The sequence below is a fragment of the Kogia breviceps genome, chromosome 10, assembly GCF_026419965.1.
Source record: "Kogia breviceps isolate mKogBre1 chromosome 10, mKogBre1 haplotype 1, whole genome shotgun sequence".
NCBI lineage: Eukaryota > Metazoa > Chordata > Mammalia > Artiodactyla > Physeteridae > Kogia > Kogia breviceps.
Window position 1 is genome coordinate 104,774,861 of NC_081319.1, and position 288,358 is coordinate 105,063,218.

Consider the following 288,358-nt stretch of genomic DNA (forward strand, 5'->3'; position numbering starts at 1 on the left):
CACACATAGCCACGCACATAAAAATTGGTCAATAAATGGTAGATAGGAATTCATAATTTTTTATAATTAAAGAACATAATAATAAATGCTGTTTTTAGACCACAGTTTGAAAGACATAAACTTACAATAGTATTTGTATTTACTTAGTACCCATTGACTGAAGAAGTACATGACAAAAAGGGTCAATATCTTTTCTGTAACGTTTTCTGTTAGATTTGTGTTTTATTAATCCCATTAATACCGATGTGAAAAATGGCAGTCCATATAATATGCGATAAATATTTACTAAATCCACAGATGATGTGTGCTGTGTTTGATGCCCTGCCAGTGATTTTTGTCTCACGGGTCGGGCACCAATTATTTGAGACAACAAAGGAAAAGACGTAACGGATCAGAGCGGAGCCTGATCAGTTATCTTGTAGGCAGTACATGGATAATGGTGGGATCCTGATATTTCCTAAACGATGTAAGACGTTCTCTCCATTGCAAATGGCGCCAGGGGTTTGTATCACCCTCAACTATGACCAGCCACAGTTTGGTCTATCTTGCTTTTCTTTCTTGGTTCAAACTCACTGCCCCAGAGGATCCGGGGAAGCACTGATTTCATAAGGTGGATGTTTTCTGGGTTTTTTAATCGCACATGTGACTTTCAGAGTTTGATTAGTTTGGAGTCCACAGAAAACCCCCCAGCTGATTTTGTCCCCAGTATTCTTGCAAATGCTCTTAACTACCCAAATCACATGAAAGCAAAACAAAACGCTGAAGTGGGTGAGATGCATATGCCCCTTTCAACAGCCCGTGTTCACAGCCCGTCTGTCGACAGCAGGTCACCACGCAAGGTTCTGAGCAGACACGGCTGTCCTTCACGGCTACACGTGGAAGGGCGGCCCCGCGTTCCCTGACATTCAGGGCACCGCTTCTTGTAGTAAATCCATATGTTTTCTTCTTGCTGCACGGCAACAGTACTGCCCTGTCTTTTCTTTGGACGAATCTGATAAAATTCTATGATTTTCCTTCTCAGAAGAGACCACATTTTTGTTCCCTCTTATAGAAGGTTGTCCATCATCTTGATTAATTTAGACACCTCTGCCAGGACGTTCTGGCGAGGCCTGGACAATATCAACACACTCAGCCCAATAACCATTGTGTCAGCTGAGTGGGGACTTCCGAGGGCAACATATCCTAATGGGTGGGGTTTATTCTCTTCCTGATTTTGGCTGCAGCCAGACACTGAGGAAGTAGCTCAAAGAAGATTCCACAAGGCCCTCAAGTCCTCTTCCTAGACAGCCGTGAGCCCAGCCCCAGGTCAAGACGGTCTGGGTAGTAAGACCTCAAGTATTACCTACCATGCCTCCACCTGACGCCCCGTGACTTCATTCCTGCTGGCCCCGTGACCCTGTCCTCTTGTTCCATCACTGGCTTTACTCTGACCCCCGGGAAGTGCAAGCTGCTTTATTCTTCCTGTGGAGGTCCAGCCTCTCCTCTGCGCTCCCCTCGGGAGTCCGAGGGATACAGGATGAAGTGGCAGGGTACTCCCCGTTTCTGCAGTGAAATGAATCTACCCACGTAGCCAGCCTGGCCTGGGCTTCGGCAGCCTCTGGGTACAAATGAGGCCACAGCCACGGATCCCTGTAGCCGGCTCTGCAGAGCCCATATCTGTCTTCGCAGATCCCCCCTCCGCAAGTGGGTCCAAGGCTCCCAGCGTCCTGTGGTTTCACTCACGGATGGGCCCCTGGGACTTAAACAGCCACAGCTCCTGGCTCCCTGACTGTCCTTGGGGATGGGACGCCCATGAAATCGCTGGGGTTCTCTGGGCTCTGCTGCTGCCAGGGTCCAGCCCTGCCTCCACCTCGCGGCTGCCAGAGCTCACAGAACTGGGGGAAGCGGCTGGCCACGGTGTGCTGCGCTCGGCTGTGCCGGGGCTAGAGGGCCAAAAGCTCCTACTGTCCCCGAGGGCAGGGCTTCCTGTTTAGCCGTCTGTTCCTGCTGGCCTCAGGGTAAACCTTTCTTAATTTACCCTGGCTCTGGAGAACTGCGAGAGAGTGCTGTTGCATCCAAAAAACTGCCTGAGTCCTAAGTTGTAACAGTGCCTGGTGCCCCAGCTCTGTAAGTTCAAACAAACCTGGAGCCATCTTCCTCCAGATACACCAGGGCATCCGGATAGCTGGATCGAGGCAGATTCCAGCATCAGCGACCTGCTCTCCCTGGAATCAGTTCTCTGATCTTTCTGTTTCAGAGCTGATAAGGTTCTAGACACCCAGGGCATCACATACAATTTGGACATGATACACTGCACAAATCTGAAAAGCTTATTAGGAAGTAAATGGCGCCCCCCAGAGTTGTTCAGTGTACAACCTGCACAACTGTTCACAGTGGCCCTTAGCGCTCTCTCTTGGGCCCCACTGTCCTCACTGTAATATGGATCAGACCTTCTTTCCAATCCTTGACCCTCGAGAGGGTCAGAGATCCACTCCCCCCTGCCCCATACTAATTAGTCTTTATAAAAATTTGCAACAACAAAGAGATGCTGGCAGAACTTCACTCAGAGCGTCCGAGACCCACCCACTGTCCCTGAAAAATTCCTCTTCCGCTTGTAAGACGCTCGCGTCTCTTCAGATTCTCAAATAATTGTGACGCGTAGACACCAGTAGGTCTTGACAGTGAGTAAGTGTTCCTTGTAACAGAACCCCCGCCAAGTAGCCTGGAACAGGAAATGGAGTCACCACTAGGGTCACAGCCCCCCGTTTTTCTTGACGTCAGCATCTCTGCTGCTGCTCCCTGGATAGAGACCATCTGTCCAAACGCCCTCCTCCATCTGTGTCTCCTTTTGTCACTGCTGTGAGGGCTGCCGGGGGATCTAGGAATAGCCTGTGTGTCCCTGTCCTTCGCAGAGGCTCTCCGGGGCTCCGGCCGCCACTTGGACGGTGTGCCCACAATCCAGCTGGCTGCCGCTGGGTTATTGTTCCTTTATTTGTTTGGATAGAGTCCCAGTCAGCTACTTCAGACAATGAGATAATCAATAGGGTTATAGCTCTTTGGGACCCACAGATTTCCTGGCACAGTGCACGGTGCCCATGGAGAAACAGGACTTGAAAGAGTTTACGAGGCAGCTCAGACGAGCTAGTTGGAGATACTGGCGCACAATTACATCTATATATAGGACTGCCCCAGATCCACCCCCAGCCGCAAGCTTTGATACCATTCTTTGGGGCATTTTGAAGTCCCAGGCCTCCCTCCTCACTCAGTTCGGCTAAATGTTAGAGCTTCTTGTAAAGAACTAACTGGGTCCCTCATTATGGTATAATTTGATTTCAGGGCAGCGACAATGAGATAATAACACGGCCCCAGAGCCTGGCGGGGTCATGGGTCAGAGTGCAGGCTCAGCTCTCCCTCTGACCCGCTGTGCCAGCCAGGGGGTCACTTAACCCCTTGGGTCTCTGTTCTCTCGTACGTAATTTAAAAGGGCTAGAGTAGTAGAGATGAGAGAAAAGTGGCTTTAAAGTGGGAGGAACTGGGTTTTAACCCCAGCTCCTACCACTTTCCGCCAGTCACGTTATCAGATGCTGAGCTTGCTTCCTCTTCAGTACAATGGGCCAGTTCATACTCACCGGGCTGACCTGGGAGAGGCGTTAACAGGAAAAACGCTGTGCTGGACACACAGTAGGTCTTCAGTGAGGGCTAGTTTTTCCTTTGCTCTCTGAAGATTTGTCCAGCTTTGTTAAAAACTGAATTTGGAGTCAGAAAACCTGGATGTACTTCCCAGCGGTCTCAGTGTGTGCGAGTCGCACGGTGTCTCTGAGCCTCTGTTTCCGCATCTGTGTAATGGCCTTATCGCTGCTAGAGCCAAACGGAACGACACCCGTGCAGGTGTTCAAGGACATAAAAGATCGTCCAGGTCGGAATGTACGGGTCGCCGCCCCAGCTCTCTCCCAGCTGTGCCCCCCCCGGGACCCTCCCACTGCATCATTAAAAACTCCAGAGCAGCGGGTAGGACGGGGTGTGTACCTTCGCAAAGGGCCCACATGACACGCGTGTTTCCACTTTTCAGCGCGCGTTCTCCAAATGCCAGGCCGGCCGCCGCCCAGCCCAGGAGGCTCCCAGGGACCAGCTGTCAGGTGAATACCCTTCACAGATGTTCCCTGACCTCAGGCTCTTCAGCGGCGGGGGAAGTGGAAGCCGGCCCCGCTCCAAAACAAACAGGTGGGCCTCCTGTCGGAATCCCGGCCGGCTGGGCGCAAAGGGGCCTTGGTGTAAGGTGGGCTCTCAGGGAAGCGGGCGGGGGGTGGGGGGGCAGGCGTCACTCCCCAGAGGGCCTTCCCACACCACGCATGGCCGGGCTCCACCGGGGGACACGTGTGCCCTGTGGTCACAGACCCCCGCCCACTGCGGAAACCTCACCACTTCCCTCAAGCATTTCCCGTGACACCCAGCAGCCTCTGGGTCCTGGGCTCGGCGGCCAGGAGCCTGAGCCCTGGCGCGTCGGGAACCCGGACACACATGCTTATAAATGGCTCATTTTAGGAAGATAGAATCAAGTGTTGCGACATACCAGACAGACAACCAGGAAGGCATTTAATTGGATTGAGGAGACTTTAAAAACGGGTTTTCACGGCTGGGATCTGTATGGAGTTCGAGGTGTTCATTACAGCAATGACATTTTGCAGTTGTAACAACCTTCGGTGAAGGCGGCCTCTGAATTTTCTTAAGAGCCCAAAGAACTGGATGTACAAAATGAAAATGTTTTCTAGATGTTTATGAAAGCCCCTGTTAATTATTCTATCTAGTGTTCATGGAAACGGTTTCTTGTCTCCAGTGAAAAATCACTCACTGATTCAGCCATGGGAGCTCACGATGCTGGCTTTACTGAGAGTCAGAGAGCGTCTGTGCATAGTGGAATCGCATTGTGACCTGGGGGCACCTCCCTCTGGGGGTTTCATCCTCAGGGAGGGAAAGAGGGAGATAACTCGCTCCACAGTGACTTGTGTCAAAAGGCTAAGGGCATTTTTCCCCCGTGGACAGAGGTCCAGAGGGGCAGCGGCTTCACGGCCAGCCGGACACTACAGTTCAAGAGGCCGCGCAGACCGGAGCGTGTGCTGGGGATGCAGGAAAGCGGGGGGAGACTCTGGATCCTGCCTCCGTGGTGGGGACAGGGCACACGGCACACGGCAGGCGCCCCAAACAGGACCTTGTTTGGTGTTCCTCTTGATGCGGGCATGGTGACCAGTGGGTGGTCGCCCACAGCGAAGCAAGTTTGGGATAAAGAATCTGCTACAGGGGAAGCGGCTTTGGCAGAGGTGGCTCGCTTTGTGATCGGTCCCGTGTCAAGAGGGCTCCCTGCTGCGCTGACTCAGGACCCCTCACTCCTGTACCGGATGGAGGACCCCTATGTCCCCACCCTGCCCCGCTGCCTCCTCTTGGGCTGTGGGGCCGTGGGACGTGGGAAGGGGCTATGGACACAGGGTAAGCGGGACAAGCCTGGTGTCAGTCACCTAGAGGCCCCCTCTCATTGGACGCTCAGTGGGCACGTCCTGCCACCTCGCAGGACCTCCCCCCGGACCCTGCGGGCGGCTCGGCTGGCCTGTCCCCTGGCAGCCGGAACGGCAGGCAGTGATCGCTGTGTCTGGGCGACGGGTGGGCTGTGGCTCGGCCTTCACTGATCCCCTGGGCTCCTGCGGTGGATGGGATGTGAGCTGGACGACACCTAAAGCCAGTCTGGACCCTGAAAGACTCGGTGGTTTCTGCTGACCTCAGGGAACCAGACGGAGAGAGTCCGCCTGATTGGAAGGGGGAAAGCTGGGGCTGTGTCTGCAGGGCGTCCTCAAGGAGAAGGTGGAGGAAGGCGCGGAGGGCCCGGCCGAGGCGGCCTCTGCACTGGCCCTCGAGGCCCCCCGAGGCTCCCCTGCCCACTCACTCCCTCATCAAACACCTGTTCGGGTCGGGCCCCACCCAGGAGGCGAAGCCGGAGGTAACATTCCCTGTTCTGGAATTTCTCCCATCCATGCTCAGAGGTTCTCACCTTGGCTGCTCACAGGGTCACCTGGGGGCTTTGACAAACGCAGTGCCTTTGGACCCCGAGTGATGCTGATGTGATTGGTCTGGGGACCAGGGACAGAGGTACGTCCATAGCTAAAACGCTAGGGGCCACCGTAAAGGTGGAGCACTGTAGGGGCACCGGGGGGGACAAGGTGGGCCCAGCAAAGCCCGGGCGAGCCCCGGCGGAGAAGGTGGCACGGAGGCCAGGGCGGGCGGGCGGGAAGGAGCTCCGGGCAGGAGGGACGCGTGTGCAGCCCCCCGCGGGGGCCGAGGGAGGCCTCCTGAGCAGGAGACGGCTCAGTCTGCAGACCCCGCCCGCCTGCGCCGCGCCCGCGCCGGCCCGCTTCACAGCCTGAGCCCTCTGACCCGCGCCTCTGTCCCCACGCGGGGCCCCCAGCTCCCTGGGGCCTGACTGATCCTGAGCCCCGCCTTCCCTACCGGGCTCTCGCCTTCCTCACCCGCCCGGATTTCATTCTCACACCCGGGCTTGGAGGACACCTGCCGCCCTCCGCGCCCCTAACCCTTCACCGACCACAGCGCGGAGCGCAGGCCTGGGATCTGCGTTGAGCCGAGATATCAGCTGAGCCGGACGCGAGCCGGACGCCAGCCCGACGGCCACGGTATTCACACAGGCCCCGCGGAGCCCTGGGGCCCGGGAAGGAGCCTCAGGGCCCCTGGGAGGGGCGGGAGAGACTCAGTGGGCATGGCTTCGGGTCCCGAGTCCCCTCCCTGGGCCCCTCTCCCCTCGGGCCTCCCCTGGGGGCGGTCAGTGGGGAGAGTGGGCGGGAGATCCGGGCGAGGTGCTGGGCCAGAGCTGGCTGTGCGCATCTCCCGTCAGTTCTGCATCCGGCGACCTCACGTCGGTAGCTGGAATTCGGTGGTGGGGAGAGAAACCACACCAGGAAAATGGACGAATGCCACGAACTGTGAAAACACTTCCCAGAGAGCCGGCTCTTCGACGTTGACAGACACACCGTCGCAGGGCGCTGTGATTTTGCTGGCGCCCTTCTTGCGGAGCAGCTTCGGGCTGACCTTGACCGAAGGTGAGTATCATTCTCCAAGTCGCCGTCTCCGCCCACTTGTCTTCTGGGGGCTACACTACGTCTGGTGCTTTCCCAGCTTCGCCCCCGGCTTTGTAAGTGACCCCTTGCTGGTGACCCTCAGATTATCTTAATCTGCGGCGGCACTTGTCTCCTGCAGAGATCACAGGAGACACGGTGGTAAATAGAGGAGTCAAAACCACTGGCCAGGTCACACCTGGGTGTGAGGTCCGACGGTGAATATCACGGCCCCAAGTGTGATGGTTCTAGAACCGGAGCCTCTACCGCCTCCGGAGCGCTAGAGGGGACCCGCAAGCACGAGCGACGGCCAGAGTCTCTTAAAAACAGCTTTTCCTCAAAATCTTTGCCCGCCCATGCCTCCCTTTCCCAGCAACTCCTCTAATCCTAGGATGTGGAAGAAAAAAACAACCTCTTTTCACAAAGATGACTTTGGAACCCCGTCACGTTCCGCCGCAGATCCCAGGAAAGTGTCTCCGCCGTGTGGGCCAGCGGCCTCCCGCTTTGGCAGCGGGTTCGGAGTGAAAGTCCCGGGCCAGTGGCTCTCAACCTTCGCTGCCCACTCCAAGCCCCTGGGAGCGCTAGGTGGTCTGATACACGGGCCCCCAGCCAGTGAGAGCAGCTTCTGATGGACACGGGCCGTGCGAGCCTGAGAAACAGCCCCTCTAAGCCACCGTCCCATCTGGGAGACGGGGCGTCGTATGTGTCTCACGGGACTGCCGGGAGGACCCCGTGGCTAGTGAACAGCGGTTGGCGGGAGCGTCCAAGTTCACATCCTCCCACCCCCTCCCTCAGCTCTCCCGGCACTGCTCCAGGCAGAAAGTGCGAAGCAGGTCACCGGGAGATCCAGACCCCTGGCTTCAAAAGAGTGCTTTCTGGATCCCGGCATCACTCGGGAACTTGCTAGAAACCCAGATCCTCCAGGCTCATCCCGGGTCCGCTGAGGCTGCAAGTCTGGGAATGGGGTCCAGCAGTGGACGCTTGGACACATCTCCCTGATGGTGCTGACTCACGCTAAGGCCGAGGTGCCGCCCTCTTTACCTGGGGCGACTTCCGGCATTGCCCGCTGCGTCTGTTCCCTGCTCCGGCCGGGTTAGACCCTCTGGCCGACTGGACTCTCCCGCTCCATGGACACCCCTGGCCTTAAATCCTCAACGTGCAGTTCGGGAGCAGCCCTGCCACCGGCACCTCCCACCAGTCGAGCAGGGGGCTCATTTGGTTGTGAGGGCCCAGGCCGGCTTCCAGGGTTCGCTGCCCATGGAACTAGGCGGGGGGCCAGACACAGAGACGGAGTCGCCAGCAGATCCGGGGCCATCATTCGAGGGAGAAACTACTTTCCCGTTTTGCTTTCGAAATGGTTACTGTGCTTACGAATAATGACCCTGCTAATCCTCCATCCTCGTCAGATGAGAACCCTCGGGACAGAGACGTCTGCCCTGGGACAGAGAAGCTCGCAAGGAGCTCTCCTTTAAGGCCCATGGGTGTGTGCGTGTGTGTGGTTGCCTGGATGCACGCCTCCGAGTTTGGGGTCGGTGTGGTTAGGTAGTAGGGTTTGAGGAGAGAGAAAGGCAAGGCTCCCTCTCTGGAATAAAAGAGTTCTGCTCAATGGTCTGGTTTGGAAGTTTCGGACCACGAAGGGCTAGAGCGGGATGTGTTGCTATGGAGATTTCCCAGCCCAGCGTGCACTCATCTCTCAAGCCCGGAGGGAGGGGCCTCTCCGTGCCATCACCCGGTGTCCCCAAAGACCAGTCCGAGCAGACGGAGGCTCTCCTACCCTCGGCCATCAGACGGGCCGTTTGGGTGAACCCCGCGTGCTTTCACGAACGCCAGCAGGAGGGTTCCCCTTCTGTTGGGTCAGACTCGGGTATCAGGCAAGTGTGAACGCTGGCTGGGTAGAAACCGATTAGCGTCCCGACAGGAAGGAAGCCAGTGTCCTTGGCTGCAGGCTCCCGACCTTATACGATGCCTCCTGCTTCTCCCTAAACTACATTCATCGTCCACCCTATGAATTTTACTGATGGTCCCACACGTATATGAAGAGGATTCCAGGGTTGGGAGGACATCCCCAATTGCAGTGGATGCAAATGAGCTCAGACCTGCTCACAAAACATGACATCAGCCCCTTGGCCGTTCATCTCATGGCGTCTTCCAGGGGCAAACTCGGCCTCCGTGATGACTACCGGACGTCCAAAGGAGTAAAGTGTCGGAGAAGAGCATGGAATTTTCTCTCTGCTGCGGCTCCTGCCAACAGCTCGGCCACGAGCTGTCCCTGGCTGGTACAACTTTAACCTATGGTGTGACAGGCGATGGTGCCCAAGTGGGATCTGCAGGTGGCCCTACAGCAGAAGAAGAATCGATGGAGGTTTGTTACTTGACAGAAAGGGCTCCGTCGCTCGTATCTGTAGATACAAATATTGCAGCAGGTTTTTCACAAGGTGGGAAATAGACGAGCCCTGAATGCCTTATCATTCAGGCATCGACACGCCAATTCACCCTTCAGATCTTTATCCGCGAAGTTTCTTCGCGTGGTATCATTTTCTCTGAATGTTTTTACATCTTAAATATATAAATATTCACACAGACCTCGGTGTCATTCATCATATCGTTAGGATGATGAGAATGATTGTGGGGGTAAATTAAGGACCATAATCATGAATGTAAAACGTGTCTAGATATTTATGAATCACGGTGGTGAAACTGCTTTATAGCTCTGTGTAAAATCCTTGTCAAATTCCATTTAAATGTGTTTTAAAAAGTAATGTTCTGGTGCAAACCGAGATTTTTATAACAGACATTAATGGAAAGCACTAGGCGCAGTTGCTATGGAGACCGTCAAAGATGAAGTTTGGTTCTTACCAGGACCTTCCTGGTTTGGTCGGAGACCAAAGACCCAGAGGGATGATTTTCTCCAGTAAATTAGAAAAGAAGATGTAAAGATGAAGAGACGGTGTGGGTTGGGGGGGCCCCTCCTCCAACCGAGGAAGCAGCCAGAGGCATCTCACTGCTGGGGAGGGAAGTCCGATGGCACTCAGCTCCTGCTTTTACCGCATTTATCAGAAACACTGGGGCAGGGGGCTAAGGAGGAGGTGCCATCCCCTACCCTGGCAGTGACTTCTTCGTGCTGAGAAAGGAGAGCCCAGGTTGAGAGGCAAGGGTTCCAGACACACTGGTGGAAGGGTCAGACCAGGCCAATCTAGTTTCTCTGGCGAAGGAAGTTCAAATGGTCAGTTATCAAAATGGTGGTGAGGCCTCCAGACCCTCGAAGCCCTGGGTCTTATACGTGAACTGGGGTTTCACACTGAGATGAGCTACAAAGGTGTTGGGGTGGCCACAAAGTTCGTTCGGTTTTAAGCCAAAATAAAAGACACATTTTTCATTTTCACCAAGAATTTTATTGAACAACGTGTTCGCTAACCAAACGAACGTTTTGGCCACAACCCAATGTCTTCTTATGAAGACGTGTGAATAGGAGTGAGATACAAACAAGAATTATAACAGGGAAAAGTTAGTGAGTCAGGCAACTAAGTGTGCTTGCCTGTGTGTTTTCCTCAATCCTTGCTTTATACATCAATCTTTTATAACCCATTGTTCTGTAGAAAAGCTTGGTCTTAGAGAGAAAAGAATTTTCAGAGACCTTCTCGGTGCCCCCATGTCGATCCCCTGGGCTCAGCACACTCACTGCCCCCCACTCTCATTTCCCACCCTCCCCCAGGGGCTGGTAACTGCTCTTGGCTCGTGGGGGGACCCTCCCTGGGGAGGTTACCCCTCCACCTGCAGGGAGTGGTCAGCCTACGCCCATGACTGACTGTCGTCGGGGGTGAGGCTTGTGCTCCAGAGTGCGCCCCCCCCTCCTGTGATGGGAGTCACATCCCTCCCCAACCCCCCTCCCTGGCCTGCTTCCCTCACCCCCTATAGCTCGTCCTGGACAGCACTCCCGCCATCAAGAGCGCTGCACCTAATCCTTGTCTCAGGCTCTGCTTCCAGGAACTCTGACCCAAGACAATAACCACAGAGCAAATGGCACCTCCGTGAGGTCGCCAGGCCACACACCCCATCACAGTTGATGCTCGACCTTAGAGCCCCAGTTTCCCAGTCGGAGTCCCATAGCACTGTGTTGTTTATGCCTTCAAGCTGAAGCGTTAAGTCACCAAGGGTAAATGAGGAATGGAGTAAAGTTTGATGATTCTCTGACCAATGTTAATAAACCACGTTTACACGGCATCGTGACCGACAATTGGAGTGATTTGTAGTTAAGACTAGATCATGTTTTGGCGGGACGCATTCAGCTAGTTCTTCTGTTTTGTGGACACATATAGATGCCATTTAGAATTCATTTCGTCTTATGAAATGATTGAGACCCAGTACAGGTCATAACATCAGCGCGTTAAAGACCAACCATCGTATATATCACGGGAAAGCTGAAATCTTTGTATGAACACAAAAGATGTTGAGAGATAAACCAGGTATTTCCATGGCTACCAAATCGCAAACAGAGAGTTAGTTATTTAGTGAGTCAGATTGGGAATCCACATTGCTTGTAGGTAAAACTGGCCTTTGCCTGTCTGGGCTATTCATCTGTAAAATGGAAGCAGTAACTTTGAGGGCCGTGGTGGTGATCAGTATGTTAATTGATTGACTCATCTACCCACCCATCCACTCACTCAACATTCATGGAGACACAACACCTGTGTTTAGCACGTGGACGCACAGACGTATCAGTCAAGGTGTCCAAAGTCAGGGAGAGGCAAACACAGACGCCTGGAAAACACACTGGTTTCACTAACGGGTGAATGAGACACAAAATGTGGTCCAACCATACAATGGGATATGATTCGGCCTTAAAAAGGAAGGACATTCTGACACACGCTACCACGTGGATGGACTTTGAGGACCTCATGCTTGTTGAAATAAGCTGGTCACAAAAGGAGAGATGCTGCCTGGCTCCACTTAAGGAGGTCCCTAAAGCAGTCAAATTCATAGAGACGGAAGGTAGAATGGGGGTTGCCGGGGGCTGGGAGGAGGGGGAGAAGGGAGTTAGTTTCTAACGGTGGTATGGACTGAGTTGTGTCCCCTCCAAATTCTTAGGTGGAAGCCCCAGCCCCCAGCGGGACTGTAATTGGAGAGATGAGGCCTTTAAGGAGGTGACTAAAGTGAAATTAGGTCATGAGGGTGAGGCCCTAATCACATAGGACTGGCATCTTTTTAAGAAGAGGAAGAGACACCAGAGCTTGAACCTCCCCCAACACATGAACACAGAACAGGCCACGTGAGGACACAGTGAGAAGGCAGACGTCTGCAAAGCCAGAAAAGAGTCCTCACCAGCCACCAACCCTGACAGCGCTTTGATCTTGGACTTCCAGCCTCCAGAACTGAGAGAACATAGGTGTCTGTTGTTTAAGCTGCCAGGTCTGTGGTATTTTGTTACTGTAGAAGACTATTGGAGATGGGTAGAGTTTCCGTTTGAGAAGACGGAAAAGTTCTGGAAAAGGTGGGTAGTGCTGGTTGTACAACAATGTAAGCTACTTAATACCACCGGACCGCACACTTAAAATGGTTTTACGTCACGTGCGTTTCGCCCCAATAAAGAAGCCGCACACACAGAGCGGTACCTGTCGTCAGAGGGGACGCGCGGCCTATTCTGAACTCGGACGGGGAGGCTGGCACAGCTCGGGCGGGACACGCGTGGCTGGAGTGGGAAGGAAGAGCTACGTGAAGTGGAGAAGGACGTGCAGGCCAAAGGGCAGCAAAAGCCAGAGTGCGAACGGGGCGAGGAAGGGTGACGCGTGTGCTGTGAACGACGAGCCGTTGGCTGTTGCCGGGGCAGGAAGTGGCGGGCGAGGCGGGGAGGCAGGGCGGCGGGCCAGCCAAGGAGCTGGAGGCCGCGACCGTGAAAGCCTTGAACGCCGTGCTGAGGAGCCTGGCCTTCCTCCTGCCCACAGCAGGAGCTGTTCAAGGATTGTAGACAGGAAGGAACAGGGTCAGAGGTGTGGCGGAGTGACGTGATGGATGGGAAGCCCTTGGCAGGCTGTAAACCCTGCAGAAATGTCAAGCTTCCTTACCGGTGTTACCGTTACAGTGACAGCTGCAGGTGATACGTGGCGTCTGGTGAAACAGCAGCACGCAGGGCGGCGGGAAGGGTTCTGGGGGCGACCGCGGGGCACAGAAGCCAGGGCAGGAAGCTCACGTTCTCACCAAGAGACAGCCCGGCCTGCGAGTGGCGGCGATGAACCGGGAACGTGACAGCAAGTAGCCACTCGGAGACCCTGGAAGAGCGCTAGGCAGCCAGGCCCACAGGTTCCGCCCGAGGGACAGCGGGTTACGCAGAAGGCCGGCCAGGCCTCGGGGCTTATTAACAGCACTGTTTACTCGGCGGTGGTGTTCCGCACGAATCGACACAGAGAAGATGGATAAGGGTGGGGCTCCATGGGGGGCGCAGAAACGGACAGGGGCCCTGGGGAACGACAGAGGGCTCTTTTGTAGACGGAAGTTGGCCGTTTTAAAGAACTTGAAATGTATTGTTCCCTGGCACCTCTTCAGAAGTAGGGAGTCGAAGAGCTCTTACATTTTGGCACAGAACCGGCTTGCCCCGTGGGCAGCGGAAGCCTCCACCTGGACAGCAAGCTGCGGGATTCGGAGGAAAGCCCGACTCTCGGCGAGGAATGTGTGCCTGAAATTTTGCATGTAATTCAATTTTTGTAAATTTTCCCAGCTGACTTAGCATTAGAATCGACGGGCCACGGTCAATTCGCTTCTGATGGATTTTTCACTCTGAAGGGGCTTGTTAGAACATTCTCTGCATCCCACGCTTCACTCGGGGTCCACAGGGGACACACACACACACACACACACACACACACACACACACACACACGCACATACACGGAGCCCCGCGAGGCTGGCGGCTTTTAAAGGAAGCCTGGGGGCAAATCAATCATTTCCCAGCACTGCTCTTGGAAAGTTCAGACTCTCCTTCCTACATGGCCGCACCTGGAATATGCTAAGCTGAGGACTAAAATAATAAGAATATCACAAAGGCATGTCACACCTTCATCTACAACTCCAAAGCCGAGACCCCACCAAATATGTATTTGGCCCCTCTTAGCATACCACTAGGTGGAGAAGTATCTTGTTTATTTCTACTCTGCCTGTCTCTAAAAACTATTTGTGGTAACTTGACCAAGTAGAAGCAGAAGACAAGGCTTCCTGTTGGGAACAGAATCTTTTCCTCCTTGAACCCCCGGTGCCAGCACGACCCGAGGGACATGAGGCCCTCCACCCGGAGTTCTTTCAAAGAACGAGCGAAAAATCTGTCATCAATTCAGCTGGGGAGTCAGGACACAAGCCTAATAAAGCAATTATATATATATATATTATAATTTTATAAATCTAATGGATGCTGAAGGAGGGATAGAGCAAGAGGGGGTGTGGGCCAAGGGGGCGGGGCCGGCGCGGGTGAGCCCCTGCGCTGCCCCCGGCCCGCGCACCTCCTCTTCTTGCTCCAGTGAGCCTGAGGCCGTTGTCACAGAAGAAGAAACCGAAGGTCAGAGAGGTTTGTGTCTTGTTTGAGATCCACACAGCCGGTCACAGAAGGACGGTTAAGTAAGAGGGAGGAAGACTCGGGATTTAAGTTCCGTTTGTAGGTCTCAAAGCCCCTACCTTTCCCCTCTATTTGCTAAGTGCATTAAAGGTGTTTAGATTGAAAAGAGACCACCTTGGGGCTGGTGTCTGGGACGTGGAGGGAAGGAGAGGAGGGGACCCTGTGCCAGCAGGAGAAGACGGCTCGCCAGGAGAGCAGGAGGGGGCCGTCCGGGGAACGAACCGGATTGTTACAGCCTGGAGGGGGCTCCCGTCCCAGGCCGGAGCTGTTCCCTGACATGATGCTTCTGTGGTCAGCCCCCCAGCGGAGGCCCTGAAATGCCCGGCCGAGGCCGAAAATGCATCCTGTAGCAGCAAAAGCCCACTTAGATTCAAGTCTGATCAACTGCAAAATCATCGTAAGGGGAGGCTGCGCTATCTAATAAGAATAAGTGGGAAGGGCGTGGGAAAGCCGGGGCTCCTTTGCTGAGGAAGATACCTGAAACGCAAGCCCGTCCCTCCCCATCCTGCCCCACCCCAGCCTTTCTGGCCCTTTGCACATGGCCCTGGTGTGACAGGTGGCCCTCGTGACTACGGCTCAGGCCTGTGCGGGACGCACCTCAGGCTCTCGTCCCGCTTCCCTCCCACAGGCTTTGGGCTCTGACCTGGGATCACCAGGCAAGTCCCAGAGGGCGGACCGTCCTGTCCCGCAAGAGGCTCCCCAGGGCCGGGACCAGGGAGGGAACCCTGGATGGAGGTCACGTGAAGGACTGGCTTTCCTGCACCAGCATCGCGGAGATACCGGTTCGGCCATATGGATGCCAGACAAGACTCGAGATGGTCTCAGATGAGCCATTGCTCAGCTAAAGCCAGAGAGGGAGGCCGGGTACACGTTTTGGGAACAGACCTCAAAGAGCAAACATTTCCCAGGGGGTAAAAAAGTCTATATTGACGTGCTGACTTTTCATGTGGAAACCTCATTATTTCATCCATGAAATTCTGCTCTCTGACCTGGGGCGTCTGAACCGCGACGAGCGACTCTGCTGGTGCCAGAGGCTCCCCCACTCCCCACACCCGCCCCCGCCCCCAAACCAGCCCTTCGGCCGCGGGCTCACTCCCACTCAGGTCAGGTGCTCTCCCTCCTGCCACCCCTGCCGTCTCTCACGCCTGGGTGCTCTGATGAGCCCCTCTGCACCCAACACTGGGAGTCCCTTCCCTCCCCGTTCCAGCGGGGCTCACACGCCCCCCCCCCCCCCCCCCGCCGCAAGCCCTGGGTCAGTCTGTTTGCGTCCCTGCATTTGCCCATACACAATCCAGTTGGAAGAAAACCACGGCGTCACTGAAGGTTGATTGTGTCTGGTCACAAATCGCCGCCACTGCCAGCAAGGCTTTTCCTGTCCCTGGCCAGACCCCCTTCTAGCCCTAGAGGCCCGATTACAAATCCACCGCACACAGAGGCACCCAAAGGTCGGGGTGGCGGTCAGCGCACAGGCCTCTGCGGGCGCCCGGGGCCCAGCGGGCAGCCTGGCTCGGTGCGGAGCTGAGCTCCGGAGCAGGGCATCTCCCACAGTGACCCGGGGCAGGAGCCAAGCACCAGGGCAGGTGAGGACAGGGCGGCGGGGCACGGGGACACCCCTCCGGGGACTCACCCGCTGTTTGGGGGGAATCTGAGAGTCCTGGGTTCCCACCCTCACCCTACGCAGGTAGAATCAGAGCAAAGGGAATAGTTTTGTTCCTATTGAAACTCTTTTTATTCCCTAGATGTGAGGCCTGGGAGACTCAGAAAACACACAGTTTAAGTAAGAGGCTCTTCATAAACTTGAAAAAGGAAAAATACCTCCTTTAGTCTTAGGAAAAAAAAAAAATCTACTGATCCAGGCAGTTTGTTTCTTAAAGGGAACAAACTAGTGATTTCATCTTTAAGTCAAAGGTCCAGAGGGTGGCGGGTCATTTCTATAAATGCACATCTTTGAGTGAAAATGAGTGAGGGGTGCAAAAAGCCAAAAATTGATATTTCTGTATTTAATTAAAAAGTAATGTTTTTATAATCGAAATACAAAATATGACAAAACCCCAGGGGCTTTCCAATACCTCTGGGATAGTCTAGATTCCTCAGGACAGGGTCCCAGGGCCTGAAAACCTAGGGCTGAGCTGCTTCCTTACCTGTGACTGGCCCTGTCCCCCCAACCTCTGCTCCAGCATATTCTGGAAAAGGCCATGATTTCTTGCCTCCCTGCCCTTGGAGGATGCTTCTTTCTTTAATGGGCTGAGTGCTTTGTCCCCCCTAAATTTGTATGCTTAAGCCCTAACCCCCATTGTGATGGTATGAGGAGGTGGGGCCTTTGGGGGGTAATTAGGGTTAGATGAGGCCATGAGGGTGGGTCCCTCATGATGGTATTAGTGGCCTTGGAAGAAGAAGACAGACCCTGCTACCCCTTCACCTGCACACATGCACCCAGGAAAGGCCATGTGAGCACCCAACTGGGAGGTGGCTGTCCACAAGCCCGGAAGGGAGCCCTCACCAAGAACTGAATCAGCTGGCACCCTGCTCTGGGACTTCCCAGCTTCCAGAAATAAATGTCTATTGTTTACACCACCCAGTTGGTATGTTATTATAGCAGCCAGAATGGACGCGTACAGCTGGCAGATGGCTACTCAGCCTGTAAGACTCAGTTCAATCACCGTTCCTCCCCATAGCCATCCTCCGCCTACAAGATCCAGTGAATCAGTCCCCTTCCTGCGCCCTCAGAGCACCCTGGTCCCAGCACTTCTGCAGGTCTCATTTGATTGTGTCAGACCCTCTGCTTCCTGTCTGTCCTGCCCACCAGGCTGCACACTCACAGCCGGGGTCAAGTCCTGCTCACCTGCTTCCTCATCCCCCCACCCGGCCGGTCACCGTCTCCATCACTGTGTCGATGTGTCATAGTGACTTGATAAATTAGTCTTTTGAAGAAACAGTTTCTTTTTACATCTCTGAACTTCTTGGTCATCATTAGTAGCGACACAGAGATAATCTTCCTTATTAAGAAGAATGGCAGGGACTTCCCTGGCGGTGCAGTGGTTAAGAATCTGCCTGCCAATGCAGGGGACATGGGTTTGAGCCCCGATCCAGGAAGATCCCACATGCCGCGGAGCAACTAATCCCACGAGCCACAACTACTGAATCCTGCGCGCCTAGAGCCCGTGCTCCGCAACAAGGGAAGCCACCGCAATGAGAAGCCCGCGCACGGCAGCAAAGAGTAGTCCCCGCTCGCCGCAACTAGAGGAAGCCCGCGCGCAGCAACGAAGACCCAACGCGGCCAATAAATAAATAAATAAATGTATATATTTAAAAAGAAGAACAATTAGAAATATAATCATCATTAAAACAGGATTCACCTAGTGCCTATGGGCGTGGGGACAGAAGAGTTAAACAGAATCTGTGTCTAGAATAAAATTCACATGTAATCCCTGATACCGAGGACTTTGTGGTCTGATCAGGGTGGCAAGACATGGGATTTAGAACCATGGGATTTTGAGGTTGAGCAGGTGCAGTTAGACAAAATAAAACAACAAACTAACAAGTGTTCAGGTGGTTTTGATATCGGGGGCCTGCTCCAGCATGGTTCCAGCTCCTGTAGCACGGCCACTGCAGGCCTGGGGGGTGGTCTCCACTGGGAGCACGTGGAGGTCTTAGGGGGCCCAAGGTGGGCTCAATGTCAGAGTTGGGGGAATGGCTTCCCCCACTGGGTTACACTCAGGTAAAGGGTCCCCCCAAAGTGTCACAAAGTGTAATGAAAGTTTTGGTCTTATTCTCTGACCTCAGAACCCAGACAGGGATCTGGGGAGATTGGCCAGGATGGCTTCAAGGAGAAGACGACTTGCTGCACTGAGTCCCTACTTCTCTGTAGCGAGGTCGTTCCTGGCCACGACTGTCGTGTCATTTCTTATTTCCTAACAGAGTCCTTCCCAGAGAATCCCCTTATTCTCCCTTGTGTCAGTTCAGGTCCTGTGAGACACACATGCCGAGACCAGAGGAAATATGCGAGACATTCACTGCGTGAACATGTGTGACAAAGGGGAGGGGGGCACAGGGGTGGGCGGCGAGGGCCTTCACCTGTAACACAGGTGTGACACCTGGGCGGGGGGGCGGGGGCAGGAAGAGCCTCAGACCCGAGTCCTGAGGGTCCCGGCTGGGCCAGCAGGGAGCCGCTGAGCTGGCGCTGCCCGGTGAGGCCTCCCGTAGAGGGCGGCCCAGCTCTAGGACACCCTGGGCACCCAGAGCAGTGGGTCAGGCGTGCCGGCCCCGGTGGAGCCAGAGGTGCAGCACCTGGAGGCCGTCAGTGAGCCGTACTCCCCGCGGAGGTCCTTCTGGAGGACCGCCCCTCACTTGCAGGGCTTTGTTGGAAGGCCTATGAGTGGTGTCAGATCCCCGGCAGTGAACGTGACCTGACTTCCCTCCCAGGAGGAGGGAGGCCCCCAAGCAAGCCTCAGCCCCCCGCTTAGCAAGGGGCCCCCCTGAACCGTAGCAATGAAAAGCGGTAAGGGGGGCACTCGAACTGCAAACACCATGTAGCAGGCAGGAAGTTCATGGTCACAGGTGTGCAGAAGTAAATCCCGTGATTGACGCAGGCAGTTAAGTAGCTTCTCCGTCAGCTCCAGCTTTCCCTGCCGATTTAGGGCCACCTTCGTGACTTCGGAGCGTTCCGACCCCTGCCCGTCCCCAGGCTCCCACACACGTTCCGTATCCCATGTGACACTGGGGGAGGAGGATGGCCTCCCCTGGCTTCACTGGGGCTGGTCTCAGACCAGCCGGCCCGGGGTCACCTGCCTCTGTCTTGGCCGCTCTCCTGCCGCCCCTGGTCCTGCCCAAGGGGTGGGGCTCAGACAACCCCCCTCACAGCCACTGCTGGAGCTGCGGTTGTGAACGTAGCTGACCTGTCTCCCTCCCTCCACCTCCCGCAAGTATCTTCTGCATCACGACGCTTATGCAGCGGCCTCAGGAAGGGCCGTGACCTGGGGCGAAGCAGCTCACTTCAGCCGCGGCATTCCCGGGAGAGAGCCTACAGCTGCGCGTCTGCCGGTGACACCTGCGGCAGCTGGGGAATAGATCCTTCCTTCCTGAAAGAGGGTCCGGGAGGGACCCCCCCCCCCCGCATGAGAATACTTGGGCGCAAATACTGGGGGAGCGTGGACCGCCACGCCGCCTCACGTGCCGCGAGGGTGTGAAGGTAGCGAACGTGCAATGAACACCAGCGAGCTTCCGGCCTGCAGACCCACCCCTCCCCCTCGAGGGAGGGCGTGTTCACGTGACCTCTCACCCACCCGAGCACCGTTCGCCCTGAGGGGAGGCGTCCCACCCGCCGGCCTCTGGCTTCACTCCCTTACCTGCTCTCCGCCGGACCGCGGGCCGGCAGGGGGTCAAGGCAGGGAACGCAAACAGCCCGTCGCCAGCTCTGGCCGGGGCTCAACTGTCAGGCGGCAGCAGCTGCCGCGCTGGCGAAAGCGGTTTGGCAGGGTTCCCAGCGGCCTCTCGCTGCCGTTGCCCTGGAGAAGCCTCGAGTCTCGCGGTTACGTATCCGCGCGGGGCGTTTCCCAGCATTGCTGCTGCGGAAGCGGAAGGCGGCGCCGGTGCCCCGGGGCGGCCCCGCCCGCCCGCCCGCCCGCGCGGAGGAGAGCCACGCGCTCCGACGGCGCGAGCCCCAGCCTAGAGCCCAAAGCGGGACCCCGCCCCGATTTTCTGTGGAACCCGGGTAGCGGGGGTTCGCACGCCTCTCCTGTGGGCACAGGCGATGAGGCAGAGCCGGGGTAACCTGGTAGCGCCCCCAGAAGCGCTGCGAGTAAGCCAGCGGCTCATCGGCATCTCCTCCCGGGCCGGGCCCACCGGGGCTGCGCGCTCCGTGACGCTTCGGCTCTAGAGCAGCTCCCCCCTCCTTTCCGGCCTCCGTCACAGACAGGGCCGCCCGACATGCCCCCCACCAGCAACTCAACCCTTTCGATGATAAGGAGAGTCCTTCTCTCACGGCCTCTTGGCTGAGCGTGGAGATCCCCCTGGGAGGGGGCTGCCTGGAGACGCGGGACGTAAGAGCCGGGGGGGACCTTGAAGAGAGCGCCGTTCTGTGTGCTCATCACACTGGCCACTGCAGCCCCCGCGGAGGCACTGGACAAAAGCCTTGCAACAGCGACTTTCCTGGACTCTGCACAGGGAAATCTCCCTAAAGCCAGAGTGTCATCTAAAACATCATTTTTATGGGAAAGCAAAAGCAGGATACAATGTGGTGCACAATGCCAGCTCCGTGTGAATTGTTAAAGACATTGTGATGTGTTGGCCCCTTTGGCAAATGCTCCTGAGGGCTGTTGAGGGTGCTTTGCCCCAGCAATGCCTCTTCTGGTGTTAGGATTTGGGTACAAATAATGATGTGGGTTTTTTTCCTCACCCCTCAAGAGGGGTTACGACTCCAGGGTCCTGGAGGAGACGTGGCACGCCCGCGCCGCCGCACTCCGAGGTCTTGTGGGGCGGGGGGAGGCAGAGAGAATCTGGGGTTCTGCCTTTATTAGGGTCCAGGGCGGGGTGCCTCGGGTTTTGCTGGTTGTCTCTTTATGGGTGAGTTTAAAACTTAAGAGCAGGAATTAAAGCACTGGAAGGGGAAGGCAGGCTTAATTTTATCTTTTATCTTTTTTTAATCTGGGTCACCCTGGCTTTCTAATAGGGGAGCTTAATGGGTGGGGTGGTGGGCTCTTTAGCTAGCAGTGAAGGTGGGAAGGTGTTTACTTGAGATGGGAGTCCTTGAAGTGGAGGCCTCCGCGGTCAACTTAGGTCGGTTGCCACTTACATCACCATCAGAAAAGCTAATTGTCAGGCGCTTGCGCTGCAGGGAGCCTTCTGGGAAGTAGCTGCTCTCCCTGGGTCCTCAGATGACAAGTTATCTAAGAGACCCCAGGCCGGAACCACCAGGCTGACCCACCCTGAATTCCTGACCCAGAGGAACCCTGTGAGATAATCCGTGGTCACGTTCCTCTAGGCTGTGACATTTGGGGATAATTGGTTATGTAGACGGAGGAGGAGGAGGCCCACAGCAGGGGCAGGAGGCTGAGGCCCAGATCCCAGGAGCCTGCCCCCGCCCCCACCCCGGGGCTCTCGGGCGCCAAAGCTTCTGGAATGGATCCCTGTAAGCTTCATAAGCAGGTAGAAGGAACAGGTATTTTGGAAGTTGGGACATACGACAAACTGGTCATTATGGCAATGATCCTTAGATGAATTGACTTTCAGTGCATTGATTTTTCTGTGAATAGCCTAGAGCTGGGATAGATACCTAGTGTGCTTAGACTTTGGAATCTTAGAACCAGGGTTTTAGCAAGACTTTCCATTGAAATGTGCTACGGTGGGGCTTCGAATGAGTAATATTAAGGTAGTTCGTAGCTGAGTAGCTGAGTTACAAGACAAATCACCTCTCTCTCTGCCTCTACCCCTCCTCCCCCTCTTGTCCCTTCCCCTCCCCCTCCCTCCCCTCCGCCTCCTGCCCCTCCTCTTCCCCTCTCCTTCCCCCCTCTCCCCCTCCCCCTCTTCCCCTCCCCCTCCTCATCTCCCCCTCCCTCTCTCCCTCCTCCTCTTCCCCCTCCCCTCCCCCTCCTCCTCCCTCTCCTCCCCTCCTCCCCCCCCTTCCCTCTCTCTCTCTGCTTCTGTCTCTCTCTCCATGTATCTGGGTCACTGTAAAACAAAGGTAATCAATTCCCTATCCAGAGGTGATAGTACGTCTACTTTCTGCTTTCTGGTAATCTGTGATTATGTTTGGGAATAAAGTCGCCTCTACAGGATGATGGTAAGAATGTAATTTACAGGTAGAATAAAAAGAAATAGAATTCATAAATAACATCTCCACGGATGCTTTAAAAATGACTTTTCCACTCTCCCAAAGATGTGGGTGCCTACTTCCTCCTGTAAGCACCTAGGATTGCCGGCAAGCGAGCCAGCTGCCACCGCTACGAAAGGTTTCTGCGAAGCACAGTCTGCAAACGCCAGGTTCACCCACTGCAGGAGGGGTGAAGCCCGGCCCTCGGTCCCGCGGCTTTGCAGCCGCCACATGCGGCCTGCTCGATGGCAGTGCCCCCAGCTCTGAAGTGTGCAGGGGCCAGGAGCAGGGCCGCCCCACCGGCCCGGGGTCCGGGGAGGAAGGCAGCCAGCTGAGGACTGAGCTGCAGGAGGAGGGCGTCTCTGACAGCTCAGGGTCGGCTCTGTGAAGTCTTCAGGAGCTGCAGGCCAGGCCTGGTGTCTGACTGCAGCGCCGGTGGCTCTGTAGCATTGCGTTTGTAAATTCTCTCTGTTTCCATCTTCCCCGATCTCCTTGAGGGCAGGGCCGTGGCCCGGTTGTCCTGGTGTCCCCGCCCAGCACTCAGCCCGGGGCTGGCACATGATGGGACTCCCTGGTGACTGCTGAGCTGATCGGAGGGGTTAACTCGTGGCTCCAGGATGGAAGGCAGAGCTGGGGGATGGGGGGACCACTGGGGCTGCCCCGGCCTGCTTGATGGCCGGGGACGGCGGCGCTGGGTGGTGGCTCCGCGAGATGAGCCTTGTGGACGCGCCAGGCCCGGACAGGTGTAAAATCCGCACCTGCCCCTGTCCCAAGTCAGGCAGAGGCTTCCCGGGGACCCTCACGCTCACGACAGGGTCACTGGGGCCTGGGGGAGCCCTGCTTCGTGAAATCACGGGGGGCCTCCGCCTCAAACACATTTCCAGTAAGACGCTCCCAGGCCTTTCCTCACTTGAGTCCCAATGAAGGAGTTGTCAGTGCTGCAAGATGCACACCTGGTGTCTAACACGCCATCTCTTGCAGCCTGCGAACCGGCCAGTCAAGACGCCCACTGACAGGGGCCCAGCAGCTGGGGGTGCCTCCCTCCCGAGCTGAGGACCGGATGCAGGGGGAGGACAGAGGGAAGGAAAGGACCGGTGCACGGGGTAGCACTCAGTCCACTCTCTCTGTCCCTCTCTGCCTGTCTGTCCCTCTCTGCCTGTCTGTCCCTCTCTGCCTGTCTGTCTGTCCCTCTCTAGGCTGCTGCTTTGCCGCTTTCCCCCATCTCTGCCTAACTTCCCTCTTGCCTGCCTGCCTTCCTTCCTTCCCTCCTTCCCTCCTTCCCTCCTGTCTGCTTCTCTGCCTTCCTTTCTCGTCTCAGGAAAGAACTTTATGTCTAGTTATTCTCCTCATTTCATAGCCCACTCTCTCCACTAGTCCCTGAGTTTTCATTCTATTTTTAATTTTTATAATATTTATATGCCATCCTCATATCCTCCCCTCCCCTCAGAAAGGACCTATTCCAAAGGGCTTAGTATATGTCCTCAAGTAAGTAATGATCCCTGAGTAGATGGGATGATTCTCTATATATGCATATTTCTAGGTACAGTCGTTTTCTTTCATTAAATACACAGATCTGTACAGTCTGATGCATTCTTGATGAATATGCATATGTGCATTAGCATAATCACCCCGGTCAAGATGTAGGTGTAGAACATCCTCATCGCCCCAGAAAGTTCCTTCGTGTCCCTTTCTAGTCACCCCCACCCTCCAGAGGCACCAGTGCTGTGGTTTCTCCTCCTCACATTGGCTTCCTCTTCTGGAAGTGGAATCACACAGTGTCTGGTCCGTCACCTCTGGCTGCCTTCACGCAGCATATAGTGTTTTTAGAGTCAGCCCTGCGGTTCGCTCCCTCGCTTTGCTGAGCTGTGTCCCATCACGTGAGTGCATGGACTTTATCCATCCAACGGCTGGCAAACGTTTGGGTTCACTCCACATTTGACTATTACGAATGAAGCTGCTGTGAACGTTTGTGCACGTCTTTACGTGGGCATAGGTTCTCGGTTCTTTTGGATAAATACCCAGCAGTGGGATCGCTGGGTCACTGGGGAAATGCGTGGTCAACCATATAAGCTGCTTCCAAATCGGGTGCCGTTGGACACCGCCAGCAACACTGACGCATGTCCACTTGAGTGGCTGTGTGGGAACATCTCGTTACCGTCTTACTTGACATCCCCCGAGCTTATGATGTTGGTTTTGTTTAACGTGTTTATAGGCCATTTGCATGTCTTCTTCTACAAAGAGTCTAGACCCTTTGCCCATTAGAAAAATTGGGTTGTTTATATATATATATATATATATATATATATATATATATATATTTTTTTTTTTTTTTTTTTTTTTTTTTGTGGTACGCGGGCCTCTCACTGTTGTGGCCTCTCCCGTTGCGGAGCACAGGCTCCGGACGCGCAGGCTCAGCGGCCATGGCTCACGGGCCCAGCCACATCCGCGGCATGTGGGATCTTCCCGGACCGGGGCACGAACCCGTGTCCCCTGCATCGGCAGGCGGACTCTCAACCACTGCGCCACCAGGGAAGCCCGGGTTGTTTATATTTTTATTGAATATTTTTAGAAGTTCTATACATATTTTAGATTTCTGTACTATAAGTATTTTCTCCTACTCCGTAACTTACCCTTTCATTTTCCTAATGGTGTCTTGACAAGCAGACAGTTCTTATTTTAATGAAGTCTATTGTATCAGGATTTTGTTTTGTTTTGCTTTATGGTTGGTGTGTTTTTTTGTATGACCTAAGAAAATGTTGCTTACATTCACCAAAGTTCAAGAAGGTATTCTCCTCTATTTTCTTCTAGAAGATTTATATTTATATTCTATTTTTATATTCTATTTATATTTATTTAGTTAGTTTTTATGTGTGGTATGAGGTAAGGGTTGAGGTTCATTCTTCTTCCCATACAGTCGTTCCAGCACCATTTGTTGAAAATACTTTTCTTTCTCCCGCTGAACGTCCTCGAAGCTTGTGTTAATCATTTACATGAATAGCGTGTATTGTACTACAATTTCCATTGTTTCTTAATTTTTCTTAACGCGTCTGTAAGACGCGCCCGCACTTTGCTGTAGTCGGTCACTTAGTTATCACCATCCATTCATTTAATCCTTCAATAAATGGTGGAGAGAACGGAAAATAGCTCTATTCTCATGAAGTTTATAATCTAACGAGGATATTGACCAAAGTAAATAAATATATTTAGTCAGTAAGAGCCGTAAGGAGAAATAAAGCAAGATGAACAGAAAGGGTTTTTTGATATTGAGTTGCGTGAGCTGTTTATATGTTTTGGATATTAACCCCTTATTTGTCACGTCATTTGCAAATATTTTCTCCCATATCCAGAAGGTGTCTTTTCATTCTGTCAATGGTTTCCTTTGCTGTGCAGAAGCTTTTAAGTTTCGTTAGGTCCCATTTGCTTATTTTTGCTTTTGCTTCCTTTGCCTGAGGAGACAGATCCCCCAAAATATTGCTGTGAGTTATGTCAAACTCTTAGGTTTTCTTCTAGGATAACCTTTTATTTTTAAATAGATTATTTGTAGTTGCTTTATACTTTGTTTCAGATAATCCCAGTGTCTGAAGTCTTTGGGGTAAAAATCCATTTTGGGGAAATTCCCTGGTGGTCCAGTGGTTAGGACTCTCACTGCCGAGGATCCAGGTTCAATCCCGGGTTGGGGAACTAGATCCCACAGGTGGTGTGGCGTGGCCAAAAGAAAAGAATAATAATAATAAAATAAATCTATTGGGGGTTATTCCCTTCCGACTCTCATTTAGGGAAGCTTGCTTCCTCATTATTTTAACATAGCCGTATATTCAGGATACATTAAAATAAGGTCGCAGGGCTTGGGCTCCATCAGCAGTCGAGCAATCAGAAGTCCCCACCCTGTGGAGCTTACATCCTAGTGTGGGCAGCCTTCATTGCCACCGAGGTCACTTGAGTCAATGCTTCATCTGTGGAGGGCAGACGTACAGGCTAGACTTCCTTGCTTAGGGATTTGACATGGTACTTTAAAACATTATAAAATTTATTGAGCCTCAGGATGTTTTCCATGGGCAGTTTTCCAGAATGTCTAGAGCCTGCAGTACACCTGGAAGCAGTCCAATGTTCTCTTTTTAAAACCCAGTAACTTCGTTTGGGTCTCATTATTTCACCTTCATAGTTTGAGTATCATTGCTCAGATACCTGAAGATATGTATAAGCTTATTTAAATGTTTTGCTCTGTTTGGTCTGTCAATTCTTATTTGTCTGGTGTAATTTGTTCAGTTTATGATGTGACTTTATGGTATTTGCATTCTTTAAATATCTCATTATTTGTTCCTCTGAGCTCATATTTCCTTGGTTCTGTCAAAGCTAATAATTGCCCCTCCTACCATAAATAATTAGAAAATTGGAAAACAAATGGGCATCATTAGAAAATCTACAAACAACAAATGCAAGAGAGGGTGTGGAGAAAAGGGAACCCTCTTGCACTGTTGGTGGGAATGTAAATTGATACAGCCACTATGGAGAACTGTATGGAGGTTCCTTAAAAAACTAAAAATAGAACTACCATACGACCCAGCAATCCCACTACTGGGCATTTATACCCAGAGAAAACCATAATTCAAAATGACACATGCACCTCAATGTTCACTGCAGCACTATTTACAATAGCCAGGACATAGAAGCAACCTAAGTGTCCATCGACAGATGAATGGGTAAAGAAGATGTGGCACATATATACAATGGAATATTACTCAGCCTTAAAAAGGAACAAAATTGGGTCCTTTGTAGAGGTGTGGATGGACCCAGAGTCTGTCATACAGAGTGAAGTAAGTCAGAAAGAGAAAAACAAACATCGTATATTAACGCATGTATGTGGAATCTAGAAAAATGGTACAGATGAACCGGTTTGCAAGGCAGAAGTTGAGACACAGATGTAGAAAACAAACGTATGGACACCAAGGGGGGAAGCAGGGGTGGGGGTGGAGGTGGGATGAATTGGGAGATTGGGATCGACATGTATACACTAATATGTATAAAATAGATAAGTAATAAGAACTTACTGTATAAAAAAATAAAATTCAAAAAACAAAAAAGAAACTTAAAAAAAATTGGAAAACCAATATACTAAACAAGTGTACAGGTAGCACAAGACTGGGACCCTCGAGAGAAGGGAAACAGGAAGTGAGTCCTACAGTCGAACCAGCTCATGGCTCTAAGCTTGAGTGTAGGAGCCCAGCAGCCTCGCTGAGTGGAGACGGAGATCAGGATTTGGCGAGGAAGAGGCAGCTAGAATTGGCTGGACTCATGGCCATAGAGGAACAAGAGCTCCAGAGGGCAGAGGAGTTCCCTGGAGTCTTTTACTGAATAGTGACCAGAGCCTCCATGGCACCAGGGAAAGAACCCCTGGAGAGCAATAGGCTGAACAATTCCTGGAGTTCTTACAGGGCCGGGTGGAGTTTACAATCCCACCAATTGCGAGAGACCTTATGAGACAGAGGGCACTGGACAGAGTTCTCAGCAGGGCCACACCTCTGCAGTGAGGCTAAGTGAGCCCCAGAATAAAGGTCGCTCTGGGTCCACCCTAGGAAACCAGGAGAGCAAGCCTGTAAAGGATCAGCCTACTCTGCAAGCAGCTCAACGACAAGCCAGAACGCAGACCAACACCTTCTAAAGGAACACAGCAAAGCCAGCCTTCATCAAGCTAAAATTCGTGCTGTTCGACACTTCACATTTGTTTACAATTTGTAACAATCAACCTTTCTTGAAATCATACACCTTGAGTTAAAAGTCAATGAGACTGGGCTTCCCTGGTGGCGCAGTGGTTGAGAGTCCGCCTGCCGATGCGGGAGACGCGGGTTCGTGCCCCGGTCCGGGAAGATCCCACGCGCCGCGGAGCGGCTGGGCCCGTGACTGCTGCGCCTGCGCGTCCAGAGCCCGTGCTCCGCAACGGGGGGAGAGGCCACAGCAGTGAGAGGCCCGCGTACCGCAAAAAAAGAAAAAAAAAAGTCAATGAGACTAATTCTCTCTGCTAGAATCTGATCCATACATAGGAAATTTAGAGCGATTGGGTGCCAGAATACTCAGCACAATACTTGTATATTTTAGTGGCATACATCCCAGAAACTATGAACACATTCTAAAGCAGTGTTTCTCAGTCATTTTTTTTCATTTTCATCCCCCTAAGGAGCCCTTTCAAAAACTTTTTTATAATTGTTCCATCCCCATGAAATTTTAATACCACTGTTACACTGACCCCTTTTTATATACCAGTGTGTGCATTTATTTAATAGAGTAAAATTTTTCTGCCCCCTTGGGGTCAGTATCATCTCCACTGAGACCGTATGTGGTTTATTCCTTAAGTCACTTCAAACATTGAAAGTAGCACCTTTACAGTTATTTGCCTGCATTGCTATCTTCTAGCAACAATAAATTAGAAATTAAAGAAAAAAAATTTAAAACCTTTCTAGTAGCATCCAAAGACATGAGATATTTAGGGATAACTGACAAAAGATGTTGAAAATTTGGACAATGAAAACTATGAAACATTTCTGAGAGAAATTAAAGATATAAGTTCAATGGAGATGTTCACCATGATCACCCATAAGAAGGCTTCAATGTTATGATGCTGTCAGTTCTCCCCAGATCAATATATGGATTTGATATCATTCCAATCAAAAGTCCAGCAAATTTTTTAGTAGAAATTAGCAATCTATTTCTAAAATATATATGAAAAATAAAAAATCTACAATAGACAAAACAATTTTGAGAAAGAACAAAGTTGGGAGACTTATACTGCCTCATTTTAAGACTTACTACAGGGCTTCCCTGGTGGCTCAGTGGTTGAGAATCCACCTGCCAAGGCAGGGGACATGGGTTCAAGCCCTGGCCCAGGAAGATCCCACACGCCGAGAAGCAACTAAGTCCGTGGGCCACAACTACTGAGCCTGCGCTCTAGAGCCCGCGAGTCACAACTACTGAAGCCCCTGCACCTAGAGCCTGTGCTCTGCGACAAGAGAAGCCACTGCATTGAGAAGCCCGTGCACCACAACAGAGTAGCCTCCACTCGCCGCAACTAAAGAAAGCCCGCGTGCAGCAATGAAGACCCAATGCAGCCAAAAATAAATATGTAAAGATTTATATTTAAACAACAAAAAAAAGACTTAGTACAAAGCTACAGTAATCAAGACATTGTGGTAATTGTGTGAGGATAAACATATATATATCAGTGGAACAGAATAGAGAATCTTAAAAATAGACCACACCCATATGGTCAACTGCTTTTTGGCAAAGCTGCCAAGGTATTTCAATAGGGAGAGGATAGTTTTTCCAACAAATGGTGCTGGAATAACTGGACATCCATATAGAAAAACATGGGCCTCGACACTTACACCATATAAAAAATTAACCCCAAATGGATCATATACCCAACTGTGAAGGTAAAACTATAGAATTTCATGACGAAAATCTTTGCCATCTTGAATTAGGCAGAGAATTCTTAGACATGACACCAAAAAAGAACAAATGTAAAAGAAAAAATGATAATTGGACTTCATTAAACTCAACAACTTTGAATCTTCGAAAGACACTGTTAAGAAAATAAAAAGACTAAGAGAACATATACCTAATAAAGTACTAGTATTCAGAATATATAAAGAATTCTTGCAACTCAATAATCAGACAACAGAGTTTAAAAAAATGGGGAAAATATTTGAACAGTGCCTTCACCAAACAAGATACACGATATCAAAAACACACAAAAAAAGATGCTCAACATTAGATCACTAGTCATAAGAGAAATGCACATTAAAACCACAGAGAGGACTTCCTTGGGGGCACGGTGGTTAAAAATCCACCTGCCAATGCAGGGGACACAGGTTGGATCCTTGGTCCGGGAAGATCCCACATGCCACGGAGCAACTAAGCCATGCGCCCCAACTACTGAGCCCATGTGTCACAACTACTGAAGCCTGCGCGCCTAGAGTCCATGCTCCACGACAAGAGAAGCCACTGCAATAAGAAGACCGCGCACTGCAAAGAAGAGTAGCCCCCGCTCGCTGCAACTAGAGAAAGCCCATGTGCAATGAAGACCCAACGCAGCCAAAAAATAAATTAAAAAAATTTTTAACCCCACAACGATACTAATATACACTATTAGAATATCTGAAATTAAAAGAAAAAACCCCTGATCATACCAAGTGTTGACTAGGATGTGGAGCGACCGGAACTCTCAAACGTTGCTGCTGACACTGCAAAATTGTACAGTCACTGTCGGAAGTCCTTTGGCGGTTGTTTTGCTTTTTTTTTTTGCTGTGTTGGGTCTTCGTCTCTGTGCGAGGGCTTTCCCTAGTGTGGCAAGCGGGGGCCACTCTTCATCGTGGTGCGGGGGCCTCTCACTGTCGCGGCGTCTCTTGTTGCGGAGCACCGGCTCCAGACGCGCAGGCTCAGTAGTTGTGGCTCATGGGCCTAGTTGCTCCGGGGCATGTGGGATCCTCCCAGACCAGGGCTCGAACCCGTGTCCCCTGCATTAGCAGGCAGATTCTCAAGCACTGTGCCACCAGGGAAGCCCCCTGGCAGTTTTTAAAATAAAGTTAAACCTCTATGTTCCATACGATCGAGCATTCTGGCTCCTAGGTATTAACCCCCCAAAAGGGAAAAGTTGTACATAAGTGCTTATGACAGCTTTCTTACTGCCCAAATTTGTAAACAACTCCAAAGTCTGTCAACTGAACGGCTAGTCACATTTTGGTGCATCCGTACAACGCAAGACCCCTCAGCGATAAAAAGAAGCAAACTCCCAATCCGCTCAGCAACACAGAAGAGTCTCAGAAGCTCAGCGAACGAAGCCAGACCCCAAGGAAGCCGTATCGTGCGATCCTATTCATATGAAAGTGTAGGATTCTAGCAAAGGCAAAACTGTAACGGTAGAGAGCAGAACTGGCTTTGGGGGCTGGGGGGCAAGGGGGCGTGGCGGGAGGGGATTCTGTAAAGGGTCGCTGAGGAACTTTGTGAAGTGATGGAATGATTCCATATCTTGACTCGATCGGTGGTTACACAAATATACCGATTTGTCAAAACTTCGGTAAATTTCATTTTATGTAGATTACATAAAGCTGATTTTTTTAAAAAAGCTAGGGCCCTAGCTTTTGTGCTGCTTCCTGAGCTGAGTGGTAGGGGTAGGGTCTGGAAGGACCTTCCGGGGTTACAAAGTGGGTTCAACAGCCCCTGCCCGCTGTTTGCCGCAGGTCAACCTGCGGGGGTTGGGGGGCCCTTCCGTCTTCCGAGACCCGCCCCGCGGAAGGGTGGCAGACAGGAGCGGGGACAAGGAGTGTCTGGAGGTGGCGGGCCCCAGCCGCTTCTTGCACTCTCGGCCCTCCTTGGCTCCTCACCCCTGCCAGGCTCTGGGACGTCCGCATTCTATCTTCTCACCTTGACCGGCTCTAAGCTGCTGTTATCGTTCTTCCTCCCCGTGTCCCCCCTCCCCCAATAAAGGTGGGAGTGATGCTGGAGAAAAGAGGGGGGCGGGCCATAACGCGGAAGCCCTCCCGCTCCGGGTGCCAGGGCTCCGGTTCTGTCTTCCCAGAGGTAGCTCACAATTGGCTCTCCATCCTGGGAACCGTCAGCTATATCTTCTGGCTTCCAGGGTAGAGTTGCAGGGGCAGGGCCAGCCACCTGGGCTCGTCCGTGATCACCGCAGTCAGCAAATTTCAGGCTAAGTTTTGGCCTTGAATCTTCCTGTTTGGATAAAACCTGGATTCGGATTTTACACCCGTACGAAACAGTCACCGGTGGCTCTGCGGGAAGTCGGTGTGGGGCCAGCTCGGGGACTTCAATGACAGGTAGGAACGCTGGCTGCTCAGAGAAAGAGCAGAGAACCTACAGCTGATGGGGTTCAGCTCCTCCTTTTACAGCTGAGGAGACGAGGCCGAGGACAGTCAGGGGCCGACCCGTGTCACGGTGAGTGAGCGGCGGACGTGGCCCCAGAATTCTGTTCTCCGGACACTCAGACCAGCACTGACGACAGCAAGGCCTCTAACGGTGTGCAGACAAGAAGTACCAAATTTTTCTGAAAACGCCTATCCGCGGAGGAAGGAATATGAGATGATCAGATCATGGGAAAATGACAGCGCAGTTGGGTCTTTGAAGCCAACTGGGTAAAAGAGGCTTCTCCGATCAAGTGGATCCGCCCGCTGCCTCACAGATAAATTCTTGCACAGGCGTCAAGAGTGGTCAGTCAACTTGGTCGCGTCCCCAAGCAGGCTGCTTCCTGCCTCAAAAGCAGGTGAGCAAGCGTCCAGCCAGGTAAAGCGCTTTGGCCTTGAAATATACAAACCCCGGCTCAACCTCTGGTCTCCGTTTCTCACTGTCAGGTGAACACACTTTCCACCAGTTTGGCAATCGATTAATTGCTCTGCTGGAAAACTTTCGAGAAGCCCTCTTGCTCTGTGCCTCTAGTCTCTGGCCATTAAGTTTTTTAGGTCACAAAGACGGAGAGAGAGCTTAAGAGATTGTTTTTTATTCTCAAGCTGGGAGCCTAGTATCTTATCCTATTAATTGTTCTGAAACATTGCATTCTGCCCTTTCTCTTCCAATACAACAGCTTTTGGTCACAAACCACTCCTTGTGGCCTGCAGAAATTAGGCACCAACTTCCCAGCTTGGGCATTCATGTCAAACAAGAGACCATTAGTAGACTTCGATTAACTGAATGCTCCTGGAACAGGCCAAGAATACCGACCGGGTCCCTGCGGGTCTGCTGCAGAAATGAGCCTGGAGATGGAAGAGTCCACGTCTTGATTCCGAGCCAGACATCTTCGGAATGACCACGGTGGACAGTCAGCTTCTCAGCTTTGTGAACAAATGCATCTCCATTATCTACTCATCGACCTGCTATCAAAGGTCTAATGTTGACTGTTTCAACCCTTTGGACTGACTGGAAAAATCAAAATGAAATTTATCTTGGAGGCAGCAAGTATGAATAGTGTGCCTGGATGCACATGCACTAGGCGTATTAGGTTAAAAAAAACGTGCCCCCAAACCCTTTGTTACGACATGCCCATACGTGTCCCACCACACACAACGCACTTTTTCCCCCAATACGAAACATGAAAATACAGTGTCAGTCACCCTGGAAGGGTATGGTGGAAAGAAAACAGACACTCTAGTTCAGATAATCAGCACAGATTACTACTTTTCTAAATGAGTGTGAGGTGTTTGCATTCCCTCCATCTAATTCCGTATCAGAGTTCACGGCACATCCTAGTTCCCTCTGGTACAGAAGCACCTCAATTCTTGAAAAATTCTGCTTCCTTCAAGACTGCTTATCTGCTGCAATAATTACCGGTAAGCCTATCGGCATGAGGAATGGTGCGGCTGCACGGCTCTGAGACGGCAGAGGGTGGTGGGCTCCCCTGCATTCATCTTGATAATCTTCATCGCTGCGTAAACCGTGAGACACATGACCGTGATTCATGCTCAAGTCGCTTCCCAGCTCAACACTGATTCCAGAGGAAATCTCCCTAATAAACTGCTTTATTAGGGCTGAAAGGCGACAGCAAGAAGATGTCAAAAGACCAGGACAGTCTGGACTTGGCGAGCTGGTGATGGATCCCTGTGTGATCAGACACACGAGCCGCGGATCTAAGCATCCTGCTGAGAACGGTTCACTGACAGCACTTTTAATTATGCTCATCGGAGTCCGTGTCAACCGGAGTTAGCAGACCCCAGACACAAAGGGTGCATTCCAGATCTGTGTTGCGAGTACTTCCTGTTTTAACATCCTAAAGCTTACAGGAATTAAGTCAGCACGTCCCTGGAGGGCTACCGAAAGGCTGGGGTTAGGGAGTTACTCTAAAAATATCTGAGCGTGAATATGGGGTCATATTCCCAGACAAGCCCGGGCTTCTCTCATCTCTGCCCAGTGGGAAGAAAATCCTCAGTGTAGGAGAATGATTCTCGGGCTGGCACCCGGGCGAATCTGTGATTGCCACAAGCTGTTTCTAGCGAACCACTCTCCCTCCTGGGAGAGAGGTAATGTCCAAATGCTAGAGATGGGACCAGAGCCCATGAGGTGTGCCTGTCTGTTCCAAGCCCCGAGGAAACCAGACCCTCCCAAGGTTCCTCTCCCTTCAGGACTGCATCGGTTCCCACTGTATGGCGGTATTTTTAAACACTGGTGTAAAATGTACTATGGCCCAGCTGGACACCATCACGAACAACATAAGGTCAATTTTATACACTTGCTCTTTCTTGAAGAGCCAATGTTAAGTGACCCAAAAGGTCAATTTTCCCCACCAATAAAGGTATTTGTTCTTGGAAAGCTGCCATTGTGCTGTGAAACTTCTGTTTCCCTGTTTTACTAATGCAAACTTTGAACCTTGAAAGTATCGGTGGATTTAATTTTCATACTTTCGGGGCTCGGATTACAAGGTGCCGGCCTGGCTCAATTAGGTCCATTAACAACGAACTGAGACCGAATGAGTCAAATCCACTGAGAAGCCCCAAATCGTACAGAGCCCAGGTTTAGCGAACCACACTTCTTTTCAACGTGGTTTGAAACCTTTCAAATGGTAAGAATTTTCATCTCACCCGTGAAATAGTCAAGAGAAAAGCTGTTGCAAAATAGGACGGTGAGGAAGGGAGGGTTCGCGCACTGGCCAGGGAGCCAGGCTCCCATGGGTTCACGTCCAAGCCCTGCCACTCACTGGCTTAGCTGAGCACGTCTTGGGCCTCGGTCTTGTCCTCTCTGGGTGGGGCGGGAACTTTGTAGGACCGTTGTGAAAACTGGACAAATCGCATACGTAAAGCTTCTTAGAAAGGGCTGCCTGGCGTCTGCTTTTAGCATCGTTACAAATGCAGAAGCTCTTTTTTTTTTTTTTTTTTTTTTTGCGGTACGCGGGCCTCTCACTGCTGTGGCCTCTCCCGTTGCGGAGCACAGGCTCCGGACGCGCAGGCTCAGCGGCCACGGCTCACGGGCCCAGCCGCTCCGCGGCACGTGGGATCCTCCCGGACCGGGGCACGAACCCGTGCCCCCCGCATCGGCAGGCCGACGCTCAACCACTGTGCCACCAGGGAAGCCCAGAAGCTCTTTTTTGTTCATCGTCCCTCACCAAATTCCTGTGAAGAAAGGCTCGTTTTAAAGATGCGGAAACTGAGGCTTAGAAAGGTTAAATAATGTACTCAGGGTGACAGAATTAGGAGGGAAGAGCCGGGCGTGTTTGCTGCAAAGCCCCATCTACAGTAGGTGTTCTACTTCGCTTCTTTCCTGAGCTGAGCAGAATGTTTATTTCTAGTGCTTTGCATGATCCCTTTTCTTTCCTTCCTTTCATCCCTTCTTTCTTTTCTCCCTTTCTCCTTTCTTCCCACAGAATATTTTTAGCATCCCCTGTGGGTAGAATGCCCTCTTGATCCTCAGGAAACAGTTACACATCATTAACCGAGGCTGAAAGCTTTCAAGTGGCTTTTCCTTGGGGCTCCTTCAGTGTCCCGAGGCACCATCCCTGCGCCATCACGAGTCCATTCACCCGCCCCCAAACGAAGTTTTCCCAGCTCCCTCGTCTAAAAGGGGGCCTCCTGTCTTCCAGAAGACACCCGCCTCTGGTCTGGTTCACCCCCGAAGGAGTGTACTGCTACAAGGAGACGCGAAACCCTGCGGGGGCGTTTTCTGCAGCTCAAAGGCGCTGAAATGTTCCGGAATTCCCACGGACAGTGCTGATGTTTGTGTCATTTTATTCTTTTCGAGAAAGAGAATGAATTAGATGTGAGCCCAAAGGTGATTTTTAAAGACGTGTGTAACTGCTGCGTTTTCTTAAAAAACAAAAAAGGATGAATGGATAAACAACAAGTTTCTTAAAAAACAAAACAGAGTGAATGGATAAACAAGTTTCTACTCTAGAGCACAGGGAACTATATTCAATGTCCTGGGATAAAGCATAATGGAAAGGAATATTAAAAAGAATATGTACATACGTATATGTATACCTGAGTCACTTTGCTGTACAGCAGAAATCAACACAACCTTGTAAGTCAACTCTACTTCTCAATAAAAAAGAGACAGAGGAAGAACATGGAAAGTAACCCTACCCCAGAATGTGCTCGGAGTGGGCTCGCGTCCCGGTGTGACCAGCGCAGTTCCTTCAGCGCCCACGCTGCCCCGAGATCACACCGCGCAGGCGCTGGGTGTCCGTGTAGCCGGAATGGACTCAGCTCGCCTGGTCTTCCGAGCGCGCTGTGAGCGTGAGTCCGTGTGCGTTTCCCGCCAGCGTGGGGAGCTGCAGGGACTGGGCTTAGAATAGAAACCCCCCGGTTCTCAGGGGCAGCGGGGCTGCCTGGACACATGCTGTGCTGGCGTGAAGGCAGCACTCCCGGCCGAGGGGTTTACCGTGCCCCCTCGGTGATGTTCCTGCTGCTCTGGGCTCTTGAATAACAAGGGCAGATGCTGGCTGACTCGGGCCCCCCGGGGCTCCAGCGGGGCGGCGGGGCTGAAGACAGAGGTAGCCGGCGGCAACCACCACCTCTCACCCTGGCCCTCACTCTGCCCCTCTCGGGCTGGCTGGGCTGTGCAGGCTGATGGAGCATGACCACCTTCCCCAGCTGTGGAAGGTAAAGAGGGGGACTGCAGAAAGGACCATCTTCAGGCGAGGGGGCACAGCGGCAGGTACGCTTTCAGGAAAATGACTCCAGTGTGTTGGCGCAGATGATGGATGCTAACGAGGAGAATGGAGTCAGGGAGGCCAGTTTGGAGGCTCTTGGTGAGGCTAAAGGTGAGTGAAGATGGGGCCTGAGCTGAGACTGGGATGGGGAGGAGAAGATGGATGTGAAACTCGTCTGGAAGAGAATCAATGATTGGGTGACAGATGTGAGAGCCAGACTTGGTGATGGGAGAATTTAGAGAGATTTCAATGTCTGTGCCGGATGACTGAGGCTATCATGACCTAGCAAAGGTTAAGAACCACAGATCCAAGGGAACTGACAAAGAAATAACCAGTGGCCGGGAGAGAGAGGTGCCTTAGAAACTGCATGATGCTCTGAAGCTTATTTTGCAAAGCCCCTGCTATTAACACGGGAATTTGACGTGTAACTCTGACAACTGTCAACAAACTCTAGCCCATGCGAGGAGGAAATGAAGACAAAGAGTGAAATAACTGTCTTTAATGGTTTCTGGCTTGACAGAAACTGTGGTTTCTCCACAGTGAGGCTTATGCCTTCAGCCAAAACAAAGAGTCGCATGGTTGTGAAGGGGACAAAGATGAAACCGGCCCTGAGCTCTACGTATAATTCCTTAAAATTTTCACAGTGATGAAATACATATTTAGTAAGTATTAATATCTCTAAATGGCTATTATTATTGGATTAGACAGCTATTAAATAAATAAATAAATTATAAAGGCTTTATAATTATGGTGGTCACAACCATTAATGTAATTTACCAAATGGCAGAAACTAGAGCAGTTTGCTTGATTCCTGAAAAGACACAGGAAATTGATAGGAAATGCCCAAACCATGTAATCATTTTTATTACAACCCAAGAAAACAATAGAAGTAGTGTTGTCTGACATTTAAATGAGGCAAATAAAGTAAGTAAAGAATTGCTCTTCTTTTACAAAATAATATTTCCTCTGATTATAAAAAATAACACATGGTCATTGTAAAAATATAAAACTTTAAAAAATTAAAAAGAAAATGAGAGTTGACCATAATGCCAACAGCCATAGATAATTATTACAAACATTTTGGTGTATTTTTCATCTTTTCCTATAACTAAATACATGTTTTTTTAAACATATTTGGGATCACATTGCATGTAACATTTTGTATCATAAGTTCTTTTGCCTACTATTATATTTAAGGTCTTTTCCACTAAGATTAAATAGTCTTCAAAAACATGATGGTAGTAGCTCTTTTCTCTTTAAATTCTCCTTCAGTAGAAATATTGTGGTGAGTATAAAATATATTGCTTATGTGCTCAAGATATATCATTAATTGTATATTTAAAGGTAATCACGGAAGCTGGGCTTTCTTGTCTCCTCCTTGTCTCTTTTCTGCAGGTCTTTTAGTGGAAGTGCTCTTAAATGACCTTCACTTAACTAACTCTCTAGATTAGTCTACCCTTCATTTACTCTATTTTTCCATGGGCACGGTGAGTCCTTGAAGCTGGTAGACTACCGTAGTTCACGGACTACTAGACCACTGTGATACACGGACTAAGAGACCACGCTGTCATACACAGACTAGGAGACCACTGTGATACACAGACACACCTCTACCCTCACCAGTCGAGGTGTATATGCTTACCAAGAGCTGGCTGAGTTTGTTCCCGAACCTGTTCATACCAATTGTACATGTTATAATAATTACACAATTTAATTGTAGGCCATACAAACCAATAATATCACAATGTGAAAAGAGTTGTTATTTCTATGAACATAAAATAGAATGTTTTGGAAATACTCTACAAAGGCAAGTTATATAAAATATTTTTTGTTTAAAAATAAGTGTGGGAAAAATAAACCATCTCTATATACTAGCAATCTATAATTCGAGGCCACATTTTTAAAAATAGTATTTATAATAGCTCAGAAAAAATGAAATATTTACGTATAAGTCTAACAAAACATGTACAGGATCTGTATGCTGAAAACTACAAAACAATGAAGAAAAAATATCAAAGAAGATGTAAATAAAAGGAGAGACATACCATGCTCATTTATTGGAAGACTCAACATAGTAAAGATACCAATTTTCCCCAGATAGATCTATAGAGTTAGTGCAATTCCAGTCAAAATCCCAGCTGTATTGTATATAGACAAGCTGATTCTGAACTTTAAATGGAAAGGGAGAGGGATTGGGATAGCTAAAACAACTTTGAAAAAGAATAAAGTTGGTGAATCACACTTCACAGTGTAATCAAGACAGTGTGATATTGATGAAGAGATAAATCAATGGAACAAAATAGTTTAGAAATAGACCCACCCACACATGCCCAACTGATCTCTGACAAAGGTAAAAAGCAATTCAATGGAGAAAGGATAGTTTTTCAACAAATCTGCTGGAACAATTGGATGTCTATAAGCAAAAATATAAATTTTGACCTATGCCCCACATCTCATACAAAATTTCACTCAAAATGGATCTACAGGTACAGTGTAAAACTATAAAACTTCTGGAAAAAAATCTTTGTGACTGGGGGCAAGGCAAAGAGACATGACACCAGAAGTATGAGCCACGCAAGAAAACATTGATATGGAGACTTCCCTGGCGGTCCAGGGGTTAAAATTTTGCCTTCCAGTGCAGGGGGTGTGGGTTCGATCCCTGGTCAGGGAGCTAGGATCCCACATGCCTTGTGACCAAAAAACCAAAACAAACAAACAAAAAAAAACCAGAAGAAGTATTGTAACAAATTCAATAAAGACTTTAAAAATGGTCCATATCAAAAAAAAATTTTTTTAAAAAGAAAACATTGATAAACTGGATCTTTGCAAAATTAAAAACATACACTTTGCAAAAAATATTGTTGAGAGAATGAAAAGCTACAGACTGGGAGGAGATTCTTGCAAATTGCATATTGACAAGGCTTTATTCAGAATATATAAAGAATTTTCAAAATTCAATAATTAGGGCCTCCCTGGTGGCGCAGTGGTTGAGAGTCCGCCTGCCGATGCAGGGGACGCGGGTTCGTGCCCCGGTCCGGGAGGATCCCACATGCCGCGGAGCGGCTGGGCCCGTGAGCCATGGCCGCTGAGCCTGTGCGTCCGGAGCCTGTGCTCCGCAACGGGAGAGGCCACAGCAGTGAGGCCTGCGTACCGAAAAAAAAAAAAAAAAAAAAAAAAAAAAAAATTCAATAATTAAAAAAGTAACAACCCCAAAAATGGGTAAAAGACATGAACGGACACTTCACCAGAGAAGCTATAAGGATGATAAGTGAACACATGAGAAGATGTACAACGCCGTTAACCATTAGGAAGGACCAAATTTAAGCCATTATGAGGTAGCACTACACCCCTATTAGAAAAATTAAAATTAAAACTACTGACAATACCAAGTGCTGGTGAGAATCAGAGCAACTGGAACTCATATATTATTGACAGAAATACACTCAGGAAATTGGTTTGGCAGTTTCTTATAAAACTAAGCATACACTTGATGTATGTATGACCCAGCAATCCCACTCCTATATATCTACCCTATGAAAAGGAAAGCTTACGGTCACACAAAAACCTACACACGAATGTTTCTAGCAGCCCTATTCATAACGGCCCAGACTAGAAACAACCCAAATGCCTTTCATTAAGTGACTGTATAAGCAAACTGTGGTATATCCATATGATGGAATATTGCCCAGCCCTAAAAAGGAATGGCCATTCATGATACAGGCAGTAATTTGGTGAATCTCCAAAGCATTATGCTGAGTGAAAGCCAGGCTCAAAAGTTGATATAGGGCTTCCCCGGTGGCACAGTGGTTGGGAGTCCGCCTGCCGATGCAGGGGACACGGGTTCGTGTCCCGGTCCGGGAGGATCCCACATGCCGCGGAGCGGCTGGGCCCGTGAGCCACGGCCGCTGAGCCTGCGCGTCCGGAGTCTGTGCTCCGCAACGGGAGGGGCCGAAGCAGTGAGAGGACCGCGTACAGCAAACAAAAAAGTTGATATAGTCTGTGATTCCATTATGAACATTCTCAAAAAGACAAACCATAGTGATGAAGATCAGATCTGGGGTTGCCAGGGGTTATGGGGCAGGGAAAGGAAACACTATAAAGGGATAGCATGCTGGAGTTTTTTGGATGGTGGAACTGTTGTGTACCCTGATTATGGTGGCGGGTACGTGAATCTATACATGTGTTGAAACCTACAGAACTGTATATACACACACACAAAAAACAATGGTTAATTATACTGTATCATAATTAGAGGAAATCTAATCTTACAAATCTAGAAGTTTTCTGCACTCAGATTGTTTTGAAACTGCTTTAAGTTCTACCTCCACTTGAAGATGCTGAAAACACATTATGGGCAAGATTTATTCAAGAAAGTGGCGCAGTGGTTAAGAATCCTCCTGCTAATGCAGGGGACACGGGTTCGATCCCTGGTCCGGGAAGACCCCACGTGCCACGAAGCAACTAAGCCCGTGAGCCACAACTACTGAGCCTGCGCTCTAGAGCCCACGAGCCACAACTACTGAGTGCATGAGACGGAACTACTGAAGCTCGCACATTCTAGGGCCCGTGTTCTGCAACAAAAGCCACCAAATGAGAAGCCCGTGTATTGCATCCACAGTGAAGAGTAGCCCCCGCTCGCTGCAACTAGAGAAAGCCTGTGCACAGCAACGAAGACCCAACGCAGCCAAAAAAAAAAAAAAAAAGATAACAAGGCACTCCAATCAGCAGACCATACAGAAAGAAAAGACCTTGGCCTTACACCAAAAGATTACTGAATGAACGTTTACATATTTTCAATTCAGTTGGACTATTATCATTTGTTATGATTCCCTACATATTTTTCTTAACCACCTTACTCAGGCTATGACCTCATTGAATAAGCATTTTATAAGAGACCTTTCATAGCATTTATTTACTTTTCTTTAAGTTTCTAACTCATAGCCTGTTCAGATGAAATACTTTATTTTGGAATAAATTTTCCTAATCGTATTCTGTTACATCTGGCCCTTCATCTTAAGACAAGGAAATTTGGATTTTAGGTGTGCATCACATTCGCTCGATACAAATGGGTAAGACACAGTGTTGTTTGAGTACGTGGTCATGGGAGATACATGTGGGTGGAGGAAACACATGTTTGTTCCAGTTTAGTGCTCTTGCTGCCGTGGAACAGGTCAAGACAATGGCAGTAAGATTACTTATTGATGTAAGTTCCCATTAAGTAACCTTTGTTAGTAGGACAGCTCTCTCCACCCTCTTCCCATTAAATTACCTAGTGTTCACACATTTAAATTATTAACACAAGTGTAGTGTGTTTTTTTTTTTTATAGAAACCCTAGGCTGAACTAAAAGGAAAGAAAATCTTTAAACACATCAGAGATGGAGAGGATGAAATCACTTTTAGTCTTGTTCAAAGTCTTGTCCGCTGCACACAGCCATCCAAGGGGACCAGATCATCTTTGTCCCGGGGTCACAATAGCAAAGCCCAGAAAGGGTGGTGTTTCCGTGCAGAAATGTCTTCCTAGCATCTCTCGGGAAATGTATACGTTTTAATGAGTCCCAAGAAAAATCAATCAAGAAATTGGGAAAACTGGAAAAAGTGTTATAATTCTCCTGAAAGGATTAAAGCTTAACAATCTACGTAGAGATGCTGCTTGTTCCAAGCAACCCACTGACGTCAGGCAAGAGCCGAGTGGGGGGAGGAGGAGGTGAAGGCTGACCTTTCCGGGAACCGGGAAAGGAACTCAGGATGGTCACGATGTCATCAGCTGCTGTACTGTGGCTGTATGTGTGCTTATGGCTAGTCTGCTGCTAATGGCGAGTTACTCTTGCAAATAAAATAAATATTGATGTTTGTATGCATTGTATACTTTACAAATCCTTTGAGAGGTGTTCCAAGAAATAAGTTTTAGAAGCAAAATTAGTTCTTTAACTGGCAACTTCAAAAGTGATTCTGTGTAGTGTTATTAACCTTGCTAGGAGAGCCAAGTGTTACAGTATTCAAACGCTACACCCAGGATTTGCTGGTGTTTTCCCGTGTGTGACTATTCTCTACAGCTGCCCTAATATACTATCCACTGCCTGCATGTGTCTTTTAAACACTAGAAATGGGACTTGTCCAAATTGAGATGTGCTAGACGTTGGAGAATGAGTATGAATAAAAAGAAGCAAAATATCTCATTAATAGTTTTATATTGGTTAAATATTGATATAATAACCATTTGGTTATACTGGTTTAAATAAAATATAATTAAACTTAATTTCACCTGTTTCCTTTTACTTTTGAAACATGGCTACAAGAACACATAAAATACGTGTGTCTCACATAGTATTTGTATTGGACAGAGTTGGTCTATAGGTCACAGATATTTGTAGACACAACTAAACTCAATGTTTTGTTGTGTTTTTTTTTTTTTTTTTACAAAACAAAATTTTATAATGAGTAACGAGTATGAAGGGTGTTGGAATTATTTGAAGCTCAGCATGATTTCTGGATTTCCAAACTCCCGAAGATACTGTCAGTCTGGAGCTTGGAGCCACTAGTTTCCAAGGGCACCAGCTTTGCAGTGGATCCATCATGTTTTGGCCCCAGCTCCTCTGACACTGGACTTCCGTATGTGTGACGTGGGGATGAGAAAAAAAGGCCACACAGTGTCATGAGTGATTAAAAAATCATATGAGGCACCATTCCTCCCCCGAGCCTCTTCAAGTCTGCTGGAAGCCCTGTGGCCTCCTTGCCTCTGAAACCTGGCGCCTGCTGTTTGCAGCATCCTGCCTGCTCCCCTACCAGCCAGGTGAGGCTGCTGCCGTTTGAGCACCCTTATCCCACTTCTTAAGACAAACAGTCGGCAGTCCTGATGGCCAACTTAGGCCAAGGCACTGTTCTGGGAGCTTTGCACAGCCCATGAAGTAGGTACGATTATTACTTAGGCAATTTTACACACAGGCAAATCGAGGCACAGAGAAGTTAATTAACTTATTCTAGGTGATCCAGCTCGTGAGTAACACAACCTGAATTCCTCCCTCCCTATTTTATGGTTTAAAACGAAGGGGCAATCTTTTGTAAAAATTTATTTATTTATTTTTGGCTGCGTTGGGTCTTCGTTGCTGAGCGTGCGCTTTCTCTAGTTGCGGCGAGCGGGGGCTACTCTTCGTTGCGGTGCGCGGGCTTCTCAGTGCAGTGGCTTCTCTTGTTGCGGAGCACGGGCTCTAGGCGCGCGGGCTTCAGTAGTTGTGGCTTGCAGGCTTCAGTAGTTGCGGCTCGCGGGCACAGTAGTTGTGGCGCACGGGCTTAGTTGCTCCGCAGCATGTGGGATCTTCCCGGACCAGGGCTCAAGCCCGTGTCCCCTGCATTGGCAGGTGGATTCTTAACCACTGTGCCACCTGGGAAGTCCCACAAGAGGGCAATCTTATTTTATCATTCCCAGAGATCATCTCCCCACCATCCACCAGTTGTAGGCTGTTGGGAAGTATAAATAAGACAGAAATCTGTATAAATATAGAGTATGAGGATTATTGAAATTACACACATTGACGCAAAGAAGCCAGACATGTTTTTATGTTTAATTAGCGGAGATAAGTCATTGGTAGCCAGCTGAGAGTTCAGTGACTCTTTTCAGTAAGATTGTTGTACAAGTTTAGTGGAATGTTACTCAGCCATAAAAAGAAACGAAATTGAGTTATTTGTAGTGAGGTGGATGGACCGAGAGTCTGTCATACAGAGTGAAGTAAGTCAGAAGGAGAAAAACAAATACCGTATGCTAACACATATATATGGAATCTAAAAAAAAAAAAAAAAAAAAAAAGGTTCTGATGAACCTAGGGGCAGGACAGGAATAAAGACACAGATGTAGAGAACGGACTTGAGGACACGGGAAGGGGGAAGGGTAAGCTGGGACGAAGTGAGAGAGTGGCATGGACATTTATACACTACCAAATGTAAAAGAGATAGCTAGTGGGAAGCAGCCGCATGGCACAGGGAGATCAGCTCGGTGCTTTGTGACCACCTAGAGGGGTGGAATAGGGAGGGTGGGAGGGAAATGCAAGAGGGTGGAGATATGGGGATATATGTATACATATAGCTGATTCACTTTGTTATACAGCAGAAACTAACACACCGTTGTAAAGCAATTACACTCCAATAAAGATGTTAAAAAAAAAAGAGTTTGGAGAAAATTCTTTGAAAGCTGGGATTTTAAAAAAGGAAAAAGATTTCCTTGACTCTAGGGCCTGAGAGTTCCTGAATAATTTCATGCGGTATTCTATTGGCTCAAAGATATTTTCAACTGAGAAAGGCAAAACTCTCTAACCCAGATTACTAAAAAATCACTTTAAGTGACTTAAATTAGCAATAGGAAAGGAAGCTTCATCAACTTGAAAATTAAGCGAAGCAACATTCGGTGTATTATTTGGAAGGGCAAGTCAAAGGAAAATTTGATAGAAATGTCTTAATAAAACCGCATGGGCTTTACATTTCCTATTGCAAAATTCAATAACACATGTCATATTCGACTGTGTGTCAGGAGGCATGGTTCGCAATACACCTCTGGAGCATCCCTAAAGCCCCATGTGAGGCAGACGTGTCCTGATGTTGCCCTCTTCCTTTATCCCAGGGGGTACTATTTGCTATTTCCCCGTGAAAGCGTTGTTGCCTTTGGCAGCCGTTCCCACCAGCTCCTCCCTGCCGCGCGGCTTTGTGCATATGCTGTTCCTCCTGCCCGGGACACCCTTCCACCCTCTCTTCATTTAATTCCTGCCTACCGTCTTCACACCTCAGCGCTTTGTCACCTCCTCAGGAAGGCTTCCCGGCCTCCCAGACCACAGGCCACAGTGCCATCGCCCCTCTGTCTGTAGCACTTGTCCAAGTGGCATTTCTGGGGCAAGAGCCAAGTCTTCAGTCTATGCTGTCTCCCTCCTGCCAGCTCTGCAAGGACTATTTGTTCAATGAATGAATGACAGGAGCAATTCGTACAATCACTGGAAGGGCAGTTGCTGTGGAAGCACTTGAACTAGCCGGTGCACATGTCCTATCTGGGAATTCTACTTTATTGTGATTAAAGCCGGAGCCTCAATGCTTTTCTACCGCCCAGATGATTTTTGGTTTTCCTTGTCTTTTGATCCAAGTTTTGATGCTGTCAGAGCAAGTTAAAAACTGCTGATGGGACTTCCCTGGTGGCGCAGTGGTTAAGAATTCGCCTGCCAGTGCAGGGGACACGGGTTCGAGCCCTGGTCCGGGAAGATCCCACATGCTGAGGAGCAACTAAGCCCGTGCGCCACAACTACTGAGCCTGCGCTCTAGAGCTCGCGAGCCACAACTACTGAGCCCGCGTACCACAACTGCTGAAGCCCGTGCACCTACAGCCCGTGTTCCACAACAAGAGAAGCCATCGCAATGAGAGGCCCGTGCACCACAACGAAGAGTAGCCACTGCTCGCCGTAACTAGAGAAAGCCTGTGCACAGCAACGAAGACCCAGCACAGCCAAAAAAATAAAAATGAAAACTGCTGATGGAGCCGGAAACATCACCTTCAAGTGAAGTCTGGGGTTTTCTACTTTGGACAACGTTGTAATTATGGGAATGATATTGTTCTCATGACTAGAGCACCAGAAATGGCTTGGGACCTGCTGAGACTTTATCCAGGTCCCAGGAAAGAGCCAGCCCAGAGAGGGGCTTCCAGGACCCCGTGGGAAGAGGCCAGCCCTTGGGGACAGTGGCCTGTGGGGTCCAGCTCCTTCCTATACCAAGTGTCTTTACTTATAATGCCCCGCCACCCCTGTCCCATAGCTAGAAGTAGACTTTTTTCTTTTGATAATCAAAGCTTACATTTTTGTGCATTTTACTGTACTCTAAGAACTGGGCCAGTCATTCAAATGTACGTTTTCTGATTTAATCCTCAAGCAACCCTGTGAAGTATCATCATCTATTTTACAGGCGAAGAATCTGGAGGGTGATTATCCAGTTGCCTGCACAGGTTACGATGGCACTGGGATTCGAACCCAGGCAGCAACAGTGGTTCTCAGCCAGGGCGGTCTGCCTCCCCTGAGGTCAGTGGGCAGTGTCCGGAGATGCCCTTGGCTCACATGTGTGCCCGTGGTGTGTGCTCCCGGCATGTGGGGGGACAAGGCCAGGCTGCCGACATTCCACAGCACACAGGACAGCAGAGAATTCCCGAGCCCCAAACATCAATAGCGCTGGAGCTGAGAAAACTGCCTTCTGTTATTTGTTCGCCAAATGAAAATAGTTGCTTTTTCTGATTGTATGTCACAATTAAAAAAAAAAAAAATCAGTCCATTCCGACAAACAGACATTAGAACATGCAAATTACCTGAAATCTCATCCCCAGAGACAATGCTGGTTAATGTGTTTGTTTATATACGTCCAGATTTATTCCTCTGTGGACACACGCGCATGCACACACCACACGTTGTTCTTTCACAGTCTTTCCTTCTTTAGCTTATTCCTTTTTCAAAAATGGAATCATGTTGTAGCTGCTGACCCTGAAGATTGTGACTTCACCATACATTGTACTGAACTACACATCGTGGACTTTTTTCCATGTCAATAAACACAGACGAGGGGTGACAGAGCCTCAAGGAGGTCATATTCTGCTCCACAGCGGGGGTGCGTTGGAAATTTGTGGGGACTTTTTGCTTGGGGGGCTCCTGGCGTTTAGCAGCTGGGGGGTCCAGGGATGCTGAGCGTCCTCTATTGTGCGAGGCAACCCCCCACGTGGAGAAGTGGCCCCCTCATAATTTTGACATATCACTCCAGTTGTTCGTGTAGTTGAAAAGCTTATTGAGAATAATCTAAGATCCAAACTTCATTTTAATTTAGACATAAGTAACTTTGCATGGTTTTAACATATACCACACATTCCAGGAACATGGAGGGATATTGAGAGTGGATTGTACCTCGCTTTGTTCATTCTGGGAAACCCCATCATCCATAACAACGCAGCTAGAAGATCTGCGCTCCTGGCGCCCAAGCTGAAGGGTTTGCCTCCTGCCCGGGTCGTTGGTGGGGATTCCCTTACGGGCCGACCTTGACATTCCATACGTGCCTCCACGTGTACCCATGCCTGTGTGTTTACATATTGAAACAATTCATTACCAATTCTTCTCCCTTTATTTCTCTTTTATGTTACAGTGAAGGCAACATATTGATTTTTTAAACTTGTGTGTATGAGTCATTGTGTCATTATATTGATTTTTAAAAAAATCATGTGTGTAGGTTATATTATCTATGAATTTCATTTCAGGATAGTAAGGGGAGAATTATAAACATTGGTTATAGAAAGGGGACATTTGGGTCTGACATTATTATAGAAGGGGTGGCCTTTGGATCTGACCCGAGCTGAAAACCACCGATTTATATCATTACACTTAACGTAGCCTCATTCTGGGCACACTTGTATCATGGTTTATTTAACCCATCTACCGCTGATGGATAGTGAGATGGCTTGGTTCATATAAGCAGCACTCTGATAAACAGACGTATTTACAAAGATATGTCTGGGCGCTCACTGAATTATTTCCTCAAGGGGAAAAACTCACAGGAGTGGAATTGCTGAATCAAAGGAGTGGAATTGCTGAATCAAAGGAGTGGAATTGCTGAATCAAAGGAGTGGAATTGCTGAATCAAAGGAGCGGAATTGCTGAATCAAAGGAATGCACATTTTCCATTTCAACGTAGTCCTTCCAAGCTACTCCACTAAGAGAGCATGAGACACATGTGTGTGGGACTCTGGGAGAAGCAAGACTCGCAAGGCAGCAGGCGCTGCACGATGCACCGGGGGCGGGGCCAGATCCCGCACCAGCAGCAGCCGTGCCCTGGGAGCCACGCGTCTGTGCCCAGAAGTGGCGCCAGGGCCTCCGCTAGAGCCGGGCCACCGTGCAAAGTGGGTGTCCTTCCTGAGGTGGTGGCCCCTCTGCAGTTAGCAAGCATCCTTTAATAAATCCCTTTCCACCCTAAACTGGCCTGAGTCGATTCTCTGGTATGCAACAATTATTCCTGACTGATCAGAAACCGAACTCAATTTCAAGTGACTTTGGCTCATTTTAGCGGCGTTTTTCCCTTGGACCTTGTTATGTGCTGAACTGAATCCTCTAAGAATTCATTTGTTGAAGCCCTAACCCCCAAGATCTCAGAATGTGACCCTATTTGGAGATAAGGTCATTGCAGACATACCTCCTCTGACACGGCCAGTACCCTGATAAAAGGGAGAGATTTGCACACACACACACACACACACACACACACACACACGCACGCGCGCAAAAGAGAGCAGCTTGTGAAGGTGGAGGCGGGGACTGAGGCGATGCTCCTACAACACAGGGACATCAAGGATGTGCAGCAAACCCCCAGGGGCTGGGGGAGGGGCCCGGAGCAGCTTCCCCCTCCCAGCTCAGAAGGAAGCAACCCTGCCAGCACCTTGATTATGGACTCCCAGCCTCCAGAGCTGTGAGAGGGTCAAGTTCTATCGTTGAAGCCCCCAGCCTAGGCTACTTTGTTTCCATGGCCCAAGAAAACGAATACAGACGTCTAAGCTTCAGTGACTGAATTTGCCATCTCCTAATGCCACCGCTCAGCAGAACTGTTGCGTGACAAAGCCTGAGGCCATCTCAGGAGTCATCTGTCCCGCCCCACACCCCCTGCGCTGACACACAAAGAATTAAAACCCCAAGAGGCCGCAGGACTCGTCCAAAATCAGACAGCTGGCTGGCAGCAGGGCCAGCCAGAGAAGCCCTGCCTTTTGGTTCTGCGTTAACATCCTTCCTACCGAGACGCGAACTGCAAGGACAGCAAAGCTCCGGAGGCGGCCCAGGACAGAATCCACCCTGCCAAGCTCAGAGCTACTCTGGCGTTGTTTCCCATCCGAATCGCCCCGGAAGTCTCTGAAACTAGAGTGGTGGCCTCTTCCCAGCATTTCTGGGAGCGAGGTCTGAGAATTCGTGTGTTTTAGGAGCTCAGCCGCCACACGTGGGACACTGGCACACTCGCTACCCCACGTCGGCGAGCGGGCGGGGTCGGGCCTGGGCTGCGGGGACAGACTCGGGCTGAGTGACCTCGGGCAAATCGCTGAATTCTCCAGGGCTAAGCTTCCTGCTCTGTGCAAGGAAAGTCACGTCCTTCACGGCCTCGTTAGGCTGCATGGAGTTCAAAGGGAAAATTCACATACGGCTCGTACCAGGGTGCCCGGCACATAGTAAACACTCATTAGGATTCAGTGATTATTATATCGTCATTCCTACAGAAGCGAGCATGACCTTGACAATCCCTGATCTTCAGGCCACACCACGCCTGATGTCAGCAGCCAGGCCTGTCCTGTTATTTTTTAACACCTCTAATGAGGTCATAGGCTCACACGGCTCTCTCCACCTGGATATCTTTCTGCACCTTTCAGAATCCTCCGCACTCTTTTCTTATTTATTTTTTTATTTTTGGCTGCATTGGGTCTTTGTTGTGGTGCACGGGCTTCTCATCGTGGTGGCTTCTCTTGTTGCAGAGCACAGGCTCTAGGTGTGCGGGCTTCAGTAGTTGTGGCGCGTGGGCTTAGTTGCTCCGCAGCATGTGGGATCTTCCCGGACCAGGGCTCGAACCCGTGTCCCCTGCATTGGTAGCTGGATTCGTTTTTTTTGTTTGTTTGTTTGTTTTTTTTTTTTTTTGCGGTACACGGGCCTCTCACTGTTGTGGCCTCTCCGGTTGCGGAGCACAGGCTCCAGACGCGCAGGCTCAGCGGCCATGGCTCACGGGCCCAGCCGCTCCGCGGCACGTGGGATCCTCCCGGACCGGGGCACGAACCCGCGTCCCCTGCATCGGCAGGCGGACCCCCAACCGCTACGCCACCAGGAAAGCCCCATCCTCACTCTTTAAGGTCAAGTGCCACCTCCTCCTGACACCTGCCTTGGTTTTAGACTCCCAGCCTCCAGAGCTGTGAGTCGGTACATTTCTGTCGCTTAAGCCCCCCATCCATGGAATTTTGTCTCGGTCGCCCTGGAGTCCAGTTCCGGTCCCCTTCCTGTGTCCCCAGCCCCATCTGAGCCTCCGGAGGCCTGGTCACTGGCTTATTCACGATGCTGGTGGCTGCTCTGTGTCTGTGTGGCCATGCAGAGCACCGTGTCTGGTGCAGAGGAGATGCTCCGGGAACCTTCCCTGAATGGGATGAAGTATGAACGCTCATTCTGGTCCCAGCAAAGCCTCTTACTGGGCCTCTCTCGGGGCCATGAGTCCCGTGCAGGGGGTGCATCAACGCACCCCGCACAGGAGGACAAAGGCTGACCGGACAAAACGCCCAGGTCAAGGGTGGCATCAACCTCGCAGGTAAGTACCAGGAACAGCCAAAGGACTCCAATCACGGTTTCTGAAAGATGCTTCTGAATCCACAGCAGCTGCACCAGGCATCCCGCTGTGACCACCCCCCCGCCCCCGGGAACCGCACACAGAGCCTGACACTTGGAGCCCTGATTCCCCAAAGGAAAGGATGCTGGTTACGGGGTGAAAACCTCCCTTGTGTGTGGCTGTATTTATCCCGGTGTCACCGGTGAGCAGGCCCTGCCGCGGAACGCGGTTTGCACCCACGTTTCTCATCACGGATGTTCAGGGTATCAGATCAGGTGAGATGAAAGAGGGAGAGAGGGCGAGAGATGAAGGTGTACTGCTGAGTTATTTTTCTCTTAAATATCTCCTTTTTCATCTCTTTGACATCCTGACCTGAAAGGAAATGTCTATTTCTCTCTCCTCTTAATGAAATGCAGCTGCACGGGTTTGAAGGAGGCCATGTCACTCCTGTCACCTGAGAACAAGAACAGAGGCAGCTCTCGGGGTTGAAGTAATGATGACACAGATGATTAAAGCCCGCCGAAAATCTCTGAGCTTCTATTTACCATAGTTTCCGACTTCTCTCTCAGCTTCCCGGGGTTCAGCGGCCCTGCTGAGGATTTGGCAGATGCTTCGGGACGTGGTGACGTGAACTCTTCCCGCCCTTGTGCAGTGAACCAGTAGTCACTAGCGAGGCAGAGGTTTTCCGTTTCTTCCTAGAGCTCCTCTTCCTCCTGGAGCCCAGACTCTACACTTCCCCTTGCCTTTCTTGTCACTCTAGATGGCTCTCCTTAATCACTGCCTGTCCCTCCTCTGGGGCGTCTCTGAAATTTCTTTTTCTCCCACCTTGGTCCCCACTTTAGCCTAGAATCTCATGCCTGGATCACTGTAACCTCCTTTCTGCTCCCAAACTTCTCACATAAACCTCAGCCATGAATATACACTCAGACACCAACAAAGGGTTTATCCTGACATTCAACTCCCTCCCCATCCTGAGCCTTCTGGGCCTTGTCTAATATTCCTTTCTTCCTCCCTCCCTCCCTCCCTCCCTCCCTCCCTCCATCTCATTCATTTATCTATCAATCAATCCATCTATCTATCTATATCCATCCATCTATCATGTCTCCATCTCCCTATCATCTATTACCTGTCATCTATTTATCATCCATCTACATATCTATCCATTATCTATCCACCTCCCTATCTATCCCTCTATCTACTATCTATCAATCTATCTATCATCTATCTATCCATCTCCCTATCTGCCATCTACCTACCTATCATCACCCTCTATTCCTATACACAGGTCTTTACCTGAATCAGGACCATGTTCCCTCTGGACTCAGAACACTTCATTCCTGAACACGTGCTGTTTTTTCTAAGCCCTACAAGATGCTTCTCTAATAAACCGGAACTCTATGTCAACCCATTTGGGGACTGCACACTTCAGCCCCTCTTGGGTTTCACAGCGCACCTTTACACTTTAAAAGCCCTTAGAAGTCCTATAGCCAAATATGTGCTGTTCTCTCTACCCAGAACATTCCCCTCCAGCCCCTCCCCCACTGACTAATTAAATCTTTACTCACATTGTAGGCCCTGCTTCAATGTCACTTTCTCAAGGAAGCCTTCCTTCACCCCTCCTCCCAAACCGCGTGCGGCCCGTCATAGCCTCCAAGCGTCTTCTGTCCCTCCTGCAGCCCAGTCATTCCACGATAACCAGCATAACGTCTGTACTTCCGGCTGGAACGCAGGTTCCACAAAGGCGGGGCCCCAAAGCTTGCTCGGTGTCTCCCCAACACAGCACAGCGCTGACCCCAGTGGCTCACACACATTTACTGACCCATTAAGGGAAAAATAAAACTTTGGGAAACGTTACACCCAACCATATTCTGGACGTGGGAACTTTCCCCCCAGTTATGTGACAGGCTTTGCCGCAGTGGCTACACGACGGGAGGACGTTCCCCCCTCCCCTTGCCTGAGATGCTTCACCTCTTTGACAGGGAACAGATCCCACCCATAGAGATCAGTTAGGACTCTTTTTGTTGCAAGTCACAGAAAATCCAGTTAACACTAGTCTGTATAATAAAGGGCACTAAAGAATCAAGGCCTGGGACTAGCAAGGGATTGTGCAGCAAATCAAACGCTGTCGCCCATGGCCTGGTGTCCCCCTGGCTCTGTCCGGCTCCCTGATTTGCCTTCCATGGTGAGGCTTCCACCCAGTGCCCACACCCATGCTCTCGGCCCCGGTCTCCCCCCCGCACTTTGACGTAGAAGCAGCCTCATTCCACGCTGAGCATCTGCTGGCGTCCTCCAAGAAAAAGGCAGGAAGCTTTTCTTTCCATGAAGTCCTAGGCATGCATGCGTGGCCTCCTCGGCTCTGAACCAGCCATGGTTTAATCCAATCCCAGCCCAACTGGCCTGAAGCATCGATGCCAGGCAGACGAGGATGGGAGGGGAGAGGTCCGTCAAAGGAACTTTGTTCTGTTGGGAAGAGGAAGTGACTGCACGGCGGTCACCATCTTTCAAGGCTGGTTCAAGCCTGAACTCTAAGAAAACTCCGGACAAGTGTGAAGTGTCCTCTCTGTGACCTTCCACGGGGTGCTTCTGGGCTGTAGCACAAACTTTGGTCCTTTATACATGGTGTGAGATTGTCCTCTAAGTGACTCAGCTCTGTGAATGACAATTTACCCCCAAACTCAGTGGGTTATTACAATCAACTTACCCTGCTCCTGGATTTTCTGCGGCAATAATTCAGGAGGGGCCCAGTGGGGAGGGTTTACCTCTGTTCCCTGAGGTCAGAGGCCTCAGCCAGGAGGATTCAAAGCCCGGGAGTGACCAAGCGGCTGGGGCAGGAATCGCGTGGCAGTGTCCTCACCCCTAAGTCTGGCAGTTGAGGCCGGCGCCCAGCTGGAAGCTCAGCTGGGGCAGGAGGCCACAGCCACTCTTCATGTGGTCTGGGCTTCCTCGTAGCATGGCAGCCTCAGGCTTCTTACGTGAGGGCCCAGGGTTCCCAAGGCAAAGCATCCCTAGAAAACCGAGGGGAGTCCTGCCTCTCATGACTTAGCCTCAAAAGTCACATAGTATCCCCACCACAGTGGTCGCAAGCCCATGCAGGTTCAGGAATAAGAAACACAGGGCCTACCTCTCACTGGGAGGAGTGCCAATCGTGGTGCAAAAAGAGTGTGGGCTGCATCCTTGCAGCCGTCTATGGAGAACACAATATGCCAGAGCCCGTTACATATTTCGAGGATCTTAAGGGCAGGGACTCTTTATAAATACTGCTTGAACCAGCCATTGAATCTAAGAACAGGAATAATTTGCCAATTATATGTCAGTTTAATCTGTAACAAAATCAAATAAACCTTTGTTAGGTTTTCTGTTTAAAATGTTTAAAAGGTTCTGTTTGGTTAGAAATATGTGAAAGAGAACGGGTTGCACGCAAGATTAAAATAGAGAGGAAGATGCTAGGGCCACCGCATAGGACCTGAAGTAGTAACTGGAAGGAGATCTGGTCTCGGGCAGAAGCTGTGCCTCTAGGAACCGTCCAAACAGTTTTCTAAGTTCTCCACCACAGGGCTCCTCCTCCTGAATCCTCACCTCGAACTCCGTAATCCAGGCGTGCCAACTTTCTCCTCGTTTCTCGGAGCTCAGCACAAACTCACTCTCCTCAGAACCTCTGCACACGCTGCTTCTCCCAACTGGGACTATTTCTAGTCCTAATGCAGGTCCACCTTAGATGTCACCTTCTCCAGGAGGCCTTCCCTGACACACTTCTCTTTTCGACCATCACATAATATCTCACCTTTGGGGCACAGCCTGGGTACTTGTTTGTCTCCCCCACTAAGCTGTAAGTTCTGTGAAAACAGAGACAAAATCCATCTCAGTAACCATTACATGACCGTGCCTGGCACCCAGGAAGTCCTCAAAGAACACGCGGCAGGTGCTGTCACTGCCTCCAGCCAGAGCCTCTTGTCCTGATCACTTTAGTCCAGGCTGGTCCCACTTCCGGCTGCCAGCACCTGCACCCCTTAGTCTGAGCACTTCCTCTGGCCACCAAAGCCTGCTCTGCCTACTCCAGCAGCGGGGCAGAAGTCCCAGGAATTCACACTCCCTTGGCATGATTGGTTCTCAATCAATGATTGATGGGAGTTGGTGTACAAATATCCCAGCTCCCTCCCCCCTTGGGTGGCGTAACTCTGAGGCATGTGCTCTGCGCTGGATCCCAAAGTTCCCCAGCATGAAGAAGCCCCACGGTGGCAGCTGACTTGCCAACGCACGCTTCGTTGGCTGCCTTCTTTCTCTGTCTTACTTCCTCACCTCAGCTCCTCAGTAAAGAATGTGCTCTCAAATCCTCGACTCAGGATCTGTGTCCCCAAGAAGCCACATTAGGACAGAGTGCTTGTTGAATGAACGAGTCTGTCCCAGTCCCTGCCACCTACTCACACATCCCCGCCGGTGCAGGTAAACTGACTGCCCGCAGCCTCTCATGTCCCGAGCCAGGAAGAGCAAATACCCCGCAGGCAATTTCAGACCTTCACTTCTATCTCTACTGACATTTGTAATCGAGACACACACACAGGAACATTATCTTACCTAAAAGTGCCATGTTGAGACAACGGCACCCGAAAGAGGTGGTTAAGTCAGTAAACAACACGGCCCCTGCAGATGAAATCAGCTCCAGCAGTGGAGGCGTGGGCTAGCGAGATCAATAGCCAGACAAGTCATACCACTGGCTTTCTATTTGCTTGGCCCTTGACTGACATCACACCGTCCTCCTCCCCTCCTGCTGCAGAAACAGAGACGCAGAGCCACTCTGGGTGTGTCGCCCAGCAGCGGAGGGGAAGCAGACGTTGGAGACTGGTCTCCTTTCTCTCCTCTACAAGCTGTTATGGTAACTTGGATCACATACGGCTCCGGGGTCAGACTTTTATTTCCCCACCACGCTTCCCCGACAATTCTCTATTTTTCTTCCTTGCAGAGCATTAATAGGTGTTTGCCGGGCGCTGTGGGAAGGATGCAGCCCAGCTCTACAGGGAATGAGAACACTTGAGCCGCTGGAAGAGTATGAGGCTGAACCCTGCAAGCGGCCTTCTGGGGTCAGAAAATCAGCAGTCCAGGATTTGATGCTCTCCTCGGGCCAAACCCAGCTCCATCTCTGAGAGGGGCGGGGGACATAGAAGGGAGAAGTGGGCCCTGGGAAAAAAGACACTTGTACTTCCCTCCCCCCAAAAGAAATAATCTTTAAATTAAATTTAAACAAATGTAGATGGGGTAAAGAAATCTTAGGAAATCTAAGGACTCCAAGTATTGAAGAAGAGGGAGCTGTTTCGCCATATTTAAAGTGTGTGTGCGCGCACGTGCACGGGAGCATGTGCGTGGTGGGGGGGAGACATTTCCTCTTCCCCTCTAAGCTCCTCTGGCTGGTCTAAGAATTAAACTGACATGAGACAGATTAACAGGAAAAAAAATCAAAAAAAGTTTAATAACACGTAACATGGGAGAAACCCAGGAAAACTGAGTAACTCACCAAAATGGCCCAAACCCTCACCTTAAATACCATTTTCAGCTAAAGGCAAAAGAAGATGCTGGGGGTAGTGATTTGAGACCTCAGAGGGTCGGAAGGCAGTTGACATGGAGATGGAAAAGCAAAGGCCTGGTAAGCAAATGTCTGCTAGGCCAGCAGAGACGATGGGACACAGAGAGGAGTTTTAACAGACTTTGCACGTCTAGTTCATACTATACTGATCTATGGTGATGGCTCCTTCCTGGAACAGGTCCTCTGTCTACACACTTTAGGCGGTTAAAGAGCAGGTCAAAGTTTCTTCCTGAGTCTTTGGGCTTCAAAAATAATAAGCCTAAATTAATCCGCATGCCAAAGAGACACATTTGGGGGTGGCAAACTGCTCCCCTACTGTGTTTCCGATACTGCTTAAATCTGTCTGCTCTAACACTGACTGACATGTCTCCCTGCTTCCAGTGGCCTCCTCTCAAATCCAATCACCTACCAATCATATTACTCCAAATCCTACCATTCAACTCTCCTACCTAAAACCACTGGCTCCCAGTTGCCTCTAGGGGGTGTGCTGAAGTGCCTGCAGAGACCCGGCTGTTTCCTGGGAGGCATAAGGGAGTGGTGGGGACTGAGGCAAACAGAGAGCCCGTGCCTGGTTTAAAGCTGGCAGCAGTCACCTGGCACCAGCCCCCTGCAGGACCACGAATCCAGTGATGCCACATCTTCCCAGTCTTCCAAGAGATGCTAGAAAGGTACTGACTTTTAAAACTTTTTATGAATTAAACAAACCAAGTTCCTAGGATTAAAAAATAATAATAATAAAAATCATCTCATGGCCACCAGCTTGCAAGCTCCAGCCCACAGGATAAAGTTTAAGCCCATCAGCATGGCATCCAGCGCCTTTCATGGTCCTGTCCATTCTTATTTCTGTCCCAGTCAATCCCTTTGTCCCCAGAGCCCCACACCACCCATGGCTGCTCAAGTTTAATACATAGAGTCCAAAGGGGAGGGGACAGACATACCTTGCAGTGGAGCCCACAGAGCAAGCTCACCGCTTCTGCTGAGATTGCTATTTAAGGTGGCTCTGAAGGAGATGACGGGGCACCAAGCCCCCCTTGGGCTCCTTCTTGGCTCCCACCCCCTCCAGTTCCCCTCTGCAGCTTTAAAGACCCTGTTTCCTCTCGACGGGATGCTCTGCTATGTGCTTATCCACCCCGCAAACTTAAACTCGCCTTGGGCCTCCCTGAAGACGCTCCAGAAAGAATCCCTCCCTTTCACTTCTGTACCCTGCACGCATCTCACTAAAACACGTGTCACAGTGTCGTGCATTTGGCGCTTCTCGTGACCTCTCCGAGTCGGGCTCTGTCATGCGGTACCCATGTCCTCAGGGCCGGGCCCACGCAGCCCTCCTGCTACTTCTGCATTCCGACCTCTCGAATCACGTATCCCACTTGCGCGAACACCCAGACACCCAAGGGCTGCGTGTTGAAACGAAACCACAAGGAGATCTGAGAATCCACGTGGCCGGGCTTCCGGCTCGCAACGTCCCCGTCCCCGCCACCTGCCTGCCCCGCTTCCTAACCCAGGTTCCTGCTCCTCCACCGGGAGGTTTGTGAGGCGCGCACCCGCCGCGGGGACGCACTGCCGCCTCCGCCGGCTCGGAAAGGGGGCCGCCTGGTCCGGGCGCCGGGACCCGCCGGGGAGGCGGGGCCGGCAGTGGAGGGGCGGGGCCTGCGGGGCGAAGAGGCCCGGGGGAGGCGGGGCTCGGAGCCGCGGAGGAGGAGCCTTGGGGCAGGCCTTGCTCAGGGGTGGAGGAAACAAGCTTCTGTTTTCGGCCCAAGCCAAGGGGAGTCCCAGGGAAGACGGGCGTAGCCCGGGGGTCTTTCCTGGAATCACAGGCCTTGGGGCTTTTCCACTGGGACGGCAAGAAGTATTTGGAAAATGTGCTTTTAACTAGAAAAGGGATCTTGTCACTTTGATATTTTAAAACCCTGGGGGAAGTGTCTTCTTCGTACCAGGGACTTGGGGGGGGGTCATTATTTTATGTTTATTTTGCATTAACTTAACGTACTTTTATTTGCATTACTTCCGTTAATCCTCATACGCCTCTGGGGGTAGGCACCGTTTTCAACTATCAGGAACTCACGCTTGCAGGTGCCCAGCCATTGTTGATGAGACGCCCCCGCGCGCGCGCACACACACATACAACATACACACACACACCACGCACGCGCGCACACACACACCACGCGCGCACACACACACACACCACGCACGCGCACACACACACACCACACGCGTGCACGCATACACACACACACACACACACACACACACACACACACATACACACATACTCACACACACATCTGTATAGAAACAGCATTGCTCTGGTGCTCCACGGGGCGTGGAGACTTAAATGAATCCCAGCACGGTTTGGGCAGTCCGATGAGGCCGTCTCCTGGAGACTTAGAAAGGAGGCGGGGCGGGGGACAGGTGCGACAGAGCGGGTAACTAACTGGCAGTCGGGCTCTGGGCACGCGAGCCACCCTCCAGGGACTCACAGAAGCAGGTGGGGGACAGTGTGAGGGGCCAGGCCTGGGGGCGCTCAGGCAACTCTAAGTGTCATTAAAAGTAAGTGTGACATATCACAGACACAGGCTCAGGAGGTCCCCGGGCACCTGGATCATAGCACTATCATAAAGAAGAAAACACAGATTCAAAGACATTAAATACTTTTAAAAATATTCACGAAGAGCAGCTGAGATTTGAAACGGGCTCTTTTGCTCTCACAGCATCCCAGACCCACCGGCTCTTCTGTGGCAAGGTGAGCAGCGGTTAGCATGAGCGATTTTTTGCCTTGGCTTTTCCATCTTTTACTGAAATTCTCTGGTATTTACCCCTACTAACTTCACTGAAACGGAATCATCATGGTCTAATAAGGAAATATACATAGTGAAGCTTGACTGGTAAAAAGAAAATAATTCATTTACAAGGGCAAAGCATTGCATTTTTAAAAGTAGCTGGAGGAAATAAAGAGCTGTTACAGGAAAACCTAATAATTGTTGGTTATGTGAGCTAACTGTTGAGGTTTGTGGTTTGTTTCGCTTTTTAAGAGTAACACCATGGAAGAATAATGTTAAGATGGCAATACTCCCTAAACTGGTCTACAGATTCAACACAGTCTTTTTGAAAAATCCCAGCTGCTTTTTTTTTTTTGCATACATGGACAAATAGATCCTAAATTCACACAGAAATGCAAGGGACCCAAAATAGCCAAAACAATCGTGAAAAAAGATCAAAGTTGGAAGACAGACTTCCCATTTTCAAGACTCACTCACGACAAATCTACACTCATCAAGACGGTGTGTACTGGCATAAGGGTAGACATATGTTGAGAGTCCAGGAATAAATTCAGATAGGTAATTGATATTCAACAAGGATGCCAAGACAATCTAACGGGGAAAGAATAGTCTTTTCAACACATGGTGTTGGGATAACTGGATATCCACATGCAGAAGAATGGAGTAGAACCTGTACTTCATACCATATGTCTTAAGTGTTAAATCTTAGAAAAAAAAAACAGGAATAAACCTTTGTGACCTTGGGTTAGACATGACACCAAAAGTACAAACAACACAAGAAAAAAATTGATCAATCAAATTTCATTAAAATTAAAAACGTTGGGACTTCCCTGGTTGTGCAGTGGTTAAAAATCCGCCTGCCGATGCAGGGGACATGGGTTTGAGCCCTGGTCCGGGAAGATCCCACATGCCACGGAGCAACTAAGCCCGTGCGCCACAACTACTGAGCCTGCGCGTCTAGAGCCCGTGCTCCACACAAGAGAGGCCACCACAGTGAGAAGCCCGCGCGCTGCAACGAAGAGCAGCCCCCGCTCACCACAACTAGAGAAAGCCTGTGCGCAGCAACGAGGACCCAACACTGCCAAAAATAAATAAATAAAATAAATAAAAATAAATTTATAAAAGAATTTTTTTTTAATAAAAACTTTTATGTTTCAAAGGATACCACCAAGAAAGTGAGAAGACAACCCACAGAGTGGGGAAAAATTATTTGCAAGTCTATATGATAAGGGTCCAGAATATATAAAGAGCTCTTACAAATCAATACTAAAAAGAAAATCAAATTTTTAAATGGGCAAAGGATTTGAATATACATTTCTTTAAAGAGGATATACAAATGGCCAATAAACACATGAAGAGATGTTCCACATCACTGATCATTAGGAAAATGCATATCAAAATCACAATGAGATACCACTTCACACCTACTAGGGTGGCTATAATAACAAAGATGGACAAATAACAACTGTCAGTGAGGACGTGGGGACACTGGAACCCTTATACATTTGCCACTGGGAACGAAAGATGTGTTTCCCCTTTGGGATACCATTTGGCAATTCTTCAATAAGTTAAACACGGAGTTAAACAGCAAGAGAGTTGAAAACATATGTACACAATAACTTGTACACAAATGTTCACAGCAGCATTATTCATAAAACCCCCAGAGTGGAAATAACCCAGATGTCCATCGGCTGATGAATGGATGAACAAATATGGTCTAGCCAAACAATGGAATATTGCTTAGCCATTGAAAAATGAAGTTCTGGGACTTCCCTGGTGACGCAGTGGATAAGACTCCACGCTCCCGATGCAGGGGGCCCAGGTTCGATCCCTGGTCAGGGAACTAGAGCCCACATGCATGCCGCCACTAAGAGTTCACATGCCAGAACTAAAGAGCCCGCCTGCCACAACTAAGACCCGGTGCAACCCAAATAAATAAATAAATATGTTTTAAAAGTGAAGTTCTGCTACATGCTGCAACATGGATGGACCGGGAGACCGTTATGCTAAGCAAAAGAAGCCGGACGCAAAGGGACACATATCTAAATTTCACTTATATGAAGTCTGGAATAAGCAAATCTATAGAGACAGAAAGGTAAATTCGTTGTTGCCAGGGGCTAGGGGGAGGGAACAATGGGACAGAGTCTGCTAACATGTGTGCATTCTTTTGGGGTGATGAAAATGTTCTGGAGTTAGATGGTTGTGACGGTTGCACAACTTTGTGATCTTATTAAAACAACTGAATTGTACACTTTAAAAGAGTGAATTTTGTGGTGCGTTACATATAGCTCAAATTTTAAAAAATGCTTGGATGTGGGTAAAAATAAATAAATAAGAAAAACACTCAAGAAGTATGGCCGGGCAGTGCAGTCACCAGCTCATGACACATGAGCCCAGACTCTCCCAAGCAAAGGGGCTGGCCTGGCCGGACCCTCAAAGAGAGGGAACTGGACGGAGGAACCCGCACTGTCCCTCACATGCAGGTAGAGAGCACCTGTCCCCAGAGCTGGTGCAGAAAAGCATTTCCGTCCACTCTCCTTCAAGAATCTCAGCCACCCTCCCCAGGACCTCTTGCAGCCTGCAATCACGCAGGTGACCACCCCATACCGTTACCTTCCAGAAACCAGCTTGTGTCCAGTGCATTCGATGGTTTCCGCATACTACCCGGGTCTGAAACCTGAATGGCCTTTAAGAATTCAGACTGCAAAGGAAGCAATCCGGTGCTTACAGGTATGATCATTGTAGCATTTTTTGTAACACTGGAAAACTGGAAACAACTAAATATCCAACAATGAGGAATGGGTTAGAAAAATCGTGGTGCATCCTTACCCTGGAGTATTATGGAACTCCCGAAAGTAATGTCTAATAAATAATTTTTAGTGACATGGCGAAACACCTATGATAATGGCAAACAAAAAAATGCAGGAGACAAAATCGTACGGGTATTATGTTCTCAGCTATGATAAAAATATACTTAAGAAATATGCCATGCTATTAATAATGATCTTCTTTAGCGGGTGCATATTTTCATTCTACATTTTCTTTTCAAATTGTCCACGGTAAGTACGTAATACTTTTGTTATTTAAAAAATCATTTGAGGTGAAATCCAGGTGGCAAGATAGAAGGAACAGAATTTTGACACAGCCTCGGATGAGCCATGGAGGATAAGCAGGAAGGCATGGTTGATCTCACAGCTTCTCTGCAGCATCCACTGGGGAGAAGCAAAAGGCCGAGGCGTGGGGGGCCGGGCCCACGACAGGGCGTAAGGCATGGCTTGTGGTTCTAGGACCCCTTCTGCTGGGGGAGCCTGGCCTAGTGTTGACCCAGGATCTAGTGTCATTAGCTCTGAGACTAGACTGACTAATAAGATCGATGAATAGGGCTTTTAGAGTTTCTCTGGTGATTTCCAATAGATTATTTCTTCCGGTTCTGTAACAGCTGACATAAGGACCATCATTTCCCCCCGGTACTGACAGAGAAGATGAATCTGTGTTAGTAAAGGAAACACTGGATGCAGTGACAGATAAAGCCAGAGCTCTCAGCGGCTCGGCACAACAACAGCTGATTCCCTGCTCACATAGCGGTGACGTCCTCAAACCGCTTCTGGCGTGGTGGCCTTCCACGTAGCATTTCGGGACCCAGGCCCTTCCCTCTGTGGCCCTGTCCTCTTCTAAGGGCTCAGAGCTTTCTCCCTGCCGGCAGGTAGGGAACGAGGGAGTGGGAGCCTGTTGCCAGCCTGCATGTGGCATGGCACATGGCATGCGTGCCTTCCATGTACATCCATTGGCCGGCACCCATCCCAGGGCCACTGCTACCTTCTCCTTTGTGCCCAGGGGAAAGGAAATGACTTGAGGAAGACCTAGAATCTCTGCCAGAGGTGCGACAGCTAACGGGCATTGCTTGGAGGTCAGGCACTGATCAGAGGCAGAGCTGACATTCAAACCAGGCAGAGTCTGGCCCTGTCCAGCCTTGGTCCTGCCCTCCTCCAAGGCCTCCAAGTCCTCCCCTCGGGAACGTCCTCTGGTCTCCTGCTACCAGCATCCCTCTAGGGCATTGATGCTGGAATGATCCTCGGGAAGGGTGAGAAAATCTGATGAAAACATTTATGTGGAATAAGCTGTGAGCCTTTCCAGACCCATAGATAATCCTTGTACTGTGTGTTTTTTCCAGGTTTGTGTTTCCGTGATTAACTTCTCTAAGTCCCCACTACCCGTTACCAGGGGGGCAGACACCCATTTGAAGACAACCACGCCATCATTTATAGGTTTGTTTTTACAAGAGCAGGACTTCAAAGGCTCTTCCCTGCCTCTTAGGGCCTCTGCCACCCAGAGGGATCGCTGCCGCGGGTGCAGGGGTGGGGTGGGGGTGGGGGTCCTTGGTTCCACCTCCTCCCCTGATGGTGAATTTCCCCAGGAAGGTGTTTCTAAACAGGCTGCGCAGGCAACATGAACTTGGTTATAACTACTCATCACCACTCAACAAAGGGTCTAATCCACACATGCTTTAAAGACATGCAGACACCTGGATACACCTATTAATTCACAAACATTTCTTAAAAGAAATGAGAAGGGGTCGAATTAACACCATCTCGACACTTCAACCACATTTTCTTATCTACCCATCACACGAACTCTGCCGGCACGGGTCCTCCTGTCCCGCGTTACGTAGCTGGAAACTGGTACATTGGGTAGTGAATGAGGGGACCAGGGTTCATCTCGGCAACCTCTTGCTCCTGGCTTTGAACCTCCCTGAACCCCTTTCCTTGTCTGTACAGTGAGGACGACGTAAAAGTTAGTAAATTAATAATAAAAATTCCTGCTTTTCAGAATTGGGGAGGTTTGAAGGGCATCATAAACCCACAGCACCCGAGGGACCGTCATGATGACTATTTCTTCCTCCGACGTAAGGAAATGTGGGCACAGACGGTATCTTTTTCAAAGCCAGGCAGCCAGGAGGGGCAAGGCTGGGTGAGCCCAGGAGCCTCTGGGTCGAATTCCCGAATCTTCCTCTTCCTCTTGCCGCCTTTATTTGCCAGGAGACGCGAGGAACCCGGCACAGACACCTACACTAGACCAGCCTATAGCTCACAGGCAAGAGTTCTTTCCATTGAATTCATCAAACGTCTCAGTCACTGTCAAGTCAAACTCTGCTACTTTTTAAATCGTTCTTTATTCCAGCTTCTTGAATTAAAAGCATAGGTCATGTATCGCCACTCTTTCTCGCCCAGGATGCGTACTCAGGCTGGGCATTCTGGAAGTTCTGGGGCCATCTCCTTAAAATGTATCTCCATCTCCACCCGCCTCATGACCAGGGCTGCAGGACAGCACTGCGGAGAGGGAGACCTACCACCCGGAGCCACAAGACCCGAGGGCCCATCGCACCACGGACCGGCTGTCACATCCACGCAGTTTCTCCTCTCTGAGTCTCGGGTCCTCAACCGTAAACCGGAGACACGTCTTACCTCACAAGCCCATGGGATCAGATGAAGTAGAGCCCGTTGCATATCGTAACGTGCTGTGGGATCGCTTTCACTGCCCAAACCACCGTCCATCGCCAGACAGTTCTTCAAATAGGAGACAGATTTCTTTCCCCTGGCAATAGTGACTAATATATTCCAGGATGCTTTGCATGTTCCTGGCCTTAAAATAAAACTGCACCCAAACAAGAATGCAGACTCAGCCCTTCCTTCTCTGGTTCTCACCAAGCCTCTCCTCCGGGCCAGGCTCTGAGCCCCGTGCCCTGCAGAAGGCAGGATGAGCAAAGGGTCAGTCCCCACCCTCGACTCCTTCAGAGTCCAGGGCAAGAGGCCAGACATTTATGTCAAGTGACTCATACTTTAAGAGAGGAACAAAAAACAAGTGTTAGAAAAGTTGAAAGGAGCAGGGGCTACGTTCAGTTTAATGAAATCAGGAAAAGCTTTTTGGAGGGGAAAGTATTTGAGTTGTGTCTTAGAAGCGGGCTCATCTTCAGGCAGGTAAAGGGAACCACGTGAGCAGGGGCTTTGGAGGCAGAAAACAGCAGGCTCTGTAGGGAAACAGGCGGAGTATTTTGACTCACTGAATCAAAGGTCCGTAAGGAAGAAGACGGGAAACAGGGACAGATGTGAGGGAGCTTGAAAGTCAGACCGACGGCTGTTTTCTAGGAAATAGGAAACGGACCCGGCAGGGGTTCACAGAGGGACCTGGAGCGGGTGGAGACCAAAGGCAGGCAGAACTTTTCAGAGGTCGTGGCAGGGGTCCGAACGTGAGGACAGCAGCACCAGGAATGGAGAGACCCTGCAGGTATAGAATCCGCAAGCCTTGTCCGAATAACATAAAAGGTCTGGGACTCTACAAACTGGTAAAAGCAAGTCAGAGTTTGTCTCCATGTTTGACAAACTCCACAAATCCATCCGTTTGACAAATCTGGGGTGACGTGTGCTGGGGGCTGAGGACACAGCCAGGAGCAAAAGACAGATAGGACGCCCTGTCCCATGGGGGGAAGGAGGTGGACCCTAGACAATGAACGCCATCTGGAGATGAGGGACCGAGGAACAGGGTGATACAACAGTGTCCTGGTGGCAGGACTGGGGGGTAGAATTGCTGCTCAGGTAGGGAGGTGACATTGGGCTGAACTTAGAGCATAAGGACCAGGGAAAAGTTGGGGGAAGAGCCACCTACACAACTTCGAATCCAAATAACCATTTAGGGGGTTACCTTTTGTCATCAAGACACCAAGCTTCTGCTGTGGCCCCCAAACAAGGGACAGTCTCTTATTTTCTATCCTGTAGAGTAGATGCTTCACTTGCCTCTTGCATGTAGTAGATTTTCAACCTCTAATAATGTCTTTTTTCTCCCACAGTGGGTATGGGCCAATTTCCCATCTCTTCTTGCAAACAGCTGACCTTTTGGTATCCAAATGGATTTTTATTAAGTTTCTCTAAAAGGCCAGCTCCATAGATAACATTTAGCACCACACAGAAGTGTCCCAGAAGCTCCTATACATTGGATAATCAAGACTCGTCCGTTGATGTATGATAGAACCAATTTAATAGACCACTAGGCAGTTTTCACAAAAAGAGGTGAATGTTTTAGTCCGAAGGGTGAGTCAGCCCATCTGGTCTGACAAAGGCTGTTTCTGGCTTGATTCCTTATCTGAGACCATTTGCCAAAACCTTTTTCATGAATCAATAGTTAAGATAATCTAAGCGGTTCCCCGTAGATGCAATAGTGCATTGGTTCCAGGCATGAGACATCCATTTGATTTGGTTATAAAACTTAATATTCTATAACTCACAGAGCCTCTAACTCATGTACCATCTGGTTTTGGAAGAAAGACCTATGGAAAAATGCAGGGGCTTTCAGGCCGAACATTTTCCATCTTCTCCCTCATCTCACTCCAGACCTTTCCGTTCACAGTAAGAGGTAATCATCTATTAAGAGTGTTGCCCCTCATTTCAAAGATGATAAGCTCATCCCACCTAGTTTACTCTGTGACGGGTCCATGAATTCTCTCCTCCTCTTGCCCTAAGAGTCTCAAAGCACATCAGATATTCCCTGCTCCACAGTCAAGGGCTGTGAGAAGATATACCCAGTATGCTATAACCTGGTTAATCTTCCTAAACCTCCATTTTAGCTCCCGTAACCTGGAAAAAGTTTACAAAACACCTTCTCTTATGCTATCTCACTTTGTTCTCATGCAGGTGAGGCCATTTCAGCCCAGAAAGGTGACCTGTCCAAGCCCCAGCATGCCTGGTCTACAGCGTGCATCCTGCCCCCTCCCACAAACCTCCACCTGGTCTCTCTGCTTAGCTGTCCAGCCTCTTTCCCTCTCCTGTCTCAGCCATCAGTTCTAGTGCAGCTGGGGTTTCTCGTGTTCTCTGAGCCTGTCATGACCCAGAGGGCATTCACTGGCCTCCCTGCATCCACCCCACGACTTGTGAGTGGGCTTCGGGGAGAACGAGTGCCCTGCGAGGATGCGTGTGGAATCTGTATTAGGTGCTTACGTGAATCTGTCTGGGTAAAGAGTCCAAACTCTTCATCAGCTCCTCAAAGGATTCAATGGTGATCCCCCTCCCAAAAAAATGGTTAAAATTAATTTTATACACCAGTTTCCTTCCCCCAAGCATCCTCTCTGCTCCTCCTAACCTACGATGTAATGCTCTGCTTTGTCATTTCTCTTCAGAACTTAAAACCAAGTACTGACATTGGGACTTTGCAGATTTCCCTCCTCACTATAGTTTAATTGTTCTCTTCTCTCCAAGTATTAATTCAAAGGGGGAGAAGCCAGAGTATTCCTCGGGTGGCCTTTACAGATGCAACTAATATGTGGTAACGTATTGCAACTGAGAGCACAATCGTGTGTAAAACTTCATCATTCCCTTCAGGGCTGATTCAAATCCTCCCATCGGTACAGTGCTTCCTAAGAGATGAAGGGCTGAGGAGGTATCTTTGGCTACATTGTTACAGATATGATCTCAGCTATGAAAAGAGAATCAGACTGTTATCTGTAAGGATCGCATAATGATATTCCAGATGAGAAAACGAGTCCCTCTTCTGAACAGGGATGTAGAGAAAAAGGAACCCTTGTGCTCTGTTGCTGGGGATGCGAGTGCGTGGTCACTGTGGAAGACAGTATGCAGGGTCCGCAAGAAACTGAAGATAGAACCGTCCAGCAACCCCACTTCTGGGCACCTATGCAAAGGAAATGAGACCAATATCTTGAAGAGCTGTCTGTGTTCCTGTGTTTATTGCAGCATCGTTCACAGGACCCAAGATAATGGAAACGACTGTCCATCAATGGAGGAACAGATAAAGAAAATGTGTGTGTATACACACACACACCAAAAAAAATGGAATATTATTTAGCCAAAAATAGAAGAAAATCCTGCCATTTTGACAACATGGATTGAACCTGGAGGACATTTTGCTAAGTGAAATAATCCAGACACAGAAAGACAAATGCTATATCATCTCACTTAAATGTGGCATCAAGAAAAAAGCTGAACTCATAAAACCAGAGTAGAATGGTGGTTACCAGGAGCCGGGGGTGGGGGAAAGAAAGAAAGAAAGAGAGAGAGAGAGAGGGAGAAGGAAAGGGAGAGAGAGAGAGAGGGAGGGAGGGAGGGAGGGAGGAAGGAAGGGAGCCACTAAGCACTTTCCATCGCAGCTTCATTTACCTCTTACTGATGTGAGGAGGACGCAAGTGCCTAGATTGCTGCAAAGTTTTCTTCATATGGGACCCTCCGTGGCTTTCTGTGGCAAAAACCTTTGCAAACAGTTTCCTGCCAGCCTTGGGACTTTGTTTAGCTAGGAAGGTCCCCTGACCTACTCCAAATACAGGGCGTTGTGTTGCCTTCGTAGAATTCCCCACCATCTCTCTGACAACCAAGTGTTCTTGAAACTTCGTATTTTACATGCTGATACAGAAAAGGGAAACACAACCCCACCATCTATACCGATATGTGCCATCTGGAAATCCAGTGATTTCCATGTTAAGATTATTCTTCCTAATCAGAAGGGGGTCATTTCCCTCACTTTTAACCTGGACGATTTGCCCTGGGAAGCTGTCATTTAAATGGATTCTAATATTTGGATCATCAGTAATTTCTGACTAACACTGCTTTAGCAAGAAAGCTTTCAATAACAATGTGGGATTCTCCATCCGTAACGCTTTATAACACGTTTAAAATGAACGTAACAGCTTAAAACGCAGAAGACGTTTAGCCCGGCGCAGATTCAAGCTGGCACCCCAGGGAGAAGGGAGCTGCCTTTTCAGGCACTAACTGGGCCACCGTGGCGGGTGGGCTGGTGCGAGCCGGTGCAACAACACAGTTTCAGGGTGTGTCCCAAGCCCTTCCTTACGGCTGCCTTGGCCTGTACGACCTCTGCCATCACTCAGCTGTGGCTTCTCCAGCCTCTGAACAGGCTGGGGCTGGACGCAGGCGGCCATGTTTCTGACTTGGCCAAGATGCTTAAGATGAGCCCTGATGCAGTTAGAATGGGCCATTGCGACAGTCACAGTGATGGTCGATTCTGTGTATCCACTCAACTAGGTGAAAGGATGCCCAGAGAGTGGGTAAAACAGTATTTCTGGGTGTTTCTGGAAGAGATGAGCATTGGATTCAGTGGACTGGGTGGGTGGGCCACCGTCAGGTCCGCTGGGGGCCCAAATGGACCAGAAAGGCAAAGGAGGGGTGACTTCACTCTCTTCTGTGCTGGGACATCCATCTTCGGCTGGCGGTGGACATCGGGAGCTCCTGGGCCTTGGGTCATCGTCGGGACCGACACCAGCAGCTGCTGTTTCTCAGGCCTCTGACCCGGGCCCAGGGGTCACACCTTCAGCGCTCAGACCTTCAGACTTGCCTGAGTTACACCGCGAGCTTTCCTTCTCCGGCTGGCAGACCGCAGACCGGGGCACTTCTCAGCCTCCGTGGCTACGTGAGCCAGTTCCTACAATAAATCTCCCTCTTTCCGTCTCTCGCTCTCTCTCGCTACACATGTCTCCTATTTGTTCTGTTTTCTGTTTCTCTGGAAAATCCTGACTAATCCAGTCACTATGAGGAGCGATTGCTAGAGGAGCGTTTGACAATGAGAAGCTTGGCTTTGTCACAAGAGGCGTTTGCTGTCCCAACGGGCCTGTCCCCACTGTTCTCAGCCAGGGACCCCTGACAACGGCCAGGACAGAGGGGCAGCTTCGAGGCCGTCTCTGCAGCTCTGTGCAGTGACACTGCCATTCATTTGGCCGAGAAAATACAACCTGCTACATCGCCCCCGAACCGATGTGCCCCTCAGAGGTGCTATAACCACTCCACTATCCCCAGCCTCGCCTTCTGGATTTAAGAGCCTCAGAGGCCAGTTTGCAGCTTATATTTCAATGAGAGCTCAGCTCAGTCCCAACGTGGCAGAAGATCCCATGAGAAGAGACGCTGAAATTCACATGTTTATTTAAGGCTTGCGGCCGGACTGTTACATGCAGCTCGCTAACAGTCACGTGGCTTATAAATTACTAGCCACAGCAGGAGGTGGGGTTTTGAGACAGGAAAATGAATTAAGTCCCCACTGCATCTCGTGGCACGTGTATCTGACAGTCCAAGATGGAAGCCTGAAGGCACAGTCCCGGGGGGGCGGGGCTTGCTGCTGGCATGTGTGTCTCCTCCACTTCAGCAGAAGTAGGGCGTGGCTACCAGACAGGATGCTGCAATCAGTCAACCAACTGCTCTTTACTGAGATCCGCTTCGTACAAGGCAGCCCGCTAGCACCCAAGGGCTGCACAGAAGCCCAAGGCAGCCCCCTTTCAGGAAGCTGAAAGTCCATCGGAAAACAAGGCACAAAACGGAACGGGCTCGTTGTCAAGGGAATCTTAGACAGCTGTTGGAGTTCAGAGGAGAAAGCTGTGTCCCTGTGGGGCGACCAGGGAGGGCTTCCCAGGAGGACGGCGTTTATTCTGAGAAAGGCAGAGATGGGGTGGGGGACATTCAGGAGGGGAGCCACCTGAGCTGAGGCCCAGAGCTGGGAGCACCCCTGCCGTGCTGCGGAAGTGACTGGGGGGGGGGGGGCGGGAGATAAGGCCAGAGGGACCCGATGCTGCTCTCCCTCTGTATCTGGAGCCGTGCTCTAACTAGTGCTGATCTAGAGCACCTGTTGGAGTACCTTCACCCTGGAAGGTTCTCTGGGGCACCTCCAGAGCCTCCTTCACTCCTCTGGCTTCTGAGAGACCCCTGGGCGCCGCACCATCCTGCTGTGCTAATCGGCCCCCTGGGGCCCTCGGTGCGCCCACAGGATTAAATAAGACAGCGCCTCCCACACGGGGGGGGGGGGCAGTATCCAGGAATATCCCACTTTCCCCTCTCTCTCCTTCACCACCGTTTTTAAGACGGAAACACCGAGAAGCTAAGAGGGGAAGCAACTTCCAAAAGCCCCCCCTCATGCACAAGGAACGAAAGAAGCAGGACACCAAGCATCTCCGCGCCAGCTCTGCAAGGAGAAACACCAAGCACTAGGTTGAGCTCCCAGACACTCAGCTGGGCCCCAAAGACACGGCAACCAACCAACCAGACAGCGTCCAAGGCCTCACGGAGCTAACAAAGCACTGAGGAAGCAGCTGTTAAGCACAGAGGAAAGGATTAGGGAGCTACAGAGACTACAGCAGGGGCCCAAGTATGCCCATCTGAGGAGGGAGCTTTAGGCTGGAATCTGAACCACTGCACAAGCCCAGTGAAGAGCGGGTAGGGTGGGGAGGACCCCTTGCCCTGCACTCATTCTTCACCCTCAACGCCGGGAACCCTCCTCTGGTTATCTGGACAGCCTCTCCCTGTGCCTGTGGCTCTAACTAATTCCCCGAGGGCTCATTCAGTCTGTGTAGATGAGGTGAGTCTGCAAACATTTTTTTTTCCTCACACTACATGGGCGCCTTCCAGATCCCAAGATGTAGCTCCACTGGCAAGTCCTGAGTATTTGCAGATGCTGTGAGGAGGCTTTTTGTGTGCAGTGGTTTACAGTTAATGTGGGATAGTGTTTACTTAAAACCAGCAGTGACCCCTGAGCCGTCAAATGCAGTGTCTTTGCCCCCAGGGTTCATCCCTGTCCATTCTGCGGGTTACCTCCTCTCTGAAATGCTGCCGTCCTCGGTCTCCGTGACACGGAGTCTCTCCCGTGTAAGCTCTCTGGCCGCTTCTTCCTGTCAGCTGTTTCTTGCGCTGTGTCGGTTGGGATTCGTTTTGGCTGTAAGCCACGGAGACCCACAGTAACAGCGGCTTAAATAAGATAACCGTTCCTTTCTCTCCCTCGTGTCACAGGCTGGGGATCGGCAATCCAGAGCTGGTATAGCGACCCACAGAGTCAACTACAGCCCTGGTCCCATGCCAGCGTCTCCTGCTCCACCCTTAGGTTATAGCACCTATTCTCATGGCCCAAGGAGGCTGCTGGAACTCCGGCCCTTCACATCAGAAGTCCAGGAAGCAAGATGGAATGTGGGACAAAGAAGAAGGGGACAGAGGGCCAAACATCTATTAAAACATGTTCCTGAAAGTAATTACAGGGCACTGCTTCTTAAACTCTTGGACAAAAGTTAGTCCCTTGGCCGCACCTAGTGACAAGGGAAAATGGGATATATAGTCTTTTCTTCAGACAACTCTGCCCAGTGTAAAATATGGGTTCTGTTATGATGGAAGAGGGGGAGAATGAGTAATAATGGACAACCTCTAGACTCTGAACACACCCATAGATGCAGCACCATAAGAGATCCCTGCCGCACTTGGCATTCAATTTTTTTTTAATTCCACCCATAAGTGATACCACATGGTATCTGTCTTTCTGTCTGGCTTATTTCACTTAGCATATAGTGTCCTCCAGGTTTATACATGTTGTTGCAAACGGCAGGATTTCCTTCTTTTTGTGACTGAATCACGTGCCGCTGTGCATATACTGGGTTTTTCTGTAAGAGCATATGGAAAACCCGAGCGAACTTTTTGGCCAACCCAATATTTTCTTCATCTGTTCATCCATGGATGGACAGTTGTTTCCATTATCTTGGCTATTGTGAATAACGATACAATAAACACGGGAATGCGGATAGCTCTTCAGAATGCTGATTTTATTTCCTTTGGATATGTACCCAGAAGTGGGATTGCTGAATCATACGGTGGTTCTATTTTTAATTTCTTGAGGATCCTCCATACTCTTTTCCGTAACAGCTGCACCAGTTTACACTCCCCTCAATAGTGTACAAGCGTTTCCTTTTCTCTACACCTTTGCGCACATTTGTCATCTCTTCTCTTTTTGAGAATAGTCATTCTAACACATGTGAGGTGATAGCTCATGGTTTTGATTTGCATTTCCCTGATGGTTAGTGATGTTTAGTTTAGCACCCTTTCATGTACCTGTTGGCCATTTGTATGTCTTCTTTGGAAAAAATGTCTATTCAGATTCTCTGCCCAGTTTTTAATCAGGTTATTTGTGGGGTTTTGTTTGCTTTTGCTATTAAATTCCATGGGTTCCCTATATATTTTGGATACTCATCCCTTATCAGATACGTGGTTTGCAAATACTTTCTCCTCTTCTGTTAAGTTGCCTTTTCATTTTGCTGATGGTTTCCTTTGCTGTGCAGTAGGTTTTTTTTTCAGTTTGGTGTATTTCCACTTGTTCATTTTTGCTTTTGTTGTCTGTGCTTTGGGTGTCATGTCCAAAAAATCATTGCCAAGACCAATGTCAAGGAGATTTTCCCCTGTTTTTTCCTATAAGTTGTGTGGTTTCAGGCTTTACATGTAAATCTTTAATCCGTTTCAAGTGAATTTTTAGGAATGGTGTAAAATAGGGGTCCAGTTTCACTCTTTTACATGTGAATATCCAGTTTCCCAACACCATTTATTGAAGAGACTATCCTCACCCTATTGTGTGTTCTTGGTGCCCTTGTCAAAGATAAGTTGACCATGTTGAGTGCCTTTTTTCTGAGCTCTCTATTCTGCTCCATTGGTCTATGTATATCCATTTTTATGCTAGTATCATACAGTTTTGACTACTGTAACTTGGTAGTATAGTTTGAAATCAGGAAGTGTGATACCTCCAGCTTTGCTCTTCTTTCTCAAAATTGCTCTGGCCATTCAGGGTCTTTTGTTGTCCCATAGGAATTTTAGGATTGTTGTTTCTATTTCTATGAAAAATGTTTTTGGAAGACTGTAGATTGCTTTGGGGAGTATGGATTTTTATTTATTTATTTATTTTTGGCTGTGTTGGGTCTTTGTTGCTGTGCACAGGCTTTCTCTAGTTGCAGCGAGAGGGGACTACTCTTCATTTCCGTGCACAGGCTTCTCCTTGTCGTGGCTTCTCTTGTTGCAGAGCACAGGTTCTAGGTGCGTGGGCTTCAGCAGTTGTGGAGCACGGGCTTAGTTGTTCACGGCATGTGGGTTCTTCCTGGACCAGGACTTGAACCCATGTCCCCTGTGTTGGCAGGTGGATTCTTAACCACTGTGCCACCAGGGAAGTCCAGTATGGATATTTTAACAATATTTATTCTCCTGAACCAAGAACACAGAAAAGCTTTTCATTTATTTGTGTTTTCTTCAATTTCTTCCATCAATGTCTTATAGTTTTCAGTGTACAGGTCTTTCACCTTCTTGGTTAAATTTATTCCTAGGTATGATATTGTTTTTGCTGCTATTATAAATGGAATTGATTTAATTTATCTTTCAGATAGTTTGCTGTTAGTGTATAGAAATGAAAGTGATTTTTCTTTGTTGATTTTGTATCCTGCAACTTTAGTGGATTTTTAAATTAGTTTGAACACGGTTTTTTGGTGGAGATTTTAGAATTGTGTATGCATAAAATCATGTCATCTGCAAACGGAGACAATTTTATTTCTTCCTTTCTGATTTGGATACCTTTTGTTTCTTTTTCTTGCCTAGTTGCTCTGGCTAGGACTCTTAGTTCTATAACAAATATAAGTGACAAAAGTGGACATCCTTTCCTTATTCCTAATCTCAGAGGAAAAGCTTTCAGCTTTATACCACTGAGCAGGATGTTATCTGTGGGCTTTTCATATATGGACATTTTAATGTACATTCCTTCTCTACCTAATTTTTTGAGAGTTTTTATGTTGAAAGGGTGATGAATTTTGCCAGTTGCTTTTTATGCATCTATCTATGATTTTTATTCTTTATTCTGTTAGTGTGGAATATCACCTTTATCAATTTGCATATTTTGACCTATCCTTGCATCTCAGGGATAAATCCTGATTAATCATGATGTATGGTACTTTATATGTGCTGTTGAATTTGATCTGCTAGTATTTTGTTGACAATTTTTGCATCTATGTGTATAAGGAATATTGGCCTGTAATTTTCTTTTCTTCTAGTGGCCTTGTGCAGCTTTAGTGTCTGGGTAATGCTGGCCTCATAAAGTGAGTTTGGAAGTATTCCTTTCTCTTCAAGTTTTTGGAAGAGTTTGAGAAGGATTAGTGTTGATTCTTCTTTTAATGCAAAATGTAAATAATTAAATTCTTTCCCACATTCCCTCTTTTTTTCTCCTGGGTCTCCTACTTTTACACATTGCCATCCCTTCCCATCCCATTCCCATGACCCACGGTCAAACCTTTGCTGTCGTGTATGACTTCTCATCTCCCTCCACACGCCATCTGTGGCTGAGCCCCTGGTAGCTCTTGCCTGGACTCCTACGACAACCTCACCTTAGCCCTCAGGGCTATGCTCTTCTCCAGTCTCCCTGACATATGACTGTCTGACTAATATTCTTGATATCTAGAAGGGGTTGCCACCATATCTTACTCCAAGACATTCAAGTGTCTCCCTGTTACTTACAGAATAAAACCAATACCCCTCAACCCTCTATAAAGGGACCTTAGCCTCTTTCCACACCACAAAACCATTGAGATCTGAGTATGTGCCAGACTCTACCCCAGGTGTTTGGGGTCCATCATGAAACAGAACAGATACACATGCACCAAACTCCTACTCTATGGAGCTTAGAGGCTAACGTTCCATTGTTTCCCCTAACAGCCTACTTCCACTTCCCTTCATTCCAGGCAAACCGAGTCACCTTCCGTTCATGCAGGGCCTGTCCTTTGCTCATATTTTTTACTCTTTCTGCGATATTCTTTTGCCTATTCCTTTATAGCAGCGGATCTCCACCGGGATGATTTTTGCTGCCAGAGGGGACATTTGGCAAGGTCTGGACGCATTTTTGGTTGTCACCAGTGGACAGGGTCCTACTGGCTCCTCGTGGGTAGAAGCCTGGGAGACTCTTAAACATCCTACAATACACAGGGCGGCCCCGCAAGAGAGAATTTTCTGGTCCAGAATGCCAACAGTGCTGGGGCTGAGAAACTCTGTTCTAGAGCCAAGCTATTCCCAATCCTTCATGCCAGCTCAGATTTCACCTCCACAAAATGCCCACAATTCCTTCTCCCGCTCCTGTGTGCTCTAAGACACCCGAATCCCCAGTTCCCCTGAATGTGGATCTTTAGTGGCACCCTTCACTCTTCATAGGCTGTAAAAGTCTACAGGGATGAATTTATACCTGATTCATCTGAGTTCTCAGAGGCTAGCCTGGAGCTTAGTCCACAGAGAAAGGGCACTCAGATACTATATGCACGAGTGGGGAATACCCAACGTCTGTGTCTTCTCCCAGACTTCAGTTCCTAGAAGTTAGGCAGACAGAAAGTTTTCCCTTCCTAGGGGAATCTGCCAGGCCCCTTCCAGCCATACCTGGAAAAGACTCAAGTGGCAAGAAGCTACAAGAAAGACTGCCTCTACCAGCCTGGAGGAAAGGGGCCAGCGGAAAAAGAGACCAAACAAACATGGCCAGAAATACGACTCTATGTGCAAACAGAGGTTCCCTACAGAAATACTGAAACCAGGAAGGACATTTGGTTGCATGGGAGCTTGACAGGTTTTAGAAGTGGGTTAGGGCAACTAGTAACCTCAGCTGCCCCTGAAGTCCCAGTCCTAGCAATGCAGACACCAGGAGCTCGGTGCAGCCACACCCGGGGCTGGCCCCCAGCCAAGGGGCCCTGTGCCGTATCTGGGCCGGAGCACAGGCATGCTGAGCTGCAGGCTCAGGACCGTGTGTCGGCCACCACCCAGTCACTCAGCTTTTCCTGTCCAAGTCCTTGAGTTGTGCAGGAGGCCGAGTGTCCTGGCAGGCCTAGAAAACTGTGCTGACACCGTTCCCTCACCTGGATTCTGGAGGCTGGAGCAGAGAGCAGGGAAGGGCGTGACTCCAGAGGGGGGCCTCTGGCAAGGGGCTCCACACTCCAACCCCAGGCTCTAAAGCGGCCTCTCAAACCAAAATACTAGACCAGCCACAAACACAAGCTACATATGTACTTTTAAATTTTCTAGTAGCCACATTAAAAACACATACCGAGAAATGAAATTAATTTTAATAAAATATTTTATGTAATCCCAAATGTCCCAAATATTATCATTTTAAACATGTAATCAATATAAATCATATCATCAATGAGACAGATAATTCACATTCTTTCTATCAGACCAAGTCTTTGAAATCCTTTGTGTTTTTTACACTATGTCTCCATCTGAACCAGCCACAGTTCAACGCTCGCCTACAAGGCAGATCTAGAACAATTCAGCACTTTCACAAAGCACCAGTTGGTGCCCCAGGCACTCACGTATCATGTATACAGTGGGGGCTAAACTTGCACCTGAAATCGTGAGCTGGGGATTTTTTTAAATTTACTAGAACTTCCCCCCAAGAGGAACACATACCATATGTGGTCGGAGAAATACTTTGGGAAGCTCGCTGAGGCGAGGATGAGGGTAGCAGCTGGAGGTGGGAAAGCCCATGGAGAATGTTAGGGTAACTCTAGACTGAGGACTGAACTCCAGCCTTTCAGGGCTGTCACTGACACCTGAAACTGAAAGCAACCGAGACAGAGGACACAGGTAGATGCAACCACAGTGACTCATTTTATTATTGGAAGAATTGTAACAACTTCAATGTCTCGTGAGAGGGCATTGAGGAAATTGTGAACCACCCATGTGAAAGAATATTTTGTCATGATTAAAATGCTATTAAGAAACCGGGGGATTAATACAGAATTGTTAAGTGGGAGAGAAAGGCAGGACTGAGTGTGAGTGCTTGGTCAAGCTGATCTGTACTTAACAAGTGCAAAGGAAAAAATGTGACAAACTTTGTCATTGCTTTTACTAGGAAGCAGCATTAGGGGTGATTTTTCTGAACTTTCCAGTGCTTTTCTGATGAACACATATTACTCTGAGATCTAGAAGGAAGGGCTAGAATGAAAAACAAAATCCAATGACTCACTTGCCAGAATTCCCATGTAACTACCCAATCACACGTGTGTGTCTGTAGTGTGTGTGTCTGTGCAGGTATGCAAGCATGCATGTGCATGTGTGTCCACGGGCGTACGTGTGTCTTCCTGAGCCTGGTCCCCGCTAACACTCGGTAGATCTGGGGGAGAGGCAACTTCTTCCACGGGAACGTAATTATTCCCTTGGATTTTGTGAATTGGCTGAAATACCCTTTCTGTTGCCGCTCTGGACGCACTTCTGCTCCCCAGGTCCCCAACTGCTTGTTGAGAGGCTACATCATTCGCGAATGTTTCCAGCTAAGGGTAGAATGATTTTTCCCTCCACTTTATGTGTAAATAAGACAGTAAATCACCTCTGATCTCCACATTCTCAATCCAGAGGCAAAGAACGCGAGATGATTATGCAGCCAAAAAATGAAGCCACATCGCTGTCCTAGCAGCTAATCACATCAGGCTGACTGCACAGCTTTATAGAGGGTCAGGTTTCAATCGCCTGATTCTTATAATAGGGTTAAGAGGGAGAAAGAAAGTTGACAGTAAATTTAAAGTAGAAATTTTAAACTATTCAGAAAAAAAAATCCCCAAGTAATGATTTTTAAAAAACATTTAATCATTAAATATTTACAGTTGCAACATATTCAGCTAAGAGACATGCTAAGAAGAGTTTAGAAAAGAAAATTATCTATTGTGGGAAATCTCTTTTTCCAGCAACATAGCAGACTGGATACAGTGAACAACCCAACCAAATAAAATAATCTAAATACTAGAAAAGAAACCTAAAAAAAATTTTTTTTGAACATTAAGCTTGTGTAAAAGTAAAATATATGCCAACTTCCAAACTGCAGTGAGACCAGGAACTCTGGAAGTGCCAAAGCCAGGATCTGCCCCGGAAAATTTTGGCCATTCCTTGTGTGTTTTAGTGACTTCCTCGGGTACAGGGGACAGAAGGTAGAGCCTAGAGCACACCCAAGGTGCAGAATGAAAATGGGATTCTCACGAAAAGCTGGGACTCCGAAGACCTTTACCCACTGTGGAGTAAGAAGCAGCACAGAGCAGAAAGAAAGAGCAAGGAAACTGACCATCTCAATCCTGGGGTTGGAAGGAGTCAAATTAAATAATCCCCTGAGAATTATTAAACACAAGTTGGACTTCATGTGGATTTAGGTTCCTGTTACCTATGAATCTGAAAAACCTCCAATGGACATTTTAACCTGAGGAGGTCACTGATTGGTAGAGCGCCAAAGGGACTGGTGGGAAATTTTAACCTGAGGAGGTCACTGATTGGTAGAGCTCCAAAGGGACTGGTGGGAAATTTTAACCTGAGGAGGTCACTGATTGGTAGAGTGCCAAAGGGACTGGTGGGAAAAAAACAAGTCCTCAGCTTCAACCCAGGACTCAGGGAACCTCCATAGATAAATTTCTAACAAAAGTAAGTAGCTCACACACACACACACACACACACACACACACACACACACACACACACACACATGCATACCACACACACAAACCCACAAGAAAATAAGGCACATTCTAATGCCTTTAAATGACGGGTTAGTTACCTGGACAAATCCTCCCAGTGAAAAAAATGTTTAAAATCTGGCTTAAAAAAACACTGAGAGAATCTCTCGCCAATAAAGCTGAATTCATTAGAAAAAGTAAATCCTTCCCCAAGAAGTATTTTTGAGAAAGAAAACAGGAGTGAGACTATGGGGGAGATGCTATAACAAAGATGTAGTCTGAGGTGCTCCTGGGGTGTCCTAGTTAGGATACTCAGTGGCAGGAGAAATGAGCTCAAGGGAGAGGCTGGGACTGGAGACCTGGGCTCTGGGAGTTGAGGGCATAAGAAAACATGGAGGCCAAAGGATGTAGCCATATGTTTCAAGAGCTGAAAGGGAAAAAACTCTCAACCCGGAATTCTGTACATGGTGAAAATGCCCTTCAGGAATAAAGGAAAAATCAAGATATTCTCAAATAAAAGAAAACGAATAGAATTTTTCACCAATACACTTACCCTAAAAGAATGGCTTAAAGGAAGTTCTCTAAACAGAAAATGAGAAAAGAAAAAAACCTTGGAATATCAGGATGGAAAAAAAAGAACATAGTAAGGGGAAATATGGGTAAATAATACAATAGGCTCTCTTCCTCTTGATTTTCTAAATTATGTTTGATAGTCAAAGCAAACATTATAGCACTGTCTAATATGGTTCTAAAAAAGCAGTAAGGTTATTAGAGATTTGACAAGAAAGCAACAAATTATCAAGATTTCTAAAATTCATATCTTGAAATATTTCACCCACTGAAAGACATCTTGATTGCTTCCAAGTTTTGACAATTATGAATAAAGGTGGTGTAAACATCCATGTGCAAGGGATTTGTGTAAAACAATTGGGAATTTTAACACATCTCTCTCAATACCTGATAGACCAAGGAGGTAAAAATATTAGCAAGAATACAGTAGATCTAAACAACATAATTCACCAATTTGACCTAACTGACTTATATGGTACATAAAACCCAACAAATATAGACTACAGATTCTTTCCAAGAGCACATGGAACATTGACCCAGATGGACCACATGCTAGATCATAAAGCAAGTCTCAACAAATTTCAAAGGACTGAAATCATACAAAGTATGGAACTAAACTAGAAATCAAGTGGGCTTACTTTTTGTATGGTCTTTAGAAAATACCTAGAAAGTAGGCAAAAGGGATCATAACTTTGTTGAAGGGTGAACAGCCTCAGTCCCCTTTTCTCCCATTCTTGCTTTCTTTCGAGTATATATACATAGTCACACACACACACCTTGGTAGGCTGCCAACTATTTTGTCCCTAGGAATGCCATGTTTCATTAACATCTCCATAACTTCCTGCAGATCAGGAAGTTATCCTACATCAGACCACAATGCCAGTTTGATGCCCCAGGTCTCTGTGCCCCAAAAGGAGTTGCAGAGCAAAGGCTGTCCTGTACAGGAGTCGGGGTTTGGTGGACACGGCTAAGCCCTTGTCCACCATCTATCTCAGTCATCAGCTGGGAGCAGCCCTGAGAAGAGAATGCAGTCAGCTACCCCTGCTTTGCTCAGACATTGCCTGGGAGGTTTCCCCATGAAAAGCATGACCTTGGCTTGGAACTACAGTAGCCCTGAAGGAGATAACAGCTGGAGGCTGATAGCAGTGGGGCTGGTTCTTTCCTGAAGGGTTATCTGAGTGGTACATCTCCACATCTGCCACAACCTACACTTGAGAAGAAGAAAGGCTGAAAGGTCAATAATCCAAGTATCCATATCAAGAAGCTAGAATAAAAACCTAAGTGTCCATCAATAGATGAATGAATAAAGAGGATGTGGTATTTTATACTCATATGTGTACACACACACACACACACACACACACACACACACACACACACACACACCCTGGAATATTACTCAGCCATGAAAAAGAAGGAAATCTTGCCATTTGCAACAACATGGAAGAACTTGGGGGCATTATGGTAAGTGAAATAATTCAGAAAGAGAAAAATAAATACTGTATTATCTCACTTATATGTGAAATCTAAAATAACAACAACAACAAAGACAGCTCATAGATACAGAGAACAGATTGGTGATTTCTAGAGATGGGGGTAGAGAGTGAGCAAAATAGGTGAAGAGGGTCAGAAGGTACAAACTTCCAGTTATAAAATAAATGTGTTATGAGGCTCTAAAGTACAGCATGGTGACTACAGTAATCATACCACATTGCATACTTAGAAGTTGCTTAGAGAGTAAATCTTAAAAGTCCTCATCACAAGAAATAAAATTTTAACTATGTATGATGATGGATGCTAACCAGACTTATTTTGGTAATCATTTCGCAATGAATACAAATATCCAATCATTATGTGGTACACCCGAAACTAATATAACATTATATATCAATGATACCTCTATAAAAATGAAAAGATAAAGAAGCTAGAAAAAGAATAAGAAGTTAAATACAAATAAAATAGAAGGGAGGAAATAATAAAGATAAGAGCAGGAAGCAATGGACTAGAAAGCAGGTGAATAAGACAGAAAGTCCACAAAGTCAAAGGTTGCTTCTCTGGAAAGACTAATGAAATTACAACCCCCCCCCCCCCACCGCCATCAGACTTATCAAGAAAAAGAAAGAAAGATAATAGAAACTGACAATATCAAGATTCAATATGTATTAAAAAGATAATAAAAGGATATTGTAAACAATTTTATGCCAATACATTTGGCAACTTAGGTGAAATGGACAAATTCCTTGAGAAGCACGACTTACTAAAATTATCACAAAGAAATAGAAAATTTAATAGCTCTGTAAACGTAATTGAATCCATATTTTAAAACCTCTCCATAAAGAAAACTCTAGTCCCAGACGGGATCACTGGTAAATTCTTCCAAGCACTTAAGGAAGAAATCATCCCTCTATTATACAAACTCTTAGAAAATGGGAAGGAGTGAGTACATTCTAACTAGTTTTATGAGGCCCTGATACCCTCATCTGTCAAAGATATTATAAGAAAGTAAAATTATAGGCCAATTCCTGTCACACTAAGATGTAAAAATTCAAAATTAAGTAGAAACAAATCAAATCCAGCAGTGTGTTTACTGCAGGAAAGCAAGATTGATTTCACATTCAAAAATCAATCAATGCAATTCACCACGTTACCAGAATAAAGGATACACATATAATCATCTCAATAGATTCAGAAAAGGTATTTTGATAAAATTCCATACTCATTCACAATAAAATTTTAAAAAAACCTTAGCAAACTAGAACTAGAAGGCAATTTCCTTAATCTGATAAAGAGAAGATCCAAAAGCATGCGGCCAATAATATACGTACAATTGAAATATTGAGCACTTTCCCCTGACTTTCAGACTGAACCAGACAAAAATGTCCACAAGTGTCGCTTCTTTCAACTTTGTGTCGGTGGTATTAGTCTCTGTAATGTGGCCAGAAAAATAAATAAAAGGTGTATAGTTTCTGTAAAAAAAAATAAAGGTAAAACCCTCATTTGAAAATAATGATTGTGTACATAAAATACTCAAAACCATCCACAAACTCTCAGAATCGATGGCTGAATTTAGCAAGGGTGTTTGACACATGGTTAATATACGAAAATCGAATCACGTATTCTGGAAGCTGGCTCAAAGCCTTCCTGCCGTTGGCAACTTATTTTCTCCATCCAGGTGATCTTAGAGCAGGTGGAGGGAAAATGGCTCCACCCACCTCCACCTTCCTTGGAGGAGGGTGAGGGGTGCTCCCAGAAGGGGGAGTGGGTCTTTTGTTTAGGGAAACTAATCTTTGGAGGGTTGTTGGTTACAAACGGTGAGACCCAGGGCGCTGGCTACAATGGGGAGGTCCAGTAAATGAGAATTAAAGTTCTGCGTGTGTCGTAATATAAAAGGCTAGTCCCCGTGAAGTGGGTGATGCTCTAATTTTGAATGACTCTCAGCTCCCTCTGGAAAAAGGGCAAAAGAGAGAGTAGAAAGGACCCTGGCTCGAAGTAGACCCCAGAAATATGGTGAGAGGCAGGGCCCGAAGAGTACTTTGAGTTGTTTCCTGTTTTGTATCTTAATTCCTCTCTGGTATCCACCAATGGTTTCAGCAAATGTTTATTAACTGCTAAATTAGCGTCTGATTTATTTTAGCACTTCCTTAGGAAACCAAGGAAGGACTGGGATGGCACTGGGAGGTGAATGGTCCACAAGAAAACAGGAGGCAATAAACAGGTGTCAGGAGGACCCAGGGAGAGAAGCTGATGGCCAGAGATTATAGCTGACACACACTCTCCAGGAATGCTCAGAAATATTTAGGAGAGGACTGAACTTACTAAAACCAAATGTGGGGTGTGGACTAGAGTTATTCTATTTGGATATCACCTCTCAGTTATCTGTAGACTTGGGGACATTCAGGTTACATTGAATTACTGCATTGATAATAAATAACATTCGTGGCAAAATATAACACTACATAGCTTGCAAAGAACTTTCCCTGTTTACTATATCATTTCACAGATAGTCATTGCATTTAAGTTTCCAAACCTATTCGAATATTTGGAAGAGAATATATTTTTCCTGAAATAGTACACGTAAAGATAGTCAAACAGAACCTAACACTGTCTTAGAATACAGCCACACAGTGATTTCATTACAATTATTGAATAATTCATTCTCTTTATAGTAAAGCAAACCTCCCAGCTCATCTGAAATACGACTTTTAAATTGACTTTACCCTTAGCCCTTCAGGAACATCTTTATTAGAGGCTTGTTGACCCTCCCTAGTGGCTTAGCCAGGTGGCCTCAAGCCTCCTACTCTCGGATGCCAGGATGCACGGAAATGGGGTAGAGTGGATAAAAAGGGCCTCCGAAAGAATCGTGGGTCAAAAGAGAAATGCAGTAAATACTCTGCTTCCCTCGCAAGCCTGAGCCTGAAATTACTACGTCAGCAGCGGAGGTTGTGCTGGTACCCAGCAGAGGCGGCAGGAAACGGTGCTGCCTTTACCCGTGAATAACCCCGTCTGGTTTTTCTTCTAAACTGAAGTTAACTGATCAGTCCTCTCTCCTCCACCAAGTGTTAACCTCATAACGTACATTAACTACAGAAGCACTTCCAAAGTTCGCCTGCTGCCGCCCACGACAAACAAGGAAAGAAGCTCTGTACCGTGAACAGGAGATTGGGGCCACCAAAAATTCTTTGTGGGGATAAGGCTAGCGCCAAAGTATCATTTTTTAAGTTAAAAACAAGACTCTTATACAAAAATAGAAAGAACCCGCTTCAAAAATTTGCTTTATTCATTAATGACGGAACTAGCAGACTTGTAAAGCTCATTCAAAGAGAATTGGAAAGACTGGGCACTGAAAGATATAATGCTGTGATAAGATTGTTAGGTTAGATATAAAACAGATTTTCTATCTACGGGGCAATGAAACCAAAACTTTTGTCACTATTGTTTCTAAAGGAGAGAATCATATGTATCCCTCCTGGACAAAAATCATTTCCTCCTAATATACGTCCATGTCAACATCTAATTTCTAACATCTAACTAGTAGTAAATAGTAAGTGAAACAAAGGGACAACCCCCCCCTTAGACAATGCTTGAAAATGACAATTAAAGGGCACGGTCATCCTTTTACTTTACCCAGGTGCGGGGGTGTTGTTTCTTAATACTTAGAATACATAAGAGAATGAAGAAAATGAACTTGAAGTGCATGGTTGTAAGAATTTAGCCTTTTTGACCATATATTGCAACAAGTTTCTCTGGGATTCATGTACTTATTGGTGTGTTTGTTTAATTACTTATTGTCTGCAACAAGCAAAGAGACCCCAGGGCTGTCTTGCTCTCCCAGGACAAAGGACTTTTGATGGAAATATCTGATCTGTTTCACTTTGTCATCACTGCCATCTTCAGGGAAGACAGGCCCTATATCAGAAAGAGCACGAAAGTCAGAGCACTCAGACCTTCCCCTTAACTGGTTAAATTTAAAGAACTTGATTATTATGTCTTTAGAGAAAAATACAGAAATAAACCTTCAGAAAAACAGGTCAGGCCAACTCAGAGAGAACAAAAAACTTATCCTTGGGAGGAAACATCTGTTCACTTGACTTTTCCTAAGAGCTTTCCTATCAGACTTTACTAGGAAGGGAAGCAAAGGCTACCATGAAAACCAACCAATGAGAAGTTGGTACTCGGTGACTGCTTCATGTCCAGGCTGGTTTGGAATCTTACATCAGAAGCCACAAATGTCAACGCACGTCAGTACTGGCAGTCACATCACCTAAACAGGTGGCATGCGCCCTGTCCGGGCTGTGGGGTGCTGGAGACTTCCTCTTCCCTTTAAAGTGGAGAGCCACCACCCAGGGCCACTCTCTGTTGCCATGTGGGAACAACGGCCCGGTGTTGCCGAATCTTCAGATTTTTTTAGTGCTGGAAACCCAATGTGTGTGTGCAATCTCCTAGTTTTAACTGTGATTCAATTTTTTTGAAATGTCAAGGCAAAGCAAACACATCTATGAGCCAATAGGTAGTGACCTCTGCGTTGATGGCTCCCTTTCCTTTCGATCCAGCATCACCAATGGTCTCTAAAAAGCCCTCTTCCAGGCCATCTGGCCCCCATCCCTGGATGCCTCATCCGCAGATTATTTTTCTGTCTTAGGTGGAAGACTCTCTGCCAAACTTTTGATTCAGTCTCTCCGAGGGCTGGGCTTTCAAATCGTCTTTCTTGGCTTGACCCACTGCAGCCTTCAGATGAGCGGCGTTTTACGCCTGCATTGGACCTTGGCATCCAGAGAGCACACCCCGATTTGGGTCTGGCATCCCTACTACTGCTTCTGTGAATAGAGATTCTGGGCTAGTGTGTGTGTGTGTGTGTGTGTGTGTGTGTGTAAGAGAGACAGACAGAGATGGGGGGAGGGTGCGGGGGGGGGAGGTGGGGTGAGGGGTAGTAGGGATTAGTAATAAGAATGCTGAACTGAGCTGAGAGAAAGGAGTTTGTTCCAAAACACAGGTTGGGATACGAATAGCATGGAACACGGAGGCTTTGAACTTGACAGACCACGACCATTTCCTTAGCTACATTGGTTAATATTTACTAGCAATAGCTGTCAACCCTGGCTGCACCTTACAATGACTTAAGAAGCCTTTATAATATATGAATGATTGGGCACCACCCCTAGAGATTCTGATGCAATCTGTCTGGATTATATGACTTGGCTTCAGTACTTTTTAGAAGTTCTCCACTGATCTTCATGTGCAACGGGGTTACGAAACACAGAGTGGGGAAAAGCCCCTTAGCATTGCCAGTTAAAAACTGGCAATTGCCAGCTGCCTCTACAAGGATTAAGTCACAAACTGCTGTGGCCGCTGACCTTCAACACACCCTGAAAGGGGTTCAGGGCAGAGATCAGGAACGAGGCACCTTGTGCTCTGGAGAAAACTGGCAAAACAGGCCTTCAGATAGTTAAACATTTTCCGGAGAGGCTTTTATGAACCCAATTTCTTGCATCTCCTCATATCTAGAGAGCACTAAAATCACTCATGGAGACACCGGCTCCTGGTGAGTAGCAGCAACCCTCTGCCAAAATGTGGGCTTGACCGCACCTACCCCTCTGCACTAAACTCATGTATGATACTGACCTCTCCCCTACCTCTTTGGAGCAGTTTCTCAGAGAGATCTGAAATGCTGTCTCCTTGGCTGTAAGTCCTCATTTTGCCCCAAATAAAACAACGTAATGGTTCAGAAGGTAGATTTTAAAGTTGGGTTTTTTTTTTTTTTTTTTTTTTTGCGGTACGCGGGCCTCTCACTGTTGTGGCCCCTCCCGTTGCGGAGCACAGGCTGCGGACGTGCAGGCTCGGCGGCCACGGCTCACGGGCCCAGCCGCTTCGCGGCACGTGGGATCCTCCCGGACCGGGGCACGAACCCGCGTCCCCTGCATCGGCAGGCGGACTCTCAACCACTGCGCCACCAGGGAAGCCCTTAAAGTTGGTTTTAAAGCAAGCTTCAGTTCTGCCTTCATCACCCAATAGCTCTGTGACCTCGGCCAACGCGCCTGGGATGTCTGAGACTCACTGAGTCATGGAAAACACAGAAACGAGTGCCGAGTTCACGAGGCTGTGCTAAACGAAGCACTGTTTGCAAAGTGCTTAGCAAGTATATAGAATGAATTATGGCTGTTATTATTACCAGCAGGTGTGAGGGAGAATTCGATGACTGTTCATTATTTAACAATATTTTAAATAATTTTGTCATTTAAAAATAACATGCTAAGCACCCATATAAAATCCAACTCTGTAAAATGTGTACTCATTGAAAATACTGTTTTGACAAGTCATTTTGACGATGACAGAGATTGCAGCTGAACAAGTCCTTCAAGCGTTGTGACATGTGGACACCTGGGAAGAATAAGCCCTTCTCACTCATGGTAACCATGTGCTGGGAGAGCTAATACAAAATGAAATGCTCTCGGCTATTATGCACATGATACAATATTGAACCATCCTGGCAATACTGCAAGTTCAAATTCAAATAACAGTGAAATGCCTTTGTGGTCTATCTAAACTGGCAAAAACTGGGTTTTTTTAACAGCAGCACAAAGAACTTTTGAATTTTATGCACTCATGATATTATAGCAAATTGGTGTGCAATTCTTAGAGAAAAATTTAGTAATGCATACTGAAAGCCTTAAAAATATGGATATCCTTTGGTTCAACAATTTCACTGCTAGGAATTATTCCTAAAGGAAAATAATCAGAGATCCATGAAGTTTCATATACAATCATCTTTATCGCAGTGGTATTTGTAATAGTAGGAAGGTTGGAAAACAACTTAAGTGCCAATTAAAATATAAATTATGGGGCTTCCCTGGTGGCGCAGTGGTTGAGAATCCGCCTGCCAATGTGGGGGACACAGGTTCGTGCCCCAGTCCAGGAAGATCCCACGTGCCGCGGAGCGGCTGGGCCCGTGAGCCATGGCCGCTGAGCCTGCGCGTCCGGAGCCTGTGCTCCGCAACGGGAGAGACCACAACAGTGAGAGGCCCGCGTACCACAAAATAAATAAATTAATTAATAAAATAAAATATAAATTATGGTAAATCTATATAACAAAATACCATACTATCATTTTTAAACTGTGCTTTCCAAGATTACCAAATGACAAAGGAAAATGCCCACCAAAAACTGTAAGTAATAAATATACATCCAAATAGAAAAAAAATTTAAAGTAAAAATCCAAAATTTTAATAGTGATTATCTTTGGGTGGAGACTATCTTTGGGACTGTGAGATTTCTGCATTTTTCCAAATTTTCTTTAATAAACCTGTATTGTTTTTATAATAAATGTAGGTTCTAAAACTTTTAAATATTACATTGGTAAAAGAAAGGAAAACAAAATAAGCAAATTCTTTAAAAGTATTCTATTTTAATAAAGCTTATTTGCGTCTCTAGACCAACATTATAAGTAAATTCTATTCCACACATTTTGGGACAATGAGAGAATCTCTTGCCAACAACACTGACTTGGTTAGAAAAATAAATTCTCCCCAAAAAAGTACATTTTCCAAGAAAAGAGAAACAAGTGTGAGAGTAAATCACAAGGATACACATTTCAGGTGCTCCTGGAGCATCTAAATGAGGATACTAAGTGGCTGAGGGAGGGGTGGGGATGGGAGATGTGCCTCTAGGGGTCAAGGGCACAAGGATAAAAGCAAAGAATGTGAGGGGTTTACTCAAAACAAACACATATAAGGAACAGATGGTCAAGAATTGAAATCTGGGGAAACTCTGGGAAAATGGGACTGGGAAAGGAAAAGATAGCAGTGGTGGCAGCATATTTTTTAACCTCCTCAAGAGCCCTCCATAAAAGTAATAAAATAAACTAGGATGGCAAAATGAAAGGCCCAAGGACAATACCTATAATACAACTAGGTTGACAAGATGTTCCACAGATTCCAAAAACCCAAGCAGGTGCAGACAAACCTCTGGCAGCTCAAGATCTTCATGACATCAGCAGCTGTACCAGGGGAAGCCTCAGGGCATCTGATGGACCAAGGACTCCAAAGCAGCCATCAGTGGCCACCTGAGAAGCTCACCAAGCCCAGTTAGAGAACAGGAGATGAGACCATAAGGGGTCTGTACACTCCAATAGCAGATGAGTCGAGGGCTCCTGAGGAAGGTCTGCCGAGGCTGAAATGGTCTATGAACTCTCAAAACAAAATAGCCGAACACTCCCCCCACCACCCCCGAGCATGTTCAATACTGAGGAGGAACCGCTGATAACAGAATGTAGACTGAGTCAGACAAGGACAATAGACACAAAGAAAAAAGAAAGTGCAGATAAACGTGGGAGAGGGGAACAGAACCAGGAAATGAAAGGGAGCAAATTGCCGAATTTTTTACCACTACGTAAAATCAACAGAAGAGGGAGATCCGTGAGGTCAGGAAGGTGCTCTGGAACCCTATCTCATTCTAAAAGTTCAGGAAAACTACTTTCACATAAAAATGATCAAGGTCAAAGAGATAAAGAAGCAGAGTAACATCCCCTAGACATAATCCCACAAAGACAGAAGAAAAGTATAACCTGATATTTCAAAATGAGCAAAAAGACATCAAAAAATGATAAGACAGGGACTTCCCTGTTGGTACAGTGGTTAAGAATCCGCCTGCCAGTGCAGGGGACACGGGTTTAAGCCCTGGTCCAGGAAGATCCCACATGCTGCGGAGCAACTAAGCAACTAAGCCCACATGCTGTGGAGCAACTGAGCCTGCACTCTGGAGCCCGTGAGCCACAAATATTGAGCCGTGTGCCACAACTGCTGAAGCCCGCGTGCCTAGAGCCCGTGTGCCACAGCAAGAGAAGCCACTGCAATGAGAAGACCGTGCACCGCAACAAAGAGTAGCCCCTGCTCACCACAACTAGAGAAAGCCCACACATAGCAACGAAGACCCAACACAGCCAAAAATAAAATAAAATAAATAAATTTATTTTAAAATGGTAAGACATATAAAAGGAAAACACACGTCTGAAATAGAAATCTCAGAAAGTGATAAAACTCAGCAAAGAATTAGAAACAGAGAAAAATCATTTCAGAAATGAAAACGAATTAAAGGAACACAAGAGCAAATAAACATAATGGATAATGCCTTAATAAAAATAGAATGTTACAAAATTAAAATTAAAAAATGAAGAGAAAGATAAATTGGATTAGGCAAGAAGTGGTGAATAAGGAAGACAGGTAAAGAAAATGCAATAATTAAATAGCAGGAGTCCCTGCAGAAGAAAAATTAAAGCAAAAATACCAGAACAAACACTGAAAACTATACTTCAGGAAGACTTTTCTGAAATAAAAGGAGAATTTGAAACTACCTACATATTGACAGGATACCTCATATGCCTAGGAAAATTGACTCAGACTGATTAATATTAAGATGTATTCTAGTAAAATTACTAGACTTGAAAGAAAAATAAAAAATTGTGTAGGTATCCAGGTTAAAATACCAAGTGACACATAAAGGGAAAAAAATTTGATCAACATCAGACTTTTTGACCACAATTCTTTTTCTTAGAAGAAAATGTAGTAGCATATTTAAGGTACCCAAAGGAAGAAAATGTAAGTCAAAGACTTTATATACAGGGCAACTTACTTTCTTTTTAAAAAATTATTTATTTATTTATTTATTGGCCGCGTTGGGTCTTCGTTGCTGAGCGGGTTTTCTCTAGTTGCGGCGAGCGGGGGCTCCTCTTCGTTGTGGTGCGTGGGCTTCTCATTGCGGTGGCTTCTCTTGTTGCGGAGCCCAGGCTCTAGGCGCGCAGACTTCAGTAGTGGTGACATGTGGGCTCAGTAGCTGTGGCTCATGGGCTCTAGAGTGCAGGCTCAGTAGTTGTGGCGCACGGACTTAGTTGCTCCGCACCCTCCCGGACCAGGGCTCGAACCTGTGTCCCCTGCACTGGCAGGTGGATTCTTAACCACTACACCACCATGGAAGTTCCCAACTTATTTTTCAAGTATAAAAGCAGCAAACTGTCATTAGCACACAAGAACTAAAAGAATACTGTTCTTCTGAGTCCTTCTTTAGAATCTATTAGAAAAAGAGCTATAATCCACCAAAATGCCTTGGAGAGACATCACCTTAAATACTGGCACTGAGCATTACATATATATTTAAATGTACAGTGGAGACTTAAAGAAAGATATGAAAAAGTATAAAATAGCTAGATTCTCTGACAACACAGACTGTAGTACAACTTAAAAAATTCAGAGAGCATATGCAAAAAAAATTTAATTTTAATCGTCTTCAATAATCCTAAAAGTGTTGGGATTGTTATTCTGAAAATATTTTGAAAAATCAAATTAATAACTTCGTGATATCTAATTCTATCATCTATGTGTCCCTGAGAACCAGGATTCTTAGTTTGGGAACACATTGATAAAAAAATGTAAGAGACGAGATTAATTATCTTAGAGTCCTGAACTGAAAAGGAAGTGACAGTGTGAACTCATGAGGTTTATTTTTTAATCTTTAAATATCCTAGTTCTGCCCATTGCAAAGGCCTAGAAACGATGACCTAACCCTTGGCAATGAGTGTCACTAGTTTACAGACTGTGGTCTTGGAGGAACGGCTGCTTCCAGACATGGGGAAGGAAATGTACAAGATGAGCTGGAAAGTCATATCATACAGCAAGAAAGCCATCAAAGAATGAAGGAAGCAAGTTGAAAAGACTCCCATGGACCAAAGAGAGAAAAATTTGAGCATTAATAAAGATAATTGCTGTGGTGGATTAAAACACGTCAAATATTATTTGATCCCTGAGTTTATAAATTGTCCCCCCCAAAAATACCCTAACCTTAATCATTTGCCCTTGGAGGATGCCAGGGAACTGACTCTACTTTGAAAACCAGTAAATAAGGGAAAGATTTCAAACTATTATCCTGTCTTTCCCTTGAAAACTCTACCACTGGCTAATCAAAGAGTAGATGAGGGAAAGTTTCTTTTTAAAAAAATATTCGAGCTAAGGATTTCCCTGGTGGTCCAGTGGTAAAGAATCCGCCTTCCAATGCAGGGGACATGGTTTTGATCCCTGCTCGGGGAACTAAGATCCCGCATGCCGTGGGGCAACTAAGCCTGTGTGCCGCAACTACTGAGCCTGCGTGCTGCAAGTACTGAGCCTGAGTACCACAACTACAGAGCCTATGAGCCCTGGAGCCCATGCCACAGCTAGAGAGAGAAAACCCACATGTCACAACTAGAGAGAAGCCCGCACGCCACAACGAAGAGCCCATGCCGCAACGAAAGATCCCGCGTGCCGCAACTAAGACCGGACGCAGCCAAAAAATAAATAAATAAACTCATGCTTTAAAATATATATATATTCGAGCTAATAAATAAAGAAGAAATGGTGAACAGGACTATTGCCATTTTGTAATCTCTAATGGTAAAGGATCTAGGCATTGGTTATCATGGCTGCTAACAGCATAGAAAGAAACAGGTGAAATAGGGGGATTCTCATGAAAGCCAAGGGTGACCTACTTGATCTCTTGGCAGCATCTTGCAGGACTGACCACCGGCACCTTGAGAAGCTCTCCTTCTCTGATCAAGGTCACGTTCTGGATCTCATTCTCACCCTGTGCCCGCTTCTTCGTCGGTACCTGTTTTCCTGTTCAGATACCATAAATATTGGAATTCTTCCAAAGCTCTGGCGTTACTTTCTTTTTCCTTTGTATCCCTTCTCCTGTACCAATTTCTAGCTCTCACACAACTTTACTGTCACATCTGAGGTAGTAAATCTGTGTCTCTAGCGCCAAACTCTCTCTTCAGCTCCTAACGGTTCGCTGAACATCTCCACGTGGCCTCCTGTTGGAACTTCGAGCTCGATACCATGAAACCAGATATAGGTCAGCTCCCACCACCATTTCCTTCTCAAGTCTGCCCTGATTCTGTACACACGGCTGCCATTCTTTCTTCCACACAAGTGTGAAATCCTGCGGTCACTATCACCTACAAATTGGCACTTGCCATCTGCCTCTACAAGGATTAAATTCTGAGTCGCTGCAGCTGCTGACCTTCAACACCTCCCGAAAGGAGTTCGGGGTGGAGAGGAAAAATGAGGCCCCCTGTGCTCTGAAAAAAAACTGGCAGAACAGGCCTTCAGGTAGCTAGATATTTTCCGGAGAAGCTTTTACGAGCCCCGTTCTTGCATCTCCTCGTATCTAGAAAAGCACTAAACTCCTTCATGGTGACGTCTGCTCCTGGTGACCAGCGGTAGCCTTCACGAGACTAGCAGAAAACTTCTGCAAAAATGTGTGCTTGACTGCACGGACTCCCCTTCACCAAAATCACATGTATGCTGACCTTCCCCCCTACCTCTTGGGAGCAGCTCCTCAGAGCTCTCGGAGATGCTGCCTCCCGGGCTACAGTCCTCATTTTGCCCCCAATACAACTTAGCTCACAAGTCTCACGTTGTGCATTTTTTTTTTCAGTCGACATCCCCCAGGACCTTCCCTCTGCTTCCTGCCTAAGAAGTGCCCTATCCCACCAAATCCGCCCTCACAATGTCTCGCGAAGCAACATCCAACTTCTTCCTCCGTTTCCTGCTACTTCCCCGGTGTAGGGTCTTCTCATGACTGCCCCCCCGCCCCCCATGTTACTTCAGAAATCCCTAAGTGCCCCGGTCCACTCCGCCCTGCCCGGCACCAGGCTGCTCTTCCTCAGCAGTAACTTGGGTTGTCAGGGGAAACAGCATTTTCTCAACATTCCCCAAAGCACACCAAATAAGTAAGTCCTCACGCTGCAACAAACCGTCATGCAAACAAAGGGAAACCAGTAGTATGTCATGTGTCGTGGCACATGTTGACCACCAGAAAACACAGAATAAACCCGATACTCATTTATGGGCTCAAGTTCATTGTCAGAAAGTAGAACAAGTTCTCCTTGTTCTGTTAAAAACTCGTGTTTTCGGTTTGTTGTTGTTGTTGTTGTTTTCCACAGAGATGCAGAAGGAGAAGCATAGGCACAAACAGGGTGCATGGAGCAGGCAGGCCCAGGGCCTCCAGCCCAGGGAGGGGCACAGCACGGACGTGGTGTGTCATAACTGACGCTGGAAAGCGTGGCGTGTTCCCACTGCCCTTGGCACAGATCCACCTCGTGGCTAATAGCGGCTCAGAGTTGGGGTCACAGCTGGCTGGAGGGAAATATGTCAAGGGTCAGAGGCGTGTGTCAGAGCCAACCTCAGGGTAAGTCCTCCCCACGAGCCGCTGCTGCAGTACGCTTCCTGCGACATCACTCTCTTCGTTAGCATATTCTGAAATCTCTGTCCCCCTCCATTTAACATGTAATCCAGTTTTCTGCAAAGCTGAGATTTACAAGAGCAAGGGCAAGTGTGTGTGTGTGTGTGTGTGTGTGTGTGTGTGTGTGTCACAGAACCTGGAGGGGGAAGGTGCTGGGAATAGGATCTTCCAGTGGTTCTAAAACGTGGCTGCATATTAGAATCATTTGGGGGAAATTCATAAATCCCACAGGCTCCTCCCTCCTCCCTAAACCAAGTTAATCAGAATCTCTGGGGTGGGCCCGGCATCAGTGTTTTTGAAAACTCCCCAGGTGACCTGCGCGTGCAGCAGTGTTATAAACCACTGTGCTCTCTCCCAAGTCGTCTAACTTCGTCTCTTGCACCGTCACTAGCGCTGTAAAACCATGCCGTACTACCTCCCAGCCCTGCTTTAAAACTTCTCCTTCGAAGGGGTCGAGAACCAGAGCCGTCGGCTGAGTTCCTTTCAGTTCACCCCAGAATGGCTTGGTTCTTCTCACTGCCTATTTTATATTTTATTTTACTTATTTTTTTGGCTGCGTGGCATGCGGGATCTTAGTCGCCCGACCAGGGATGGAACCCGCACCCCCTGCAGTGGAAGCGCGGAGTCTTAACCGCTGGACCGCCGGGGAAGTCCCCTCACGGCTTATTTTAACATAATAGAGCAGCCAAGTGAAAACAGATTGGGCCCCAGAAGTAATTTGTCTGGCCTGAAGTGAGAGTCATGTGTGCCTATTGCCCAGTGATGCTGGCCCGGATCCTTCGGCACTTTACTGTGCTCTCGTTTGGTGTGATTATCTGTGTGCGTGGAGGATGCAATCTCACTGAGGGCAGGGTCACATTCGACACCTGACGCCCTCAGCGCTTTGCATCACGCCTTGCACACAGTACGTGCTCTGTGTACGGCCTTCCTTCTTCTATGGTTTTTCACGTCCGTTAATAGAAACATTTTACAACATTTTAAATGTTCACATGCTTTTCTGTTGCCTCTGCATCTTGACCACATTTCCAATGGAATCCCGAGACAACTGCTTTCTACCCTCACCTCTCTTGCGGTTTTTGCCACCCCTGCTCTCTAGAACACTCCCTCTGGGTTTGGTTTCCATGGAAATCTGTCTCTGGGGGAGAGAAGTGTATTTGCCAAAGGTGAACCCCAAAGGCCCGTTGCCTCGGTGTGAAAAAGTCCCCAAGGGCCGCGGGGTTGGGAGAGAGTGGCCCTTGCTGCTGTGGGACGCTAACGCAGCCCGCGCCTGTCCAATCCTGCGCCTGCGGGGCGGAGACGATTTTGAAAACTCGACTCGAGACAGAAGCAAACTAACAGGGGCGCCTTGTCACCTGGAATCAAGCATGCCAACTTCGCACGCTCCTGGTCCAGAACGCTTGCTCTTCTGCGAATGATGCAGAGAAGGGGACGGTGAAACTTTCTGGTGGAGAAGAGTGAGGCCTGGCCCGCCCCAAGGCGAGACGCATGGGACTCCTATGATTTGGAACAATCAAACGCCGGCGTGCAATCCTAGCCATGCCCACAAGGTGTCACAGTGATCCTGTAGAAGGTTAGTCCTCGTCATCTCCGTGAGAAAGAGAAGTCGTGCGCAGTCTTCAAAGACTCGGGGAGACTCCGAAAATCCAGGAATGTTGGTACATTGAGAAGGAAGCTATGACGGCAGGGACAGAGGCCATGCAGACAGAGCCCCCGGTCCACCTAGACCACACCTACCATTCAGAAGGACCCACGGTTTAAGATGCAGTGCCAAAGATGTGCCTCAAATTTACTGCTAACAGGAATAGTGACGGAGCTATTGTTAGAGCTGTCTTAATTTTTAGATGCTTTCATCTGTGCTTTTAAATATGCATACACCCTTAAAACTACTCCCGAACCTAATAACTAATTCTTCTTCAACCAGGCAATCAGGAACATTTGGAAATCAGCTGTCAGAGGAGGCAGGGGCAAAAGTATGTGCACAGCTGTATTTCGGGATTTTCAGAAATCATCCCAGACCCCGGTAGAAATGTCCGTCTCTGAGCCCTCTTAGTTGCTTTGATCACAGTGGCAAACTCTTCAATAAACCACTCTGATTACAAAGAGATATTCTCCTCTGGAACCATTTAATAAATACGTATGAGCTTCTGCCTAACTATACATGTGCAATGTGCAAGATGCTGCGGAACCAAAGATAAATAATATTGGGGACCTCCTTTCCAGGAACTCGAAATCTAGGTGTGGACATTGTTTCATAACTAGAGATGCTGCTGGTGGTGGGACCACCCAGCTATTGGAGTGGGATATCTACCGCCTGGTGGAAAACTTGATGGGGGCTTTGAGCACTAGTTAGTATTTACTCCCAAATAAGAAACTACGAGAGATGCCTTTAATTTGGGGGAAGTATCCTAGGAAGAAAACCCCTTGCATTTAAGCGATGTCAAGATTTACAGGTTCTAGTCTGACCGGAGGGCTTGTGCTGCTCTCCCAAAGTTGTCCTTGTCCCCCGACAGCACCCCAGCAGTCTACCCAGCCAGCTGAGAATAGCACCGGTGGAGACCGAATCAGTGAGACCTCGCTGTTGAAGCCACCATGGACCATTTGAGGCCTGAGCGCTGCGGCAAGTCGGGAGGATAAAGTTCATAAATCAAAACTCTATTTGTTAGGCATCATAGTAGTGTTAACCTAAAACAGCCCGTTATTTTGATCAGCAAAATAGGTTTATACAGGAGCAGCAAAGAAGTGCAATTTGGGGCATACAACTGGGGCGAACCACATACAAGTCTGGTAAAGCAAAGGAGAGGAAACTCTTTTAGAGAGGAGAAGAGGGAGTTAGGAAGAGCTGTTGTAAACAAAGAGTTCATTGGAGGAAACTGAGAGTTTGAAGTATAGCGGCTTTCCATTGGATGAGTTGTGACAGTCTCTCATTGGCTGAACTGTTGCCAGGCAAAGAGAAAATCTTTCTTCCTCGTGCTGGGTAGTAAAGCAGTGTCACTTCCCTCCAGAGACGCAAGGTACCTCTCTGCCCAGTGGGATCTATATTGACATGGAGTGGTACGTACATGAGAGCGCCCCCTTCTGGCCTCCGGACGCCATTATAGTGAGCTTTTCCTTTATTAATCTTCACAGTAGTCAACTGGGATAGGCCTCAAACAGGTTCTAAATCTGTAACACTCAAATTCCAAGTCCTAATTCTAGATTTTAATGTAATTGACTCTGCCTCTCTTTGACCCCCTCCTCTTGCTTCCTCCTTCAACTGCCTGCACTTCTATTCTGTTTTAGTTTATGATATCCCATCTTTTTCATTACCATCTCATTATCTGACTGGTGAGGGGATGTTCCCATGGTGATGCTAAAACACATCTGCATAGAGATTTTAGGTTCTCGTAAACTTTTAGGTTCTCAGCATGCCGTCTAAATCTGGTTCATCCACCACTGGGATGCAATAAGTCCAAAGAGTGGTTGGGTATCCCTCCTCTATCTCCTACATCTGTGTGTTTATGGGGGAAGGAAAGGCAAATTTGCCAGAGATAAGCACTGAGCAACACGTGGGTCGGGGGAGGACTCCTTGAAGATGTTTCTTTCATTGTCATTACCTGCCTGTGTGACATATTCATGAGGGCTCTGAGTCTAGAACCTTGGGTCTGGCATGAAGGGACGGTCCTGGAAGGGACCTGGGGTGGTGCTACTCAAACATCCTCCAATCCAGTCCTTGAGAAAACACCTGTAGGAATTCAGCACAGGGAGAGGCTGCATACATGAGAGAATATTTCGTGAGAACTGCTCTTGCCAATAAGTTCTGATCACCTGGGAGAGCAGGACTTATTAATTCAAGGTGAGAGTCTGTCCCCCACCCAATTACCCCAGTTGGGATAACTGCGGTAAAAAAAAGAGAGAGAAAAAGATACCAGACCGCTTTCATTTAGCCAGTCATATTTACTGAGGGCCTGCGAGATGCCAGGCACTGGTGAGGGGGGCAGAGCTGTCAGTCAGCTGGGGAGAGGAGGGAGGCAGACAGCCAACGACGACACAGCGAGAACATCTGAGGACTGCAGAGGCGAAGCATCCTCAGAACCCAGGTTCAAGGAAGGGTGAGAAGGGACTTAGAGAGGCTGTCAGTCCGCTGAGACTGGTGCTGCTGCCGCGTGCCCACGTGGCCCCGGGAAAAGGGGAGACACCGAGGCGATTACAACGCAGGCTGGTGAGTGCTATTAACAGGGGCGGGAACAGAGTGGTGTGGAGCGCGGAGAAGCTTCGTCCTTTGTCCCCAGGGGACAGAGAGTAAGAGAAGAAGGTGTTTGGGGTTTAACAGGGGCTGCTCCTGGCGACCACGTGGAGCCCCTGCGGCGGGCGGGACTCACCGAGTCGGCCCCGGAGCAGGTGGGCTGCGCGTGGAGACCTCCGGCGGATGCAGGCCGCTGCTTCTGCTTGCTGAAACTAGCATCAGTTTGGTCACCTAGAAAGGAAGTGCTCGCAGCAAGGGACACGCACTTAAAGACGAAAACGTGCAGATACCGCGTGGTCTACAAAGTGTTTAACTCTCAGGTCTCTGCCATCACCTTCTAATTATCTCAACAGGAATCTCTTGCTCCTTAATTACAGCTCTTTGGAGTCCAGGGGGCTTTCCGAAATAATCACATCCCGTGCTGGGAACCAGGAGCCCTTCCTCTGGGCAAAAGGTAATTTAAAGCACCAGGAACAGGGAAAGGAGCTTGGATAACCGCGTCGCATCCTGGCTGGGCCTGTGGCTGCCGCCCGCCCCCGACACCACCCCCGCCCCAGGGGTGATGAGCCCAAGAGGGGGCCGCCAACCAGTTTGTGATTTTGATGTAAATAACGCTTAAAACACTGTACTAGGAGCCTCAAAGCAGAAGACGTCGTTTATCTGAAAACCTGAAAACCACTCTGGGAAGAAAGACTAAATGGATTCGTAACTCCACCAAAATTGGCAAAAAAAAAAAGGAAAAGGACTTCCCTGGTGGCGCAGTGGTTGAGAGTCCGCCTGCCGATGCAGGGGACACGGGTTCGAGCCCTGGTCCGGGAAGATCCCACGTGCCGCGGAGCAACGAAGCCCGTGCGTCACAACTACTGAGCCTGCGCTCTAGAGGCCGTGTGCAGCAACTACTGAGCCTGTGAGCCACAACTACTGAAGCCCACGCACCTAGCGCCCGTGCTCCGCAACGAGAGAAGCCACCGCAATGAGAAGCCTGTGCACCGCAACGAAGAGTAGCCCCCGCTCGCCGCGACTAAAGAAAGCCCGCACGCAGCAACGAAGACCCAACGCAGCCAAAAATAACTTAATTAATTTAAAAAAAATAAAAGAAAAATGTGTCTGAAACTAGCTTTGGAAACATATATGTAAAGCAAGTAAAATTCCTGTGTTTGTGTCACAAGAATAATGTTTATTATAGATAAAAAACAACATACCACCGACAAAACCAGTTACCAGAAAAGCTTCCGAATAGTCCTGTTAGATTTACCACACGATTTGGAATCATAGTTTATACTTCTGGTTCTCTGTGTAGTTTAACTCAGCTCTGCTCAGGGCTGAGAGGGGTCATGGGCCAGAGCCCAGAAAGAAGAACCGAACAAGGAAACTGGGCAGAGTTGGAGTTCCTAAAGGACAACACATCCCAGCGCTCTCAAACTTGACCGAGAAATGAATGAGGCAGCTCTTCCTGACCTTTAATTCTTCTACCCTGGCTGCCCCACGCCCTTTCCCTGACATTGGTACACTTCCTACAATTGTGTGGTCACTTCCTGGTCTTGGATGTGTCACCTATATTGTAGAAATCTGCAGTTCTCCCCAACAGAAATAGGAAGTGTCAAGAATTCTATGTGAGGGCTCTTTACCCGGCTGTGCTGGTTCTGGACTGCAGATGGTTGACCATGTTTGCTGGGGTTAGGGTCCGGATGTTTACATATAACAACTATAGAGGTATTGTTTTAAAAAAAACCTCCAGACTTTAAGAAGACTACAAAAGCATTGGTTGAGAATGACTATCCTCACACCGCATAATAAGAATTATGTTCCAATCATGACATATGGTTATAAAGGAGGTACAGCGGGTTCTGAGGTCAATTTCTAGTTCCTCCAAAGAAACTAGAGATAGACTGTGCCTTCCCCTGGGTGTCCTACATCACTCCTCAGTGAGGTACAGCGGGGAAAGGTGAAGGGTACAGGTAATCTCTCCAAGCCTAACAAGACTAACTTAGTGCATTGTGAAATCAACGTAGGCTTCTACTTGTATCTCAAAGAAAAAGCTATAGCTTCTTCTTTGAGACACACAGTGAAGACCCAAGAAGGACCCCGAGGGGCACCATGTTGATAACCACCAATTATCTGCACCCTTCTCCGGCTCCAGTGTGGTTCTATTTTTTCATGATAGACTGTGTGTTATCTACCCGAGCCATAGCCTGAAGGAAAATCCAAATTATCTTAAGTCACCGTGTTAACAAAAGTGGGGCCCAGCTGCTCGCCGTTCAAAAGCCAATAAAGAGGGCTTCCCTGGTGGCGCAGTGGTCGGGAGTCCGCCTGCCGATGCGGGGGACGCGGGTTCGTGCCCCGGTCCGGGAGGATCCCACGTGCCGCGGAGCGGCTGGGCCCGTGAGCCGTGGCCGCTGTGCCTGTGCGTCCGGAGCCTGTGCAACGGGAGAGGCCACAGCAGTGAGAGGCCCGCGTACCGCAAAAAAAAAAAAAAAAAAAGCCAGTAAAGAGGCAAGGCTGGTGGAAAGGAAAGTTTGCTTTACTTGAGATGCCGGCAACCAGGGGAAGTGGGGGACTCCTGTCCAAAGGCCGACTCCCCCCAGCTGACAGCCAGTGGGCAAGAGCCTTTATAGACAGAGGGACGGGGCTCCATGCAGAAACGGCACAGTCAGCCTTGACGGTCATCTTGACATTGGCCACGCGGTGCTCTGACCAGCGTCATCTTGACTGTTTTAAGTACAGTTCACCTTCGGTTCCAGGGTCGGTCGGTTCCCATTTCCTTGAGGCCAGTTCTCGGAATTGTGGCAGCTTGTGTCATGGCTACAGCCTGGTCGTCGTGTAGTTCACTTCTTCCACCTGGTGGAGGTTTCAGTATTTACAAGACAGGATATGGCTCAGAACATTCTCTATAGCCCTTGAGAAGGAACTGAAGGTCCTTGACTGTGCTTAATGACGAAACTGTTATTATTTAGTCTTGTTGGACCGTTTTCCTTTGTTTCTGCATTTTCTGACTTCTCTGGTTAAACTTGTTTTTTGGATAAAGTTTTTCTACAGACAAAAGGCAGGCAGAGGACATGGGGGCAAGGACCCTAGGGTCCTGCTCCGTTTCAGCTGGAGAGAAATGACGCTGAGGGACAGGCTAAGGGGCCAGGTGAGGTGAATCACGAGGGCAAAGGCCAGGAGAATCAACATGAAAGCCAGATGCGAAGGCCAACAGAGAGGAGTGCGTGGCACAGGACAACGTGAAGATGACGTGAGGGTTTGGAGGCTGGTTCTCATGGCAACCTGCTGCGTGACATGAGGCTGAGTTCACCGGCTTCGAGAAGCTGATCGGGGCCACGACAGACAAATAAAGCAGCGGGGTCGATTAGAGAGCTGGAAGCACACCCACACACGTGGGTTTAGCTCTTCCAGAAGCTCCGAGACGGCTGAAGTGGGAGGTGCAGGGAACGGGGTGGACAGAGAGGCACAGCCTGCAAAGGGTGAATAGCGGGCTGGGGTGCCGCTTCCCATGCAGAGACTCTGGGAAGGGATGTAAACTATGTCCCAGAATTATCCCACCCGGGGAGTGAGGAGGTACCGGCACATTCACAAGCCAGGCCCCTCAGACTTGGGCTGGGAACTGCTCCCACGGGAGGCTCACGCCCAGCACTTCCAGGCTTGTGGTTCTGTAAAGTCCTCAGGCACAGAGATAGAAAGGGCAGTTGGAAGTCTTCAGGAGTGCACTAAAGGCACAGCATTTATACGTTATATTTGTACATGAAAGAGGTATCCCTACACGTTGAGTGGGGGGGAAATGGACTCTTCCATAAATGACGCTGGGAAAATGACTATCTGTATGGCAAAAGTTAAAATTAGTTCCCTCTCTCACACTGTTCACAAAAACAGAGTCCAGATGGATTAAAAACCTAGATGTAAAAAAAAGGAAAAAAGAAAAAACTACGTAAAAAATCATGGGCAAATATTTTTATGACATCCGGATATGGAAGGATTTCTTAAGATGTGAAAATCATAAATTATAAAGGAAACACATATATATACACTTATATATTAAGTTGGTTTTCTTAAAATGAAAATACCTGTATCATAAAGGGACCACTAACGTATGAAAAACCAGCCAACAGATTTAAAGAAATTATTGGCAGCCAACAAATATGATAAAGGATTAATATGTAGAATATATGTTATCCTTTTAATCAACAAGAAAAAAGCCCAGTTGATAAATGAGCAAAAGATATAAACAGCATTCACAGAGAACGAAACCAGGGTCCAATAATCATGCGAAAAAGATGTTCAATCTCAATAAAACTCAGGGAAATGCAAATTCAAACAGCAAGACGTCATACCCATCAGACGGGTGGATCCTACGCCTGATAACACCAAGGATCTGCAAGGATCTGGAGAAGTGGGAACTCGGTACATCGCTGGCGGGCGAGGGAAAGCAATTTTGCAGCCATGAGATAAAGAGGAAGTCAGGAGCAGCCCCAGCTCTAAGGAGGCGCCCTCAAAACGCACACGTGACCGGGGAAACACCCAGAAGGATGCCCATGGCTGGTGGTAAATAGAGAAAGAAAAAGGGAGAGAAGAAAGAGAGAGAGTGGGGAGGGAGGAAGAGTCTCCATGCTCCTGAGGGGCAGGAACAGATCAATAAAACACGTTTACTAGTATGTGAAGTGCTGGTCGGCGGTTAAAATGAGGTAGATCTACGCATATGAACAAGGTGAAATCTCAAGAGCACCCTGTCCAGTGGGGGGAAAGAGGTCATTTGCAAAGAATACTCAGAATGCACCATTTACACCATCTGTTTAAAGTTCTCAGCAAACCCAAAATGGTGCGGTTATTTATGGATACAAGAGCCATGTGTGATGGAATGCTGGTGGCGCCTGGAACTGGCTGGAGAGGGAGGGTTCCGAGGAGGAAGACAGCTGTTGAGGAATGTCTTAAGGCTTCTTAGAAAGATCTAAGCAAAAACGGCCAAATCTTAACACACATTTACCATCAGCGGTGGGCATATAAGTACCTGTTATGTTTCTGTACTTTGGGGGATGTTTGAAATAGTTCACAATTTAAGATGTCAACGTGTCACTAAGTCAGAAGCAGCAGCTGTGGAGAATCCGAGCTGTCAGCCTGGGGTCTCACCCCGGGGGTTTTCCCACGAGCAGGAAGTCCTTACTCTCAAGAGCATATCAGCATCACTGAGAGAGCCCCTGATACACGTGTCCCAAACCTACCATGTCACTCTGCTTCTCCCAAAGTGATTGGTTTCCATCAGATTAATTTGCAAAGCTCCGGATAAGCCAACCTTGTGATGTATTATATTATTTCATTAATAAATAACCAAATGATCATAGCTAATGTAACTCCTCTAGGCAATTATTTTATTTCTATTTATATATATATATATAATTATGTACCTATAAATTATATTTGTGATATAATAATATTTCAGTTATGTTTTATAATTTCATGTATAGAACTATACATTTATATATAATTATTATAATTACTCTTGTCCCCATTTTATAGATAAGTAAACTGATGCTGGGGACTTACAGAGCTTGGTCAGCGTCTCACAAGTACCAGGGAGCAGAGATGGATTTAGACCCAAGTCTGTCTTAGTCTGAAGCCTCTTCCTTGCGGGCAACTGCTCCGTGGGAAAGGACCTTCAGAAAGAAGTTCACAGGTCCACCCGGAGACCTCAAGTTTTCATCACTTTATGTTTTTGATTCCGAGGATGTGTATAGGAGGGGAGATAAAAGAATTCTCAAGAAAGAGATGAGGAGATCAAAGGGGTGTATCTCAGTGTCAGGAGAGAACAGCGTTAACTGGTATCTTTAGCAGCGGGCGGCACCCTTCGGTAAAGTGAGCCGTCAAGCCGTGCAGCCCCTGCGGTTCCCTGTGGGCCTCGGCGCTGTAGTCAGCTTCGGAACACAGGCCCCCCTGACAGCACGAGTGTTCAGACTGCCCGTTCCTGCCTTGCCCCTCCCTCCTCTCCCTACGTGACCCCATTTTTGTTCCCCTAGCGGCTCAGGGCTTCTCGGAGCCTTGAGCCAGTCCTCACCCCGTGTGGTCAACGATTCTTTCTTCTGTCTCCTGAAGAACGATTTGTAAATGTGTAAATGTACATAAATGTGCATATGTGTACATAAAATAAAAGGAGATTTTCTAGAGAAAAGATCACATATTTCTATGTGAACAGGATTACCTAGAGAGAGGTTGCGGGACTTCTTTCCCAAAAGATGCGTACGTTTGTCAGAGGAAAGTCTGTCTGGCTATTAGCAAGACCCTCATGGGTAATAAACATCTGGTTCCTCAGGCAGGAGCTCCAGGGCCCCCACCAGCATCCCAGTAGCACAGTGTGATGGAGTTCCTCCGTCACCCACTCTTCCATTTGGGGGCGGGGGGCATAGGTGGAAGGCCATTTGCGTTCATCTCAAACCATTCAACCGTATTCTTCATTTCACGGGGATGCTCGAAGGACTGATGACTGTCTGGCAATTTAACATTTGTAAAGCATCTTGTAATCCGTGAAGAAAAAACGCCATACACACGGAAGATCACTGGCAGCCTGAAAACGACAACCTTGTCTCTCTCTCTCCTTCAGAATCTGCCAATAAACTCCCTCTTTATACAAATCCTGCCATGCTGCTGTGAAAGAATTTCAAAGAAAAGCCATGGGAACCTCTCCCACCCTCTCCCCCTCCCATTCACCACCGGTCCCCAAACAAACGTGTCTTTATGCCTCAAGTGTTCAGATCTCGAGACCTCTGGGCAGAATCTGACCACATCTTTCCATTTGGACGCTGGCTCCTCTACCACTCAGCACACGCTTCGGTCAGACACGCCCTGTGCAGAAAGGGCAGACCTCTCCCGTCCCCCTCTCTGCACATGCTCAGCTCTGTCCTCAGGGCCACCAGGCCCTCCCGGGGACAGAAGAATCCAGGCAATGCATGAGCTGGGGGCTGCAGGTCGGGGGGGGCTCAGCCTCTGCCTCTGAGTGGTTAGGAGCACACGGGGAAGGAACCAGTCCTGATCAACACCCAGCTCCTCAGGAGTTACAACAGGGTGGCATTGGCACAGGCCAAAGGAATAGGCTGTAGGAATAGCCAAAACAACTCTGAAAGGGAAGAACCAAGTCAGAAGACCAGCTCTACCTGATGTCAAAACTTATTATGGGGGCTTCCCTGGTGGCGCAGTGGTTGAGAGTCCGCCTGCCGATGCAGGGGACGCGGGTTTGTGCCCCGGTCCGGGAAGATCCCACGTGCCGCGGAGCGGCTGGGCCCGTGAGCCACGGCCGCTGAGCCTGAGCGTCCGGAGCCTGTGCTCCGCAACGGGAGAGGCCACAGCAGTGAGAGGCCCACGTACTGGAAAAAAAAAACCAACCAAACAAACAAACAAAAAAAACTTATTATGGGACTTCCCTGGTGGCACAGTGGTTAAGAATCCACCTGCCAATGCAGAGGACATGGGTTCGAGCCCTGGTCTGGGAAGATCCCACATGCTGTGGAGCTACTAAGCCTGTGTGCCACAACTACTGAACCTGCGCTCTAGAGCCCATGAGCCACAACTACTGAGCCCGCGTGCCACAACTACTGAAGCCCATGTGCCTAGAGCCCGTGCTCCGCAACAACGGAAGCCACTGAAAGGAGAAGCTCCTGCACTGCAATGAAGAGTAGCCCCGGCTCGCCGCAACTAGAGAAAGCCCACACGCATCAATGAAGACCTAACGCAGCCAAAAATAAATTAATTAATTAAAAGAAAAAACTTGGGCTTCCCTGGTGGCACAATGGTTGAGAATCCGCCTGCCGATGCAGGAGACACGGGTTCGTGCCCTGGTCCGGGAAGATCCCACATGCCGCGGAGCAACTAAGCCCGTGAGCCATGGCCGCTAGGCCTGTGCGTCCGGAGCCTGTGCTCCGCAACGGGAGAGGCCACAACAGTGAGAGGCCCGCATACCGCAAAAAAAAAAAAAAAAAAAGAAAAAACTTATTATAAATCTACAATATATGATGCTGTTTTTAGTGTAAAAAAGGAATCGATGACTAGAAGAGAAGAGCCCAGAAATAGACCCACGTAGATAGTCAATTGATTTCTGACAATAGTACCAAGGCAATTCAAGGGGGAAAGAATAATCTAAAACAATTAGATGTCCATGTGCAAAAGAATCAACCGGGACCCTTACCTGACACCACTACAAAAATTAAAGGAAATGGATCATATACCTAAATGTAAGAGTTAAAACTATAAAATTTCTAGAAAAACACAGAAAAGAAAATCTTACTGACCTTAGTTTTGGCAAAGATTTCTTAAATACAAAACAAAAAGCACAAAGTACAAAGGAAAAAATAAATTTGACTTCATCAAAACAAAAATGTTTGCCCTTCAAAAGGGAATGAATGTGAAATTTTAAAAGACACAGATTATGAGAAAATATACAAAACATATATGCAACAAAGAACCTGTATGTGGATTATATAGAGAATTCTTACAACTCAACAATAAGAATTCATTTAAACGAATAAGAAAAATTGTACCCCAGAGATCTGAACACACACTTCACCAAAGATGATCTACTGACAGCAAATAAGCAAGTGACAAGCTGCTCACCATCTGAAGTCATTAGGTAAAACCATGGCAGCATTATCGTAAGATACTCCTACACTCCCGTTAGAATGAGTAACATTTAGAAGACTGACCACACCAGGTGCTGGCATCCCATGTGGTGCAGCTGGAAACCTGCCCCGAGTGGGTGAGGATCTACAGTCGCACAGTCACTTTGGAAAACAGTTTTTTCCTGGAAGGTTAAATATATGTGGGTCATTCAAGCCAACCATTCAGCTCCTAGGTATTTACCCAAGAGAAACAAAAGTATATATGCACACAAATGTAGGTACACAAATGTGCATGAATATCATAGCAGCTTTATTTGTAGTAACAGCCCAAACCGAAAATAACCCAAAGGTGCATTAACCCAATGGGTAGATGGTACATCTATACAATGAGTACTGCTCACCAGTAACAAGGGACAAACTACTGACACACGTGCAAAAACATGGCTGAATCTCGAAGTCATAATGCTGAGTGAAAGAAATCAGACAAAGAATTCATACTGTGTGACTCCATTTATGTAAAATTCAGAAAATGCAGACTCCTCTACCGTGGCAGAAGGCAGATCACTGGCTACTTGGGGAGGTGGGGCCCCCAGGCCAGGGCACAAGGACACCTTTGGGGTGATGAATATGTTCATTATCTTGATTGTGGGGACAGTGTCACGGGTGCTTACATATATCAAAAATCATCAAACCGTGTACTTTACGTCAAAGTAATATAGTTTTTCTAACGCCGTCTTGACCCAGTTTTGAGGCCCAGGATAGAAGCTGGTCAGCTCCCCTTCTTAATTAGCAGCTAATTAAGTCCACACCCCTACCACCTCCCTCATCAGACTCTCACACTCCAGGCCACCATCTACCTGCTTTAATCACCCCAGGACCAGGGACCGGACAACCAGGACACCCCCTATGCCCTCGAGTCCTCTGAAGTTACTCAAACCAGCCAATCCTGCGCCTGCTCACCCCCCCTCGCCTGTTCCTTCCCACTGAAACCACAATAGAGGCTCTTCCCGGACCTCACCCCTCCCTGGCCTCCTGATGGACCTGGTGCTTCCCCATGTGGCCCTGCCTGTGTGAGGCACTGTCTCCAGAGAGCTGTCAGTATAGCAAAACAGTAAAACTCCACCTGATTTCTTTCTCTTGATTTGCATCTGGTCTCCCCAGACCTCACTCAAGGCCATATGGTTAACAATCAATTATACTTCAATAAAGATGTTTTAAAACAAAAAAGGAGAATGTAAAGATATTTAACTCCACTCCCATCATTGTACAGAAAAGAAAGAAGAGCAACGGGGAACTCCACCTTCCTCCCCGGGGGTGGGGTGGGGGAGGTGCGGCGGTGAGCCCCCCGGCCTGCGCCCAGCTCCTCAGCTGCACAAACATAAGAATTCTTAACTGGAAGTCCCTAAACTTCATTTCTTAAGAGGAGGGGTGAGTGGGGCGAGGCGGGCATCTGGAGGGCAGGAAGCACACACCTCTGCAGAGAAGAGGACAAACAACCCAGAGCAAGAAGAGGAAACTGCCCTGGGAAGGGCCGGGCTGGCTGTGATCCTGAATGAATAACAGCAGGGAGCCGAGGGTACAGACAGCAGCCTGAGAGCCCGGGGAGAGTCACCAGGCCCCCTGACCAAGGAGCCTTTTCCCTCCGGGGAGGTGTAGGCGGGCTCAGATTATCACGGCCTTGGCAAGCAGAGAACCAAAGGCAGGGTTGGGAGGGAGGGAGGCTCGCCCACACGCCCAGCCCAGCAGCAGAGATACGCGGTGCTCCGGGAGACCCCGCCCTCCCCCGCCCTCCCCCAGCAGCTCCTTCCCTTCCTCCCCGACCCAGCACCCTCACTTCGAGTCCATCCTCGGAGGCTCTTCACCTCGCCTGCACCTGCGTGTCCACCCTCTGCCCTGCAGCAGCGCAGCTCCCAGCCTCGGGCGACTGCAGGGCACAGAGCCCTAGGGAAAATTCTGCCCACTCGCAACCCATCACCTTGAAGCTCCAGCTCAACCCAGAGGCCGATCTCTGTCTGGTTAAACTTTCCCATCTCAACGCGTCCACTAGACCCGAGACAGGCGCTGGAGGGGTCCCCCGCATTCCTCCAAAGATCAATTCTCCAGAAAGTAATTCACCAAATGACCAAAGTCACTAGAGGGCTGATTCATCAAAAGCCAGTTTGCAGAGTTGTTGCTTGAGACTCACGAATTTTGCTCAGGGGCCCAGCAGTCAGGGCCAGGGAGGCATCGGGGGTGAGTGGGCACACAGCCCGTTTTCCAGGCTCCCCGTCTACGTTCCAGCCTGAGCAGACCCTGCAGTAACCCTCTCAGCCCACTGTTCTTGGCAGACACACGGCGGGGAGGTGAAGCTGGCGTGGAGCTGGACGGAAGGCTTACCAGCCGAAACCAGGGAGCTGCCTGGCCGCCTCCAGCCTGTCGTGGTCCCCTTCACTGGAGGTCTCACCGCTACGTGGCTGCCACCCTCTAGCTTCTACTCCATTCCGGAGTCTCAATAAATACAAAGGCAGGAGAACAGCCTGTATGTCATTGAAATAATAATTCTGAACGATGCCCTTACTTGCACTGGAATACATTCCGTAGACTTTCTCACGGTCTGCTTGGAACGCTGCCCCTCTCCCTCGGAACTAGGAGGGGCTTGTCCCCTAGAGCCTTCACATCCGGGCTCGACAGGGATATAGAGCTGGGGACCTCCCGCCATCTGAGCCGCACGGAGGCCGGTTCACCTGACTCAGGTCCAGGTGTCAGTCCCTGGGCGAGGACCAGCTCCCACTCTTTGTACCCCCTGTACCCGGTCCCCCCAGGCTTCCGCTGAGACTTTAGAACCTGCCTTACCGACTTCTTTCAAGGTGAGTCATTCAGCATTTCTCCCGACTTTTTCCAGTTTAACCCAGCACCTCGTTTTGTTAACTCGAGGGTGGATTCCGTGTGAGAATCTCCTGGGCTGTTTCACTTCCCTCCTGATCCCTCCGGCTACTGCCTCCCAGACACGTCCCCACTCGGCGCCCTGGAGGCTGCTACCCCAGACAGGACCTCACAGCTTTCCCCGGCCCTGAGGCACGAGATAGATGGGCCCCAGGCTGAGCAGCTGGGCTCTGTCCCCTGTGGACAGATACTCCAAGAGGAAGACCAGCAGGAGAGAGGAGGAGCTGAGCCCCGCCCAGATAAGAGGCCACATATTCCTCATTCACTGTCAAGGAGACCTTCCCAACGACGATGACACACACGCACAGAAAGGCTCCCGGGGGGTCAAAAGGGAGGGGGCCCCACCCCATAGTAGGTGATGTCAACCTACCCATAGGCTTCTTCGCGGGAATCCATCTTGGCTAAGATATGCGCATGCACACAGGGGAGGACCCTGAGATAAACCAAATACGGACTCAGAACCAGGCAAAGCAAGATGATTGGCCAGAGGAAACCCGGAAGAAATGCCCCGTATAAGTGAGTCAAACTGCCATGAGGGCGTGACTCTCTCTGAGCCCACCCGTGTGTGTGTGTGTGTGTGTGTGTGTGTGTGTGTGTGTGTGTGTTCACAAGCACTCTTTTCCCTCCCAATAAACACTTCACTTGTTTCACTACTTTCTGTCTCTTTGTGGAAATTCATTTGCACAAAGCTGACCGGCCAGGGCCTTGTCACTGGCCACTGTCCCTGGTGGTCTAGTGGCTAGGATCCAGCGCTCTCACTGCCGCAGCCTGGCTTCAATCTCTGGCCAGGGAACCGACATCCTGCTTCAACCCGACGCAGGCTAAGGCCACCCAAGATCAGCCCCCCAGCTCCTTACACCTCACAGAAGGGAGAGCTGACTCTATATTTAAAAGCTGTTTCACCAAAATATCTTGTCTGATCTCTCCTCCAAATTTCTTTTGGCAGGAAGAGAAAGAAGGTGGCAACGACCCAGCGTCAGGTAAGCGTCCAGCGGTGTGAAGGGGACAGAGGGAAGGCTGCAGGGGTCAAGGTCTGCTATTCCTCACTTTGCCCATTAAAGTCCTTTACAGAAAACTTCTCCAGGAGGGAAGAAACCTCCTTCATGTTTTTGGACAAGTAGAGCTTAGGAAGGGATAAGAGAATCCGCGTGGCGAATTTGACCCTTGAAAGCCTGTTCAGCTCTGCACTTTGAGATGAAAGTGTCTCAAAAGACCTGCTGGCTTCCTGACCTATTTTGTGCTGGTAAGAGGCTTGTGGGGGCAGAGCAAAGTGCAAAGACAGAGTTGACATTGGCATTGAAACTAGACTGAACTTTGTTCCCACCATGAGGACTGGAGTCAAGGCTTTTGTTGAACTTCTTTGTCAGTGCCTGGGAGCCAGGGCTGAGCCCCAACTGTGGGTATAGATGCTTATCCAGGACTGCCTGGAAAATCTCAAAACAAGGATGGATATAAGACTCATTTCCCCCAGACCATACCAGCTTTGGGGCAATCAACGACTTAGATGACAGCTCACTAGGGTTTTGGCCCCAGGAGCTACCCAGACCCCCCAGTTATCCTCCTACCCTCTCCTTATAAACACCAGATGTTTCTCCTTTTAGCTATTTTTGCTTAAAAAATATCTTTTTTTTTTTTTTTTGTGGTACGCGGGTCTCTCACCGTCGTGGCCCCTCCCGTTGCGGAGCACAGGCTCCAGACGCACAGGCTCAGCGGTTACGGCTCACAGGCCCAGCCGCTCAGCGGCATGTGGGATCCTCCCGGACCGGGGCACGAACCCGCGTCCCCTGCATCAGCAGGCGAACTCTCAGCCACTGCGCCACCACGGAAGCCCTAAAAGTATCTTTGCTTTTCACTTTTCAGAGGCTCCATCATCATCCCCTGGGGCCTGCTGGGCTGCAGCTGTTCCGAAGGTCCAGGAAGGGTTACCGTAAATGATTTCACGTCTTTCAGCCGCTGAGTGTCTAGAGGGCACCTGAGCAGCTCCCACACAGGTAGGGCCCCCTCGTGGCTCACGGGTCCCTTTAAGTTTTCAGTCTGGACATAAGAAGTCAAGCTGAAAAGATAATTCGGAGTGCGGTCACACTAGTGAATGAGCAGGCACACGTCATCCAAGGCTGTGCCATAGAGACGCAGGTTGGGGTCCAGGACGGAGTTAGGAGCAGACAGCTCTAATCTGGATGAGGGCTGCGGTCCTCTGACACCAAGGGTGGTCCGAGATCGAGGGCACAGGGCTCAAGACGAGGCAAAGGGCGGGAAACGGGGTTCGTACTGGGGGGCCAGGTCTCAGAACTGAGTGCGTGGCAGCCCCCCTTGATGGTCTTTAAGTAATGTAGCCTGCATGCCCCCACGGCCTCCAACACGGCTCCAGTGAATCCGATTCATAAACCCGTCTGCACCGTTCTCATGACAACCCCACCACGCCCGTGAAACCATTCCGCCGTAAGGCAGGCTGGTTTCCTAAGCTACAGCCCTCGTCCTCCTACCCCCACAGACTCACGAGGGACGGTCCCAGGGCTGAGGATGCTGCGTTTGTCAGAACTCTTTTCATTGTGGATGGCAGAAACCCAACTGAGACTAGCTTAAGCGACTTCTCAGCAAATTATTTATTATAAATTACTTATTAGATAATTAAGAATTTATTGGAAGGTACTAGAATGCCTCATGTGATCCAGGGAAGGGTCGACCAGCAAGCCGTAAGAAAACCGGGGATGACAAGTCAGTGTCTGGATGTGCCAGGACCCCCCGCCTCTGTCTGTGTCTCCTGGCAGCAGCCCCCGTGCTCCCTCTTGGCTACGGAGCTTTCTCCACATGGGCCGACTCATGAGTACCCCCTTCAGAAGGAGCCTCTATGTCCCAGGGACAATTCAAATATTCCAGATGGGGGAGGACTCTCGGTGTGCCCACCTTGACTTGTGGCCAAGGGGATGGGGGCTCCCCTTAGCCCACCCACAGTACCATGTGCCTGTGTGGGGTACAGCGGAGAGCACCCCAGGAACATGGCAGCGCCCCGGAGAACCAGAGTTGGAGTAGATGAGCAGCCGTTCCCAGAGGAAGGGAAGGGGCTGGCGTCCCCAACACAGGTGCCCAGCCCTAGTCCAGAAAGCTCTTCCCCTGGATAACTCCCATCTTCCCTCGAGGCTCACCTCAAGGAAACTTGCTCTGACCACCTCCCTGTCTGGATTAAGTGCCTGCCCGTGTGCTCCCAGCACCAGCACACACCTTTATCTCTAGTCTGTGTTTCTGGTCAATTGCCTGACCCCTCCCCAGACCGTGATCTCCTGCAAATACAACTGTGGCCACATCTTTGCACTTCTAATACGTAACCCAGGGCCTGGCACGTGATATGCTTTCCATATCAACAAAAACACTGACAAACAAGGGCTAATCCAGTGGCGACAGGAGAGAGGCTACAGACACTTCAGGAGGTGCTAAGGCAGCATCGCATGCCAGCTCAGAGCAGCCGAGGGGAGGCACCAAGTCATCAAGATACGGCTGAAGTTTGTTCAGTTTATGTTGTTTAAAACAGAGGATTTATATATGTTTTTAAGATTTTCATTAAAAATGGTGAAACTGGCACAACACTGTAAATCAACTACACCCCAATAAAAATTTTAACAAGTAAATAAATAATGTGAAAGAGGGACTTCCCTGGTGGTCAGTGGTTAAGAATCCTCCTGCCAATGCAGGGGACATGGGTTCGATCCCTGGTCGGGGAAGATCCCACATGCCGCGGGGCAACTAAGCCTGTGTGCCACAACTACTGAGCCTGCGCTCTACAGCCCGCGAGTCACAACTACTGAGCCCGCGTGCCCACAATGAAAGATCCCACGTGCCACTACTAAGACCTGACGCAGCCAAATAAATAAATAAGTAAGATTTTTAAAATGAAAAAATAAAGACCCCTATTTTAAAACAAAAATAATAATAAAAATAATGTGAGAGAGATTTGAAGATTCGTCCTCCAACAAAACGCACACCCACACACAATTCATGATATCTTAAGCTCAAAAAAGACATATAACCCAAATTAATGTATAAATGTGTGTAAAATTATATTTTTGTGGGAAGTTATTAAAGCTGTTATCAAATTTTAAAATGGTGAAAAAGTAAGCATCTATTTCCTTGATTTGTGTGAAACTGTGCTTTCCTGATTACTTTCTCTGTTTTTTAAAAATTAATTTACTTATTTATTTATGGCTGTGTTGGGTCTTCGTTTCTGTGCGAGGGCTTTCTCTAGTTGTGGCAAGCAGGGGCCACTCCTCATAGCGGCGCACGGGCCTCTCACCATCGTGGCCTCTCCTGCTGCGGAGCACAGGCTCCAGACCCGCAGGCTCAGCAATTGTGGCTCACGGGCCCAGTTGCTCCGCGGCATGTGGGATCCTCCCAGACCAGGGCTCGAACCCGTGTCTGCCGCATTGGCAGGCAGAGTCTCAACCACTGTGCCACCAGGGAAGCCCCTCTCTGTTTATTTATTTATTTATTTATCTGTGGTACGCGGGCCTCTCACTGCTGTGGCCTCTCCCATTGCGGAGCACAGGCTCCGGACGCGCAGGTTCAGCGGCCACGGCTCACGGGCCCAGCCGCTCCGTGGCACGTGGGATCTTCCCGGACCGGGGCACGAACCCACGTCCCCCGCATCGGCAGGTGGACTCTCAACCACTGCGCCACCGGGAAGCCCTGTGTTTATTTTTAATGAAGGAGTGTAACCAGCACCCACCACGTGCCAGTGATGAGGCAGAGACAGCACTGGGTATCAGGGCTATAAAGGCATTCGTTCACCGGCTGCCGAGACCAGGCAGGCCTTTGGGAAGCAGAAGATGGAGGGACCTCGGTCAGGCTGGGGGTGTGGAAGCTTCCACAAGCTGCACTGTACAGGGTGAGAGGGGGTTGATTTGGGATCGGGGGTTGCAAGCCCAGAATCTGACCCTGGCCAACTCAAGCAAAACAAGATCATATTAGAAAGAATCTGAAGACAGACTCAGAAAAGACAGGGGCAGAGCAGAGCCAAGGATCCAGGGGTCCAGCCAGCAAGGACTTACTGACCATCAGTCAGAGCTTCCGAGCAAGCAGAAGGAGCCCCCAGCCTTTCCTGTCCTTCCTTGTGGCACGTCAGTCACATTCCAAGTCCTGAGATGAGGATCCAGGGGCCCAGCCTGAGTCCCACATGTTCCCCGTGGCCAGGGGAGCGCAGAGCCTGTCGCGGGCAGATTCACACAGATTCACATAAGGGTGGAGAGAAAACGTCCCCCAAAGAATAAGCAGGAAGAGATGCTGATGATAAAACAAGAAGAGACCAGTAAGTAGGACAGAAACTAGCTACGTGGGGAGGAAGGCAATTTTATGGAGATACAGTTGCTTGATTATTGGAGCAAAAGGCCCGTGTCGGGGGTGACAAGACTGAGGAAGAGGAGTAGGCAGGGGCCGACCACGGAGAACTTTCTGGGTAAAGCCACAGTCTGTGCTTTGTCCTGACAGCCTGGAGAGCTACTGGAAGGTTTGGGGCAGGAGGCTGGAGACTTGATGGGGTTTGTATTTTAAAAAGCTCCCTGCCAGAGCTGGAGCTGGCTCGGAGGGGGCACCTGGCAGGAGACAGACCTATTAGGAAACTATTGCGGGATCCAGGTCAAGAGTGATGGGGAACAAGGTGGGGGAAGGGGTGCGGCGAGGACCAAGAAGGTGAAGGGCCGGAGCCCCAGGGCTTGGCTACACGTGGGAAACAGGGGCGGCGAGTCCGGCTCATCACAGGGTTTCTGGCTGGATGACTAAGTGTGCGTGCACGGTTGGGGGACAGGCAGGGAGAAGCAGCTGGACGGAGGCTTAAGAAAATGGTGAGTTCAGTTTAGGTCGTGTTGAGTCTGAGGTTCTCAGGAGGCTTCCCGGGGTCTCAAAACCCCCAATCGACCCTCCCCCCAAGTATAAATAATCATCAGCAAAAATGACAACATAATCCCTTCATCCATATACTCATCAAACACTCACCGGCCACATCTATAAAGTTCAGGTGCTGGGAGTACGGCCCTCAGTCCCTATTCTTTGGGACACGCGCCGCGCCGTCGGGGAGACTCGTGCTAACAAAGGGAAACAGCGCAGTGGGTCACCCGAGTGTAGTGGGACAACTGCAGTAAATTTCCTCATTTACTCTTTGACCTAATGCCAGATGTGGAGGCAGAAGGAAGATTAGAGACGATTTTATTTATATTTTAAATTTTTATTGGCATGTAGTGGACTTAACAATGTTGTGTTACTTTCTGCTGTACAGCAAAGTGAATCAGCTATACGTATGCATATAACCACCCTTTTTCAGATTCTTTTCCCATAGAGGCCATTACAGAGCACGGAGACGATTTTAAATGGACTCCTGAAGTCATTTTTCCTGGGATCCCAAAACTGCGCATTTTCAACACTCTGAAGGTGTTCAGTTTTCACACTGCAAAGACATGAACTTATCCCCCAAATTTCTTCCTCCATAATTCATTTTAGTTTGTTTTAATAAGTGTATTTACATTCACACATGTGTACATGTCACATTGCTAAACACCCAGTAACTGAAGAGAGTTTGCAAAATAGCTGCATAAACAGCAAATTGGTGAAAACATAACCTGATAGAAAGCCAGGCTGTTCCATGAAGCCCAGTCATCTCAAGACTGCCGTGGGCCCTGACCCAGAGGAGCCTGGGAGCACAGCCTGGCAGGAAGTCTGGAAACTCCTGCGCGCCCCCGCCTCCTTCCCCTCGCTCTTCTCAGTCCCGGACCCAGAGGATAACTTCTCGTGTCTTCATATTCATAGACACACGCATCCTTGCACTCCCGTTTTCAAGAAACGACGGCAGAAACTCGTCCTGGGAAATGTACTGTGACAACGTCTCTTACACCGTACGGTGCTGTGGCGAGTAGAGGCACAGGTGAACGCAGAGCCTTCCTAGCCACCCTGACTCAGAGGGCTTCGTGCTCGGGGTCGACAGCCTGCGGGCTCTCTATTGGGAGGCCCACCGTGTCCAACCGGTGACCCCTGAACGCATCTTCTGAGTGATGCCTGGTGCCAGCTGTGATGGTTATAATCATATGTGTCCAGACAGGTGGTCAGACATTATTCTGGATGCTTCTGTGTAGGAACGTTTGGGATGAGATGAACATTTAAAGCAGCAGCCTTTGAGTAACGCAGATTGCCCTCCATAACGAGGGTGGGCCTCATCTGATCACTCGAAGGCCTGAATAGAACCTAGACTAACCTCCCCAGAACAAGAAGGAGTTCTGCCCGCAGACACCTCTGGATCAGATGCACACACTTCCTGAGGCCTCCAGCTTCTGGCCACCCTGCGGATATTGGGCTGACCGAGCCTCTACGGTCAGGTAAGCCAATTCCTTAAACTCCCTCTCTCTGTATGTACGCACGTCCTGTCGGTTCTGATTCTCCAGAGAACCCTGACACGCTTGTCTCGTCTCCAGCAGTGTCGCTTTCTGGAGCAGAGGAGAGCGGGAAGGAGCTGGGCAGCCATAGCCGCACCACCCCCCAGGCTCTCTGTGCCCCTTCTCTCCCCTCAGTGCCCACCTCCGCCCACCTCTGAGAGGCAGGGGCTTCCAACCATGCTGCATTTCGCCCGAGAGCATGGCAGGGAGGGACTGTACTAAAAAGTTCCAACCCAGCCTGGACCACCTAGGAGGGACCCATGCATGTGTCGGCCCCTTGCCCCTTCCACATTCATCAGCACTTACTGAGCACCTACTGCGACCCAGCTGCTGTGGGAACAATGGACAGAGATTAATAAGGCACAGCCACCACCCCTAGGGAGCCAGAAGTTCATGTCCCTTTTCTTTTATTTTTCCTCATAACTGGAAACATCAGAATCACAACTATTTTTAAAATCCTTTCAGACACCACTTAAAGAGAAAGCTATAGAAGGAAAAGCTATAGACTACCAACTGGGGACCGAATTGGACAGCCCCTAGCCTTCAGGTGACTATACCCAGGGTTATAAAGGAATTTATGTGCTGAAGAGCCAGAGACATGTTTTTTAGATAAATGCAGCAGCGTTTTTAGAGACTGTTTTGTGAAAGTCATTTTCTGTCTACTCTCTGAAATGCTGATCAAAACTTTTAGGTTCTTGAAAGTGATGAATCCCTTACAGTGCAGATTTTTTTTAAACATGCGTAAGAATTTTGGGAGTTTAAAAATGATCTTTAATTTTAGTCAAGATAGAGCACGAGGAAGGAATTACAAGCTTCCTTTTGGAAAGATAAATGTGCTTTCAAACTTTTTGTTCCCAAAAGACCCTGTAGCACTTTGCAGTGCTGTCGTCAGTACGTGGCAACAGAGAGACTCCTGTGACTTCTGTCCCCTGGCTTTGGATTTTTTTTTTTTTTTTCGGCCACGGTCCACGGGCCCAGACGCTCAGAGGCACGTGGGATCCTCCCGGACCGGGGCACGAACCCGCGGCCCCTGCATCGCCGGGCGGACTCCCAACCACTGCGCCACCAGGGAAGCCCTGTCCCCTGGCTTTGGAAGCAAATCACTGACCTTTCTTTTGTCTTGGCATTAAATATGTCAAACCCCCGTGGCATCTACTGATACCAAAACTAAGTACACCACTTGTATAATTTATTAAAATTGAAGTGTGCATAACTTCTAACCCACTTCTAGAAATATTTACGATAGGAATAAAAACAGGAATATGTAATAATAATTTTAAAAAAATAAGCACACGGCAGCGTGGAACTGATCTGAATACATCATTCTCAATTAAACACCAGGACAGGAATCTCAATGGCGGGAGGCGAGGGGAATTTGTTAGATCCCAAATGTACTCTGGTCCACTTGCGTGGCATTTCCTTGGCATTCCCAAAGGCAGTGATACGCCAGTTTGAGAGTGGTTTGTTTTCTGAGTGTGCATTTTCATGGCTCCACTGTCCCGGGTACCCCTAGGCCTGGATTCCGGCTCAGAATATTCACGTCTCTCTTCTCGGACTGCTTTAGTCCAGCCAAGTATTTGTCCCCTGCTCCCTGACCTGTGTCCCAAGAAGCCTAAGAGAACAGTGACACAGTGTCCTGTTCCCCGTGCCTGGAGGTGATGGGGTAACCCCCGTGAGGGATGCTGTAGAGATGATTGTTGCTTGGAGCTGGATGGATATTGGATCAGAAGACACTGAAGTCCCTTCTGAGTCTGGGATCCCATTTCTCATACAAACGCTCGGCAATGACAACAAACCGTTTTCCACACGCCTCACAGTAAGCACTCCTTGGGAACAGACCCCTTAGGGGAGGCTCAGTCCAGGCGGCAGCTACAGTTTGTACCGCTATCCTCGGTATCCTCACTGTTTCAGGAGGGTCCCTTTCTCTAGTCTCCACCCTGCACCCACCCTTCCTCCAGGGCCTCGATCACCACCATGATTTTCCATTTACTCCTGAGCTTATTTCATCAACGTCCCTTCTTCCCTTTCCGAAAGCTACAAAGGGCTGGGCTCAGCATGACAGCCCCGGGACTCTGCATACAATAGGAGCTCAACAGTTGAATGAATGACCCTGTGAGTGTCCATCTCGGCCCCATCTCTTTTCCACCGTGAAGCTGTGTGCAGGCTGGAGTGGCCTGCTGCCTGGTTCTTGGTGCCTTGAGCTGCTCTCACTGTCTGCGGCTCTTCTTGGCTCTTACAGGAGAGCTTGGGAGTGCTGGAGCGCCACAGCACCTGTTCTTTCTGCAAATGTCCTTCCAGCAAATTCATGCTGCTGACCTGCAAAAACCAGCTCCCTTGGACCTGTTCCATTGCACTTTGACTGCAGTGCCCCGGGCTGCCACCCGCGTTCAGAAGGCTCTTGATGTCGCTATAGACACCCAGTCCCCTCCCTCTTTGACCTAACTCCACCATGACACTGTCACTCTGTCAGCTTCCCAATTCCTGCCATGAGTGACTTTGCCCAGGGGACCCTTTGTGGCCTCAGAGGGCAGCAGGCCAGAGGGCACGTTCCAGGGACACCGGACAGCGCGGAGGGGAGGCGCCAGCCCAGGGTCAGGTCCAATCTGATGTGACCTTCCCTCAGTTCTTTCTTCACTTGTTGGCTTTGGTTTCCTCTTCAGTCGAAAGAGGAGGTTTGGACGGATAGAGTCTCTACTGCTCCTGAAGACTGATCATAATGCCAGGGACACGGGCCCAGAGAGCAGCCCCATCCCAGCTGGAGACCTAACGTATCTCAGGCTCCAAAGGAAACAGAAAATAATAAGAGTTTTCACCTAGATTCTTAAACTTCGCCTTAGAATGCCACGGCTGAGTCTCTCATGGCCCTACACTGACCAGGGCCCAGGTGAATTACTCCTCGAATGATAATAATGGAGGAAGCTTATCAGTTTCTTAGTTCACAGCACAGTGTTGAGTTCTCTCCAACAGTTCTCTACGTCCTGTGAACAACAGGTGATTTTTCTGGGGTCCCATCTGGGTAGCAGAAGCTACAGAGGAACCACTTTGCTCTTCTCTCTCCCACTGGCATGCTCGGCCAACCATCACGAGGGATAAAAAGTTCACTTCTCTGATGAAAAAAGCTCCCCCAAAGGGCCAATGCTTATGCTGGTGGTGGAAGTTGAAAAAAAAGGGATATAGTGATTTCAGACTCAGGCGGCAGCACGCGGCAGCTTGCGGCAGCTGGAAGCAAAAACCTTCGCTCCCCGACCAGGAATCGAACCCAGGTCACCTGGGTGGAAACCAGGATCTCCACCGCTAGAGCACGGGGCCAGCAGTCAGAATCTAAGTCCCCAGTCCTTTGCCTATCTTGAAAGGAAGAATCTGACAAGGTGACGGAAGGTATAGAAGAAAGTAAAGTGTTTATTAGAAAAGCAGAATACGTGCAGACAAACGCGTGGGCAAGCTCAGTGAGAGCATCGCGAGAGCATCGCGAGAGCAGCGCCTTTGGGGGGGGCGGGTTAAATCCTTTTTAAGGGGGCAGTCTTGCAGGTCTTTGTCTTCTCCTTGGCCAGTCATATTGTTTTGACCCCATGGCTAATTTGTCTCTGGACCCTCCCCTGGGTGTGCATGCACCCCTCAATCAAGATGGATTTCATCGCAAAGGCCTCTGGCGGGGAGACAGCAGACTTACTATGGTCTGGCATCCCCTCCTTGTTGACCCCCAAGGAGCCTTTCTGCACATGTGCAATGTCTCCCTCACCCCAAGGATGGGAAATGTACAACCTCTTGATCTCTTCACAGCGTTTAGCCCCTCTCTGTCCCTGCTGTAAAAGTGCCCAATGTCTGCTTATCTACCCTATTCCTGTTGCTGTTTTTCATATCAAAGGGCAGACCCCGAAATACAGACAGGAGTCCATTCATCAACCCCGGAGCCTGTTTGTCTCTTGCCTCAGGAAATGTAAACAGGGGGCTGGTAACGAATGTCTGGCCTGGAGCCCACCTTCTTCTTCCCCCCAGGAGGTGTGAACAGGAGGCCAGTTGGCCTGGAGCCCATCTATCTCCTGCCTCAGTAGGTGTAAGGAAATAACGGCTCTTCCAGAAGGTGGAGGTTTTAGCTAATTACAGCATGGTCGCGGCTCTGGCCTCTGATGGGAATGGATCCACTAAAGTTCTGCTCAGAGATGTGGCAGCGTGGCCCACGACACTGTCGCAGTGACCAGTGCTGCTCGTGGAGAGGAGAGAAAAGGGAGGAGGAGAACTCCAGTGGTTTCATCTGGAGTTGTATTTCACTGTATTCTATAGGAGAAATCAAAGTGTATCACACAGGTCAAAAGCTTCTCCTGTGAAGGACCAGATGGCAGGTATTTTAGGCTTTGTGGCCATCCGGTCTATAATGGGCTGAATCATGCCCCCAACCAAATTCATGTGTGGAAGCCTCAACCCTATACCTTAGAGTGTGACTATTTGGAGATGGGGGTCTTTATAGAAGTAATTAAGGTAAAATGAGGCCATTAGGCAGGGGCCTAATCCAATACAGCTGATGCCCTCACAAGAAGAGGGACACACACAGACCAAGGGGCGATCATGTGAGGACACAGAAGAAGACAGCCGTCTACAAGCCAAGGGGAGAGGCCTCAGAAGAAACCTGCCCTGCTGCCGCCTGGACTGCAGGCTTCAGGCTTCAGAACTGTGAGAAGATAAATCTCTATTGCTAAGCCCCCCAGTCTGTGTTGTTTGTTATGGCAGCCCCAGCAGACTGCTGCATGGTCTCTGTTGCAACTATTCCACTCTGCCTTTGTACAGAGAAAACCACCACAGACACCAGGTAAACAAATGGATGGGACCACTCCAGTAAAACTTTATTTACAAAAGTGGGTGGGAGGGACTTCCCCGGTGGTCCAGTGGTAAAGAACCCGCCTTCCAATGATGCAGGGGATGCGGGTTCGATCCCTGGCCAGAGAACTAAGATCCCACATGCCTTGGGGCACCTAAACCCGCGCACCTCAACTACTGAGCCCATGCATCTCAACGAGAGAGCCATGCGCCGCAAAGTACAGAGCCCACGCGCTCCGGAGCCCGTGCGAGACAACCAGAGAGAAGCCCGCGTGCCACAACTAAGACACCATGCAGCCAAAAAAATAAAGAAAATAAATTTTTTTAAAAAGGGGGTGGGAGCCAGATCTGACCCAGGCCCCACAGTCTGCTGACCCCTGACAGAGCTTCATCCACAGTGCCCTTCTCAACGTCATTAGTTGGGCAGCACGTAAAATTCTAGGTGAGAGCTACAGGCCCAGTGAGTGGACAGAGACAAAGTCAGAACAAGTTCAAGGCTTTAGGTATCACCGCACCTGACACCTCATTTTATGTTTTATCCAATTTGCTTCTGAGAAAAACAGGGATTTTTCTCCTAACTGCCCTGTGGGAGATACTGCGTGGTTTCCAAGGAAAATAACAATTCTAAATTGTTTATTATTTAATTAGTAATGTGCACTGTTTGTATGTAGAAAAAGTAGACCTAGTATCACAGCTGGCCACTGCAAAAACCCTGCCTTTGGTCTCTGTGCTGCGGAGCCTTTTGTAGGCAAGTTGCCTTGCGACAAGGCATTTCGGTAACCAGGCCCCTTGGGTAGAATTCAAGGTCACTCATTCAGCAACCTTTGTGTAACAGGATGACTGGGCAAATGCTCTCCTAGAGAAATACTCTAACATCTTTTCCTCCTTTATACTGAGGTCCTAATAAGTACATAGCACAAGAAAAGGCACCAAGGAGAATATGAAAGAAACACAAAGCAACTCATTGCCCAGATGAAACAATCTGTGAGTAACTGAAAACAGTACACTGTGTTCTATACCCTAGTGCCTTGCAGCCTTGTAGATACAATGAGAATTCAGGGACTGGGGAGCACGTCAGAGAAGATATCAGGGTGATGCTTTAGTGGGTGAAAGACACCCACTAAAGCATAACAACAGAAGGAGGAAGGCGTTTTAGACGGAAGAACAACGTGAATACAAGGGCGAGGGCTTACATGGCTGGTAGGGGTAGGAAACAGGATGGATGGAGAAGCCGGATCCAGAAATACATGGAAGCTTGAAGGATGGTTCTCAACTGCAAGTGGGAGGAGAGGGGGTGAGCAAAGTGAGCTGGGAAGTTTCTAAAATACAGATGCTGCCTTTGCCAACCAGAGCAAAGCATGAAAGACGGGAAGGAGTTGCCAGACCTTCCCAGTGACCCTGATGCCCCCACCCCGTTCTGATGGGCAAGAGGTCAGTGATTTCCAAAGCGTGACCCCTGCATTGGCATCACCTGGTAACTTACTGGAAATACAGACGTGTGTGTGCCACCCCTGACTTACCGAGACAGAATCTCAAAAATCTGTGTTTTCACAAGGCCTCCAGGTGAGTCTGCCGCATGGTAAAGTCAGAACGCTGGGCCAGGGGCCCCTGCTGTTCCACCCCGGCCACAAGGTACAGTCACCTGAGGAGCTTTCACAGATTTGATTTCGTTGTTTGGGGGTGGGGTCCCAGCATACATTTGTTAAAAGTTCCCTGGGTGATGTGCATACAGTACTGAGAACCTCTGAGCAAGAGAGTTGAGCCAAAGCTGCAATGTGGGAAATATCGAGGCAAATATAATGTCCCCACTTGGGTTAAAAATAGGAACCAATACTCAAACAAATACTCGTATGTTAATGTACACAGCGGCACCATTCACGATGGCCAAAAGGTGGAAATAACTCAGATGTCCATCAGCAGGTGAATGGACAAGCAAATTGTGGTCTATCCATATAATGGAATATTATTCAGCCATAAAAAGGAATGAAGTTCTGATGCATGCCACAACATGAACCTTGAAAACATTATTCTTGGTGAAAGAAGCCAGTCATAAGAAGCATACTGAATATGCTTCCACTTGTATGGAATTTCCAGAATAAGTAGATCCGTAGAGACCACATGCAGACTGGTGGTTGCTTAATGGGGTTTTCTTTCAGGGTGATGAACATGTCCTGGAACCAGCTGGTGGTGATGGTGGCCTGACACTGGGAGGGCACTAAATGACACAGAAATATACACTTCAAAACAGTTTATGAAAAAAAAAAAAAAAAAACAGTTTATGTTGTGTTTTGTGAATTTCACTTCAATTTAAAAAAAAAAAAGGAATCAAAAGAATACATATAAACCCTTCTTAAGAAACATACACAGTGAAAAGGGACAGGGCACAGTTTGCCTGCCAGCACTGCAGTGTGGTCCTGGGATGTTGGTTTTCCCTACATTCTCCCATCCCCGCTCTCCCCGCACCAACCAGAGAGCCTGGCTTTGTCTCTCACCTCCGGCTGCAGTTTGATCAGACAGGTGGAATGCATCCACTCTTTGCTGTTGTGCCCATGTTTCTACATGTTTCTAATTTGAGGGCCTACTGTCTTAGTCTGCTCAGTCTGCTGTAGCCAAAATACAATTGACTGGGGGCTATGTTGTCACATAGCAAGCCTTTTTCTCCCAGTTCTGGAGGCTGGGAAGTCCAGTCAAGGTCTGGCAGATTCAGCGTCTGCTGTGGGCCTGCTTCCTGGTTCACAGATGACCATCTTCTTGCTGTGTCCCCACAGGGCAGAAGGCTGAGAGAGAGCTCCTTGGAATCCCTTTCTAAGGGCACGAATTCCATTCATGAAGGCCCCACCCTCATGACCTAATCATCTCCCAAAGGCCCCACCTCCTAACACTGTCACATCAGGAGGGACACAAACATTCAGTCTACAGCCCAACCGAGAGGTTAGGAGCTATTGACGTGTTATTTTTTTTTTTAATTCCTTCATGGCTCAGATTACATATTTTCACAGAAATATGAAATGTAATTACTATAGGGTTAATTAAGACTAATGGAATGGTCTAAATATTCATCTTTTCAAAGTGTCAGATGTTATAATTCTGGAACTCAGAATTATTATGACAGAGGGTCCCATCAATATGAGGAGGTTCGTACCAAAGAAGATGACATGAAAAAGCCAAGAGAAAAGGTGACTTTGAGGAAGTTACACGTGGGCAACATGTAAGTTGGCTCCATCTCTCTGGAGCATGACTTGACAACACGAGACTGGTTTTAGGTGCTGCACACCCCACAAGCCAGGCTTCCGTATCTAGAAATATATCATAAGGAAATAAGCACACAGGTCACAGTGTGTGGCTGCAAGATAGTCTCGTAGATGTGTTTATAAAAAGGAAAACTAAAACTTGACCCAAATGTCAAACCATAGGTTGCCCATTAAATAACTGATTCCACATCAATACAATGAAAATCATTTAGCAATCACAAACAACAGACACTTCTTAAATAAATTATAGTTCAGACATTCATTAAAAATTATTTGTGGGAAGAATAAGAAGACGTCTACTTCCAGGCAAGATGGGGTAAGGGGGACAAGATTTACCCTCTCACCAGCGATGACTGGAAAAATGGCCAAAATACATGAAACAGAGGTTTCAGACACTGGATAACAGGTAGCACAGGACAGTCACCCCAGAGAGAAGGGAAACAAATAAAATGATGTCTACAATGACCTCCAGCTTCCTGCCTTGAGTAATCTTCCAGACCCTGGTACAGAAAGGGAGACCCAGTCAGAGCCCAGGGTCTCGCTGAGCTGAGGAGACATTAGAACTGGGAGTCCAAGGAGGCCAAGGCAGCTGAAGTTCACAGGACTGAGCATCAGAGAGCAGAGCCGAACAACAAGACAAGTGCAGAAATTCCTACCTACCTCTTAAAAGGATACCTATGATTCCGTTGGGCCCCCCAGATAAACCAGGATAACCTCCCCTTTCAAGATCCCTAACTCAGTCCCACCTGTAAAATCCCTTTTGCTGTGTAAGGTAACAAACTTACAGGCTCCAGGGATTAGGCTGCGGACATCTTTGGAGGGGCTAATATTCGGCCTACCCCAGTGATATAAATAAATAATGGCTCAAATTTTAAAATGGGAGGGAAGATGCAAATATTCCTTGCAGAAGTATTCCAAGTCACCTAAGCAGATACTCCCTGTCCACAACATGAAGCTTCACCTCCTACTTCCTCAAACACGGGCTGGACTTAGTTCTTGCCTCCAAAGAACAGAGTATGAAAAGGGGGAAGTAGAATTGTACCGCAGAAACTTTGCAAACGCTGCCTTCACCAAGTGATCGGGGTTACCATCGCAGTGAGAAGCTGTGTTGGCAGAAAGCACCCCTGACATGATGCGAGAAGAAGGCCACCTCACCTCTGTGAGGTCCTCCCCAGAGACCTACGGGTACTCCTCAATACTGGAAAGAAAGGTCATGAAAAACAAAGGAAGGCTGAGAAACTGTCCCAAACCAGAGGAGACTCAGGACACGTGATGACCAAATGCCACGTGGTGCCCTGGATGGGATCCTGGAAAAGGAAAGGGGTATTAGTGGGAAAACAAGAGAAATCTGGATAAAGTCTAGAGTTTAGTTAATAGTAATATATCAATATTGGTTTCTTGACACATATGCCGTACAGTGGCAATGTAAGTTATCAACACCAGGGGAAACCATGTGAGGGGCATATGGGTGCCCTCTCTATTATTTTTATAATTCTTCTGTAAATCTAAAATTATTCTAAAATTAAACCAAAATAAAGGGTTTTTTCAGACATACAAAGGCTGAAAGGATGCATTGCCAGCAGATCTGCACTTCAAGAGGTATTCAAAGCAATCCTTCAGGCAGAAGGAAAATGCCACCAGATGGAAATCTGGATCTACATCAAAAACCCAAGAACCAGAAACAGTAATTACGTGGTAAATATAGAGACTCTTTTTCCTATTATTTGTATCTCTTTAAAAGATAATTAACTATAAAAGTGTATCGTGGCATTTATAACATACAAGACGTGAAAGATGTGACAATAGCACAAAAGTCAAAGGGGGAAAATACATGGAAGTGTACAGTTTCAGGTTCTGATACTATATGTGAAGTGGTACGATATCATCTGAAGATACACTGTGATAAAAGTTCGAGATGCATATACTGTCAACCCTAAAGCAACCACTAAAATCACAAAAACGTACAGCTAATAATAGCTAATAAGCCAACAAAAGGGATAATATATAATAAAAAATGAGATAAAATAAAATCCATCTTTTCTGCCAAAAAAGGCAGAAAAGAGAGGAATAAAGGAACAAACAAAAACAGATGGAAAAATAGGAAACAAACAGCAAGATGGTGGATTTATACCCAACCATATCAATAATCACATTAAGTGTATGCGGTCTAACACACCAATTAAAAGGCAGAGATTGTTGTACTGAATTAAAAGATAAAAACAGCTCAACTACACACTGCCTTCAAGAAACTCACTGTAAGTAAAGAGACATAAATAAGTTAAAAGTAAAAGGATGGATAAAGATATATCATGCTCATTGTAATCAAAAGAAAGCCAAAGTGCCTATGTAATATCAGACAAAGTAGGTTTCAGAGCAACAAATATTATCAGAGATAAAAAGGATTATTTTATAATGATAAAGGTGTCAAGATAATGATTAAGAGAATATAAGGATCCTAAATGTTTACACATGTAATAAGGAAGCTTTAAAATATAGAAGAAAAGGCTGATAGAACTACACAGATTAACAGAAAAAGTCACAGTAATAGTGAGAGGCTTCAATACCCCTCTCCCAACAAGTGGTAGAAAAAATAAACAGAAAACCAATAGGCTATAAAAGACCTGAACAAGACCATCAGCCAAATCAACCTAATTGAATTCATTTATAGACTACTTCATGCAGCAATCGTAAAATACACGTTTTTAAGTGCACACATAACATTTACCAGACAGACCATATTCTGGGCCGTAAAACAAGTCTCAACATATTTTAAAGGATGCAAGTCATATGAAGTACATTCTCTGACCACAGTTAATAACCAATAGTAGAAAGATCTCTGAAAAACAAATCCTCAAATATTTGGAAACTAAATAGTATACTTCTAAATAATCCATGGGTCAAAAATAAATCAAAAGGTGCAAACTATTACATATAGGATGGTTGGACAACAAGGTCCTACTGTACAGCACAGGGAACTATATTCAATGTCCTGGGATATATCATAATGGAAAAGAATATTAAAAAGAATGTGTGTATATATATATATATATATATATGTATAACTGAGTCACTTTGCTGTACAGCAGAAATTAATACAAAACTGTAAATCAGCTATACTTCAATCAAAAAATAATAAAAAATAAAAAATAAATCAGAAGGAGAGTTAGAAACTATGTTTAACAGAATGGAAATGAAAATACAACATATCAAAATCTGTAGGATGCGGATGCAGCAGTGGAGATCCTAACAGGACTTTCCCATCCCCCTGGGCCCTGCTCAGACCTCACCTCCTCATGGCTCTGAGCTCACTGGAAACCTTAAAACCGGAGACACCGCTGAGATGCAGATAAGATCCGAGGCAGCCTGGCCAGGCCAGTGTGAGTGACTCCGCTGCCGCCCAGCCGTGCAGCTCGGCCGGAGGCCAGCCAGCCAGCCACCATCCCAGCTGCCCTCAGAAGGAGGTGCATACCTCCCCAGCACATTTCTACAGGCCACGGGGCTCTCAGGGCTGCTTCTAGCAGTTACAATTCCTACAAGTTACAGTTTCCTGTTCACTTACCTAGTTCTCTGAACCCCACAGTACACAGAAAGCTGCTGAGGGCAGAGATGCTGTCTACTTCACTTTGGTCCCTCTCAGTATCAAGCACAGAGGGTGCTCAAGAACTACGGTTGAATTTAGGTATCTTAACTGCAACTTAACTCCTCCGCTTGGAAGTCAAAAGTGCATTCTTTATAACAGCTGCATCATATTCTATTCTAATTATTCCCTGACATTGTTCTGCTATGCATCTTATGGTAAGACGTCAAGAAGGATCCTTCGCTCCCACTTCATTCCATTGTGCCTCTCCTAGTCTTCAATTCCGTGTAAATAGCACCACCGTATCTTCAAGCCAAATGCCTAGAAGTTATCCTTAACTCATATCCTTCTTTCATACTCCACAGCCATCCATTAGTCCTAAGGTCCTGAAGGCTCTCTGTCCAAAACACATGCCAAGTCGACTTCCTTCTCTCCATCTCCACTGCTCTACCGTGGTTCCAATTCATCTCTTATCTGAATTAAACTGACCCCTGACTGCTCTTTCGCTCTGCCATCCATTTCCAACTCTGCCTCCAGACTGGCCTTTTCAAGACATCTTCCTACTTAAACTTTTCCAATAATTTCTCTTTAATCTCAGGATAAAATCCAGAGTCTGAACATAACCTACAAGGTCCTAAATGCTGGGGTCATTTCCTCCTCTTCCTCCTCGGCTTTGCCCATCCTCCCCATCTCTTGTTAGATTAAAGCCTCAGCAGTCTCTCCTCTGTTCCCTGAACTCCCGAGCTTCTTCCTGGCGCAGGGCTTTGGCACTGGTTCCCTCTGCTGGGCACTTTCTCCCCTCAGACGTTCGTATGTGTAGCTTCTTGCCATCACCTGGCTTTCAACTCAAACCTGACCTCCTCTGAGAAGTCTTTCTTGACAAAGCCCCAGCCAGCACCTTTTAAAATCAGGACCCTGGTCTATTTTCTACATGATATTTAATATTGAAATTATTTTATTTGTCTATTATTTTTCACCTCCTTGCACCAGAATGTGAGCTCCCTGAAAGCAAGACTCTGGTTCACCACCATCTTCCTGGCGTTTAGGACACACCTGGCTCATGGTAAGCACTCATAAGCACCTCCCGAAGACGCTGAGGAATGAACTGCAATTTTCAATATCTGTAATTTACCAGAAAAAGTAAACATTTTCCTGTGGAAAATTTCAACAGAAAGGAATATAGTTATCCAGATTCAATGTAATCATTTCTTACTGGGCTTGAGATCTGCAATTAGTACTCAATATGAATTCAAAAAGGTAGAGCAGCGACAGAGTTGATCCTCGCTTCTGAAAATCAACTGAGTACAAAGTTTTAAGAAATCATTGCTTAGGAATATACAATTAAGCAAATTAACCCCAGCTACATTAAAAAGATTTATGGCCTCTGGTGTATCTGCCATTACTTTACTTGAGTTAGGAAGGAATGTATTGCCTTTAAATACCCAGCATTAGTGACAGACAAGGTGAAACATCCCATGGATCATCTCATGTTTTATCTATTATTTCTCTTTGAAAATACACACTTCTACTGAGTCCTTATTCCCTTGAATATATTAAAGAGTAGAATCCTCTGAAAGACACATAATTTTAGAGCTCTCTACCTTCTATGGCATATTCCCAAAGAAGATCAGCATATACTATAGTGTCTACCCTACAACAGTGTCGACTGCTTATCTAAAGGCCTGCTCTGTACCGGATAGCATGGGCTTTGGCTCATAACAGGAATCGGACAAAATATCTTTTGAAGATAGAGCGTCTTTCCCCACTTGCCACATACCCACATGTCTCCACGGCCCCAAGGCCTCCCCGGCCCACCCCAGACCAGCGGCAGCTCCCGTCTCCAGCTCTCCCAAGTCTGCCTGTCGGAAGAGTTCCGTGCTCTTCACTGGGCCAAACGACCAGGCACTTTGCATAATGAACAAAACATTTACTGTCTCACAATATGTACCTGACATCAGGGCCGCCAGAGTGCCGTGAAATAAGCACAGGTGTGCACGGATGCGTGTTATCTCAGGGCACCTGGACGAAGGGACAAAGAGCAGGGCTGAAGTCAAGCCAGCTCAGTTCGCCAGGCCAGGTTCTCGTGGGGTTGCATATGCCCGGCTGAGGCACCCTTTCTAATCCAAATACACACGTGCCACGTGGATTAAGGCTGGGAAAAAAGAAAAATTCCTCAATTCTCCTAAGACCTGCAAAACAAGAAGGTGGTCTCTCCTCTCAGACCAGTCTGATTCTTTTCACTGAAGAGAAATGGAAACTGAAGGATATCAGAGGTCAGAGGCCGGCCCAAAGGGTTTTTATGGTGCCTTCATTCCCACACTAAGGCAGCTGACGCCTGCGCGGCTTCCAGCCCTCGGCCTGAAGCGGGTACTCTGGTCACTGGTCTGGAAGGTGCTCTGTATTTAATTGAGATGATGACCAAGGCAGCGGTGTTTTCCACCTGAACTTCTTCACTCTGGAGGGACGTCCTCCAAAGCAAGGAGGTTCTCAGAGCCTTTCAACTTGCTCTGCGGCAGAAGTTGTGGGCCCGAGTTAATAGTTAATCACAACTCTCTTAACTCAATTGGTTCAATGAAGGTCAATTATTTTCTAGTCTTACTTTTCTAGTAGAAAATGGCAAGCTCATATCGTATATCAACTATACTTCAGTAGGAAAAAAAAGTGAAAAAAATAAAAGAAAATGGAAAGCTAACTCATACAATTTGTAAACCGAGAGAGGATTCCGCCCAGAAAATTTGCAGAAATTACCTATTCTCCCTATTTATTATAACAGATAGCTTATCTGTTGGGAAAGAGACTCAGAGAACTATTTGGAGAACGTTGGTTAAAAATAATCAACAACTGGGCCCATATCCAGAGGAACTCAAAGCAGTGTACACCGAAGTTCACAAGACATTATTCACAGTAGCCAAAAGGTGGAAGCAGTGTCCGTCAACAGATGGATGGATAAACAAAATGTCACCGACAGATACGATGGGATATTGTTCAGCCTTTAAAAGGAAGGAAATGCTGACACCTCAGGCTACAATGTGGATGAACCTTCAAGACATCGTGAGAACTGAAATATTCCCATTGCAAAAGACAAATATTGCATGATTTTACTCATATGAGGTCCCTAGAGGAGTCAAGTTCGCAGACAGGAAGTAGAGAAGTGGTTGGGAGAGGAAAGAACAGGGCGTTGTTGTTTAATGGGTGCGGAGTGTCCTTTGGCTGCGTGAAAACTTTTGGCAGCTGGACGCCCACTGTTATCACTGTACTTGAAGCAGCTGGACCGTAGGCTTAAAATGCTGTAACGGGCTTCCCTGGTGGCGCAGCGGTTGAGAGTCCGCCTGCCGATGCGGGGGACGCGGGTTCGCGCCCCGGTCCGGGAGGATCCCACGTGCCGCGGAGCGGCTGGGCCCGTGAGCCATGGCCGCTGCGCCTGCGCGTCCGGAGCCTGTGCTCCGCAACGGGAGAGGCCGCAGCGGTGAGAGGCCCGCGTACCGCAAAAAAAAATAAAAAAGCTTTAAGAAGGTAAATTTTATGTTATGTGTATTTTGGCACAATTTAAAAAAACAATCAGCAATAATTACAATTCATTAATTTCATCCTCTTCCTTTAATAAAAATCTCCACATATTCATGTCAGATGGTCTTAAACCCATAAACATATTTTCCTGAGAGTTTTCCATCAAACCTCTCTCATCTGTAATCCTTTTCCATTTATATCAAATTCATTTATCTGAATTCAACTGAACACAGAGCAGACGCCACTTGGATTAAAACAATAAGGTGTTTGATTATTTTGGACACAATATTTGTATTTTCTGACTTTAAAAAAAGTATTGCTTACCGGAAACTCTGTATGTATGTTTTCACTGTAATCCATGCGCTTGGCTCTCTGATCACACAGAGAAAACGCTGTGGGTCAGCAGCATCTGAGCTTCCGGAGCACATCATCCACTTAGGAACTGGGAGACGCTGGGCAAAAGCTATTTAGGCTCCTCTGTGCTTCAATTTCTTGATCTGTAAAATTACAAACATAGTTGTACCGACCTCTGTGGTAATGTTGGATGATACGTATGGCACATTGCGGCTTTCCGATATTGCTCAACTTTTAAGAGTTACTGAACTCCTATTGATGTTGTTATAGCAAAAATGGGTCCTAAGACCCTCCCTCCCCTGTGGCTTCCTGGAGCGGTTCTACTGGAGCCTCACGCGCCCTTCTCTGCCTCAGCAGAAAGAGTGGAGACCTGCCGTTCCACAGCTTCTCCTCAACAAACTCGTCACTCCGTGGGCACCCCAGGCTCAGCTGCACTCCAGCAGAGTCCTCTGCTGCCGCCGCCTGACACATAATGAACGATCAAAAGATGTCTGCTGGTACTTCCCCAGCAGTCTAGTGTTTAAGACTACGCGCTTCCACCTCAGCGGGTACAGGTTCGATCCCTGGTCAGGGAACTAAGATCCCACATGCTGCACAGCATGCCAAAAAGAAAAAAAAAATGTCTGCTGAAGGAGGGAATGAATGAATGAATCAATCAATCAATTTTCCAGCCTTGCTAAATGCTGCCAATAAGTTAATGAAGCAGGTGACCATGGCAGATGAATGGCAGATCCTTCTTTTAGGTCAATAATGTTAATAAACACTTTGTCTCAACTTCCTGTGATTGACAGCAGCACTAATGGGTTAATTCCATCTGGGCTGGGCACCTGTGGGGTCTCTGTAAAGTACACAATGGCATTCAAGAAGGCTGCCTGCAATTTTAATTGGGCTGAAAATGCTGGGTGGTATGGAATGTGCACCATGTTTCTTCCCCATGGAATCCCACAGATGCTTAGAATGAAAAGAGTTATTCAAGGTAATAATCTTATTGTAATAAACAAAGTGTTACAGTGGCTGGGTCGGCCTTGTGAATTTTCTACAACGCATGTGCTTACTTCAATTTAATTCAAATTGTTCAGCAGGATCAAAGACACTGTTGAAGAAGGAGAATCTAATCAGCAGAGATCTAATAGCCCAGCTGAGAACCCAAGACATGGCATCATCAAGTGCAGCACTGCCCAGTGCAGGACTGGGCAGTGAGGGTTGGGCAGCCCAAAGCAGGCGCATCAGAAACAGAAAATCCAAGGGGTCAAATGCAGGAGACCAAACACATGACGCAATGTAAAATAAAACCAACAGGAGTCGATAATTTAAAGCAGCCATTTATAACCTTCCTCCATGAGGTAAGTGTGAGCACTTCTAAAATGAAAATAAAGATAAACTGTCAGCAGAAAAAGAGAAACTATAAGAAAGAGCCAAATGGAAATTTTAGAACTGAAAAATAGAATGTCTGAAAGAAACAAGGGGCCTCCCTGGTGGCGCAGTGGTTGAGAGTGCGCCTGCCGATGCAGGGGACACGGGTTCGTGCCCCGGTCCGGGAAGATCCCACGTGCCGCGGAGCGGCTGGGCCCGTGAGCCGTGGCCGCTGAGCCTGCGCATCCGGAGCCTGTGCTCCACAACGGGAGAGGCCACAGCGGTGAGAGGCCCGCGTACCGCAAAAAAAAAAAAGAAACAAGGCACTTGGGAAGCTCAAGAGCAGAATGGAGATGACAGAAAAAAGTGCCCTGAACTTGAAGATGGATCCATAGGAATGATCCAATCTGAAGAACAGACAGAAAAAGGATTGAAACATAAACAGTCACAGGGACCTGTGGGACAACACCCATATCGTTGGAGTCCCTAAGAAGAGGAGAAAGACGTGTGACAGTCAAAATACTTGAAGAAATGATGACTAAAAACTCCTCATATTTAGTGAAAGACATAAATTTAGAGATTCAAGAAGTTCAGTGAGTCCCAAACAAGGTAAACTCAAAAAAATAAATAAACCCATGCATATACACATCAAAATTAAACTGCTGGAAACCAAAGATAAAGTCTTGAAAGCAGCCATAGCAAAATGATACATTGTGTAGGGGAATAATAATCAAATACCACAGATGCTAGAGAATACAAAGGATTCCTTGTTAGAATTCATAAAAGTGGTGGAGTGAAATCTTTAAAGTGCTGAAAGAAATACCAACGCAGAATTCTATACGCAGTGAAAATATCCTTCAGGGGTGAAGGTAAAATAAGGGTATTCTCAGGTGAAGGAAAACAAAAGAATTCACTGCGGGTATGTTTGCTCTAAGAGAAATTGCTAAAGGAAGTTTCCACCGGAGGAAGATGTTCCCAGAGGGAAACTTGGAACTTCAGGAATGAAGGAAACACAATAAAAATGATAAATATCTGGTTAAGTGATATTTTTCTCTTTTTAAGTTCTCTAAAATATGTATGAAGGTTGAAAGCAACAATTTAACATTGTGTGGGAAGCTGTCAGTGTATGTAAATACGATACCTGTGACACCGAAAGAGAAAGGGGGGTGGTAAAGAGACCTATGTGGTTTTGCAAGCCTTCTAGGTTTTTCCTGAAACTGTACAAAAAAAATTACCTCTAACCAGACTGTAAAAACTTAGACCTGTGTATTATAATCCCTAGAGCGACCACTAAAACAACACGAAGGGATATAGCCAAAAAACTAACTGATATATTAAAATAGAATACTAAAAAAATACTCAGGGCTTCCCTGGTGGCGCAGTGGTTGAGAGTCCGCCTGCCGATGCAGGGGACACAGGTTCGTGCCCCAGTCCGGGAAGATCCCACATGCCGCGGAGCGGCTGGGCCCGTGAGCCATGGCCGCTGAGCCTGCGCGTCCGGAGCCTGTGCTCCACAGCGGGAGAGGCCACAACAGGGAGAGGCCCGCGTACCGAAAAAAAAAAAAAAAAAAAAAAAAAAAAAAAAAAATACTCAAAGGAAGGCAGAAAGGGGGAGCAGAGGAAGGAAAGCGGAGAAAGCAAACAGAAAATCACAAAACGGTGGGACTAATTCAACCATATGGATAAACACATTACATCACACCATTTCAAAAGCAAAGATGGTGAGATTGGATTTAAACCAAAGAAACCTATATACTGTCTACAAGAAACCTACTTTAAATATGATGATATGCTGGGTTGACCAAAAAGTTTGTTCGGGTTTTTCCGTAAGCTGTTACAGGAAAACACGAACGAACTTTTTGGCCAACCCAATACATACATTAAAAGTTTGGAAACAGATAAACCACATAAATCCCAATGAAAAGAAACCTGTATTGTCTATATTAATATCAAATATTGTCTATATTAATATATATTAATATCGAATATTAATTAATTAATATCTATATTAATATTGTCTATATCAATATCAAATATTGTCTATATTAATATCAAATAAATTACACTTCATATCAAGGAAAATTATTTATCAGAGATAAAAAGGGACAATACATAATGATAGAACAGTCAATTCATCAAGAAGACATACAACCATCAACTTGTATGCGCCTAACAACAGACCATGAAGCCGAAACTGATAGAACTGAATAGAGAAATAGGTAAGTTCACAATTGTACTTGGAAACACCAACATCCCTCTCTCAGAAATCTACAAAACAAGTGGACAGAAAATCAGTCGGTGACATTTAGAGAATAGCCATCGGACCATGACAGAATACCCATTCTTTTCTAAGGTACGTGCAAACTTCACCAGGATAGACCATAGGCTCTCAACGTATGGTTTGCTAAACGAACTTGAGCAAATCTAAAGGAACTGAATTCATACACACTCTCTTCTTGGACTGTAATGGAACTAAACTCCAAGGCACATGTCCTTCACTGGCTCCCAGAGCTGCCTGCGTTGACCATCCGTTGCCTCTGCAAGTAATCTGCTTGGTAATTCACCCTTTACTGGCCGCCTCTGCCCTCCTGTCTTACTTTCCTACCCCACACCCATGTTTCCTGGGATCATTTCCCAAACAAACTCCTTTCCTGGGGTCTGCTTCTAGGAGAACCTAAGCTCTGACTGCTGCATAGACAGTTAATTCTTGTTATTCTTGCAAGTTAGATTCTCCAAAGTCAATGTAGTTAGTGAATACTGAATTAGCGGATACTGTCCCATGGCTCCGAGGAAAAACACAGGGCCAGGTTCCTGTGAGCCTCTGGTCACAACATTTTCATCAACTGGTCAACAAAGAACCTTGTTTGATACGTATTTTTGTTTAAAGACATCTTATTTAATATATATTGCTGATTCATCAGGATCAAACTCATGCCAGCAGCACTGTAGCTCCTGCCTGAATGACGTATTTTCCCCGTAAGGCATGTCACAGCCTTCTTGCTCTTAGGGACACTGGACAGCACTTCAGCACTAGACTTGTGGACCATTTAAACAGCAGAATCACCACCAGCACCACCACTACCAACAACAAAAAACAGAAATGTGGAAAACATTATACTAAATAGACCACAAAAAGGACAATTTATTTACAGTGTAGGCTAGAACAAGAAGGCAGAGGTCTCCTTGATCAGTCTCAGCTGGGAACACACGTGTAGGGAGACTCAAGTCTGTACGTGTCTGCAAATAACAGAGGAAGCCCCGGGGGTACTGATTTTGAGGTTACGAATAAATTTTCACAAGTTAGGTGAATTCTCAAATACAGAATCTGAGAATAGTGAGGATTGACGGTATCTTTTCAATCTTTTTTTAAAGTCTTAAAGTGGTGATTTATGAATAGAACTTTAAATTTTCTTATACAGAAAGGAGAGTCTGGGTCACCTTTGCTGGTCAGCAAGGGTGCCCCCGTCCCACCAAACAGGGATGCTCTCTTTCAAAACCCTGGGACCAATGTATACTATATAACACTGGGCTGAATACAGAGCTTATGATTTTTTTGTGGCTCTTTTCAGCTGATTTTTTGTTGTGGCCATTGTTCTTGTTCTTTTCTATGCACTTGGACAGGTTATAAGTTAAGCTTTGGTGTAAACATGAAAAACTGGGAGGACTCTGGAAAAAAACCTGCCATTTCTTACACAATAATATCTATCAGTTCCAATCATTCTCAGACGGGGATGCCTGAGGGAGATTTCTTTGCCAGTTGAAAAGTAATCCTAGAGCCCAAGGCTGGTTTAATGTTTGCACAAACAACCCCCAAAAAGTGGATAAAACCAGCCTTGGGTGAATGAACACATCACACAGGTGATGAGAGCTAAGAGAACTAAGGCAGGGGTAAAACAGTGAGTCAAATGTTTACTTCTGAAATGTCTTTCTTCTCTAAATCATAACTATTGGGAATAGGAAAGAACACTCAAAAGCATATAAGATTCCAGAAGACTACCATTAATATCTCTGACATGAACATACAAGGCTGTGTAGGAAGATGATACAAAGCCTAACTAGGAAAAAGAAACGAGCATTAATTTGGAAAAGAAAGCATAATAACAGCATAGGTTTAACTGATCTCAAGCAATGTCATTGCAGGAAACAGTTGTGATACAGAACACAGAACATGACTAACGATCTTTAACGACTAATGGAAGACATAACATGTTTTCCCCCCAGAAATTTATAGAGTTAATAATACCATAGTTTCCTTGGTACCACTTTTTCTAGTTTGTTTTACTGCAGGAAGCTAACAATAGTCAAATTCTTTCTCCGGGAGCTACCAATCACTGAAAAAGAAATATTTCAAAGCACAAAAACACTGATGTTAATTCCTTCTGACAACTTAATAAAAAGGTACAATTTACTCACAACATATTATCAAACATGGAAAAATATGGCGGAGAGAAGAACTTTTAACACACATTCACAGAGTATTTTGTGTCACGGAGTGTGTCAGGAGAAGGGCAAAATGAGGTTTACCATAAGGGTAGGAGACTTCCCCCCGGTGTCCCTTGGGTGAGTAATAAGACAAATGACTCACCACACACATAACATCGTGACAGCTACTTTGAGAAAGAGAAGCCTCAGGAGATCACCGGAAATCTCCTGTGAAATCACAGAAGGAGGGGACACACCCAGTGGAGGGTCAGAGGAGACTTCCTAGATAAGATAGAGCCTGGCATGAGAGGACATGCAAATACGGAGAGTCGGAGAAACTGAGCATCCCAAGTTCACCGGAAACGAAAAGGTTCAAGTGTGGGGTTGGTGAGAGATAAACCGGGCAGTAGGCTAGGGCCAAGTCTTGAGGACCTTATAGGTCAGGCTAAGAAGTTTGGATTTGTTCGGAGGCGAAGGGGTCCCACTGTGAGATTTTCAGCCAAGGGGGGGATGATTAGGGGAGAATTATGAGTATCGTGTCAGGTTTACAAGCTAGCGAGATCAGTCAGGAAGCAGGAAGAGAGTGGATTGCAGATGCAGGGCTGAGATCAGCAAAACCGGTCAGTGGCTGTTATAGTAACCCAGTAATCTAAGCAACAGTAACCCAAACATGATAAGCGCCTGAGGTAAGACAGTGGTAGGGGAAAAGGAGGGGAAATGAAAAAATACTTAGGAGGCAGGATCACCAGGACACGGCAACCAACAGAAGTGATGTGTCAGTGAGAGAGAGGGAGCCCGGTGCTTCCGGCTCCCAGTTTGCACCGTTAACTAAACAACGATGTCAGAATGTCCCTCGTGACTGAGCACGACAGGCTTTTCACACATCATTATAACAGCACCTGATGGTTTAAAGATCGGAAATAAAAATAATACTATGACTGCAGGAGTGTCAAACATGGTAGATTCTACTCTGTAATGTTAAAAAGTAAACATTTAGCTCCAACACTGTGCCCCTAAGACTCATTACAGCAGGGTACAGCTCCTCCCGGGCACCTGCGGCCACGAGGGGGTGGCCGGGATTCTCTGCACGCAGAAGAGGATCAACTCCCCTCCTAGGCAGCCCCCTCCCCTGCAATCAACACTCTTAAGATCTAACCAGGTGGGACGCCCCCCTCCCAAAGCCTTCCTAAGCACTGGGGGAACCCGCTCCTATTACAGGATGATTAGAGCTTTAGGTGAGGTCTTGGCTGGCCTTCCGCGTTTCTTAATCTTCTCTAGAAGCATTACACTCCGAGGACATAGCGGGAGTATATGGGGAGCAGATGACTGCACTAAGGCCTGGACGCCCACACACACTGGTTTGCCCTTCAGTGGATCTCCACTGGCCTCGACACAGAGCACACTCTCCTGGGCACGGATACAAGGGTCTTCACGCTCAGCTGGAACACTGAACAAACTCCCTTTGGCGGAGTACTGGCCTCCACCCACAAGGCCATAGCAACCACGTTTAAGCGGCCTGGCCTGCACTCCTGGGAACGGTTTAACAGCCCAAAGGTGGACCCAAGATGAACTCTCTGCCAGGAATGTCTGTCTTCTCCACCATCTCCCCTCACTCAAACACTGGCATCGAATGGGTCTTCAGTAAACGACAGCTAGTAGTAGATGCACCTGATTTGTCCAAAAGGGGAAAAAAAATGGTGCCCCAGAGGTTACGGTCTTACTGCTCTGCAGGACATGAGCCAGTTTTGCACCTAACCCTGCAGTCTACTGCAGCACTCATTTTTACACCGACTCTATAAACCAGTGTTTCAAATCCTTGTTTATCATCCTGCTGCTTCCCTAACTAATGGGTTAGGTCAATCTTTGACACATGCTCCTATATTTTTTAAGTGATACTTTGACAAAAACAGCAAATTTCCCATATACCCCACTTTTCTGTGTAAAATATAGTAGGCATAAGCCCGAGTAGACTGCACTTGTCTTCCGAAAAGTCTCACCATCCAAATATGCTTACCAAGTAAGGGATTTTTTTTTTTTTTTTTTTTCTTTTTGCGGTATGCGGGCCTCTCACTGCTGTGGCCTCTCCCGTTGCGGAGCACAGGCTCCGGACGCGCAGGCCTAGCGGCCATGGCTCACGGGCTTAGTTGCTCCGCGGCACGTGGGATCTTCCCGGACCAGGGCACGAACCCGTGACCCCTGCATCGGCAGGCGGACTCTCAACCACTGCGCCACCAGGGAAGCCCGGATTTTTTTTTTTTTTTTTAATTAATATTTCTATGAGCGGTGTGTCACCTTCCGGAGCCCAGCGAGTCTTCCAGTATCTCAATTTCTTCTCAGGCATTTCCATTACCCCCGAGGGTTACTTAAGTCAGCCTGAGAGAGGGTCTCCAGTCTCTGAGAGGCTCAGCTCAGCCTACCAACCATCACCTTGCAACATCTGAAGAAGGGGTTCAGAGTAAGTCCAAACTGTTCTACACGGCCTTCAGTCTAGACCCCCCACACACACACACCTATGATGAAGCACAAATAATAAAATTACTTGGGACTTTGACCACTTGCAAGTCTCAGGTCCTCGGGGAAGTCGCCTAATTAATCTTCGCGGCCCTCACATTACGCATCAGCAAAACAGGGCGACAGCGTTTCCCCTGCAGTGCTGCTCAGACGATAACACGGAGCCTGGCTCGCTCTAGCTGGTCCGCAGGTGTCAACTCCCTTCATCTAAATATCGGAATTTTTTTCCTCCGGGACCTGGACGAGGCGACAAAGGCCCTCCCAACTCTCAGGGTTTCTTCCCCATAAAAACAGTTTGTTAAATACGTTGGCAGAACTCAAAAACACCCTCAGACGGTGATTGACCTGAAAAGCTGGGTTTAAAACTGTTCGACAGAGAACGTCTGACACCCCCACTCTACCGGGTTTTCGAGTCGCTCACCTTGAGGAGCGAACGTGCCTTTCACACGCGCTCGGCTGCCTCCCCGCCTCCGGCCTCTAAAGCCGAGCCAGCGGGTGTTCCCGCCAGCCCCTCAGGGCCCTCGGGCACAGCCCGCGCCGCGCCCCGCCCCCGGCCCCGCCCCGGCTCCGCCCCGGCTGCTGAGGCGCCCCAACCTATCACCCCCGGCCCCTCCCCCCGCGCGGGCCCCGCCCCGGCCCGCCTTCCCCGGGCTCCGGCCCCGCCCCTGGACCCGCTCCAACCTATCGCGTTCAGGCCCCGCCCCTCCCCCGCCCCGCTCAGACCTATGGTGTCCCGGCCTCGTCCGGGAGTCTGTCCCCAACCCAACCCCCCCGCCCGCAGTCCCGCCCACGCCCCGGGGCAGCCATGGCCGGAGTGGCCGGAAGGCTGGCGCGGCGGTGGTGCTCGAGTGTTCTCAGCAGGTAAGTGCCGAGCCCGGGCCCAAGGTCGCCCTCGGACGCCGCCATGCTTGCGGGGACCGCGCTGTCTGTCATCGCGTCTCGGTAGCAGCAGGGTTTGCGGGCTTCCAGCAGAGCGTGACGTCAGGTGTCCCTCTCCCACTCGCTCTCCTCTGGGCCCGAGGGTCAGGACGACCGAGCCGGGTCTCCCCGCGCGCGTCCCCGATCCCGCCGGGCCACGTGGAAACCAGAAGCGGGCTGTGCACCGGCAAGGGGAAAACCCTGGAACGTGCCGGTTGCCTCCGAGGGGTGGAGTTACGATTTCCCCGATTTTATATACTAAGCGGTCGTGTTTTGTAATTTTTAAAAAACTCTACTTTAAAATAAATAAGTTTGCACCATATTTAGTGAGAACTTGCACATTTCGCCCTTTATGTACATTTTAAGTTTTCGTTTCATTTTCTGCTTGTAACTTGCCAGGTGCCAAATTCATGTAAGATGGAGAGTTTTTCCCTTTTTGGAAAAAAAAAAAAAAACGGATTCAATTATTTAATGTAAAACTCATAGAAGGCTAATTTTACTGAATGAGGCTAATTCAAGGTTTGAACGTACTCTTTGAAAGTTACATTATTGCAGAGGAGGTGATCCATTTGTTAGGTTTGGGCTTTATTTGTAACTGTTATTTTAATCATCTTTGATGTCATTAACTTTATTTTTCAGGTTCATTATTGTGAACATCCATTGTTTGTTTGTGACCTCACTGCTGTGCATTGATGCTTTCCCCTCCCCTCTGCTTACTGTGTGTGCTTAAAAAGTTACTTACCTGGTAGCACTTGCTCTGCACCTGGCTCATTAGACATCTCTGGGTGAGGGTTGAGTATGTCTGCTCAGCAGGCTTCACAGCCTAGCATCCAAGGCAGGTAGATTTCCCCCAGGTAGGTCCTCCACCTCCCTAAGAAAGAAGTGCTCTCTATTTGGAATGCCAGCAACTGCTCATCTCTCCTCTGAACATTTCTTACATCTTCGTTTTCCCCTCCTTTCACCTGTGTGTGTGCTGGGACACACATGTTTGCTGAGCAGAGAGTAAGGAACTAACCTGATAAAAGTTTATACTTTATTGATCAGTGGCTGTGTGACTGAGCAAAGGGCTTATGTGCCTGAGGGGCAGAAAACCAAATTCTGACAGCAGGAGTTTGCAGCAAAGTCAGGATTTATTGCAGGGCTCCAAGCAAGGGATGGGATAGGACAAGCCCCAGGTCCACTACAAAGTGATCTTTATGTTACAGGCTTTTTTTTTTTTTTTGAGGGGAAGAAAGAAGCTGAAGTTAATTATACTCTTGTGACATTTATTAATCATTGGATGTCTCTGGTTTATAACTCTGGCCAGGTGGTCCATGGCTGGGGGCTCTGTGAGCTCATCTTGCCCTGGAGAAACGACCTGCGTCTGCACGTTAACAGTGATGTGTCTATAATAGCAGTTTTAGCACAAAAACGATGTTATTGACAGCAGCAATTTTAGTCATCTGACTCTGGTTGATTAGTGCTCAGTTAGCCCAGGATTGAGGTCAGAGGGGACAAGAAAGGGAATAAAGTTTTGGACAGAGAGAGATGACTCCCAAACTCGGTAAGGAAACTCGGTTTTAGAGGGACTCAGTTTCAACTGCAGAGGCTGTTTCTGGACCTTGGGACCCAAATGACTGAATTCTTTGTACTTTACCCCCTTGGTCGTAGTATCTTTATTTTGTTTGGGGGTGGGGCAGGCCTATTAAACTCAGAGACTGAGGTTGTCTTTGCCACTGCTTTATTTAACACAGGTTTACTGTGAGAATAATAATAATTTCACAAGCCAGTAGCATACAGGATAATGCCTCTTCATAAGCCAGTAAAGTTTTGACTTTGCCATCCAAGAGCTGATGGCCAGCTGCCAGCCCCAAAATAAAAGTCCCTCGATGCTGGGGCAGTTTGCTGGTGTGGCCAGGCAGGCTGATTCTTCGGTGGCCGCTACATGGCTTTCACCACTGCTGATAAGAGAGTCCCCTTCGCCATGGCAGGAGCTAGTGCCCCAAGGTCTTGGAGAGCTATTTGGATCAGCAGAGGGGAGCTTTGCCCAGACGGAAACTCTTGGATGGTCTTCACACACTCTGGGAATTTATAGTCCGGATGTCCCCTCCGCATCATCTGCTCTTATCAGTACGTCTCCTGCAGGACCCCTCAGACGCTGAGCTCCGAGCGGTTACCGACCAGAAAGATGAGATGTCACCCGGACACAGCTCGCATCATTCTTATATCAAAACCACTTCACTTCTGAAGACAACTTTTTGGGGTCTCTGCTTTCACTTCAGCTGTGCGCAAGGGGCTCTGCAGTCTTCACACCCCGCGCAGCACTCCTGCCTCCCTGCACCTCACAGGCCTCTGCTGGCTTCCTGCCTGTGGCGAAGCTCCACGGCTCCTGGGCTTCCGGCTGCTTCTTCTCTGTTTAATTTGAAGGCTGCATTACTGCCGTTAGCTTCTGTACTGATTTCTTATCTCGGACAGTTTTGGAAACCACTAACCATTCACAGCCAGGTGGCTGGGGAAGTATAGGGAGAATAATTCTGGAGAAACGTAGCATTTTGGCGTGTAAGGGCTGGGAACGATTAGCAGTCAGCCTGCCTGTTTGCAGTCCTCTGCAGGTCACGCGTTTCCCAGCACTTCAGCTGCATTTGTGTGGGCCAGCAATGAGAGCCAGCCAGCAGGACTTTGAAAACGCCATGAATCAGGTGAAACTCTTGAAGAAGGATCCAGGAAATGAAGTGAAGCTAAACCTCTATGCACTGTATAAACAGGTAAATGCCTAAGGTGCGATATAAAGACGTTTTGAGCAGATAGGTGCTCAGACAGACATGCTGTGCGTTGTACTAAAATGCAGCCTTAATGCTTTTAGGGTTTGCGTTGCTGCCTTTCCTACCAAGAGCGTATCCGTGAGAGTTTATTATATTAGACGTCAAAATATTATTAAGGCAAAAAGTAACTCAGGATCGCTCCAGAGTAAAAGAGACTTAAAAGATATAACAATCAAATGTGTAGATCTTATTTGGCCACTAATTAAAATAAATCAGCTGAAAAAGTGGTCTTGAGACAATTGGGGAAATTTGATTAGGAACTGAGTATTAGGTGATACGTAGGAATTATTCTTAATGGCATCATGGTTGTATAAGAAAATGTTGATTTTTTTTTTTTTTTTTTTTTTAAGGAATGCATACTAAGTACCTTGGGGTAAAATAGTATGGTGTTTGGCATTCTCTAAAATAATGAAGCAAAAAAGGAAAGAGGGCTTCCCTGGTGGCGCAGGGGTTGAGAGTCCGCCTGCCGATGCAGGGGACGCGGGTTCGTGCCCCGGTCCGGGAAGATCCCACGTGCCGCGGAGCGGCTGGGCCCGTGAGCCGTGGCCGCCGAGCCTGCGCGTCCGAAGCCTGTGCTCCGCAACGGGAGAGGCCACGACAGTGAGAGGCCCGCGTACCGCAAAAAAAAAAAAAAAAAAAAAAAAAAAGGAAAGAAAATGACGGATGAAGCAAGTGTGGAAAAATGAGAGTTACTGGATTTGGGTGACAAATACTGGGAGATCATTACAGTATTCTCCTTCTGTATATGTTTGAAATTTTTTATTACAAAATTTTAAAGCTCGAGTTTTTAAGTCACCACGTCTGAAAAATGTCCTGGGAAGTCAGCCCCTCTGGGTTCCTGTGTGTTTCCTATTTTTCTCTTCCTGTGACGCACGTGAGCGCCTCTCTTACTTTCCTACTGGTGTGTATAGTAAAGAATTTAACTTTGCCCCCACAGAGGTCTGACCTTTGCCCTTGGCTTCTGGGAGGTAATTTCTAAGCCCTTGAAATGCCAGGAGTGTTAGAAGTGTCTTTGTTTGCCTGGAGAGTCTAACAGTGGTGTTTAGAGCAGGGGCTGCGGTTACCCTTTAATCGCGCCGGGGTGGTGGAGCCCCAGTGAAAACTCTGAGCTCTGAGGCTGGAGTGAGCGTCCCTCGTGGGCAGTACTCTGTGTGTTGTCATGCGTCAGTCTGGGACTGGAAGAGTACGCTGTCCGGACTCCACAGTGGCCGGTTGGCGGCGGGCTGGGGTGTCACACACACACCTTCCCCAGCTTCCACCCTCTGCATCCTCCCTTGCTGGGCTCAATCCGTATCCTTTCCCCCTAATAACCGGTAACCAAGAGTACAACAGCTTTCAGTGCAGTCTGCGAGTCATCCTAGCAGGTGATTGAACCTGAGGGTGGTTTCGGGAGCCCCCCAACCTTGCACTTGGTGTCAGAAGTGGAGGGGGGCAGTCTTACGGCCTGCGTTGCCTCTAATTTCTCAGATGGCTATAACTCTTGCAAGGTGAGTCTTATCTCTTTTTCTTTGGAGAGTCTTAACCTCCTTTGCTGCTTTTGTTTTGCAAAGCCCCTTTCTTCTTTCCTCTTTTAGCTAGTTATATTACGAAATTGAAAAACATGGTTATTAAATGGAGTTTTAAATAGCCATCTCTGAAAATAACTGAGTGCGTATTTTTTTCATCTCAAAACACTCAGTGCGCCTACCCTCCAACAAGTAAACTTTAGTTGCTTTTTGCTTTCTGCTCGCGTGGCCTTCAGGTATGTGTCCTAAGGGCCAGCGAGCGGCTCTGATGACCCCACCCCTGCCCCCTTGCGGCTGTGTTGCTCAGTTATCAGATATCTAACACGGAACTGGGTTGGGGAGGGTGTTTCTTTTGAATGGGCTTTCAGAATACACTGTGTGTTCTAAATGTCTGTGGGCGAGTTACCTTTGAAGATTGTTTGATTGAAGATCTTGATCATGTATGAGGAATGTGACCATTGCTGTAAAACTAATGAACGATGACGATTTTTTTTTTCTTTCTTTTTTTTTTTTTTCTTTTTGTGGTATGTGGGCCTCTCACTGTTGTGGCCTCTCCCGCTGCGGAGCGCAGGCTCCGGACGCTCAGGCTCAGCGGCCATGGCTCACAGGCCGAGCCGCTCCGCGGCATGTGGGATCCTCCCGGACCGGGGCACGAACCCGTGTCCCCCGCATCGGCAGGTGGACTCTCAACCACTGCGCCACCAGGGAAGCCCACCATGACGATTTTTTAAAAAGTATTCAATACTTTCCCCAAACCCTAATCTTGCATTATTTTCATGCACGGGCAGTTATAACTTATTTTAGGAACTGGTAGCCAATCACATATTTTGTCCCTCCAGTCTTTTTTCTCTTGCTTGTGCATTTTTAGCAACAGCACCAAAGGGAGAAGGAAATTCAAATCAATTTATGTACCTTGGGAGGGGAAGGTGCATTCCCACTAGCGTGCATCTTATGGATCTTAACTATTTAAGGCTCCAGTTTGCATGGGCGTTTGACCAATAATTGCCCCTCTCCTTTTCACAGGCCACTGAAGGACCTTGTAATGTGCCCAAACCCGGTGTGCTTGACTTTATCAATAAGGCCAAGTGGGACGCTTGGAGTGCTCTTGGCAGTCTGCCCAAGGTACATTTACTTCTCATTCTGCCTTTATTCCATTTGCTGCGCTCCTAAAGGAAGGGGTTGCTTCTCATTATTAAGCCATTACAGATGAGCCTTCTAGATCCTGAGATCCCTCTACCCACCGAACCAGAATCTCTATTCTTTCTTCATTGCCAGGGGCACTTATTAGCACGGGAAGTTTCTCAAAATGCCTGTTCGTGGCCGATGGCCTGAAATTGTCATCTCTCTTCAGGAAACCGCCAGACAGAACTACGTGGACTTGGTGTCCAGTTTGAGTGCTTCATCTGAGTCCCCCAGCCAGGTGCCACCTGCAGCAGACAGGAAGCGACCAGGAGGTGACGCCCTGGTGGTGACCTCCCAAGATGGCATCACAGCCATCACGCTGAACCGGCCCGACAAAAAAAACGCCCTCACCACTCAGGTAACACGACCTGCCCTCTGAGTCCGCCCCGCTTTTCTTGTCTTCCTCTGTCTGTTTCACTCAGACACTGTAGTGTGTCAGCATCCTTCCTGTTGCTGTGAGAGCTCTTGTTTGATTTGTACGGAAGATTAATAATTGTGGCTACTTCATACAGCAGAGCGGGACATTCGTTATTTAGAATTTGTGAGCTTCAGGTAGGTTCTACATGCCCAGAAGGCACTGCGACTTTTCTGGTGATGGAAACACAGATAAATGATGTGAATATAAATGAAACACATGTCACTGTAAGAGAAGATGCAGAGGGCTTCTCTCAGGTTGGCGTAGACGCTCCCTGGACGTACCTTCATGTCACTTAGACTTGAGAGTGGGTACTAATCTACTTGCATGGAGCTTTATTTTGTACAAGTAGAGGAAAAAAGGAGAGAAGAACTTAAATAGATCATAACCCAGCTCTGCTTGAAATGAGCTGCTTCACAAGGGCACGGTTAGTCTTTGAATCGGTCACTGAACTAGAACAATAATAAAAATAACCACTTGCACAACCTAAGCGTCCATCGATGGATGATGGACAAAGAAAACCTGGTACGTATACGCAGTGGAATACTGTTCAGCCATGAAAAATAGTGAAATCTTGCCATTTGTGACAACGTGGACGGCCCTTGAGGGCATTGTGCTCAGCGAAATAGCTTAGAGAAGGCAAAGGCCGTATGACCTCACTTGTAAATACGGAGGACGGCAGACTGGTGGTTGTTTAGAGGTGTGCGGTGAAGGGGGTCAAAATGTACAAACTTCCAGGTATAAAATGAATATGTCACAGGGATGTACTGTACAGCACACTGACTATACTACTGTTTTCCATGTCTGAAAGTTGCTAAGACAATAAATCTTAAAATTTCTTACCACAAAGAAAAAACGTTGTAACAATGTGTGGTGATGGACGTTGGCTTATTGCAGTCATTTTACAATGTATACAAATATTAAATCATTATGTTATATACCCGAAACAAACATATGTCAGTTATATCTCATTAAAAAAAAAATAAACCGAAGTTTAAGGAAAAAAGAGCCACTTCAGCCCTTTCCCCTTGACAAAAAAAGTAGAGAATTAATTGGATACTTGGTGCTGAACTGGGAGTAAAATTCAAAAGGGCTGTAACCCCTTTTCATTGGCTGTATCACCTCTATTGTAGTAGAAAAAGCACACTACCTTAAAATAGTCTTCAGTAAGGATTCCTTATCTAAGGAATAAGGAATAATTAACTGCATATCCACCGTGCAGTTAACAAAGCATTCGAGTCTCAAAACTTTTCCTCTTCTCCTGACTCATTTTTATATATTCATGGTAGTAATAGTAATAACCGCTCTTTACAGAGTGGCGTGTGTGTCAATACTTCCCACACAGAGGTTTAATTCCCACGAGGAGCCTACCATCATTGCCACCTAACAATAAAATAATTAGGTTAAGTACTTATTTGCTCCAACTCACATGACTCATAAGCGGGAAGGTCTGAGTTGAAGCCATGCTCTCGCCACCTCTTAAGCCGGCCTCTCCCCAGACGCCCTCTTGGGCCGCATCATCGTAGTTCTAATGGAACTGCTTCCTCATCCCCCCCTCGGCAGAAATGATTCCACCTCCATTCATACATTGCGTAAAGTCCATGCGTTTATTTTTTCAGTAAAGGATGTGTATCTGTAAATGTCAGCCCTCTTCACCATTCTCTCCCTCATCTAAGGTAGAAACTGCTCCTGTTTTAAATGCCTTGAAAGCTATGATAGCTACACGTCCAAGAGTTTCAGAGACGTTGCTGATTTGAAATATTGGGCCCACCGTCCTTGACGGAGTCCAGCCTTTCACCCTCCATAGCACTCCCAGACTTCCTGCCACACTCGTGCTCTCTCTTGACATCCCAGATGAAAAACTGCTTCCTGGAAATCTTTCTCTGCTCCCCGCCCCATCCTGCCCAGCCTAGAAAAGTACCGGCAGCTCCTCTGAGCTTTCTGCTGCTTTGCACTTTCCACCCATTTTAGAGCCATCCCCATCTATTAATTCCAGAAGCTCAAGGACTGTGTCTTACTTGCTCAGCTTGGGGGAAAAACGTGGATACATTCCCCGGCATCTTCTACATAGCACTTGGCACAGAATACACACCACGTAATCATGAAAGGAAGGAAAGTCCTTCAGTCTTTCGGGCTGCCTTTTTGGTTCTATAAATGCGGCCAGCATAAGTGTTGGGCATCTTGCAGAGGGTGGGGCTGCAGACTGATGTTTAGTGAGGCACCGGGGTGATGGTTATCGTTTTCAGAGTTTCTTCCTTGTCCTCCTCTTCCCCTTTCACACAGATGTACCACGACATCATGCTTGCCCTTAAGGCTGCAAGCGAGGATGGTTCAGCCATAACCGTCTTAACAGGTGAGACATGTTCTTAGGTTTCTTGGTTAAATTTCTATTTGGGTGGATTTTCATCTAGGTAGGAAATTGAGTAAATAAGCTCTAATATCTTTCCTGGTGCTAAGATACTCTAATTCTTAAATACATAAAAAATATGGTAGGACTTCCCTGGTGGCGCAGTGGTTGAGAATCCGCCTGCCGATGCAGGAGACACGGGTTCGTGCCCTGGTCCGGGAAGATCCCACGTGCCGCGGAGCAACTAAGCCCGTGAGCCATGGCCGCTGAGCCTGCGCGTCCGGAGCCTGTGCTCCGCAACGGGAGAGGCCACAACAGTGAGAGGCCCGCGTACCGAAAAAAAAAAAAAAAAAAAAAAAAAAAAAAAAAAATATGGTAGACACAGGATTGATATCTTTATCATGTGAAAAGCAGTTACAAATCGGTAAGAAAAGTACTAAAACCTATTAGATAAACGGATGAGTAAACTGAGCAGATAATTCATATGAGAAAGTCCAGGCATTAAAGCAACAAGGAAAATGCAACCGGATTAATAAGCACAAACAGAAATCAAAATGATGAGATACCACTTTATACTTATCTGAATTAGCAACATTTCATGTTATTCCCAGTTTTGACAAGGTTATGGTAGAATAAATGCCTCTGATCCCTTGCTGACAGCAGCGTAAATGGCTATAAAAAGTGTAAGTAGCTAAGGAAAGGGCATTTGACAATATGTAAAATGTTCGTATACTTTGATACAGGAATCCCACTTATGGGAATTGATTTTAGGGAAATTATCCAAGAAAAAGGAAAGGTCTTATGCAAGAAAGATAATCTTTGCAGCATTACTTATAATCGCGAAAATGTTAAAACATTGTAACTATGCTGCATGACAGAGTAATAAAAAAGCACATACTAGAACACCCAGTAGACTATATACTGTACAAGTATTAAAAATTACAACTCTAAAGACCAACAGTATAACAAATGTGTCAGATATAATAAGAAGCCTTAGCAGTTACATCAGCACTGTGACGATACGTGGAAAGTACGAGGGATGCTTCTGGGCCCGGGGGCTGACGAGAGCTCGGAGGACAGGAGTCCTTGAGCTTGGAAGGGGCACCGCGTGTAGTGGCGCAAAAGCCGGGCGTCGGGACTCAGATCGACTGGAGTTTAAATCCTGGCTTCACTCCTAACTGCCTGTGGGCGACCTCTGCTTCCTGAACGGAGAAGACGGCGTCTTCCTAACCCCGCAGAATGGTCGAGGTGGCGGCACGAGACAGTGCAGGGCAGGGCTCACAGCAGGTCCTGGGGAGACGGGAGCTGCTACCGTGTGTTGACGCAGTGGAAGCAGGACTGATTGGATTTGATTTGATTTATTTTCTTTTCTGGCCACGCCATGCAATTTGCGGGATCTTAGTTCCCCAACCAGGGATTGAACCTGCAGCTTTGGCAGTGAAAGTGTGGAGTCCTAACCACTGGACCACCAAGGAATTCCCAGAGTGATTTTATTTTCTTTTAATTTTCATTAAAACTTGTAAAATATATAATACTATATAGAGATATCAGAGAGCTTTCAGTAAAAAAGAGAGATGGGGAGAAAGAGATATCTAACAGCTGATGAGAGGGGGTGAAGGAAAGGGAAGAGTTGAACTTGGTCCTTGTATTTCACAAATACACGTAGGAGAATGGAGACAACAAAAACAGTCTAGAGGTGGCATTGGCTTGATACAGGAGAAGAACGTTTTCTGGTTTTTTAATTAAAAAACAATTTTTTAAACATCTTTATTGGAGTATAATTGCTTTACAATGGTGTGTTAGTTTCTGCTTTATAACGAAGTCAATCAGCTATACATATACATAAAAATTGTTTTAACTAAAAGTATAATACAGGCACATGGTTTTTAAAAAAATCCAAAGACTATGAAATGGCATATAACAAAACTAAATCTCACTCTCCTTGGAACCCCAGTCCTGCTTCCTAGAAAAACTCAGCTTTTCTTGAGCCTTCCAGAAACTGCCTATGTGTGTACGTGTGTGTACCCCGCCTCTTGTAAACAGAAAAGGAAGCATATAGTACACACATACTATACCCACCTTCTCCTAACAGCATATCCCGAAAAATTGTTCTCTGTCAGCACATATACATCTAAGTTTTTCTCTGCAGGACTACAAAGTATGAAAGTTTCGGGATTCCATAATTTATTTCGTCATTCCTCTATTGATGAACGGGTAGACTGTACTTAGTCTTTTGCTATTAAAATCACGCTGCAAGGGTATCCTTGGACATATGTGTTGCAGCGAATGTGCAAAAATATCCAAAGGCTATATTCTTAGAAGTGAAGTTGCTGGGTTTCATAATAATGGTAATAACGGCTAACGTTTATATCATACTTCCAGTTTGCTGAGCACTGGTCTAAGCATTTTAATTCATCTGATGGCGTTTTGATTCTTAACTTTTCTAAGCTTTCTTGCAATAACCCTGTGAGGTTAGGCCCTATTATTACTCGTATTTTACAGGTGAGAAAACTGAAAGATTAGGTTTTGATAAATAGTGCTTTCCTATAATGATTTTCTATATATCCTTCACTTTCGTTTTCTAGTTCCTTTTTGATCTGAACATTGTAATAATAGGTCCTTTAATTTCCAGAAGAGATTTTTTTTTGGTTTTCCATTTCTGTTATCAATTCCTAGTTTATTTTATTATAATCAGAAATGTTTGGTTTTACTAACTTTACTTTTTTTAGAATCTATTAAAATTTCGTGTCCATTAGCTATATATTGAAATGTCTGCCTTGAAGATTAAGAATCAAAAAAATGGCCAATATTTTATACCATTCAGGAACACTTAAAAAGTAAGTTCAGGGACTTCCCTGGTGGTCCAGTGGCTAAGATTCAGTGTCCCCAGTGCAGGGGCACCGGTTCGATCCCTGGTCGGGAAACTAAGATCCCGCACGCCACAGGGTGCAGCCAAAAAAAATAATAGTAATGAAAAAATGTTTTAAATAAAAAAGAAATTTAAAAAAATTAAAAGTTCATTCTTGATTTTTAAGGTGTAGAGTTACAATTATATCGATTAGACTTGCGTCTCTAATTCATGTTATATAGATTTCCTAAATTCTGTTTTCTAATTTATCTGTCTGGACTGAAAAAAGAAAATTAAAGGCATCTGTTTCTCTCAGCCCATCCCATGCCGGGTCCCCCCCGCTCCCCAGAGCCTTTGCACATGCCGTCACCGCTGGAGAATATTCCCCCCACCCTCTTTCCATCTACCCCTGCCCGTGTCCTTCAGATCTCAGTCCAGTCATTCCCACCTTAGCAAAGTCCCTCGCTGAACCCCCAGGTGAGAGCAGAGCCCCATTGCCGGCTCTCCTGTCCTCGTGTCCCTTTGCATCGTCATAGTTGCATTGCCTGCAGTTATTCATGCGTCTTTACATCAAGGTCCAGCTGACTCCCTAGTCTGTCAATTAGGGCAGGACCCCAGCTGGTCCGCCAGTGTATTTCCAGAGCTTGGTACAGAGCCTGGCACATACCAGGTGCCCAGTGACCACCGCAGAGTGAGTGAGTGGTGGATCCATGGATTTTGTTTACAGGCAGTGGGGACTATTATTGTAGTGGGAACGACCTGACCAACTTCACGGATGGCCCCCCCGGTGCAGTGGAGGAGAAAGCCAGGAGCGGGGCCGTTCTACTGAGGTGAGAGCACGTCTGTCTCATCCCGGGGGGCTTATCCTTGGCAATGTGGTCTTCAGCTGCGCAAATGTAAAATAAATGCTTCTTAGGTTCCGTCTCATCGGCTGTGACTTTAGGCAAAGTATACTTCTCCAAATTCCTATCAGGAGGGGGCATTTGCTCCATCACTGTAACTTCTGTTACCCGTTCTCCTGGCCTCCCTACACCACATTTGATTGGAAAGCCTACAAGTCAACTGCCGCTACAAATTAACTTCTCCCATATCGAGGCAGGGGAATTTAGCAACTTCTCCTCTGGCCAGAGGAAGATGTGACTGCCACGATCGCTGCTCATAGGAGACTTGAAGTGGTCTCGGAAAACACAGGGCGTGAAGGCGTCTCCTTCCGCCTCCTTAGTCCCCGCTGCGTCTGGTGCCCACTGAGCTGTGATACCGCAGCACGTGCCGGCGGCCACCCTAGCCTCTGTGTCTACAGCTGGCTTACGTCCCTGACCGGATGCCCAGAACACAAGATTTGAACCAAGGCAGACCCGTGGGACTCTGCGAGTTTCCCTCAAGTGCCGTTCAGATGGGAGGAACCTGGTGCGAGAGGCCGGGGAGGTTGCAGGACAGAGAGGCACTGCTGGGCGATGGGAAACTCACCAGCCCGGCCGGGAACACATGTTCCAGACTCACCCTGTCTCGCCTGCATACTTCAGTGATGCTACTTTGGCGTATTTAAACGTGCTTTTATATTTCCACGTCTGTAGGGATTTTGTCGACTGTTTCATAGATTTTCCGAAGCCTCTGGTTGCAGTGGTAAACGGACCAGCTGTGGGAATCTCCGTCACCATTCTCGGGCTATTTGATATCGTGTATGCGACCGACAGGGTAAGTCAGCACCCAGAAATGTGTGAAGTCATTCAAGTAAAACGGAGATCCTCTGAATTCTTTATTGTTGCTAGTAGTAAACAGATTACACATGGTTTGTGGTAGAATGGACCAAATTTAAATTTTTCCCAAAGAATTAGTCTAATGTGACGTGTTTTGTTTTTCCTTTACTATTAACTTGAATTTTCCTAAACACGAATATTGTTGTGAACATCGCCCCAGCTCTTTTGGCTCTGCGCTCTAATCCTATTACACAACACTTGTTCATTTTTACACTAAAATAGTCAGGAACCTTCAAAGCTTGTTAGCAGGGGGCAAAAAACAGCTGCTTTGGAGGTTATGCAAGTGAGTTATTTGATCATTTTTTCCAAGTAAATGAATCCTGGAATTTATAAATCTAGCATAAGGACGAACTTTCAGGCGATATTCTACTTTCACTCCCTCCTTTGCAGATAAGAAAAGCAAAGCTCAGAGAAGTCATGTTCACCATTGAATTATATAGATTTTAATTTTTCTTCCTACTACAGTCATAATATATGTCATAGTAGAAAATAAAATTTTGGAAAATGTGGAAAAGTACAAACAAAAGAGTTAATTTAAAAGTCACTCCTTATCTCACCACTCAGATAAGCAGTGCTAACATTTGGGTTATTTAACTTACCTAATTTAACCAGTCCCTGACACTGGAACCCTAGAATATTTCCAGTTTTTGTCCTTATAAACAAAAATGTGATGAACGTTTATCTTAGAACTTTCACTGTAGAACTAATAACCACCTCTTAGGGTTATATCAGATTCTTAGAGTGACTTTTGCTTTTGTGGCAGTAAAATTTGCTAATGTACATACAGCCTTGCAGGGAACATTTGGTTTTTACCACTGAAGAGATTCCTGGTTTTGTTTAGAGGTATTTTCGCCACTAATAGGACCGTATATTAGGGTCCTTAACTCTTTGGCTCATCTTTTACTGGATTCTTTTCAATGAGATTGGGCATAGTGTCAGATCTAATTTTTACTAATAATTTTCCCATAGAAATAGCAAATGGAAGTCTAGACGCTAGGCTACCTAACCTTTGTAGGTAGGTGGAAGTTTCTGCTCAAAGGCAGAAATTAACAGTCTTCGGTCACATTCTGTGTGTTAAGTGACCGATTAATTGACCTGCTTTGAGCAGGGTGGGATCAGGAGTTCCTGACCTGAACTTGGGGGTCTCATTCTTCAGTACCTGGAGGCCAGATCTCATCATATTTGAAGCTTGTCCTGGTTCTCCCACTGGATTCCAAATGATTGTCATGGACATCACCTTTTTAAAGATTTCTAGGACTCCCATCTTACGATACAATTTGAATTAAAATTGAAATCAGAGGGCAATACGTATATATTATATATGCTAAAAGATTGGGCCCAAAGTAAAATATTTGACAGATAGTGACCACTGCTAAGAGTTCACCCAACGAATTAAACCAAGGTTCAATTTAAAATCAGGGAAAGACACAGAAGAAAGAAGCTGTGGAGAGGAATTCATTTTACAGGGTTTCTCATTCCTGGCTTCATGAATAGATACCGTATTAAATGTGGGTTAACATTTAACCCATATAACCAAACTATTCTTTATTATGGGCAATAAGTAGTGCCTCTGCGTATTAGCTTCTCTGTCAGCAAACAGTACATTTCCTGTTTGAGTTAATAAAAAGGCAGACATCATAACACTAATAGATCTTTGAGTGCTCAGTATCTAGGAGGCACCCCGCTGATGCACATTATATGTGCTCAGTAAATGCCCACGTTAACTGCCCTGCGGGGCAGGTGCTCTCATCCCATTTTACAGATGAGAAAACCGTGGCGCAGAGAAGTTAAGAAGCTCCAGGGTCACCAGGCAGCCTGACGCCAGCATCTAACCCTTAACTACATCTACTGCTCCATTTCTGAAAATTAGCTCAGTGTTTGCTTATATTAACGTTTATAAGTAAATTAAATGCTGCTTATTATCAGCTTTCCACGCACCTGTTTGTGGCTCTTACCAAGGTTGGCTTCTTCTTTCAGTTTTCTGGTTATGTTCCTTAGGCTGTGACTTCTCGGCACATTTTCTCCAATCCGCTTTCTTTTAGGGGGGAAAAGAGAAGATAGGTGACATTAATAACTGTTTACTTTATACTTTTATTATTTTGATTTGTATGCTTTGCACATTATATGTTTACTTCTTCTAGCAATATTCATTTAAAAAACCCCGCCATACCTGATTATGGGAAATGAAGTCTAAATATGCTGTTTACGGAATTGTTGATTATAAGTTAATTTCCTTTTCATTCATCAAGAAACACACAAAACTATTTCTGACATCTAGAAAAAAACTACAAATGACTCTGTAGTCTAAATAACCAATATTAAAGTAGTTTCTGGTATTTAAAACCAATCAAAAAACCTCTGGGGCAAAATCAAGACAAATGGCAGATTGAGAAAGTAATCTTTCAACGCACATAATAGAGGCTAACCTGTCTAATATATTTTTTTAAATGTGTCTATAAAGTGATGGATCAAGAAATTAATATAAAAATACACGACAGGGAGGAATAAATAGCCCACAGAAAAGAAAGTATAAATGGCTCTTAAAAACACATGAGAAAGACACCATTAAGAAAAGGACTTGTAGGGACTTCCCTGGTGGCCCAGTGGTTAAGAATCCGCCTGCCGATGCAGGGGACACGGGTTCGAGCCCTGGTCCGGGAAGATCCCACATGCCGCGGAGCAACTGAGCCCGTGCGCCACGACTACTGAGCCCGCGCTCTAGAGCCCGTGAGCCACAACTACTGAAGCCCGCACACCTAGAGCCCGTGCTCTGCAACAAGAGAAGCCACCGCAATGAGAAGCCCGCGCACCGCAATGAAGAGTAGCCCCCGCTCGCCGCAACCAGGGAAAGCCCGCGCTCAGCAACGAAGACCCAATGCAGCCAAAAATTAATTAATTAATTAATTTTTTTAAAAAGACAACCAATCCAACTTAAAAATAGTGGGCAAAGTATTGCAAGCTACTGCACCAAAGAAGGAATGCAAATGGCTGATAAACACACGAAAAGACGGTCAACATCATTAGTCGTTAGGGAGCAAGTTAAAACCACACCGAGACACCACGACACACCTACTAGAGCGGGTAAAATTGAAAAGACTAAGGATAACGACAGGTTTAGGGAGAACGCGGAGTGGTTGGAACTCCCTGCTGCACCTCGGAAAATAGTCTGGCAACATCTCAGAAAGTTACACCACACGTGAACCACACAGCCCAGCAATTGCGTGCCTGGGCATTTACCCAAGAGAGTTGAAAATAAACCTTCATCATAACCTTATTCATAATATCCAGAATACCGGAAATGCCACAATGGCTCCAACTGGTGAATGGATAGACGAGTTATGACACATCCATACAATGGAATACTGCGCAGAAATAAGAAGGAACAAACCCTAATACGTGCAGTAACAGCGTGGTGACTCAAGAGCCTTCTGCTAAGGACAGAAGCCCACAAAAGGAGAAGAGGCTACGGAATGTGTGATTCCATTTATATACATTCTAGAAAAGGCGAAAGTGTAGGAACAAAACAGATCAGTGGTTGCTTGAGAGTGAGAGAGAGACTGACTGCAGAAGGGGCGTGAGGAAACTTTGGCGTGGGGGCGTGATAGAAATATTCTATATCTTGATCATGGTAGTGGCTACATAACTGTATACATTTGTTTAAAACTCATCAAACGGCATACGTTAAGAGTGGATTTTGTGTGCATACAGGCAGACCTCAGGGATATTGTGGGTTTGGTTCCAGGCCACCGCGGTAAAGCAAATATCACAATAAAGTGAGTCACGGGACTTCTTTGGTTTCCGAGTACATATAAATGTTATGTTTATATTATACTGTAGTCTGTTAAGCATGCAATAGCATTGTGTCTAAGAAAACAATCAGACATTTTAAAACAGCTTTAATTAAAAATAACGCTGTTGGGAAAATGGCACCAGCAGACTTGCTCGACTTAGGGTTGCCCCAAACCTTCCATTTGTAAAAAAAAAAAAAAAAAAAAATAGAAATGCAGTATTTGCGAAGCACAATAAAAGGAGGTCTGCCTGTATAATAATACAATAACTATAATTTTTTTTAAAGTTCTTCAATTAAGCATTGTAAGGAGGATAGAAACAAATAGTGATTTTTTTTTTTGAAATCACATGTGAAAAGATGATTTTCTTCTCTCTTTTTTTTTTCTCTCTTCAAAAAGGCAACATTTCACACTCCATTCAGTCACCTGGGCCAGAGTCCAGAAGGATGCTCCTCTTACACTTTTCCAAAGATAATGGGCCCAAGCAAGGTAATTTTGGGGAACCTTAAAACGAAATGTAATGTCGTCTCCATTCCAAAAGTAACCCCACACTCTCTGTTCTTTCCCTCTGTAATAGAGACAGCAGACGGAAGCGAATTGTTTGCTCCCCAACTCCAAGAGTTTTAAACATAGAGGAACCGGGCTGTGGGAAGCGTCTGGTCTGCAGGGAAGTTTAGACGCTCTACCCCTGAACTGGGGGTGACTGTCAGCTTCGTGCCTGGTGTTCCCAGCGTGGCTCCCGGCCTCCACGGCCTTTTCTCCAGACTGTCCCACGGGGCAGTAAGGCTCCAAGGGGCCCAGTGGCCGCTCAGGTCTGTCCCTGCAGTTATGGAAACCTAGGTGCCCACCCTTGGTGGGTAGGACCCCAGGGGGATCATGACAAGACCGCGAGCCGGGGGTAAGGAGAGGCTTAGCAGACATCCTTCGGGATCTGACAGGGGGAGTGGAAATTGAGCCTCTGTTTGTTGCTATTAGGTTTTCATTGAAAAAAATGTATATTTTTAAAGATCTCTCTCTTTTCTTTTGTTTCTGGACATGCCATGCGGCTTGCAGGATCTCAGTTCCCCTATTGGGGATTGAACCCCGGCCACGGCAGTGTGAGAGCCTGAAATCCTAACCATTAGGCTACCAAGGAATTCCCTTTTGAAATCTCTTTCTTCAGTCACGTGCCCTGAATTCTTACACAGCTTTGAACTTTGAAAATGTGGGCAGACCCAATCCTAAGGCTTAGAACATTTGACCCTGAAACAGTCTTTTCCTTTTCTGGAAGAGAAATTGCAAACATAGGAAAGGATATCCACTTGTGCCCCCAGTATTGTTAGAAACTGAACATCAGTCTCCTTCACTTTCCTTCAGTTAAGTGGAGCTCATTGGAGTACCTGGGCAGGTAAAGAAAACTGTCAGAGCCAGACCACTGTGTGAGTTTCCAGGGAAGGGAATTTTTAAAATATTTATTTATTCGTTTATTTATTTATTTTGTTTATTTTGGCTGCACCGCGTCTCAGTTGCAGCGCGTGGGATCTTTAGTTGCAGCATGCAGACTCTTAATTGAGGCGTGCGGGATCTAGTTCCCCAGCCAGGGATTAAACCCAGACCCCCTGCGCTGGGAGCGTGCAGTGTTACCCACTGGACCACCAGGGAAATCCCCAGGGAAAGGGATTTTGACAGTTGGTGTTCCTAAATGTTGGTTGGCATTTCCTATGACCGTGATTTTTCTTTTTGTTTTGTAATTGTTTATAGTGTATAAAACAGGAACTCATTGCCACCATGTGTCATAGAATCAACATCTGCCTCACAGCCTTCCTGCCCCAGGCTTCCAGTTCTTGCCCCGCATCATAGACACACACAGAAGCAGCAACCTCTGCAAACGGTCTAGAAAGCCTAATGGTCTCAGCACAAAGTTGGAAAACCATTGCCTGTGGCGCCATCCGTTTCTCCCTTAATGAGAAATACTGGCGACCTCAAAGACCAGAAGGAGATGTCCCTATGTCTACTGAAAGCAGTTCATTCTGAAGTTAGCTGAGCATTGTTTCATTGCGCTAACGTCTCAATCCTGCTTTTCATTTCAGGCAACAGAGATGCTCGTTTTTGGGAAGAAGTTAACAGCCCGGGAAGCATGTACCCAAGGACTTGTTACTGAAGTTTTTCCCGACAGCACTTTTCAGAAAGAAGTTTGGGTCAGGCTGAAAGCATATTCAAAGCTCCCCCCAAATGTTAGTATCCGTTTTTTTTGTTTCTTTTGTTTTGCTTTTAAGAACCATGGAAATCATCTATTTGCCTTAAGAGAATAAGCAATTTAAAAAACAAGACAGCTGGTTCTGAGCACATCTAAATCTGAGATTAAAAGTAAGCATAATGATGTTAGAAATACTGATTTTTACAAAACTTATCAAATAGGCATTCCATTTCTGTGCTGTGGAGACAGAGGGGCAGTTCTTTCTGGGCACCACTTTGAGGAGGTTGGAATAGGCAACCTTTGCCAGCACTTTCATCCTTGAATCTAGGTGAACAGCCAGACAGGTTAACTTTGAGGAGATTCTGACCACGCAGCACTTTTGTTTTTATATGTGATAGCTGGTGACTGATTTTCTCATGTTCTCACTGCTCAAAATGTGGTCCTGGAACCAGAAGCTTTGGTTTCTATCTACAGCTTCTTAGAAATGTGTGATCACAAGCCCTGCCCCACACCTGCTGGGAGGATGTGTGCACACACGAACATTTGAGGAACAGTGTCTTATCTACACATATATCTTAAGGTGTCACAGGATCAAATGAATGACAGACAAACAAGCATCAGAATTCTAGAATAATCTCACTCCTCTTAGAATGCCTCTTAACCTTACTGTTGGTTTTGTTTTTTCAGGCCATGAGAATTTCAAAACAGGTCATCAGAAATAGGGAGAAAGAAAAGTTACACGCGATTAATGCTGAAGAAAGCAGTATCCTGCAGGAGAGGTGGCTGTCAGATGAGTGCATGAATGCCATCGTGAACTTCCTGTCCAAAAAAGCAAAGCTGTGATGACCATCGCATCAAAGCTAAAGGTTTCCAAGGAAGGGATGTGCTACTATTTGTGCTTTCCAATTCTTGAACTAAGTAAACCTCGGTGTGCCTTTTTTCAGTGCTAAAATATCAGTTATGATAATTATACTTCACTAGAGCCCTGATGAAAAACAAATGCTGTGAAACCAGCTTTGAGAATTTACGTAGGTTTTTGGTAGTGGGGAGTCTTACGTTCATGAATTGCTGTTGCCAGGCACACTGAAACATTGTGCCCGGCATCCTGCTCTGAAAGGCATTCACAGCATTGCAGGCTGAGACCACGTGTTCGAAAACCACTACTGCACTTTGCCGTCCACACAGGCTCACTGACTTGATCGGCCCAAACACCGACAGTCTCTGGATGACCGAGTCAAGATCTTCAGTGGGTCGCATGTTCCTTTTCAGCCATCTGGCAGGGGAGCAAACAGGAGCAATATTACTACAGGATAAATTAGAATCTTAGTTTCATCCCCCCCCCCTATAATTTGATTAAAAGGGATGAAGGGATTAGATTGTTTCATTGGAAAGTGATGTTCTGTATCAGTGATTATTTCCTCATTTATCGTATAGTCTTCATTCTCATTTAATGTGGTACTTTATAAAAAGCACACCTGAAAGCTGCCTTAACTATCCTTGTGACTTTCTGTTTCGATGGCTGCCGTACGTATCACTTGACAAGAGTTTAATTCCAGTGGCTATAGGATTGGCATGGAATATTTTGCTCTTCTAAATGTCCTCCTTCCTTTTTAACCTCCTTCAAGCATCAGCATCCAGATAGCCAACCCACCGAACCTCTAACTTCTTAATTCTTAATTTTTTTATTCCAGTAATCCTAATCCAAAGTGTTCAGTCTTACAGGAAATATATTAATAGTAATAACCCATTCATGTTTACTGAGCACTTACTATTTGTTTCTAATGCTTAATGCCCATAAGCACATTTTGTCCTCAGAAAACAATGCCAGGGCTTCCCTGGTGGCACGGTGGTTGAGAGTCCACCTGCCGATGCAGGGGACACGGGTTCGTGCCCCGGTCCGGGAGGATCCCACATGCCGCGGAGCCTGTGCTCTGCAACGGGAGAGGCCACAACAGTGAGAGGCCCGCGTACCGCAAAAAAAAAAAAAATTAAAAATGAGGTAAACTGTTGCTGCTACCCATTTACAAGTAAGGAGTCCAAGGCATGGAGATGTAAGTAGCTTTTCCAGAGTCGGAGTCCCAGTAAGGGTCAGAGAGTCCCAGCCCCGCTGTGTCCCCATGAGCCAACTGCCGCCCATTCCTCCCACTGACTTCAACTAACGTCTCTGGACAAAAGGTGAAAGACAACGGTTTGAGGATGCTGAAATTAAACAGAAGCAGATGGATTGTGGTAAGGCATCAAAATATGGAGAAGCATCTGCCCATGAGTTTCTGAGATTGCGGGACGTTAGGAAACAATTGCTGGGATCTCTGTCCTGAGCACGGGACATATGCCCCAAAGGCAGGCCCGACTGTGCAGCAGTGCAGTGGTTGCCGTGGTGTGACTGGCAAAACAAAATTTGAGGCCAAGAAGAACATCTCTCTAACCAGGAAAAGGATTCCCTGGGGCTGGAGAGGAGAATCCCAGAGCGGAGAAGGAGTGAGATGCTCCCCTAATTCTAGGTATGAACCTACACAGCTTAGGTTCACAAGTGGGACAGGCTCAAACCAACATGGTAAAGGCTTTGGGAAGTAAACTGGGATTTTAAGTGCCACTAACACAAGGTCAAGACAGCTTGTAATCTCAACCTAAGCAGGTTGGTTACTTGGTAAAACAAAACCCTCAACATTCTCCGGATAATTCAACAAAACCCAGGGTCCGTGCAACATAATATTCACAGTGTCCATGATACTATCCAAAATTATTGACATACAAAAGACCGTGAAAATGTGAACACGAAGGTGACAAAAACAACACATGTCAATCCCGAGATGACCTAGATGTTGGAATTGTCCCACAAAGACTTTAAAGCAGATCTCATAACTGCTCCACAAGGTAAAGAAAAACACACTTGAAATGATTAAAACGACATGAATTCTCATCAGAGGAACAAACTGCAAAAAAAAGAACCAAATAAAATATTTAGAACTGAAAATCTGAAATTTAAAAATAATTCTCTAGGGAATTCCATGGTATCCCAGTGGTTAGGACTCAGCACTTCCACTGCAGTGGCCCGGGTTCAATTCCTGGTTGGGGGACTAAAATCCCACAAGCTGCATGATGTGGCAAAAAAAAAAAAAAATCTCTGGAGGGACTCTAGCAGAATGTAGATGACAAAGGAGTCAAAGAACCTAGAAGATAAATCAATAGAAACTAAGCAATGTGAAGTACAGGGAGAAAAACAATACTAGGAAAAATAAATAAGCAGAGTGACATCAGCAAGATGTTGGAAGTTTCAGGTCCTCATTGCCCAACAGAAACATCAAATAATCAACTACAGAAACCAGTCAGACATCTACAACAAACAAGTGAATGTCCAATCAAGAAAAAAATTACATTAAAAATGATAGGAGATTTTGTGACATTTTTACTCACTCTTGTCCCACCTACTCCACTGCATGATGTGGTTGGAAGGAATTAGCCTAATTCCCACCTCCTTCTCTTGGGATGGAAGGAACAGACTAGAACTTGTTTCCAACATTCTGGCCTGTCTGGGTTGCCTGAGGGATTGGTTGCTGTGTTGCCTGACTCAAAGTTCAGATGGATACACTGGCATAGTTTGGGTACTGGGCTAGAAGCCACAGAAGGCAGTGAAACACGTGAAAAGTACAAGCTAATTGCACACCCATGGATGTAGAGAAAGAGATTACAAGCAGAGGAAGACAATAGAGCATTTAAGAGCCTGAGAAGAAGCTGGAATGAGACTCTATGGGAAGACATTTAAAAGCAGTGGAGGTAGGGGGGGCGGGATTAAAAAAAACAAAACCAAAAATTAAACTTACACACAGGCCCAGACAGGAGTCATGCCCAGTTAAACCTGAAAAGGCCTGGGCTGATCTCAGGACTCATGGGCCCACCATTTCAAGGTCTTGCACAGCGGTGTGCAAAAGCACTGGGAGAGGTGGCTGTTCTTTCAAATGCACAGTTTTCAAGAAAAGGTCATAAGGCATCAAAGAAACAGGGAAATGTGACCCATTCAAAGGAACAAAATCTCCACAAATAGTCCATGAAGAACCACAGGCTGAGACTTACTAGACAAAGACTTTAAAACAACTGTCAAATATGTTCAAAAGAGCTAAAGGAAAACATGGGCAAAGAACCAAAGGAAATCAGGAAAACACTGTGTGAACAAAATAATATTAACAAAGAAATGGAAGTTATTTTTTTTTTAAATTAATTCTGAAGATGAAAATTACAATAACTGAATTGAAAAATTCACTAGAGGGGTTCACCAGCAGACTCAAACAGGAAGAAGAAAGAACCAGCAAACTTAAAAACATTTGAAATTATTGAGTTTGAGGAGCAAAAAGAAGAAAGAACAAAAGTGAGCAGAGACTAAGGGACTTACGGGACACCATCAAGTGACCAATATGCACACAACGGGAATTCCAGGAGGAGGAGGAGGAGAGACAGTGGGACAGAGCAATATATTTGAAGAAATAATGGGTAAAAACTTAACACAATTTGAGGAAAGACATGATATACAATGCAAAAAGCTCAATGAACTATAAGTAGGATAAACACAAAGAGACCTACACTGAGACACATTATAATCAAACCTGTCAAAGACAAAGACAGCATGAATCTTGAAAGCAGGAGAAAAGCAACTCATCATATACAAGGGATCCCCAATAAGATTATGAGCAGATTTCTCAGCAGCCAGAAGGCAATGGAATGATATATTGAAAGTGCTGAAAGGACAAAAAGAATTGTCAACTGCTAACTCTACATCTGACAAATAGTGTTCTTCAAAAATGGAGAAATTTAAGACATTCCTATACAAAATCTGGGGGAGTTCATTACCACTAGATGTGCCCTCCAAGAAATGATAAAGGAAGTCCAAGTTGAAACGAAAGGATGCTAGATAGTAAGTCAGAGCCACATGAAAATATAAAGTTCTCCAGCAAAGGTAAATACATGCACACAAATATAAAACTATTATTTTAATTTTGCTTTGTAACCTCACTTTTTATTTTCTACAGGATTTAAAAGACAAATGCTTAAGATATAATTATAAATCTATGTTAATGGGTATATAATCTATAAAGATGTAATCTGTGACATCAATAACAAATGGAGAGGCAGAGCTGTAAATCAGTTTTTGTATACAGTTAAGTTGGTAAAAATTTAAGACAGATCATCATGATTTTAGGATGTTATCTGTAACCTGCATGGTAACCACAAAGAAAATATCCATAGAAAATACCCAAAAAGAAATGAGGAGGGAATCAAAATGTGTCAACACAAAAATATCAACTCAACTCAAAGGAAAGTAGTAATGGAGGAAATGAGGGACAAAAAAATGATATAAGACATACGGGAAACAAGATGGCAAAAGTAAGTGCTTCCCTATTGATAATTACTTTAAATGTATTAAACTCTCCAATCAAAAAACACAGATTGACAGAAAGGATTTTAAAAAATCAAGGTTCAAATATACGCTGCCTATAAGAGTCTCACTTTAGATCTAGCGACATGCATAAGTTAAAAGTGAGAGGATGAAAAAAAGATATTCCATACAAATAGTAACCAAAAGAGAGGAGGATGGCTCTTATTTTAGACAAAATAGGCTCAAAAGCTGTTATAAGATATGGACAAAATATCATGATAAAAGGGTCAAGACAGCAAGAAGATATAACAATTATAAACATTTACACACTAATATTAGACCTCCAATATATAAAAGGAAACTGGCAGAATTGAAGGGAGAAACAGCCTACAATAATAGTAGGAGACTTCAATACCCCACATTCAATAGTGGATAGAAAACCAGACAGAAGATCAATAAGAAAATAGAGAACTTGGACAACACCATAGATCCTTTGGACCTAACCGATGTGTACAGAACACTCCACCCAACTACAACAGAATACACATTTTTCTCAAGTGCACATGGAACGTTAACCAGGAAAGATCATACGTTTGGCCACAGAACAAGTGTTAATAAATTTTAAAAGAGTAAAATCATATATCTTTTTCTAACTACAATGGACTTAAACTAGAAATCAACAGCAGAAGGAAAACTGGAAAATCCACAAATACACGGCAATTAAACAACACACCTTTAAACAACCAATGAGTCAAAGGGGAAATTAGAATATATAATGAAACAAATGAAATAAAAACAACATACCGAAACTTGTGGGATAAAATAAAATCAGTGCTAAGCAGAAAATTTATAGCTGTACATGCTTACGTTTAAAAGAAGAAATCTTGTAGACTAGATGTGAAGCCCAAGTTCTACCACTTATATTATCCTAGGTCCCTGGTCATGCTTGGGGTGGGCTGGTGCTTCCCAGCACAGGCAGCATTAAAGCCCTAGAGCTCGGTGTTTGGGTCCCTAAGAATCCCTCTCCAGCCCTGCCAGGTCTCTGCTCACTGACCTGGAATGTGAAGGCCCATGGGGAACCCACGCACCTGCTCCAGTCTCCATGAGTTTTCTCCCAATGAGGGCTCCTGCAGACACTGGGAGGTGTGAAAACGGGGCTCATGTGCTTTTATACAGAGCAACGCTTGTTTTCACGCTCACCGTATATGCCAAAGACAACGTCAAGTCGTTTTTTAGCTTTTAAGGCATAAAGAGAGTTTGTGGTCATCCTATACATCTCTAAATATGCCTGCCTCGGACAAAAATTAGGCACCTACCTGACCACTATGGTTGACATTGGAGGCTCCTTTGTGTTTTTATTCCACAAATGGCATTTCTTCCACCCCTGATTTGCACTGGTGTTGACTTTTCTTCTCCACAGGGCCATACTGCTTGGGTTGGGGGTCAGATTAATCTCTTTGGGAAATTGATGTCTTTCTAAGATCCTTTCTAAGCCAGAGAATTCAGAATTCTCACCTAGTAATAGAACAGTCGTTAATACAATTCAGTGTTCCTTTCCATCTTTGCATAGCAAGAGTAAGATGTCATTAATTTGAGAAAGACCATTTGTGCCACTTAATTGCTATTCAGGTCTGCCATTTCTTCATTCCAGAAATATCAGTGAGCAACATTTAGACCGTAGCCTGGTTCTAGACGTCTAACAGATGCACAGCAAGAAATGAATGAATGAACGAACAAAGCAGGTGTCCTCGTACTACCACAGGTACTGAAGATCATTGGTGTAATCTCTGCATGATTCTCAGACGAATGGTACCTAACTGGACTACTCTTTTTATTTTTATCTTCAGCGATATTAACCACACTCTGCACTGACATCACATCCACTTCTTCACACTGACCTCAGCTCGCCCCTAACCAAGTCGCCCATCCGTAGAGACACAAAGAGCTGGTGCCAGAATGTAATCCAGTACAGTGCTTCCTCCCTTCATGAGAACCATCTTCTCCAAAAAGGAGGAAGGAAGGGAAGGAAGGAGAAAGAGGGAGAGAGAGAGAAGAAGAGAGGAAGGGAAGGAGGGAGGGAAGGAGAAGGGGAGTCAGTTGAACCCCGCAGGGTGTTTAGTGACATAGCTGAGTTATCTTGTAGTGTAAGCTTGTTATCTCTTTGCCAACTGGTAACAATTTGAGAAGCAAAAGCCAGTTTACAGGCTGTGCTATGAGCATCTCTGCAATCCATTTGGGTGCATAGAAAATAAGCTGTTACACACCTACCGTAGGAAGAGAAGCTGAGCCTCAGAGAGGCTCAGGGCGACCCTGCATTGGATTAGGAATTAGATCAGTGCTCGTCCAGCCTCCAGCCCCCATTATTTCTCAGGCTGAATCCCTGAAGGTCCCTCCCAGGGAGGGTAATTGACAGAGACCTAAGGAACAAAGAATTGGCTCAAGGGACCATAGGTTGGCATTTGGACTAAATGGTTTAATGACTTGATGAATAGATTGATCCTTAGAGGCCAGAAAAACCACTCCAAGCGAGTCAAGAGCAGGCCTGGAATATGGAGCTCCTGCCCAGTGGGCGAAGGCCAGGGCTCTTAGCAGCAGGTTATTAGCTCAGTGGCCACCCAGCTGGGCTGCCCAGAAGCTCCCACAGGCTTGCCCAAACCATAGGAAGAGCATGGGGTGTGCTTTGGTTGTCAGAATTTCAAATCTAATGAAATGGACCGCAGTCTACACGGCAGGAACACTACCAGTTGCTAAAGCCGGTATCAATATCCATGTCTACACTGGGAGGCTAAGAGAACAAGCTCTGAATCAACATATAACTGGAATATCACTGGGAGATCAAAACCCACTTCTCCAAACTCACATAAAGGCTCACTGTATTTCCGATTTTAAAACTGCATTTTAGTTACAAAAATTAAAGACACATGAAAAGATTTCCACTGGAATCAATAAAATCAAACAAAGAAGTATATACATGGTGTAAAAACCTAATGAACAGAAACCTCAGTTAAATAGAGCCGGGAGACCAGCAGGGGGGAGATCTCACCCCTGCGTCCAGAGCTGAGCCCAACCAGAAAGAAGAAAGACTCCCTTCTTTCCTGCTAGGGCTCAACCACAGACTCTTTGTTTACTATTTTTGTTGCCCTCCTAACTTCCCTTCCCATCTATAAAATGTTCTCCTTCCCATGCCACGTGGAGACTTGCCGTTGGTTCAGCAAGGTGGCAGAGCCCGAATTGCGGTTCTCTCCTGATCCTGAAGAAACCCGTCTTTGCTGGAGAAAGAGCAGGCGGTCCTTTTGGTTCAAGTCAACAGCAAAGGGAACATCTTCCTCCCTCGCATCTCTATCCTTCCTCAGAGGTAGGCACCGACCCTGAATTTGCTATGTCTCCTTCCGGAACTCTTTTCTATGCATTTATATACATATTTGCATTTACAAATACATAGTCTGCTTTTGGCAAAAATGGAATCATCCTTCCTTATCTTGCAGCTTGTTTATTAAAACTCTGCAGTGTGTTTTACAGATATTTTAACGTCAACTTTCCTTTTAACAGTATTCCACAGTACGGATGTATCCGTTTATTTAACCATCCGGCTGTCGAATGGCATTAGGCCGTTTACAGTTTTTCACCCTTATAAACAATGCTTCAGCACGCACCCTTGTTCCTGCATCTGTGTGCACGGGGGCCAGTATCTCTCTAGGACACTAACTAGAAGTGGAATTACTAAGTTGAAGGGGATGTTAAAGTGTGAATTTTTCTGTTGTCTCAGTTTTGTCCTAAGGCCACACAGTCTGAAAAAAACCCGGTGGCACCAGATGCCCAGCTATGAACAACAAACTTGTCTGTCTAAGAAAAGGCCAACATTCTCTGGCACATGGAGACTTCTTTAGGCAGGGCTGCTGTAGTGCTGGGTACTGTAGCATCTCCCTTCCCCCTGGCAAATGAAGGTACTTTAAGAGAACTACAGCATGGCTGCACGCCCTGACACCTGAGGTATTAGTGTCCTGGGGCTGCCATAAAGCAGTATGACAGACTGGGGGCTTAAGCACCAAATGTATCGTCTAACAGCCTGGAGGCTGGAGATCCAGAGCCAAGGAAGGTGTCATCGGGGCTGCGTTCCCTCTGAAGCCTCTAGGCGAGAATCCTTCCTCGCCACTTTCCAGCGTCTCGGGTTTGCGGGGGAGCCTCGGTGTTCCTCGACTTACAGTTGCATCTCGACTTACAGTTGCATCACTCCAATCTCTGCCTCTGTCGTCACGTGGCCATCTTCTCCCTGTGTGTCTCTGTCTTCTTATAAGGACCAGCATATTGGACTAAGAACCCACCCTGCTCCAGTATGAACTCATCTTGATCACATCTGTACCTCTGTAAAGACCCTCTTTTCCAAATGAGGTCACATCCCGGGATACTGAGTGTTAGGACTTAGACATATCTCTGGGGGCACGCGGTTCAACCCGTAACACCCAGAAAGGTCTAATGGTAAAGGGCTGGGACCACAGCTGCCTGTGGCCACAGAGAAAAGAGGTCGGTGCAGGAAACTAGCTATACTTTCAGCAACCGGGTAAAGGTCAGAGGACAGGGGTCAAATTTCCTCCAAGCTCCCAGAAAGGAGTCAGCTTTGGGTTATCTTGAATAGGATTTCAAGAGGACTCTGTTAAAGGCTGAGGCAAATCTGGGGTGAAGTAGGATGGAAGTGTACCGTGCCAACGCTGGCGCGGTGGGGGTGTGGAGGAGAGGTCGGCCGGAGGCTGTGCAGGTGAGACCCCCAGCAGTGGAAGCCCCCAAAGAACCCACACAAATGCCACGGAGAGAAAGGGTCAGCTGTTGAAGGCAGCCACTCTCCAGAGACCACAAATGACAGATGACAATGTGATGTTTCTCCAGTCGAGGAAACGTTTTCCCATTCCTGCCGCCCCCACCCTTGTCAACCTAAGAGTAGCTACCGAGGGAGGGGGCAGAGCAAGAGGAGAAATCCGGCACATGGCCTGACCCGCTGCCAGTTTCTGAGTCTAAATCAGGCCGGTGACGTGGAGAGCAGAGGGCGTTCCAGCTGGACAAGGGTTTAGAGTTTGGATGTGAGAGAGGGCTTTGCATTGCCTGAGCGTGACCAGGAAAGCTGTGAGGTCTGCTTGTAATTTCACCCAAAGGTGATGAGCAGAGATCCACAGAATGGGTACAGGGCGGCAGTTGTGAGAAGAAGAAAATTACGTTCTGCTTACTCTTTACCAAATTCAGCTCATTCAGTAAGCCAGCAACATACCTTTAAAATGTTGACAGTTTCTTTGAAAGAGCCTGCATCAAGGAACGTGCCATCAATTGTGAGGATACTAGTTTCCCCACACGTTTATTATTAAATTTTACCACTATGATAGCCTAAAAGGGTCTCCTTGGTTTATCTTTTACTTCCTGATTACCAGAGTGCGTGAACATCTTTCATGCCTATTGATGGCTTGTGTTTCATCTTGTGAACTGCCTGTCTATAACGTTTATCTATTCTATCAAGTTGCTTACGTTTTTCTTGATGACTTTTACGTCATCTTTAGTGTAATCTGGCTCTTGCAATTGATTCACAACACTGTGGATTCAGGGATTAGGGATTGATTAGAATACAAATGGCCAAATTGGCCATCATGTTTTAAAATCATTACCCCAATACCCACCTTCCTACCCAGGCCTTGTGTATGAATCACTGTGACGGCTGCGGCTTTGCTCCCTACGTTCTTGGGGCACGAGTGGCTGCCAGCTCCCTCTGCTCCTTCACTTGGGCTTGAATACCCCAGGAGGTAGGCACCGCCCAGCTCTACGAGTCAGCTGAGTTACGGCCCTCGGGGCCAGAATCCGGAAGGGGCAGCCCACCCGTACCCGGAAAGGCAAACTTTGCCTAGAATGTCCCGGGGCAATGGCCAGCATCTCCCTCGGGGTGGTACAATCCTGGTGACAGAAAAAGGAGGAGTAGGAAGTGGAGCCGGGGAATAAACCAAAGCCTGACCTTCCCCTGGGAAGTCCTCTCACTAATCTTAAAATCAGATCTAAAGCTGAAACTGTACATTCACTGGGGTCTGCCATGCAGCCCCCTTTCCATCTTTCCACAGGCGTGCTCTGCCTGAAGAAGAGTGTGACAGAGCTATCGTGGCTCATAGAAGACCACCTGGAACAGAAGGAGCCTGAGGAGGTGGTGGGAAAGTCAAGTCAGTGTGTGGGTCAACCGCGCACGAGCCCTGAGCGGGGGGTCCCCCAGCACGATCGGGACGGGCCCTGGGTCTCAAGGATGGACCACACCTGCTCTCGAAGACGGAATTCTCACTCGTGGCTAAAGGAGGGGCCGTGGGCACCACGACAAAGTGTACACTTTCTCACAAGAGTTGCCACCCCCCCTCTGCCCACATACATTTTTTCTTGTCTTCTGCGCTCTTGTAGGAAAAGAGCAGCTCCATCATACGATTTGGAAGCAGCATGTGAAGGTTAGACAGAGTCTCAAAGGTGTGGCGGAGAACCTCAGGGTGGTGATAGTTTTTCGGGCTCTTAGGTTTTTCAAGGAGTGGGAGTTGCAGTTCAGCTTGATTGTCCTTGGCTGTCCCCATGCTGGCCCGTTAAGCTACGGAGACGAAGGCACAGAGAATTTGAAGGGTGGATCCCTCGCAACTGCCCTCTCTCCAAGCTTTCCTTCATCTCCAGGAAGGTACCCTGGGAACTGCTTTCTGGGCTCCGAGCCCTGAGCGTTCCGAGGGTCACAATGGCCCAGAGCTTAGCCTGGAACCGGCGTGCTCACACTGCATCTTCCAACCAGAGGAAGCCAGCCTTGCACAAATATCCCAAGTCTGACGGGGATTGTAGGCTGAAAGCCCTGTTTCCTGTCTGGACAGGGACAGTATCTGGAGCAGACAGGCTGCTTTCCTAAAGGAAAGGGGGACCCGGCGGGCACACATCCGTGTGATTTTCCCACTGGGCCCCTGTGGAGGCCGTGCACCCTGTGTGAACATAATTAAGGCTCCACAGACCGACCAGGCCCTGAGGGGGTGTGGATACATCAGCGCAGTTGTCAAGCAGAACTGGGGAAAGAGCTTCCTCGTCCACAACCAAGGAAACGTCCAGATTAACACAGGTAAGAAGCTCACCAGCTTCTTATTCTCATATCCAAACTAACACCAAGGAAACAAAAGTAAACAAACAAAACTTCTCAGCTCTGGCTTTACTGTAGAAGCCATTCTTCATCGTGGACCAAAAACAGAGGAAAGATAAAACAGGGGAACAACAAGGACCTACTGTAGAGCACAGGGAACTATACTCAATATCTTGTAATAACCTAAACGGAAAAGAATCTGAAAAAGAATAGAGATGTGTGTGTGTATATATATATATATATATGTCTAACGGAATCACTTTGATGTACACTTGAAACTAACACAACACTGTAAATCAACGATACTTCAATTTTTTAAAATAAGATATAAATTTTAAAAATTAAGAAATCAAAAAAACAAAAAGGAACAAAGAAAAGCAGAGGACAGTAGATGTACTAAATAATCTTAAACCATCACCCTTGATAGCACAGCCTCCAGCAAAGACAGGAGCTGCCAGGGACTGCTCCCAGATTTGGGGCAAAAATGTAAATAATGAGGGTGTGTCATAGCCGCTCCTTCGCTTCAGCGCGTTCCGACCACTCCAGGCTCACCGTAATTGCTCTACTCTGTGAACTGGCTGGACAGTCACACTCCAAAGTGGTCAGAAATGGGGAAAGCCACGTGAGCCAAGGGTGCCACGGCAAAGGCTGGGAGTGTTTGCCAGCTTTTTACCAAACTTAAAAACGCTTGACCGAGATTGTAAGAAAAATCATGATGGTATCATGGTGCCCAGCACAGGAGATACAAAATTCCACTTCTTAATTGAATGGATAAAGAAGATGTGGCGTATGTATACAAGGGAATGTTACTCAGCCATAAAAAGAAATGAAACTGAGTTACTTGTAATGAGGTGGATGGACCTAGAGTCTGTCACACAGAGTGAAGTAAGTCAGAAAGAGAAAAACAAATACCATATGCTAACACATATATGTGGAATCTAAAAATAAAATTTAAAAAAAGGTCATAAAGAACCTAGGGGCAGGACAGGAATAAAGATGCAGATGTAGAGAACGGACTTGAGGACACGGGGAGGGGGAAGGGTAAGCTGGGACCAAGTGAGAGAGTGGCAGGGACATATATACGCTACCAACTGTAAAATAGCTAGCTAGTGGGAAGCAACCGAATAGCACAGGGAGATCAGCTCGGTGCTTTGTGACCACCTAGAGGGGTGGGATAGGGAGGGGATATGGGGACATATGTATACGTATAGCTGATTCACTTTGTTATACAGCAGAAACTAACACAACAATGTAAAGCAATTATACTCCAATAAATATGTTTAAAAAACGTAAAACTTTAAAAAGTAAACAAAAAGGCATACTTTAAATACAACGATATTTAGAATATGGTATAGAACTAACGAGAAATACTGGAATAGAATGTGATTCTCATCATTTCATGGGTGTTTTTGGAGCGAGAAGGGAATTGGTGGAGGTGAGGTGGGTAGAATATTCTGGTAGCCAGAAGTTTCTCTCTTCCAAGCAGATTTGGGTGAATTACTCTAAATCCTCATTTACATAAATAGGAAAGAACAAACCATGTCTTAAGACATTCAACAGGCCGAGGAAGTGACCTATTAAAATCGATTTTTTCAATCCACATAAATTGACCCATATGTTTTTTTAAATTCATTTTATTGAAGTATAGGTGATTTACAATGTTGTGTTAATTTCTGCTGTACAGCAAAGTAATTCCATTATACATACCTATACATTTTTTTCCATATTCTTTTCCATTATGGTTTATTATAAGATATTGACTATAGTTCCCTGTGCTCTACAGTAGGACCTTGTTCTTTATCGATCCAATATATACTAGTTTGCATCTGCTCATCCCAAACTCCCACTCCCTCCCTCCCCTCCCCTCCCCTCCCCTCCCCTCCCCTCCCCTCCCCTCCCCTCCTCCCCCCTCCCCTCCCCTCTCCTCCTCCCCCTGGGCAACCACAAGTTTGTTCTCTATTTGATCCATATGTTCTTAATCATTGGTCTAAATAACAACTGTTGGACTCTTTCTAGCGACCTGAAGTTTATTGACCTTGGCTGAAATCAGGAGGCCACAATGATCACGTTTATTTTTTATTTATTTTTATTTTTTGCAGTACGTGGGCCTCTCACTGTCGTGGCCTCTCCCGCTGCGGAGCACAAGCTCCGGACGCGCAGGCCCGGCGGCCACGGCTCACGGGCCCAGCCGCTCCGCGGCACGTGGGATCCTCCCGGACCGGGGCATGAACCCGCGTCCCCCGCATCGGCAGGCGGACTCCCAACCACTGCGCCACCAGGGAAGCCCACGTTTATTTTTAAATAAACTGTCCAAGGGAGAAATGTTTTCTGCCATGGGTACGTCTTCTGCAAGGAGTCCAATCTCGTTCATTTTCTCTGATTTCGGTGCAATGGCAAGAACACTGTCGGGGACGGCAGTTAACAGTCTTACCCTGAGAGCAGAGGCTGCTGAGCCCAGCTGCAAACTAGCGGTGTGATCTTCACTGCAGCCAAACAGGTCTCAGCCTGCGGTGCTGCTGTTGAGACTAAACCTTCCATTGTGTATCTTGTTTCGTACTCCTCTTATTTACAATTCTACTCTTCAATGACCGGTAGGTATATGGACCTTTCAAAACTGAATTTGTGATCAAGTGTTATCTTCTCCCAAGAAAAGAGGAGAAAGACTCCTCCTCAGCCCACGTGCTCCTTTTCTCCCTGTAATGATGCTGAGCTGCTCTGAAGGCCGGCAGCCCCGCGCAGGTGCCTGTGTTACTAAGTAAGCTGATCCCACAGCAGAGCAGCTGCGGGGCGCTCTGGGTGGCTTTTCTAGGTCGGCTGATCTCTTCCTCACAACTCTCAGATACATGGCAATTCCTTTTTTTATTCCAAAGAGGGCTGTCGTGTCTCCTGAACTCCTTCCCCTCCCGCCCTGCCGCAGTGGATGTGACAAGATCAGCTAGCTTCCGGAAGGCAGCGTATCCAGTGACATCCAAAGAGAAGAGATCGCCTCAAAGTTCCTGAAAGAGAGCAGCCGAAAGAGAGCGTTCCATTCCAAGCAAATGAGACGGGAGGGTCCCAGCTACCAGAAAGAGGATCCAAGCCACAGCTTTCCTGGCGTCAGAAAGTAAGTTCTGATCCTGAAACCCAAACCGAAATTCAAAGTGAATTCGTGATATAAGGCTAAGAAAACACAGCTAGAGAGAATAGGCCTCTGAAGGACAGGGAGAGGTATAAAGCAACTTGGACTGCAGAAATCAAACCCTGCAGAAAAATCTAAATAAACGTGGAAATATGTGATTGAGAACTGATTCAAAAGTACGAGCTGCAACAGATGCAGATGTGGAATTTACTGATGTATGTGTTCATCTTACATTTGGAAGTATATTGGTATACATCACTATCACGTGCCTTCTAGGAATAAATAGATTTAAATCAAGATTTCTTATATTTTTGTGACAAAATGGAGGTCTCCCAAATAAGGGAGAAAAGTGTTAAAAGTTAATTTTTAAAACAAAAACACAACTTCTAACTAAAAACATTTCCATGTATATTTCTCAGAGCAGAATTATACACAGAGAAGAAAGGCTGTTTGAGGTAAACGCTCACAGAAATGGAGTCCGAAATTGGGGATAAATATGATTGGCCGTGGGAAAGACTAGTTATCTAAATACACTGAATACAAACTGCCCGTAATTAAATTGGAATGTTTCCCACTGACTTAGCATCTCATTTGAGAACAAAAATGCATATCGTTTATTAGGAAAGATCGTCCTGGGCTTCCCTGGTGGCGCGGTGGTTGAGCGTCCGCCTGCCGATGCGGGGGACGCGGGTTCGTGCCCCGGTCCGGGAGGATCCCACGTGCCGCGGAGCGGCTGGGCCCGTGAGCCGTGGCCGCTGCGCCTGCGCGTCCGGAGCCTGTGCTCCGCACCGGGAGAGGCCACAGCGGTGAGAGGCCCGCGTACCGCAACAAAACAAAACAAAACAAAAGATTGTCCTGACTTTCTGAAAACATGTACCTAATTACGCTGCACAAGATTCTACTGTAGAACACGAGCAGCCATGAGCTTGGCAATACTGGAGAGAAAATCAAGGGAGGTGGAGACAAATGCATGGAAATGTAAACCATGAAAGGGATTGACAGAGGAGGCTGAAATAGAGAGCCTTTCCCTCCAGAACAACTACTGATCGAAAGCAAGCACTGTTGTTCCTGACGTTTTGCATAAACCTTGACAATGCAAAGGACCGTACATCCAAGTGCTTTTTGCAAAAGAGTTATTGGTGGTCAGTGTTATCACCTTTGTCACAGCAGAAAAAAACCGAGGTGGGCAGCAGGGCATCTTACCCACTAGGTGATTGGATTTCCTAGGATTTCCTTCTCTTCCACCTCCGGTGTAACTGACAGAAGAGTTTGTTAAATACCACGAGACAGGGTCGGCCTGGCCCTGCTTCATTGGGTTAATAAAGAGATACAGGATGAAAGTAAGACGGGCTAAAGCTACCAGTCAAAACTGAATCCCCACGGGGGCCTTGGGATGGTCAAGAAGGACAGTGCATTCTCTTGAGTCGAAGACTTGAGCTGCTATGGAAAACAGCCTGCGTCCAACTCATGCCTTGGCTCTCAAGGCTGGTCTAGAGGCAAACCAGACTGAAACCAGCCTCGACCCAAGCTCTCTGGTTCTTTCCCTGCATTCCTCCATACCCACGACGTTGCACATCTGGCCCTTGTCCCCTGGCTCCCCGCGAATACCCGCAGGGTCTGTGCTGTCACCATAGTGTTAAACATGCAACACTAAAAACTTTGTCAGTTCAGCAAGTGACGGGGGTGGGGGAAGGAAGTGGGATTTCGATGTGGATGCAAAGCGTTCAGAAGGTCTCCAGGGGAAGGAAGAAGTGTCAAGTGGGGACAGTAATAGGAAAAGGAGGGTTTTTAAGAGTATGTTCTGTGAAGGAAAAAAAGGAGGATCTTGGGGGACGTGTTCCTGGATGACACATCTCAGAGGGACTTAAAGGGCTCAGGAAGCATTTCAAGTTCTGAGACAAAAGGAAAACGCAGAAACAGAGAGCAAGGAAGATGGGAGATGGGTAAGCTACACATGTGAAATGCACACACACACGTACACATACACACATCTTCTCTGTCTCCCAGCCAGGAGACAGAAAAAACCTTTCCCACCTCGGTATGTTTATAGGAAGTGTTAGCTGGGAATACGTGGACCCCACACTTACCCAACTCACTATTTTTCAAGTAATTGTAAGTTGGGGAAACTTACTTAATATATTTAAGGCCCAGGTTACTCATTTATAAAAGAGGCATAAGCAGTACTACTAGCCTCGCTGGGGTGTGGCGTATACATTGGTTAATCTCTGTGAAATGTTCGGCGGTAGGCCTGACCTAGTAACCATACGGTACAGTCTAGAAAATGTTATTTTTGGAGTAATTACACGAATTCACACATTTACTGAGTGCCTATCGTGCTAGTCACTCTGCTATAGATAGAAGAAGGCCAGGGCTCACCTTCGAAGGCGTTGACAAGGTAGCGAGTGAGATATTGTAAAGGAATAATTACAATGTAACGGTGACTAAGGAATTGTAAACACATCATTATAATAGAACCCAAAGCAGGGAGGCAGCAGTTTACTCTTTTTGAGGCGTCGGAGAGATGATTTGTGAGACAGAGCTCCGTGAATAGGACTGAACTTGGGCAGATGAAAGGAAGGAGGGGATAAAAAGGAACAGCTATTCTAGGAAAAGTAAAAATGATGTATGTCCTGGAGGAGAGTGTTTAGGAAAATTGCAAAAGGTCTGATGTATGTGACATGAAGTAGGCACGGGAGAGGTGATGTGCAGACACTTACAGCCTGGCCACAGAGTCTGGACCTTGTTCTTTAGGCATCAGGAGGGCATTTGGGCAGGTGTGTGTTCCAAGATCAGCGGTGTGGGAATCCGGCTGAAGGAGGACCACGCCACACCAGAGCGGGAGACCTCAAGAAAGCCTCGGTGGGTCTTACGTTCACTCACCTGTATTCACTGGGCTCCGACTTCGTGCCCAGCCCAGCTGTTGTTGTTTTTAATGGACCGAGTTATTTAATTCGGTTCTTTGTAAGAAGTTTAGAACACTACTTTGCGACAACAGATTCCGTTTGTGAGGGCAGACACAGAGCGGAGGTAGCCCTGGAGCTGAGGAACAGCTTTGATTCGTCGCAGAATTTGTGAGCCCACAGCTTTCCGATCAGCCTTGCGCTGCTCTGTAATCTCGTTATTTCTCTCTCTCTGTGTCGAAGGTCTCACCTGCCTGGGGCCTGGGCTTACACAGTTTCTCCTTGAAATAAGCGTCAGTGAGATGTTCTGGGATTTTCACACCACTGATATCAATTTTGGTGCAAGTGGCAAGGACAAATTTCTGGTGTGTTCTCCGCAGAGGAACTCGATCGAGGGACAGGGGCCCAGTCACAAGTAGCAAGCCCCTGCTCAGCTGCTTCAGGAAAATGACCCTCTTGGCTCTGTGGCGCCCAGCGCGGATAATCGGAACATGCGCCCAGGGGTGCCGCGAGCGCGCAGTTTTCGCACGTGCTGACTGAAGGGTTGCTTTGCGGTGACTCAACAGCTTTCGAGGCACGTCTTCAGTAGGATACTATCTAGGCATTTTGCGAAGTTTAACCACCCGGGTACCACCATTCTTGTCACCACCAACTGGTTTTGTGACAGTAGCAAGAACCTTCACCTTCTTTTTCTTTTCAACCTTGGATTTAGCTGCTGAATACTCCCTCTCCTACAAGGCCTTTCTGGAAAACATAGCCGAGCGGGAGTATCTGCCAATTCCTCTGACCAGGACAGGGTTTCAGCTGCAGTGGGGCTTCCCCTTCTTAACCTGCTTCACCTTTTTAACCTCGCCACCAGCATCAGCCTTCCTGGCTGCAGGTTTTTTTCTCCTTAGTATCTGGCTTCTCAGCCTTTTCGCCCGCCATCTCGCAAGATGGGAAAGAGCCCAGCACCGTTTTAAAGTGATGGGGATACAGCAGTGAACTAGACGGGCAGGGCCCCTGCCCTCATGGAGTCTTATGTTCTCCTGGGAAGACACAGACAACAGAGAAGCAAACAAGGTGGTGAGGAGTCCAGGGAAGAAAGGAAGATGGGGATTCTGAAACACAGTAAAGTGCATGGGAAGGGCTTCTTTATTTTTATTTTTTTGTGTGTTTCACCCACATAATTTTATTTCAAATATTTATAAATTTGAAGAGCACTGCTTAAGGGCTTCTTTAAAGTGGAGTCAGGGAAAGCTTTTCTGAGAGGAAAATGGAAATGGGGGACACACATGGGGGTGGAGGTGGGGGGTCAGAGATCTGAGAAACCCTTGAAATGGTGGTCAGCATCTGGTGCATCTGCATTTTTCTCCAAGGATCCCTCCCCCCAGATGTTAAGAACCAGTGTACGTTTAGCAGCTTAATGAGGCTTTGGGGGGTTGAGTCCAGAGCTGGGTGTTGCACGCACAGAATGCATTAGTACCACCCCCATTTCTGGCTCAGATGTCAGTGCTTTGTCGTATAATCGCATCTGGACTCTGGAGGACCCGCCCAGAGGCGAGCTTGCGCTCAGCGGGGACACCTTCCCGCTGTCACGTCAGTTTTGGGGACACTGCACGTTAGCAGCGTGGACAGCACTGGACACACAGCCCGGCCCGGTGGCGCGGGGGTGGGGCAGGGGCGGGGGCGGTCCCGGGTCCGAGGAGAGGTCCGGCGCGGGGCCCGAATCTGGATCAGGGTCGTGGCCCGGCGTAGTCAGGGCCGGGGCCGGGGGCGAGGTTGGCCTCAAGGTCGGGGACAGGGCCAGAGTCTCGGGTCCGGGTCCGGCGAGGGAGAGGGGGCGGGGCCAGGGGCGGGGCGTCAGGGGTCGGGCTAGGGGCGGGGCCGCGGGTGGGGTCGAGGTCGGGGGTCAGGGGTCAGGGGTCGGGGTCGCGGCCCCGCCGGCCGCGTCCCGGCCGCGCGCTGCCCTCTGTCGTCTCTGCAGGCGGGCCGAGTCGGAGGCTGTGCTCGCGGAGCGGCCGGGGCCTCGGGGCGGCAGCGCCCGCGGAGGCGCCGCCGGGGACGAGCCGCTGGCCAGCGGCGCCGAGCGGTGAGAGGCGGCCCGGCCCGGCCCGCAGCTGCCGGACGCGCCGCCCCGGCCCCGCCCCGGGTCCCCGTCACGGAGGCCGGGCCGCGCGCTCACCCCGCGCACCCCGGGCGCGGCGCAGGTGGATCGGTTCCTCCTGAAGCAGAGCATCCCCGAGCTGCGCGCTCTGCGTCTTCGGGACCCACCCTCCCTCTAGGGGACCGACAGTTGTAAACGACCAGCAAAGACGCGGAGTACGGCGGTGGCTTCAGGTTGTGGTTTTTTGCAGATACCCGTGCCCTAAGCAATGCCTTAATCCGTTTAAGCAGCGCCTTAAAGATTGCATCACTTGTTTTATTACACTGTGGTTCTCGGAGACTGATGCCTGAAACAGGAGCGGGCCTTTTGGTACCTCTGGGGCATGTGGGAGTGTGGGCTGTGCCCGTGTGTGAGGCTAATCCTGCTTCCAGACGGAGCACCCGCCTTAAATCATTACAAGCGGAGTTCATGACCCTGTGTTTTAATTCCAGATAATTCACCGTACTTTTTCTAATTTGCGTTTTATCGTCCTGCCTTTCTCACTTCAGACCTTCACTTCCTACTCTTCTGTCACCTAGACCTTCCACCTTGCTTTTTCTGTGCCCCCAGTTTCTGTCCGATCGCCTCTGGCTTCCAGTTAATTTCCTGTTGCTACCCGGCCTCACCCCACAGGCCCTCCCCCCGCGTTGTAAGCTTTCTCCCGAGCTCCTTTGGATGCGGAGCCCGAGCTCACGCGCTCTTTGAAGTCAGCCTCGTGCCGTACCCTCAGCGTGCCTGTCCCACGCCTGTGCAGGATTGTGAGGCAACAGAGAAGCGGGACGGGGGGAAGAATGGTGAGGACAGCGGCCCCGGGCTGCGCGCGTCCGTCTCCCGAGAGGTACGGCAGCTGCCCGGGCAGCAGCGGCGGCGGTCAAGGCCTCACTCCGCGGAGGCTTCCTGCCACGTCCCCCGCAGCTTTCTCTCTGGGAGCAGCGTGTACTTTTACCTCTTGGTGCATTGGGGATACCAAATGGAAAATTTTCTTTTTTAAAAAAAATTTTAATCCTATTTTGGAGTAGAGTTGTTTAACAATGTTGTGTTAGTTTCAGGTGTACAGCAAAGTGATTCAATTATACATAAACATCTATTCTTTTTCAAATTCTTTTCCCATTTAGGTTATTACTTATTGAGTACAGTTCACTGAAAGTTTTTATGTCTTAACAAAGGAAAAGCTAACCAGCTTCTTTGTAAATCTCCAAACATTTCTTTTTTTAAAAAAATTATTTATTTATTTATTTACTTATTTATGGCTGTGTTGGGTCTGCGTTGCTGCGCTTGGACTTCCTCTAGTTGCAGAGAGCAGGGGCTGCTCTTCATTGCGGTGCACGGACTTCTCATTGCAGTGGCTTCTCTTGTTGTGGAGCACGGGCTTAGTTGCTCCACGGCATGTGGGATCCTCCCGGCCCAGGGCTCGAACCCGTGTCCCCTGAATTGGCAGGCGGATTCTTAATCACTGCGCCACCAGGGAAGAAATGCTTGGAGAAGCATTTCTAATCGCAGCTGGATCTGGTGAAACATGCCACCTTGAACCGTCGGGCAGTGCTCACCTTTTAAATTCTCTCACACGTGTTTTGTGAAAAATATTGGTAAGGCAGGTGGATATCAAGTAGTAGAACCAATGCCCACCCTGTAGGCAGTTTGCAGTCTGGCTGACTTCATGGGCTACTGACGGCCTTCCTTACTGGCTGACAAATTTGGTTACTTTTATTCTCTGGCCTCAGCATTATGGTTTTCATCAGCTCCCCTTTTATCATGTTAAGGTAAGGCTATTCCTCTCACAGGTTATTTTGTACCTTAGGGAACCAGGATTACAGGAGCTGAGAGAAGATAGAGAATCTGTCAGGAGGCTTTAAAAATACAAATATCTGGCCTCATTCTACTGAGTCAGAATCTGTGCCATTTTCTTCAACTATGATTTTTAAAGAGCTTCCCTGGTGATTCGCATGCAGAGACTAGATCCAATGCCTGTTATCTCAGAGAGCAGAGAATTTTACTAATTTACTTTTTCATGAAAACCTCCGGAGAAAGATAATCTGCAACCCACATTCCAATGTTCAACTCTCCTTCCTATGGAGAGAGAACTTCCCTGTGGATCAATTAAATCCTCATCCTGTGCTAAAGCTTATCTGTCCCTGTTTCTCCTTAGTGCAGAGATAATACCTCGTACTACCTAACATTTCATTTGTATATTGCTCGGAGTTTAGTTTGCAAAGGATTTTCTCATTTGAGATTAAAAAAAAAAAACTGAGTTCATGCCTCAAATATCAAAGTTAACTGCTCACCTCTTCACTTTCCCTTTCCAGGATAAATGATCACATCCCTCTCCTGCACACACCCCACGCTTTTCCCGCATACCAATCAGCACAGTGTCTGGAACATAAATGCTCAATAGATATTGTACCTATCCTTATTCATTTTTTGCCTTAAAAAATATTTCCTAAGTGTTTCTCAGCATCTGGAGTCTAGAATGAGAGGTGGGCTAGTCAGTGTTGAGTATGTGAGAATTTTGTTTGCTTGATGGAAAGATTTTTATGCTCTTTCCAACCTGGTACTCAGATATATAAAATCTGGTGACTGTGCCATTGTGAACTGGACATTTTATCATATTTTTTAAATCACAAGTTTTGAAAACTTGTGTGCCATTATTTTTAACAAAATGTGAATGAAATCATACATTCGTATAAAAGCCTTTCATTTCCTAAGAGGTGTTACCCAGCTGATGATAGTTTGATGGGAGCATCGCCTGCTCCTCACAAATGCTGAGTGTCCTTTATAGGAGGGAGGGGGCCTGTCATGGAACTTTGTGCCTTTTGTTATATTTTAACCAAGGGACTTGTAAAATTATGTATTTGAGCTTTTGAAATTTTCTTACATTAAGTTTATCCTAAAACAAATATTGTTTTAGAACTTATCTGACTGGAATTTGGATGCAGAAGTACCTGTTCCCGAAAATAAAAACCTCCCACCTGGAAGGGATGGTGCCACAGGTGGTAAGAAATCCTCGATGGGTCTACTTATACTTATAAATATATGAAAATTTATATTCTAATTTATAATATGAACAACCACTCATATTAAAGGGGGCTTGTTTTAAATATCACCAGTTTTACGTACCTATTAATTGTCTTTGTTTTCATACACATTCTTTCAGGCAAAATTAACAAGGTAAGGATAAATGTTTGGTTTTAAGTAATTCACAAAACATTATTTTAACATTACCATGTATGCTCCTTAAAGAAAATTTCTTTCCTCAAAGTTAAACTTTAAAATTTTATTTCTATAGAGTTCTTCAAACAAGTCGAAGCCTTTATTTACTATTTTACAAGGCTGCAATTTGGTCATTAAATATCTTACTATATTACTTTTTTTCAACATAACAGTGTTATCAATGGAAATTAACATTGTAGCGGGTGGTCTCCGCCCTTAAGATATCTTGAAGCAGCTGAAATGGTTATATTTTGTTTTGAAGTAGTGAAAAAAATTAATCTTTCATTTACTATTTTTTTTTTTTTTTTTTTGCGGTACGCGGGCCTCTCACTGCTGCGGCCTCTCCCGTTGCGGAGCACAGGCTCCGGACGCGCAGGCTCAGCGGCCACGGCTCACGGGCCCAGCCGCTCCGCGGCACGTGGGATCCTCCCGGACCGGGGCTCGAACCCGTGTCCCCCGCATCGGCAGGCGGACTCTCAACCACTGCGCCACCAGGGAAGCCCCATTTACTTTTTTTGATCAAAAATAAAACAGTTAACTTAATAAAATAAAGACAATCTTAATGATAGTCAAGCCTTATTAGTTAACACTGTTTAGTTGATGTTTATAAACAGATTATACTAATTCCTACTGAGGTCAGTAAAAACCGTTTATATGGATATGAGGGAGTATTATAGGACTTTACTATATATTGCTTGGTTAGAACAAGAACTATACATTCTTAGAACAAGAGTCGGGAACAGAGATGTCATGTGTTTAAAAGTCTTCTGCTGCTTATAGGACCATTTGGAAATTCCGGTAGAGCAACTCATGCTGGAACTTACTTTGTCAGAGCATGCTCCCAAAAGAACACAGGTAGGGTTTTATTCATCACACTCTGAAAGTATTATTTTTTAAAAAAAGGCATGCAGTTACTGACTAAAATGTTGTCCACGGCTTTCCTGTTCTTAGACGAGCAAACAAGGGATATTCCAGTTACGGAGTTACCCTCTCAACAAAGGAAGCGCCGCGGAGAACAGGTGAGAGAGTATTTATGTTTGTAAACCCCTAAATTACTGAAATAAATCTAAATACCAATGAGTTAACTGCTCAGCTGAAGTACGAGGCCAGAAAAACAACCAGAAGAAGAAAGTATTGTGTGCAAGTAGTGGGAAATTATAGAGACGCGCCCTGAAACAGGACATGGCTGGCAGACGGCCCGGTGTGCGGTGAAGAGGTGACCGGGCTTTACAAGGAGGGTCTAGATGGAGAGAGTGTGGCCGCTTCCCGTTCGAGAGAAAAGGAACTGTCATAGGAAAGTAATCATTCTCGCGCCGGGAATGATTTTCGTTCGTTACGCGTATTATCTCATTTAACGCTCAGGTCGGCCCTGTAAGGGCGGTGGCGTTGTCACTGCCCCTGTTACACACGGATGAGGACGTGGAAGCAGGTGACACGTAACAGGCGGTGGAGGCGGGATGGGAAAAGCTTGGCTCACACGCTCTCAGACCCCTTCCTTGCCTCGGTCCCTTCCTGGGATTTGAATTCTTACTGTCTGGTTCTTAAACTTTGGTGTGCGCGTGAGAACCAGCGGGGAGCCTTCTTCAAGACGCAGGCTGCTGATACCGGGAAATGAGCGTGTGTCGAGCAGCGCCGGGCGCCGCTTGTACATGGCGCGTATTATTTAATGCGGACGCCGAGCTGCGCTCCCCTCTCTTTGCCAGCACAGTTTTAACAACGGCGCGGTCCCCTTGACAGCCGCTGCCTCCTCGGCTGGGGCTTCTGCCCCGCGCGGCTCGGGGCGCAGCTCACTGGCGCTGACACCGAGGGGGCAACCATGAGGCGCAAAGGGGGTCGTGGGGACTCTTGTCCCGGGGACGCGGGTGGCGGGGGGGGGGTGGGGAGCCTGCTTTTACGGGAAGGAACGCAAAGAGGTCTAGTGCAGTGAGGGGACGTAAGTGGGTCGGGCGCAGTGCTTGGCCACGTGGACACGGGACCCGAAGCCGGGTCTAATCCCAGCTCCACCACTTTGGAGATGTGCGACCTCAGCCAGTCTGGGCCTCGGGTCCCCTCACCTGTCAAAGGTAGAGAAGGAAACTGCTGTCGTGAGGACTAAACAGAACCGCGCGTCTGGTGGGTGCTTGTGACCGGCCCCGGGGAGGCCTGGTGATGGAGCAGAGCTGGAAGCTTGGCCTCAGAGAGACATGTTACTGCGGAGATGTGTCTCCCCAATATGCCGTCAACGGGGAAGGAGAAGAAACGTCACCACGGCTTTCATTTAGTGTTTAACAACGTGCAGAGTACGTTCTTATCATTGTCTGCTTCTTAGAGCACCTCCGGGGTGGGTCTGACCATTTCCGTTTTGCTTGTTGCTGGCGAAGGGGTTCAAGCTTAGGGCTTCCACATCCACATTCCACGCCTCTTCTTTTTAACTGTACTACATGGATTGTGTCTGTTATCAATTATAGATTTAAGGTGATTTTCCTGTGGTTTTTCAGAGGCAAGTCAGTAAACCCGTAGTATTTATTAGCTAAATAAATACATTTTTATTATTTTCTGTACTTTTCAAAATCCTTCAAGACTGCTTTGTTGTCTTTAGTGTGAACTGGCTTTAAAAGCAGCAGGAAGATAATGGAGCTATAAATATGTCAAAATTAACGCATCAGATCTTTCCACGGCAGTATTTCTAGTCAGCTTGAAAAAAAATACGAACTGGAAACTCAGTATTCTGTGGCCCGGCTTTTTTGCAGTTTTCATTTGAATATAATACCTAGAAGTATTAGTCCTAAAATGAAAGAGCACAGTCAGATGAAAATTACAATAGACTATATCTGGGATCATTTTTGTTTGATAGACGTTGTTTTGCTTCCTTTTTTGTTAGAATAATTTTTTAAAAACCACGGTGGCTAAAGTAGAAGCCCTTCTTAAGTAACCTAACTACATTCTTTGAGAGTTTCCTTTCATCTAATTCTGGGTCAATAAACATTTCACTACGATTTCAATTTGAGTTGGATAGCCTCCTTTTCAGGCATCATAGTTGAATGTACAATATAGCATAGGCAAATAGCTATAATTAGACACTTTCAGCCTAGTGGCCATTCATAGCCAGTTAGCCATTTGTAGGTATAATGATCTAGTCACCTGTGCACATACAAAGGGATGCCCAGTTACTGTTTTAATCTGTACTTTAAAAAAATGTATATAGCTGTATATAATTAGAGCATACTTGAAAATTAACATGTTTCTGATACAGATAGATACACATATGCCATTGGGAACCAAACATTAGCTAGTCTTTGATAAAGGTTTCTTATTCATTATCATTTTAATAGCATTTTAATTCTAGGCAACCAACCATTTATTAAATAAATCATTTTTTAAGGGATTTCAAAACACCTTCAATGGAAACTGGCTGTAATGTGAGCAGTAATCACATAAGGCTCTTCTCTGCGAGCCACTCCCTAACAAGCGCTTCAGTGGACAAGCCCGTTGGCTCCTGCCCTGCCCTGCAGACGCCATTAAGTCACTGCTGGCCTTAGGCTGATGGAGACTTTTTTTAGGACAGAAATGAGCCTCATATGAATTTATGCTCAACTCTAGGAAACAACAGTGGCGAACTTTTAACTGCGCCGAATTGGAATCTGAAGTGTGGAAACAGCAGTGTGGAAGAAAATTTAACAGATGAAAGTGATCTATCAGAAAATGAAAAAGCAAACGGTACTTTACTCAGCTATTTTAAAAAGATGGACCTGAACTTAAAGCCAGAAACAATAGAAAATGTTGAAGACTCTTTCACAGAGGAACCAAGTGAAGTATTTCCATATCCTGATTTCCTTCCCCCTCCTTTCAATACCCTGGACTTGCACAAATTTGCCATCTCAAAATCTGAAAATCGGAAAATGACAGTGGAGCCTCCAGACAGCTCTCTGGAGCATTTGGTAGCTCGTTTACTGGACATAGAGAGATTGCAGCGCATGACTATTCAAAGAGAACGGCCGAGACTGCAGACTTCCTTCTGTGCTCCCTTAGCCACCGAACGACCCTCTTCCTCCAAAGCTGTACCCAAAATGAGACAGCCCAAACCTTCCGACGCTGTGGGTCTTCAGACAACTTGTGTCGAGAAAAGTCACGAGGAAAGGAAAACCAACTCGGGTTCTTGCAAGCTTGACTACGATGCTCCCAAGTGGAATTGCAGCCGTGCTGGGAAATACAAGTGGAATTCTAGACCAGCTCTGAAAACCTCACCCGCCACAAAACAGGTGATTGCAGCTTACGACGACTTTAAGAACCCCAAGGTCTCCATTTTAAACCCACGCCAAGAACTCTTAGCCAAGCCTCCTCCTGCCCACACAACTCAGTTGCTGGTTAAAATGGTCTCACCCAGATGCCTGCGACCAAAATCTTCTACACCAGTTTCACCTATACCTCTGTCTGTTCCTGAAAATCAGAGGGAAGAAATTAAAGCACCACCAAGGACCAGAAAGAAACTTTACCGAAAAGACATGGTACTGAACAGACCATTCTCTATTCAGAAGCTACACTATTAATCACCTTCGTTGATAGCTGAGGATAAGTGCTCTCATCCATTGACCAAAAATAACTCTTCTTTCCTGCATCTCAACGTGAGCAAGTCACTTCCAAGAAGCCTGGCTAAAATCTGGTTCCTCATTTCGAGATTCAGGTATTACACACACACACACACACATACACACAAAATTCCTGAATGTGCTGTGGAGTGGAACTTGTGACAGTCGCAGCTGAGATGTCTACATATAAACCAAGGGCTTCCCTGATGACATATTTGAGTCTCTTACGTGTTATGTTTCAAAGGAATGTTTCACTTAGAAAACCATTCTATTCAAGATGGTTCTTTTGTTGTGATTGTTTTCCAGTGTAATTCCATCATCAATAAATGGCATAATAGACTTATTGCTGGTACAATTATTCTTTTATTCTGTTCTGTTAAACAATCATAAGAGTCAGTGATTTTTTAAAATTGAAGTGTAGTTGATTTACGATGTTGCGTTAGTCTCAGGTGCACAGGACAGTGATTCAGTTACACATATATATGTATATATTTTTTCAGATTCTTTTCCATTATTACAAGATATTGAATATAGTTCCCTGTGCTGTACATTAGGTCCTTGTTGTGTATCTGTTTTATATATAGTAGTGTGCACCTGTTAATCCCAAACTCCTAATTTATCCCTTCCCCTTTGGTAACCATAAATTTGTTTTCTGTGTCTGTGAGTCTGTTTATGTTTTGCAAATAAGTTCATTTGCATCAACTTTTTAGATTCCACATATAAGTAACATGTAGTATTTGTCTCAGTGATTTTTTTTTCCTCCACTGGTACCCTTTCTCCTTTCCCTTCCCATCTCGACAAATCTGCTTTGTCTGTCATTTTGACCTAAACTTTGGGTATTTGCTTGGCCATTGAAAGCTAAAGAAGTTGCTATTTTGTTAAATTAACATACAAGATCCTCTAGGTCCTCCCATGAATCCTTAGAAACTTTCCCTTCCCCAGGCCCTTTGTCATATACATGAAAGCAAGATCATTTCTCTTTGGGGCCTGGCTACAGGTTTAGGCTTGAAACAACCTACTTCCCTCAGATCTAATAGTTTTAGGATATTGAAGGAAAATGGGAAAAGGTCACTGTCCACAGAGCAGCCCAAATCTCTCCTTCCCGGAACTTTTCCCCAAGGCTCTTTGTTGCTGGAAGTGTTAACCTTGGTTACATAAAGCTCAAACAGTTAAAGCTTAACTCATTAACCAGCGGAAAAGGGAAACTATGTAATTGACACACTTTACTTAGGAATCAGGGAAACAAAAAAGTAGAGTCCTGGTTTCTCTCGGAGGCCTATGGAAACAGAATCTTTGGGAGTCGGGCCCAGGGATCCACTTTGCAGAAAAAGGCACCCCCAGTGATTTTATTGCAGGTGGTTCTTGGAACATACTTGAAAAACACTGTAAAGGGGAAAAGCTGATGTAACATGCATGGATGAGAGTTTGGATATTTTGGGGGGTAGTGGGGCTTTGGTTTTAGTGGATGTTAGTGAGTTCAAATTAGCTTTTATTAAACGTTAAAACACACACACACACGATTAAAACTTCAAACATTACCTAAAGGGAAGGCTTCTTCCCACCCCCAAACCCCTCCCCCGTACTAAGGCAGTCAGTATGAAGCTTTTGTATATCATCCCCCTAAATAAGATGGAATATTCGAGTTAGGGATGGGTGAGATGAATTAAAGGACAATTGAAATAAATGTTGAAGAGGCAACTTGTTTGAAACAAGAGGTAGTTGTTTCCTCTGTTCTATCGTTAGGAAAAGAACAAGGCTCAAATAGTATTTAGAGGCAGGGGTCAGAGTATGCTTAGGTTTTAGGTTAATTCCAAAGAACGTTCTGGAACCTCATCAACAGCAGTAACAAACTTAGTTGTTCAGGATCCCTTATTATAATAGACTTTCACCTAAATCCCATATAATTAGCGTCGTTAGCCAAATGGCCTAACATCCCGTTCACAGGTGTAATACAGACATGGACTTGTACTTTCACTGGGTTCCAACCTGCAACGACCTTCCTCGTTTCCTCCACCAGCTGGCTCTCTTTACTCCTGCCTACAGTTCTGAGTCCTGAACCTTATGTACCAGCCCTTTGTATCCATTCTCATTTCCTCCTTCTTTACGTGTTTCCATTTTTAGCCCCTCACCTTTAGAGCTGGAATGATCTAATCTTTACTGGTAAACCCTTCAGCAAGGGACATGCATTTTGTCCACTGCTGCAGCCCGGTCACTGCCTGGCAGGTGATAGACATCCTTTAAGGCGTTTGCCTGGAGTGGACTTCACCCATCACAGAGGGCTGTGACGTTTGCAGAGCAGCTGCGAGCACTCGCTCCCAGGCTCGGCCACTAACGGCCCCAACTCCTCAGGCAGGTTCCCTAACCTCTCCGTCTTTACTTACTCACCCAGTTTGTAAAGCGAGTAGGATACCTTTTACCTCATGGAAGCACGTGAGATCGGGTGAATGAAGTGCTGGTAAATTCAGGCACGTGTCGGGGGGGCAGGGAGGGCAGGGAGGGCAGGGTGGTTGGAGTGGGCTGTCCCGGCACTGGACTGTCACCGGATTAAGTGACAGCTCACGATAGACCGTCGTGCTATGGAGTGAGGCGCATGCACCCTGGCTTCCGGGGAGGCCAGGAGTGGGAGCGGGCGGGGGATGGGAAGCAGGGGGCGTGGGGTGTCTGCCGGGGGCTCCGTGAGAATCCTGCACTGAAGGATTTCATCTCTTGCAGCGATGGGTGCGGGAACACTGATTCTTAATGGCTTGAATGTCTTAGAGGTAGGTGATGGCAAACCTCCTATTGGGAACATAACCAGACTTTTACTTAGGATGCCACTGGACCTAAAGAAAAAACAACTGAAACACCTACCAGATAGTTTTCAGTTAGGAGTTCCCAACTGCTCTCAATGCAGTTATGTAAAAACTGTTAGCGCCATTGCTGAGACTTCATTGCTGAGGCCAAGGGACTAGTAATTACGTATCACGTCAGGAGCACTTGCTGGGATCCTCTTCCCGGTGTTTAAACCGAGTCCCTAGAACGAGGCACCGCGGGGAACGATGCGGGGAAACAGGCAACACAGACAACCGCTCACCACGGAGGGGGCTGGTGTGTAGTTAGGCACAAATTCAAGACATCCTGCCATTTCGCAGACCTGCTGGAAGTCAACGTCTACCCCTGTGTTTGAAGAGACATTTGGCAAAGCTTGTGCCAGACGCGCCCCAAGGAACCCCGCTCAGGAAGGTCTAGTTACGTCTGGCTTTTCGGCTTTGCCCGTGGAGCCCCCCGTCTCGCCCCCCAGCACTGACACTTTTTCCCGGCTCCTTTTCGGGTCTTCACGGAGGGAGAGTCTGAGTTTCTCGGCCGTAAAAGCAAAAGCCCGTGATGAAAGCCGTCGCCAGCCTGCATCCAGCCTACGTACGGCCTCCCCTCGGGGCCCCCGCCCGTCGCTTTGGGTCGATGACCGCGTCGCCCTTGGCCCCGTACCGGGCCGCACGGGAAACGCGGCCCGGGCTCCGGCAGGAAGGTTCTCAGGGCTCCTGCCGCTCAGCTGTCGCTCCAACCGCCACGACCCGACCCGACCCGACCCGACCAGGCGGCCTGGGCAGCAGCCGGCGGCGGGGCTCCGGCCGGTCGGACGCGCTCTACAAAGCCGGCCGGCCGGCGCCTCTGCCTCCGCCCCCCAGTCCTGTTCTGCGTCCGCTAAAGGCTCACACGACCTCCCTGTTCCTCTTGGGTGTCTCATCGCTGTTCTGTTTAAAGCTGAAGACAGCTCCTCAGGAGAAAATAAAGAATGGGAAGGAGCGGACGGGGGCCCAGCACTCGTCAGGCTTCCCCGCCCGCGAGGAGCTGAGCGGGAACGAGAACACAACACCCCCTGGCGGCTGCTGTGCACCGAGCTGCTCGAGGCTGCTGTGCACCGAGCTGCTCGCGGGTTGCTTCCAGGCTGCAGGTTCCGAGGGGCGGATTCGGCTCGCTCGGCGGGACCTCCTCCCCACCCTCCCCTTCGTGAGACTCACAAAGCCTGTCGGGTGTCTTCCGACAACCTTCCCCAACCTGGCGGTTCCCAGTCATATCTGAGCACAAAACAAACACTTTGCGGAGCACGTCTATGAAGATCAGGTAAGAAACAGTGTTTCTGACTTAAAGCTGAACGTAAGACACCAAAGCAAGCAATGAAAACGCAGGAGGCAGCATGGTAACAAGAGGCGCATTTTATTACATTTTCCTAAGAAGTCAACTGGGAACATTGCTGCTGAAATGCAACTCACAATTCAAATGACACTGGGCATAATTGGGACACATGTCAAGTATTTTCAGAGATGAGCTTCCGTATCTTGGTCACTAAACGGAAAGGTTCTTCAGAAGAACAGCCCCTTACCCTACACACAGGAGAGGAAAAATTAAAGATACCATGATGATATCTATCAAAATAACCGCAAAGCATTTTAAAAGTCAATTTAGCGTACATTAATTGACATGTAAAACACATGAATTTGTAGTGAACATTTCTATAAAGGACATTTCGTCTCAGAAAAGAATGATAAAATTCACGTTAAATATACACCTGAACTAGGACTCTATCAAAAAGAAAACACTTTATGAAGCCCAATTTCTGACACTGTCATGAAAACTAACATAAAGTAACTGTGCATATTGGATGTCTGGCTTCTGTCCTCGCTCGACATTTCGAAGGGGGTTCCCCCAAGCTCGGCCCAAACCTGAAGCCACGTGGTTCCCGTTTCAGGGATTCTCCTCCTCCCCGGCCGGCTAGACAAGGCCAGGCGAAGGGAGGGCAAGAGTGCAGAAAGGGGGCCAGCCCGCGAACTCCACACCCCACTGCCTCCACCACACCCCCAACACTGTGGCCGTAAAAAGGTCCCGAGTATTTGTTTTAGTCAGGGAAAGAAAGTGGCAAGTGTAACGGCAAGAGAATATATTTTTTAAAACACAATTACTTTGAGAAAAAGGAGAGTGGAATGAAACGGGCACTGGGGAATAAAGAAACAGGGCGCTGTCACTAAGGACGTGAAGGTGAGGGCGCATATACAGATGCTGGGAGGGCCTTTACAACGTATGACAAGACGCTCCCTTTCAAAGCCCTGAAGTTCCAGCCCGACTTCTGATAACCTTCGAGAACACGTCGACCCAGAGAACGGTGTCTAAAACGCGTAAGCGCAACGATTGCCCCAACTACAGAGAGAACTATGCCATCTTTGTGCGTTACGTCCCGGGACTTATGGACCCTGCAGTCTCACAATCACTTGGCACCACTTTTGCCATAAAGTGCGCGATACGGCGAAACCTCCGGGGGAGAAACCACAGAGCAGCGGGCCGCGCGTCTGCGGAGGACCCTTCATGGCCCGGGCCCCCCGGCAGCGGGCTCGCAGAGCTGCGCGTCTCTCTGCGGTAGAGCCTTACAGCCTCCAATGCCATTGCGCGCGTGTGTGTGTGTGTGTGTGTGTGTGCGCGTGCGTGCGTGTGGATAAGCACTGCTCACGGGGCTCCTTTCGAGCAGATACATCAAGGAGTGCCGAGTTCGGGAGCGTCAAGGATCCGCAGAGCGTGCCCTCGCGTTTCCCTCCAGGAGGAGCGCCCGCAGCGCTCGGCACGTCTGCTCTGCTTCGAGGCCGCGGGCGGAGCACGGGCCGGGCACGGACGCCGAGGCCGGGCTGGAGGAGAGGGCGTCCCAGGGGCGGAGCAGCGCGCCCAGCGCCCCGGCGCGCCGGCCCAGGAGGCGGGGCGCCCCACGCAGAAGGCCGCCTTCAGCCGCGGACGCTCTTCGGCCGCCCCGGCTCTCCTCACAGCCCCCGGGCACCCGTCCTGACAGCCGCGTGTGGCGCGGAATCTCACCGCCCACGGGGTCAAGGGCACTAGATGGGACAGCCAGCCTCATGGCAGCCGCGGGAAGCCGGGGAGAGGCGGGAGGCGCGGCGCGGCGCGGCGGGAACTTCACAATGAACCCAGAGGCACCACTCGCTAAGCACCCAGCGGTAGCGCACCCCAAATCAAAACGCTGAAAACTAAAAAACTAGACAAAAATTAAGTGGAGGATCCTTTTTTTTTGTTTAATCTTTTATAGGACAGAAACCTTAGCTCATGTCTTCCGGTGTCATCATCTTCCACTGAGCTGCACCTAAAACACAAAGAACAAGTAACAAGCAACTTTGTTTTTTAAGGAACACGTAACAGTTTTGAAGGCATAAGATGAACTGTCTCTAGTGGAAGTTAACTTACTTAAATAAGTATATAAAACGAAGCCATGAAAATCACCAGAAACACACAAATGTTAACTGTCAATATTCTGAGTGAAAATAACTAGGAAAGACTTGACTATGCAGCACGTTACCACCAAAGTAAACGGTGGTGGGAAAATCACTACCCGCGTTCCAAGCAGGTAGGAGAGCCGCCCCTGTGACGCCTCGTTTACAAGGCGTCACCACCTGAGGATGAGCGCCGCCTGGCATTTACGTCAGTTTACGCCTAAACCACGAGGAGATGGGGGCACGGAGTCAAAGCTGGCCTATTGTATCATCTACCACCTTCCTGGCTGTAGTTCATTTCATGCCTTTAAATGGAGTAAAACCCACCAGAAGAATGCTGCTACTCTGATTTTCCATTCTTGAATGCACCAAAATGTGCATGCTTGTTGTAATTAGGCGCCTGGGTGAATAAAAAAATCCCATTTACAATTTTAAAATATTATTTAAACCCCTAAAATCTGATTATTTTCCACATTCCTCAGGGAGACAAGCATTAATTTTACCACCCAAACAGAAAAGATGACACACATATCTGAAAATTCTCTGCTATCATGTTAAAAAATACTAATTTCTTCGTGTTGCAAAACCAAACCGATTTACATGATTTTGTTTTAAATTGTTGCTAAATGTTTATCTACACATGCTGTCAGAAATAACCTTGTTAAGAAGGTGAAGCTGGTGTCTCAGCAAATCAGACCCCTTGGAGAAGGCGGTGAGTGGCCTGTGCCCCGTTTTCCTTTTTCTCTTTCCGCACCATCAGAAGGAAAAGTGAGAAAATAGCAGAAACATTAGTTAAATCCTGAATTATACCCCATAACCTACAGGAATTACCTCACTACACTGAAAGCTGACAATACTGGTAGAATTTTTTGATGAAATAATTAGGATCCTAATTATTAATAAAATGATAAACTTCTGGCTAGGTTTACGTCTTTAACAAATAATTCTTTCAGTTAAAGACTTAAAGGAAGAAACGCAAGGTTGCTTTTAACTCTACATCGTTTACCTGACTTACCAGCATTGAAGACAAAAACTTTTAAAAATGGCTACAAATGCCTTGTTCACAAAAGACTTTATTACCTAGTGATGCATACTGAGAACATACAGAAACCTGCATGGCCCACGTCACATGCAGCAGAACAATCTTCACTTTACAATAAGTGAGTGTCAACTGTTTTATGCAATAGACAACACTTTAAAGTCACATCCTTAAAGAAAAGCTTCATTTACAAAAGAAATAAAAGGTAAAGAAGCAATTACCGCTTTTAAAAAGCAGCTGCTTTGTTCAAGAGTGGAAGGTTTATGCCTGTATTGAAAGACAACATGATCACAAATAATGAAAACAATGAACAAATGAAAAACACTTTTACCATAAAGCAGTACACTTTCAAAATGACATACAAATAGTTAAAAATTTCATTATGTTGTCTATCTAACTTTTAAATATGAGGACTCCCAGAATTAGGCCTCAACATTTTGCTATTAGTAACTGAAAACTACGCATTGTTTCTATGTCACTAGGAACTGTATTTAACAAAATGTATATAAAGTCTATAGCAAGTTGATTTAAAAAAAATTAAAGTTAATAAGAAACAGTACACTGAAGGCGCTCCATCCATCAAGCGCACACTCTTCAAACTTTTGGATGTGATGAACAGAACAGAAATCGTAACTATGCCACAGTTGCAATGCCAAAAAATAAAACAAGATCAGTTATCACACATGCAGGGGATTCTGCCACAAAGCTAATATCCCTCGTTTGTCAATTGTTTCAATAAAATAACATCTTAAAACACCAGTGATGTTGATGGTTTAGCTTACCTTCAGTGTACTGAATGTTGTACACAACCTGCTTTAAAAGAGGAGACCATCCCTGCAGGCAGGCTCAAGAAGGAACAGACCCCTTTCGGCACTGACTACACCCAGGGCATGCTGCTGTGGCCTGCACACACACACCTAGGAAAACGTGAATATAAACAGCATTTATGCTGGCCATTTTACCTGAAGACCAAAAATGAAGCCAAGTTTGCTAAAAATAAATCAACCACCCATATTACTACTCATTTTATAACAGATGCTCTTTTTGTCTTTTCTGTGAACTGCAACCATTTACATTAGCACTGTAATTCTGTGCAGTCTTGGCGATTAAGACATTTCTACAGTGAAATTTCACATAAGACACAAAACAGATTAACTAACATTTCTAAAAGAAATATCACCCTTGGTGTTAATTCAAATATATCATGCTTCCTCAAATTTGCTGGAGAAATATTTATAAGTTTATATACATTAATAAACTGCTGTGAAATTTCTTCAGTCTTTGTATTTAATTTACTCAAACCCTGGGAGCTTCTTCATCTCGTTTAAATCTTCTCCTGGATGAAGGCGTGCTGCAGGGCCTGGTTGATGCTAATCCGTTTAGCTGGGTCCAACATTAGGATCTGGTCCAACAAGTCCTTCAGCTGGTGCACCTTTTTACGCTGGTCCTCAGGGAGCCGCTGGCACCCGATCAAGTCGGCCAACAGGTCCTTAGTTGGGTTAATGGTGCTCAGGACAGTAACTTTCTCCTACAAATAATTTTTTAAATGTGTATCTCTAAATACATTACTAAACATACATAACCGAAAAAACTTGAATGAAAAAGGTCAACCCCAAGTTAGCCGTGATAGTTTAAACATGCTTCTGTCATTTAATTTCATAAACAGATCAGAATGACAACGGAAAGGAATTCGATGAGAATTCAGAAACCTAGTTAAGGAAGGAAGGTGAGGGCGGTGTGTGAACAGAGGCCCGGAGGCCTGCAACGAGCAGCATATGCCCGCTGGCCCACTGCCAGGTGTGGAACAGTGGGGTCCATGGAGTCGTGAGGAGGGGGAACCGCTGAGGACGGCAGTCCTTCTGAGGAGTTAAATACATTATCTTATAGGGAAGAGGGCGCCAAGGAAGAATTTTTAAGCAGGGAGGGTAAGACGATCGGATTTGTTTTCAAAAAGATCACTCTGGCAGCAGTACGGAAGACGGATGGGAAGCCAGACCGAGAAAGTGACCCAAGGAGAGAGAAAAGGGCCTAAATACGATAAAAATAAACTCATTATACTAGGCAAACATTTTAAAATCTTTTCCATAATCTGACGTGCCTTATTCAGGAACTGGCCAACAGCAAGAGGAATTAGTGTTTTAAAACACTCGCATCTCCTAGAACCACCCGGCACACAGTCTGTTAACAATAAGACAATCATTGAATGTAGCACACCTAAAGGACACTTACCCTCTCTGTTACTTTATCAACTTCTATGTACATGAAGTTGAGGTTTTGATCAAAGTGTTGGTCTTTAAATACGCCTTTCCGAATCATCTGGCAATAAAAGAGAACAGTTGCATTTCGAGCTCTTAGACGACATCGGTAGTCTGGTCTACCGATGACCCAATACACAAGTCACACCAGTGTTCCCGTTTAGTCTCTCTGGGTTTGCGTCCTTATGTGAGAATGATCTCCGATTCCTTGTTCTCGAGAGACTACCACCACCTTTGGAAAAGCTCATACAAATGCTGTACCTAAGACTACTTAACAACACGAAATTGTATTTTCCCAGGCAGTGACTTATTAAACCAATTACAACAAATATCATGTTGTGCTTTCACTGTTAAACACTGAAGACTAAGCAAAGACTTACATCAGTGGCTCTGAGGAAAAATATTACACAATTGGGGCCTTCTCTCTTGGCAGTTGAGAAACCTAGTGACATTTTAAAAATTATGTTATAACAGCCCTAAAGTGACAGCAGGTCAGGCCTCGTTAAAACAAGTACCAACAGAGCTGATTTCTGTGCGTCTCAGTCTAAACGAGTCCAGCATAACAGAATTTGGACAGAACTTAAAAAACATAATGGCTTCTGACCTACAGGGAGAAAAATCTGTAAATCTCTCAGAAAGTCCGCACATAAGATGAAACCATAAAAGCCTAAGATACGGTCTTTAGACATTTTTATAAATGCCTATAAAATTCTTGATTTGTGTTAATCCAACAAATATTACAGCTCAAGCATTAAGGGTGAGTTTCAGGTGAAAAAGATGTCATTTCCCGTGAGTTTTCTTGGTACCCCCTTCCCCTCCCAAGCAGCTTCCAACCTCTATAAACGGACCGCCGGCAAGTCCCCCCCTCACTCTCTGACGACTGAGTCCTTCCTCTGCCACCTGCCTACCTGGACCCGCGTCCTTCCTCACTGCAGCTGTGTTACCAATAACGGTGTCGTGGTCCCAGGGACCCTGCTGCTGCCCTGCCCATCGCTGAACGACAACCAGTGGAACAAGGGAAGGACAGAGGTGTGAAGACAGCCGCATGTGCCCTCTCCCCCTCACTCCCCTTCTACCTTCAACTACAGGCCCTACACTTCTGCTTAATTCAGCAGAGTAAAGAAAAAAGCACGAAGACAGACTTTAGACAAGAAAAGGAAAATGGGATCCTCTAATTCTCTCTTGATAGCTCTTGGCTGATTAGAACCACTAATTTCAATGCCAGGCATGAGAGAGAGCTAAGGAATCAGAGTAGCCATGTCCCTGCGTCTCAGAAATCGTTTTATAACCACCAGAGATGGGTGTCAGCAACCCGCGAATCTACCGGAAGGCACCCCTCGGACCGTGGAAACACACTCACGCTGGCATCCTACCTTATTTGGCATCTTTCCTTTGAGATCCATGGCGAGCTTCAACATATGGTTATTGGTTTTGCCAGGAAATAAAATCTTTCCAGTATAGAGTTCATACAAGGTGCAGCCTACGGACCACATATCTATACCGTAGTCGTAGCTTTTACCTATAACTGAAAACACAGCGCAAGTCTTAACACGTGATGACGGAACCATCAGCTGCTGCTTCTTCCTTAGCGGGGGGTCAACTTAGCGCCGACCACGTAACCGCAGTCTGAGCGCCTCACTTCCACGTTAGTTCATATTCTTTCCCACTGATTCTCAATAGGGACTCTTACAACTTTGAAACCTGAAAAAGTGAGGGCGTGGGGAAGGAACCGGAGGGGCAGAAGAAAGCGTGCATCTCTTCTACCTTTTCATTTCGCCCTCGGTGGAGGTCAGCCAAGGCAAGGGAAGGGGACGAACGCAGGGTCCCGGACAATCCACCAAAGTGACGGTCAGACCCGAGGGGGTAAGAGCGGCCTCCCAGAGCCGAGGGCTGCCACACCTGCCACGACTACGGCCACCCCACCCGAGGAGGGTGAGCCGGCTACGGCTCCCTTCCTCGCGAACGACCCCAGCAGCTGCCGCAGCGCGACGGAAAACAGGGCTCAGACAGCCCACATGCCGCCTGCTGCGCACGACGGCCCGGGCCACAGGGCGCCGGAGGACACTTACTGATTTCAGGAGCGCGATAAAATCTACTGACAAGGTAAGGCGTTATGTCGTTATCCGCAACATGTGAAGCCGACCCAAAGTCGCAGAGCTTTAAAATAGTTTTTGATTCATTAACCTGCAAAACATTTTATAATTGAAGTTTAACTCACGCCAGGAGAAATGAAGACACGTGATCAGATTAAAAACACTGGCTCTGGGAAGTTATTCCCAATACTGAGAACAAAGTCAGGCACTTGAAAATTCCTTTTCTAATTAGTTTATAAGTCAATTTTCTAATTATGAAGAATTCAGGGCTCTCAAATATTTGATCATATATTAGTAAAAGAACTTTTTTCAGTGAGGAAATAAGAGATAATACCGAGTAAATGTAACCAAAGCTATTTAGAAAAGGGTGGAATAGCAACAGGAAGCAGTGAAGCAAAGCACCTTCTAGAAAAAACCCCAGGAAACCCGAACCCATCAAGTCACTGCCTAAAGGGACACGAAGACAGTCACTGAGAAGAAATCAGACTTCGATTAACTTACAACTGACTTAAGTTAACTCTCGTTTGCCAGAAAATTACGATGGCAATGAAAGCAGAAGAATGATTCAGATCGCATTTGGACAGAAAGAGAATAAAAACATTCTTCATACAAAGCTGCCAGACCATCCCACATTTAGCACTCACTTCGAGTCTAAAAAATATTAAACCCCTTAAATGTAAAGAAAGCATCAGTCAGGAGAATGTTAAATGTATTTGGCAAGGCGGATAAACACGAACACACTGCATTAGGCACTGGTCTGTCTTCTCCTTTGTGAACGCTTCCACACACACAGTGACGGTGACACAGCTGCCGAGAGCGGCTGCAGGTGCCCACGGCTGCCGCCCCTCTGGAGTCAGAAGCTCGTTCGGGATTAACAAGTGAGGATAATTCACATCCCAGAGTCCCTTCCCCCCCTCAAGACACACACACAAATTCCGAGTTGGGACTTGAACCTGGCCTACCGTTCCCACCCGGAAGAAACGTAACACTTTAAATAAGCAGCCCCGGGCAGTCTCTCCTGGGAGATCACAGAGCCTGGTCCGCGCTACACGCTACAGACAGGTCGGTCCACTACACATGACATCCGCGGAATTAAGGTAATACAAGAAAAGTACTGTGAAAGTTTTAAAATATAAACTGCATTCAGCCACTTAAGGGTGCAGCTGCAGTAACGAGAGAAAACCCCGGGGCCACTTGAAAATCTGAGTCTGCCAGGGAAGGCTCGGGACCCACACTCGGGTACTTCCCTCCACTCGCCCGCGGGGAACGCAGCGCTGCTGCCGGGCCGACGGCTGAGGTCCTGGGCTAAAAGCTTTGGATTTTCATTAACACACAGCGCCGCACGGTTGCGGCTGGCTATTTGTTCCTTTCTCAGAGAGAAGGGCAAACTGTCTGAAATCCATGTGAAAACGTATACTAGTTTAGCACTAACTCAAAGAAAACTGAAGTTTTAAAAACAAGGGCTTCTAAGATGCTAACAAATGTCTTATCACTTAACCTCCATGGTGGTTACACAGATGTTCAGTGCATAACCACCTTTACGTTACACACAGCTGATATGTCCTTTGATATGGATGGCGTATTTCACGATTCAAAAAAAGAGAGAGAAAAATTGAGGTAAAAATCAACTATGAAGTGGACTCAGCAAGCCGACGGCTCACGCTGTACCGACCAGTTCACTGCAATTACTCAGCCGCTCAAACCTCAAGTGACGTTAGAGATGCAGTACCTGCCTTTTAAACTCAGACCAAACACACAAAACGGAACACGCCTCATTAACGTGGTGGTCTGGACGGAGATAATTGAAGATATTAAAAAAGAAGAGAAAGGGAAATCTGAACGAAGAGCTAAGTTACTGACAAGGAGTCCAAAACAAACTTTAACGGGATCGTATCTCTCTTAAACCACGTGGAACATGGTATGGGCAGACGAGCTAGAATCCCCCAGCTGTGAACATGCTCCCGACTCTGACAGCATGACAGGGAAAGGGCTGGGGAGGGAAGGGGCGTGCACACACCAATCACCCCACTGTGACGAGATGTGTTTCTAAGTTTCACAAACGTAAACACTGGGAAATCTGCATCTCCCACACCAGAAGGCACGAGCTAGGAGAGGTCAAGACTGGGAAAGGCTCCCTTCCATACAAGGCTCAAGAACAACCGAGCTTTCCTGGGTGTGGCCGCCAGAAGCCACAGCTTCTAAAGCATAAAGAATAAATGAAAAAGAATTATTCCTGGACACCCTAAACTCAACCTCATGCCATCTGCTTCAGAGAGGGTACATCTCCCTTAAAGGCCCCTCACTCTGTCAGTGAATAAAACTAGAGAACAAAGGACTGTGAACACTCCTTATTTCAAAACAGCAACACTGCAGCATTTTTCCAGGTACCCGAGGAAGCCCATCGTTACTACATCAAAGCATTCTTGGGGTCTGTGTGCACTCATCAAATCCATCAATCAACAGGAGAAAATTGGGACAGCAGCCTACTTCCTCTCTCTTCATACTTTACTATAAAATTTCATGGCCCAATCTCTAGAAGAGTAAAAACTGGTAAAGTGATTTGTAACGGGTAATGCACTAAATTATTCTTCAAAGATGTCATTTCTAGAACCCAGTGGTAATCATATTATAGTAGAAGTTATATGGATGTACAAGGTAGCCTGATCGTTTGACTTACCAAGATATTGTCTGGCTTGATATCTGCATGGAGGATATTGCATCTTTTAAGGAGTTTTAGTGCCAAGAACAACTGCTGACTATAGGATCGTACAGCCTTAATATGAAGGCCAACATCCTTACCATATTTTTTTAACACCTCTCGTAAATTCATACTTTTAGGAAAGAAAAAAAACAAATAAAATTAGGGGTTAAAATGCAAAATGGAAATTAAGAAAGGCAAAACCATTTTCAAGCATAAAGTAAAATCAAGTTCAAAGCATGAATTACAATGAAAACACTCTGTTCAAGAACCCCCTCCCGTGGCCCAAACGTTTGATAAATTATCCTACATTGAAATGGGAGCGCATGAAACTGTGTACACAACACAATTTTCAAAATGAAGAGAAGGGAAGGTATGCAGTGCTAAAATTCCTACTGATTTGGAATGGGCTTCCGCTTGAAAACATAAACATGAAGCCACAGTTTTGAAGGTGGACGTCATATTCCTAACTCCACTATTCCCAGCTTTTCACTGTGGCTTAATCCTTTCTTGAAGTATTTAATTTTCAGAGAACTCTCTGCTGAGCTGAAGGCCACAGGAGGTGAGCGTGTGACACACAGTACACAGCCAATCACTGTTTACACATTAACAACTGTCAAGAAGCTAGCTCCTCACCGATAGTTAAAAAACAAAACCCAGAGCCAACTGGAAAAAACACATCAAATACCCAGAAAATTTATCACGGCATTTATCTGAACTGAGGCTGGCAAAGGTGAAGAAGCTGAGTTTTCAGGGTAATGTACAGGTTTTGACACTGTACCTCAGAGGCTCAAACACGAGGCAGAGATGCTGTTTGTGATAAAAGTGTCTGAAGAGTCGCAAACAATGAAATTTGTCATCAGGATCAGCATCGTTCAGTTTTTTCAAGAATTCTAATTCTTTTAAACCAGTTTTTTGCCTGAAATGAAAAAGAAAATTAGGTCAAAATTGGATACATCAAGAATTTAGGAAAACTACACAAACAACAAATGCTGGAGAGGGTGTGGAGAAAAGGGAACCCTCTTGCACTGTTGGTGGGAATGTAAATTGATACAGCCGTTATGGAAAACAGTACGGAGGTTCCTTAAAAAACTAAAAATAGAACCTACCATTATGACCCAGCAATCCCACTACTGGGCATATACCCTGAGAAAAGCATAATTCAAAAGGACACATGCACTCCAATGTTCACTGCAGCACCATTTACAATAGCCAGGTCATGGAAGCAACCTAAATGTCCAGTGACAGATGAATGGATACAGAAGATGTGGCACATATATACAATAGAGCATTACTCATCCATAAAAAGAAACGAAATTGAGTTATTTGTAGAGATGTGGATGAACCCAGAGACTGTCATACAGAGTGAAGCAAGTCAGAAAGAGAAAAACAAATATCATATGTTAACACATATATGTGGAATCTAGAAAAATGGTACAGATGAACCGGTCTGCAAGGCAGAAACAGAGACACAGATGTAGAGAACAAACGTATGGACACCCGGGGGGAAAGCCGGGGTGGGATGAATAGGGAGGCTGGTATTGACATATATGCCCTACTATGTATAAAACAGATAACTATTGAGAACCTGCTGTATAGCACAGGGAACTCCACTTTGCTGTGCAGGAGAAACTAACACAACATTGTAAAACAACTATACCCCAATTTAAAAAAAAAAAAGAATTTAGGAAAACTACATAATATGTATTTATTTAGTGATGTGTTTAGTCTGTTTTTTTTTTACATGCTAATAATAGAACTATTGAGGAACACAAGTCTCTGTATCATTCACACAATACTTTACTCTTAGCCAAATACTGTTTTCATGGAGTTAATTTCCAAAATAATCAATGAACAAAGGAGAAACATCGAGGAATAAACCCACCTTGCTTGAACGGAAATCAATCTTGCACATTTTATCTCAAGATGTCTTGATGCAAATATTATCCTCTGAAATTCTAGTCATAATATGTCAATAGCCTACATTTTAAAATCAGAGTCTCTAATGCAGAAGCTGGGGACTCCCATGAAACAAACTTTCTATGCCTACAGGCGACCTAAGACTTCAGTATAAACCTAAACACTCCTTTCGCGTGTTTCCAAACCAGCGCCAAGTCGACCGTGACGCCGGCTCAGTGTGTGGCATAGATTAAGCGTTAAAGCACACGGGTATGGCAATTACCTCCTTGCTCATAAAGAGAGGAGGCAACAGACAAAGATACAAATAATTCCCAGAACTATCTGACTTTACACCTTTTGCAGGCCGCCATATGCTCAGTGACAGCTAATCAATCGGACCTTTTGATTTCTCACCTTTCGTCTCGAGTTTAAGCTATTCACAGCCAAGGATGGTGGTAAGACAAGCGGTGGGTGGAAGGAGTCTGAGCTGACGTCAGTGCACAAAGCAAGTGCTGAAATGCACTGAAATGAATTAAATACAACCAGCCTACGGTTCCAGTGCTTCACACAGAACAACACGTGACTATCAATTAAGTACCCAGACCTGCTCTGTCGTTTCATAAGCCCAATACCTGTCCTACAACGACAGTGGTCCCTATTTGAAAACAGGCTTATCTGTGAACACCCGTGCTGGTGAAGGTTCTGCTCTGCCTCCTGAACTTACATGAGCTCGTTGTTCCTAATGATCTTCACGGCCACCTCCTGGTTGGCCCTCGCATTATCCCTGGCTCGGACCACGTTACTGAACACGCCTTGACCCGTGTAGCCATACACGTTATAACGCTTATCCAGGACTTCACCTATGTTCACACCTAAAAAGGTAAGCTAAAAGATTAGAATTCTGACCATAACACAGATGACGGAACAAAACTGTGAGATACACATCATAAACGTGGAAAAGTAGGGTACACAGTGCAGTCACTTAAAAACTGTGTCAAATCTCTGCTGTGTGCGTGGCTTCCTGGACGCCACGGAGACTCCAGGCCGCGCCCCCACCGTGACCCTCTCGCGTAACGTGGTTAGAGTTGCCGGCTGCCTCTACCGCTGCAGGAAGACTTTCTGCTCTCCTAGCAACTGCTGGCCACCCTAGCACTGAGAAGGGAAGAACTGTGCTCACTGCAGGGTTTGCAACTGTAGTCTGCACGACTGGCACCCCCCCTTCCCTCTGGAGGACGATCTCATGGCTGAAAATGACTTCGAATAGATTCAAGCTGCTCATCAAGTCTTCACCTCACTTCAATTCGTGACGCTTCTGGGCTGTGACATGGGTTCATGAAGCTGCTAGGTGTGCCACCCTTTTACCCTTTTGAAGGGATGGCACCGTGATGTGACTTTCAGAGTCCTCCCAAGTGCGAAGGCATCAGGCCACATACTTTTTAAAAGATGTCACAATGGACTCTACAATTAATAAGAGCTGTACTGAAAAAGAATAGATACATGTATAACTGAGTCACTCCGCCATACACCTGAAACCATCACATTGTTAACAACCAGACTCCAACAGAAAATAAAAAGTTAAAACAAAACAAAACTGCGAACTTACGATAATAGCCTTCTGCATCAGTCCAGTTATCCCTGAGGTTGGGATTCTCTTTGAAATCTTTTCCGATGCCAGCAGCCCGCAGACGCGCACTCTGAAATTAAGGCAGCAACGTAAGCTATTTAGTCACCGAACAGGCGGACATTTAAAGCACTTCCTTTAAAAGAAAAACAGGCAGAACCAGCTAAAATTTGATAACATTTTATGCCAACTTCAATAAATTCTTACTATGACTTACGTAAATGCAACACAGCAGAAACATGATTATCTAAGTCTCGGTATCACAATAATGCTCAAGAAAAAAAATAACAAGTTTATCTTCACATTTCTTTTACTGCCCTAGTCACGTAACACCCCCTCCCTGTCTCCTCCCATCTACGGATGAAATGTCACTGGCTGTGCTAGACGATGAGTTTAAGAACATCTGGAACGTCTGAAGAGTCTTCTCCACACACCGCTCACACCGCACTCTCCCCGTGACTCCCAGAAAGCCCTTCAACATCATCCAGGTGGGTGACGGGTGCCAACACGTTAACTGGCTCGAAATCCTTCCGCCCTTTCTTTACCCGTCTTTTTCTTTTTCGAGTGTTCCTGGGGCAGCACACAGCACACGGGACTCGTTACTTAAGCCAACCAGCGGTACCTTCAGGGTCAGGACATTAGTGCTTATCCTTGTCCATTTTTAATCTCCCTCCACCTCCCTTCACCAAAGCCTCTGTATCTCTCATGTTCTTTTAAATTTATGATGGAAATGGTCTGCTACTCTTGAGACCATTTTTCAAGAAAATCTTTTCAAGAAAAACCACTGATAAAATGGCTAAAGGTACAAAATTTCTTAACCCACTCCTTGTGACATTTCCAACGCTTCCATGACTTCTATTAGGCTCCAAATCCTTAAGTTCCCAGTCGCCTACAACGTAGAGGCCCAAAGTGGACTCTAGGCTTGAAAATCACTGACATCACCTGGTCTCCCCTAACTATAGCACACATACACAGAGGCTTGTAAATCCAAGAAGCAAGTTGTTTAAAAAGAAAATAACTACACATTTAAGTCATTTGGTATTTAACTTTTATGAAGCCCTCAGATTGTTCTGCTGTACTTGTTTTAAAATTTGATTTAATTTCAGACAGAGAAAAGTTGCCAGACGAGTATAAAGAGATTCTAGATACACTTCACGCAGACTCTGTCCAAACGTTAGCACTGGTTTGCTTTATCCTTCTCTCTACACACGCACACACCGCGGAGATACGTACTTGTTACATATGCCCTTTCCTGATTAACAGTTGTGTTTTTATGACTTAAAATTACTCACGTCAAAATATGCAGCAAACATATCATCAGATTCTGTAAACATATCGGGTGCCAACAGCTTCTTCTGAGATGAACCTTAATGGAAATTAGCATTAATATTTGAAAAATGAAGAGATACACATTGAAACACAAATTATAAATCAATGGAAAATCACTAACAGCAATTCAAACTTTTTTTCCCCTCTCGCACATCCATTTTTCACCAATAACCAACTTAAAATCACTTTGTAACACTAAGACATATAAAGCTATCCACTTTCTACTGAGAATGCACTTCAGAAAGTTGAAAGACCTAAAATCGATACTTCCACTAACGTTGAATATGCTAATAACTAAGCAACGATTAGATATTACAAGGGAAGCTCCTCTTTAAACTGCAATTTCTCTCAGAAGGTTAGCACCCTGCACTATGAACACAGATCTACGTTATTTCTCTCCTAAAACGCCTAATGACCCCATTAAAACACTGGGCAAAAAAATGTAAGGAGCTCCTAGAAGAAAAGAATGCAACAGCTTTAATCATATGAACACACGCCCGATCTCATATGCTCACATCTCAAACGCAAATTAAAATCACAATGAAATACCATCCTATGAGACTGGCGAAAAATCTGAAAGTATGACAACATTCTGTTAACAAGGCCCTGGATTAAAAGCCCTCAGACATTGCCTGTGGTATGGCAAAGCTGTATAACCTTTACAGAGGGGAATCTGGAAGTATATAGCAAAATGACATATTCAATCAGACCCAGAAATCCCACTTCTAAGAAACCATTCCAAAGACACAGTAACAAGCAGAAAAAAACGACTTAATGCACAACGCCATTATCGTTAATGCGCCAATCAACAGCCAAACACCTACCATTAGAAGACTAACTGACTAAACTATGGCACACTCATCACACTGGAGTACGATGCAGCTGTAAACAGGAATGACGGCCATTTCATACAGATGAGTATGTATAATTTTTTGTGTGCATGTGTAGACAGAACATAAACACATGCATATATGAAAGATGTTTTAATGATTTTTTAAAAACCCAAAATATTCCTAAAAATCAAAAGCAAATGAAAATAAGCCTAAACCAAATCAAACTGGTGGTATAACTGTACAGAGGAGAACTATTTCAAAAAACTTAGAAAACACAGGTTTGTAAACATCTTGAAATATATCCTAAGGACAAAACCATTACGTTTTCAAACTGCCTTCAGTACATTTAATACTGACAATCGCAGTGATAACTCCATGTACGGAAGTTTCAAAATAACCTAAGTAACTGTGTTTATTAGGAACCAAGGTTTTCTACTGTAAAAGAGAGAAATACAAAGTCGAGAAAGTTAATACAAATCCTGTAGTCTGGAATTTGAATTGGCAAATCAGTATGAACTCCTCCTTTCCAAAAATGTATGTATTTCCTAGTTTGCTCCACTGAAAAGGCCCATCAGTAACGGGCATCCCGAAGTGCCCTGTAGTCTCCAAGCGGCATCTCCTACTAAGTGGAGCCAAGGATCCCTGGAATAATAACTGATTCTGCTCTGGGGCAAGATACACACAAGGTGAGCCTATGATGTCTTACTGCCTTGGAACAGGAGCCAGCAAACTACAGATTGGGCCGAATTTGGCCCCTTGCTTGTTCCTGTGTGGCCCTGACACGGGAACACACCACGGGACCTTCAGCCCATCGGGCGCTCTGGGAGTGCGGCCACGCTCATCGGCCTGGGCCGGCCCAGGCGCTCTGCACCACGAGAGCAGAGCTCAGTAGCTGGAACAGAGGGAAAAAAGTCTACACTAATTACAAAAGCCTAAAATATTGGATATTTTACAGAAAGCCCCTGTCCCAGAAAGTAAAACAGCCATGTTAAATAAATACTGCAGGGTTTGCCTCAAAAAGACACCAGAAACCCATTTAAAAGGGGTTCCCTCCTCGGGTGAAGAGAGCACAATCTAAGCTTCAAAAAGAAAAACGGCAGCAGTGGATCCAAACACAAGAGCATAATGACACCAAATAATAAAAACCCAACAAAATAACCAAAATCTCACTGGTCACCTCTGGAGGTTGCTAGGGCACCAACTCTAAGCTATGCTAAAAACTGGTCAATAAGCGAAAATAATCAAGCATTTAACCTGCCTTTCCCGTGCAAACTATATTTTGGGGTAACCAAAGAATGGAAACCTCTTCTTTTACAGAATTAGAACTAATAATTCAAAAGGAATGACAGAGATTTTACAAATCACCACTTTGGAAACGCTGCGGCCTCCAGTGAAATAATGGATCCAAGCAGGGACCATCAACGGCTGCTAAAAGCGTGAGGCGAGCAGCTGAACAGAAACGTCAGTGGAATGTCTCACCTAACACACAACCTCGGCGCCAAGAAAAACAGGACAGCCACACCACACCTTACGGGCCACCAGATGTGATATAAAAGTACATACCGCCAGTCAATGAAGCATTCTTGCCAAAAAGAATTAAACCGACACCTATTCAAGTCTCTAACACTAACTACTAGTTTTCAAGAAATACGGAGAAGAGAGGAAATCAATGACACAAGAATGTGGCCAGACAAAATCGGGGTAGCAAAGCCCACAGGACACAGGCTCTAGCACTTTCACAAGTAAAGGGGGGCGTTGGGGGGCGGGGGACAGACCACACCACAATGAGAAAACCATTAAAAAAAGAGACTTCAGAGATGTATACCCCAAACATAATGTGTATCTTATTTGGATTTTGACTCAAACCAACCAACTTTAGACATCAGATATTTTAAAATTATCAACTTTATCAAGTGTAAGTAATGTTTTTTAAAAGGTCCTTATCTAGCAGATACAAACTGAAGTATTTATTCCCAGATGAAATCAAATCATGGCTGGGATTCGCCTGAAAACAGAGAGCCTAGCAAGCCAAGCCGAAGGTGTTGAACACACGTGGGGTTCGGGGCGGCTCTCGGGTCATGCTTACAGGGAACAGTCACTGAGGTGCTCAGGACCCTGCCGTCCTGTGCAGTTTGCAGAAGCAGCATTCCCAGTCCCCCTTCCATCCCCACGTAACCTCTCTCCTTATGAGGTAGCAGGGCTGCAAATTCAGAGGAAAGCATGCTCGAAACAAAACTGTACCTGACTCACCATTATTCTGTTCGACTGTCATGAGATTATGCTTGGCTTTGACTGACGCCTCAAACGTATCAACATTCTCCCGTTCATACTCCTTGACGTCGGCAGCTACCCTTTCCAGAATGTCCTCAGGAGAGGGAGAGCGGGTGCGAGTGCTGCTCTGGGGGCTGCTGGGCTCAGACGGCACGGACATGTTGCTGTCCTCGGCAAGGTATTTGTATTTCTGCGGTAACGACACAGAGTATTACTGTCACAACATCTGGTGCTTAGAGGGCCTGAACTGAAAAGTGAAGTGTCAAGTAATGCTAAAAAAGTTTTAAAGGTATTGAAGTCTTAACTGAATTAGATCCACAATCCCTTATATATAATTCCAAATCCACGAAACCCTGAGAACTTTTCTGCGTTTGGTGCACATTCGTTAGGTGGCGAGACCTGCGCTGCAGAGACGTGACGTCCTGAACACTCTCAGCTTCCCCAGTGCGGACGTGGTACGCCTCACTCACTGCACAACGCTCCTAGCGGCTGATAACGGGGTGCTGTGCTAGACCCCATGGATGGGGCAAAGGAAGATACACGTATATGCACCATATTACCTTTCTAAAATTCACATATTTCTGAGTTCTGAAGCACATCTGGCCCCAAAGGTTGGAGATAAGGGATTGTGGACCTGGGTAAGAACAAAAAAAGATTCAACCAAGTCTTTAGGATATCAATTTAATAACAGTTTCATCAGTGCCCCGCAAAGGTAAGTTTCCTCTGGAATTCTAGTTATGCCCTACGTACTCGGGTGATTCACATTCTTTCCCTCACTCTGAAATGCCGCGGTTGCTCTCTCTGTTTACACAAGCTGCTACGGCTGTCCTTTCCTTGTCCGCTGTCCTCCTAACAGCACCCAAGCATGTTTCATATCTTCCAGAATTCTTCCTCTCAGCTCCATCGCTCACCCCTTCTCTCACATGATGGTGAGAGAAGGCGCTTTACAGGGACCGCCATCCTCCACGGTTGGAGAGGCCAGGCCTCGGCTCCGGATGGCAGGGGGAAGCGGCAGCCTCCCCAGGCAGCTCACCTCACCATCAGGCCTGAGTCTGACACCCTTTCCCATCCAATCCCTGCACTGCTCGGCTCTCAAGGAGTCTTACAATTATTGAGATGTTCCAAGTAAACATTCACACCTGCAGTAGAAAATGTGCCATTTTACTAGGCATTAAAAAATCTTTTCGGGCTTCCCTGGTGGCTCAGTGGTTGGGAGCCCGCCTGCCGATGCAGGGGACGCGGGTTCGTGCCCCGGTCCGGGAGGATCCCACGTGCCGCGGAGCGGCTGGGCCCGTGAGCCGTGGCCGCTGAGCCTGCGCGTCCGGAGCCTGTGCTCCGCAACGGGAGAGGCCACAGCAGTGAGAGGCCCGCGTACCGCAAAAAAAAAAAAAAAAAAAAAAAAAAAAAAAAAAAATCTTTTCCACATATTAACGGGCTGTTTATAAGTTTGAGCTAAAGGAAATTCCTCCAATTTATACTCACTTATGAGGGTTTTCTTGTTCATCAACTTAAAGAAAAAAAAAAGAAAGCAAACTCCAAATCTTGTCTTATAAAAGACGTTTATATCAGAATCCCATGTGTAACAAAAAAGATTAACTATTTCAATTCTTTTAAGGAACCACCTTCCTTTCAAGACCTATTCAATTGCTACTACTGTCGCTGCACTGTCAAAGTAAAAACCCTTAATTTTGTTAAAATAGTGGTGGAGGAGAGTTGATCAAAATGTTATCGAAACCACGTACCTGAACAATGGCCTGCCTTTGTATTCTTCTCTGTTCTATCAAGGCTTCTTCATCTTCCTCCTCAACATCAAAGTCTTCAAGGCTTAGAAAAAATTACACACACATCCGTGTAATTAACTTCAAACATACTTAGAGACTCCAAAAGCATTACGTTTATACATTAAAAAAAATAAAAGCTGGAAAATGTAGGACCATCAGTACATTTGAGCAAAAATCTTAGAGTGGCTCTATCCTTGCTTTTAAACTATCCTGGTTTGGAATCCTGGCAAGCAATTTAACCTTCTCTGTCTCATTTTCCTCCTCATCTGTTTCACAGCACAAAGACTGGGAACAAAAGAAAGATGCCTAAGTTCAAAAGTCATCACTAGCTGTGCCTTGTAGTAAAGTCATTTCATCTCTGCAGCCCTCGTCTTCACACCTATACAACAAGAGGTGGGGCTGGGACACACAAGTAAACTGCTACCTTTTCTGGGTCACAGAAGCCTTTGAAAGCTATAGATCCTTTCCCCGTGCAAAATGCACAGGTAGACATCTGCATACAGTCTGAAGGGAAAGTGGCTCCACCTCCAAACACTGCGCCTGCCCGGTTCACACGGTGCCCCCAAGAACCCCGCACTCTTCACGATCCCTGCTAGGGCAGCCCTTTCTACGACCTGCTGGATGCTCACTGCACAGGTGTAAGCGACCTGCACTCTGCAGGTACCAGGTCTGTGTAGGACACTTTCCCTCCACTCAACTTATCTCCTGCTCCAACCAGGGCTCCCCAGCTCACGCGCTGCTGACATTAGGACAGTTCTGTGTGGTGGGGCGTACCCTATGCACTGGAGGATGCAGAACAGTGTCCCTGGCCTCCCGCTAGTAGATGACAACTAAACAGGTCTTCAGACATCGCTGGGAGGCAAATCTCCCCCCGCTGAGAACCACTGCTCTAAATTTGTCTCATTTATTTTTGAGACGTGCCACTTAGACAATGAAATTTGCATTAAAAAAATTTCCCCACTATTTTATTAGGCACCGAATATTTCTGCACTTTCCACACTGTAACAGGCATAGCAAGTGTGTGTCGTCTACACAAAACGGAAAGTCTGAACTTCGTATAAAAATCCCCCCACCAAAACCGGTAACCGAGACTGGCAGGGTACCTCTATGGTTCCTAATGAAAATACAGAAGCAAAGCTCGTGGTAAAGTGAGGCCCATATGCACTCCAGCCAAAGCAAAACTCAGACAGCCATGATCTCTGTCACATAACCTATAAAACCTGCACAGAAGATGAACTTAAATTCAGGGTCAAATTAATGTATTTGCTTAAAATATTCAAATGGAAATTAAAGATTTCCTAGTCAAACAGTGTTTCTCTGATTTGGAAAAAGGAAATTATAGGAAAGTTCCGTTCTTACTTATCATCAGATGAGGATTCCTGCTCAACTTTCATGCCTTCAGAAAGACTTCCTTTAAATTTATCTTCCTTTACTTTGCTTCTGCTCCTACGTCTACGACCACCCCGTGACCGAGAGCGCCTTCTCAGGCGTGATCTGCTCCTTCGGCCCCTGTCCCTGTTTGAGGAGAAGACGACATATTTTAGAGGTCAATGAAAGTTGAGGAGGCTGTGAGTTTGCTGGGCGTAGGGGTAGTACAGGGACTCTCTGTACCTTTCACAAGCTCAGCTCTGTTGTGAATCCAAAAGCGTTCTCGATGTCAAGTCTTTAAAAACAGTTAGTTACAATTTTAAAACAAAATTAACACACCATCAATAAGATTCGGATAGACGACAACTAAACCACAGCTACTCTTCTTACCAACGACAAGGGGGCGCGAGGGAACGGTCGGGCGGAGGGAACGCTCTGTACCTCGATGGGGGCAGCTGTGCAACCACACGTCTGTCGAAACCCACAACTTCACAACAAAAAGGGTGAATTTTACTTTACGTAAGTAATATGTCTCGATAAACTTGATTTTTTAAAAGATCACTGCTGAATAAAGTACGGGAAAGACAAAGGTGACAGAAACTCTAAATCTAATTAATATGGCCCTCAGACATTGTTATAAATGCCCTGTTAACCAAACAGAAAGGGACACCAGAGTTCAAGTATGAGGGTGGGAGCTTGTGTCAGAAAGTGCTGTGGGACCCCCAACAGAAAAGACTGAGTCTATGAAGGGCTGGTAGCTCTGTTCATGTCACATCTGACCATGTTTATCTCAGATTTCTTCTAAAACGTTTACTAAAGTAACATTAAAAGGAACAATGACAAAATAAAACCTTCAGTCAAAGACAGTGAAGAGATGTGACAACAGATACCAATAAAAGCTTGAAACATGCAAACTGGACAGAAAAGTAGTAGTAGATCAAATCTAAATCTTAGTCCAATAGGGACATATAAGGTAAATAAGAAACAAGCCAGTGCCTGCCACAAAGCCCCAGAAAGCCTCAAGATCTGGAGATACCGGATACCATACCCTCTGAAGGATGGAGTATGAGGGAAAAGCTAAAGAGAATTGGTTGAAATCCTTTAGGAACAGCTTGACTTGGTATATTCCCCTTTCTGACTCAGTGGAGAATGCCACCGGCCGCCCCTCTCCACACTACCACCGGAAACAATATTCACTTTACAGAGGTAGTGGTGGTTGTGAAAACTGGCCCACGGTACCGGAGGGCACTGCACTGGGTAGAGAAGGGTTAAGGGGGGACCCACATTATTTAGGACTGGAACTCTACTGGCAGCCATGTCTTATTCTCCAGCAGATGAGGAGACTCTGGAAAACTCTCGAGCCCAAAAGGAAAGATCTACAGTCACTGATACGCTAATCCGCCACCAATCCACAAGTTCCAGGTTGTCAGAATGGAAGAAAGCTTCCATTTAGCATTCTAAACCAGAATAGAAAAATAAATAAATAAATAAGTACATCAATGGTCATCTGTGACTTTCCTGGTGGTCCAGTGGTTAGGACTCTGTACTTCCACGTCAGGGGGCCCAGGTTCCACCCCTGGCTGGAGACCTAAGATCCTGCTCTCATGGAGAGGACAGGCAGATCAATCAGAACAGGCAGCAAGGAAGGATCCACCTGAGTGAGGAAAGTCCTCAAATGAAAAGGTAAACAAGCAGCAAAAGAAATCTGGGTAGATGGGCTTCCCTGGTGGCGCAGTGGTTGGGAGTCCGCCTGCCGATGCAGGGGACGGGTGTTCGTGCCCCGGTCCGGGAGGATCCCACATGACGCGGAGCGGCTGGGCCCGTGAGCCGTGGCCGCTGAGCCTGCACATCTGGAGCCTGTGCTCCACAGTGGGAGGCCCACGTACCGCAAAAAAGAAAAAAACGAAATCTGGGTAGAAACAATATATTGGTAAGAGAAGAAAACTATAAAGAACAAAAGCTCCACAAAATAAACTCATTATCATCTTTGACATAAAGATGCTACTTCCATAAAATGAGAGTAAAATGTTATTAAAAAATAAACAGCCAACAAGGTCTTGGAAATTTAAAAAATTATGTGTGTGCAGAAGGGAGAAACAAAAAATCAACAGAAAGGTAAGATGGCAGATTGAGAAAGCTTCTCAAGACTGAAAGTAGAACAAAAGGACAAACATAAAAGATGAGAGAGGACACATTCACAGAAAGAGAGACAAAATGAAAAGGCAGAGACTTTGTACCAGATGAAGGAACAACATAAAGCCCCAGAAAAACAACTAAATGAAGTAGAGATAGGCAACCGTCCAGAAAAAGAATTCTGAATAATGATAGTGAAGATGATCCAAGACGTCGGAAAAAGAATGGAGGCAAAGATCGAGAAGATGCAAGAAATGTTTAACAAAGGCCTAGAAGAATTAAAAGAACAAACAAACAGAGATGAACAATACAATAACTGAAATGAAAAATACACTAGAAGGAATCAATAGCAGAATAACTGAGGCAGAACAACAGATAAGTGACCTGGAAGAAAGAATGGTGGAATTCACCGCTGTGGAACAGAATAAAGAAAAAAGAATGGAAAGAAATGAAGATAGCCTAAGAGACCTCTGGGATAACATTAAACGCAACAACATTTGCATTACAGGGGTCCCAGAAGGAGAAGACAGAGAGAAAGAACCCTAGAATATATCTGAAGAGATTATAGTCAAAAACTTCCCTAACATGGGAAAGGAAATAGCCACCCGAGTCCAGGAAGCACAGAGTCCCGGGCAGGATAAACCCGAGGAGAAACAAACATTATTGAAAGCAACAAGGGAAAAATGACAAATAACATACAAGGGAACTCCCATAGGGTTAACAGGTGATTTCTCAGCAGAAACTCTACAAGCCAGAAGGGAGTGGCACGATATATTCAAAGTGATGAAAGGGAAGAACCTACGACCAAGATGACTCTACCTGGCAAGGATCTCATTCATATTCGACGGAGAAATCAAAAGCTTTACAGACAAGCAAAAGCTAAGAGAATTCAGCACCACCAAACCAGCTCTGCAACAAATGCTAAAGGAACTTCTCTAAGTGGGAAACACAAGAGAGGAAAAGGAGGTACAAAAACAAACCCATAACAATTAAGAAAACAGTACTAGGAAGACAAATATAGACAATTACCTTAAACGTGAATGGATTAAATGCTCCAACCAAAAGACACATGCTTGCTGAATGGATACAAAAACAAGACCCATACATATGCTGTCTACAAGAGACCCACTTCAGACCTAGGGACACAAACAGACTGAAAGTGAGGGGATGGAAAAAGATACTCCATGCAAATGGAAATCAAACAAAAGCTGGAGTAGCAATACGCCTATCAGAGAAAGTAGACTTTAAAATAAAGAATGTTACAAGAGACAAGGAAGGACACTACATAATGGTCAAGGGATCACTTTGAAACAACAATTATAAATATACATGCACCCAACATAGGGGTACCTCAATACATAAGGCTACTGTCAACAGCTATAAAAGAGGAAATTGACAGTAACACAATAATAGTGGGGGACACTAACACCTCACTTACACCAATGGACAGAACATCCAGACAGAAAATTAATATGGAAACACAAGCTTTAAATGATATAATAGACCAGATAGATTTAATTGATATTTAAAGGACATTCCATCCCCAAACAGCAGATTACACTTCCTTCTCAAGTGCACACGGAACATTCTCCAGGACTGATCACAACTTGGGTCACAAATCAAACCTCAGTAAATTTAAGAAAACTGAAATCACGCCAAGCATCATTTCTGACCACAGTGCTATGAGATTAGAAATCAATTACAGGGAAAAAAATGTAAAAAACACAAACACATGGAGGCTAAACAATACGTTACTAAATGACCTAGAGATCACTGAAGAAATCAAAGAGGAAATCAAAAAATACCTGGAGACTAATTACAATGAAAACACGATGATCCAAAATCTATGGGATATAGCAAAAGCAGTTCTAAGAGGGAAGTTTATAGCAATACAAGCGTACCTCAAGAAACAAGAAAAATCTCAAATAAACAATCTAAACTTACACAAGTTTACACTTACTTGTAGTAGAGACTACTACAAGCAACTCTACAAGCAACTCTGTGCCAATAAAATGGACAACCTGGAAGAAATAGACAAATTCTTAGAAAGGTATAACCTTCCAAGACTGAACTAGGAAGAAATACAAAATATGAACAGACCAATCACAAGTGATGAAAGTGAAACTGTGATTAAAAATCTTCCAACAAACAAAAGTCCAGGACCAGATGGCTTCACAGGTGAATTCTATCAAACATTTAGAGAAGAGCTAATACCCATCCTTCTCAAACTCTCCCAAAAAAATTGCAGAGGGAGGAACACTCCCAAACTCATTCTATGAGGCCACCAAAACCCTGATACCAAAACCAGACATAGAAACTACAAAAAAAGAAAATTACAGACCAATATCACTGATGAATAGATGCAAAAATCCTCAACAAAATACTAGCAAACAGAATCCAACAACACATTAAAAGGATCATACACCATCATCAAGTGGGATTTATCCCAGGGATGCAAGGATTCTTCAATATACACAAATCAATCAATGTGGTACACCATATTAACAGACTGAAGAATAAAAACCATATGATCATCTCAACAGATGCAGAAAAAGCTTTTGACAAAATTCAACACCCATTTATGATAAAAACTCTCCAGAAAGTGGGCACAGAGGGAATCAACCTCAACATAATAAAGTCCACATATGACAAACCCACAGCAAACATCATTCTCAATGGTGAAAAACTGAAAGCATTTCCTCTAAGATCAGGAACAAGACAAGGATGTCCACTCTCGCCACTATTATTCAACATAGTTTTGGAAGTCCCAGCCACGGCAATCAGAGAAGAACAAGAAATAAAAGGAATACAAACTGGAAAAGAAGAAGTAAAATTGTCACTGTCTGCAGATGACATGATACTACACATAGAGAATCCTAAAGATGCCACCAGAAAACTACTAGAGCTAATCGATGAATCTGGTGAAATTGCAGGATACAAAATTAATGCACTGAAATCTTTTGCATTCCTACACACTAACAACGAAATGAAGAGAAATTACGGAAACAATTCCATTCACCATTGCAACAAAAAGAATAAAATACCTAGGAATAAACCTACCTAAGGAGATAAAAGACCTGTACTCAGAAAACTATAAGACACTGATGAAAGAAATCAAAGATGACACAAACAGATGGAGAGATATACCAGGTTCTTGGACTGGAAGAATCAATATTGTGAAAATGACTATATTACCCAAAGCAATCTACAGATTCAATGCAATCCCTATCAAATTACCAGTGGCACTTTTTACAGAACTAGAACAAAAAGTCTTAAGATCTGTATGGAGACACAAAAGACCCCGAATAGCCAAAGCAGTCTTGAGGGAAAAAAACAGAGCTGGAGGAATCAGACTATATTACAAAGCTACAGTAATCAAGACAATATGGTACTGGCACAGAAACAGAAACACAGATCAATGGGAACAGGATATAAAGCCCAGAGATAAACTGACACACCTATGGTGAACTAATCAATGGCAGAGGAGGCAAGGATATACAATGGAGAAAAGACAGTCTCTTCAATAAGTGGTGCTAGGAAAACTGGACAGCTACACGTGAAAGAATGAAATTAGAACACTTCCTAACACCATACACAAAAATAAACTCAAAATGTATTAGAGACCTAAATGTAAGACCAGACACTTTAAAACTCTTAGAGGAAAACATAGAAACATAGGAAGAACACTCTTTGACATAAATCACAGCAAGATCTTTTTTGATCCACCTCGAGTAATGGGAATAAAAACAAAAATAAACAAATGGGACCTAATGAAACTTAAAAGCTGTTGCACAGCAAAGGAAACCATAAACAAAACGAAAAGACAACCCTCAGAATGGGAGAAAATATTTGCAAACTAATCAACAAAGGATTAATCTCCAAAATATACAAAAAGCTCATGCAGCTTAATATTAAAAAAACAAACAACCCAATCCAAAAATGGGCAGAAGACCTATATAGACATTTCTCCAAGGACATATAGATGGCCAAGAAGCACATGAAAAGCTGCTCAACAACACTAATTATTAGAGAAATGCAAATCAAAACTACAATAAGATATCACCTCACACCAGTTAGAATGGGCATCATCAGAAAATCTACAAACAACAAATGCTGGGGAGGGTGTGGAGAAAAGGGAACCCTCTTGCACTGTTGGTGGGAATGTAAATTAATACAGTCACCATGGAGAACAGTATGGAGGTTCCTTCAAAAACTAAAAATAGAATTACCATATGACCCTGCAATCCCACTACTGGGTATATACCCAAGAAAACCATAATTCAAAAAGACACATGAACCTCAATGTTCATTGCAGCAGTACTTACAATAGCCAGGTCATGAACGCAACCTAAATGCCCATCGACAGACGAATGGATAAAGATGTGGTACATATATACAATGGAATATTACTCAGCCACGAAAAAGAACGAAATTGGGTCATTTGTAGAGAGATGGATGGATCTAGAGACTGTCATACAGAGTGAAGTAAGTCAGAAAAACAAATATCGTATATTAACGCATATATGTGGAACCTAGAAAAATGGTACAGATGAACTAGTCTGCAGGGCAGAAATAGAGACACAGATGTAGAGAACAAACGTATGGACAACAAGGGGGGAAAGCAGTGGGGGGCGGTGGTGGTGGAGTTTGGGAATGACATATAAGAACCTGCTGTATAAAAATAAAAATTAAAAAAAAAAGATGAGAGGGGCAAGTCAGTGTAACAATTTATAAGATCTAATCAGAAAAAAACTAGAAAATAATGGGGGAGAAAGCAAACAAAAACGTGAGAAAATTTCCCAGTACAGGCAGCCATAATCTTCCTGTTTCAAAGGGCCTATCTAGTGCCCTGCAAAATAAATTGAAAGAAGGAGCCGCTCATCAAGGCATTATTACAGTGAAATTACGGAACACAGGACATTTCTTACAAAAAGAGAGAGAAAAAAGCAAGTCCTATAAAGAAATGCCCACTTATCAGAGGACTTCTGAATAGCAATAAGGGAAGCTAGAAATCAGTGGAATAACAATTTAAGAATTCTTAAGAAAATGATCTCAAACTAGAATTCTATTCCTTGATAAATCAGCAATGAGAATAATAGGCATTTTTTTAGAGACACATGTCCCCAAAATTGTCCCTTCTGTTCACTTTCCTCAAAAAGCTATTGGAGATGTATTAGCAAACAAGGAGGTAAAGCAAGAAACTGGATACAGGAAACGTAAGAGAAGAACAAGGGACTCTGGAAAAGGGAAGCAAATCCTACGCAAACTATGGTCAGCTTGGAGCCAGAAGGCTGGGAGCATGGGAGTCCCCTCTTGCCCTCTCCCACCGACTGCTTGCTCTGGAATGAACGGTATGTATACGGATCACAATGATTACATTAACCTCGACCATGTCCATCTGCAAGAAATGTGATGAAACTGGGCAGAACAGAAACGTGTGAGGAACAGTATTAAAAAAACTAACGAAACCAATACCTATGGCAATAACTTAAAAAAATTTAGACAAACACACTGTCAAGGCATTTCCACTTCTGAGAATCTAGTATACAAAAACATTCAAAGATACATACATAAAGACTGGTTTCTACTGCTGTGAGTTAAAAGAGATCTTCACCCAGTCTTTCACGTCTACTGAGGACATCGTCTCCAAGTCGTGTTCTTTTTTTTTTTTTTTTTTTTTTTTTGTGGTACGCGGGTCTCTCACTGTTGTGGCCTCTCCCGTTGTGGAGCACAGGCTCAGCAGCCATGGCTCACGGGCCCAGCCGCTCCACGGCATGTGGGATCTTCCCAGACCGGGGCACGAACCCGCAACCCCTGCATCGGCAGGCAGACTCTCAACCACTGTGCCACCAGGGAAGCCCTCCAAGTCGTGTTCTTAAGAGGACCAAATACAAGTTCACAGAAAAATACATACAGAGCTGCAACTATGAAATGACAGGATACTTATTTATTATTACTCTGTGATCTAGCCTGCTAGTTAAAAGAAAAATCATAAGCCTAGCTCATTTAGTATTTATCTCTCATTAAAACAGAGGAAAAAAAATGTCCTACTTAAAAAAAAAAAAGATCGCTTTTAATGAACACGGATTTATATAAATTTGAAGGAATACTCTATTAAAGAAAAACCAGTGTGTGTGAAATATCACATGTTGGTAATAGGAAACTATATGGCATCACAGCAACAATTTTTCAGAGAAAGCTGTTAAGAAAACCTACTAACTGAGCTTCAAAAACAGTTTGATGGATCAAACGGGTATCTTTACCTTCTTCGAGGAGACCTGCTTCTTCTTCTGGGAGATCGGCTCCGTCTGAGGGGGGAGCGGGACCTCCTCCTAACAGGAGATCTACTGGCTCTTCTTCGGGCTGGAGACCACCTACTGATTGGGCTGGCATCTTTTGATCTTTCCCGCCTACTGAGGATATCATCTCGAGGTCGTGTTCTTAAGGGGACCAAATACAAGTTCAAAGAAGAATAAATCAAATCAGAATAAATGAATTTCTTCTACATGTAAAGAACACTTTAAGAAAGGGCACATTAACCTTAAGGTAGTAAACACAGATTAATATGTTTAATAACAAAAATTCAGATGATCACAGTAACACCTGGTGTATGGTAGACACACAACAGAAGGTCTATTTCCTCTGGTCTCACAATTTGAAGAATTATTAAAGATTCTTCATATTGTTAAAGCCACTGATTTTAATTTCACATAAACAAATAAAACTTGCCCAAGTGAGTAATAATATTCCATTCCCTTGGTTTGAAGGGAATGGAATATTATTTTGACATTTTTGCAATTAAGAGCCTTATTTTTAATGTATAAATTAAGAATAAAGCCCCCTTTAAAAATCAACATTAACCTCAGAAGAAGAAATACAGGTAAGAGTTTAGGGAAAAGGACAGTCCACCTAGTCATGGAAGTAAAAGTTGGTATAACTTATCTGGAAGGAAATGTGGCAGTTAACTTTCTAAAATGTAAATGTACATAATCTCAGACTGCAATTCCACTTCTATGAATCTGTTCTAGAAGAAACTTAACACAGAACCAATGGATGTCTTTGCAAACAATCATGAAAAACTGGAACCAACCTCAACTTTCATCAGTTTCAAGAAGGGAACGGTTAAATATATTATGGCACATCTACACTGTGAAATATCATGTTGCTATTATTGATATATGAAGAATTAAAAACAATCCTTATGTATTGTCACAGAAGTGTTTCATGAAAAAAGAAAATCACTGTTAACATAAATAGCATGAATCCTATTTTTTAGAAAAAACGCATACATACAATTGTATGTGCACAGTAAAGGGGCTAGAGAGAGACAGTCTTCTTTGGGGTGGAGGCAGAGCAGGGATGGACAAAGTCAATTTACAGGCTTCCAGCACGATTTAAATTTCTCTTTAATTAGCATGTACCTCTTCCGCAACTAAAAATAAAAATTTGTTTCAAATATTCAACTCTAGTCCTTGATAAACTCCTCAGAATTTCATTTTCAAACTGCAAGCAACTGAAAGAGGACAGGACCTTAAGAATGACGTCAGATACCACCAGCAACACTGCCTCCACAGAGCTGCAGGCAGAGCTGCTTCCCTACACTGCTTAGAAGTAGAGAGTCAACAGGATCTCTGAAGATACAGCACTTTGAAAACAGCATTCTTGAAGCTTCTCAAAACAGAGGATGATTTACTTAAACTTCAAGGCCAGTTGCGATTTATACCCATACACAGAAAACATTAACATGCAACAGTAGACGGCTAGGAATTCAGAGTATCTTTGCGTGGTATAAGCCGACATTCTTTTTTTTTTTTTTCCGGTACGCTGGCCTCTCACCGCTGTGGCCTCTCCCGTTGCGGAGCACAGGCTCCGGACGCGCGGGCGCAGCGGCCACGGCTCACGGGCCCAGCCGCTCCGCGGCACGTGGGATCTTCCCGGACCGGGGCGCGAACCCGCGTCCCCCGCATCGGCAGGTGGACTCTCAACCGCTGCGCCACCAGGGAAGCCCAGCCAACATTCTTTTTCTTTTAAGGGAAACTTGGTTGGTAGTTTCACATGTCTAATTACTGAACATAAAGACATTAAAAAAGCGGTTTCTAAAGTAGCTTTTGGACTAATCTAAACAGCAGCCTCCCCTCCCCGCCAAAATCCCTTCTGTGCCTTTACTCATCAGTTCCATGACCCTAGGTAAGTTAGATAACCTCTCAATCTATTTTCTCATTTATAAATGAAGTATGACTTACTTCACTCTGTATTAAGTCAGAAGGAGAAAAACGAACACCGTATGCTAACAAATATATATGGAAACGAAAAAAGCGGTACTGATGAACCTAGTGGCAGGATAGGAATAAAGACGCAGATGTGGAGAACAGACTTGAGGACATGGGGAGGGGGAAGGGTGAGCTGGGACAAAGTGAGAGAGCGGCAGGGACATATACACACGACCAAACGTAAAATAGCTAGCTAGTGGGAAGCAGCCGCATAGCACAGGGAGATCAGCTCGGTGCTCTGTGACCACCTAGAGGGGTGGGGTAGGGAGGGTGGGAGGGAGACGCAAGAGGGAGGGGATATGTGTACGTACAGCTGATGCACTTTGTTGTACAGCAGAAACTAACACACCATTGTAAAGCAATTATACTCCAATCAAGACGTGAACAAAAAATGATGACAGAAAACAACTAAGTATGAGGACCACCCCACGTCATGAGAGACAATTATTATGAGAAAAGAACTGATGGACCAAATGCATATGAAATATTTTCATTATTATTGATAAAAAATATAATCACTTCTTACCCTATTCTTCCTAAACTTAAGAGGTACTATTTTTTTTCAACGAGATTACAAGTATATGAATTAGTAACAGAAAAAAACTTCCACTTTTAATTTAATTATATTTTGGGGACCAAAAAAGACAACTGCAGCTCCGATCATACTGTCAGAATTCAAAATCATATGTCAATTCAAAAGAATGGACAGATCACAATCCTTAAACTGATACCTCCATTTTTAAAAATTTCAGCCCATACTGTTCAAAGAACAATCCCTACTCTGGAACTATACAATCTCCTTTCCCACAAAATGGGCATACGTAGACTCATCAGCCAAATTGGATTTAAGGGAGTGATTCTGCACATCAGATACTAAATTAAGAACTTTAAAAATGTCAATAAGTTCAATATTGAAAAATCACCTAGAGTCAAGATACTCACTGACAAAAGTGCAAACATGAATATAGTTAGTGGACAGGATTATATGTAACACTATAAAACTCATTACCATCTCATTTTTATTGTCCACAAGTTCTAGTTTCTCCTCTGAAATCTGCTGCAATACAGCTTTGCAGTCAAGTTACCTTGGCGAAGAAAGGCGTCTCCGTTCAGGATCCCTGCGCTTTCTTTCCAAGGATCGGCTCTTGGCTCTCCTACCAGGAGACAGAGTTCGAGATGGTGACTTGCTTTGCTTAGACCTTCTATCATTTAAGAGTGGAGATCGACTTCTTCTTGACTTATCACGTTGTTTCGGAGACAAACTTCTTCTCTTGGGACTACGACCAGGTCTTCTACTAGGTGACCTATTTTCTTTCCCAGAGGAAGCATCTTTAGAGGGAGATTTAACTGGCTTCTTCTCTTTATCAGTTTCAGACCGTTTCGATTTTCTCTCTTTGGACCGTGACCTTCTGTCTTTGGATTTACCTCTCAAGTCAATTGGGGATCTAGATTTTTTGCCTCGATCACGACTTCTACTTTCATTTATAATTGGGGATTTTTTCCTATCTTTTGACTTACTTTTATCTTCTGTTTTAACCTTGTCATCAGCAGGAGATCTGGCCTTCCCAATTTTCTCTTGAGAGCGCCTTCTAAGGGTGGGAGACTTTGACTTTCTCGCTTGATCTTGAGACTTACTTCTTTTGGAGGGACTCTTGGACTTTTTCCTCTCCTTTGACTTGCTCCTCGTAGCCTTCTCTTTAACTATTTCAACACCTCCCTTACTTTTCTTTTTATCAGACCTATGTCTAGTCCGTTCTTTGGATCGGCTTTTACTTCGTTTTTTTGTACTATTTTTATTGTCCGTAAGTTCAAGTTTCCCCTTCGTACTTGAAGATCTAGTACTAGACCTATTTCCATTTCGTGCCTTTTCATGAATCTCCCCCTCCTCTTCGGAGCCAGACTCATAACCTTGTAATATGAGCCCCATCCCAGACTGGACCTTTCCTTCCATTAACTCATTATCAAGTTCAGCTTTAATCAAGGCCCTCTGTTTCTCCAAGTCTTCCAGCAAAGCTAAATCATCAAGTTTAGTTCTTTTTGCTGGAGACATACCTTCTTTGTCAGAAGCATCAATAACCTCTTTCCTTTTGTGTTTCTTATGTTTATGCTTATGTTTATGTTTTTTATCCTTGTCTTCTTCTGAAGAATGTTTATGTTTCTTATGTTTACTTCTGTGTTTATGCTTCTTTTTTTTGTGACGACTGTGCTTATTTTGAGATTGGTCTTCTGATACTTCTCCATTTTCTTCATTTACACTCTTTTCAGAATTATCAGCATCTTCCATCCTATAAATGTATCAAACACATTTAAAAGTCACATCATTTATCAAGGATTCAGAATCATAACAAAATAATAGCAATGATAAAATACATCTCAATGTGATACATGAAGTTACTCCCTGAAATATTTTATTTCAGAGGTATATGGCAAGAACTGAGTTGAACAGTGATTTAACTTTAATTTGTTTCTAATGGTTGAACTCAAACACCAAAAGTATTACAGGAAATACATAATGGGGGAGGTTAACATAATTCTACTTAATAGAATAAGGGAATCCAAACCAGGTGTAACAAATGGTTAATGCTGACTTTCTTAAACAGTCACTCAAGTAACTTGGTTTTTAAACCAGCATTTCCCACACAACTCAACACCAAAGGACCCCCCCCCCCGACATTTTCTTTTTCCGTAAAACATTAGTAATGACATATATTGGGGACACTCATCTTCTCCACTTGGATTCAGAAATATATATATATTTAAATCTCCAGAGCCAATACAGAGCTACACCCAAAAGCAGCAGTCCCTTCGATGTGCACAGGCAGCTGATGGCTGATGTTGATATTGTAAACACATCCCGAGGGTTAAAAACTTCAAAGTGAACTAACAGGAGTTAGGACTCTACGCTCTAGGCCTATAAGTGGCCACTTTGCAACCATGTGGTACAGCAGTACCCCTGCTCCGTTCTGAGCAGCATGATGAAATCTTTGCGCCATCCCGCCTGGGTTCCCCCACCATGGACACCGTCTGCTCCGACATCCAACCACCCGCATCATCACGGCTGAGAATCCACGATGACAGGAAGCAGACGATCCTCCTGACATACGGTCAGGTCAATAGTAGCCTAATGCTATGTCACGATGCCTACGCCATTCACCTCACTTCATCTCATCACACAGACGTTTTATCATCTCACATCACAAGAAGGGAGAGTACAGCATGATATGGTGAGAGAGAAAAACCACATTACTGTGACTTTTATGACAGTACATTGTTACAATTATTCTATTTATTATCGGTTACTGCTGTTACTCTCTTACTGCGCCTAATTTATTTTTGAATTAAACTTTGTCGTAAGTACGCACACACAGGAAAAAGCAGTACAGTTCAGGCCCGGTACCATCCCTGGTTTAGGCCTCCACTGGGGGTGCTGAGACATACCCTCCGCGCACAAGGGGGCCTCTACTGCGTTAGTCTGAGACGCAGCAGAGCCTTCCACACGCCAGCCACAGCCAATATCAGCAATTTTCATGCTTCAGCCAAGTATTTGCTCAGCGGGCTATTTAGTCTAAGGTGGGTGGCTTCTGTACTTAAATCTTTGGACTGACTTAGAGTTTATGATTCCAAATTATTTTTGCTAAATCCTTGCCGTTCAGTAATCCTAGGTTTAACACAGGCTGCAACAGCATTACTTAACTTTCCCCATTAAAGTCACTTCATACTATACCATCACGTCCTAGAGTTTGAGACCAAAAACAGACTTTAAATTATCTGGATTCAGGTCATCACACTATTTTTGGAAGAAGACATGGATTATTTTGTTCAAGTCCTCCAAATTACATACTCCTGTACTTTTAGTAAGCTTAGTATTTGTGCCATATACTACAAATAGCTCCTTGCAAGTTAAGAATTAATGAGTCTATTCAATCGCTTAATATTTAAAAGAAAATCACCTACACATAATGTAGGCATTGTCAGGTAGCAGGAAAATAAAAATGTACAAGACCAATATTTGCCTCTCTCAAGGAAATTTCCAGTGGAAAAGAAAGTCACGTGAAACACTGGAGAACTGCAATGATAAAGACCCAAGTAAGGGCATTACGGGAACACTGAAGGATCACTTTAAATCAATTTGAAACAGTCAACGAAGGTATCTTGCAGATCACAGAAAAACGCAAGCTTCTGTTCAGCAGGGACTTTGGGGGGAGAGAAATTTAGCGACAAGATACTTGGATTAAAAAATAGGATGAGTAACACTGTCCTAAAGAATGAGTAAGAAATTAACCACAAGGGTTAAGGGGTACTTTAGATATAGGAAAAAAGATCCATGTTACCAGGGCGTCAAACTTGTGGAAGTGACTGGTCTAACGGAGGTTCAGATCTCAAGCGGACCAATTCCAGGAGATGAAAAGATACAGTCTGGGATTCCGGAAGCACAGGTTTGAGAGAGAGGCTCAGGAACTGCAAGGTGAAGCTACTGGCTGCTCTGTCGTGACACTGCTGCTGTGGCCCTGCAGCCGGGTCTCAGTCTCCAACAGGCGTGGGGGATGAGGGGCGGGGCGGGCAGCTCACAGCAGGGAAGGGGTGTGGAGGACACGCACCGCATACAACGACCACACGGCAGGAACCTTGAATTTGGGGCACCAGACTGCCAATGTCCATTTCTGGCACTACGCACAGTGGGAAAGGAGAAAGCATTAAACAGTCCTGCAGAGGAAGCCGTGTCTTCGGCTGAGTTAGGTTTTAGTCTGGCCCGACTTCTCTCAAACGTGGTACAAGAAAACACAGGATAGATGAAGTAGTGTTCTGGGATCATCAAATTTTCTCTGAGACTTGGAAGACGAAAGTGTAATTTTTGTGTTTAAAAAAGAAAAAAACCAACATGGCTTTATCAAGGAGGGGGGAAAATCACAGATTTAGGGTGAAGATACAAAGACATTTCAACTTTGATCCTTGTATAGACTACAACCTCATACAGGTAACCACCTCCCTTCCCTAGAATCTCCCAGCCCACAGTCCAGAAGGTGAGCTATGTGTGGGTTTTTCTGAACCTTGAGTTAACGGGGAGAAAAGTTTGAGAAAAACAGAACTAGGTTAATTCAACATACAGAAGTAGGAATGCAGAACCTTTTTAATGTCGGGAAGGGTTTTCAGGTATATAAAATCTAAGTGTCCAAAGTACCAAATTCTAGTCAATAAGCTAAAACTCGAACAATGTAGGGCAGCGGTCCCCAACCTTTTTGGCACCAGGGACCGCTTACACGGAAGACAGTTTCTCCACGGACGGGGTGGCGGGGGACGGTTCAGGCGGAAACGAGAGCGACGGGATCGGGCGCTCCGCTCGCACGCCCGCCGCTCGCCGGCTGTGCGGCCCCGTTCCCAACAGGCCACGCACGGGCGCACCAGTAATGCTCCGCAGCCGGGGAGTTGGGGACCCCTGATCTAGGGAATTCCCTGCTGGTCTAGTGGTTAGGACTCCATGAGCTCACTGCCAAGGGTCTGGGTTCAATCCCTGGTTGGGGACCTAAAATCCCACAAGCTGCACAGTGCGGCAAAAAAACAAACGCAAACCACCTGAAGACCCTCTAAGCATCCTCAAGAAAAAGGACAGTTGGGTGGTAAAGCCTCCAGAGCCAGACGACCTGGGCTCAGTTCCTGGTCTCACTACTTTACTAGCTGTGTGGCCTCAGGTGAGTTTCAGCTTGATGGAGAGAAGAGCAGCGCCCACCTCAAGGCACGCGGTAAGGCTGGCACAGTGCCGGGTAACAGACGTCAAGGATGGCGAGGCCGAGCACAACCCTAGGGCCCCAGAAGTACGTTGTTCTTGTTGTCCAGACACTGGATAGACTTGCTCCCCACTGCGGACACCGCGGAGCTGCAGACGGACGCTAAGAATGTTGCTTTAAGGAATCCTGGCGGGAGCAAGGATCCTCCAGTCAGACGGCCTTGTTCCAATGCTACCTGCAATGGGACACCTCCAGTGTGACCTCAGACGAGCTACTCCCCTGTGCCTCCGTTCCCTCCACTGTAGAAACGGGGGACATAACAGTACCAGCAAATCACAGGTTTGTCGCAGCAATGAGTTCATATGTATAAAACTGTCACACAAAGTGCTCAAGAAGTACTGCCTCTGCCTATGTCCCCAGGACAGATGAGACTCCACATTCAAGGAGGTGGACGGGACTCGCCTAAGGGCAGGTGTATCTCAAGCTGGTGAGAAGGCTGGTATTACATTCAAAGTCAGAGCTCTTGCATTTGCTCAAAGATGCTTTTAAAATGTCAGGTCGCGTCACCACTCTGAGTGAAAACTGACTACTGTTTCCTACCTTATTCAGAGCAAAAACTTACACTCGGTATGAGTGCTACACCAGCAGCCCAACCCGCCCACCATGCGGAACCCCTCGTTCCCTCCCACCCTCAGGGCTCTCCTCCCACAGCAGGGGCTCTCCCGCCAAAGGGCCTGGCTCGCTTCCCCCAGACACAGCGCAGCCCCTCGCCCACCTCAGACCTGTGCTCAAATCACACTTCCTCAGCCGGGCCTCCGGCCAGTTCCTTTAGCTGCTACCCCACCCTAGCCCGCACAGGTGCTCTTCCTCTGTTTAACTGCCCTCCACTTCATAGAATTCTCATTCGTCTCTCCCTATGTAACACAAGCACGATGAGAGCAGGATCTGAATGTTTAGCTCGCTGCTCTATCCCTGAGGCCCATAAGATGACCTAAGCTAGAGCAGGTACTCAGTAAGTATTTGCTGTGTCAAAGAAACGATCTACATAGAGTAACATATAGAAATGGTATCACTAACTACAGCTGGTTTACACTGTCTGCACCCGCGCTCGCAGCTCTTGACGGTGAACGCTTTTCGCTCACTTACACCACCAGCGCCCCTTACAGTGCACACGCCTATTTCTCGACAGCAATACCCTCAAACGATTTAAATTTAATCACCTCCCGCAGAAAAATCTGCTCTTTTAACCCTTTTCCAATGCTTCCTATAATTTACAAGTCTTTCAAGGAGTTTCAAATCAAAATTCTTAAGAGTTTACCCACAGAGGAAGTAATTTCCTTCAAAAGAAAATCTAGCTCCTAAAAGCTTCTGAGAATGAAGACTGACATCACGGTACCCAATGACTAAACAGTCATTCCCATGAGTGACCCCAGTTTTCCTTGTAACTTAATGAATCTAATTCAAGAAATAATGACTAGGTTACGAATGAAACGCTACCAGTGCCTTAGGGCTGCTAGGTTAATCTTACTAACTAACCCCAGAGTTCTCCTATACTGGGGTTAGGCAGAGAGCAGACCTTCAGCCTCTTCCGTGGATCTCTCAAGGCAAATTTCAAAGAAAATAACGAGTGAAGTCTGACTAGGTAAATCAGGGACACTTGAACTCAACGAGTAAGAGACACTCATAACATATCACATACAATGCACAAGCTTGTGCTAGGTCAGTTAATTTAGGTTCATTATCAACAACTTTCTTCTAACGCTTTAGGAATAGGTTTCTTGTAAAGAAACCTGATCATCTTCCTGGATGGTTCATATTAACAATAAATACACATATATAAATCCCACATACATGCATTTATACGTGACCGTTTACATTTTGCAACCAAACGCTACACGTTTGGCAGGTATATGTCTACACTAAACTGGTCTACAGCAGGTTTGCCGTAAACCAGTACTTACTGAGAGCTGAGTAACATCCTTCAAATCTCACTGGGAAACAAAGCTGAATTCAAAGTGCAGACGGCATGGAAGTGTTAAACCGTATTCATTCACGTGTTTGATTAAATACATTGTACAAGTTTCACGCTTCAAACAACCCAGGGTCTTGGAGCATCTGGCACAATGAAAGTAGCCAGGGAACAACTTTAAAAGAAAGTGACCAATTACCAACCTCTAGTGTTATTTTTACTTCCTCTTTCACACATTTTTTTCAAAGAATATTCGTAATAACATCTTATTTGGGAAGCATTCAATTCATGCTTTGCAGTCGGGGGCAAGGGGGAGCAAAATGAATGCCACTGCATTTTATAAGGAAAATAATTAAGCCTGTTTCTCTGACTATGTAGATGTAAAAATAAAAATGGATTGAAAAGACCAACTAGTCTTAAAACGAACCTTCCCCCACCCCCCACCTTTTCCAAGTGGGATATTTAAGTTTCAAAGAGTTAGAACTGTCATATCATGAAAACGGACCTTTCTAGGACACTGGAAATAAATTAAAATGATTTCAAATGTTAAAGGCTATTTTTAAAAGGAGCCACACTGTATAGTGAGGGACCAGACAGTACAAAAGTCAGGAGAAGGGCTCTAGAACTAGACTGCCTGGGTTTCAATCCTGCATCTGTCACTTAGTCTGACCTTGGGCGAGCTAACTTAATCTCTCTGTACTTCCGTTTCCTCATCTGTAAAATGTGGGAAATAACAGTATCCACCTCCATCGGGTTGTCAGGAGGACTGAATGAGGTGATATTTGTTCAGTACCTGGTCTTGGTAAGTGCAAGTACGTCAATGCATTTAAAAATTTAAACGCTTAAAACCATCGAAAAAGGCTGAGCTAAAGAGACTGACAAATGTAAAAGCCACTAAAAGGCCTTCAGGGAGCTTAAAACTATTTTATACGTTTACCTTTTCTAAATGTTCCACTTGGAATAGACTCCATGTAACTGTGAACTCCTCAGTGTGTCCTCAAAAAACCTATTCAGACACTACATTCCAGCATTCACTGCGGGCAGCCAACATGGTACCTGCTTTCTTAGCAAACTGTCATTTTCTATGGCAAAACATTTTCAAATAAGTGAAAGTGGGACACATACAGACCACACATTCCATGCAAAACAAGTGTAGAGGAGGGGGGAGGTGGAATTAAAGACTATCTCAGGGTCATTCATACTGCAGGGGCCAAAATAAATATTATTATTAAATCTAGTGTTATTTGAATATGTAAATAAATATGGTTGAGCCACTCCTCAAAAGGAATCTGCATTGTCCTGAAATCAAATAAATGGACATAATACTACAGAACTTTAAACAGATTACTAGAAAAATCAGCCGCGTTGTCTAAGATTTGGACCATCTTGACATGAAGACTGGAACTGGGCCTCACTGTGAACTCGAGGAGAAACAAAAAGAGGCAAAGTCTACCCAGAACTTCGGAATCCATTTGCTCTCTTTTAAGTCAAATTGAAGTGAAGATAATAAAGCAGCTTTCAGAGGCCTTTAATGAAAAACTTCGTAAATATCTCTGTCTAGCTGAGTAAAACAAATGACTGAGCAGTCCAGAACTGGACGCACAGCAATGAAGCGATGCGCTGGCTGGTGGCAAAGATTTCTCCTCTCTCTCAGTCCAAAGTTGCTGGGAGATTGTATCTACCTCTTTCCTAAGACGGCAGGGAACAACTCAGATAATGCGGATACAAAAAAAAGGTCGCTATAGGAATACTGTTTTAAAATCCATTCTCTTCTAGGTTCTTGAGTTTTCCTAACAAACACACGAAAAACAAGATACTGCTTTAGGTTAAGCAACGGCTACCCTTTGCACCATGTACAAGTCTGTTTTCGCTCGGCCGCATCGATCCTTATATCAGCTTAATTACAGACATGAAGTGCTTGGGTTTGGAAGCAGCTAACAATTTCCACTTCTTCCACTCGTACTCCCAAAGAAACACTATAAACTCAGGCCAAAAATGCTAGGCCTCAAAACCGAGGACTTGATCTTACTTTGTCTCAAGTTTGCAAGTTGGCAAATTGCTGCAATAGGCGGGGGGGGGCGGGTATCGGGTGGATGCTGGAGTACAGAGTACAGGGTGGCAGGAGGAAGCGCCCCGCCAGCCGCAAACTACAGCTCTGGGGTGGTCAAGGAGCACGGCCCCGGCACCCCTTCTCCTCCCTGCTTTCAGGTCCTAAGGCTGACAAGGGCAGCAAAAGCACCGGGGGAACCGCCTGCGGAGGGAAGGTCTCAGGACTCGCCCGCGCCGCCCTGCTGCTCGGGGGCCCGCACCGAGGCCGCCGGGAGCCCCGCTCGTCCTCGCGGACGGCAGGCGGGCAGGCGCGCCCCCGCTGGAGCCGCGCGCTCGGGACCTGTAGAGGCCGCTCGCGCCCACGCCTCCCGGGGCTACAACGCGGCAGGCCCGGCCGCCCTCCACCCAGCAGCCGCGGCCTCCCGGCGAGCGGAGAGCGCAGGCCGCCTGCTCGCGCCCCACGACGCCTCGCGGGAGGCAAAGTTTGGCCGCGGCCCCAGGGCCCGAACTTTCCCGCCCGCCCGCCCGGGCAGCTCTCCGCCCGTTCCCCCTCGGCCGGCCCCGGGCGCCGGCGTTCCGCGCTCCTAGACTACTTACTCTGGCTGTTCCCGCAGCGACTGAGCCTCCGCGGCGGCCATCTTGAACTTCCTGACTCCTGGGCGGCGGTGGCGGTGGCTGCCCGGACGGTGGAAGCCACTAGAGGAGGAGGAAGAGGGAGCAGGGCCGTCGCGCATGTGCCGACAGCGTCGGGAACCGTGGAGCTCAGAATTGCTCGGAGAATCCGGATATAAAAATGCATCCGGGGACAGGGCGCACGAGCGTCATGACGCACTTCCGCTATGGGGCGGGGCTGCGGCGGCGAGGGCTGGGGCTTTAAGGGCGCGCGTTGATTGGGTTAGAACCGACGTTACGTTCTAGGGCCCCGGTGGAGAAAGGGGGTGTCTGCCTTGCGAGCGTGGTTCCGAGAACTGGTTTCATTGTGGGGCCCACAGTTGGGTTAAAACTCTCAAACTGGGGCAAACAAGATGACTCTGCTTTAAAATGCCTTTTTACTGTCTAGATAAGTCAATGTGAAGCGGCATTAAGGGAAAGCTTGTAGAAAGGCAGGAGTACTGGAAACGTAGGGCTGTACCTAGAACATAGGGAACTATTTTTATTGCTACATTTCTTTGAAACTTTTGAACATTGTTTCAGCTTTTGCTAAGTACAGGGGTAACGATTCAGGAATCCGTTACTCCTGTTTAGTTTCGCTGGTTCTGTATTTAGTACGAGTAACTTTGTAACTTTTTCTATAATAATGGAATCTACAGTAACGAGATTAAATGAAACATTGTATACGAAAACATTTACTATCTCTTGGAGAGCTTTCAATACCATGGAAGTTTTTACATTCTCTGTCTCTCAAAAGAGACATATCTTTCTCCATACTCTGGAACCTGAAAGCAGGGTGATGATGACTTTTATTCTTATAATCCACTGAGTTTGGGTTTGACCTAGAAATTTGAGTTCGGAATATCTGAGCTTCTTATATATCTCTTGATTTTCAGAGAGGAAGAGTTACAAGTATTCTCACAAAGTAAGTCCCTGGTTGACTGGAATCCCAAACGCGTTAAAATGTTAAGCGTTTTCCGCCCATAGACTTTATTAACATGGAACACTAAACCAATCCCTGGGTATTTATTGATTTTTGTGGGTTCCCCCACCACACCCATTGCTGCATTTCTTTATATGGTCCTTAATTGTTTTCCTTATGAAGGATTTCTCTCTCCTTAATAATCAAATCCAGGTATAATAACTTAGAAGGCTTCTTTCAAAGGAAATAGTTTTCAGAAATTTGTTAAGAATGGTTTATATTTTCAACCATATATTTATCTATGTACGAATAGTGTATAGGTTGGGATTTCAGAGTTCCACTAATTGTTCCTACCTCTAGATTCTCATCCCTGTATTTCTTTCCAAAGGTATTTTGTATATGGCAGCCTTGTATTTACAGTTTATTATATTCTCTGTCCCACGAAGGCAAGGCCATGTGTCAAGAATAGCTCAAATATGTTATTAAAATAACAGAAAATTAGTGCATTATTTTTAAATAAATAATTTTAAAATGAAAATAACAGAGTGTAACAGACTTATTACAGATCTCTTCTTGGAATTGAGGGCAAGCCTGTAAGAGGTCTCACCTTGGATATAAAGTAGAATAATATACTTTAAGGCAAAGAAGCCTAGCAAACTGGCACTCAGAGGTAAGGTGACTTGCTTGTGATGACTCAGTTCCTAGGTGCCAAGCCACGGTTTGAACTGAAATTTCTCAAGTCCGTGCTGCTTCCCACAGAAATGTCATTGGTTTAGCATCCCCTTATTGAGCACCCACCCACACAACTCTTTGGCTTTCAAACTCCTTTCGAATAGAGGTAACGGAAAGAGCACTGGATTGGCACCCAGAAATTCCTTATTTTCTCTGTGTCCGTAAGCTGTAGTCTCTTCCTTGTTGCTGATTCGTGGAACGCTCATAAACCAATCTGTTTCCTCAGTCATAACGTGATCTCACTGCCCTCCCTCGCCCCGCCCCCCCCTCCGCGTTTCTTTGCAGCAGCTTTCATGTGGACATTAAGCATACCGAGTGTGGCGAAGGATAGGTGGGGAACACAGGAACCAAGGTTCAGGCTTGAAGCCTGATTATGAACGGCTCAAGTTTAGACTTGGACAAACCATTCAAGTTTTTCAACAAGAGCATAATAAAAATCAAGTTTCAGAAAATGATGCTGGCAAACACATTTCGCTCGCTGGGTACTACTCTCGGAGGGTGCACTAGGACAGGATTTGTCAAGGACTCAGACCTAACTATACTGCCGTTGAAGTTTTGGGAAAAACGGGGTTCTTTGAAGGCGGAGTTTAAGCAAACATCCACTTATTACTTTAATCATTCAGCAAACGCTTACTAAGCGACAAACTTAAGCCTAACTTTTCATTTTCAAACTGAAGCCCATCCTCTCAGCCTCGCTACTTTTTCCTCTCCTAGCTCGGGAACCTTTGCACCGGAAAGCAGCCGCGGTAGTGGCCGCTGGGTCGGTCCCGCGCCGGGGGAGAGCTTAGGACTGACCCCGCCCACCGGAAGTCCCTGGAGGGGCGGGGCCTCTGAGAGCGCGCGCTTCTCGGCCCAAGGAGGTGCGTGCGTGCGTGCGTGCGTGCGTGCGCCTGGGAGGGGGTGGGCGGGGCTGAGGAGAGGCAGCCCCGCCCCGCCCCGGCCTCCGGAGCCCAGCGTGCCTCGCGTTTGCGAGCGGACCCGTGCGGGTTGCTCGGTGCTGCTGACGGATCTCGGGGACCGCAGCGCCCGGACGCCGGACACATTCTATGGTCCGAGGACAAGGTTTTGGGGACAAACATGCATTTTTGCACACTGGACTTTTTCTTACCGTCTTCCAAGTATTAGTGGTTTTCTGCAAGACGCACCTTCCCGAAATAGTGCGGTGCTTTAGAGTGACGTTCCTCCCGTGCCAAGCGATGTATTAAACTTGGACCTTCTAAGCTACCCCGTCCTCGATCGCGCCAAGCTCTTCATAGGCTCGTTATAGCGTGGGCTGCAGACAAACAGCTTCCTAAGTCCTTTGAGGAAAACTGGCCCGCGCAGACTCCCCAGATGTCAATTCAAAGAATGTCGACGACCTTTTAGGTAACACGTAAGGTTTGACTCAGTTTAGATCTAGACTTGGGATTTGTAGATGCTTGGGAAGACGCTGGGTTGAGTTTTTCCTTTATTACAGAACAAAAACTTTTCCCTTTGTTCCATGAAAATAGTTTTTTGTTCTTTGTTTTAAAGCAACTCCGATGCATTCACGAATATCTGGAAAATACAAGAGAGCAAAAGAAAACGAAACGAAAACCACCCAGAGTTCCATTACCCAAACTGAACCAAAATTAATGTATGGGTCTATTGGGGCCTAATTCCACGTGAAATATTTCTTGTACTCCTGTATGGAATGTGATAGTTTGCTTTTCCACGTGACATGCCTATCAATTTTTACATGATTCTAGCTTTAGTAAATGTCTTCGTAGCTACACGCTGGCCCTTTCCTTTGTTACTGGGTGTCTAGTAGGGTCGGTGTTGCTCTGTTGCGTGTGACTCTGATGAGGCAGTGTCTCCAGTGGTGTCCAGAACATGACCATTCAGGTCAGGAAGACTGGGCTTCACCACGTGTTTAACCTTTGGAGCCTCACTTTACACCTCAGTAACGTGAGGGTAATAGTTCCCATCATGTAGGATTATTACAAGAATTAAATGAAATAATGAGTGAAAGTCCCTGGAGCATGTATTGATAAATACTAGCTATTTCTATAGGCAAGGTTTTTTGCTTTTTTTTTTTTTTTAGTTTCTTTCTTTTATTCTGATTTTTTTGTTTAGTTCCAGATTTTGTATGTAGTTACATACTATTGCTACATTGGGTGTAAGGGGTTTTATACACAGCTTTTCATCATTTTATCACATAAGTAACACATAAATAATACATAAATTAGAAGCACTTCTTGCAGTAAGAAAAAATGAAAATTGTAATCCTACTCCCTGTAGATAATTATTATTCCATTTTATAATAGGGCTAGTTAGCCTTTCTCACTTTTTTATACTTGTATTCATATATTAATGACATCTTAAAAACTGCAATTGCATTATGAACTCAGTCGCATAACGGGCCAAGGATAGCGAAGAGGTCAGTGTGGAGAGAGTGCAGTGATTACAGGAGTAGGAAGTAAAGCTGGAAAGGGAGTTTGTAGGATTTGGATTTCACTTAAAATTTATTGGACAATACGTGCAGGGTTGAAGAATGGCATAATTTGTTTTAGAATGTTTTCTTGGCTGCTCTAAGGAGCGAGACAGCCAGGGACCAGGGGAGGAAAGGTGGAATCCAGTTAGGAGTGTAACTCAGTAATCCTGGTGAGTGAAGGTGGTGGCTTAGAACAGGGTGAAAGTGGGGAAAAAGTGGTTGGATTCTGGATATATTTTGAAAGGACAAGCTGTAGAATTCACTGATCAATTGGATGTGGGGTGTGAGAGACGGTGACTTAAAGGTATTTTGGCTTGAGCAGATATGATGCAATTGCCACTTACAGAGCAGATTTAATTGGTGGGGATTGGGGGCGATTGAAGGGTTCTGTTTCAGTCGTATTATGATTTCAGAGTCTATTAGATGTCTAATTGTAAGTGGGGTCTTAAAGACTTCAATTATTGTTTTCCATTTTCCCCTTCATTTCTGTCAGTTTTTGCTACATGTATTTTGGTTCTTTGTTATTAGTTTCACGGATGTTTATAAACATTATATCCTATTGGATTGACACTTTCATCATTACAAAATGTCCCTCTTTTTCTGTAGTAAGTTTTTAAAAATTTAAAAGTTTATTTTGTCTGACATTAGCGCAGTCATTCCCACTTTCTGGTGCTGCTTGCATGATTTTTACTAAGAAATCTGAAGTATATCTCTGTAGAGAGCATGTAGTTGGGTCTTATTTTTTTTAATCTATTCTAATCTCTGCCTTTTGATTAGATTGTTTAATCCACTCACATTCAGTGTTATTGACATAGTTGGATTTATGTCTATGATTTTACTTTTCTGTATGTCTCATGTCTTTTTGTCCCTTTGCCCCTCCTTTACTGTTTTCTTTTGAATCAAGTGAATATTTTCTAATGTAGCAGTTTAATCTCTCAGTGATTTTTTCCCCACTATTTTAGTTATTCCTTTGTGGTTGCTCTAGGGCTTACCACATACATCTTAACTTACCAGAATTAGCTCCAAATTTGTACTAACGTAATTCCAATGAGATTAAAAACCTTACTCCAGTATAGTTTTGTTCTATTTGCCTATTTTTTTGTGGTATAATTGTTATATATATATTGTATCTATAAATGTTACAAACCCAACAGTACATTGTTATGATGAGTACTTAATATCTTTTAAGGAAACTGAAAGAAGAAAGGAAAGCGAATACATATTTACAGTTGACCCTTGAACAACACTGTGGATCCACTTATACGTGGATTTTTTTCAATAAATACTGCAGTACTACACGATCCGTGCTTGGTTGAATTCATGGATGCAGAACCTTGGATATGGAGGGCCAACTGTAAAGTTATAAGACGTTTTCAACTGCAAGGGGGGTCAGTGCCCTTAACCCCACATTGCTCAAGGGTTGACTGTATAGCTTTTATTATGTATGACCTTCTTATTTACCATTTCTGGTTCTCTTTATTTCTTGTTTTTGTGGATCCAAGTTACCATCTGGAGTAATTTCTTTAGCTCAGTACAGCCTTGCTACCCACCTCCTTTGTAGTGCTGTTCGCAAATACGTTACATTTCTATTCTATGTGTTATAGACCCAACAATACATTTTATTATTTATATACATAAAATGTATTGTTTTATACAATTGCTTTTTTTTCATGTGTGCATCTTAAAAACAACTTTATTGAAGTATAATTTGCATATCATAAAATCACCCATTTTAAGTGCACACTTCAGTGATTCTTAGCAAATTTACATAATTGTGAACCATCACCATAATCCAGTTTCAGAACATTTTCATCACCCCTGTAATGTTTCCTCATACCCACTTGCAGTCACTCGCCATTCCCACTCCTGCTCCCAAGCAACCATTAATATACTTTCTTTCTCTATGGATTTGTCTTTTCTAGGTGATCATTGTATTTTTCTTTTTCAATTTTATGGTACATTCTCAATTTTGTACAACTACTACCTCTGTCTAGTCCCAAATATTTTCATCACTCCAGAATAAAACCTGTACCCACTAAGCTGTTTGCCCCATTCCCCTGTCCACCCGCCCCTGGCAACCACCAGTCAGTATCCTGTTTCTATGGATTCATCTATTTTGGATATTTTATCTAAATGGAATAATATATTATGTGACCAGTTGTATCTGTCTTCTTTTACTTGTTTTAGAGGTTGATTCACATTGTAGTATGTATCAGTACTTCATTTCTTTCTATGGAGGAATAATATTCCATTGTATGAATGTATACAATTGTTTTTCAAATCTCTTAAGAAACAAAAATGCATGTATGCTGTCTTCCGTAATTACCTAATTACCAGTGCTGTTTGTTTTTATGTGTTGATTCAGATTTCTGTCTGTGGTCACTTTCTTTTAGCCTAAAGAACTTCCTTTAGTATTTCTTGTAGGGTGGGACTGCCAGCAGCAAATTCTCAGTTCTTGTTTATCTGGAAGTTTCTTTATTTCATCTTCATTTTTGAAAGATAATTTTATAGATGTACTTTTATTGGTTGACAGGTTTTTGTTTGACACTTTTTAAAAAAATTTGTTTATTTTATTTTTGGCTGCGTTGGGTCTTTGTTGCTACGCGCAGGCTTTCTCTAGTTGTGGCAAACGGGGGCTACTCTTCATTGCAGTGTGCAGGCTTCTCACCATGGTGGCCTCTCCCGTTGCAGAGCACAGGCTCTAGGCACGCGGGCCTCAATAGCTGTGGCACATGGGCTCAGTAGTTGTGGCTAGCAGGTTCAGTAGTTGTGGCTCGTGGGCTCTAGAGCGCAGGCTCAGTAGTTGTGGCGCACGGGCCCAGTTGCTCTGCGGCATGAGGGATCCTCCCGGACCAGGGCTCGAACCCGTGTCCCCTGCATTGGCAGGCGGATTCTTAACCACTGCACCACCAGGGAAGCCTGTTTGACCCTTTTGAATGTTATTACACTGCCTTCTGCCTTCCATTGTTTCTGCTGAGAATTCTGCTGTTAATCTCATTGAGGTTAACTTTTTTGGGGGCCACACCACATCTTAGTTCCCCAACCAGGGATCAAACCCGTGCCCCCTGCAATGGAAGCTTGGAGTCCTAACCACTGAACCACCAGGGAAGTCCCAGTGTCCCCTTTAAATGATGAATTGTTTTTCTCTTGCTGCTTTCAAGATTTTCTCCTTGTGTTTGGCTTTCAGCAGTTTTACTGTGATGTGTTTATATGTGGATCTCTTTTGCATTTATTCTACTTGGAGTTGTTTGTTCTATGGCTTTTCAGTAAATCTGGGAAGGTTTCAGCCATTATTTCTTCAAATATTTTTCTGCTCCTTTTTCTTCTCTCTCTTTCTGTCAATCTCATTACATGTATGTTGGTGTGCTTTACAGTGTCCCACAATCCTAAGGCTCTGTTCATTTTTTCAAAAATTCTTTTTTCATAAAGGAGAAACTAACACACTATTGTAAAACAGTTATACTCAAATAAAGATGTTAAAAAAAAAAACAGTACAGAAAAAAAAATTCTTTTTTTCTCTCTGTTTTCTGATTGCATAATTTCTATTGATCTATTGTCAAGTTTACTAATTTTTTTTCTGCCGGTTCAAATCTACTGTTGAGCCCCTCTAATGAAGTTTTCATTTCAATTATTGTATTTTTCAACTCCAGAATTCCCACTTGTTTTTTTAAAAAATAATTTCTCTTTATTGATATTCTGTATTCGATGTGTCATTGTCATCAGACCTTACTTCTTTAACCGTGTTTCCTTTAGTTCTTTGAACATGTTTATAGTGGCTACTTTGAAAGCCGTTGTTAAATCCACCATCTAGTTACTCTCACAGGCGGTTTCTATTGGCTGCTTTTTTTCCATGGTATGGGGTCATACTTTCCTGTTTCTTTGCATGCCTTGTAATCTTTTGTTGGAAGATGGCATGTTTTAGCAACTCTGGTTACTGGTTTCCACCCTTCTCCAGTCTTGTTACTCTTATGCTTGTTTATTTGTTTAGTGACTCAGTTATTCTAGTGAAGTCTATTCCTTCCTCACCCCATGCTGTGCGAAGTCTCATGTTGCTCCTGAGGGAGTGCGGCCTCGGAGGTTCCTACAGTCACCCTGGGATGACGGTGGTTTTGTAACGGTTCTCTTTGCCCGGGTTCTTGTCCTGGCCGCACCCAGGTGTTAAGCCCCACTCGGTGCTGGCTGACTGCTGCACTGTTTTCAACATTACCCTGGGGCATAAACTGGTCCACAGGCTAAACCAATCCAATTCAGGGACATTGAAAAGGATAGTTTCTAAGGTCACTGTCTGAGACTTGGTCTGACTCAAGGCGGCTTCCTCCACCAGTCCCTATCCCTGGTTCTCTGTTAGAAACGGCTGGCCTCCAGCTTAACCTGCATGTGCAATGATTCTACCAGTCCCCTCCGGGTCGCCTTTCCCCACATCCTCCATTGTTTCTGAGAGCACCTGCAAGCGCTTTGGGTGGCGTTTCTGTCTCTCTGATTTGGGAGGGTGTGAAGGAAGGAGCAGGTGTTGGTTCAAATACCACAAACCCTCACTGATTTTACCAAATTAGAGTAGATTTTCTTGAATGAGTGTTTCTTCATTTGCTGCATGCCCCTAGGATACTTTCCAGAGACTATAGGTGATGGTTTTAAATACCTTTTATCAGGTTTGCTGCGGAGCCGGTTCATGGAACTCCTCACACTGCAATGCCAGTGAAATGTCGAATTGTAGATGTGAAGTAGGCAGTGGATAGACAAGTCTGGAGTTCAAGGGTGAAAGCAGAGCCGGAGATAGACGTTCTGGAGACCTGGCGGGTGCATGCATTTTAAGAATGAGATGGACCAAGCTCACTTAGGTTCTGGGCAAGAGGGTAGATGGAGAAGAGTGTAGGCAAGGTTTTAAAGGCCACGCTTATTTTAGGGTGGTTGGCGGTAAGCGTTATCACTTAGGTGCCATTACAGAAAAAACATTAAATACACATAGAGAGTTAGGAGACTTCACAATTTCCTTAACTGCTCCGCAGCTAAGTAATAGCGTGTGGCCTTCAGTGAGTTGTGTAATCTCAGTTTCCTCAACTAAAACGAAGGAGTGGCGCTAGGTGATGACGAGAGCCTCCTTGTACCTTCCAACTGCAGCCTGTTATTCTTTAAAATTGGATAACTACACATTCTTGCTTTCTCAGATACCAGGTACTTATATAAATTCCTGTACTCAGTGCTGGCAAGAGTTTGGTGAAATGGGCTTATACACTGCTGGTAGGAATGAATTTAGTGATGTGCTTCAAGATCCTTACAAATGTCAATGCCATTTGCCCCAGTAGTTCCTCTTTCAGGGCTTCCCTGGCGGTCCAGTGGCTAACACTCCGCGCTCCCAATGCAGGGGGCCCAGGTTTGATCCCTGGTCAGAGAACTAGATCCCACATGCCGCAACTAAGAGTTCACATGCCACAACTAAAAAAAAAAAAAGATCCCACATGCTGCAATTAAGGCCCGGCGTAGCCAAATAAATAAATAAATACCAGGCAAAAAAAAAAAATCTCCCTCAACTTTACATTTTGTCACAAAGTACTCTACCAGATGTACTCCACAGTTTGTAACACTCACTATAGGTCTTTACGTGACTGATCAAACTAGAATATTGATGTCTATGTCATTTCTCAGTGACTTGAGAACCTTTTTGAAGTTTAGGGAAAGATGATTTAATTTTTCAGATAAAATCACCTTCTAAGATCTAGGTAAGATCTGCCTAGAAGTCAAAGCATTTTGCTTTTAAAAATTAATAGTGGAGGAAATGAGGCATCATTTAAAAATTATAACCAACTAGCAGTCAATCCAAAGTCGTAAGTAAGTGCTGGATAGCTGCCTATTACAAGTGTCCTCAAGACTGAAGAAAGGATAAAATCAAAACTTGCGGGAGTCAGGCCATTTTCCCATCGGGGGGGCATGTCGTCGGTTCCAGTCATTGCCCCCCTCCTCTCATTTTCTGCCTACTTAGAGCCTTTCGCCACTTCCACAAACTATTTGGATTAAATAATGCTGAATCCTGCCTACTTTGTGTGCTTGTTAAACTCATGACCGACTTCCTGTTGTTGGTAGGATTATCAATAGAGAATGTGAAAGGCAGAGAGATCCGCTACAGAATTGGATTATTTCTCCACTATTTCTACATGGGGAGTATTGCTGTGTTTCTCTCATTCTTGAAAGAGATAATGGCTACTAGACTCGCCCTTTTCACTTCACTGGAGGGACGTTCTCACCTCTCTTGAGGGCACCTCTGGTGTACCCTGCTAGAAGGAAGTCACCTGTTTCCTCTGGTCAGTGGGCACTGCCTCACGTTATAAGTTCTAGGTGGTATCCTGGGGAGAATTTGAATTGCTTTGGATGAGCTGTCCTAATGTATAAGAACGTCTTGTAAACTCTGAAATGGTATATACTGGAGAGGTGCCAGCGAGATGATTTCTAATTTTTAACTACACGTGAGTTCATTCATCTTGCCAGGGACAGGACTTAACATATGGCAGATTATAAATATTGCTGCGGCAAGAAACCATCTATAGACTCTCTGAAACGTTCTGCTGCTTTACTCATCTTATTTGGATAACATGAGTGGTTTCCCTAAATACGCAATTCGTGTGAAGAGTGCTTTGCGATCTGTAAGTGTACGTACAGACATTAGTTACTGGAAGGTAATAAAGTAAAAGAGGAAGACATGAGAACTAGGGTAAAACACTTGCAAGAAAGAGGAGGCTGCCTAACACACAGACGCGAGGGTGATGTAACTATGCGAGGGAACTTTGATCTTCAAGACAGGATTTCCATCTTTCAGTGCTGCTCCCTTTTATAAACTGTAGCTTGGTTCTTGTGCTTTTTTCATCCATACAGGACTTCGTTTTGATAGGATATATATATTACTCTGTAAATATATAGGAACAGGTTTATATTGTATCTGTAGTAACTGCAATTCATAGAGTTAAAATGAGTATTTCTGTTTGCTCCTCATTTTCATTTTGAAGATTACAGATCATCTCAATATACTATATATATTCCTGAGCTTTTTTTTCTGGACAGATAAAAATTTGCCTGAGATTCCCAAGCATCTCAATGCCCATACCCACAATTCCTACTCACATTTGTCCAATGAATGTGAAGAAAACAAAACAAAATAACGACAGCCACAAAATTGCATCCATATGCAAGTGACTTGCTGTTAATAGGTAAACTAGAAACCATGGAAAACTATAAAGTGAAAAAGAAGTTATCTCTGATCCTACCACCAAGAAATAGTCCCTATATTATCATTTTGATACTTCCTTCCAGTCCCTCTTTTTCTGGCTTTTTCCTTAAAAACAGTTTTTTGGCTTTCTTTAGATCTTAAGTGACACATAGGTTATTTTTAGTCAGTTAAGATTTAGGTAGAACCAGTGAAGGAGGGCAAAACTTAATGGATGAAATAAAAAAGCTTTAAAACTTTTAAATTAAAATATTCTGTATTACTATTTAAAAAACAGACCTTGAATTTAGACGTAGAAGTACAGAACCACACTCCCCCCAACCGTATACTCTCTTGCCTTTTAATCAGTCTATTTTATGAATATACTGACAACATCCTGAGGTGTATGAAAGTACAGAAACTCAGACCCCGCTACAGTTGATCCTCTGTGTCTGCAGGTTCTGCATACATGAAGATTCAACAATATTTGGGGGAAAAATTCCAGAATGTTCCAAAAAGCCATACTCGAATTTTCTGCACATTGGCAACTATTTACAAAGCCTTTACATTGTATTAGGTATTATAAGTAATTTAGAGACGATTTAAAGGATACTGGAGGATGTGCATAGGTTATGTGCAAATATCATGCCACGTTATATAAGTGACTTGAGCTTCCATGGATTTTGGTATCTGAGGGGGTCCTTGAACCAATCCCCTGCAGATACCAAGGGACAGCTATAATTATTTTTCACTTTATTGCTACTAACATATTTTAGAAGGTTTTAAATACTATAATAGTTGTTTTTCAGGTATTCATAAACATATTTTACACAATAATATGTGTCTTTCACGAAATCTTTCAGTTTACTTCTTCAACCCTTTCTATATAATTTTTTGTTTGGATTATAGCTCCTCTCTTTGGAAAACCTTGCAATAGAAGGAGGATGGACCCCACCCAGAAACTGGTTCTGATGTTGAGACGGATGAGGCCACCATCACACCAGGTGGGTATGGAAAAGCTTTACTTACTGAAACTGTCTATAAAACAGAAAGAAAATCAGGGACACAGAATATAGACTGGTGGTTGCCAAGGGGGAGGGGGTGGGGAGGGTAGGAGCGGGAGTTTGGGATTAGCAGATGCAAACTGGTATATATAGAATGGATAAACAAAGTCCTACTGTAGAGCACAGGTAACTATATTCAATATCCTGCGATACACCATAATGGAAAAGACTATGAGAAAGAATGTATATATATATATAGACATAACTGAGTCACTTTGCTATACAGCAGTAATTAACACAACATTGTAACTATACTTCAGTAAACAATACATTTTTTAAAAAGTTTATTTACATAGTCAGGTTTTCTGGGGCGAGCAGCCGCTGGCTCCCAGCCTGGTTTGAAATTGGCTCAAGAGAGCAGGGGAGGGCGAATGCCTTGGTTTGGCATAGGGTTCACACGACCCAGCCTGGGCTTGTGTGGTTTGAACTTGCACCAAAGTAGGAGCATTCGATGCTCTCATCAGCTTTGCTCAGATGTGGGGCACAGGGGAAGGATATGGGAGGGGGGCTTGGACACTGTCTGTAGTCAAACATGGAAATGGAATTAGACTGTATATGCCAAATCTACCTTCCTGACCATTTGTGTAAATAGTTTTGAGAAATCTATTCTCTGTAGCATAGTTTAGGAGAATGATAATGTAATAGTGATGATAGCTGACAGGTATACTTACTGTGTGCCAGACACTGTAATGACTGCTTTACACATATTAGTTCATTTAATCAGTCTATGCAGTAGGCAATAGTGTATCTTCATTCTACAGATGAAAAATCTACAAACAGAGAGGTTAGGTAATTTTCCTAAGTTCACACAGCTAGTGAGTGACAGAGACGGGATTTGAAAACAAGTAAAGACAAATTTCCTTTAATTCTTTTTTCTTTCTGCTTGTTTGCACTGGCCTCCAATATTCCATGTTAATTAAAAAGATTTTAAGAATAATGAGCTTTGAATCACTTCCAATTTGTCTGTGTGAATTAGAGCAAATTTTGGGTCCCGGGAAATGCTCTTGCAAGGGAACATGTATTTCTGCTTCTTTAATTCAAACACTTAGCAGCATACCATTCCTACTGAATGATCCCGCAGTTATAATTTTGTCCCTTTTTCACTGTGTTAGGATATTATACACATCTCTCTATTTTTTTAATAGAATTAGATTTCAGAAAACATGAAAGAGGGAATACAGCTGGCCACATCTTTAATGAATTTGTACTGTCCTTGAGTTGGTAATTTATGGAGGAAAAAACTGGTACAGACTTAATCTTCTTAGTGATGTGATTTTTTCTCACAAATCTCCTTAACGATCTTTTTTCTGCTCTTTTAAATGTTTAGCTAATTGCTATCTAAATATCACTCGTGGGAAGTTTACTACTTTTAGCTCTGTGACTTAAGATATAATATTTGGTTAGAAAGGTGGTTGATAACAGTTTTTAGGTAAATACATATCTAGTAGAGACTTTTAAAATAATAATTTAACTTTTCTAAACTTTGTATAAAAATAAATCTAATCATGAAGTGCTTTGAGAACTTAAAAAGCATTACTGAATACAGCTGACTGCTTTTAGGAGAGCATCTTATTTTAACTGTTCAGGCTGCTTTGAAACATTTTTTATTTCAATGCCCTTCTAAAGTCAATATTAACTATATGTGACTAATTGCATTTTTTCTTGAAATCTGTTATAAAACAATTTCTTGCATAGGAAATGTACTTTCAGTAAAGGGAACAGTTTTTTTCTTTGATGTTTTGTTTTAGACATTGTGTGGTTTTAGCTTGTCTGGGAGATTTTTTTCATTATGGTGTGAGATAAGAGTCAAGATTCCTTTTTTTTTTTTTAATCTATCACATGGATTTCCAGTTGTTCCAACACCATTAAATTACCTTTGTCTTTGTGCTGAGAAGTCAAATGGCCATATATGCATGGGTATATTTTTGAACTGCCTGTTCTTTTCCATCGGTCAACATTTCTATTCCTACACCAATTCTGCACTGCCTTAATTACTGTATCTTTGCAGCAAGTTTTGAAATTACGTGGTATAAGATGTCCAACTTTGTTATTTTTCAAAACTGCTTTGGCTATTCTAGGTCCTTTCCATTTCCACTCCCACATAAATTTTAGAATCTGTCCATTTTTACTTGTCTGAGAAACTTATTTCTCCTTCCCTTTTTTAAAATAATTTTTAAAAATTATGGTAAAATATACATAATTTTTATCATCTTAACTATTCATAAGTGTAAATTTAGAGGCATCACTTACATCCACAATGCTGTGTACTCATCACCACTATCTGCACCCAACATAGACTCTATCATCTTCCCCTACATAGACTCTATTCCCAGGAAATACCAACTCCTCCTTTTCTCCCCGCCCCGCCCCCGGGGCAACCTCTATTCTGATCTGTGTCAATTGCCTGTTCTAACTGCCTGTCTCAGTGGATCATACAGCATTTGTCCTTCTGTGTCTGGCTTATGTCACTTAGTGAGACCTCATGGGTGTCTTCAAGGTCCATCCATGTTGTAGCGTATATAAGCATTTAATTCCTTTTTATGGCCGAATAGTATCCCTTCGTGTAATATATACACCACACTTTGTTTATCCATTCATTTATTGATGGACATGGTTGTTTCCACCATTGAGAATAGTGCTGCTGTGAACATGGGTGTGGAGATGCCTGTTTGAGTCCCTGCTTTCAAGCGTTTTGGATATACAGTTGACCCTTGAATGCAGGAGTTAGGGGTGCCGACCCTCCTACAGTTGAAAATCAGCATCTAACTTTATTTTATTTTATTTTTAAAAAAGTAGGTTCAAAGTTTATTTTATATTTTTCAACATGTTATTATTTTTTTAATATTTTATTTTATATTGGAGTATAGCCGATTAACAATGTGGTGATAGTTTCAGGTGCACAGCAAAAGGACTCAGCCATCAGTATACATATATCCATTCTCTCCCTAACTCCCCTCCCATCTGTTTTTAAAAAATATTCATTTATTTATTTATTTATTTGGCTGCATTGGGTCTTAGTTGTGACATGCAGGCTCTTTGTTGGGGCGTGCGGGCTTCTCTCTAGTTGTGGCTCGCGGGCTCTAGAGTGCACGGGCTCAGTTGCCCAGCGGCACGTGGGATCTTAGTTCCCCAACCAGGGATCATACCTGCCTCCCCTGCGTTGGAAGGTGGATTCTTAACCACTGGACCACCAGGGAAGTCCCAGCATCTAACTTGATAGTCAGCTCTCCATATCAGTGATTCTATATCCTGGAATTCGACCAACGATGGATCGTGTAGTACTGCAGTATGTATTTATCGAAAAAAATAAATTTCAATTTATTATACTCCACAAGTAAGTGGACCCTTGCAGTTCAAACCTGTGTTGTTCAAGGGTCAACTGTATACCTAGGAGCAGAATTCCTGGGTCATATGGTAATTCTATATTTAATTTTTTGTGGAACTGCCAAGCAGTTTTCCACAATGACTGCACCTTTTTCCTTTTTTTTTTTTTGGTAGCATCGGGTCTTAGTTGCAACAGGCAGACTCCTTAGTTGCAGCACGTCCTTCACTTTTTAAAAAATACATTCAATTTTCACTAAAAGTCTTGCATGTCTTTCTTTCTTTCTGTCTCCCGCCCTCCCTCCCTCCTTTCCTTTCTCTCTCTGAGGCTTGCGGGATCTTAGTTCCCCGACTATCTGGGATCGAACCCGTGACGCCTGCAGTGGAATCTTGGAGTCCTAACCACTGGACCGCCAGGGAAGTCCCTTGCATGTCTTTCTTGTTTAAACCTAGCAAACTCCACTTAATTTTAGGATAACTTGTCATATTAAGCAAAATTAAATTCTAGCATAAAAGTAAATATAGCAGAGAAAAGTCAGACTATTTTAGGTTTGAAAGGGTGGGTAATTACAGTGGACATAAGAAGCTAATTTAATTTTTCTAACTATTCCTTTAAAGAAATGTGGAAAAAAGAAGAAAGGGGAAATAAAGCAAAACAAGGTCTTGTCACCCCAAATTCTAACCTTAACGCTCTGTCTTCTCCAGTGTCTTTTTAGTTACTTAGCTTGGCAACCACACCCGAGGGCACGCACTGGACCCGCTTCTCTCCCAAACTCAGTAATTCAAACACCCTCTCCCAACCACGACCACTATGACCATTTTCAGTCTCAGTGTGATCGGTGGGAGAAACCACTGATTTCTCCGTTTCCTCGTTTCTTTTTGCTCCTCTCCTGCCCGGTGTAGATTCCATGTTACATTATTTCATTTGCTCTTTCTTGATCATGTGGGCCACTCCCTTTTCTCTCGGCCTCTCCTAGCTCCTGTCTCCTAAAATCCTCACCCAGAATAAACTTTGTAATTACCATCCCTGGTAGTTACATTCTGGGTTGGTGCTTTCTTTCCTGCAACATTTAAAATATTTCATTCCACTGTTTTCGTGCTTGCATGGTTTCTGGTGAGAAATCTGATATAATTCATATCCTTATTTTGCTATGAATCAAGTGTTCTTTTTCTCTGGCTTCTTTCAAGATATTTTCTTTGTCTTTGATCTTCTGCAGTTTGAATATGATATGCTGAGGTGTTTTGGTATTTATCCTGCCTCTTGTTGTCTGCGATTCCGGGATCTGTGGTTTGGTGTATGTCATTGATTTTGGAAAATTGTCAGCAGTTATTACTTCGAATATTTCTTCTGTTCCTTTTTCTCTTTCTTTTCTTCCTGGCAGTTCCATTACACTATGTTATACCTTTTGTAGTGGTCTCATATTTTGTGGATATTCTATTTCATTATTTTCCTTTCTTTTTTCTCCTTGCGTTTTAGTTTTTTAAGTTTCTATTCATTGGTCTTCAACCTCTGATTCTTTCCTTGTCCGTTCTGTCTACAGGCCCATCCATTCTTCATTTCTGTTACAGTGTTTTTGATTTCTAGACTTTCTTTTTGATTCTTTCCTGGTGTTTCCATCTCCCTACATACACTACCTATCCTTACATGTTGTCTACTTTTCTCATTATTAGCGTATTAATCAGTTATTTTAAATTCTTGATCAAATTTCCTGCCATATCTGAGTTGGCTTCTTATGCTTTACCTCCTCAGACTGCATTTTTTCCTTTTAGCATGTCTTAAAATTTTTTTTGAACGCTATATATGAAAAAATGAGATAGATATGTCTTTAATGAGATTTTATGTTTATCTGGCTTAGAGTTAGGCTGTGTTTACTGTTGGCTGTAGCTGTGGTGTCAGAGGTTAAAATCTCCTCTAGCGCCCTTGTTTTTGTGTCCCCTATTGTCTCCGGGTATTCCTAGAGACTCCTTAAATAAGTTCTAACGCTTGCTGTTAATTTAGCTGTAATCCCCTGTGATTATAGAGGAGCTCTATTGATTTTGTGGTAAGGTATGTGGGAGGAGAAGCAATCTATTGTCCGTATTTGCCTTTGCCCACTTTGAAGGCTACGGGAGGATGGAGTTGTTTCCCTGCCCTTTGGACAGTTAGGCGAAGGTAAAACCCCAGCCAGTAGGCTCTGGTAAAATAGTTTCCCTTGTTAACAAGAACAAAATACTCTGGGTGCACTTTTATGTGGTTCATTGCCCAATCCCCTCCTGGGAGCGCAAAAGGATTTTTTTCTGACCTTTACAGTGGTAGGATTCCAGGAGGTAAAACTCATGTAAGTATGGGATCCCCCCTCAAGAATGGGCTCTCTTAGGATATTTTAACTCTCAAGCTTCTCCACACTAAGCCTCGAGCAATTCATCAATTACAGTTTAAAGTGTTCTTTCCAATAGTGGCACCAGCTGCCAGCTTCTGCTCCTAGGTATTTGTTCCCAGTAAGCTGTGATTCTTTCTATCTCAGATTCTTTGTATCCTGTCTGTTTCCCCAGCTTTGGGGGCAGCAGTTTGCCCTGTGACCTCAATTCTCTGATGTATCAAAGAAGAATTAGTGATTTTCAGTTTGTTTAGATTTTTTCTTGTAAGAATGGAAGTGACAATGTAAAACCATTTTACATGTCTGCCCAGAAACCACAGAAGTGTGCTTGTTGATTTTTCAAAAGATCCTGCTATGATATTGATTGGAATTTGTGCTGAACCTGTAGTTCAGTTTAGAAAGAATTGACGTGTTAACAATATTGAGTCTTTTGATCCATGAACATTGTATACATCTCCATTTATTTAGATATTTAAAAATTTCTCTGAGCAGTATTTTCTAGTTTTCAGTATGTAAGTCTTAACACATATTTTGTTAAATTTATCCTTACATGTTTCACATTTCTTGGTGCCATGGTATCTGTTCAATGTCAATTGTCATTTGTTTACTGCTATATAGAGAATATAAATAATTTTTGTATATTGACTGTGTATCTCACAACTTTGTTAAACTCATTATTTCTAGTGGTTTTTGTGCAGATCTGTTAGGATTTCTTATATATTAATCACTTGTTTGCAAATAAAGACACTTTAACTTCTTCCTTTCCAAGTCATATGATTTCTTAAAATTAATAGATGTTATTTTTCCTTAGCTTTTTTGTTTCTTTTTCTTTTGGCTGCATGGCATGCATGATCTTAGTTCACTGACCAGGGATCAAACCCATGCCCCTGCAGTGGAAGCATGGCATCTTAACCGTTGGACCACCAGGGAAGTCCAATAGATGTTAATTTTTAGAACAGTTTTAAATTTACAGAAAAATTGAATAGGCAGTACAAAGGGTTTCTATATTCTTCTCCTGCCTCCACCCCTGCAGTTTCTGCTGTTAACGTCTTGTGTTAGTGTGGTACATTTGTTATAATTAATAAATCAATATCAATACATTATTATTAACTGAGGTCCATAGTTCAATTAAGTTTCACTCTTTAAAATACACTTTTTTTTTTTTTTTTGGCTGCACCACAACTCATGTGGGATCTTAGCTCCCCAACCAGGGATTGAACCCATGCCCCCTGCAGTGGAAGTCGTAACCACTGGACCACCAGGGAAGTCCCAAGATTCACTATTTGCATCTTACAGTTCTATGGGTTTTGACAAATGTATAATATAATGTCATGTATCCACTATTACAGTATCATACAGAATAGTTTCATTGCCCTAAAAAATCTCCCGTGCTCCACCCATTCATCCCTCCTTTCCTCCCCCTGAATCCCTGACAACCACTGATCTTTTTACTGTCTCCATAATTTTGTCTTTTCTGAATATCATATACCTGGAATCATACAGTATGTAGTCTTTTCAGATTTGCTTCTTTTGTTTAGCAATATGTATTTACATTTCCTATGTGTCTTTTTAGGGGGAGGGGGTGCTTGATAATTCATTTATTTCTGTTGCTGAATAAAATTCCTTTGTCCGAATGTACCATAGTTTATCCATTCACTTATTGAGCTAGGCTTCCTCATTAGGAGAAGAGTGATATTGCCAAGTGTGACCTAAGGGAAGCAAGTAGCAGTGCAGCATGGAAGCTCAGTGTGTCCTCAGGACTAGAAGAAAGATAAGACACCAACAACGGATTCAGAATTCTAGAATACATATTGCTTTTATCTGATGCAGGTCTATCTTTAATATTATATTTTCCAAGCCATGAAGAGCAGTGATTCCCTAGGCTTACTGGAAAATTATTATATATTTCTTTTCTTTATTCCCCACATTTGTGGAGTCCCTACTGTGTTTTAAGCACTGTTCTAGGCTTTGGGGAAATGATGGTGAACTCAGGATATATAAGGCCCTTGCTCTTACATTCTTGTAGGTAGGAAACATATAATAGTAACTGCAGTGAAAAAATAAAGCAGAATGGCAGGGTAGAGGAAAGCTACTTAGAGGATGGTCATCAAAGCTTCTCTGAGGGAGTGACATTTGAACTGAGACTTGAATAATATGAAAGGGGAGCCATTGGGGGAAGAGTGTCCCAAACACCAGCAAGTGTGAAAACCCTGAGATAGGAATACATTTGATGTGTTCAAAATACAGGAAGGAGGCCTATGTTCCCACTGAAAACCATTTACCCCATTTTATGATGCGATCACAATGCTAGGGGGTGAACTTCTACAATATGCTGGTTTTGAGCGTTTAATTCTTCTATAAGACCTTTGTAAGCAATTGGTCAAATTGGACTTCCCTTGTGGTGCAGTGGTTAAGAATCCGATTGCCAACGCAGGGGACACGGGTTCGAGCCCTGGTCCGGGAAGATCCCACATGCCGTGAAGCAACTAAGCCCGTGTGCCACAACTACTGAGCCTGCGCTTTAGAGCCCACAAGCCACAACTACTGAGCCCATGTGCCACAACTACTGAAGCCTGCGCGCCTAGAGCCTGTGTTCCACAACAAGAAAAGCCACTGCAATGAGAAGTCTGCGCACCATGACAAAGAGCAGCCCCAGCTCGTGGCAATTAGAGAAAGCCCGTGCACAGCAATGAAGACCCAATACAGCCAAAAATAAGTAAATAAAATAAATAAATAAATTTATTTTTTTAAAAAAGAAATTGGTCAAATGGACTAACCTGCTATTCATATGTTCTTTTAACAGCTCCAATTACTAAACTTAAAGTTAGGTGGCATAGCAGTCTCCAGACTGTCCTCCTCTCCGGGTCTTTGGGGCTCTTCCTCTTTATCCTCCCCTATGGCTTAGTCTTGAGTCTCTTTTCTTCTCACCCTACTATCTCCTTAAGTGAGCTCATCCATTTCCATTATTTGTCACTTATGGACTGGCTACTTGACAGATTTACTTAGATATCTCTCAGAAATCTCCCCCCACCCACCTAAACTGGCTCCTTGGTCTTCCTTACCTCAGTATGTGAGATACCTCCATTCAAACCAGTCTACATCTAGTCCATCATCAAGTTCTATTAATTTTACCTTTAAAACATCTATTAAATTCTCTGTGTTCTTTCTAATTCTGTTGTCACCACCTTAGTCCAAGCTTCCATCTTGTTGGAACTCCTGCAGTTGCCTCCTTTATTTCTCTATGATTTCTCCACTCCTGCCTTTGCTGTGCTCCAGACCATCCTCTAACCAGAAACTGGAGTAAAGCATGAATTAGGTCTTGTTGCTTTCCTGCTCCAACCATTCAATGGTACTGTGGTTCTTTGAATGAAATCAGACTCCTTCACATGGCCTGTAAAGCCTTGATAATTTAGGCTCTATTTTCCAGTCTCATCTCTGAGCCTCACTGGCCTTATGTTAATCCTAAAGCATGCCCTGCTCTTTCTTTCTTCTTCTTCTTCTTTTTTTTTTTTTTTTTTTTTTTTTTTTGGTGGTACACGGGCCTCTCACTGTTGTGGCCTCTCCCGTTGTGGAGCACAGGCTCCGGACGTGCAGGCTCAGCGGCCATGGCTCACGGGCCCAGCCGCTCCGCGACATGTGGGATCTTCCCGGACCAGGGCATGAACCTGTGTCCCCTTCATCGGCAGGCGGACTCTCAACCACTGCACCACCAGGGAAGGCCAGCCATGCTCTTTCTTATCTTAAGGCTTAGGGTTTTTGCTATTTCTTCTGCCTGGATTTCTCTTTTCTCACTCTTCACCTAGACTACTACAACTTATCCTTCAGGTGTTGGCTTAAATGTCAATTCCATAGAGAGCTCTTCTCCAAATGACATTAAAGTGGTGCAGCCACTCTGGAAAACAGTGTGGAGTTTCCTCAAAAAGCTAAACATAGAACTACCATGATTCACATGGTTCAGCAATTTCACTCCGGGTTATTTATCTGAAGAAAGCAAAAACACTAATTCAAAAAGATACATGCACCCCAATGCTCATAGCATTATTTACAACTGCAGAGATATGGAAGCAACCTAAGTGTCCATCAACAGACAAATGGATAAAGAAGATGTGGTACATATATACAATGGAATATTACTCAGCCATGAAAAAGAATGAAATTCTGTCATTTGCAAAAACATGGATGGACCTAGAGAGTGTTACGCTTAGTGAAATAAGTCAGACAAAGACAAATATTCTATATCATCACTTATATGTAGAATCTAAAAAATAAAACAAACAAATGTATGTAACAAAAACAGAAACAGACTCACAGATATAAGAACAAACTAGTGGTTACCAGTGGGAAGAGGGAAGGGAGCAGGGCAAGTTATGAGCAGGGGATTAAGAGAAAAAATACTACATATAAAATAGACAAGCCACAAGGATGTATTATACAGAACAGGGAATATAGCCATTGTTTTATAATAACTTTAAATGGGGTATGATCTATAAAAATATTGAATCACTGTGTTTTACAACTGAAACTAAAATTAATAATGTAAATCAAGTATACTTCAATTTTAAGAAAGGAAGCAAAGGTGCTTGAAACAAATATTTTTAGATTATGATTTTTATTTATTTTGTAAATTTTATGATTTTACTTATTGTGAATAAATCAGCTACATGATGCAATTTTATAATTTTAAATAAACATAATATATGCCCGTCTGTATACCATAAAGATTATATTGGAAGGTGTTTAGTCATTTAACTAAATAATTTATCATAGGATTCTTATAAAATCTAACTCCTAGTACATATTAGAGATTCAGTGGATAGAACGTTCAGTTCAATTCCACAAATACTCATCGGGTACCTCTTATGTACTAGTTGCATTGTACTAGAAACTCATCTATCATTTAAAGCTGGGTACACCTGGAATAATTTAGTTATGACAAAGTGACACTGCAGTTACTGGCTGGGGATTTTTGTGTGTCTGTGGCCATCTTCCATAAGAGGGCAGCAAAGGACCATTCTCATTTTGTTCTTATGTACGTAGTCCTACACATTGAAAACTTAAATATCAGGAATCTTCCAAGAGTTAAGGGAAAACAGAGGGCCTGGTTATAGCTTCACTTTGTTTCTAGGTTATCTTCTATATGGTCTCATGTGGTTTTTATACTGCAGAGTGGATTATCACACGCGACCTGTGGGTTCAGTGACAGCTTTATAATTGAATGCCGGCCGTGGGGTCATGGCTTACCAGCCGTGCGACCTGGGAAGCCCACTTAACCTTTCCGAGGCTGTTTCCCCAACTAATAAAAAAAGGGGGTGGGTGGAATGGCAATGCCTCCTTCGCATGGTTTTAATAAACACAAGAGAATGTCTATATCCTGGAGAGGCTGAGAACAATTAAAAGATAGAGCTAGAAAAGACTAACCCGATAGCCTCCTGTCTTGGCACTCTTTACCTAAAGAAAATCCTGTTAAGGATCTGAAAAAGGAGAGTATAGGCCATTACAGAGGTAGCTACTTTTATATTTTTAAATTAATGAACATAATATTTATATAACTTGTAAAGCCAATTAAATGCATGTGAATATTATGTTAAAATCTTTCACTCTCTCAAATGGCCTATCATTTTTTTTTTTTTTTTTTTGGCCACTCCATGCAGCTTGCAGGTATCTTAGTTCCCTGACTAGGGATCAAACCTGGGCCCCAGAAGTGAAATTCTTCAAATGGCCTATTTTAATTTGGTAACTCCAGTTTTTTATCTTCTAAGTAAGTAAATAAAATAAGATTTGAGGCACTGAGCTTGTTTCATCCTCACTTAATTCTCACAAATTTATTGTAATCATTATGTTTCGTCTTATTCCTGACATTTTTAATGGCTTTCATTTGTTAAGCTTTCCTGATGATTTCTGTTTTCTCCTTTGCTTGTAAAACTTCATTGATTATGGTTTTGTTTTTTTAATCTCTTGTGCTTAAATTTTTTCTAGCTGTATTTGAAATATCTTTCTATCAATGTTGAGAATTAATCAGTATCTAACTTCCAACTTTCAAATAAGAGACATTTACCCTGATTTCGTCATCCATTTCCTTGTGACATGCCTATATTTTGAGAAATAATCTAAAATTTTAATCTGAGAATATTATAATTTTGTTTGTTTCATTTTGTGTCTTTTAAAATGGACCTCCAATGGTGTACAGAAATAGATTAATAATAATTTCTGGTTCATGACATGTTCTCACTACTGATCCATGCAAGGTCCTCATTTATTTTTATTTATTTTTAATATTGATTAAGCATCCATGAAGCTGTCATCCAATTCAACAGCCAGAACCTTGATATTAACCCACAACTGGCTGTGTAGTACACTCCACTCTTGTTCCAGGTCTGCCTGCATTTGAGGTATTCAGCATTCCCTTGTCTTTTTGCCTGTTAGTCCTTTGCTTTATATGGTTTTATCTATATATTTCCTTAAAATATTATCTAATGCACTTGTTTTTAACTAAAAAAAGAATTATATCAATACTATATGGAATCTTTCAAAATCATATGGAATCTTCTGACACCATCCCACTATATGTATATACCAGAGCTTGTTTTCCATTCTTCTATTGATAGACAGGTTGTTTCAAGGTTTTTCCTACTTTTTATTGTACTTAAGCAATAACTTCTTTGGGGCTTAAACCAAAGGGTAGAATTTCTGTTAATGTTTAGCTCAACAAATAGCACCAAGTACTTTCCAAAGTGGTTGTAGGCAATAGACCTAATGTCTGTGTCCCCCTGAAATTCCTACGTTGAGATCCTAACCTCCAGTGTGATGGTCTTAGGAGGTGGGGCCGTTAAGAGGTGATTAGGTCATGAAGGTGGAGCCCCCATGAATGGAATTTGTGTCCTTGTCAAAGGGACTCTAGAGCGCTCTCTCCTCTCTCTGCCTTGTGAGGATACACTTGCCTTCTGCAACCTGGAAGAGGGTTCTCGCCAGAAGTCGAGCGTATGCTGGCACCCTGATCTTAGGGTCCCCAGCCTCCAGAGCTAGAAGAAATAAATTTCCGTTGTTGATAAGCCACCCAGTCTATGGTATATTCTGCTAGAGCAGCCTGGACAGACTAAGACGTACCAATGTAGAGTCCCGTGGAATGGATATGAGCCTGATCAACCTCTTCTCTAACACTTCTCTAGTTCTTCCTTTTTTTTTTTTAAGATTGTTTTGATGTGGACCGTTTTTAAAGTCTCTATTGCATGTGTTACCATATTGCTTCTGTTTTATGTTTTTTGGCCCCCGAGGCCTGTGGGATCTTAGCTCCCCAACGAGGGATTGAACCCAGAGCCCCTGCACTGGAAGGTGAAGTCTTAACCCCTGGACGGCCAGGGAAGTCCCAGGACTTCTCAGTTCAAAGGAAGATGGGAGACTCGGTGCCCTGTGTTGCCCAGCAGCACCTCTGCTCCCAGTGTTTCATCATCCTGGAAGCCAATTGTTTTCAACTTGTCTGCCTGCCTTTATCCTGCTCCTCAGAGATGGCAGGGATTTCATCTCTTTTGTTGATTTGCGTACTTTCAGGGCCTTGAAGAGTACACAAAAACGGTTAGTTCATTAAACCATCATAACCATAAAAAGGTCATAACTATAAAACAAGTTACAGTCTATAACTAAACTAACCCCCCACATTATAGTCTATTTTAACTTTATGGTAATATTAAGAATACATTACACTTGCTAATTTTAAAGAGGTTTGCCGATTAAGAACTCTTTTGTTGTAACTTTTGTTCTATAATGTTTGACAAATGAGGTTTTTTAAATAGCCAGTGGTTTCTGGATTTTGATTACTTGTATAAAAATGATTACCATCCTTATGCAAACTGGTGGTCACAGAGTTCCTCCCCGGGGATCTCCACTTGTGTGTTTACCAGCGCATTGAACATACCAGAAACTGTCAAGCTCTGCTGTCTCAAACTCAGTTTAAATTTGGCTGTCGATTTGAAAGTTGGAGACAGAACTTTTCATTAGATGACTCTCAATGCTGTAATCCATACTTTAAACCAACTGGATCTAGTATATCTTTCTTTGCCTTCAAGCTTTCCAAAGGGGAAAAGTACACGGAAAAGCCATTAACCATTTCAGATGGCCACTCCAGTTATGATGGTAAAGAAGAAAAGGTTCTTTTCCTCTGATCATTTTTCTGTTCTTTGTGGCTCATGGTATAGATCCGTTGCCTTCCTTTGTATCTGCCACGTAGGCTGGGCAGGAAAGAAAAAGTAGGTGGGGGGAGGGAGAGAGAGGGAGGGAGAAATGAACTCTCCATTTTCTGCACTTTTCTGAGCAGCTTCTTTGTTTTCATTTGTGTAATTGTGTCTCAGCGCTGCCACCAGCCCCACCCCATTACAAGGAAGTCCTGAAACAGATACGAAGCTCATCTCCAAATGCATTGACTATAAGTTACTTATTTCCTTTTGCTTTTCAAAAATACGAGTCAGCATTGGATAATTAGGGAAACTACCTTCTTTTCATTGGAAAGAAAGAAAGAGAGGATCTGTGTGGTCATGATCAATTTCTTCACAGGGGAAAAGGTCTGAATTAATAATAACGGTTACTGTGTCCTAGGCACCGTTCAAAGTGATTTATGGACATTTAGTCCTCAAAACAGTCTAGGAAGTGGGTATTATTATTGCCCTCATTTTATAGTTGAGAGCGGACCACCCATGGCCACCTGGTTGGTGAATAGCGGAGCAGCAGGTTTCATGCTCTGATCCAATGTGCTCTTATCAGAGGCACCAACTAAGGTTAGTACACAAAATATAGATCACGAGGTAGCCTCAGAGCTTCCCAGATGTCAAAGAAAAAAGGAAGCCAGGTTATTTGCAAGACTTCCGGATATGATAAAAGCAAAGCAGTGGCTCAGAGGAAGTGCAACTTTCCCAGGTAGTGGGGCCTGGGAAAGATTTCTTCTTTGGATATTTATGAAATTGATGCCATAGGATGTTGTGAACAAGATTTTTTATAACACTCCTACAGTCATAGTGTGAGGCTTTTTTTTTAACATGACAAATCAAGGAGGAACCACTATCTTATGATTCGGATGTGTGACTCTTCAGTCACGTGGCATATGATCCGAGGATGTATTACACACTGATTAGGGGAGTAGATGGATCCCATGTCTTCTGAGCAAAACCCTCCAGAAATGTGTGTTTCGAGGCTAAACTTTTGTGGTTTTTTTGGTTTTTTTTTTTTACGGTACGCGGGCCTCTCACTGTTCTGGCCCCTCCCGTCGCGAAGCACAGATTCCGGACGCGCAGGCCCGGCGGCCATGGCTCACGGGCCCAGCCGCTCCGCGGCACGCGGGATCCTCCCGGACCGGGGCACGAACCCGGGTCCCCTGCATTGGCAGGCGGACTCTCAACCACTGCGCCACCAGGGAGGCCCGAGGCTAAACTTTTGATAAACATAGAATAGCAAAGAATTTGCTATTTCCTGTCCTTCAGGAACCTAGAGTGGATATGTTATGTTGTCAAGGTACATCCTTGGATTTTAACCAACCCGGCAGAGAGTAGGATTAATATGTTTCCAAGTCGGCCCGACCTCAGCACAGAGGATGTGATCTTCTAAGGATCCTTTTAGCTATAAAATCCCATGATTCTATGGAAGTGAAATAAAGCTTCAGGTAAATAGAATTCCAGTTTTCAGATCCTAGAGTGTTAATCAATTGATTCAAGAGTACAGTGCTATATTTCTGATACAGTGTTATATTTCTAATACTGTTATTCTTTTTTTTTTTAATTGAAGTATAGTTGATTTACAATGTTGTGTTAGTTTCAGGTGTACAGCAAAGTGATTCAGTTATTTATATATATGTATATATATTCTTTTTCAGATTCTTGTCCATTATAGGTTATCACAAGATATTTTAAAAATTTAATTAATTTATTTATTTAGTTTTGGTTGCGTTGGGTCTTCGTTGCTGCGTGCCGGCTTTCTCTAGTTGTGGCGAGCGGGGGCTACTCTTCCTTGCGGTGCGTGGGCTTCTCACTGCGGTGGCTCCTCTCGTTGCAGAGCACAGGCTCTGGGCGCGCAGACTTCAGTAGTTGTGGCACACGGGCTCAGTAGTTGTGGCGCACGGGCCCAGTTGCTCCGCGGCATGTGGGATCTTCCCAGACCAGGGCTCGAACCCGTGTCCCCCGCGTTGGCAGGAGGATTCTTAACGACCGTGCCACCAGGGAAGCCCTATCACAAGATATTGACTATAGTTCCCTGTGCTATACAGTAGGTCCTTGTTGTTTATTTTATATATAAGACGGTGTCATTCTTGGTAATAGTAAAAGGAAGAAATAGGGAGAACAATTGTGGATTGCAGCTTTCTTTGATTGGATCAGAGCTTCTTCACTCATACATACTCTGCCTTTCCATTTTTCTTTACCAATCATTATAACTTTCAAAATAGTGTAATTTTATATTCTAAGCATACTATTTTAACTTGTATTTATTTATTTATTTATTTTGTATTTATTTTTATCATAGGACATTTACAAAATAAGAATAAGCATGAAGAAAAAAGTCACCCACAATCCTACTTGAGTCTGTAAGTCTTTTGGGTCCTGTCTGTCCATCCCCCCACACACATGCCCACTTACATGAAGGGTCAGAACACGCTCACTGCGTGTAACCTACCTTATTCGTGTAGTAAGGTAGGCATCATGGCATGGCTCTCAAGGTCATGAAATACTGATGTGTGTAGTGGCTGCAGAGGACTGTGTTATGTGTTATGTTGGCTCAGGAACGATGCTGTACTGGTACTTTCCTCACAGCAGGGACAGCCATACTGGTTGTTAAACTATGAAAAGACCTCCTTACTGGGGGATAAGGGGTGCTGCCCTGGGTCCTCAGTGTGTCTTTTGCCACTGAATCTCTCCAGCAGCGAGAGGGCAAATGGCTGGCCTATTAGGGGCCTCCTGGGTCCTGCTCTGGTGCTTGGCCAGCCCGATTTCTGAATAGTCAGTGCCCACACCAGTGGTTTTGGGTATCATCCTCGAATGTACCATGATGTGCCCTATTGTTGGTAATATTTAATCTGTTTTTAGGAAAGTAGTTTTTCCTTAAATATATATTTTTAAAGTCTGACAGATTTCAATGAAATGTTATGATATCTTGAGGAATCCGTGGGTTTTCATGGGAAATTGGTCTCTAAAATTATCACACTTATTATTATTACAATTCATGTAATAATATATAACTGATTGGAACAGTGGTTTGGGCATATAAAAATCCAATTTATGCACAGAGTATACCTGAGCCTAGACTTTATTTCCTTCTCTATAGAGCAGAAACCACGGCATTTGAGTGGAATTCATTGTTTTTATGTTACGTTAAATTCACACGTTCAATGCATTTCTCTTTTGAATATGATTTTTTTTTTACTGTGATAATATATTACACTTCAGCATCCTCCAATACTGTTCTAGCTTATTCTTCTCTATTTTCTTTCCTCACTTATCCATTCTTAACCCACCCATACATATTGTTTTCAGATATCTTTTATATTTTCCCAGTCTTGATTAGAATTTCGCATTTCATATTATTTGGTTAATTTTTATAATCTGACCTCTGCGTTTGTCCTCATACCGATAACAGTAAGTTACCAGCTTTTATCTGTTTTAAATAAGCAACTTTGTTATCAGCCTTATTTTAAAAAAGAAAGAAACTTGCAAATTTTTATTTATCCAAATCTTCAGAATGTGTTTTTGATTTTTTTGTTTGTTTTTTAAGCCATTTTTGAAATGGCTGTAAGTTTTTATGGCAAATTTCCAAGTTGTCTCTTTTCGGCCCTAGGAGGAGAATTTTTATTTAATTCTCACATGATGAGATCTGTTTGAGGTCAGCCCACACCTGCTCCTGCAGTGACATTCTTTTCCTTGATTGATTAATTTAGGTAAGGGGGAGGCAAGTGCCTGCCCATAGGCCGTACCGTGAAAGATGGTGCAAGATTTTGCCTCCTCTTCATCTCCATTTCTGTCATCCTCATCTAAGCCACGGAAGTGTCTCACCTGGTCTCTGCTTCAATTCCTTCTTGCCTGAAGCAGCAGAGTGATGTTTTAGAACATTAATCAGAACCAAAATCCATCAGTGTTTTTCTCCTTGTGCATCAAGTAAAATTCTTACTGGTCACTATGGTCTGTAAGCCCCTATGTGTTTGGCCCTCCCTAAAGTTCCTCTTGAGCTCTTTAAGCTCCAGGCACACCTTCTTTTCCTCTGTTTTAACTCTCTGAGCTTTTTCCGGGTGTCGTTCCCCTGCTAAGACCTCTTTTCCTCTTCATCTGGACGTGTTCACTCTTCCTGGCTTCTCAGTCTTGGCTGAAAGGTCATGTTTTCAACATTTCTCAGTCTCAAGTAGCCTCTCACCCTAACTCACCACTTCTATTTCCTTCTCACGACTTAAGACTATATGCAATTGTCCCTTCTACTTTATTCAATAATCGTTCACTAAGTGAGATGTAAGTTCTATAATATTCGGGACCCTGTCTGTTTTGTTGGCAGCTGTTGTCCTAGCACAGACGGCGTTGACCGTATGATATACATATGACAGATATGTGTTGATAGTCCATACTCTAGCCTCTTTGGCAAAAGAGGGTTTATTATCTTTGTATGAGTTTGTCCAAGCTTTAGTTGTGTCCAGTTAAATTTACACCAAGAGGGATCCGTGTGCCCCCAAGGACTACCTCATTTCAACCAATACATGAGGAATATCCAGCCTTACTTTAGGATTTAAATGCCACACCACAATTATCTATAGAAAGTGGCTGAGTCTAGCTACTGAATAACAGTCCTTCTTAGGAAAATATTTTAGACACGTACTTTATTTCTGTAGTTGCTGACAAGTGTTTTATTTTACAGAATAAAAGACATCTTGCCTAGGGTAAAAGCAAAGGGCCCCTTCTTTGTAGGACTTTTCCTTTCTGTTGTGGAAAGGATTTTTTTAGTTCCTCTGTGCATGGTAATGTTGAATTCTCTGTTGGAAGGCTAGGGCTTTTGGTTTCCTTGATGTTCCTAGGCTTTGGGCTTTTGTTTAAGATTTGTGTTTTAGGATGGAACATTTCCATGGTTACACCCGTTCCTTTACCATCCTTGAAAAAAAAAAACGATGACAAGTAGAGTGAAATGATTCCTGGATTACTACACAGATGTCTTTTGTGTCTGCCTACGTATGAAGCTCTTGGGCCACTTCCATTTCCGTGCATTCATTCCCTCGAACGCTTTTTTTAAATGAAGCGTGTTTTAAGATTAGGAATAAATGGCTTGGATTGGCAAATGAAACAAGGATGGCCTATGTTATGTTAATGGTCTAAACTCAGTGTAAGATGAATTTGAAGGTAAGTATATGAAGGGAGAGACTGTTTCAGAGGCAAAACTAAAGAGCAGCGTCAGGCAGTATCACACACGTGTGAAGAATCAATACTGTGTTCAGAAATAGTGTTCGGTTTTTTAAATATAATGTTTCATGTCAAAATACTATAATAAACCTACGCGCTTTTACGCAGCAGAACTCACTTCTCAGAGCAGTCTGTATGCTTGTTGTGATTCTGCTGAAGCTCGGTCCAGGTGCAGACAGTGCAGCATTTTTCCTAGCAGTGAAAGCGTTTGTTTGCACAGATGCGTTTGAATCTACACTCATGAGATAATTTCAAGTGCGATGAGGGAGCAAGAGGAAGAGCTTCTCAGAATTAACGCAAAATCTAAATTGTGGAAAAAAGTAGTGCAGCTTTTTTTAACGTTAAAGCAGCGGTTCACTTATACTGTATTCCTCAATGAACAGATGAGAAATTTAGTGTGAATATTAACTGTTGTGTGCAGACAGCTTGGCTGGTGGTTCATTATGAAGCATTTAGTGACTTTTACCATCTGGTGTCGCCCCCATTTTGCCTGAGCCTTGGAGCCTACCTTTCCCTCCGGAGAGACTTCCTCTTATACTTTGGTGTCTACTCTCCTCCCGTGACCTATTTCAATTATAAATTATTACTAATATATAATTGTTAGTAATTTATAAATGCTTGTGGTTGAAACATAAACATGACACTAAAAGGGAAAACTCTATAGTCTTAACCTCTGGAGATATTTTATGAGTATATTAACATATATTATAATTTCTTTTTTTCTTACCAAATGGGGATCATGCTATATAAATTATTGTATAATGTTTTGTATACATCTTGAATTTACAGTGCTGGTATTTATAGATATTCTTCATTATTTGTAGCTTTGGTTTTGTTTGTAGTTGTTTTTGTAGATAATGTATGTTTTGCTTCCTTGAATAAGTGTTTCAGTAGCTAAATTCCTGGAAGTGGGATGTGAGGGCAAACAGGTATGAATATTTAAATTCAATAAACACCAACAAATTACCTTAAAAAGTACACCAGTTTATACTCCCAATAAAATGTAAGAGAGTGATTTTTTTTTTACTACATTCTTACTTGCTCAGGACATTACCTTTTTAAAATTTATTTTATTTATTTTTGACATTATCTTTTTAAAATTTATTTATTTTTCGGTTCGCGAGCCTCTCACTGCTGTGGCCTCTCCCGTTGCGGAGCACAGGCTCCAGACGCGCAGGCTCAGCGGCCACGGCTCACAGGCCCGGCCGCTCCGCGGGACGTGGGATCCTCCCGGGCCGGGGCACGAACCCGTGTCCCCTGCATCGGCAGGCGGACTCTCAACCACTGCGCCACCAGGGAAGCCCCTTCCTAATCCTTTGATTCAATTTATCTTTCTTACGAGCCATTAGGTCCTTCAAGTCAATGTTGTTTATTTTAAAATTTTTACAAAAATCTTTAAAAACGTACACACAAAATAAATAAATATGAAAACACCCAAAACCAAAAATAATCCTCTTCTGTGTTTTAACCCTAATGCTAAAGTAGCTGAAAACTAAACTCAAAATTTGAAATTTAAGGTTGCTGAATTACTCTATCAGTTAAAGTCACCGTTCATGTAAGTAAAAGTTAGAACACAGAATTAGAGAAAATCAAGACTCCGTGAATTTGAACGGGGACGCTTGAGAGGGTTCAGAGAACTCCATGGAGAACCCATAAAGCTGACTAACAATAACAGCAAACATTTGATTAAAAGCAGAGGAACTAAATAAACGTTTTTGCAAAGAACAAGTTTCACTTCATCTGAATCAATCAGCGAAGGAAAACACAGCCTCTTTTCATAAAGACACCAGGGATAAATTTATTGGCTAAAGGAATGCATGGTTCAGCTTCTCACTTGCAGACTGTCTCCAGGTTAGATTACTGGCACATCAGGGACAGTTTCCGGTATATAACATGTTCTAATTTGTATGTGTTAATGTTCCAGCTGGTAGGTAATAATCCCTTGATGAAGTTGTTAAGTAATGTCAGGTTCTAAGCTGGACGCAACTAAAACATGTTTGCTTCACGACTAACTTCTACATCCATGGACATTGTCCAGTGAGCGAGCGACAGGGCCCTTCTTTCGTGCTCCTGCCCCCTCTTTTCCAGTTCATCTATCCTGTTATTTTGTTCTCGTATAGCCTACTTCTTTTACGCTCAGGAAAGAATCTCTACGCAGGGCTGAACCCAACAAAGCGTGGCACCAGCAGCGCTGGCACAAAATCCAGGGGAAGCTTGTGAAAGAGAGCTGCCTGGATCAACAGTTCACGGCTTTCCTCACTGAGCACACGTGGGTTGTACCGAGTGGGACGGCACTGCTGACCCCTGCTCCTCGGCCACTCGCGGGCAATTTCCTTACTGTTCAAGCTGAACGACGCACCTGACATCGTGCTGGCTTTACTTTAGAACCCAAAGATGAGGGACGCATGCCCTTTACATTTATTTGTATTCACGTTTTCTAAAACTATCAGTCTACTTTTTAAATGAATGTAATAACGCTTATGTACCTGGAAGGAATCTTTTGCCTCAGGAAGACGTCGGCCAACATATTAATACTAAAAAGATGCCGACGGAAAATTAACTTTAATAAAAAACATTCTGGAATTTCTGAAACATTTAGTGCTTCTTTTTTAAGAATTGCCTTCAGAACTTTAGGCATATTTTTACAAATATTGTCAATGGTGATAGATCTTCATCCACCAATATTGGATTTGATTATAGCGAATAGTCAAAAAGTCATTCAGAGTTAACTCTGATGTATAACACAAGTGATTAAGCTAGGTAATGCCAACCTTTTATTTTTAAGAAAGAGATGTGGGGGGCTTCCCTGGCGGCGCAGTGGTTGAGAGCCCGCCTGCCGATGCGGGAGACACGGGTTCGTGCCCTGGTCCGGGAAGATCCCACGTGCCGCGGAGCGACTGAGCCCGTGAGCCGTAGCCGCTGGGCCTGCGTGTCCGGAGCCTGTGCTCCGCAACGGGAGAGGCCACAACAGTGAGAGGCCTGCATACCGCAAAAAAAAAAAAAAAAAAGAAAGAGATGTGGCTATAACATAAGTGACTAGATTTTGGCTTGTGGTGGAGAAATTCACTTGTAATCTGCTCCAGCGGATTACTTTACATTAAAGCATTGTCATCATAAGGATTATTGAACAATGAATGTAATATGTTCTGCTGTTGTGTGTGTTTATAAATTTTTTGAAAATTTCTTTACCTTACTGACCCCTTTCATAGATACTGTGTAGCAAATATAATATTTATTCTTATTATTATTTTATTATCAGCAGTAGGATTTACTTAGGAACATTGTCTTTTTCCCAGGAATGCTGATTCTAAATTAAATTTTGTAAACTTCAAGCAACATGATACTGAACATTAGAATAGTGAGAGGCGAAGGATGTAAATATAAACAAATTTTTAAATTCTTATATTTTAGTCAAATTATAGAGAAATAATCTTTTTTGGTGGGGTGGGTACATGGGCCTCTCACTATTGTGACCTCTCCCGTCGCGGAGCACAGGCTCTGGACGCGCAGGCTCAGTGGCCATGGCTCACGGGTCCAGCCGCTCCATGGCATGTGGGATCCTCCCAGACCGGGACACGAACCCGTGTCCCCTGCATTAGCAGGCGGACGCTCAACCACTGCGCCACCAGGGAAGCCTGAGAAATAATCATTTTTAAATAACATAAAAGAAAAATGGGACTTCCCTGGTGGCACAGTGGTTAAGAATCTGCCTGCCAGTGCAGGGGACACGGGTTCAAACCGTGGTCGGGAAGATGCCACATGCTGCGGAGCAACTAAGCCTGTGTGCCACAACTACTGAGCCTGCACTCTAGAGCGTGTGAGCCACAACTACTGAGCCCATGCACCACAACTACTGAGCCCATGTGCCACAACTACTGAAGCCTGCATGCCACAACTACTGAGCCTGTGCTCTAGAGCCCACGAGCCACAACTACTGAGCCCATGCACCACAACTACTGAGCCCACGTGCCACAACTACTGAAGCCTGCATGCCACAACTACTGAGCCCGTGTGCCTACAGCCCATGCTCTGCAGCAAGAGAAGCCACCACAATGAGAAGCCACGCACCACAACAAAGAGTAGCCCCCTCTTGCCGCAACTAGAGAAAGCCCACATGCAGCAATGAAGACCCAGCGCAGCCATAAATAAATAAACAAATAAATAAAATAAAAAATAAATTTTAAAAAATGCCCCAAATTACCTTTTTAATAAACTTTATTTTTTTAAATCTGTTCAATAATTTTATGGTATATGGTATTTGTCATATCTTTTTTTATAAAAATAAAATAGATATCATTAAATCCATTCAAAGAGGAGAGTTTCATAGAGGTAAATCATCTTGCTCAAGATCATACAGCAGTAAGTGTTAAAATTGGGGTAAGAACGTAGGTTCTCTGACTCAAAACCCTATGTTTCAAAGGGTCATTTACATGGGAACACCTTGCAGGGGGAAAATGGAGTGTAAGTGAAGGGTTTTAGATAGTCCTGCCTGTGTCCCTAACTAGCTGTGTGATTTAAGGTCAGTTTATTTCACCTCTTTGGGACTTAGTGTAGTCATTTGTCAAATGAGGGTGTTTCTTTTCCCCCCTGAGTTATCGGCTAACTTCAGAGACTCTGTAAGGAAATACCATCCATGTTATTTAAAAGGGCAGAGTCGGGAGAGGGTTACAAATATTACAAAGTCAGTCAGCTTTACGAAGCCAACTTCATATCATAACCGCCAAGGATTAACACAAGTTCTATTGAATAGCAATGAATGTTTAAAAACACATGAACCAAACCGAACCAAACCAAACAAAAAACACACGAACCACTATGGAATCACAAAAGCTAATAAAAATTCTTGTGATTGTTTTATTAACTTAGTCAAATTCAACATACTCCCTGTGGGTGTTTGCTTATTACGAGACTAGCTCAGAGAATATACAGAGGTGACAATATCTGTAATTTAAGGGGAGAACACAGATGCACCTGAGGAGGGAAACAGAGTTGCTGTAACTGTACCCCAACCCCCATTTCTAGGATTCACCTCTATATAGTTTGAGGCCTCAGTTTACCTTTGAACACCCTCATTGCTCTAGCTGCAAATATAACATGATTATGCTGAGCTTACAGTTTCCTGGGGCCACCATAACAGAGTGCCACAACCGGGTGACTTAGAACAACAGGAACTTATTGTCTCACAGTTCTGGAGGCTGGAAGTCCAAAACCAAGGTGTCGGCAGGGCCGTGTTTCCTCTGAAAGCTGTAGGGGAAGAGTACTTTCCTGACTCTTTCAGCTTCCTGTAGTCCTACGTGCTCTTTGACTTGTGGTAGTTTATCTCCAATCTTCACATGGAGTTCTCCTTGAGTCTCTTAGCATCGTCTTCCTTCTGTGCATGTCTATCTCTGTTTCCAAATTTCCCCTTTTCCTAGGGACACACATCCTTTTGGATTAGGGCCCACCCAAATCCTCATTTTAACTTGACTACCTCTGTAAATACCCTATTTTCAAATAAAGTCACATCCTGAGCTACTAAGAGTTCGTACTTCAGCATATCTGTTTTGGAGGACATGAGGCAACCCGTAACACTAAGAATACTCTGAGAATAGTGTTCTACTAGATGAATATTTCAATTTTAAAACTTGGAGTTGTTTATTTTTTGTTGTTTTTAATATCCTTAGAACTGATGGATGGTTCTTTATTATTATTCCCCTGATACAGACCTGTTCTTAAAAGTGACTATAGGGGCTTCCCTGGTGGCGCAGTGGTTGAGAAGTCCGCCTGCCGATGCAGGGGACACGGGTTCATGCCCCGGTCCGGGAGGATCCCACGTGCCGCGGAGCGGCTGGGCCCGTGAGCCGTGGCCACTGAGCCTGTGCGTCCCGAGCCTGTGCTCCGCAACGGGAGAGGCCACAACAGTGAGAGGCCCCGCGTACCGCAAAAAAAAAAAAAAAAAAGTGACTATAGCTACTTGGGCGCAGGTACAGCCCCCATTACTGTGTGGATCATTCATCTCTCTTCCTTTTTGTATTTTATCTCGTATTCATTTGTTTGTTTATTTATTTAAAAATAGTTATTAGCTACCTATTATGTGCCAGACATTGCACTGGGCATTGGATTCTAGTAGCTTTATTTCCATCTGACTTTGGGGAAAATTTCTGATAGAAGGTGTACTAACCCTGTAACATTAGAAAACTATTCAATAATTTTTGTTACTGAGCTTGCTCAATTCTATTCTTAATATAATGAAACATTTTTATTATGGCTTTCTGAGCTTTCTGACCTAGAAGTATGGAGGGATGCCTTTAGATGTGTCCCTTCCAGTGCAGAGACCGTACTTTTCACCCATGATTTTTGTTCAACGCTTATCATTTGGGCACTTTCTTCAACTCCTCAAAAAGTCAAAGGAAGGAAATTTACAGAACAACTATGCAGAAGATGATCTGTGAGTCCATATGTAAAACTCATACAGGAATGGGAAATATTTTATAGTTTATATTTGACACTGAGATTGAGAGACAAACAAAATGAATCTAGTAACAATTCTTAGCCCTTACGGAATGGAGTAGGCATTGCAGAAGAAAATAGGATTAACGCAAAACATCAACAACTAGGCAAAGGGAACAGTCTTCCACTGACATGGAGAAGCCCGGTCCCACCTTTGTTTTTTTATTTTTTATTATTTTTTATTTATTTATTTATTTATTTTTTTTACGGTACGCGGGCCTCTCACTGCTGTGGCCTCTCCCGTTGCGGAGCACAGGCTCCAGACGCGCAGGCTCGGCGGCCACGGCTCACGGGCCCAGCCGCTCCGCGGCACGTGGGATCCTCCCGGACCGGGGCACGAACCTGCATCCCCTGCATCGGCAGGCGGACTCTCAACCACTCCGCCGCCAGGGAAGCCCCCGGTCCCACCTTTGGAACTGAATCCCTCTACCTGTGGGGTGGAGGGTCACCTGAATGACCCAGAGAAACGGGTCTCACTTTCTTGGTTCGTTTACAGCCCCGCCACCGACTCCCTTCCCTCCTGGCTACACCCCAACCTCAAGGGTATCTCAAAATGGCCAGAGGCGCGGCTGTCCACGAATGAAGCCTAAACCTCCCCACCGCAGCCAGCTGACTGCTGAAGCCAAGGGCAGACCGAGCTCAGAACAAATCTGCAGTTTAACTTTTCCCACCTGAGCTTTCAAATGCCAAGTCTGTGTCACTTTTATGTTAATGGTCTCTCTTTCATCTGTCTGATGGGGCCTGATCGGTATTAACAGGTTCCATTTGCTCAGAGGTAAGTTTTATCCATTAAAAAATCAACCAGAGAATGTTCTTCTGTTTGAGATAATGAGGGCTCCTTGGAGATTACTAGTCAATTTTACATGAATGTTCTTTGAAGAGCGCCTCCTTCCCTGCCAGAGCTTTCCCCCTCGATTAACTCAAAAATGTCCCAAGCTGAACTCATCATCTTTGCTTCCTGAAGGCCGACTCCCCTCGACTCCCGTTTCCAGGAGAGCCTCACTGTTGGGTGACGGGCTCAAAGAGCTTTGACTCTTGTAACGTTCTGCATTCACCAAGAAGTATCCGTTGTTTTTGCTTTTCCAACTTCCTCTTGGACTTTTCCCATCCTGTCCATTTTTATGGCTACCACCCTGTTCAGATGTTTATCCTTTCACACATGTATTTATTCTTATTTCAGCTCCTAAGTATGTGCACGGACTCAACAGTCAGCGAACGCGAATTGTCCACAGTGCGCTGAGACTTCCTCCTGCAAATCCGTCCTACGGACCTTTCCAGACCACCTTTCCTCCCGTGAGCTTTTATTATCCTGCCAGAGACTGTCATTGTCCCCAGTGTTCACCCTTTTTCCCTTCACACGTAGAAACGCGTTTAGTTGGGCACCTGGTCAGCCGGTCACCCAGGCAAAGGTGATTTTACCTTTCTTTCTGCATTTTCTCACTTCTCTGATTAGGTTTATTCTTTGACTAAAGTTTCTCTACAGACAAAAGGCAGGCAGGGGACATGGGTGGGGTTCTGCCCTGGGAAGGTCTCAAAGGGTGCTGCTCGGGCACCGTGCCAAAGCTGTGTATTTTGGGGTGGCAGACACTCTGACCCCCTTCATCTCACGTTCAGGCCTCCACAAAGAAAGGATGCGATCGCTTCAGATAGTTATTCTCCTTCCTGCCGGGCAGAGACCTCGCCCCAGTCCACCTCCCGAGACGGAGGTCATCCTATAAGTTCGCTGCCCTTGGGCCCAGCACCTGCCCTGTGAGCCGGAGGGGTGGGAAGGCACAGCTGCTTCCTCAGAAGGCCTGTGGGCATGCGATGCTCCTCTCTGAGTCCACAGAGGCGGCGCTGACACCTGGAAGGTTAGGGGATCATTCCAAGGAGCGTCCTTTCAAAGCCCCTGCGATCCAGGTCTCTGGAGCACGTCACCTCCCCAGCTTTGAGAAGACTTGCCTCGTTGGCTCCCAGATGACCTATAGCACCATTAATTTTTCACAAACCTGCGGTACTTCCTTTGTCGTAGAGCACATGCCTGCCTGTGTGTGGGTCAGTTTGGGGGCTCTGCTCTTTTCAGTTGGTTTGGTTCTATTCTTATTTCAGTATTAGTCTTAATTCCTATAGATTTATATTGTCTTTGTGTCTATAGAGTAGTTTCTTTTATCTTGTTGTTCTACTTAAAGGATGTCTTGGATTTTCTTGGCCTTTTGCATCTCACACAAATTTTAGAATCAGATTGTCAGTTTGCATTTTTAAGACCCTGCTGGGATTTTGATTTATTTAGTGTTAATTTTTTTAAAAAATTGATTTATTTTCGGCTGCATTGGGTCTTCACTGCTGTGCGTGGGCTTTCCTCTGGTTGCCCTGAGTGGGGTGTGCAGGCTTCTCGTTGCCGTGGCTTCTCTTGTCATGGAGCACAGGCTCTAGGCACGTGGGCTTCAGTAGTTGTGGCACACGGGCTCAATAGTTGTGGCACATGGGCTCAGTAGTTGTGGCTCACGGGCTCTAGAGCGCAGGCTCAGTAGTTGTGGCGCACCAGCTTAGCTGCTCCATGGCACGTGGGATCTTCCCGGACCAGGGCTCGAACCCGTGTCCCCTGCATTGGCAGGTGGGTTCTTAACCACCGCACCACCAGGGGAGCCCCTAGTGTTAATTTTCAACTAGATTTTATTTATCTTCAGAATGGTCTTTTTCTCTGTTTCTGATTTTTACTATTATAATTATGACATTTAATAGATGATGACAGCAGGATTACAAACTATCAGAAAGCAGGGACAGTATTTTGTATAATCTTGTAAGTGTTAAACATGTCCTACAAGAAGAAAGTCCTTTCAGATAACGTTTATAACTGGTCATTACAAGAGCTTTGTTAGGAGAACCATCCAGTCAAGATTGGTGGGTCAATCTGGCATTTTACGGGAATCTCCAAATCCTGGGAGGGAGAGATGGAGCTCTTGGTTATTTCCACTGAAACAATGATAGCAGGATTCTCGAACTCCCAGAGGCCTGTAGACATGTTCTCAATGAGCCCACGTTCCTCAAAAATATTTTAAAATGTCTTATTATAGATGATAATCTAAAAAAATTGAGATATGTATATTCTGGATCTTTTAGATGATCTTTATTTTTATAACCAAGTTGTGTGATTTCTATGCCCAAAATTATAACAAGGAAATCCAGGTTTTGATGTGTCCTTATCAAGAGTCACAGATTCACCAAAATCCTGTAAACCTCACTTCACCTGGCTGACCTGAGATACCTACTGGATGGGGGCTTCAAGTCTCCCAGTGTTTTCTGTATCGGTGAGCTGCAGAATCACCTACCAGACTTTAATGGTGATTGACATTATCATTATTTTAAATACGAGGGTAGGTTACCACAATATAAGAGTAGAATATGGCTTCCAGTCTCACAAGTGTACAAGTATGACACATATTTTAATTTCTTCATAATAAACGTGTTCCCTGAGACCCCCACAACCGTTCTAGCGGAGCAGGCGTGAAGCTTCCCGCACACCGCGCTCGGCCTGTGAGCCCATCGGGGTCCAAGGTTGAGCTGGACATAGGAGTGGCCTCCTGGAGACCCTGCCCGCTGGTCCACTTCCGGGGGGACGGGGTCAGACGCCTCTTCTCCCCGTGAAGCTGCCCTGTGGCCCAACAGCCCGGGTGCCCACCCTCGCGGTGGGGATCCCGCCCCGTCTACACTGGGAGCAGTTGGGGTGGGAGTGGGGAGGGGCGGTACCTACTAATTACACGGAGAAGCGCCAGGGGCCGGGGACGGGGGAGACTGGACGGCGAAGCAGAGCAAACCAACTGGGTCGCACACAGAAGCAGAGTCGGCACAGCTCAGAGGTGTGAACCTGCCCACTTTAGACCGAGTGATACCGATGAGTGCAATGGCCGCGCACAGCCCGAGGTTTATAAGATCGCTCTATATTTTTAAAATTATTTATTTATTTTTGGCTGCGTTGGGTCTTCATTGCTGCGCGCGGGCTTTCTCTAGTTGCGGCGAGCGGGGGCTGCTCTTCGTCGCGGTGCGCGGGCTTCTCATTGCGGTGGCTTCACTTGTTGCGGAGCACGGGCTCTAGGCGCACGGGCTTCAGTAGTTGTGGCATGCGGGCTCAGTAGTTGTGGCGCACGGGCTTAGTTGCTCTGCGGCATGTGGGATCTTCCCGGACCAGGGCTCAAACCCGTGTCCCCCGTACTGGCAGGCGGATTCCTAACCACTGCGTCACCATGGAAGCCCCAGGCCGAGGTTTGACTTTGGGCTCAGAACCCTTTGGTTTGGGGAATGACCAGGTCATCACCTGATGGCCCCAGTCCAGGGTCGATGCTCCGGGTAACAGGGTCTCCCCAGGAATCTAGGCCTTTCCCGGTTCTAGGGGCTGAGAGGGCTGAGAGCAAGAGTAGGAAAGAGCCCCATTCACGGGCTGTGCTTTGCGGGTTTTCGTGGAGCTGTTTTAAAGGAACTGCTTTGTGAACAGTGATGCAGCTGGGGCAGGAGAAGTCCTGATAAATCAGAGCTGGAAGTAGGACAGGGCCTTCCGTGCTGGCCCGGGGCTGAGTAACTCAGGGGACGCAGACTGAGGCAACGAGTCTTTTATGATGGAAAACCAGTGGCTGTAGGGCCCGAAGTCTCATAATCACTGGGCTTATGAAAGCTCAGTATCAATCCAATAGTTAAAATACCTACAGCTATTTATTTGTTGAGGGTTTTTTCCTCCTCCTTATTCCTAATTATTTTATTGTTTTTGATGCTATTGTGAATGGGATAGTTTTATTTCTTTTTCAGCTGTTTCGTTGTTAATGCTTAGAAAAGCTTGTGATTTTATATCCTGCAACTTTACTGAATTCATTGATTAGTTTCAATAGAGTCTTTAGATTTTCTGTATATAAGATCATACCCTCTGCAAAGAAGTGATAACTTTACTTCTTTCTAATTTGGATGTCTTTTATTTCTTTAGCCTGCCTGATAGCTCGGGCTATAGGGCTTCCAGTCCTATATGTCAAATAGGGGTGTTGAGAGTGGGCACCCTTGACTTGTTCCTGGTCTTGGAGGAAAAGCTTTCAAACTTTCAGTTGAATTTCACGTTAGTTGTGGGTTTGTTGTATACGGCCTTTATTAGGTTGAGGTATATTCCTTCTCTAACCAATTTGTTGAGGGTTTTTATCATGAAGGGGTGTTGCATTTTGTCAGATGCTTTTTCTGCGTCTATTGGGATGACCTAATGATTTTTACCTTTTAATCTGTTAATGCTGTGTATCACATTTATTGATTTTTGTATGTTGAGCCATCCTTGAATCCCAGGGATAAATCCCACTTGATCATAATGTATCCAGAGGAAATGTTGCTCTAAGTCAGGATTCCTCCATCTCAGCACTACTGGGGTGGCTGGGGCCACAGGGCCACAGACGGTGAGGCCAGCAGATCAGGAGATGACGGCCATTTAAGAGGAAGCTTAAAAAAAAAAAAGGAAGCCTATTACACTCACACATCCCAGGAGGAGGGGGCATGCCTCATCCTGAGGGGCCACAGAGGAATACACAGGGGCTGGTCACAGGGCAGAAGGAGAAGAGGAAACTGGTAAGAGCCTTTACTGTGGTCTCTGCTGGAAGGAATGGGTAAGCAGGCTTAGGAATGGGTAGACTGAATAATTTCAACAGGTTCTGGGGCATAGGGGCTGTCTGGTTGTCTGGTACCTGGCTCTGGCTGGGGTGATTGCGGCAGGTTGATAGTGGCCCGGAGTGTGAGAGCTGATAAAGGAGGTGGCCGGGTTGTGGGCTCTGGATTGGTTGGTTGGCATCTAAAAGCTGTGCTCTTGGGGGTGAGCTGTGTACCATCTCTAGGACCTTGGGAAGTACAGTCCCTTCAGGGTCGGCAAACCTCCAGATGTCAAAGAATCAGAATACAGAAAATAAGAGACATAGTTAATACAGTTGGCCTCATGATACTTGGACATCATATGGAGGTTTCGGTGGAAGGCTGGAGAAGGGAGTGGGGGAAGGCTCTGGGGAATGGGCAGTCCTCTCTTCAAGGGGTCGAGGAGTTGCCTGGTATGAGGTAGGTGCCCACTGGGGAAAGCAGTAATCTCCATTAATTTTAGAACGACAGTGATAGCGGTAACCTCTCCCAGATTTCCTTTGGGCACGGAAGCCTATGCTGTACCTTTGGCAGAGAGCAAGAAATATGCCGGGATCACGGGCTAAGCAGAAAGTAGAAAGCTCAAGAAACATAATTAAATTCCTAATATCAAAGGAACAAAAAAGCAGTAATGTCCTGTGTCCAAGTTGTCAGCACCTTAGGAGAGGCGGTCTGCAGGCGTTGCTGGGTGGAGGTTTTAGAGTCTGGGGTAAAGTCACCTCTGGTGCAGAGGGCAAAGTCATCTCCAGAGCAAAAGCTCGTGGGCCACGGTGCTATCAACTGGGACATGGGACTGGGGCATCCTTTCCAATTGGATACGCCCTCACGTTGGTGAGGGTCTTGTTTTTGTGGCTCTTTGTGTTATTGTAACGGGGCTAAGCCACTTGTGTCATCTGAAGGCAACCTTGGGCCTTGGAGCTTAACTTGTAAAGAACTTTTCTGTCAAGGTACTCATGGGTGCACAGTGAGTACAGGTGACATTGCCATCCAGGCCAGAGCCCAAGACCCCGGTTAGGGGTGGCTGAATCTAAAAGTTTCCAGCGATCCGAGGTTTTGCCCAGACGGGTGATAAGAAGGGTTCTGTTGCAATAGGTTTTAAACCGTATGGCCTGACCAGGGTCTATGATGTTAATAGGGTGTAAGGTGATGTGCCAATTAAAATACCTGTGGCTAAGGTTGCAGCTCCAGCGTGAGCCTGCAGGCAGGCCCTCCGAGTCGGCCGATTACCATGGGCCCTTTGCCCTCAGTTGTAGGTTTAGGTGGTGACGGGCAAAAAGCCAGTGAGGTCTTTGGGTTGTGGGGCTCCTGTTAGTCAAACACGGCGGCGTGTGGACCTCAGCACGTGTCGTGTCTGGTTGAAACCAATAAAAGCACCCAGACCAATAGTCATAAGACTTGGTGTGCAGCTGCACTAAATAGAGTTTTTTGTTTCTGCGCCGTGGGTGGTGGAAGTTTGGCGCCCCAATGACCTATATCAGACGAGAAGCTGCCTGGAACACTCTACAGTTAGTAGATCCCAGGAGTGTATGTGCCCTCCACCTGGCCTCCAGCCCTTATGGGATGAGAGCAAGACTGAAAATGTATAAAGATGGGAGACATGGGCTTCCCTGGTGGCGCAGTGGTTGAGGATCCGCCTGCCGATGCAGGGGACACGGGTTCGTGCCCCGGTCCGGGAAGATCCCACGTGCCGCGGAGCGTCTGGGCCCGTGAGCCATGGCCGCTGCGCCTGCGCGTCCGGAGCCTGTGCTCCGCAACGGGAGAGGCCACAGCGGTGAGAGGCCCGCGTACCGCAAAAAAAAAAAAAAAAAAAAAAAAAAAAAAAAGATGGGAGACATAATTAAAGGGCCTCAAAAGTGAGTCCTTATATACATGGAGGGGAGAAATACCCCTCTCTAAGTATAAGAAGGGGTGATGAGGAAGACTTTTAAAAGTTGGTGTGAGGTGTGAGTTTGCCAGGGGCCTTGAATTAAGAGAAATTAAGGCCTGGAACAAGACGGAGACCTATTTGCCAGACTGGAATTTACAAAGGAGTTGACTGAGTGACGGAAAGCAGATCGGTGGCTGGCTGCAGAGAGGGGGCATTAGGAAGGATTACCAAGGGGCGTGAGGAAACTTTTGGAGGCCATGGCCGTGTTCACTATCTTGATTGTCGTGATGAGGTCACAGTTCCGTGATGACGTCACGTGTCAAAACACCTTATTATATGATTTACATATGTTCCATGTATCGTGTGTCCATTAAACCTCAATGCGTACAACTGTCTAACGAAGATGAGGAGGAGATCGAGGGGGAGGAGGAAGCAGGGAAAGGAGATGTGCTAATCGTCAACTTAAAAAAATGCACAACCTAAAAAAAGATAATAAATAAATAAACAAACAAATAAATAAGGGACTTCCCTGGCTTTGCAGTGGTTAGGAGTCCATGCTTCCACTGCGAGGGGCCTGGATTCAATCCCTGGTCGTGGCAACTGAGATCCTGCGAGCCGGGCAGTGTGGCAAAAATTTTTTTAAATTATAAATCAATAAATAAATAGAAAGGAGTACTTCAAGGGGACCGTTATGTCTCTCAAAGTGGCTATCTGGAGTTTATCAGGGACACGAAACTTCTACTGAATGCTTTTCTCAAGAGCCACATTTATTTAACCATTCACCTACTGAAGACATATCTTGGTTGTTTCCAAGTTTGGACAATTATGAATAAAGCTGTTATAAATGTTCACGCGTAGGTTTTTGTGTGCACATAAGTTTTTAACTCCTTTGGGTAAATCCGAGGGACATAATTAGTGTACTGTATGGTAAGAAGTATGTTTAGTTTTGTAAGAAACCACCAAACTGTCTTCCAAAGTGGCTGTACACTTTTGCATTCTCACCTGCAATAAATGAGAATTCCTGTTGTTCCACACGCTTGCTAGTGTGTGTTTGGGATTTTGGCCATTCTAAGAGAAGTGTACCTGTATCTCATTGTTATTTTAATTTGCATTTCCCTGATGGCATATGATATGGTGCGTCTTTTCATGTGCTTATTTGCCATCTGTATGTTTTCTTTGGTGAGGTGTCAAGATCTTTGGCCCATTTTTTAATCAGGTTTTTGTTTCCTTGTTGTTGAATTTTAAGAGCTCTTTGTATATTTTGGATAACGGTCCTTTATTAGATATGTGTTTGGCAAATATTTCTTCCCAGTCTGTGGTTTTGTCTTCTCATCCTCTTGACAGTGTCTCTTGCAGGGCAGAAGTTTTTAATTTTAATGAAGTCCAACTTATCAATTTTTTCTTTCATGGATCATGCCTTTGGTGTTCAATATAAAAAGTCATCACCATACCAAAGGTCACCTAGATTTTCTCCTATGTTATCTTTTAGGAGTTTTATTATTTTGTGTTTTACATGTTGGTCTATGATCTGTTTTGGATTAATTTTTGTGAAGGGTGTGTGGTCTGTCTAGATTCATTTCTTTCCATGTGGGTGTTCAGTTGTTCAAGCACTATTATCTTTGTTCCATTGTTTTACCTTTGCTACTTTGTCAAAGATCAGTTGACTATATTTATGTGGTGTATTTCTGGGTTCTCTATTCTGTTGCATTGATCTATTTGTCTAGTCTTTAACCAATATCACACTACCTTGGTTACTGTAGCTTTATAATAAGTCTTGAAGTCAGGTAATATCAGGCCTCTGACTTTGTTCTTCTTCAATATTGTGTTGGCTAGTCTAGGTCTTTTGCCTGTCACATAAACTTTAGAATCAGTTTTCTAGGATTTCGACTGGAATTGTATTGAATTTGTAGATTATATTGGGAAGAACTGACATCTTGACAGTATTGAATCTTGCTGCTCATGAACATGGAATACCTCTCCATTTATTTAGTTCTTTGATTTCATTCATCAGAGTTTGGTAGTTTTCTTCATGTAGATCTTTACTTTTTTTTTTGGCTGCGTTGGGTCTTCATTGCTGTGTGTGGGCTTTCTCTAGTTGCGTCGAACAGGAGCTACTCTTCGTTATGGTGTGTGGGCTTCTCATTGCGGTGGCTTCTCTTGTTGCGGAGCACGGGCTCTAGGTGCATGGGCTTCAGTAGCTGTGGCACGCAGGCTCAGCAGTTGTGGCTCACTGGCTCTAGAGCACAGGCTCAGTAGTTACGGCGCACAGGCTTAGTTGCTCTGTGGTGTGTGGGATCTTTCCGGACCAGGACTCAAACCCATGTCCCCTGCATTGGCAGGTGGATTCTTAACCACTGTGCCACCAGGGAAGTCCCACGTATTTTGTTAAATTTATAACTAAGTATTTCATTTTGGGGGTGCTAATGTAAATGGTATTGCGCTTTTAATTTCAGACTCCACTTGTTCATTGCTAATATAAAGGAAAGCAATTGACTTTTGTATATTAACACAATATATCCTGCAGCCTTACTATAATCAATTAGCTCCAGGAGGTTTTTTGTCAATTCTTTTAGATTTTCTACATAGTCATCATATCACCTGTCAACAAAGACAGGTTTATGTCTTCCTTCCCAATCTGTAAGCTTTTTATTTCCTTTTCTTGCCTTATTGCATTAGGAAAGACTTCCACTCTTTGGAAAGGAGTGGTGAGAGGGGACATCCTTGCCTTGTAACTTATATAAGTGGGAAAGTTTCATGTTTAACATTAGGTATGTCAGTTTTTTGGTAATCTTTATCAAGTTGACAAAGCTTCTCTCTATTCCTAGTTTACTGAGAGTTTCTATCGTGGGTGGATGTTGGATTTTATCAAATGCTTTTTGTGCATCTGTTGACATAATCATGTAACTTATTTTTTAGTTAGTTGATATGATTGATTATATTTATTGATTTTCTAATGTTGAACTACCCTTGCATGCCTGGAACAAATCTCACATGGTCATGGTGTATAGTTCATTTTATACATTGCTAATATTTTGTTGAGAATTTTTTGTATCTATATTCTTGAGAGATATTGGTCTATAGATTTCCTTACTTCCCATGTCTTTGTCTGATTTTGGTATAATACTTGCCTCATAGAATGAGTTAGGAAGTATTCTCTCCACTTCTGTCTTCTGAAAGAGGCTGTAGAGAATTGATATCATTTCTTCTTTCAATGTTTGGTAGAATTCACAAGTGAACCCATCTGGGTCTGGTGTTTTCTGTTTTGGAAGGTTATTAATTATTGACTCAAGATGTTTAATAGATACAGGCCTGTTTAGATGGTCTATTTCTTCTTGTGTGAGTTTTGGCAGATTGTATCTTATAAGGAATTGGTCCATTTCACCTAGGTTTATCAAATTTGTGGGCACAGAGTTTTTCATACTGGAATATGCAAATGATATCCCTCTTTCATTTCTGATATCACTAATTTGTACTCTCTCTCTTTTTTCTTAGTTAGCCTGGCTAGAGGTTTGTCAATTTTATTGATCTTTTTAAAGAACCGCCTTTTGGTTTCGTTGATTTTCTGTACTGATTTCCTATTTTAAATTTCATTGATTTCTGCTCTAATTCATATTCTTTTCTTCTGCTTACTGTGGATTTTATTTGCTCTTCTTTTTCTAGTTTCCTAAGGTGAAAGTTATATTGCTGATTTTAGACCTTTCTTCTTTTATTTTAATTTAATTTTTTTATTTTTTGGCTGCGTTGGGTCTTAGTTGCGGCATGCAGGATCTTCATCGAGGCATGCAGGATCTTTTGTTGCGGCACACGGGCTTCTCTCTAGTTGTGGTGTGCAGATTTTTTTTTTTTCTCTTTCTAGTTGTGGCCCTCAGGGTCCAGGGCATGTGGGCTCTCTCATTGAGGTGCACAGGAGTCTCATTGCGGTGGCTTCTCTTGTTGCAGAGCATGGGCTCTAGGCGCGCGGGCTTCAGTAGTTGTGGCACACAGGCTTAGTAGTTGTGGTGTACAGCCTTAGCTGCTCACGGCATGTGGGATCGTCCTGGACCAGGGCTCAAACCCATGGAAGACCCAGCACATGCTCTTTAAGAACTGTTATGTCTTCCTGGAGAATCAGCCCCTTTATCCAAATGTAATGCCCTTCGATAGCCCTGAAACTTTTCTTACTTTGAAGTCTGTTCTGCCTGAAATTGATGTAGCTACTCCTGTTTTCTTTTGATTAGGTTAGCATGGTATACTTTTCTCCACCCATTTACTTTTAATCTGTATGTAACTTTATATTTAAAGTGGGTTTCTTGTAGACAACATACAGTTTGATCCACCTTGATAATCTCTGTCTGTTAATTCGTACATTTGGACCATTGACATGGGCCTGTGATTTTGATGGCAGGTGTCAATAGCAAACAGACCTACTGGGATATATTTTAATGGTAGTTGAGATAAGGCAAATAATGTTCTTAGTACAGTGCCGAGGACATAATGAGTGTTCAGTAAACTTTAGACATCATAGTTAGGATTATGACTTTTACCCGTCAACTTTAAAATTCGCCGCTTGTATCTCTTCGTGGTGCCTTAGTGAGACTCAGACACTGCTGTTTATTACCCCATCTTGTTCATTCACAGCTTGTCACTTCCAACATTCTGTTTCAAGTCACATCGAAGTAAGAATTCATTGGGCTGACGATCCACCCCACAGGGCATCTTTGCACATCAAATGAACCAATTCATAGTCATTGCTGACAGCTGCGTTTGAAGGAACGGCCATTTTCCTTAGCTGATTGCAAAGAACAGTGATTAATTCAGCTCATCAGCCTGCAGCAGCAAATGCTAAAAAGGGTCTCATTGTGTGAAGGCTGCTGGTATCTTAAACCTACATTTCTGAGTTTGTCAGAATTTCCTGAGCCTGGAGTTCCGGAGGCCACTTCATCCACCCTCCTGTCTCCAAAGGCCTCTAAACGAACATAGCGCCTGTTTTTCCTTGGCAATGGGCCATGAGGAGAGGTGAATTTAGCAGCATCTATGTTTCCGGATTCTGTGGACATTAGAAAGGCCGCCCTCCTAGCCAGGTGACTTGCCAGGACCTGAAAGGGGCAGAGTCTGATGCTACCATTACTGGAAATATTTAAGGAGCAAAGGCAGGACTAGCTCCCCTTCCCCCTCCCCGTGTCTAGAGCGAGAGGGGGTGTGTGGTGAGATGAAGTGGAGTTTCGTTTGTATGAAACCCAGAGGAGGCATCAGTGCAGCTTGCAGACATCCTGTGCTCCTCCTCCCAGCGTCTTTCTGCGATGGAAGAGAACTTGAGCGCCGTGTTCAACATGACCTCCAGGACCTTGCTGTGGACCCCCTGGTGGAGCCAGGACCCTCCAGGAGAGCTGAGGGGTAGAAGAGACCCGGAAGAGTGTAGAGTAAGGAGGGGGAGAGAGTGAGAGCAGAAGGGGTGGGGGCTCCAAACAGCAGTCCCGTGAGGTGGGCTTCAGCTAGACGGGCCAGGACTCCACGGTCAGCTGACCCTGAGTCATCTTCCTTCTAGTGACAGCAGCCCAGCTCGGTGGACCAGACATAGTGGACATTGACCGGCGGCTGCCAGGACTTTCCTCTTCCCTCTACCAGGTGAACTTGGACTGAAGCATCTGCACCAGTCCATAGAGTGGGGACCACCCTGCCAGCCGTGGGCTCAGGCACCAGGCCCCAGCCATGAAAGGCCTTGCCTTCCAGCACCTGTCATCCAGTTGGGGAGGGAAAGTGGACACAGACGACCGATCCTCTCCACTGGGCCAGATGGGAACTCAGGAAGCGACTTCCTTCCTGTCCTCCACTGCCCGGCTTCTTCTTCTAGACTGAGATGTGCTTATTCTTTTTGTCCCCCTCTTATGTGTGTCTGAAGCACATATATCTCCATTTTTTCCTTTTTAACTTTTTTATAAGTTAACAAAAATTTTGCCACCTCCTTCCCCCAGTTCTCTGCCCAGCCAATCAGTAGTTTTGAATCCCTGATGTGTCCATTTCTGCTAGCTGGTTATTATTCATGGAAACGGTATGAGCAGATCGGTGGAGATCACAGCAGGCGTTTTGCTCAATTCATCATAACAAGTTACGCTGGCCATGTTTCATAGCTTAGTAATATAACATTTTTGGTTGTGGAGTTTCTCCAGAGCTCTCCCATACCTTTTTTCATATATTTAAAAGTCCTAATCAACTATACTTCAATAAAATTTTAAAATATTTTTAAAATGTAAAATTCCTTGACTTC

General features: G+C 45.7%; 3 protein-coding genes, 3 long non-coding RNA genes and 1 pseudogene across 15 annotated transcripts; 4 read left to right on the plus strand and 3 right to left on the minus strand.

Annotated features, from left to right (window-relative positions):
* Positions 1-4,538: 4,538 nt before the first annotated feature.
* Positions 4,539-142,846, minus strand: LOC136792047 (uncharacterized). 2 transcript variants are annotated; one of them, XR_010835193.1, is made up of 3 exons: positions 142,751-142,846; positions 134,014-134,186; positions 4,539-9,427 (listed from the first exon to the last, which is right to left on the minus strand). It is a non-coding gene; the product is annotated as an uncharacterized lncRNA (long non-coding RNA). The 2 variants fall into 2 exon arrangements; XR_010835192.1 differs by lacking the exons at positions 134,014-134,186; positions 142,751-142,846 and adding an exon at positions 20,034-20,296.
* On the plus strand, positions 110,889-125,663 carry LOC136792049 (uncharacterized). Of its 2 annotated transcripts, XR_010835196.1 has the most exons (5): positions 110,889-111,060; positions 112,083-112,116; positions 112,997-113,127; positions 117,923-118,485; positions 120,782-125,663. It is a non-coding gene; the product is annotated as an uncharacterized lncRNA (long non-coding RNA). The 2 variants fall into 2 exon arrangements; XR_010835195.1 differs by lacking the exon at positions 110,889-111,060 and having other exon boundaries at positions 111,749-112,116; positions 120,782-125,395.
* A 182-nt stretch (positions 142,847-143,028) lies between the features above and the next one.
* Positions 143,029-163,552, plus strand: ECI2 (enoyl-CoA delta isomerase 2). 3 transcript variants are annotated; one of them, XM_059076635.2, is made up of 10 exons: positions 143,029-143,190; positions 145,829-145,991; positions 148,577-148,675; positions 148,905-149,093; positions 151,434-151,503; positions 155,073-155,175; positions 155,920-156,040; positions 160,290-160,379; positions 161,960-162,103; positions 162,754-163,552. In XM_059076635.2, exons 1-10 carry the CDS (start codon positions 143,135-143,137, stop codon positions 162,907-162,909), a joined length of 1,191 nt encoding a protein of 396 aa, XP_058932618.1. In that variant the 5' UTR covers positions 143,029-143,134; the 3' UTR covers positions 162,910-163,552. The 3 variants fall into 3 exon arrangements, with proteins under 3 accessions (XP_058932618.1, XP_066862925.1, XP_066862926.1); XM_067006824.1 differs by having other exon boundaries at positions 143,041-143,190; positions 145,372-145,991; XM_067006825.1 differs by having other exon boundaries at positions 143,103-143,190; positions 144,981-145,991.
* A 17,087-nt stretch (positions 163,553-180,639) lies between these two features.
* On the minus strand, positions 180,640-181,496 carry LOC131763890 (large ribosomal subunit protein eL6 pseudogene; annotated as a pseudogene).
* Positions 181,497-182,707: 1,211 nt separating this feature from the next.
* On the plus strand, positions 182,708-190,821 carry FAM217A (family with sequence similarity 217 member A). 3 transcript variants are annotated; one of them, XM_067006827.1, is made up of 5 exons: positions 182,708-182,888; positions 185,600-185,684; positions 186,682-186,756; positions 186,853-186,920; positions 189,481-190,821. In XM_067006827.1, exons 3-5 carry the CDS (start codon positions 186,737-186,739, stop codon positions 190,425-190,427), a joined length of 1,035 nt encoding a protein of 344 aa, XP_066862928.1. In that variant the 5' UTR covers positions 182,708-182,888; positions 185,600-185,684; positions 186,682-186,736; the 3' UTR covers positions 190,428-190,821. The 3 variants fall into 3 exon arrangements, with proteins under 3 accessions (XP_066862928.1, XP_066862929.1, XP_066862930.1); XM_067006828.1 differs by lacking the exons at positions 182,708-182,888; positions 185,600-185,684 and adding an exon at positions 185,845-185,859 and having other exon boundaries at positions 189,481-190,524; XM_067006829.1 differs by lacking the exons at positions 182,708-182,888; positions 185,600-185,684; positions 186,682-186,756; positions 186,853-186,920 and adding an exon at positions 188,017-188,180 and having other exon boundaries at positions 189,481-190,524.
* Positions 190,822-194,643: 3,822 nt separating this feature from the next.
* Positions 194,644-236,840, minus strand: PRP4K (pre-mRNA processing factor kinase PRP4K). Of its 4 annotated transcripts, XR_010835197.1 has the most exons (20): positions 236,637-236,840; positions 227,384-228,583; positions 224,292-224,468; positions 215,887-216,042; positions 214,489-214,570; positions 212,726-212,936; positions 209,606-209,679; positions 208,296-208,386; positions 207,417-207,564; positions 205,575-205,712; positions 204,773-204,926; positions 202,072-202,186; positions 201,376-201,527; positions 199,977-200,063; positions 198,997-199,275; positions 198,530-198,664; positions 197,969-198,014; positions 197,366-197,452; positions 196,537-196,581; positions 194,644-194,827 (listed from the first exon to the last, which is right to left on the minus strand). XR_010835197.1 is itself a non-coding variant. In XM_059076599.2 (15 exons), the coding sequence occupies exons 1-15, from the start codon at positions 236,771-236,773 to the stop codon at positions 199,072-199,074; spliced, it is 3,126 nt and encodes a 1,041-aa protein (XP_058932582.1). In that variant the 5' UTR covers positions 236,774-236,840; the 3' UTR covers positions 197,762-199,071. The 4 variants fall into 4 exon arrangements, 1 of the variants encoding a protein (XP_058932582.1); XR_010835198.1 differs by lacking the exons at positions 194,644-194,827; positions 196,537-196,581 and having other exon boundaries at positions 197,422-197,450; XR_009337675.2 differs by lacking the exons at positions 194,644-194,827; positions 196,537-196,581; positions 197,366-197,452 and having other exon boundaries at positions 197,762-198,014; positions 198,530-199,275.
* Positions 236,841-239,274: 2,434 nt separating this feature from the next.
* On the plus strand, positions 239,275-288,342 carry LOC131763896 (uncharacterized). Its single transcript, XR_010842401.1, has 4 exons — positions 239,275-239,709; positions 248,898-248,992; positions 265,228-265,288; positions 286,732-288,342. It is a non-coding gene; the product is annotated as an uncharacterized lncRNA (long non-coding RNA).
* The last annotated feature ends 16 nt before the right edge of the window (positions 288,343-288,358 follow it).

Bases quoted from the DNA above. Each gene is read 5' to 3' on its own strand.
- FAM217A (XM_067006827.1), top strand. From the start codon at position 186,737: ATGCTCCCAAAAGAACACAG. The intron at 186,757-186,852 runs GTAGGGTTTTAT...TCCTGTTCTTAG, and splicing joins ATGCTCCCAAAAGAACACAG to ACGAGCAAACAAGGGATATT. The intron at 186,921-189,480 runs GTGAGAGAGTAT...GCTCAACTCTAG, and splicing joins GGAAGCGCCGCGGAGAACAG to GAAACAACAGTGGCGAACTT.
- ECI2 (XM_059076635.2), top strand. From the start codon at position 143,135: ATGGCCGGAGTGGCCGGAAGGCTGGCGCGGCGGTGGTGCTCGAGTGTT. The intron at 149,094-151,433 runs GTAACACGACCT...CCTTTCACACAG, and splicing joins AAAACGCCCTCACCACTCAG to ATGTACCACGACATCATGCT. The intron at 160,380-161,959 runs GTAATTTTGGGG...TTTTCATTTCAG, and splicing joins AGATAATGGGCCCAAGCAAG to GCAACAGAGATGCTCGTTTT.
- PRP4K (XM_059076599.2), bottom strand. From the start codon at position 236,773: ATGCGCGACGGCCCTGCTCCCTCTTCCTCCTCCTCTAGTGGCTTCCAC. The intron at 202,187-204,772 runs GTAAGTCAAACG...AATGTTTTGCAG, and splicing joins TCAAGCCAGACAATATCTTG to GTTAATGAATCAAAAACTAT. The intron at 200,064-201,375 runs GTAGGATGCCAG...TTTTATTGCCAG, and splicing joins AAGGAAAGATGCCAAATAAG to ATGATTCGGAAAGGCGTATT.